The sequence below is a fragment of the Schistocerca piceifrons genome, chromosome 2 (assembly GCF_021461385.2).
Source record: "Schistocerca piceifrons isolate TAMUIC-IGC-003096 chromosome 2, iqSchPice1.1, whole genome shotgun sequence".
In the NCBI taxonomy this organism is placed as follows: domain Eukaryota; kingdom Metazoa; phylum Arthropoda; class Insecta; order Orthoptera; family Acrididae; genus Schistocerca; species Schistocerca piceifrons.
Window position 1 is genome coordinate 992703611 of NC_060139.1, and position 288358 is coordinate 992991968.

Genomic DNA, 288358 nt, shown 5'->3' on the forward strand with positions numbered 1-288358 from the left:
GGAATGGCAATCATTAAAACAAAGGCGTTTTTCGTTGCGACGGGATCTTCTCATGAAATTTCAATCATCAGTTTTCTCCTCCGATTGTGAAAACATTCTGCTGGCACCCACCTACATAGGGAGAAATTATTATCACGATAAAATAAGAGAAATCAGAACTCGCACAGAAAAATTTAAGTGCTCGTTTTTCCCGCGTGCTGTTCGAGAGTGGAACGGTAGAGCGACAGCTTGAAGGTGGTTCGTTGAACCCTCTGCCAGTCACTTTATTGTGAATAGCAGAGGAATCACGCAGATGTAGATGAAGATAGCGAAATAGGGGAGAGCTGGTTCGGCAGTAGTTAAAATGAAGGGGTTCTTCGCAGCGGCGAGATCCTTTCAGGAAATTTCAATCATCATCTTTCTCCTTTGAATGTGAAAATATTTTACTGTCGGCAACCTACGTAGGGAGATATGATCATTACAATAAAATAATAGAAATCACAGCTCGTACAAAAGGATTTAACTGTTCGTTTTTCCCACAGCCTGCTAGACAGTGGAACAGCAGAGAAATAGTCTGGAGACTGTTTGAAGGATAATCTACCTGGCATTTAATTGTAAACTGCAGAATAGTGATGCAGATATGGAAAGGCATTAGATCTAATGCCAACAAATATTACTGACCTCTTTGAGGAAATCCATATTAAAACTGGTATCAGTAACCAGACAGATGCAAAAAGAATGATTAGGGTAGCTAAAACAAGTAGAGTGTTTTACATGTTCAGCAATCTACCTCAAGGAGGAAGTGAAAAGTTTAAGTACAGGCAGGAGCTTGAGCATGCAGAAGAAATGTGGTTCAAGTCTGAAAAAATAGCTGATTATGAACTGAACAAATCTGACCGAGTAGAAAGGTGAATGGGAGCCTCCCCACGCCCTCTCCACCGCTCGTGGTGTACAGTCACAACAAAGAGACTACTAGAACTAAATAAAGAGAGTCTTGTGTTTAATAGGTTAAAAACAAAGCGAAGGACTATTGATGAGAGATGCTGAATGACAAGCATTTGGCTGTCAAGAAGGCAATGCTTGAAGCCCTCAATGATTTCCACAGCACAGACTTTATGGAAATACTTCTCTAAAAATAAATAAATGAATAAAACAATAGAAATTTTGGTCGTATGTGAAGGCAGGCCGTGGCACGAATCTTAGTGCCATTCTTGGATGACAGAAGAAATGAAATTGAGGGTAGCGAAGTAAAAACACTGGTGCTGAACTCCAGTTTCAGATGTTCCTTCACTGAAGAAAATACGGAAGTACTTCGCCAATTTATTTCTCACACCACCGAAAAAATTGAGTGATTTAGATATTTGTGTCAATTATGTTGAGAAACACATAAAAGCTGCTAATATTAAACAAACCCAGGAGAGGAGGGGATACAATATACAGAATATGCTCCTGAGTTAGCTCCCATTTTAACCACAATGCACGTTATATCCATTCAGTTAAAAAATCTGTACGCAAATATTTGAAGGAAGCATACGTCACACACGGCTACAAAAAGGATAACAGCATCACTTCTGTCTATTCTCGTTAATGTCCATCTGATGCAGATCCCTAGAACACAATATGGGCTCAAACATTGTGAGCTATCTAGAACAGAATGACCTCCTCCATGCCAACAAGAATGGATCTATGAACTCCGCAAAAATCGGTCATGTGAAACACAACTTGCGCTTTGTGTCGTGAAGTCTTGAAAGCCATGAAACAAGGCCATCGTTTGGATGCAGTATATATTGACTTCCAAAAAAGTATTTGACTCAGTAGCACATCAGTGTTTATGAACGTGAATAGGATCATATGGGGTATGAAACGAAATTTGTGACTGGAGTGAGGATCTCTTGTTAGGGACGAAAAAGTGGTGCATGCCATCTTGGATGGCAAGTCTTCGATAGAAGTTAGATTAGAAGCTATTATAGATGTTTCCAGGGAAAGAGTGTTGGAACTCTTCTCGTTTCACTTGTGTGTTAGTGATCTGGCAGATGATATTAACAGTAACCCCAGACTTTTTGCAGATGATGTTGTTATCTACAAAGTCCAAACACATTAAGGTGACCACCGTCTATGTTCGACGTCAGCGTGAAGTACCCATTCACAGAAAGCAGGTGGTAGCACCAGCAGTGGAGGGTATTGTTGTGTACATAGTTCCGCATAGTCAGCGCGTACACAACTTTCCCACTAGAGCGCGCCCCGCTAAGCACAACAGTGCAGGCGCAGCGCCCGTCCGTCTCCGCACTACAAGATGGCGCTGTCTTAGAGACGGACCAAATTCTGCTTCCGCCGATCCGCGTATTAATATGTAACGAAGCCAATGAGATTGGTGCTAATGTAGAACCTTTTCTCCTCGCGGATCACACTCGCGCAGTGATACCTGAACGCTCGAAGTATTATAACGAGTGTACAGACCTCCGATTAGTCAGTCTGCATTAGTCTGTAGTCAAGTTTCAGTCTGCGCCTAATAAGATTATCATATTCCTGTACATAGCCATGAAGAGAAATGTATAGACACTTTGTCAAGTATCAGAGATATGTGAGAATAAGATTAACGTACCAAGACCAAAGGAACTTCAGATTGTCAATTGTAAACAGCATCCTGAATCAAGTTAAGTAATTTCTATGCTTTTTATTATTTTAATAAATGTGTGTGAAAATTAATCAAGTTGTGTTTAAAGTTGGTCACCGTCAATCTGCTACTCTAAGCGTGCAAGTGGCATTTCTATCGTCTGACCTAACAGCAGAAGATAAACATGCCACAATAAGACCACGAGACATATTGCTGACACTCGCCTACTTCACTAGAGCGACAAGTCAAATAATCTGATGGTGTGTGTACCGAAGGTCTTACAGTACGCAGACCACAGGTATATAAAGCGTGTTGGAGTGATGCGGACAACAGTGCAGTCATTGTCACAATGCATAAACGGAGCTAACTGACATCCAAACGGGCATGATCATTAGTTTTTGGGCCAAGAGTGGAAGCATTTCCAAAACTGCTAAGTTTGTAAACTGTTCGTGTGTCGCCGTTGTTAAAGTATACCGTGCATGGCAAAAAGGCGCTATCTAAAACCGGCACTGAGGCAACTATGCTGCACCACGGGCCTTACGTGACAGGGGTGAACAACAGCTGTGGAATGTGTTGAGACGAATAGACGTGGAACTGTTGAGCAACTAACTGTCCAGGTGAACCAAGGGGCTACCAACAGTGTCTCACCAACGACAGTTCAGCGAATGTTGCTGCCTGCATATGGGCCTCTGCAGCAGGTGCCTGGTTCGTGCACACATTCTGACTGCTGATCATCGGTGACGATGGTTGGACTTTTCACACCAGTACCACAACCGGACGTCCACTACGTAGCAACAGGTGACATTTTCAGATAACTCACAGTATATGTAACGACAGTTGGTCATTGGCGTGAACGACGTGAAACATCTGAAGGCAAACAAGGAGGGAGCTTTATGATCTGGCGAGTGTTTTCGTGGCATTTCCTGGGTGATCTCGTCATTTTAGAGGCACAATGAATCAACACAAGTTTCATTTATTTATTTATTTGCACGTCTAGTTCCGTAGGCCCAAATTGAGGAACAAAACTCTAAGGTCGTGGAACGTGTCAGAAATGAAATTACAACATAAAGATAATAACATATAAAATATTTATGAACTCAAAAAGTCAAGCTGTAAGTTTAAGTAAACGCAATCAACAATATAACATAGGAATGAGCTTAATTTTTCAAGAAACTCCTCCACAGAACCGAAGGAGTGACCCATGAGGAAACTCGTCAGTTTCGATTTCAAAGTGCGTGGATTACTGCTCTGATTTTTGAATTCTTGTGGTAGTTAATTTAAAACAGATGCTGCAATATACTGCACGCCTTTCTGCACAAGAATCAAAGAAGTGCGATCCAAATGCATACTAGATTTCTGTCTAGTATTAATTGACTGAGAGCTGCTAATTCTTAGGAATAATTCGATACAATTAACAAGAAACGACAGTAAAGAATATATGTATTGAGAGGCCAATGTCAGAATACCAAGACCAAGACTAATGAACAGAGGTCGACAAGAGGTTCGCGAACTTAACACCACTTATTGCCCGAACTGCCCCTTTCTGTGCCAAAAATATCATTTGAGAATGGGAAGAGCTACCCCAAAATATAATGCTATACGTTATAAGCGAATGAAAATACCCAAAGGAGACTAATTTTCGTGTCGAACGATCACTTACTTCACATACCGTTCGGATAGTAAAAATGGCAGCAATGAGTCTTTGAAAAAGATCCTGAAAGTGGGCTTTCCACGACAGTTTCCGATCTATCTGAACACCTACAAATTTGGACTGTTCGGTTTCACTAATCATGTGCCCATCCTGTGAAATTAAAACGTCGGGTTTGGTTGAATTGTGTGTTATAAAAAAAAAGTGAGCCTTACTGTGATTTAGCGTTAGTTTATTTTCCACAGTCAATGAAATTATGTCATTAGCTGCACGATTTGAAACAGAGCCAATGTTGCGCACAACCAAGCTACTGTCAGCTGCAAACAGAAATGTTTTATAATTACCTGTAATACTGGATGGCGAATCATTTATATAAATGAGGAAAAGGAGTGGCCCCAACACTGATCCCTGGGGCACCCACATTTGACTGTGCCCCACTTAGACCCCACATCACAGCCATTTTCAACATTGTGAATAATAAAAATTTTCCATTTGTTGTTAAAGTAAGACGTGAACCAATTGTGAGGCACTCCCCGTCAGTGCCTGTCTGTCGCGCTGCCCATTCCCCCAACATCACCAAGCAGTGAGCTTCTGCTATCGTGCTTCAGTTCACGGTACCTCTTCACGCTGTGCTGTTCACGTGTTGTTGTTACTAGTGCTTTAAAGTACTGACTGTTTTCTTGTGAATTTTTTTAATGGACACTGGACAATGGCTACCAGAGGAGGTATAAACTCGCCAGATTGCTTCTGCTACATTTGTGGTAACTATACCGTTAAAAAGCAACAAAGGAACATTTCCGATTTTGTAGAAAAAGTATATTTCGGCTATTTTGGTATAAAGTTAGGCAATCAACATAAGCCTTGGGCCCTACACAAAGTTTGTTCAGTGTGTGTTGAAGAACTGAGGCAATTGTTTCAATGTAAAAAGCAGTCCTTACGTTTTGGAATACCAGTGGTTTGGAGGGGGCCCAAAAATCATAATGATGACTGCTATTTTTGTTCTTGCCACGAACGAGGTTTCAATTTGAAAAACATTCAATCAGGCATTCGCCCTGTTTCTCATGGACCTGAAGTACCTATACCCTCTCCTCTTAGGATTCTTTGGATGATACAGATGATCACGATCCATTGACTCAGCAAGGTGATAATGAAGAAGACAGAGATTGCAACGATCCTGGCACAACCTATCCCATCCCACTCTCACAATCTGAATTGAACGATTTCCTTAGAGACCTAGGCCTTTCTAAAGAATCGACAACATATGTTGACTCCGGGTACATCCTTTTTTTGGTATCGATCGAGGGAAAAGCGGTTTGTATCTTTCTTCTCTCAAGAAGGTGACCTGGTGTTTTGCGGTGATGTTCCTGGACTTATGACACGTTTGAAAATAGAATATGCTCCTGATGAGTGGAGACTTTTTATTGATTCTTCAAAAAGAAACCTTAAAGCAGTACTTCTACACAATTTCAGTACGTATGTTTCTATACCAGTTCGACACTCGCTCCACTTAAAAAAAATGTTACGAAAACCTTGAACTGGTTATAAGCAAACTCTGCTGTTCAGACCACAAATGGACATTATGTGGTGATTTAAAAGTGATTTCAATGCTTCTTGGTCAACAAAGTGACTATACAAAGTTCCCTTGCTTTGTCTGTGAATGGGACAGTAGAGACAGAAAGCAACACTACATAAAAATGTTTGGCCCTTGAGAAAAACCTTACAGGTAGGGGTTAAAAATGTTGAGAAGAAAAGTCTGTGGATCACAAAAAGGTGTTACTTCCACCACTTCACATTAAGTTGGGGGTGATGAAACAATTTGTTAAGGCATTGCCAAAAGAAGGGGAGTGATTCAGATATCTTTGTGGACAGTTTCCTGGTTTATCCGAGGCAAAGCTAAAGGAAGGAACCTTTGTCGGACCAGACATTAGAAAACTAATGACAGATCCCAACTTCGTGGACAAAATGGAAACAAAAGAAAAGGCAGCATGGACATCTTTTAAATTAGTTGTTAGTGGTTTCCTAGGAAACAAAAGAGATCCAAACTAAAAGACAATCGTCGCAGACATGCTCAACAACTTTAAGAAGCTGGGCTGTAACATGAGCATTAAAGTTCATTTTCTCCACTCATTTTTTGACTGCTTCCCTGAAACCTTGGTGATGTAAGTGAAGAGCAGGGTAAAAGATTGCACCAAGACATCAAAGAAATGGAAAGATGATATCAAGGAAGATAGATGATATCAATGAAGATGGAACGTCAACATGATAGTGGACTACTGCTGGATAATAAAAAGAGATGATCCTCAACGAGTCCACAGCCGGAAAAGCAATAAAAAGCTTCGACAGAAAGCGAAAGCGTTATCATAAGGACTTATGAGGTTAAAGAGAAATGGAAGTGTACTGGAAATGTAATTTAGAAAATGATTTATAAATAAAATAAAATTTTATAACATTGGAAAAAATGTGATAAATTGCTTAAATTCGGTTATTATACCCAAAAATACTCCCTTTTTTCTGAGAAAACCTGGCGTGATAGAAAAAAAATGGACTGCATTTTTTAAATCAAAAAATACTCCCTTTTTTCTGAGAAAACCTGACGCGATAGAAAAAAATGGATTGCATTTTTGAAATCAACGCTGAAAAGTACATAAAAGTCAGTTATCAAATTTCAAACAACTTTCAAAAACTATTTTTTTGCAGACCTGTGTAATTTGTGGGACCACCTCGGTCGGGCTGTTCACACCAAAAGTCCTCACCCGAGGAACCTGGTGCAGCTGTCCACAGCACTGGAGACCGCACGGCTCCACATCCCTGTCGGTACCTTCCCGACCCTCATTGACACTCTTCGTGCAAGTCTTGCAGTGGTCCTCACTGCAAATAGTGATAATTCAGGCCTTTGGAGAGGTGGTCATTTAATGTGACTGGACAGTGCATAATGAAATACTACATGGAAAACGCTGCTCTGATTCCTGTCAGATGTAGGTAGTATTTAAAAGTGGTGAAAAAAATTGCCAACTTGTTTTAAATGTTCATAAATGTAAAACGATGCAAATCAGAAGACAGAAAATGAAGTATCCTGTGACTACGACATCAATAAGTCACAACCAGAATAAGTCAACTGATGGACGTACCTAGGTCTAACACTTCGTAGGAATATGAAATGGAAAGATCACATTAGCTCAGTAGTAGTTAAAGCAATTGGCAGGCTTCGGTTGACTGGCAGGAGACTGGATAATTGTAGTCAGCCTACAAGACTGCTTGGCCTCGTGGAGTGATCGCGCGGTTTATAGCGTCATGTCACGGACTGCGCGGCCGCTACCGCCGGAGGTTCGAGTCCTCCCTCGGGCATGGGTGTGTGTGTGTGTTGTTCTCACCATAAGTTAGTTTAAGTAGTGTGTATGTCTAGGAACCGATGACCTAAGCAGTTTGGTCCCTTAGGAATTCACACACATTTGAACAAGATAGCTTACAAATCACTTGTGCGTCTCATCTTAAAATATTGTTGTAGTGTGTGGGACTGAGTAGGGTTAACAGTGGATACTGAACGTATTCAAACAAGGGCGGCACGGTTGCTCACAGATTTGTTTGACTCACGGGGTGGGATACGGAAATGTTGGAAAACCTGAAAGATACGCCAGCTATTTTGCGAAAGATTTCTTGCAAAATTCAGGAACCAGTATTAAGTGAAGAATTTAAAGATAGTCTTCAGCCTCGTACGTATGATAAGATTAGAATAATTACAGCACGCAGACATAATCCCGTCAAACAGTAGATAAACCTTGCAAAAGATGGGAAAAAAGTTTTTGTTATTTTAAGTCGTACATATCGATGATTGGAAAACCAAGTTTTGCCAACAAAAATTATGTTGACTTAACTTTCTGTAGTCAAAAGCCGGCTCCAGTGAGCCATTGTTAAGCCCGAATTGCTCCAGTTATTGCCGGCCAATGTGGACGAACGGTTCTAGGCGCTTCAGTCTGGCACCGCGCGACCGCTACGGTCGCAGGTTCGAATACTGCCTCGGGCATGGATGTGTGTGATGTCCTTAGGTTAGTTAGGTTTAAGTAGTTCTAAGTTCTATGGGACTGATGACCTCAGAAGTTAAGTCCCATAGCTCTCAGAGCCATTTTTTTGTAGTCAAAAATTTTGAAAACTTCGGACTTTTTTCAGTTATTTTTTCACAACAGCTGTTTCTTGCGATCCTACCGCTTTGACATCTATTTCCTATTTAAAAGAGCATAAAATTCTATACAAACTTGACTACTACAACTTTTTTCTGTAACCAATACAGCTCGTGAAATACAGCTATCATTTTTCAAATTTTGTGCAAAATGGCAAAATACCTAGTTTTTGAGCACTTTTATTTCAGTTTATGTTTATGTAGTAGAAATTTATTTTACTGGAAGTGAACATCTCACTTCGCGGAATTCAGTTCTTCTGTGTGTAAGGGGGTGATCCCTGGGCATCCATATATTGTTATTCGTTCATCAATGACGCAAGTGAAGCTCCAGGGCTTTTCAGCTCTGACTCATGGATATTTATAAAACTACATCATTTCCTCATTATGATATACATAATAAGTAAACTGCAACAGGAAACTGAACCACAATTAGCTGAACTAGGCAAACCGATATCGGTAGCTAGTTATAATCATATAAAGAAGCCAAGTAATACACAGGAAACATAGGTAGGTTTATTATAATTAAAAAGGCATTAACGTTTACTAACACTTATTATTATTTCCTGATGCGTAATATTTCCGACAGAGTACGTCAACCGTCGGCTCACTTGAGATAGATATGTGAGATACTTCCCACGTTTAGATGGACCAAGTCCCTCGGTGTCGCCAGAAATGCCTTTAGTAATGGAATCAGGGTAAGTCAATCCCTGATCTACCTTTTCTTCCAACTGTGAAGCCTTTTCCACTTCGTTAATTTCGACGTCTCTTTCATCAATAATTTCCATAATATCTACTTTTACTTAATTTTTTTAAAAATTCTAGCACATTTTCACAGTTAACTCCAGAGCAGTTCTTACAAATGGAAGAACATTTAAAACGCTTTCCTACAGGAGCCCGCTCCGCTTAGGACTTGATGGTAATTTCGTAACGAATGATGTTGCGCAGCATCGCTTGTGAGTGGCAACCTTGCAAGATTCAGTTTGCTTTTTGCGGCATACTTAGCTAATGGCTGTTGTTGCTAAACGTCTAGTGTCTGCGAACTGCTGCCTCTCCATTACGCAATGCGATAATAAACTGTTCTCCAGCTTTTATTATTTCTTCGCGGGTAGTGTCTGGTTTCTCGGACGTGGCAAATGGTACGTTTAGGTGTTCACGTTTCTTAATAATGTTGCAAAATTTTGTATTTCGTTGACAAACGTGGATTTTGTATCACATCCACCAACGACGTGAGTGAACAGACTATGTTCACTGTCGAACTTGTAGAATGCAGTGCAGAATCACTTGTCTTCAGCACTTGCTCTTCATGGCTTTAGAAAAAATAAGTTTTCGATGCCTTGTCCTCAACCAGTCACGAGCACAAGGAGGTCAACATCTTTTACCACTGTGACCACACTTCCGAAATTGTCGGTTCTTGAAATGGCAGATGTTACAATCACAACTCCAGCACCTTCTTGTGCCTGTTACAACCTACTACTACACTCTCAAAATTCTTTTTTAGGAAGTGTAATCAAGCAATTCTTGCTTTTTTTCAATGAACAAAAATTTGCCGTGAGGGACTTCGTATACCGATACAACTAAAACTTCAACCTAAGAATGTTTTCTAGACCTACGAAATCCCTCAGCACTCTATGTTTACATTGCTGTCCCTCATATGGGTTCCCATCAAATACAATGGCGATTTAAGATCCAAAATGACGTTGCAGGGAAAAAAACATAACATTCGGATATTTATTCGAAGGAAACATTTCGAGGTCAAGTTTCATCTTCATATACATCTATGTGGCTACTCGGAAAATCACATTTAAGTGCCTGGCAGAGAGTTCATCGAACCATCTTCGCACTAATTCTCAATTATACCACTCTCGAACAGCGCGCGGGGAAAACTAGGTCCTATATCATAACGAGCGGTCTCTGGTTTCCCTGATTTTATTGTGATCATCGTTTCTCCCTATTTAGGTCGGCGTCAACATAATAGTTTCGCATTCAGCGAAAAAAGTTGGTGATTTTAATTTCAATTCTGGGAGAAGATCCCGTCGCAAAGCGAAACGTCTTTGTTTTAGTAATGTCCACCGCAAATCTCGCGTCGTGTGCGTGACACTCTGTCCCCTATTTCATGATAATACAAAACGTGCTGCCCTTCTTTGAACTTTCTCGATGTACTCCGTTAATCCTATCTGGTATGGACCCCACAAAGTGGAGCAGTACTCCATAAGAGGACGGACAAGCGCAGTGTAGGCAGTCGCTTTAGCATCTTCTAAATGTTCTGTCAATAAAACTCAGTGTTTGGTTCGCCTTCGCTACAACATTTTTTGGGTGCTCTTTCCAGTTTAATTCGTTCGTAATTGTAATTCCTAGGTATTTACAAGAAATTACGGCCTTTACATTAGACTGACTTATTGTGTAACCGAAGTTTAATCGATTCCTTTTAGCACTCATGTGGATGACCTCACACTTTTCATTATTAGGGTCAATTGCAAATTTTCGCACCATACATATATCTTTTCTAAATCGTTTTGCAATTGGTTCTCATCTTCTGATGGCTTTACTAGACGATAAACTACGGCATCATCTGCGAATAACTTAGGACTGCTGCTCAAATTATCTCCTAAATCGTTTACGTAGATCAGGAACAGCAGAGGGCCTGTAACACTACCTTGGGGAACGCCAGATATCACTTCTGTTTTACTCGATGACTTTCCGTTAATTACTACGAACCGTGTCCACTATGGCATAAAATCACGAATCCAGTCGCATAAATGAGACGATAGTCCATAAGCACGCATTTTCATTACAAACCCCTTGTGAGGCAGGTGTCAAAAGCTTTTTGGAAACCTACAAATACTAAATCAGATGTCTTCGAGACAATTTATAATGTTCGAACGCAATATACGCTCCAAAATGCTGCTGCATATCACGTTAATGATACGGGCCTGTAATTTAGTGTATTACTTCTACTGCCTTTCTTGCATATTGCTGTGATCTGAGCAACTTTCCAATCATTGGCTACGGGTCTGTAATCGAGCTAGTGGTTGTATGTGATTGTTAAATATGAAGGTAATGCATTGGCATACTCTGAAAGGAACGTAATTGGTATACAGTCTGGACCGGAAGACTTTTTTTATTAACTGATTTGAATTGCTTCACTAGCCTGAGGATATCTACTTCTAAGTAACTCATTTTGGCAGCTGCTTTTGATTCGAATTCGGGAATATTTACTTCGTCTTCTCCGGCGAAGGAGTTTCGGAGGGCTGTGGTTAGTAAGTCTGCTTTAGCAGCACTGTCATCGACAGTATTTCCATTACGATAGCGCAGAGAACGCTTTGATCGTGTCTTGCCGTTAGCATACTTTACATACAACCACAATCTCTGGATTTCCTGCCAGGTTTCAAAATAAAGTTTTGCTGTGAATAAAGTTTTGTTGTGGAAACGATTATAAGCACGTCACATTGAAGTCCGCCCTAAATTTCAAATTTCTGTAAACGGTGGCCAATCTTGGGGATTCTGCATTCTTTTAAATTTGGTATGCTTTTTTCGTTGTTTCTGCAACAGTGTTTTGATTTTTTATGCGTACCATGGGGACCAGCTTCGTCGTTTGTTAATTTATTTGGTATACATCTTTTTACTGTTGTCGATTCTATTTATTTGAATTTCACATCTGGTCTACGCTTACAGTTTTAAGAGTGTTTTTCATTGTGAATAAGTAACTTTTCCAAATTGTAACACAATCTTGCCAGAAGAAATTGCCTCAGAGGCTCCATAAACGAGGTCTTAGTATCAAACTTGCATGTAATTTATGAAGGGAGAACATTATAAGCTTTTGTGCCCGTGTACTGCATACCTTTCTGCGCAATCGTCAGATTCATGCAATCACCGTTGAAATCATGCTTCCTCTTTGTGCATAAACAGTGAAGGGTGGCTACACTGAGCCACAGCGCCAGAGATTGCGCCAAAGAGTATTATTCAGCCGCCTCCACTGGCAGTGCCTGTCGAGGACTCGTAGTAGTTAGTGCTTGTTAAGAACTCGTAGCAGAAAGTGGTTGCTGAGATGTCCTGAGATGTCGTAGGGAAGAGTGCTTGCTGAGATGTGATACTGAAAAGTTCTTGTTGAGATGTGATACTGAAAAGTTCTTGTTGAGATGTGATAGTAGCGAGTCGGTGTGGAGAGATTGTAATGTCTAGAGTGCTTTTCATCAATATAAACGAAGGTAAAAAAAAAAATTTTTTTCTTTTCTCTCTCATTATTTCAGTGTCCTGAATAATGCGTCATTACAGGTTCAGTCAACAAAGCATCTGGCGTGTGTTCTTGTATTAGAGTGTAATTCTGGGTTTCTTGCGCAATTATAGTATTTCTATTTTTTTTTAATTACTTCAGTATAAATGATATTTAAAATTTCTTGTCTTGTTGAAGAAGAACCGTGCCAGATGTGTACATTGAGTCACACTCCCACACACAGAACAATTACACTTGTGCTTTGGTTTCGTAGGTTTTATAGTTGCTGGGGACTTAATTAATTAATTGTGTTAACAGAAATTTTCATTTCATTCTTTGTTGTTGTTCTATGCAGTCAGATTGCGTAATAATACTAGTCAGGGCCAACCGTTTACGAGACTTGCGTAATCGGACATACAGGTACGAAAAATAAAAATGATTTTCAAACCAAATAATTAAGCCCCCATGCACGTGGCGACCGCTGCTACGGATCGTCCCTTGGAATCTTCTGATTGTAAAAATAGTATACCGTAGTATTGTTATAGTAATTTGAGTTTAGTAATTGTAGTCTGTATTGCATGTGTAGATTTGGTAATTGTCATTCTTCTAATGGTATTTTTCAAAATTTAATTTGTGTTGTCTTGTCTACGGGTTTGACAATTTAGTGCAATTATTTCAATTGTTCGATTAATCGTGTTTGAGGGAAACGTTTCGTGTAAATGGTATTGTTGGAGATAAAGAGCCATTGTGTGTAATTTTCGTACAGTGACGAGTTTTGTATGTTTTGTAAATGATTACGCGATCGATGAAAAAGGCGAAAATGATGAATAGTGAGAATGACGAAATTGTTGACATGGTGAACTCGCCAACACAGGACAACAGTATGATGAATAATGGAGTTGAAAACAATTTAATAAGTCGGGAAGACTATCCGGAACCATTTCAAAATTTTTCTCAATCAGAAAATTCACAGAATACGAGATTAACGATAGAAGATTTTGGAATAGTATCGAACACAGATAGCTTTACAGCTATGACGAAGGAAGCTGGTTTTGTGGGAAATGTTAGGGGCGAAAGGAATTTCGAACAAGTTAATATGGAGCAGTTGATGAGTGGAATATTAAATTTTAGATCTGAATTAAAAACACAGATGGGAACAATGGAAACACGGATAGACTCACTGGGATCACAAATAGGAACAATTAAAACTGAGATGGGAATTTTGGGATCTGAATTAAAAACTGATATGGGAACAATGGAAACACGGTTGGACTCACAAATAGGAACAATCTGAACTGAGATGGGAACACTGGAAACACGGTTAGACTCACGAATAGGGACATGTTTCAAAAATATGAAAGATGAGTTAAAGAAAGAAATCAGAGAAGAAGTACAACCGATTTTGAATTCTCACAATAATAGATTAATTGCAGTAGAGATTAGACAAAGGGAACAGGATAGAGAACAGGAAGAAAGAGATCGCGTGATAGTACAAAAATTTTCAGAGTTAAATTTACATCGTGCACACGATAAGAAAGAAATATTTGAGAGAATCGCGGAATCCGTACCAAATGACAGAATAAATAATCTAACACAACAATATGAACAGTTAACTACCAAATGTGTCAATACTGAAACCCGAGTCGCGACACTTACGGAAGACGTAAATAAACAGAAAGAAAAAATTGGTGATTTAGCGGAAAGAGTTGAGGAGATATCAGATAAATTGACAAATCTTAGTTTACATGGGGACAGAGATTCGGATGATACAGCTCCATTACCATTCGCAGAAACCAAAGAGTACCAGAACATAAATAAACATGTTGAAAATCAGGGAAAATTTAATGAACGCGTCAAAAGGGAATTTGAGGCATTACGAAAGCAAGTCAAACAAATTGAAGGCGAAATAGTAGGAAAAGACAGTAGAAGAAACTTAGAATCACAGATAGCAGAGGGGTATGAAGAAAGTAATTTATTTAATTTACGAGAAGCAACAAGAGAGCGCCAGGCGCGCGAACTTGACAATAATCAACATTCGGACTGGGACAGACGCGGTAGGTCTTTGTCGCCACGAGGCGAAAACTTTGACTATAAACACTTTTTGACTGTTCGGAAATTTAAGATCTTTCGTAATTCTAAGAATGACATACATCCATGTTCATGGCTAGATCAATTTATGAACGCACTTCCACCAAATTGGCCACTAAGTCACAAACAGGAAATTATGTGCAGCCATTAATGTCCTCAGGGGATTCACTACTCTAAGTGAATATGTGCCGTAGCGAGCATAGGGCCCCGAGCTGTAGTGGTGCTATTTCCCTTTTAGTTTTCTGCACCGCTACCTACTCTTTTACTATTCTTTGCATCTGTCAAAACAACTCTTCGACTATCAATCTATCTAGAGAGTAAGTAAACAATAACCTGATATGACTATTTTACCTAAAAGTGATTTCGGAAATTACCGTTTGGACTTACTATATTTTCTGCAGCATTCATTCCTAGTTTAAATGAAATTTTACCTGTTTATCTTCGTGACAATATTGCTTCATATGTTGACGACGTTCTTATTGCTAAACGTTCTTGGAGTGAGGACAACAAAATTTTGGATTCATTATTACGTATCTTTGTAAGAGTTGGCATTACAGTGAACTTAGAAAAATCTGAATTTGGTCGTTCTCAGGTGAAATTTCTCGGTCACATTATTTCTACAGAAGGTATTCTTCCTGATCCAGAGAAATTAGACGCTATTCGTAATTATGCTGTTCCTACTACAAAACATGAGGTTCGTAGTTTCTATGGTGTCTGTAATTTTCTTAGACGCTTTGTTAGATTGGACAATTTGGCCACACCTCGTTTTTGCGATCTATCTGGAAAGTTCTTTTTAAACGAAAATCGGTCGACAACTCTGTTTGGTTAGTTTGTATTCCTGATGAGTGGGGTAATAAGCTGATTTGGTACACACATTTCAGTTATGCACACGTTGGTCCCAGAAAATGCTTTCATAAATTACGGGAAAATTGCTAGTTCAGTAATATGGAAAAACGTATTCGGTCTGTTCTGGCCAAATGCAAATTATGTCAAAAGGCTAAGCCGCCAACAATTTCTCACAGAGCACCGTTGTTTCCTATCATTCCAGCGAAATTAAAGGAGATGGCTGCAGTTGATTTGTTCGGTCCAGTGGTTCGTTCTACTAATGGTTTTGTGTACATTTTCGTAGCAGTGGAATCGACATCAAAATATGTGTGTTTTACACCGTTACGAAAAGCAACAGCTCGTTCAGTATCTAATGCTTTCATCAAACATTTTCTTAAAGAAGTGGGTAATGTTGATAAGGTTATATCAGATAATGGATCACAGTTTCGCTCTAAAATTTGGCTTCGTACTCTACGGCGTCGTAAAATTAAACCAAAACCAATCTTCATTTCACTTTTTCACCCTCAATCTAACGCTTCAGAGAGATGGATGAAGGAAATCAATAAATTGTATCGACTTTATTGTCATCAGAATCACAGAACTTGGGATCAGTATCTTCATATTTTTCAAAACATTCTGAATGAACTTCCTAATGATTCAACTTCTTTACCGCCTATACTGATATTAAAAAACAAAGCACCGACAAATCGCATATCTAAAATCGTTCCTTTTCCGCCTTCACGGAAACTGCGGCATTCTGAAGTTGTGAACATGGCTCTGCAAAATATTGCATCTGTGGCTGCTAGAAGAGAGAAATCAGCTAAGCGTCCTGGTCGTTTAAAAATCTTGTCAGTTGGTCAAAAAGTGTTAATTAAGTCTCACCGTTTGTCGCACAAAGGAAAAGGCTTGTGCCGCAAATTTTTTCTGCTTTATAACGGTCCATATAGAATTCGCAAAATTATTCATGATAACACTGTTGAAGTAAAAACTCTTAAATCACGACGCTCTAAGGGAATACATCATATATCAAACGTTAAAATTTTTGTGGAATGACATACTTTCGAGAAACCAACAGTTTACGTAAACATGCAGAGAATACAAGGATACCGCGCTGTGTTTTGGCGGCGGCACATACTCAAAGCAACAGTCAAGTCTGCGCGCCGCACAGGGCAGTCGTTGACCGCAAACAATCGCTTCCTACGTCACGCGCCTACAGCTGATCGAGCGCTCAGTGCGAATGCACTGACAGCCGTAAACAAATACACAGTCTAATTTCTCCGATTAAATTCAGTATAAAGCTATAGTGACTTGATGAATTATGTTATTAACGTTCAGTATTTTTCAGGATACGGTTGTATAAAATATTTAAGAACTTCAGGTAAATTCTGTGTGTCTCCGACGTTAAGAGGACTTGCTATCGAGAAAATTTCAGAAAGAATGTAATTTCCAAGAAGAAACTAATAAACTAAAAAGGTAACTATTAATTGAGTTTATTTTTTCAGGTAACATATTTCCACTTAGGTACGTACTTTAGACGTAGTTTGCTGCTCGCGATTACGTGATTCATACTTTGTGCTAATTTCATGTTCTATGAATTTACTTGTGAAGCGACGTGCTTGCGTACGTTAACTGATTTTGACAATGATTATTAATGAACTGGGTTGTAACTTGTGTATATTATGCATCGCTTGGCTGCACTGCTTTTTCACTGATGTCATATTTTTTAATTATGTGCCTGCTGTGCTTATTTATTTAAATTATAATTGTCACCTGATTAGTTGTGCTGATATGTATGTAAGTTATACTTTGTGATTTATCTGCTTGCGCCTTCATGTTTACTTATTAAGATGACATATGAACATTTATTTGCTTATGCTGATATGATGCTAATGACCTTTTTATTACGTAAGATATATGTTTACTGCTATGCGTATGGATTGCATATTTATACATTTCTGTTTGTCGTCACAACTACTCTTTAATTTGGTATATAGCAATGCTGATGTACAGTGTACGAACATAGAGTTTAGGTTACACTATGGTATAGGTTACAGATTGTTCACTTGGCAGAGCCTCATTGTAAGAATTGTGCTGCATCCACTTGTTGACATTCTGTTCACTACTGGTATATTTACTCGCTATTGCATGTTTTGCTTACGCTCAGTGCCTTATATTTTTAAGATCGGAAAATGAACTGCTATAATTCGACATAAACGACATTAGCACAAGAAACTTCATAGAAGTCACATGAGCTGGAGGTTTTATGAAAGCTGTATAAATGTATGCTAATAGGAAGGAAGCTAACGACATGACATACCAAAACTAGGTTTAGACCATTGGCAGTTATTACACTGCATTTTTCGTGAGCAATTGAAATAGGAAGTGACACTTGACACAAGAAATACTCCACATGTTTGCTTCTGTTTGCCATAATTCTTGAAGTGGTGTACACACTCTGAAATATTATGATCATTCACACTCCGTAATCGTACTTAATTACTGAGAGTTATTCGAACGAAGTCTGTTAGAGGTCATGTATGCATTTCTTTTGTTTATAATTCATAATGAGTAGAAGATTTGGGTCAGATGGATTACACAGAGGTTGTGTGTTGACAGTGTGTCTTCGGATTGTATGGGATGATGAGGTTTGCATTAGGATTTTATCTGTACTTGTTCGAGGAGACTAACTAGAGGAAAGAGTTGTTATGGAAGTGAAATGATATTGGTAATAAGGTTTATATGCATCGACGTATTGAAGAGGTATTATTGAGGTATTGAGATTATATGAAGTTGATGATTATTGGAGTTTTGGTGGACAAGAGGTAAGGTAAATGCTATGATTATTGGAGTTTTGGTGTATAAGAAGTAAAGTAAGTGAGGAGCATATTTTTTTTTTGTTGGTCTATATGGAACAAGGAGGATGAAGATAGCAGACTAGAACACTCAAGTAGAAGGAAGATTGTCTACACACACTTTGTTAAATCACTAAGCAGTATTTTTTTGGAGAGAGGAAGTAATTGCATATCTTGGCTCACTGACAGTTGTTCAGCAACAGTACATTTGATTTGGCTTGGCAAACATTGGTCTTGACATGATGACTATGACGTTGACTAACTATTATTGACTGTTATACATTGCTGCCACTACTACTTGATACACAAGATGAACATCAAATTTTGACAGAATTGCATTTACACAGTTAACACTATTCAATTACACAGTAGTACTTAATGTGGATGAAAGATGAGTGAGTGTGTTTTGTGTGTTTTCCTTTCCTAATCCTACCCACCTATCTCCTAAATATTATTTTATTTGTTTGTTGTGGCTTGCACTGACACCCATAAATATTATAGGTTTACTGATATTTGAGTATTTGTAATAGTTAATATGACAATTATCTGACATCATTTGAGTGTTTGTTATGATTTGTATGTTTAGTGTAAAAGCATTTGTATGTGCATTCAAACTATTGTTCATGCCTGAACTGTCTGATTAGTGATAGTGAATATTATGGACTGTTACCTGCACTTTTTCAACATAATGGGTGCCACTTAGAAATGATTAATTTCTGCTGATGAACTGTGTGATTAGGATAGTGAATATTATGGACTGTTACTTATACTTTTTCTACATGATTGGTGCCACTAGGACATGTTTAATTTGTGCTTATAAACTCTGATGAGCAGTGTGATCAGTGATAGTGAATATTATGGACTGTTACTTGTACTTTTTCTACATGATTGGTGCCACTAGGACATGTTTAATTTCTGCTGATGAACAGTGTGATTAGTGATAGTGAATATTATGGACTGCTGTCTGCACCTGTTCAACATTGCTAGGTGCCACTAATGGACTGATTCTACTGAAATAATGTCACTTGTTGGTGTCTGCACCTGTTCAACAATGCTGGGTGTCACTAATGGAACTGCTTCTACTGAGAAATGTGACTTGTTGCTGTGTGTACCTCTTCAACATTGCTGGGTGCCACAGATGGAACTGCTTCTACTGAAATAATGTCACTTGTTGCTGTCTGCACCTGCTCAACATTGCTGGGTGCCACTGATGGACTGCTTCTACTGAAATAATGTCACTTGTTGGTGTCTGCACCTGTTCAACATTATTGGGTGCCACTGATGGACTGCTTCTACTGAGATAATGTCACTTGTTGGTGTCTGCACCTGTTCAACAATGCTGGGTGTCACTATTGGAACTGCTTCTACTGACATAATGTCACTTGTTGGTGTCTGCACCTGTTCAACATTACTAGGTGCCACTGATGAACTGCTTCTACTGAAATAATGTCACTTGTTGCTGTCTGCACCTGCTCAACATTGCTGGGGGCCACTGATGGACTGCTTCTACTGAAATGATGTCACTTGTTGGTGTCTGCACCTGTTCAACATTACTGGGTGCCACAGATGGAACTGCTTCTACTGAAATAATGTCACTTGTTGCTGTCTGCACCTGCTCAACATTGCTGGGTGCCACTGATGGACTGCTTTTTACTGAAGTAATGTGACTTGTTGCTGTGTGTACCTGCTCAACTTTACTGGGTGCCACTGGTGAACTGCTTCTACTGAAATAATGTCACTTGTTGCTGTGTGTACCTGCTCAACATTACTGGGTGCCACTGATGGACTGTTTTTTTTTTTTACTGAAATAATGTGACTTGTTGCTGTGTGTACCTGCTCAACACTACTGGGTGCCACTGATGGACTGCTTCTACTGAAATGATGTCACTTGTTGGTGTTTGCACCTGTTCAACATTGCTGGGTGCCACAGATGGAACTGCTTCTACTGAAATGAAGTCACTTGTTGGTGTTTGCACCTGTTCAACATTGCTGGGTGCCACAGATGGAACTGCTTCTACTGAAATGAAGTCACTTGTTGGTGTCTGCACCTGTTCAACATTGCTGGGTGCCACTGATGAAACTGCTTTTATTAAATGATGTCACTTGTTGGTGTTTGCACCTGTTGACCATCGCTGGGTGCTACTACTGGAACTAATCATTGAAAGCATTTTATGTGAACATTTGTATAAACTGATTTTTTGTGTATTGTGTGAACTATTATGTAAAGTCACATGTATGAAAAGAATTTGTATTGCTTACTGTATTTTATATAGTAGGTTATTGAAAGGTCAGTGCAAAGCCAAAAATTTTATCTAATTATGTGATATTTAGGTATTAATATTATCTTTTATTTTTGTCTGTATTTTTGTGGACGAATTTGGTGGTATTTTCACCACCAATGCTCGCAAAAATACCATCAAATTCTGTCCCGTGGAGGAGGGGCATATGAAAGGTGGCTACACTAAGCCACAGCGCCAGAGATTGCGCCAAAGAGTATTATTTAGCCGCCTCCACTGGCAGTGCCTGTCGAGGACTCGTAGTAGTTAGTGCTTGTTAAGAACTCGTAGCAGAAAGTGGTTGCTGAGATGTCGTAGGGAAGAGTGCTTGCTGAGATGTGATACTGAAAAGTTCTTGTTGAGATGTGATACTGAAAAGTTCTTGTTGAGATGTGATAGTAGCGAGTCGGTATGGAGAGATTGTAATGTCTAGAGTGCTTTTCATCAATATAAACAAAGGTAAAAAAAAATTTTTTTTCTTTTCTCTCTCATTATTTCAGTGTCCTGAATAATTCGTCATTACAGGTTCAGTCAACAAAGCATCTGGCGTGTGTTCTTGTATTAGAGTGTAATTCTGGGTTTCTTGCGCAATTATAGTATTTCTATTTTTTTAATTATTTCAGTATAAATGTTATTTAAAATTTCTTGTCTTGTTGAAGAAGAACCGTGCCAGATGTGTACATTGAGTCACACTCCCACACACAGAACAATTACACTTGTGCTTTGGTTTCGTAGGTTTTATAGTTGCTGGGGACTTAATTAATTAATTGTGTTAACAGAAAATTGTCATTTCATTCTTTGTTGTTGTTCTATGCAGTCAGATTGCGTAATAATATTAGTCAGGGCTAACCGTTTACGAGACTTGCGTAATCGGACATACAGCTACGAAAAATAAAAATGATTTTCAAAACAAATAATTAAGCCCCCATGCAACAGATATAAACTAGGTCTACAACTTTGCTTCCACCGTTTCTTTTCTAATTTCTGGGCTCTGTTGTGAAAAACGTACAAAACATTTATGGTTCATAGCATTGCCCATCGCTGGCCATTACATTCTCCCATCTTTCGGATAGCATACAAATCCCGTGGCGGAAGAACTGGGCGTCTTTTGTGGGGATCCATGAATCTATTCAATTTTGCACTTGTTCACATGACCGGAAGTGCTGGTCAGCCACACTGTATGCCACTGATCGAAGAAGGTGGTAGTCAGAGAGAGCAAAGTATCGAGAACACGGCGGGAGGGATAGGACTTCCCATTTCAACGTTTCCATGTATATTTTTACGGGTTTTGCGACATGCGGTCGAGCACTAACCTACTGCAAAATTACCTTTACGTGTCTATCGCTGTATTGAGGCCGTTTCTGTTTCAGTGCTGAGCTCGAAGGCATCAACTGCTTTCAATAATGATGTCATATGACTGTCTTCGTCTGTTTCAGGAGCTACGAAAACGTTCTGTCTTCCACCGCCATGCCGTTCTTCGACATCAAAATCACTGTTCCGAAGGTGTTGAAAACATTCTCTGCGCGATCTTCCACTAATAGTTCCCTCACCATTGGTCTTACCCAGCATTTTAAGAGCCTCAGCCGCAGATTTCTTCATGTTAAAGAAGAAAATTAAAACTTCACGCAAATGGCTAGAAATGGGTACGTAAGTTGACGCACTTAATCGAGAATAACCTTATAATGCAATCACAAATCGACTAATATTTGTATGGCATTATGCTAACAGATACCTAAGCTTATTGTATTACACCTATGACCAACCACCTGAAACCCACTTGCCGCTACTGCCGTCTATTGCAAAACGGCGGAAGCAAAGCTATATACAGAGGGGTAAAAAAAAATGTATCTACTGTTTAAAAGTCCATAACTTGCAAACTAATTGACGGAGTGTAGCTTAAAGTCCAACTTAAAGATATTACTGTAGGTGTACGAAATGGTCACCATTAACATCCACACACAAACGATGAAGCCGAACTGAAGCACGAACTACTGACTACAACGTGTTCAGTTGGATATTTGCACATGAATGTACGATGGATTCTCGAAGTTCATTCAATGTGCGTGGCTTTTGTCTATGAACGACAATCTGTGCGGCTAATCCCGGCGGAGGTTCGAGTCCTCCCTCGGGCATGGGTGTGTGTGTTTGTCCTTAGGATAATTTAGGTTAAGTAGTGTGTAAGCTTTGGGACTGATGACCTTAGCACTTACGCCCCGTAAGATTTCACACACATTTGAACATTTTTTGATAAACGACGTCCTTTAATGTTCCCCACAGGTAAAAGTTCAGACGAGTTAGGTTTGGGGAACGTGGTAGATACTCCACAGCACCTCTACGGCCTATCCATCTTCCTGGTAGATTTTCGTGAAGATACGCCCTAACACGATTTTGGTAGTGGGCTGGGGCACCATCTTGTTGAAAGTAAACTCTTCCGTCTCCATACAAGCCTCGGATGGTAGGTAAAATGGATGTCTGAAGCTTCTGAAGGTACACCTCACCGGTAACTGTGCCGTCAAAAAAGAATGGCCCAATCAAGCCCCGGTAAGACAACCCACACCACACATTTACTCCTGGCAAATTCACGGCTTTGCTTACATGGACTTTCGGATTTTCGGCGGCCCAGTAGATGCAATTGTGGCGATTTACTGTACCATTGAGTTTGAACTGTGCCTCATCAGACCACACAATCATCTCTGCAAACTCTTCATCGTTGCGCACCATGTTAGTAAACCACTCGCAGTACTCCATTCTACGATCTGGGTCGTCCTCGTTCATTGCGTGTAGCAATTGTGGGATGTAGCACTTTGCTGTCTTCAAAATTCGCCGAACACTTTGAGCGACTCACTCCACTTTCACGGGCACACTGTCTCACAGACTTCTGTGGTGAGTGAGTGAATTTTTGTAACACACGACGGGAGTTAGCTGGACTTATTACTGTTATGGGTCGTCCAGTCGTTGTTTGTGTAAATCTTTAACACAGCCTTCGGCTTCAAATTTGTCACGAATGCGACGAATCGTTAAACGTGTCGGTGGCTCTGTTTGATACCACTTTGCCATTGCTGTTGAACCTCATTAATGTTTTCGTACTTAAAATACCACTTCAAAACTGACTTCCTTTCATCGAATGTAAGCCTTGCGCCAGCCATGTTTACTCGAGTAACTAGGTGCAACTAAGAACAAAACACTACCTGGCGACTGTCAGCTGACAAAACAAAACAACGCAATGCAACGCTTGTGTGGCGATTGCTGGAACTACAAACTATTACACTACAAAAGATGAGACAACTTCGTCAATTAGTTTGCCAGTTATGGACTTTTAAGCAGTGGATACATTTTTTTGGGCCGCTCTGTATATATGTTGGGAAGTTGTATGAAGATTTCTTGGTTTCTGATAAAGGTTTCTAGAGTCTACACCACTCATTATTCTTATAACAAAAGTTGATGGGCCAAGAATATTTTCTTCACTAATGATTAGTTTCCCAAAAAAATAATTCCATACGTCGTTAGAAAATGGAAGTATCCATAGTAGACAGCCATCATAATGTTTAAGTTCCCACTTTCAGATATAAGATACAAGGCAAAAATCTATTAGCTGAACATTTATTATATGAGTCCACTTTACTCTGCAGTCAATAAAGCTTAATGGCCGTCCATTGACTCTAAGCCATTTTACTAAGTCAATGACAATATTTTCAATAGGTCCTTAAACATTTTCATATATACAGCCATGAATGATATTGTAGATGTCGTCAGCAAAATGGTAAAATTACACTGTAGCCTTGTATTGGGTTGGTGCATACATTCGCAGCGTTTTTGGTTTGCATGTTGATATTCTGGTTGCTATGGGTTTATTTATCGACTGTCACTTTTTATTTTTAGTTCACTGCTGCTATTTGAGTTTACGTATTGTAATTTTGTCACTTGGGGTAGTGAGTGGAGATGTGGTCGCTAGAAAACGAAATTCCAGGTGGAGAAATCGGAACATTTCCGACATTTTCTTATCTCTGATTTCAGTAGAGGATGACAGCAGCGGAGGCAGTCAGAAACATTTGCGCCATGTATGGAGATAATACCTTTGGACAGAGCATAGCAATAAAATGAATTTCTCGTTTTAAGGAGGATCGTTTTGACGTTAGTGGCTCTCCACTTCAGGGAGACCTTTGGGGTTTGATGAAGAGCGTTTGAACGCATTAATCCACGACGATCCTCGTCATTGCACTCGAGAACTAGCAAATGCTGTTAACTGTGCTCATGCCATCGTCGTGTGACATTTACTTGAAATGTGGAAGGTTCAAAAATCATATGTATGGGTAACGCATGATTTAAGACAAAACCCACAAAAATCTGCAAGTAACCATACGAGCATCTCTGCTTGCTCGTCATTAATTGGCTTGTGAACAGCATGGGCCACTCTCATGCTATACCATTGCTGGTGACGAGAGGTAGAGTCTCTATGCCAACAAAAGGCAAAGAAAGGAACTGCTAAGCCAAAACAAAGCAGCATCACCCCGTACAAAGACCTGCGCGCATCCACAGAAGATAATTAGTAATTTTTGAGAACGTTCCTCTTGCAGTATAGCGTTTTTTATTACGTAAAAATGAACATGAACAGTCTCTACCACTTGAAACTCCTTTTTTTATGAAGTTACCGGTTTTGATCTGTTTTAGACTATCTTCAGACTTCAAACCGTACTGGCAGGCGGTGGCTGTGAACAGAGCAGGCGCTACGACTCCAAGAACGCTAACTCCTCAAGCGAGCAGTTGAGTCCACCATCATGGTAAGAGGTCTGAAGATGGACTAAAAAAGATCAAAACCGCTAACTTCATTAAAAAAGAAGTTTCAAGCGGTAGAGACTGATCACGTTCACTTTTAAACAAAAAAGATAATGTTATGCATCTGGTGGACCAGCGACGGTATGGTGTGCTACGAATTGCTTCCCTGAGGCGTAACCATCACTGCTGACGTTAATTGTCAACAACTCAGACGTCTTGCAGACGCAGTCCAGGAACAAGACCAGGAAGACTCCGTGAAGTGAGGCTACTCCACGATAACGCCCGCCTGTATTTTGATAGGCTGACAAAAAACTTTATTCAGGACTTGGATTAGGAATTCATTTCTCATCGACCTTATTCACCTGATCTTGCGCCCCCAAATTTTCACATTTTCCACTTTCTTTCGAACAACCGTCAACAAACTTCCTATTGAAAATACACTCGAAACATGACTCGACGAGTTCTTCGCCTCAAAATCATGTGATTTCCACAGTCGCGGAATCGTAGTTACCTCAGCGTTGACAGACTATTGTAAACAGTGATGGAGAACATATTATTGATAATTAAAGTCTCTGTTACGTGTATCTCTTCTGTTTATTAGACGTCTGGAAAAACGCAATGAACTTATGCATCAACCAAATACATTGTGGTAAGTCGTTTACGAATGAGAAGAAACTTAAAGGATCAATAATGATTCTTGTACTGTCTTTACTGTTTAGTACTGCATTCTGCTTCCTGTCTTTGAAGTATGACCATAGTCACTTATTTGATACACCACATAGTCTTAAAATGCTAGCTTTCTGTAATAGTATTTGATGGTTCACAGTGTCAGAGGTTTTTGATATATCACAAAATAATCTTACTGTCACAATTTTGTCATGTAGGGACTCTGGAATCCACACATATAATTAAATTGGATGTATGATCCACATCTTATCCCCAACTACTGGATCGATTTCACCCAGAGCTGCTACACATATTACTTGCTATCTAGAAGGAAATACTTTGAGGTCAGGTGGAGGGGAGGGGGGGGGATAGGGGGGGGGGGGCAAGAGGCAGCAACCTCCTATTGGGGTGGAGTGATAACACAGAAACAACAGGAGGAAGAGGTGGAGGAGGAAGAGGATTGCAGAGAGAGAGGTGGGAAAGAGGAGATGGACACAATATGGGGTAGGAGGAAATGGACAGAGAGAAGCGCGAAGCAGCAGATGGCCTAATAGTGTTGGAGAAAATACATTCCCAAGGAATGCTGTGTACTCAGCTAGTTTTACTGGTAGATTGCTTGTTCAGGAAACATATCCTTTTGGAAACCTAACTGTCTTTTGCTGAGAATATTAAATCTATATAGATGTTCCAAACTTCTTGTGTATATGAAATTTTCTGTTATGTTCGAAACAGCAGTCAGAAGAGATATTGGCCCATAATTTGTAAGTTCCATTTTTTCACCCTTCTTGAAGAGGTGTTCCATAACACCATATTTAAGTCAGTCAGACGCAGTCCCTTGTTGTGGGTATACATTGTAAATTTGCAAGGTACATCACTTACAGAAACACAGAAGAGTATCAACAAATTGTTGCCGATATTAATCGCTCCATCTCAACCACGGAGGTTAGGAGATGGCACTAACCATGCTGAGCAGACATTGGTTGAAGTCTGTCTGCTAACTTGGTGAGTCTTAGAAGTCTGTTTCTCTGTTAAAGCCCTTATTAAGGCTATCCTTTTAGGGTTAATGAACTAAATTGACGATATCTTCTGACAACGTACTTTGGAACAATATAATTTCATGGATGAATACCCATCATCACAGAGTTGAAATCTTAATTTTTAACGCCAGTTCTCACCCGTAGAGAATAGTGTACGTTGCGGAAAAAGAACCGAACGGTTTACTCTCGTTTTAAGTGAAACTGAAGAGCAGAACAGTGATACGAACACTCCACTATCAATATGGCCGAGGCAGGCTTCACTTTTTCGGTATAATGGCTAGTCTGCGGGTGTCTAACTATATTTTAATCTCCTTGTTCTCATCTTACATCATAACATTAAGATGCAGATATCTACAGACTTTTGTGACACCATGGAGTGACAATGGCAAGAAAAAGAAGAAAGAAACTGCTTTCATTCTATAAAGATTTTAGCGAGGCGCTGACAATTTCGCTGTTGGTATCCCAAATTCACAAAGAAGTAGAGAGCTATTCCTTCTTCCTCTACGCTTGAGCCGGCCGGAGTGGCCGTGCGGTTCTAGGCGCTACAGTCTGGAGCCGAGCGATCGCTACGGTCGCAGGTTCGAATCCTGCCTCGGGCATGGATGTGTGTGCTGTCCTTAGGTTGGTTAGGTTTAATTAGTTCTAAGTTCTAGGCGACTGATGACCTCAGAAGTTAAGTCGCATAGTGCTCAGAGCCATTTCTACGCTTGATTTAACGGTCCAGTTGGAATTTATGAAATAAAGCGAGTATCTGTTTGCTTTTACGATAAAAGCAAGTGGCATAATGTCAGTGACCTGTATATTATTAGCCGTAGAATTGTGACTATTTGTCCCATTCCATCGTCTTCATCTCTAAATACAACTGAAGACTTTTACTGTTTATCGATCCTATGACTCGTATTAAAATTTAAATGCATTGCCCCAAGTCATCTACATTTTTTTAAATCTATATAGACATCGGGTGATGCTGAGGGAATTAGATTAGGAAATGAGACACTTAAAGTAGTAAAGGAGTTTTGCTATTTAGGGAGTAAAATAACTGATGATGGTCGAAGTAGAGAGGATATAAAATGTAGACTGGCAATGGCAAGGAAATCGTTTCTGAAGAAGAGAAATTTGTTAACATCGAGTATAGATTTAAGTGTCAGGAAGTCGTTTCTGAAAGTATTTGTATGGAGTGTAGCCATGTATGGAAGTGAAACATGGACGATAACTAGTTTGGACAAGAAGAGAATAGAAGCTTTCGAAATGTGGTGCTACAGAAGAATGCTGAAGATAAGGTGGGTAGATCACGTAACTAATGAGGAGGTATTGAATAGGATTGGGGAGAAGAGAAGTTTGTGGCACAACTTGACTAGAAGAAGGGATCGGTTGGTAGGACACGTTTTGAGGCATCAAGGGATCACAAATTTAGCATTGGAGGGCAGCGTGGAGGGTAAAAATCGTAGAGGGAGACCAAGAGATGAATACACTAAGCAGATTCAGAAGGATGTAGGTTGTAGTAGGTACTGGGAGATGAAGAAGCTTGCACAGGATAGAGTAGCATGGAGAGCTGCATCAAACCAGTCTCAGGACTGAAGACCGCAACAACAACAACAACAACATATAGACATGGGTCTTAAGACATGGTCTCGTAAATGCAATGGAATGGGGCTAGAAATTAAAGACGGATTTTATTTCCTACTATTTGCTGATAAGTCAAGTGGTTATAGCACAAGCTGTAGAGGACACGAATTATATAGCTATGTAACCAGTTAGCAATGGATTACACAAGCCTGGGACTGAAGTTTAATTACCAGAAAATAGAATACCTCACAAATGATCCAGATGACTTAAAAATAGAGGGAAAGAAAATTAAAAAGGTCAGTAGTTTCTTTTATTTGGGATCTATTTTATCGCTGGGTGGGGGGCAGGGGGGGGGGGAATCAGAGATACAAATTAATAGAAGAATGAGCAGTGAAGAAAGGTCATTTTGCTGCTCGGCTCAGTCTTATGGAGTAGAAATGTAATAAACCGAACCAAAAGAATCATATATAAACAGACAGTAGACAGCATAGTTATGTATAGAACGGAGACTTGGACTACCAGTCTGAAAAATTAAAAAATTGCAACCAGTAGAAATGGACTCCAGGAGAATATCAGCAAGAGTTTATAAAAAGGAAGAAATAAGAAACGACCAAATAATAACGAGAATCGAAGTAAGAGAAATAATAGATAACGCAATGGATAGAAGGAAGTTACAATAGTTCGGACATGTAAGAAGAATGGAGGAAGCCAGAATATCGAAAATGATCCTGGAATGGGAACCGGAGAGAAAGAAGAGAAGAGGTCACCCAATGACGGCCTGACTTTAAAATGTACGACTTGGCGCAGAGGAAAAAAATATACAAGATCGAAACACCTGTAGGGCATTCCTGAGGAGATAAATTAAGATCTTATTTAACAAATGTAATAATTTCCGGGTATTTGTTATGTCGGAAAAAACCTTTGTATAGAGGAAAATCTCAATAAATAAATAACAAAAATACAATGAAAGAGATGATGAAATATCATTACATATTTCAGTGCCAATAATATGGTTCACATGTTCAGTACACTGTATTTGCTACCGGTACACTAAGAATTATTCACCCCCAGCAAAAGTGCGTTTATTCTGTTCCACATTTCATGTTGTTTTATGTGATAAACTGACGTTGCAGTGTTCATCTTCGGCACAGCACTGTAAAAGAGGACACAAAATCAGCTCCATGCAAAGCCCACGGAATTTCCATCTTTATTTGTGGGTATTTAGGCATATAAGCCGCTTCTAGTATTTCTGCTGGCTCCAGGTAAGATCATGCGCGTCAGATAAAATCTTTCCTTTAGAAAACGTGAGCCCAAGAACTTTATGTAAAATTTAAATGTGTTTTCCGTGCTGATTTTATCAAACCTCGTGTTGATGTCGTCATATATTGTGTGTATATCAATTCGCCGATTGTAAGCTTATCCTTTGAATTTTAGAAATGTGATATATTTTGTGGTATTGTATCATCAGTATTGCAAACTTAACATGTGCCTTTCATAAAATTTTTCTCAGAATATCTTCGCTCAAAATCAACAGTTCCCCAATTTCATTACACGTTTATGTGAGTTACATATTTATATGAGAAAGGTATATTTTAGAGAATTGTCGTAAGTTATGAGGGATTTGGGTAACTTGTTTCAAAGTAAATCTATGTTTGTGATTTACAGTTACTGTAAGTAACAGATCGTGTAACATTAGTTTTCTCTTTTAACAGTAATTTATATTGCCTACATTGCCGTAAATTAACTCTATTGTCGAATTTGTTAGTGGCTATAATCTGGAAAACATTTCAACGAAACAGTAAAACTTTTATCAAATTTTTCTGTTGTCATAACAAACATTTCGTTTTGGCTGTTAACCGCTTTAGTTCCAAAAGGTTACTGGTAATACTTGTAACATATCAAACCCATTAATTAAAAGAGGATCAGCAAGTTTAGTCTAACGTTATTTGTTTATTGCCCAGTCAAATATGCAGTGCCACTGTGTTCACTGTTCTTGGGCGGGGGAACGACTGGTTGTTGTTTGTAAGCAGCTGGAAATCGCCTTAACTACTGTGAAGAGATTGGAAGCTGCTGCGAATGGATGTGTTGGGAGGACCAGAGATACCAAAGGTACCTCAAATACTCCCGTGGACGCTGTCCCTTCTGCAGGAAGTACCGTATCCATCCCTACTAGTACAGTTGACTATTAGTGGCGTGTCAATGATAGGTCTAGGCAAGATGTACAGAGGAGACAGGAACCAGGGAGAGCTCAGCATATTATATCCATCACCCTAAACAACAAGATCAGGATGCTGTCTTCTACTGACACTGCAGGTGAGCCAATGAGACTCACTTCACCTGTTGGGAAACCTGTAGCGTCCTGTGTCAAGAAGAGACAAACACAAATGAGTATCAGTCTATTACTCATAGTGGTTCAAACATACGGTAGTAGGGAAATGGTAGCAAGAGATGGGAAGGAGCACTAGGTGCACTGATTGTATACACCTGTGGACCTCACTCAGCATATTAAAGAAACTGTTCCGACATTTGCTGAGGGAGTAGGGGTCAACCAACTGCAGACTGTGGTACACATTGGAAGATACTGTACCTGCCGTCTGGGCTCTGGGGCCATACTTGGATCTTTCCAATGACTAGCAAAGCAGGATGAGAATGCCATCCTAGCTCAAGCAGTTTCAACAAAGAACTGTAGATGAATATCGGACGTGTATGGAAACTGTCAGGATGCGCCGTATTAAAAGTCATCCGTGTTTCCCAAGTGATTTATTACAGTGTCCCGATTCCTCTCAGTCTGCGTCACCAGGTCCTGCAATGCTGAGGACACCACTTCGCTGTCTGAGAAATGGCTTGGCACTGCTGTGTGTCGGCCTTGTAAAGCTGTGGACTTGTGACGACGTCAGGATGCACTGGCAGTCGAACCAGCAGTCTCCATCCCTGCCACCTCAGTGCCACCCACTGGGAGCTGCAAGGTGGTCCGCTGCATGCTTCCTTGCTGGTGTGGCTAAGATAGCAGCGACAACAAGTGCCTGTGATCTGGCATCCTAATCTGCAGCCCTTGCCTTGAGATGCCTCCGGCTTGTGTTGGGAGCCAACAAGACTGCACGCAGTAGCGAGCCATGGCGTGGCCCGCAGCTGGCTGGCTGCGGACCCCACATTGGCCTCAGATTGTCGAACCAGCGACCTGCTGTGGACTGGAACGTTGGCACCTCATCTGCTGCTGCGTTTTGCCAGTGGTGTGACACACTCCGCCATCCAGGAGAGCTGTCACACTTGAATGCCTTGTTAGTGAACCAATGCCTATTTACATGAAGCTGTGCGCCTCTGTTTTGCTAACATGCTGCTCTGAGTCATGTACTCATAACACATGATTTGGGCCAGTGGGCCCCTTCCACCTGTAACTTGCACTATGCAAACCGTTGCATTTACTCTTGCCAGTTGGTTTATGGCCCTCTGGGCTCCATTCTACTTCACAGCTGCTAGTAGCATAACTTACTGTCAACTGGCCTGGCTGTAACTTGTGCACTCATAAATATTGCACTGAATCTAACTTTCCTATCTTAAATGGTGGCGCCACTACATTATTTTCCCCTTTTGAAAGACCCAGTCCCCAGGTCAACCTCTAACCACTCTTAAACTTGTTTGGGTTGGCACATACTTATGACATATTTACTACTACTGTTACAAAACTTAGATGGGGTCTAGTCCTCTTAAAACACATGACATGAGACAAAACGTAAAAATTCCTTACTGGATGACACTCCCCTTAATGCTCGATCAGTGCCTTAGATACCTGTCTTATGCCCTCGGTATCCAATCCACTGGGATTTGGTCTACCGTCGGTTCCCTCTCGGAATTGGCTCTCTGCCTGATCAGAATGAAAACAACACACAATAAAGTTAAGGCTCATATGGCACTTGGCTCAGATGTGCTCAAAATGATCGTTACTTGACGTTGCCTTTTCCCATATTGAGCGACATACTGCACAAGCTGTACAGCTGATACATGCCCCTCTTCCTCTGAAATGAACTGGTTTATGGATCTCAACAGACCTGACTCCAGGGTCTGATTTAACAAGGTCAGATTCTGCCTTGGCAAAAACTCTAAAGTTGCTTCTGGTCAGTACAGCTGTGGCTGTGTGACATTCAATTGAGTGACTCCTGAAATTGACGCTGGCAGATGGAAGGTTGGTCCTATTATGTTACACTTAGTTCCATCGATTAAAATTCCGCTTCCCTCGAGCTCTATACGTTTTGCTTCAGCGAATACTCCCTGCTCAAAACAACTTGCTATTCCTACTAATTTTTCGTAGGTGGAGAAGATCCAATGCATCCCAACCCATTGCAAGCTCAATTCTGGCTTCATGATGTCCCTTGGACAGTCTATTTCTTTCCTACTGCCTAAAAATAATTGCACTGTGCACGTGTCCAGATTGGTGCTTATCACCCTGGCTGGACATACCGTTACCTTCCATTATGGCAGCTCCATAATTCCTCCCTCATCATCTCGGCATACCGGCCATTAACTGCCAGATGAGCAATACCTCCTCAGTTTTTTACTTCTACCAACTTGATCAATGCTCCCCACTTCACTGGATACAGGTGGACTGTGTGACATTGAAACCTCACGTTTTTCCCCATAACTGGGAATTAGACCAAAATATACACTCTCCTTTTCAGTGACCTGAGAACAGGGATCACCATCACCCTTCCTCCCTCTTGAAAAAGACTGCTGTCCCTAACACGCTCACAAACACATACAACATATGAAAATACAGTGCCTAATTAATCTACGCAAACGCAATGATACAAACCTAGAAAACAAAACAACTACAAATACTCCACTACTTTCTGGATCACAAAGCATTTGGTACATCATGCTGTACTCTATCTTCCTGGTTTTCTCTGTGCTGAACACCTCTCTTCACTCTCTCTTTCTTCCTTTTCCCATCCTGTGACATCCCTGGAATCACAATGGGACAACCCTTAAATGGCCAGAACCGCCCAATGTGTACTATCATTGTTCTAGTTGGCAGCTGAAGCTTAACATTAATGGGGGATGTGGTTTCAACTACTTGGTATGGCCACTGATACCTCGTGATGAATTTTTGTTTTCCCTTTTGGCGTATAGGGGCTGGATAGCATTAACCATTGCCCTACTCTATACTGCAGTAAACTTACTTTCCACTTCACTGCGTCTTCTTGCCTTTCCAAAGCCTTCATATTCGCCTTTTGTACCCATTTCCAAACATCCCGAATTGTTCTCCCAAATTGACCTACAGATTCACTGGTCCTTCCTTTCTGCAGCTTCACTAACCCAAACGGTGAGGGCATTTTTCGCCCATACACTACCTCATACGGAGACAAACAGGTACTGGTATGGACTTTTACATTGTATGCACTTACAATATGCTTCAAATACTCGTCCCACTGACAGTGATGAGAGTCCACATAAAAACTCACATCCTCCCGATTGTTTTGTGTACCCATTCTGTCCTTCTGTTCGAATGTGGATGTAATGCGCTCATCCTCAACTTCTTTACATTCAGCAATTTACATAGTTCCTTCACTAAATCCGAGATGAAGTTGATCCCTTGGTCAGTAATTATTGTCTCCAGTACACCAAACTTCAAAATCCAGTTACTTATTAACGTTTGCGTGACCATTGCTGCCTGTCGATTTGGCATAGCCACCATCTCCACATTCCTCGAACAATGGTCTATTATTGTCAGAACGAATCTGTTCCCCAATGGTGTTTGACTGAAAGCTCCTAAGACATCAATTCCCAACATAGTAAATGGACATGTCGCCTCCGGCAATAGTTGTAGCTGTATCTGTTTCCGACTCAAATCTGCTCTCTGTGTGCACGGTATACAATTCTTGACATACTGATCCACATCTGCTTTCCTACCTCTCCACCAATACCTCTCCGCCACTCTCCGATTCGTCGCTCTACACCTACCATGACCAGATAACACATGATCATATGCTTCTTTTAAAATCTCATCTCTCAGCTTCGCTGCACTACTACCCTTGGCCCTAACTTCGTTCACCTGCACACAAGACCATCGTACATATTAAATTGTGTCTGTGTCCGATACAATTTACAATCGTCATCAGTGTCCTGTAATTCTTGCCATACTGCTAGGTCACAACCTACTACTTTTGCCACCTTTCTACTCAGTGCATCCGCATTACTGTGCTTCTTACCAGGCTTGTACACTAAGCCTCACAGCCCGCCTAGCGAGTCTAGTGGACGGATCCTTCAACCCCAACAACCACTTTAACGCAGTATGATCTGTCACTACCTGAAATCTTGTCCCATATAAATAACATTTAAAATATTTTATTCCATAGATTATGCTAAGCATCTCCCTCTCTGTTGTTGAGTAATTCCTCTCTGCTGCATTGAACTGCCTAGACGCATAGGCTACAGGATGTTCTTTCCCTTCAATTTCCTGACTAAGAACACACCCCAATGCTTCATTCGATGCATCGCATGCTAGAATAAATTCCTTTTCAAAATATGGAAACACAAGAACCGGACTTGATGTTAACACTTCTTTCAGTTTGTCAAACGCTTTCTGACACTCTTCTGACCACTCCCTTCCATAACAATTGCGTCAATAGCTGTGCTAAATCTGCAAAACTCTTCACGAACTTCCGATAGAAATTGCAAATTCCGACGAATGATTGCACTTCCTTAACTGTTTTCGGTTCCCGAAAATCCGTTACAGCCTGTACCAACCTCGGATCTGTTCGCACTCAGTCCTTACTGATGATATGACCGAAATATTTCACTTCTTCCAATGCAAAATGACACTTCTCCAGGCTCAACGTTAAACGAGCTGTTCTTAACACCATAATGACTTCCCTTAACCGCTCTCTATTTTGCTCCATACTACTTGAAAACCCTATAATGTCATCCTAGTAGACAAGACACTGCAGTGGTTTCAAACCCCTCAACACACTGTCTAGCAACCTCTGAAACGTTGCCGGAGCGTTTTTCAAACCAAATGGCATTCTGATGTACTGGTAATGGCCTCCTGGAGTAGAGAAAGCAGTTTTTGGACGATCCTCTGGAGCCATCTCTAACTGATGATAACCACTTGTCAGATCCATAGTAGAAAAGTGCTGGCACTGTCCTAAGTGATACAAAGTCTCCAATATGTTTGGAATGGGGTATGCATCCATTATTATTGAGATATCGGTAGTCAAAACAGAACCTGTATTTCTTAGTTCCATCCATAGACTTGTTTTGGCACAACGACAATGCCCGATCCCCAGCAACTATTACTATGCTGTGCGCAAGCTGTTGATCAATTAAATCCTCCACAATAGGCTGCAAATACCTCAGTATTCTGTATGGTTTACAGTAAACAGGTGCTTCGCTACCTGTAGGTATCCTATGTTGAACTAATGGAGTTGCTGGTAACGGCCGTTGAGGAAAAAACTAATCCTTAAATTCCCACAATTCTTCCATGTGCTCTTTTTCTCCTCCTTTCAAATGCTTGCATCCAAATTCGCTACTAAAACTCCTTTTCTCAAATTCGCTGAAATTATCCACTTTCACGGATACTACTCGCCCGTCATTTCCCTCTTGTATATATACAGTACTACGTTTCACAAAACATCCTAATGGATCCAAAAATTCATTGTCCTCCAATGGCTGAATAACACATATCGTACCCACAGGTAGTTTTGACTCTATACTTACCCAAAACGACTTCCCGGTGCCACTACACACACACTCATGCGAATTAAGCCTTAATGTTAATGTCCGCAGTTCAATTGGTTTGTCCATTACGTTGAACACCCCTCTCGACAACTCTACATCGACAACAGTTTCCCCTAGCTGGAATAACATTCCACCAAGTTCCACAGTTCATTGTCCAAGGTCAATTTTGGCATGATGTTGATAAAAGAAATCTACTCCTAGGATCATGTCGTAGCCCTCCCCTACCCATGGTACTACCTCCAAGAGGGCATCAAATCGGACTTTCCCTATGCGAAAGTCAACTGTCACTGCTCCAAAGGTGTGACCTCCTTATCCTCCACTCCATCGGGTTCGATTCCCGGCGGGGTCAGGGATTTTCACCTGCCTCGAGATGACTGGGTGTTTGTGTTGTCCTCTTCATTTCATCATCATTCTTGAAAGTGGCGAGACTGGACTGAGCAAAAGTTGGGAATTTGTATGGGTGCTGATAACCGCACAGTTGAGCGTCCCACAAACCAAAAATCATCATCATCCCCCACTCCAAGCAACATATAACGTGGTGAGTCTAACTTCCTTAGTCCCATTAAACTCTTAGTAGCCACTGACACTTGCGCCCATGTGTCCAACAAAATCTTAAACTTTTAGTTCCTATGGATCCTACCACTGAACATTCCACCTCTGCATACGTATTTGTAATATTGAAATTAAACGAGAGCTTCCTTAGATGAGTCTTGGGCCTCCTCTGCTGTTTAACGGTTGTCCATCTCTACTAACTCCACTTCTCCATCCTCCACGCTGCTGATTTCCACCCTTTCCTCTATTCCTCGGTGACTGGGGTACATTGCCTCTGCACATGTCCCGTACGACCTCACTCATAACATTTTATACCGGCTGTTTACACTGTCTATCACGTACACCCGTTGCCATTTCTATTTCCTCACATTGGATTGCCAGCTGAATGGCCGAATACAAACCTTTTGTAGTCTTTCCGCGACATATGCGCCGGTAACCCCCTCAAAAATACATCAAGTGCCCTTTGCTCGGCCTCCTGCAACAGAACACAATTTGCCTCATCGGTCAGACCCAACTCGTAAGTATACTAGTTAATTTCTCTTGTCCTGTCCGCAAATTTCTCTACCGTCGCCCCCTGCCTCTTCGTTATTGTACTCAACCTCTCCCTGAAGTACCGAGCGCTATTCTGTTTCTTGTACCTCTGTAAAAGCACCACCCTTCAACTGCTTAAACTGTCCTGCCTTCCTTAGGACCTCAGAACACCTTACATATGTCTTTGTTTCACCCGTTAATCTAATCTTGGCTACATGTGACAACTGTTAATCAGACCAATCATTCATCCAGCTGCAGTTTCCAAGTCCTCCACAAATAAACGCACATCCTCAGATACCTTGCCAGGAAACGGAATAAGAAACTCTCAGCGGCTGGATCAATCTCCCGCTGCGGCACTCTAGGCAGAAATTACTGATCTGATGCGGTTCCCCGCTCACTTCTAGATGTTAATTCATTTCTCAACTGCGTATTGTCCACTGTCAATTGTGCTACCTTTTCCAACAGAACCCGTACTGCTTCTGGTTCTACATCTACATCTACATATATACTCCGCTAGCCACCAAGCGGTGCGTGGCGGAGGGCACAATTCGCGCCAAAGTCATATTTCTCCCCCCCCCCCCACCCCCCTCTGTACCCGTCGCGGAACACGCGACGGAAAAAACGACAGTCTGAACGCCTCAGTACGAGCTCTTATTTCCCTTATCTTTGAATGATGATCATTACACGACTTGAAAGTTGGTGGTAATAATACACTCCTGGAAATTGAAATAAGAACACCGTGAATTCATTGTCCCAGGAAGGGGAAACTTTATTGACACATTCCTGGGGTCAGATACATCACATGATCACACTGACAGAACCACAGGCACATAGACACAGGCAACAGAGCATGCACAATGTCGGCACTAGTACAGTGTATATCCACCTTTCGCAGCAATGCAGGCTGCTATTCTCCCATGGAGACGATCGTAGATATGCTGGATGTAGTCCTGTGGAACGGCTTGCCATGCCATTTCCACCTGGCGCCTCAGTTGGACCAGCGTTCGTGCTGGACGTGCAGACCGCGTGAGACGACGCTTCACCCAGTCACAAACATGCTCAATGGGGGACAGATCCGGAGATCTTGCTGGCCAGGGTAGTTGACTTAGGGTAGTTGACTTACACCCTCTAGAGCACGTTGGGTGGCACGGGATACATGCGGACGTGCATTGTCCTGTTGGAACAGCAAGTTCCCTTGCCGGTCTAGGAATGGTAGAACGATGGGTTCGATGACGGTTTGGATGTACCGTGCACTATTCAGTGTCCCCTCGACGATCACCAGTGGTGTACGGCCAGTGTAGGAGATCGCTCCCCACACCATGATGCCGGGTGTTGGCCCTGTGTGCCTCGGTCGTATGCAGTCCTGATTGTGGCGCTCATCTGCACGGCGCCAAACACGCATACGACCATCATTGGCACCAAGGCAGAAGCGACTCTCATCGCTGAAGACGACACGTCTCCATTCGTCCCTCCATTCACGCCTGTCGCGACACCACTGGAGGCGGGCTGCACGATGTTGGGGCGTGAGCGGAAGACGGCCTAACGGTGTGCGGGACCGTAGCCCAGCTTCATGGAGACGGTTGCGAATGGTCCTCGCCGATACCCCAGGAGCAACAGTGTCCCTAATTTGCTGGGAAGTGGCGGTGCGGTCCCCTACGGCACTGCGTAGGATCCTACGGTCTTGGCGTGCATCCGTGCGTCGCTGCGGTCCGGTCCCAGGTCGACGGGCACGTGCACCTTCCGCCGACCACTGGCGACAACATCGATGTACTGTGGAGACCTCACGCCCCACGTGTTGAGCAATTCGGCGGTACGTCCACCCGGCCTCCCGCATGCCCACTATACGCCCTCGCTCAAAGTCCGTTAACTGCACATACGGTTCACGTCCACGCTGTCGCGGCATGCTACCAGTGTTAAAGACTGCGATGGAGCTCCGTATGCCACGGCAAACTGGCTGACACTGACGGCGGCGGTGCACAAATGCTGCGCAGCTAGCGCTATTCGACGGCCAACACCGCGGTTCCTGGTGTGTCCGCTGTGCCGTGCGTGTGATCATTGCTTGTACAGCCCTCTCGCAGTTTCCGGAGCAAGTATGGTGGGTCTGACACACCGGTGTCAATGTGTTCTTTTTTCCATTTCCAGGAGTGTATGTTCCCATCTCGAGTTGGTTTTCTAACCAATTACTCAAGGTTATATGTTGAGAGTGCTCCTAGGATAGCTTCACACGAATCTTTGCTTCTGCCCCCTGTGATAAACGTGTAATTTTCCCAGTCAATGGATGCTAAATTTAAGTCTCCACCTATAACTAATGGATAATTTGGGTATTTACTTCCTATGTACTCAAGACCTTCCCTGAAACGTTCTGCGACGTTTGTTGCGGATGCTGGTGGTCTATAAAAACATCCTAATACAATGGTCAATCCTTGTCTGATTGACAGCTTTATCCAGACTATTTCACTGTCCGGCGGTGTATCGATCTCAATTGCGTTTAAACAGCTTTTAACTGCAATGAACACACCACCTCCCATAGCATCAGTCCTATCCTTCCTAAACATTGTCCAATCAGAGTTCAAAATTTCAGTGCTTTCTATGTCTGGTTTCAACCAGCTTTCGGTACCTAATACAATATTGGCATTGCTACTGTTTATTTCGGAGATTAACTCGGGTATCTTGCTACAGACACCAACTAACATGAGATTAAGCATATTTAAATCCTTTGGAATGACCTGTTTAGGCAAACTAAGAATTTTTGCAGTTGGCACACCCACATCAGTGTCTTGAACTGGTAATTTTTCGGGCCAGCAGTTTATTTCCCATGGGGAGGAACCTAATCTAAAAAAAAAAAAAAAACCATGTGCACGCCACAAGTTCTGTGCTACCCATGTAGCTGCTTCCTGTGTGTAGTGCACCCCTGATCTATTGAGGGGCTCCTACAACCTTCCACCCTATAGCGTAGGTCGAAGAATCTACAATCATTTTCGTCACAGAGTCTACACAGCCTCTGGTTTAGTTTCTCCACTCGACTCCAAACCAGAGGACCCCGGTCCACCCTGGGTACAATGCTGCGGATTGTCAGCTTGGGTTCCACTCCTAGAGAGCTGGAGGCCGCCTTCACCAATTTAGCCAGCCATCGAAAGGGCCCAAGGATTTCCTTGGAACCCCGACGACAGGCATTGTTGGCGCCGACATGTGCAACAATCTGCAGCTGGCTGCACCCCGCACGCTCGATAGCCGCCGGAAGAGCCTCTTCCACGTCCGGGACAAGGCCCCCGGCAAGCACACCGAGTGAACGATGGACTTCTTCCCCGCCCTAGCCACTATGTTCCTGAGGGGCTCCATGACCCACCTAACATTGGAGCTCCCAATAACTAACAAACCCCTACCCCATGTGCCTATCTGGACCTTCCGGCGCACCTTGCATCCCTGACTCTGCCGTTGAGTTGCTTTCGTTCCCAGTTAGTCCTGAAACAAAACATTTAAGTACAAGAATAACCTGACTTCCTACAGCTCTGTATCATCATACTCAGTATCATCGTACACCAATACAAAAGTAATCAAATGCCACAAAAAACAACATCTTACTGCCCCAAACACACTAATGCTTTTTCTGAGAAAAAAACTAATATGCCTCCACAAAACATTTAAAATGGCCTGCCTGGAGCCAAACACAAACCAAAAAAAAGAAAGACAACGTCCAACACTTAAAAAGAAATATTGGTCAACGTTCACCACATTTTGTGACTGTAATGCAGGTGGTGGGCTTGAACGTTATACTGTACAGGCGGCACCCACTATTCTGACACCAAATGTAGATGAATATGGGACGTGGATGGAAACTGTCAGGATACGCTATATTAAAACTCGTCCGTGTCCCCATTTCCAGCTACAGTGCCCCTCTTCCTCTCGGTCTGCATCACCGGGTCCCACAATGCTGAGGACACCACTTTGCTGTCTCCAAAGGGGCTTGGCACGGAATGGCTGCCTCAGCAACCCATGCAGCACACTGCTGTGTGTTGGCCTTGTACGGTTGCGGAGTTGTGACGATGTCAGGATGCGCCGGCAGTCGACTCAGTGGTCTCTGTTCCTTCCACCTCAACGCCGCCTGCTGGGAGCTAAAAGCGGCCCTCGGCATGCTTCCTCGCCATCATGGCTGAGATCGCGGCGACAGCAAGCGCCTGCCATCTGGCGTTCGAATCTGTGGCCTTTGCCTCGGGATGCTTCCGGCGTATGTTGGGAGCCAACAAGACTGCCTGCAGTAGTGAGCCATGGCGTGGTCTGCCACTGGATGGCTGTGGACCCTACGTTGGCCTCAGACGGTCGAACCAGCGGCCTGTCATGGACCTGAACACTGTCGCCCCATATGCTGCTGCATGTAGCCGGTTGTGTGACACGCCCTGCCATCCAGGAGAGCTATCACACTTGAATGCCTGAGCGGCTGTGCACCTCTGTTTTGCTAACGTGCCGCTCTGAGTCATGTACTCATAACACATGGGTTTTGCCAGTGGGTCCCTTCTGCCTGTAACTTGCACCATGCAAACTACTGTGTTTAGTCTTTTCAGCAGGTCTACAGGCCTGTGGCCTCCTTTCTACTTCACAACCACTGGTAGCGTAACTTACTGTCAACAGGCCAGAGCCTGGCTTAACTTGACCGCTCAGAAATATTGCACTGAATCTAACTTTCCTATCTTAAAAGGTGGTGCCGCTACAGAACAGATTGTGGCCGCCTGCACCTGAGTTGAGTGAAAGGCTTGAACTAGAGACTGAGGAGGTTCTGTGACAAGTTGGACTGTGACTTCCTAGACGTGTGTGACAGGACTGAGAACTGTACAGTCCCCCTAAATGGGTAAGATGTGCACTACACATCAGGGGCAGCTAACCACTTAGCTGACAGTGTGGGTGCACAGGGTTTGTTTCATTAGGTGACTCCCTATCCAGCCCAGCTAACGATAGTTGTAAGAAAGCCAGAAGTATTAGTGTAAGATCCAAAGAAATGCGCCTTGCAGGCGAGAGTATTAAAATTCTGGTGGCTAATGGCCAGAGTTTCAAGTGCTCCTAAAAAGCAGTGTAGTTCACATGATACAAGGCACAGAAAGCTAGTTAAAACCTGTAGTACCAGTAATAAGTAACAATTATAACAGCAAAGTACAAAGGGCAACTAAAACATTTAGCCCTTCATATACGTTCAGCAAATTAGACAAAGCAGCAATAGTGTCATCTCACTGAGAAACTGCAAGCTAGCCTATGGTGGCAGCAGTTCTCCATCTGCCAAATGACTAAAAAGTTGTAACCACCGTACCCAAGAGGTGCCACATTTATCAATAGCGCAAGGAAATCTGACATTAAACAGTGGCCCCTGTGTGTATCACCCCTGAGTTGGCTAACCAGACATAAAATTAATTTAATTACTTCAAACCCACAACAAAATAAATGACATCATAGGGAATGGAAATGGGTGTCATTGAAAAATTAATAACAAGGACCTGCGCTATCAAAGAGATTTATTAACTAATACTAAGGTCAAGAGAGAACAAACATATAAACAGAAACTTCAACGTTACATTAACATGAACTTAGGTTGGTTGTCAATAGATGTGGGGAGCCTAACGGAATTTACTTGTAAATGAGACTGGCTACAGTGAGTGGAAGGATGTCGATCTAGGCAAGCACACGCTGCTGTATCGTTCCACTGATTCGTCTCCCGCGTCAAGATACAATTAAGCATGCAATGGACGCAGGGAGTGACTACTGCGGCAACAAGGCTGGTATGAAAAAAGATGGTCGTGAAAACGATGGATAGGCTTCTGAATTTGCCGAAGCTGCGCACGCAACGTTACCGACATAGCCGGTGAAAGACGAGACGCTGTCGGTGTGCGGGCACTGCCAAAGTGTTGTACCGTGGAAGATGATCCCACGTCCGCTAGTGATTGTCTCACATCCGCCAAAATCAGGTGTCCGGATGTCTTTATAACTACTTGCTCTCTCCATAGGAACTGAAGAGCTGTAACAACTGTACTCCACGACGGACGAGAAGCAAGTCCACGCCTCTCTCTTTTGCTCAAAACTCCCCGAAAAACAGCTGTTCCCCCAATGTTCTCAAATAAACCTATCATGGCCCAGCAGTGGCTACCGTGCCAATCGTGTTTTCTATCGAGAAGACCCGATCTTCCTCAACCAATCACTGCAGTGCAGTACACATTCTGTTCTCCGAAAAAAGAGCACACAAAGCCTGGAGGTCCTGCAGCCCAACCCCGGCGCATTTCGCAAGATGAGGGAAACTTCCTAGTGAAAACAAGCTCTGTCTCGTCCTTAAACGATTTAGTGGGCCCCGTTTTGGCGGGGCGCGGTGGCATCTAAGAAACACGACCTCCGGAGAAGTTCGTTTCCCGTCTCTCATAGGGTACGCTGTTCTTGTAATGAACACATTAGCCGGGCACCATCCGGGCGCCGCTTTACCTGGACCCGCACAGGGAGAAGGAGACCAGACTCTCACACCACGTCCACTCGCTAATAAGGCAGTTAGGCCGGCCCCAGGATGCCCGGCACTGCCGTTTCTAAAGAAGTGTCATTTTGCACTCAGCCACGGCGTTCTCGCCCTCTTGCTTGGCCGCTAGTGGAACAAGGCTGGCAGCCAGAATAGCGGCCCATAAACCACTGCCCTGCCGTACCCACGGCCCGTTTCGGTGACTCCAAAGGAATCCGCTAACTGGCTTGCTGCTGGGAGAAACTTATAAAGCTGCTCCTAATGCAATGGTCACCTCCAGCGTCCAATAATTCGTCTCTATAGCTGAGTTTAATTCTATTTCTGCTACTCAAGTCATGCAAGTACTGTGAGGTCAATCAGTGGCTTACACCAACCCTAATAGTCCATCAGATTAACATCAGTCAGTGAAATTGAATGATAATCACCGAAACAAAATTAAAGGGGAGGTACCTGACGGGTATTACCGCGGCAGTGGCCTGCCCAAAAGGCACAGCCATCTTTCAAAACTTCTAACTTGTCGCTCAGGGCAGGGCAATGTAGAGGAACCATGGCTCGAGTTTAAAATAACAGTTGACAATGCCGTGGATATATATGTATTCAATAGAACAGTTCATGATGGGACGGAACTTGTGTGGTATACAGTCACTGCAAAGAAATATCTAAAGAAAAAACAGCGACTACTGCGTAATTGTAAGAAAATAAAGCATAGGGCTATAGACAGATAGAGAGACATTGAAGGAACCGCGTTTGACTTTCTAGAGAGCAATGCGAGAATCCTGCAGTGACTACCGTAACAGAATGTTGTTGAAGTATGTTTCACGAAACCCACAAATATTCTGGTCGAATGTAAAGGCTTTCAGTGGCGCTAATATTAGTGTCCAGTCACTCATGGATGAAACAGGAACTGATATTGAAAGTAGTAAAGCAAAAGCAGAAATGCTTAACTCTTGTTCTCAAATGTTTCTTCACAAAAGGAAAACCAAGAGTACTGCCTCATTAATTCTTGTACTACTGAAAATACGAGCGAAATAAATGTAGAGCCAACGCCGTTGAGAAGCAGGTGAAGTTATTACAAATGAACATAGCTCCAGCGCCCGATGGAATATCTATCTACCGTAGACCACTCGAACAATAAACCGTGCCCAGCAATTGGAGCAAACACAGGTCACATCCATCTACAAGAAGGGTAGCAGATGTGATCTATGAAACTACCATACAACATCTTTGGCATCCATTTGTTGTAGCATATTAGAACATATTCTGAGGTCAAATTAAGGGTCAAACGTAATGAGGTATCCCGGAAAGCATGACCTCCTCCATGACAACCAGCAAGGTTTCTGAAAACATCGACCAGGTGATACCCAACCCACACCTTTCTCACAAGACATCCTGAAAGCCATGGGTAAGGAATTTAGTGAAATGTACTATTTTTCGATTTCCGAAAAGTATTTGACTCAGTACCACACCTATGCTTCTGTCCGCAGTCCGTGGTCTAGTGGCGTGTCACGTGGGCTACGCAAGGCGACGATTGACGCCGAAGTGTGGCCTACGGCCTTCACAGACCACCAGTCACACTGGCAACGGGCGACTTCAGAACTTTATTTCACAGCCCTACGTGAGTTGGCGAAACAACCACCGTCTGAAGACCGTCAGCAGGCTGTCCAACGTATCAAAGCACAACTGCTGCGTCTTACGGCAGTGAAGATGGAAGGAGTTGAAGTACGTGCGAGGATGCTCGCCGGATTACGCAACGAACGGCCGTCATTCTACTATACAGGGTGGTCCATTGATAGTGACCGGGCCAAATATCTCACGAAATAAGCATCAAACTAAAAAAACTACAAAGAACGAAACTCGTCTAGCTTGAAGGGGGAAACCAGATGGCGCTATGGTTGGCCCAGTAGATGGCGCTGCCATAGGTTCAAAAATGGTTCAAATGGCTCTGAGTACTATGGGACTTAACATCTGAGGTCATCAGTCCCCTAGAACTTAGAACTACTTAAACCTAACTAATCTAAGGACATCACACACATCCATGCCCAAGGCAGGATTCGAACCTGCGACCGTAGCAGTCGCGCGGCTCCGGACTGAAGCGCCTAGAACCGCTCAGCCACGACGGCCGGTGCTGCCATAGGTCAAACGAATATCAACTGCGTTTTTTTTTAATAGGAACCCCCATTTTTATTACATATTCGTGTAGTACGTAAAGAAATATGAATGTTTTAAATTGGTAAACGGTCCTTTTTAACACGGTTAATGTATCACGAAGCAAATACCGTCCGCACTTGCGGAATGTTACGTCATACCACGTACTTAGACGTTTGCGACTATTACAGCGCCATTTATCACAAAGCGAAAAAAGTGGTCCGTCTAAAACATTCATATTTCTTTATGTACTACACGAATATGTAACAAAAAATGGGGATTCCTATTTTAAAAAACGCAGTTGATATCTGTTTGACCTATGGCAGCGCCATCAAGCGGGCCAACCATAGCGTCATCTGGTTTCCCCTTCAGGCTAGACAAGTTTCGTTCTTTGTAGTTTTTTCGTTTGACGCTTATTTCGTGAGATGTTTGGCCCGGTCACTATCAATGGACCACCCTGTATACTGAGAGAAAGAAGGCAGCGGCGACGTACACTTATACGGGATGTCGAAATGCCCGATGGATCGCGGGCCACGTTACAGAAGGATATCGCACGTGCTTTTGCTCACCACTATCGTAGTTTCTGTGCGGAGGACCAGCTGGGCAGAGCAGGACTGACAGACGTGCTTCGCGAAATGCCAGCGGACGAGCAACCCACTGAAATGGGCAGCCTTATGGCTGAAATCACCGTAGATGATCTGGACACTGCCGTAAAGTGTGGTGCGTTAAGCAAATCCCCTGGACCAGATGGGCTCCCTCTTGAGATCTACCACACCATTGTTTCTCTGATGGGACCGACGTGGATACAGATGTATAATGAACTCTTAACACCTTGTCCTTGCGTGTCCCTACCGAGTTTACAGAGGGTATAATGATACCCGTTCCAAAACCAAGTGGTGGTCTTAGACCACAAACTACCGGCATTTCACATTATAGAATGGAAACTACAAAATCTTTGCATGTATCCTCCGTGCTCGCTTTCAAGCGGCGATAAAGGATAAAATACATTTGGATCAAACGTGTCTAGGTGGTAAGAGCAATATACACACAGCGCTAGGGGCATACAGGGATGTCATAACATTGATTTCGGGATGTCTATTACGAGGAGCCCTCTTGGCAGTGGATTTCGATCACGCTTTCGACCGAGTGAACCATGTATTCCTCCAAGGGATCATGGGACGGATGGGAATCCCCTGCAGTTTGTGGACTCGATCATGAGGTTGATAGGTGGCGCAAACTCGAGAGTCTTGGTGAACAGTGTTAGCTACGAATCTTTCACGATCCAGCGCTCAGTGCGGCAAGATTGCCCCCTTTCGGCCATCTTATTTGCAGTCGCTCTTGAACCTGCACTACACGGCCTCAGACGACGACGTGAAGGCGTCCAACTACGGACCGCCTCTTTCCAATGCGGTGCACACGCCGACGACGTCGTTCTTTTGGTCAAGTCAGGAGACGAAATCCAGGCGGCGCTGGAATGGCTCCAGAAGTATGGAGATGTGGTGTGTAGTATCATCAACCTACGAAAAGACCCGATGTGTGGAAGTGAGCCGAGGGCTGTCTCCAGGGACAGCAGTGCCTATCACCAAGGTTCCCATACTCAAGTGTTTAGGAGTGGTATTCCATGGAAACATACGACGTACAGCGGCGGATAATTATCGATGGCTACTGCGACAGACTCGCCAATTAATACTACAACATGCACTGCGCGCCATAGATATGTTCCAGAGCGCACATTATGTCAACGTCTATTTGGCACCGAAAATAAGTCATTTGGCACACACGCTGCCGTTGCCTACCACGATCGCGTCAAGACTACAGTCGGCCTTCGGACATTTCGTAAGTGCTGACCTCGTCTTCAAAATCCGCTACGATAACTTGATGCTGCCACTGAGAGGAGGAGGCATCGGACTCGTACACGTGAAGAACACGATGGATGCGCTATTTTTTAGTACGATGCAACGCTATTGGAGAACTGAGCACGTCACCTTAATGGGCGCTGTGATCAACGAAGTGGCTCCCCATTCACACTGTCCACCAGTCAATGTAGGCCTCATCACGGCACTGCTCGCACGCCTTCTGGACTTCTTCGTCGATTGCAGTTACGTTCAGGACAGTTTGCCGGAGACCAGGCTGCCCACAACGAAAGACATATATCGAAGCTTCCTTCAGCAACAATCTCGCAATGTGGCCGAACAGAAGTACCCGGCGATACAGTGGCAGAGAATATGGACAGCGGGCCATCTTCCCTCTCTCCCTACGAAGGTAAGCGCATTGTGGTATATAGTGGTGAACGGCAAATTCCCGAACCGTCAACGACTGCTCTCTATTCATCTGGTCGACTCGCCGATATGCCCCCACTGCGCGGTTGTCGACTCTGACGAGCACCATTTGGTTTGTTGCACCGCAATTGACTGTTGGCTTCTAACGAGGAAAATGCTAGAACATGTTTTTCCATTTACTTGGGTTCGTTATTCAGTGACTCTGGCTACTTGGGGTGTTCCGGGCATGAGAAGTGAAAAGAGGAGATAGCTCAACGTTGAGGAACTAACGTTCAAGCCTGATGTATTCAGGAGACTATACATAATTTTTAAGTTAGCGAGAAGCCGACCTGGATACACTCCAATAGGGCCGATGCAGGGTCCCGTTTTCTCTTCTTTCTTTTTCTAGTAAACTTTATAGACGGCGTTAGGAGCCGTTTTTACGTTTGGATGTGTTGAATGGCACCTTTAGTTTCTGTATGTTGTGTTTAGCACCTATGAAAAAAAAAAGTGGCTAGTGTTGCTGCCACTGGATCACGGAGTCCCAGGTTCGATTCCCAGCCGGGTTGGGGATTTTCTCTGCTCGGGGACTGGGTGTTTCTGTTGTCCTCATCATTTCATCATCATCATCATTCATGACAGTGGCTATATTGGACTGCGAAGAAAATTGTACTGTGTAAAAATTGGGACTTTGTACAGGTGCTGATGACACAGTTGAGTGCCCCACAAGCCAAACAAACATCATCACACCTACGCTTCTTATCAAAAGTGCGATTGTATGGGGTTTCAAGCGAAATTTGTAACTGGACTGAGGATTTTATGTTACGGAGGACACATTACGTTATTTGGATGAAGAATCATCAGCAGACGTGGAAGTAACTTTGGTTATGTTCCAGGAAAGTGTGTTGCGTCTTTTGCTGTTCATATTGCATATTAATGAACTTGTGGACAATATTGATAGACTTCTCGCAGATGGTGCAGTTATCTATAATGAAATACAGTCTGAAAGAGGCCGTGCAAACATTCAGTCAGCTCTTGATGAGGTTTCAAAGCGGTGCAAAGAATTCCAACTTGCTTTCATTTTTTAGAAATGTCAAACTGTGCACCTCATAAAACGAAAAAAATAGTATCTTATAACAATAACATCAATGAGTCTCAGATGGAATAGGTCAGCTCCTATAAATTCCTGTCTGTGACATTTTAGGGACAATGGAACGATCACATGGGCACAGTCGTGGATAAGGCAAGTATCAGACTTCGGTTCATTGGTAGAATACGGTACTTGGGAAGTGCAATCAGTCTACAAAGCAGACTGCTGACAAAGCATTTGTGTGGCCCATCTTACAATATTGTTAAAGTGAGTTGGTCCTGCACCAAATAGTACCAACAGGGGATGTTGAACGTATATAGAGAAGGGCAGCACAAACAGTCACAGATTTACATCAAATGAATTCGCAGTTGCGAATAAGGACAACCATCAGTGTAGTGACAGATATGTTCAACTAGTAGGAATGTCACAGAGATTCTGAAACAACTAAACTGGTAGACATAAATTATCCCTAGAAAGAATCGGCTCTTGGAAAATACTAAAACCCCCTACGTGTTTCTCCCAAAGGGATTGTGAGGACAAGCTTAGATAAATTTCAATACGCACAGAGTCATTTAAACAGTCGGTCTTCCAGAGCTCCATTTGTGAACGTAACCAGAAAAGTCTCTATGTGCCCGTCTTTTTAGAGGTGGTTGCGGGACTCGGCTGTTCGATAGAGAATGTCAAATTAAACACCTTTCAGCCGTCAGATAGAGTTAGATTCTTCCTACACGTCGGTCAGGGGCCTAAAGATGACGCAGTAAAACGCTGAAACTGGTTGCCAAATAAAATACGGTTGGAAATTTGACGGCTGAAGGGAGTTTGACATCATGGAACGAGAGAAATCCTTGTACAGTGGGAAATACCATCTGCCATGCATTTCAGAGCGGTTTGCAGACTGTGAATGTACATGTATTGGTTTTACTCGTCGTTACTAATGGTACCGGTACGTCGTGACAACCGTTTCTTACATCTCTTCAAGCAAATATTTTTCCAGTTCTTAGCGGTCTCTAGCCTTTCTGTATAAATGTTTTACTCAGCGTTAACGAATCTCTGAAAGTGAGGTTTTGGCAATTTCTTATTTGATGTACAACTTGGCTACTAGTAACACACAAAGCAGCACCGTTTTGAGTTCGATTTAAACGTATTTGTCTTCTTGGTTTTTTGGACCGTAGGAGATACAGCCGAATGCGTAACTATAGCTGCTACATAACATCTTAGTAACATAAGTTATCTTGTTTTCCTAAATCAAGATATAAGAATTTGATTTCGCTTTCTCGCAGAACATAAAGGTAATGAAGTGAAAGAGATTTCATTATCTTGTTTACGAACTATCTGACAGGAGCTTCTTCTCTGACGTTGCCGATAATTAAATAGTAATCGTATGGCAGTTCAAAGCATTGGTTTTGTCATAGTCTGTACTGATTAATTACTGCTTAATTTTAGTTTTCGTCGTCAGTGAAGCTCAGTTTAAAACACAATATTAACAAAATATAGTTGCCGCTTTAATTCCTGTTTACACGCGATTACGGACCTGTTGTCTGCTGTGCTAGGGAAAATCTTTGTTTTTGCGCTGTTCATAACCTCAAACGCTTTGTTTATAAACGTGCATGAAAAATAAGTGAGGAAAACAACCGAAGGAGCTGTGTTTCTAAGTGATTTCACCTCTTATTAGGCGGATTCTCAGTGAGGTGAGCGATTTTATAAATTGACAATTTTAGTGGAGTATGTAACGTAAATAAGAATGATTTTACTGTGCTTATGAGAATGAGCATATTCTGGCATACAGCAAGTAAAGTCTGCGAAAAGTTGTCCATCGAGTTGTGAATGGGAAATAAAAGATACGAAACATCCGATATTTATTGAATGTTATTGCGTATATACCCGTTTTGTGGCACCACGAATATGAAAGCTAGTTCGTGAGGAATGAACGTAACTTACACTTTTCGCAATAGATTTCATTTATTATTATTTAATACCAAATTCTCTAGTGCCATTGTGTGTATCACCGTCCTGTCAGTGTTTTCCCTTCGTACCCGCTCATAGTTGTCTATGAGCGGGTACGAAGGGAAAAGTAACTAACTGTTGTTTTGGCACATGTCGATAAATATTTTCATGTATGTTCACTTATGTGCTGAAAATTATTCGTAGATGAAAGTTTGTTGCCACATTGCCAAAAATCATGTGAAATTATATATTCATCTGAAATCTGTATACTTGTCATGAAGATACAAAACAGGCCTATCAGGCCAACAGTTGAACATACGTATGGCGTGTGTGATTTTATAGACTGATGCGAGAATGGAATATAGTTGTTTCATTTAATTCAACAAGTAGGATTTCGCCTTTGTCTGCCCCATGGTCTTCACAAACCACTCCTATTAAATCTTGAACTGGCAGAAGATATAGCTGTTGTTAATTTTGCTTTTGCTATCTTGTCTAAGCTTTAAATATTATGCATAACAAAGCATTGGGAACATGTAGTAGCATGTACTTCAGTTAATGGTCATGTTTTATTAATACTCCATATTTAGTTAGGTAGGCTTCATCTCTACTTGCTGATCTAAGAAACAATTTTTTTACTGTAAAATGACTACAGAATTTTTGATATCAGTTCAAGAAGAAATTGTCCTGAGACTTGTCTACAGAATGAAATATTCACCACATTTCAATAAAATTAGATATGTGTACAAGTAGGGAAACTTTATCATTAAAAATAATAAAAGAACAATTGATATTCTTTACGACAGTTCAGAGGTTGACAGTAGCTTGTTCCTTCTCTCTCCCCCCTTCTCTTAATAGCAAGAATTTTTCAAATGTTTCAACTGGAACTGACATGATTCATGTGAGTGATCTTATTACTGTGAAAACATGTTACAATTACACAGTTATAATATACTAAGATTAGGTCTTTTAGTATCTTGCCGAAAATGTTGCTATGTCTAATTACATTCATATTTGATGAGAGTGGACATGATGATGTATGGTGAAAGATCATTATTATTGGACCTCCCCCCCCCCCCCCCAAATTCCTCCCATTTTGTTTATGAGTTCTCCTTTGGTAGAACAGCAGTCTTTCACAATTCAGTGTGCATGTCCTATTGTGAATAATTCTAGCACTCTGTGTAAAATGTCTGTAGTATGGGATGAGAGAGCAGGAGCATCCAGCAGATAGCTTCTCAGAATTGTAAGAACAGTTTTTGAAATGACCTATGATCAGTTCCTTGCAGAATGTCCACATGGAATGTTGGCCTGCTATTCAGCTCCATTATGTTCATATATGGATATACTTTGTGTTGAGTGGTTAACTTACAGCATAAAAAGTTAAAAATGAAACAGTATGTTTATCATACGACAAAAGACTGTTTCTACAGGATAATATCAACTTTTATTCTGCGGTATTGCATATTTTCTGAATTGTGAGAATGTGGCAGGCATTTTGTTTTCAAGTTCAGGGTGATCTGTAATACGATGCTAGACAATTATTAAACAAGCTTCCACAAAAACAGAAAGCAGTAGATGATAAACCACGTGTTTTCAAGCCAAGTGAACCCTTTCCTCCTAACATTCTGTTCTCTTTATGAGTACCTACATGCATTTAAACAAGAGTAATGGTGAAGTGAAAGAAATTCTCAGTAAATTATTTTTATTGTAAGGACTGTAGGTTGTTACCTGACTGAGCTACACTTGTTTAGGTGCTTTTGATCACAGTTGCTTCCATTCTAATACTGCAGTAAATATTATTCATGTAAAGTAATATAATGAAATGTTCTACGACAGTGTGTCAGTGGTAGTAAGGAATAAAATATAAAATAAACAATCTCTTAATCGGATAGATAGCAGTCCCCTGTTTGTTTATGTAGGAAGTTTTGAGAACCACTAGATCCTCTTGCATTGTGGCACAAGCGGAAGAGCCTGCAAATGTATCATCATGTCATCTGTTGTTGCATTATCAATATAGGCCTATTGGAAAGAAATTAAAAATAGCTAACAGTATTCAGTCACAGTTATCTATGTAGATAAAACTGACATATTTCCCTGTACTGATGTCTCTACTTTTTCAAAGTGATTAGAATTAAGTTAATGGCCTTGCGACTTGAAGGGTTTCTTACCATAACTGTGTCATGGTCTGTCATTAGTTCAGTAAATTAGGATGTGGTAAAAGATGTTAGTCTGTGTGCATTCCTAAGAAAACATTTGTCATCAAAATACAACAAAAATAAGTAGTACAAGAAAACCTATATCAGGAGCAAGCTATACCCTCTTTATATTAGGTCAGTTTCTTAACAACTGCACTCCCTCATGTGGTTGGTCTCTACTGTATAATGTTCTCTTGATCATATCCGATTTGCATTAGATATTTTATAATAAAAACATAGTTTTGCGCTGCCCACACTACAGATATCTACTTGTGACTCTTGGTCCATGAACATGCTGCTATGTGTGTTGCATGTTTATGCATTCTTCTTTGGTAAAACAACAGTATTGTCACTTTAGTACATTGTAAGTAATTCTAGTACTCCGTGCAAAATGCTTACAGTGTGGGTTGGGATGAGAGGACCAAGCTGCTGATTTGTGTGTTTATTTTTACTCATCCAGGGATCATCTCACAATGACATACGAATTGTCACAGTAATGCAATGAAAATCTGTTGCTCAAAATATATACACAGAATACATACACATGCTTTATAAGGATATGAAAGGTAGTCTACCGTGGCCTTGATGGAGGAACCATTTTGGCATTTGCATGAATTGGTTTAGGAAAACCACAGAAAACACAAATTAAGAGGCTTGGATAGCACTAACTCCGTCCTTCCGAATATGAGGTCATTGTCTTACCAGATAGATTTACATGCAGTTTGCTTCAGATAAAGTACACACTATTGATTTGGATTCAAGTCCAGCAGCTGTGAGCTAACTCATTGTGTTAGAAACATGGTATCTAGCCAGTTTGTGTGAGCGATTGTCTGTATACTTTGTACCATTGATAGTGCAAGGTGCAGGCTTTAGCCTATTGATTTTGTGATATTTGTAGACTGTGGTAGGATCAGAGTATTGGTGATTGTTGGTTGAACACAATTTACTTTTACCTGTTTGTGCAGTGTTGGCTGTAACAGAGGTGCAATTCTGGGTACACTACATTCTTGCATTATCCAATAATGAGCAGTATGGTGTTCAATTTAAACAATATTTCTTATATAGGACCTACTTTTGATAATAGTTGCAGTCACTATGCTGTCTGAAATAAACAAGTTGCAGAGAGAAACAAAGCACAAATTTGAAAATCTATCACTATGTTTGCAATACTGGCCAGATTTGTGATCAACAGCTGACTAAGGTTGCAAGTCATGATCGTATATCATTATTGTGATGTAATGACTGACGCAACACTGCTGTCATTCTGAAGAATGCATTTGGTAAGCAAACTAGATCTTTAATTCAAACTTCCTGTTGCAATTATTGCAGCATATCACACATTTATGACCCCTGGTACACCTAGGGTCATTAACTTCCATTGGAATGTTTGCCTGTTCCAAAACACTGTACACTTAGTTTTCTATGTTACACAGAGTTGTTCTGTGTTTTTTTTGATGGTGAAGAGACAGAGGTCACTTGCTTGGTTATGTCTATGCTCTTCATGAAAGTGGTTTATCCTCCCAGATTTAAGTACCTGAATTTCTTCATGGTATTGGAGTCCCTTAGTTAGCGGCATAGATGCGGAAGGCTTTTGGCCTTGCCTCCATTCCAGACAGATTTCCCCCTCCTCACACACGCCTCCCTTTTCCCTACATTTTGTCTCTTCTTTTGTGACATTTTGTTCCCCATTTTCTGGTGTTTTCTTCCCCTGGTGTTGTACCCATTGTGTAAGATTATGGTATTGTGTGGGGATGGGGATGGATCAGCAACAGTATTGGCACCCCATTGCATGTAGTGCCTCTGGGTTGTCCACTGCTCCCTACCTCTCCCCTCCCCTCTTCCCCCACATTCTTTACCCTTCCTGTTGCTCTGAGGTTCCTTCTGCCCCTCTGACCATTTTCCTTTCTTGTTGACTGGACTGTGCTTTTAGTGTTGTTCCACCCTTAATTTCTGCCATCTTGGTACGTGGGACTGATGACCCCTCTGTTTGGTCCCTTCACTGCCCCCAGTCAACCATCCAACCATTCATGTCATGACATCGTTTTTTTTCCCCTTTTTTTTTCTTTGGGAGGATGGATGTTCATCTCCACTTGGATAGAAATTCTCCACCTTGTGTTATACTGGGCCAAAAAATTAACCTTGGTACATTATTGTCTGCTGTTCAGGCTTCATTATCAGCGTTCATTGGTCAGAGTTTCCAGTATGTTTGCCTGAAACTCGTGATTTCATCCACAACTTTTGTGGAAATTTATGGAATGCAGGTGTCACTATGAAACAATTTCTTTTTTATTAACTACTGCAAAGACTCTTTTTTTACCATTAAATTGTTAACTTTCAGCAGTTCATCTCTTCATTCGTTACTGTGAACATTTTCAAGTGTTTATCTTATTGTTTCTAAGGACACATTTTGCTTGTAATGTGGTATTATTGTTTCCTTTACTTATTGTAAAAGCAAAAAGTCTTGTGAAAGTGTATAGTGTTAAATATGAAAGAACATGTTTCACTACTTTAGTTTTATGGCACAGGTGCAAAATTTTAAGTATCTTGGAAGCAGGGTAGACACCGACTGGAAGTGCAGCATACACATTAAAACGAAGATAGCAATCTCAAAAGAGGCATTTTATAAGAAAAGGAAAATTTTCTGCAGCAGTCTGGAGAGAGAACTGAGGAAAAGACTCATAAAAAGTTTTGTATAGAGTGTTCTTCTGTATGGCGCTGAAACATGGACATTGAAGAAGAAAGACAGAGAAAGGCTGGAGGCTTTTGAGATGTGGACATGGCAGAGGATGGACAGAGTAAAAGATGAAGAGGTACTGAGAAGAGCGGGAGAGAGAAGACAGTTACTAGATGTAATAAAAAGAAGAAAAAGAAATTGGATTGAGCATATATTAAGAAAGAATGGCGGTCTGATAAAAACAGTTTTAGAAGGCTATGTAGAAGAGAAGAGGAAGTGAGGAAGGAAGAGATTTTAGACACTGGATGACTCGATGGATCGCACAACATACAGCAGCCTTAACAAGGAAGCAATGGATAGCAGAAAATGGAGAGGCAAAGGACCTGCTAATATAGCAGAAAACTGATGATGATGATGATGATGCTATACTTCTTGTATTTAGTTTTATTACCATGTGTGTGGTGTAGAAGAGACAGATTTTTCATGTTAAGTTGCCAAAATAGGAGGGTTTGGAGGTAGGCTTACAGGCAACAAAAGAAGTGGAAACCTTTACAGTCTGATCTAAGAACACAATGTAAGGTTGAAAATTACTGTGTGAGGGGCAGATTGTGGGAAGGGAGACAAATACAAGACTGGCGTAATCACCTAAAATTGTACTTGTAACTAGTTATAGGTAATCAGCAGCAAAAACAAGGGATTAAAATGGAAAAAAAGTTGTCAAGTGCAGACCGAAGTGAAAGATAAAGAAGCACTTTAAAATTGCAAAAGAACAGAATGATTAGACCTAAAGTTGTAATTTAATCCATTTGCTTTGACCCATGACATCATCAACATAGTGGACACCCCTATTTCAGTGTTTGTAAGGAGCTTACAGCTGCTCAGCCCCAATTCCAAGCATAAACAATAAGACGACCATGGTGTCACTCATTAAACCCATCAACATACACAAAAAACCGCGAAAAATTTAACTCCAGCAGTAGAATGAAAGTAACAAGAAATATGCATTTTGAGTAGGAACAAACTAAATATATGACAGTAAAAATGACGCCACCATTCCAAAATAAATATTAATCCAAAACCCAAGCACACAAATTTCTCAATATTCAATAACCAGAAGATGCAAAAACAAAAATCCTTGGTAGCATGGACTTCACTTGACTTATACAGCTCAAATGAAGACCATGATATCAATAAACCACACACAAATTGGAAACCTGGTGCTGGAAATTCAATACCATGAACCCACACACAATTCCAAAACCTGATACTGTTGTGCGAGGTGGCACAGTGGTAAGCACTGTGGACTTGCATTCAAGAGGATGATGAGTCAATCCCGCATCCGCCCATCCTGATTTAGGTTTTCTGTGATTTCCCTAAATCACTACAGGCAAATGCAGGGATGCTTCCTTTGAAAGTGCACGGCCAACTTCCTTTCCCATCCTTCCCAAACCCGATGGGACGGATGACCTCGCTGTTTGGTCCCTTCCCCCAAATCAACTAACCAACAATCAAAACCTGATACCATAAACTTCAGTTGACCTATATATACCAGCCAAAACCAAGCCTGCAGTACCAAAAATCAACACATCAAATGGTGAAATCCCTTATCCAAACTCTTAACGTACTCTATGTATCTAAAAGTAAGTCTGCAATACAACAAATGAAAGCATAAGTAATGTCAAAAATGTAACCTAACTAATGATGATGAACCAGCATTAATGATACCTGCCAACCATTTTTCAACTAAATTAATGAACTGTCAAGAACCACCCCAAAATTCATGAGTGCTTCCATCATAATTGGCTTCAATATACTTAAACAACTATAAACAGCAACAAACTGATCATATGTATTACAATAATAAATAAATATATATATAAAATAAAATAAGATGAAAAATACTTACCAACCAAACCTACCCTGAGATAAATTTAGGCTGGCCAACTGCACTCTAGAAAATGAAACAAAACGAAGTTGTCCACAGTCAGTTCAAATAACTGCAGGAATTCAATTGCAGACAACATTTCTTCACCTATTGCAACAAGCAGTGACCTACCCATAAATTTGTGTCTCGTGTACATGCCCAAAAATAAAAAGGAAAATAATATGAAATCTCAGAACATAAGAAACACAAGGCACTAGTCATTCCAAACACAAACATGAATCCATCAACTACGCTCTGCAGAAACAAAGTAACTCACTAACAAATCGGCACACTCTTCCAATAACAACCTGCTGCACTCAAGTCACAATGTCAAATGACTCATTTGTATACATAACAAACTACTTCGAATAATAAACATCCAACATAAGAGTGTGCCATCAAATACTCAACATGCCATATACAAACACCACTCAATCCAAAACACTGCACTGCCATGAAGTCACACAACACAATGTAGTTACATCACAGGTCAAAGCAGACAGGTGGAATCACAACTTTTGGTTGATCCAGCCATAAATAGAGTGATCAAGGGGGAAACACTGTTATAATTGGGCAGGTGATGTGTTTCTACTAGCAAGTACTTCTGTCATAAGGTATCATCCAAACACCCTAGTTTCTGATATTTCTGTTGCTGAGTATCTGTAATACAAGTGCTGTACTCTTAAATATAATTCTGTGGTAGAGCTTTGATAGTGATAAGTGTCTTGTAGAATGTAATCCTAGACAGAACTTACTGCCTTTTTGACTGAATACATAGTGCCACATCTTGTCACGTTACTTGCTCTAAGCTTTCTTATCTTTCATCACCTGATGGTTTTGATTTTTTTTTTTTTTTTTTTGTGCTAACCCCAGTATTAAAAATAACACAAAACCAAACATTTTTAGCCATTATAAAGAAAGCTTTACATCTGTTCTGATTTGGTTTGAGGAAATGCCAATCACTTACAACCTGATCATTGCTATGTTGGGTACTGTGAATATGTTATGTCCATCTCCTGCTGTCCATTCCAAATATAATATGAATTACAAATATATTTGTGGTAATGTAAAAGTAGAGAAGAAAATTCAATGAAATTTAGATGTCTCTTGCTTATGAAAGCGTATATTAACTATAATTTAGAGTTGAGATTATGTTTTTTTTTTCTCTCTCATAAAAATATTTAGTTAAAAATCAATAATAGCCATCTATTGCGGTTTTGGAACATTTCTGTTGGTTAGCATTTCATTTCCTAGACTCAGATGAGCTCTTATATTTACTTGATTGCACTTTGGTAAGGGCAACTTGGTTTTTAAATGCAAGCTCTATGACACACAGTTTGTTGTTTGAAATCTACTGTATTGTTTTATATGCTTATTTGGAATAGAATGAATGCTAGGCTCTAAGCCTTTTAAGATCTTTACTAATCTACAGTAGTTTGCTGTACGAATAAAATCAAAACTGGGTTTAACTATAGGTTAGTATGACTATGGTGGTGATGTATGTGCTCCCTTTTTCCAGACTGGACCATCCTAAATGCAACAGGATTGGAAGGACAGTGCCAGTGGGCAAAAAAAAGTCAAATTGCAAACATGAAGACTGAGGCTCAGCCAGAAAGTTGCAAAAAACACATCACTGAGGTGCTTATGTGTTTCTGTAACAAACATTTTAAAAGATTGTGCAGTGCTAATACATAAAAACAGTATCCTTGTCACAAGGTTATGAAACTACTGACTGGAAGTTTGAAAGATACGAATCACTTCCTTTAAGTTTCTTTGGACTCAGGCTGTGTGTATTGCTTTGTTCTTGATGTAACTTAAATATATGAACAAAAAGTGAAACAAGTCAAGATGTCATTCACACCATCTCCAGGCATGGCAACCACACCTACAATGTCTGCAACAGAGAGTCCTCCACTTCAGTATATGTCAGAAGATGGAGACAGCATTGACAGAAGTGAAACTATGAATATGTCCCAGCTTGAACCCTTACCTCCTGTTGATGCCCAACCAGTGATGTACTGTGAACCAGCCTTTTGGTGCTCTATTAGTTACTATGAACTCAATACTCGTGTTGGTGAAACTTTTCATGCTTCACAGCCTTCTATAACAGTAGATGGTTTCACAGACCCAAGCAATTCAGAACGATTCTGTCTTGGACTGTTGTCAAATGTTAATCGTAATGCAGTTGTGGAACAAACGAGACGTCATATAGGGAAGGGTGTTCGTTTGTACTACATTGGTGGTGAAGTGTTTGCTGAGTGTCTAAGTGATTCATCCATTTTTGTACAATCACCTAACTGCAATCAGCGGTATGGGTGGCATCCTGCTACAGTCTGCAAGATACCACCTGGCTGTAACTTAAAAATCTTCAACAATCAGGAGTTTGCAGTGCTGCTGTCCCAGTCGGTGAGCCAAGGGTTTGAGGCTGTGTATCAGCTAACTCGTATGTGCACAATTCGAATGAGTTTTGTCAAAGGTTGGGGAGCTGAGTATCGCCGTCAGACTGTCACATCTACTCCTTGTTGGATAGAACTTCATCTGAATGGTCCACTTCAGTGGTTAGACAGAGTTCTTACACAGATGGGCTCACCAAGATTACCTTGCAGCTCAATGTCCTAAAAAAAATGATGCACCCATTATAGTTGTGTAGGATCCTGTGACCAGAGCCAGTTGTGTTTTGGTTCTACCTGAGAAGACCACTGTAACTGCGACTGAAATGTTGGTTTTATCAGTGACAGTTTTTATAGTATGAAATGGTACCATGCATAGAAAACTCTCATAGTAATTAATACAACCAGTTCTTCTGCATGCTTTCAATTTCTGGTTCCTGTGTTTTGTAGTGTAAAGGATGTTAAACTTAAAATGCTCGTGTAGATGCATACTTCAGAATTTATTTTTGTTGCTTTATAAATATATATTTTGTTGTGTGTGTGAACTATTTTAAAAACTCATGTTGTGTGTAAATTGTTACAAATTATAATTTTTTTGTTCATGATGCCATGGTTATTTTCAACTAACCTGAAACTAAAAAAAGGCATCATTGTACTGCCCAGTATGAAACAGAAGTTATGTAGCAATTCATTGTGTATGAAAATTTATTACATCAAGAGTCACTTCAATCTACAAAAAATATTCACATTAGTGGTTTCAGCAAATATTTGTCATCTTCAGATGTCCTTAATCCTCTGAAAAGCTTCGTACAGCCAAACAAATGTAGTTAGGCACTTTGAACGTCATGAAGTTACTTAACGATTCAATGAATGTACATCATTTCACCACATTATAAAAAATTCACTCTTTTACCATGTGACAATATGACGTGCAGTCATTGAAATGTTAAATAATTTTATGAAGGAAGTGTTTGTCTGTATGAAGCCTTTTAGTTGATTAAGCACATCTGAAGATGGTAACTGTTTGCCATACAGGTAATTTGAATATTTTGTTTGTGACTGTGCAGTTGTTGACATAATAAATTTTTATACAAATATTACAAATGTAACATACTTCCAGTTGCCAGTATGTCATCATTTTTTTTTTTTTTTTTTTTAAAAAAGAACTTTATTGTATATTGTTGTGATTTGTTGTTGTTTGGAAAGCAATGAACAGTATGGTGTGAAATGATCAAGCTCAGAGTATAAAAAAAGGAATTTGGGTATTTTGTACAGAGATTATTAGTTATGACTGACACAGAACTGTCCAGTTATGTAGAGCAACTCATGTCCTGAGGAAAGTGCCTTGAAAGTTCTTGGTTATAAAACAAGTGCTGTATAATGGATCTTAGTACCATAAAGCCAGAATGTGAGCAAGAAAAGCCTAATTAATTAAGTTGTAACACAGAGAATACTGGTACTGTAGCAGTAATTTGTGTACAAGATTTGATATTTGAGTTGAAGCAAATAATTTCTTCTCAGTTTTTGAGAATAAGTCTTTTAAGTGCTACTGATTTAACTGAAAATTGAAAACTATGTGAATAATGTATATTATAATTTCCTGATGTTACATGTGACATAGCATGTTTCCACTTTGTGTTGAGATATGTTGCATCAAATATAGTGTGTATTTTGTATTAAAAAAATACCATTTTGTCAAATCCTTTGTGACGGTTTTGCAATATGAATCCCTGTTATGACATTTCCAACCTTTCCTGTGTTTGAGTTTAATGAATGCAATATAAAAATAAGAACACCGTAAAAGATGTGAATTTGTGAGTGATTAGCAATATTAAAAATCCCAGTGCAGAAATCTGAGCAGCCAACAAATTATGAATATTCTAACTTATAAAAACTTAAGGAAATAAAGAAATGAGTCATCTGCACTACTATTTCATTCTATTAAAATTACTGTTACATTTCTCTGTAACTGCATATATTACTGGTTGCTCATACATTAACTGACTGTAATGACCAAAACACACTTTTTGTTTAGAGAGAGAGAGTGTGTGTGTGGGGGGGGGGGAGGGAGAGAGAGAGTTGTATGCAAATTCCTCTTCCAACCAGTCTTTTGCATGTTTAACATCCAATATTTTATAAAAAGGAAAGTGTGTTCATTCAGTGTTTGGGATAAAGTTGCTTTTACATTTTGGATATTAATTTTTAATGTAGTTTTTTCTTATATACTATGTGCCATCCACAGAATTTGTTCTGCTCATAGTGTTCTCACAGGATATAGTTCTTCCCATAGTATCGTTGAAACTGTGGTAAAAGTATTTCCAATCAAATCATCAATGTTAGTGAACTGTTATTGGTTTCACTTGTGGCAAACTGACATGACGACTGGAATTTAGACAAACTTGAAAATGTAGGTCGGCTCAGTATGGGAGAAAAATGATATTTTATGTAATTTTCAATTTCATTTGAAATTTAAAAAAGTTACAATTAAAGAAAATTTTGTCAAAGCCTTGTCCAGGCGTTTAAAGATGGTTAAAAGTCTGTGGATCCCCTGCATATAAGCATATGTAGCCTATGATATTTTAGCGATGGAAAAAATACAAATATCGAAAATACAGTTATTTGTATTGAAGAATGCACTTGCAAATTTTGAAAATGTGTGCAAATTTCTTATATAATATGAATTTATTTCATTCTGGGAATTCATTTTGTTCATAGCAACAAATAAAACTTTGCTGAACAAGAAAAATATCAGAGAAAACTACTACTTTGCTTTCCTATGGGCACCTTACACAGTTCAGTAATGGAAAATATCCTAATATGTCCACTACCCTCTTTTTTTATGCAATTGTCAATGATAGCATTAAGTTTTCGTTTTTGAAATGATTGCTGTCTGACTTCTAGTTGTAATAGCTGAAACTTTTGTGCTAGTGGCAGGTTTAATAATGTGTCATTTTTAAGATGATTTAAAAACCATAGCAGAGAATGGAATGTTATTTTGATTCGGTAAAAAATAAATGGTAGTGTGTGCTATGTTATCTTTCACATAGTATGTTAAAGCTTCAACTCCAATATGATTATGTTGAAGCTTGTGTTTCTTGAATTATGCAGACTTTTCCTGCATTTTTAAGTGAGTGGGTAATAGTTGTTGGTGTAAGATAGTGGTATGGTATGGACTGCTTGTGAAAGTAACTAACACCAGAAGGAGAAGAGGAAGAAATACATTGACCTTTTTTTCCCCCCCTCTGAAATATCACTGTCGGTTCCCTGTTTGCACATGTGTCCAAATTGTGAAAAATTCATTTGATATGAATAAATGTACACATTTGGTTCATCCGAAAAATGGTACAGTTTTAAGAAAATCTGAAAGTACAAGAGAGATGACAGGTTTATGCATATGTTGGAGTGTATAATGGCAATGAAAGAAGTATTTCTTGTACTAATGGTCCATGTAACACAGTTTTTAATGTGTGTTGAAACTTATAATCTGAAAAGACTCATCACAACTTTGTTATATTTTTCAATTGTGTATATGTTGTTAACAAGAACAACTGTTTAACCCAACAACTGTTTACCCCAGAAATCTCATCTCTTAATCTCTCTTTAATTTTATTAAAATCATGAAGAAATTTGGGTAGTTGGTGCTTAATTTTACTAGCCACTTCTCCAATGTTGCCAACAGACACATAAAGGTAAAAGACAATACTCTTACATTCTAGAACCTCAGAAATTCTCCTTCCTTACAGCAAGCAGGAAATTGAGGGTTTCATTCAGAACTGAGGTCAAGAGGGACTCATATCAGGCGGGAAAAAATGTTGAAAGAGATGGCGTAAATGCATTTCCGTAGTAAGTATGGAGTAATGTTTTAACAGAAATGAGTGTGTCATATTGAAAAATGATACTGCAGAATTTGGAATGGGGAAACATTAAATATGGTGTCAAGAGGTTAGATACTTAGCCCTGTTCCAATAATGATCCCACATACATAATTTACCATAGTCAGTGGCTGGCTCTTCAAAAGTAGTTAAGTTTGCATATTATACAAGGACTACAGATGAAGGACCAAAACACACCAATTCCAGATACAGTCAGGAAAGTAACATGCTTACAACTGTTTCACATCTCAACTATTCATCTCGCCAACTTTCATACTAAGCACTTAGGAAAAAATCAAAATGACTTGTAGGTGAGAGATGTAGAGGCTAATGGATAAACACTAAATGAAACTCGTATATGTGGAATGCCTATACATACAGATGGAAAAAGAAATGGAGAGGGTCCTAGTACATGAGTAACTTAACTAAAACAGCTCTGTTTTGCTTGGATACCTTTCTCACTGTGTTGACCTGCAGACAGAATCACGAGCATGCTTTAAATTACTACTGTCCTATGGAATAATCTTCTGGGACAAAAGAGTTCTGGTCAGAAAGTATTTATTCTACAGAAGCATTCAATAAGGATGTTACGCAAATGTTGATAATCGAACATCTTGCAGAAGCTTCTTCAGCAATCTTGGGATTCTTACAGTCACATGCAATACATTTTCTCTCTAATGGTATCTGTGATTTATAAAAAGAATGGGTTTAACATGAGCTGTGTGATTTACAACCAGAAGACTAAAGTAAAAATAAATTTATACATACTACACATCCCGCTGGTGTGTGGAGTCAGGATGGAGTTTTGTATACCAGTCAAAAAACTTTTAACAGGTTGCTAGTAGACATAAAGCAGGAGATTGGTCATCTCCAGTTACTCATGAACAAAACTAGAATTTACTTACTTAACTGCTTCTGTAATTTATTAGTCTTTGGACTCGGTGCCTCTCTCCTCCAGCACATAAATAAATGAATAATATCTCAAATATACTAAATCAATAAGAACAGAATGATGATTTTCTTTTTAGTCTTCTGACTGGTTTGATGCTGCCCATGACCTGCTGCAAATTCCTTTCCTGTGCCAAGCTTTTCATCTCAGAGTAGCACTTGCAACCTATGATCACAGTTATTTGCTGGATGAAAACCTCCCTGATTTCGAGGACCCAGGAGAGAAAAACCACAGTAGATATGACAATGAAAAATGCACCACATTGTGGAGCATTCCGCATCAGAAGTGCCAAGTATCATCGCCAGAGTGCAGCATGGTCACATGAAGTGAAAATGGCCATTGCACAGGAGCATGTGCAAGCAGTAGTGTGGTTTGCAGAATCAAAATCGTCGATTACTGTGCAAAGAAATTATTGTCATGTGTATGAACGTTATCCACCTGATGTGATAACAATTAAGGAATGGTATAGGAAGCTTCTGGCAGCAGGAAGTGTTCTGAAAGATTCTGGCGGTGCACGTTACGGAGTTTCAGAAGAGGGACATCAGACAAACGTTTCTCAGAAGCCCACGTAAGTCAATTCATCAAGAATCTAGGCAACTTGATGTACCTCGATCAACATTGCATCGTGTAGTTCACCAGCGTGTTCGTATGTGTGCTTACGAAGTGCAAATTCTTCAACATCTGACACCAAACAACAAACCATGCTGACAACAAATTTGCTGCGGATATGCTGCAGCATACTGATACGGATGCCAGCTTCCTGGAAAGATGTTTATTCTCAGATGAGGCAACCTTTCACCTATCAGGAAGGGTTAATAGGCATAATGTTTGGATTTGGGGTTTGCAAAATCCACACGTTGTCATTGAACATGTTCGGGATAGCCCTAAACTAAACGTCTGGTGCGGGCTAATGCACGACAGGATTGTTGGACCATTCTTCTTTGTGGAACAAAGAGTGAATTGGTCAGTGTATCTGGACATGTTGGAGCTGTTTGTGTACCCTCAGGTACAAGACTTGCAACCCAACATCATTTTTCAACGAGATGGAGCTCTGCCCCCCCCCCCCCCCCCCCCCTCCCTCGGGTCTTTGAAATCAGGGAGGTTTGAGTGAGATGCTCTGTATTGCAACCTTTGTCTTTCTGTACAGTTTTTACCATCTATAGCTGTCCCTGTTTCTAGTCAGTGTTTTCCATATATTCCCTTCCTCGCTGATTCTTTGGGGGACTCTCCTCATTCCTTACCTTATCAATCATCCTAATTTTCGACGTTGTTCCAGTTTTTCCCTGGTCCACGTTTCACTACCAGACAATGCTGTTCTCTAAATGTACACTATTGACAACAAACAATGTAGGATGGAAAAACCGGAGGGATTAGGTAATGTAGTCCAGGAGATCGGGTTTGAGGAAGTACTGGAGTGCAAGTTCTAATGTCCAGAGCACAGGAAACTGTCATTTTGTTGAAGGATTCAGATGGTGTTTATAACGTAACTGACCTTCAGGTCTCTCGATTCAGTATATAAAGCATGTTCAGTAACTGGGTATTGGTCATCCCATAGGCTGACACATCATCTGTGTCGATTCAGGCATTCTGACAGTTTGACGGGGTAATTCCTATGTAGAATCTGTGCAATGAACGCTTATCAGCCAGTAAACAGTGTGCTGTGTCACATGTTCCCTTGCCTCTAATGTAGTACATTTCATCGGAGATGTGGACAGAGTAGGCAGAAATGTATCATTGTGTGAGGTAGGCTCTACAGTGGGAATGGTTGCAATGGTAGTAACATAAGGGAAAGAATTACGCTCAGTGAATGTTGGCTTGTTTGACAACGATGATGCGAAAGTTGAGTGTGTGATGAAAGATAAGAGTGTGTGGTGTGGGGAGGGTAGTGAGGGATTGCGTTACTTCATATCCTGCATAATACTGGCAATTTGGGGAAGGCTGCTTCTGTGTTCTGTGCTAGGAGGGTAGAGGAGGAGACTGTCCAGGAAATTATATTTGAACTAGGTTATTGAGATAGTTCAAAGGAATGGGAAGGCTGTGAAAGGGTTTTGGTACAAATGTTCACTGTTGGAACAGATTTGTTTCCCACAGATATTTAGGTTGCAGGGAAAAGGGCATTTGATGTGAAAGAGACAGCAACTGTCAAAGTGGAGATGATGATGCTTGTTGTTCAGTTTCACGATGACCAAAGTTTGAATGCAGTTCTCAATAGGATGGAGGTCCACATAAAGGAAGATATCTTGTGATTGTTTTATTTGATTCTTTTGTTGTGTTACATTCAGAAGTTAAACTTTGTACGGGATAGATATATTTACATGAAAGCAGCAATATTTGCATTACTGATGCTTTAGTCTTGTGTGTGTTCACTTCTTTCTATGTTTACACACTATCTACGTCAGGTGAATAATGTTTCACAATGCGTGACATATCATCATTTGATTTTTGGATTTTAAGTCCAATAGATACCAGTTCATGGCTTGAATAATATAAGCATAAGTCAAATTAAAATGAGAACTATTTTATTTCAAAGTGGAGCAGTTCTGTTTCGCAAAATAAGTAACACTGTAATTCAGTGAAATATCCTGCCTGCTCACAATTTTTTGTGTACCATGATCACCGTAATCTTTTGTATGTTGTATGTTGAACACACCGATACTGCATTGCTTCCGTATTCCTCCATCTAGCACCAAACTGGCATCCTCCATTTACAATGTTCAGTTTCGTAAAACCTGGAAGTCATGAGGTAGTAAGTCCGTATTACATGGAAGATGATTGAGCTACTCCTAATACTAGTATTTCATGACTTTTGTAGTATCTATTGCTATCTGTAGTAACATATTGTCATGCAACAACGTGAAACCTTTATCCAAGTGTCTTATGTTTGGTATAGCTTATATTATTAGATATAAATGATTTCAAAGAACTGTGTGGAGGTGACAGATTAGTCTTTTGTAATGAAGTGGCATTTTAATGGACTACGGGCATTTTGATTGAAAATTTATTAACTTTTAAAATATGTCATACTTTCGTTTCCCTCGTATGCTGCTTTGTTTTCTCTTGTTCCATTTTATTGCACAGGGTTTCACTTTCTGTGAAAACTGTACAGTATTAGAGCTGTGATTATTGTGCCTCCCTTAGCCTGCTCTGTGATGACAGTCAGATACACTGACACAGAACAGGTTGTCCTCTGATTTTTTGGCTATAATACTTTTCAATTCTGAGAGTAAGATGCATTTGTTATTTCACTCTTTCTTCATTTGCTGCATCACCTGAGATGCACTTGCCACTGTGAATGGCGTTTTTTGTTCTTATTCTATAAGTCACTACTTGTGCTCATTGCTTCATTTGTGTTGGACACTTCTGCTCTGTCAGTAATTTCCTCCTTGTGTGGGAGCATTTGTCTATAGTCAAAATGGCGTAAGAAAATCCACATCAGTTCGTAACTCTGTTGCCTGCTTTCAGCTGCAAAATGTGAGTGGCTGCAGGCGAAAATGATAGCTGTCTGCAGCACCGTCTAAACACCGAGATGTGCCATAGAGACTTTTACAATATTGTGTTACATCTGCATTGACATCTATACTGTGTAAACCACTGTGAAGTGCATGACACAGGGTACATCCAATAGTATCATTTATTAGGGTTTCTTCCTGTTCCATTCATGTATTGGGCGTGGGAAGAGTGTGAGTGTGTGTGTGTGTGTGTGCGTGTGTGTGTGTGTGTGTGTGTGTGTGTGTGTGTGTGTGTGTGTGTGCATGCAGTAATTATTTTAATCTTACCCTCACGATCCCTATGTGAGCGATACATAGGGGGTTGTAGAATATTCCTAGAGTTGTCAGTCGTCATTTAAAGCCAGTTCTAGAAACTTTCTTAATAGGCTTTCTCAGGGTAGTGTACATCTATCTTCAAGAGTCGTCCAATTCAGTTGCTTCAGTACCTCTGTGACACTCTCCCACAGATCAAAAAAACTTGTGACAATTCGTGCCGCCCTTCTGTGTATGTTCTCAATATCGCCTGTTAGTCCTATTTGGTGTGGGTCCCACACACTAGAGCAATATTCTATAACCAGTTGCACGAGTGATTTATAAGCAATCTCTTTCATAGACTGATTGTACTTCCCCAGTGTTCTACCTATAAAACGAAGTCTAACATCTGCTTTACCCACGACAGAACTTATGTGATCATTCCATTTCATATCCCAACAAAAGTGTTACATGTAGGTATTTGTATGAGTTGGCTGATGCCAACAGCCACTCGCTGTTATTATAGTCATAGGATACTGTTTTTTCGTTTTGCAAAGTGCAAATTTTATGTTTTTGAACATTTAAAGCAAGTTGTCAATCATTGCACCACTTTGAAATCTTATTAAGATCTGACTGAATATTTATGCAGCTTCTTTCAGACAGTATTTCATTATAGATAATGGCATCATCTACAAGAAGTGTGAGGTTACTATTGGTATTGTCTGCAAGTCATTAATATAAAACAAGAACAGCAAGGGTCCTAAAACACTTCCCATCCAAGATAACATGCTGCGTCCTCCCTACCAAAAAGTGCTCAATGCAGCTTCAAATTTCACATGATACCCCATAAGCGTAGATGTGGTACTGACAAGGGAACCTCCCCATCGCACCCCCCTCAGATTTAGTTATAAGTTGGCACAGTGGATAGGCCTTGAAAAACTGAACACAGATCAATTGAGAAAACAGGAAGAAGTTGCGTGGAACTGTGAAAAAATATACAAACTGAGTAGTTCATGGGAAGATAGGTAACATCAAGGACACTGGGACCGAAGGAGCGCCGTGGTCTCGTGGTAACGTGAGCAGCGCCGTGGTCTCGTGGTAACGTGAGCAGCTGCGGAACGATAGGTCCTTGGTTCAAATCTTCCACCGAGTGAAAACTTTAATTTTTTATTTTCAGTTTATGTGACAAACTCTTATGTTTTCATCATTTTTTTGGGAGTGATTATCACATCCACAAGAAAACCTAAATCGGGCAAGGTAGAAGAATGTTTTTACCCATTCACCAAGTGTACAAGTTACGTGGGTCGACAACATATTCCTGTCATGTGACGCACATGCTGTCACCAGTGTCGTATAGAATATATCAGATGTGTTTTCCTGTGGAGGAATCGGTTGACCTATGACCTTGCGATCAAATGTTTTTGGTTCCGATTGGAGAGGCACGTCCTTTTGTCTACTAATCGCACAGTTTTGCGATGCGGTCGCAAAACACAGACACTAAATTTATTACAGTGAACAGAGACATCAATGAACGAATGGACAGATAATAACTATGCAAAAATAAAGAAAGTAAAATTTTCACTCGTGGGAAGACTTGAACCAAGGACCTCTCCTTCAGCAGCTGCTCACGCTACCACGGGACTACGGCACTCCTGAGCTCACGTTCTCCTTGATGTTGCCTATGTGGTCCATGGACTACTCAGTTTGTATATTTTGCTTAATTTTTCACAGTTCCACACAACTTCTTCCTGTTTTCTCAATTGATCTGTGTTCAGTTTATCAAGGCCTATCCACTGTGCCAAGTTATAACTAAATCTGAGGGGGGTGCGATGGGGAGGTTCCCTTGTGAGTCAAATGCTTTTCGGAAATTAAGCTGTACTGCATCTGCCTGACTACCTTCATCCAAAGCTTTCAGTACATCATGTGAGAAAAGTGCTTGTTGGGTTTCACGTGTTCAGTGTTTTTTGGAATCCATACTGGTTGGCATTGAGGAGACCATTCTGTTCACAGTACCTATCTCATTACGTTTAAGTTCAGAATATGTTCGAAACTTATACAGTAAATCTATGTCACAGATATTAGACATAGTTTTGTGGATCACTTCTACTCCCCATCATGTAGATGAGTGTAACAGCTTTTTTACTGGAACTGGCCACGGTTTTTTGTTTGGGGGATCATGACAGATATATTCAGAAGGAGGGCTAACTCAGCCGCAAATTCAGTATAGAATCTGACAGGGATTCCATCCGCTCCTGGAACTTTATTTAGTTTTAATGATTACAGCTTGTTTCTCTGCGCCATTGACACTAATACTTATTTCATTTATCTTTTCAGTGGTACAAAGATTAAATTGGGGCAGTTCTCTAAAGTTACCCTTCATGGAGAGACATTTGAAAACAGAGTTAAGCATTTCAGCTTTTGCTTTACTACACTCAATTGAAGTTCCTTCTTCATTTGCTAGGGTCTGGTCACTACCTATGGTGCCAGTAACACCATTACTATGACCAGAATTTCTTTGGGTTTTGTGAAATGTCATTTATGGTATTCTGCTATTGTAGTCATTGAAGGCATCACACATTGCTCTTGTGACAGTCAAACATGTTTCATTCAGAATCTCTCTGTATGTAGCCCTGTGCTTTGTTTTGTACCTATTATGCAGTAATCTCTGTTTCTTTAGATGTTTCTTTACAGTGACTGTATACCATGGAGGGTCCCTCATATTATCAACTGTTCGACTGGATACATATACATCGAGTACATGTTCAACTATTGTTTTAAAACTTGAGCCATAGTTCCTCTACATGATCCTGCCGTGTGCTGAAAGTTTCAAGTTGTCATTGTTTCGAGTTACATTGTTGGTTGAGGTAGGCTCTCAAAGCTGCCACGCCCAGTCCACTGCACCTGTCACAGATCAGCTTACACCGACTCACCTGTAGATTTAGGGTAGCTGATTTGTAATTTTCTTTGCAGTAACATTTGTTGCATGCACTATTGTGTCTCTTAAAATAGTGTCTCTTACGCTGTAGAGTGAGAAAGTGAACTGCTTCATCAACATTATTTTTACAGTAACAATTCATTCAGACATCTGTACTTATACAAATCAGAAGCATTTATGTATTAATTGACAAATCATAAGCATTTACATAATAACTGAAAATATTTGTCTGACATAAGTACATTCTTCTGTTGTTGATTTTGGCCATCTATGGACTATCTGAAGTAACTTACTCATGATGATGTCTTCTTTGCTGCTTTTCAGTTTTTGCAGTATTTCTTCATTCTTTCACTGTGTCTTTTTTTCTTTCATCTGTCCATATGATGATGCACTTACTGATCATTTCCTGAAAACCTGTAAACTTAGTAATCTTGTTTTGAAATGTTGGCCTGTCTAGAATTTATGGTTTTGTAACACTCATTTCTGCTAAGTTCTTTTTCACTTCCTTGAACCAACTATTTTGTATTTTGCGATTTTGTCAAAATGGACAATTACTTTTCAGTCAGTCCCTTCCAGTTGATTCGACCCAAGTGATCATAAAAAAATTTCTGCTTTTCCTGACAGCACCAGTTAGGTTGTAGAGTTCTTCATTCTTATATTTGTAAGTCCTCCTCTCACCCTCAGCCCCTGCCAGTAAGGCTTCACACTAAGTGGATGCTGCCAACCACAAATTCCTCTCCCACACCAGCCTCTTGAATTCAGAGGACTAGTACTTGCACCCCATACCCTCAAGTATTTGTAGAGTGTATTAAAATCTCTAACTTCTCCTCCAGTTTTTACCCTGTACAGCTCCCTCTAGTACTACAGAAGTTAGTACATGACATCTTAATGTATATCCCATCATCCTGTCCCTTTTTGTTATCAGTGTTTTCTATATGTTGCTGCCTTTAATTCTGCAGAGAATCTCTTCATATCTTATCAGACCACATAATTTTCAACATCCTTCTATAGCAATCAATCTCAAATGCTTAGATTCTCATTTGTCGGGTTTTCCCACAGTACAATGCCTGTACTAGTCTGCTTTTTATGTACGTGTGACTTCTTGTATCTTGCGTTACACCTCCCCCTCCTCCCCCTCGGGGGCTCGTCACTCTTTGGCAGTTTCGCGCTTGGCTACCGCGGGCCCCCAACCTTTGCAGCATTTTTTCCCTTCTGTGCTGCACATCTATCCTCTTCCTTTTCTTTTTTCCCCTCCATTGGGGAACATGTCTGGGGTATTATTGGGAATGTTCTGCATTCTGTCGCTGACATGCGAACGGTCTCACCTTTGCTTTTCACTCCCTTTCCTTTCTTTGTTTCCCTTCTCCCCTCATTCCTATGCTTCTGTGTTTGAGGATCTTCTTTATTCTTCTTCCTCCCTGTGCGCTCCTGAAGGCCGGCCCATGCCTCTGACATGTAATAGGTGACTGGGTAATACATAATTCCCAGCCTCGGCTCGACAGGTAGAGTTCGCACGTGCCCCCTGGTACGGGCCAGGCTCAGGGAGGGGTGATTGCCTGAGTTGTAACATTCAATTCCCAAATTGTCAATTTGTCCCTCTGTCAGGTGTTCGGGAGGTATGACCTGAGATGCGAACAATCAACAAAGGCGGGTGCGCCCCCTTGTGAAGAGGGCCCCTGGTTGGAAGGAGCACGCCGTCGGAGATGCTGGCAATCATGGGGGATTTCCTTGTGATGAGTCAATCATCCTCCCAATCAATATCTATGAGTGAGGCAAATGATTTGAAGATCCTACCTGCTGCACCATGGTTCCTCGTGGTCTCATATACTGAAGACGGTCAGTCCTTTGCCACAGTCAATCCGTTTATTATTCAGAAAGGTGTTGGTGCAAATGCTGGCTCTGTGAAATCCTGCTCTCTTTTATGGAATAGCACTTTGTTTTTGGAAGCAACTTCTGATTCTCAAGCACAACAACTGCTTACTGCCTCGCTTCTCCACGGTTACCCTGTTTGTGTTGAGGCCCATAGAACTTTGAATTCTTCCCGTGGCGTAATTTACACCAGGCTGCTCGACGGTCTAACTGATGCTGACATCCAATCTTACCTCACTGATCAGGGTGTCATTGCTGTTCATTGTGTAATGAAAATGGTAGACTCCTCTTTGTGCTCACCCACACACTCCTTCTCACCTTTGGTAGGGTGGTGCTTCCATCCAAGCTCAAAGCAGTCTGTGAAATTATCACCGTCCGGTCATACATTCCGAACCCGATGCACTGCTAGCAGTGATGTTGTTTCAAACACACTAGAACATCTTTTCGACACCCAGCCAAATGTGTCACCTGTGGCAGGGATGCGCACGAGGGCGATTGTCCACTTCCTTCTGCCCGCTGTATCAACTACAATGGCAACCATGCCACCTATTCTCAGGAGAGTCCAGTGTATCTTGATGAGTGGGCTCTTCAAGAGATCCGGGTAAAGGAAAAGGTACCTTATCCAGTCGCTCGCAAGTTAATGGCTAGTTGCAAACCCTGCACTCTGCTTTCTGGTACCTATAGTTCTGTTCATGTTACCCCTCGCACCGTGAAGGACATGGCTATGCAGACATGCAATGTCCAATTCAGCTCTGAGGTTGTGAAATCACCCATTGTCAAGGTAGCATCGCCATCCCCTGTCCAGCTGTGCAACAAGCCGTCAAACACTCGCCTCAAGGGGCAAGACCACCAGCTGCACAAACGGTAGGCCAGAGAGGACAGAAGGAGTACTCCCAAGAAGACTCCCTCCCTCCCTCCAGCCAAACAACACCCGAGTCTTCATCCAACCGGAAAGGCTCGAAGAAGTCCACCAATGGCAAATGGTCTTCTCCTTTGTCATCTCGAAGATCCTCTTTGATGGTGTCGGCACGTGATACCTTAGCCCGGCCAGCCTCAGTGTCACCACACCTTTCTCGGCATTAGCCTACACAGACCGACTGCACAAGCAAGCTGACGCCTCTGTGGACCCCGTGGAGCAGGATCCTCCTGCTTCTGTGCCCTATAGTAGCGCCTCTTCCCCTGTTGTCACTCGGGAGCCACCAAGGTGACACCCATTCACCTCTTCCTCATCGTGACTCTCCTTCAAGGGGGCGTTTGTGGCCTTTGGTCCTACAAAAATGATTTACGGCTGCTTTTAGTGTTGCAATGTCCCCTTGTACTCTGCCTTCAGGAAACGAAATTGTGCCCTAATGACCACTTTGAGCTTTCACATTTCTTACTGATTCGTCTTGACCTTCCCCGTGAGGTTGGCATTCCCTCTCATGGGGTCGTCATACTGCTCATACGGGATGACATTAATGGTCAACCCATATCCCTGACTACTAATCTTCAAGCTGTTGCAGTTCACCTTTTCCTTCCCCACCTGGCTTTTTCCCTCTCTACCGTGTATGTCCCTCTGTCATTCGCTGTCACCAGGGCAGACTTCCTTCAACTTATTGGGCAGCTACCTCCACCACTTTTGCTACTCAGTGACTTTAATGCACATCACCCCCTTTGGGGTTCTCCCAGGACCTGTCAGAGAGGTGCCCTCTTGGCTGACCTTCTTAACCAACTTAACCTCTTCTGCCTTAACCCTGGAGCACTCACTTTCCTTTCCGATTCCTCGCACACCTATTCCCATTTAGCTCTAGCCTTCTGCACTGCCCAGCTTGCCCCTTGTCTTGAGTGGTCCGTTCTTTCTGACACCTACTTGAGTGACCATTTCCCGTGTGCTATCTGTTTGCTGACTCCTACCCCATCCACGTGCATGCCTAAATGGCAGCTTACTAAGGCTGACTGGCAGCTTTACTCCTCCCTGGCAACCTTCGAGGAACAAGATTTCCCCAGATGTGATGACCAGGTCGAATATCTCACAGACGTTAGCCTTACTGCTGCAGAACATTCCATTCCTCGCACTTCCTCTTTACCACGTTGTGTCCCAGTCCCTTGGTGGACTGAGGCATGCCGTGATGCAATTCTCCGTGTTTTTAACTGCCACCATATACTGGCAATCTGCATTCATTATAAACAGATGTGTGCAAAGTGTCGTCATGTTCTTCGGGATAGCAAAAGAGCTAGCTGGATTTCATTAACTGGTTCTTTTAACAGCTCCACACCTTCCTGGGTAATGTGGGCCAACCTCCGATGACTCTCTGGGACCAAGATCCATTCTCTGATTTCCTGACAGTCACTGGCAATGTCAGTGGATCCTATTACTATCTCCAACACCTTGCGCATTTTTGCGGAAGTTTCAAGCTCTTCCCACTATCACCCTGCCTTCCTCCATCGGAAATGAGTGGAGGAGGCTCGGGCGATACCCTTCTCTTCTCAGAATCGTGAGTGCTACAATTCCTCATTTACTATGAGGGAGCTTGATCATATTCTCAATTCATCCCGATCCTCTGCCACAGGGCCTGACACCATCCACATTCAGATGCTGCAGCACCTTTCTCTTGCGGGCAAGCACTTTCTGCTTAACACATACAACCGCCTATGGGCAGAGGGAACATTTCCCGGATGCTGGCGTGAAGCTACCGTCATACCCATAACTAAGCCCGGTAAGGACGAAAACCTTCCTTCTAGCTACCTCTTCATCTCTCTTATCAGCTACGTTTGCAAGGTGATGGAAGGTATGATTCATGCATGGCTGGTGTGGTGGCGCGAGTCTCACCGTTTATTAACGAATGCACATTGTGGATTTCAAGCATGGCGTTCTGCAGTTGACCATCTCATTACTTTGTCCACCCATGTCATGAATGGTTTTATGCGGAAATCCCAGACTGTGGCTGTGGTTTTCGGTTTGGAGGAAGCCTACGACACTTGCTGGAGAACTGGTATTCTCTGTACTCTTTACACGTGGGGCTTCCGTGGGTGCCTGCCCTGTTTTCTTTGGGCATTTTTACAAGATGGAGGTTCCAAGGTGTGTGTGCTTTCTGCCTTGTCGGACACCTTTATCCAGGAAAACGGTGTGCCTCAGGGTTCTGTCCTGAACATCATCCTCTTTGCTGTCGCTATTAATTCTATAATGGCCTGTCTCCCGCCAGGTATCTCTGGCTCTCTCTTTGTTGATGATTTTGCCATTCTCCACAGACCTGTCTCACTGAGTGGCATCTTCAGTGCTGTCTTGATCATCTTTACTCCTGGAGCATTGATAATGGCTTTCGCTTTTCCACTGACAAAACTGTCTGTATGAATTTCTGGCAGTCCAAATGGTTTCTCCCACCATCTCTACAACTTGGGCCTGTTGCCCTTCCATTCATTGACATGATGAAATTCCTGGGGCTGATGCTCGATAGGCAACACTCTTGGTCCTCCCATGTGTCTTACCTGGCAGCCCACTGTATGCGGTCCCTCAATCTCCTACATGTCCTCAATGGTACTTCCTGGGATGCCAATTGAACCGCCCTCCTCCATTTGTACTGGTCCCTTGTCCGTTCGAAACTCGACTATGGGTTCTTTGTTTATGCATCTGCACACCCATCCCTCTAACGCCGTCTCAGCACTATCCATCGTCATGGCACCCATTCGGCCGTGGGCGCCTTTTACACCAGCCTGGTTGAGGGTCAGTGTGCTGAAGCTGCTGAACTACCACTGTTCTACCGCCGTGACTTTCTCCTCAGCAGGTATGCATGCTGTTTGTCTACCACGTGTGGCCACCCCTCTTATGCCTCCTTCTTTGATGATTCCTTTGATCGTCAGTATGTGACTCGTCCCTCTTCTCTGTTACCTCCTGGAGTCCACTTTCGCCATTTGCTACAGCGACTTCACTTCACACTACCTGCAACTTTCCCAGTGGGTGTGAACCCTTCACCACCTTGGCTTCGTGAAGTGGCCCTTGTTAACCTTGGCCTTCATTCACTTCCTAAGGACACTACTCCAGCCTGTCTATTGCCTCCAGTTTCATGACCTTGACATGTGTCTATTGCCTCCAGTTTCATGACCTTCACATGGATCTTTGCAGTAGTATCTTTGTATATACTGATGGCTCTCGGACTGACGTGGAGTCAAGTGTGCCTTCGTCATTGGCACCCGTGTCTTTAGGTATCTGCTTCTGGCACACTCCTCAGTATTTACAGTCTAGTTCTTCATCTTGTATCAGGCCACGGAGTACATCTGGCGACACAGCCTTCCCAATTGTGCCCTCTGCTCAGACTCAGTGACTTCCAAAGTCTATGTGTGCTGTACACTGCTCATCCCTTAGTGCAGCGGGCCCAGAAAAACTGTCACTTGCTCACTCTTGGTGGAGCCAGTGTCATGTTTCTGTGGGTCCCTGGTCATGTTGGTGTCCTAGGAAACGAGGCTGCTGACAAGGCTGCAGCCCTTGTACCTTAACCCATGAGTACCTGTATTCTCTCCGATGATCTCTGCGTTGCCGTCTGTCAGGAGGTGGTGTACCTTTGGCATCACCAATGGTCTTCCCTCCACGGGAATAAGCTTAGGCTTATTAAGCCTCTCCCGGCGCCTTGGATAACCTCCTCTAGCCCGTCCTGCCAGGAGGAGAATATTTTAACTCAGCTACGTATTGGGCACCGCCTATTTAGCCATCGTCATTTGCTAAGTGACACTACCCCACCACTCTGTACACATTGTGCCCAAATTTTAACTGCCCACTACTTCCTGCTGGAATGCCCATTTTTTAACCATTCACGTTCCAGCTTGCGTTTGCCGTCTGATTTATCAGCCGTTTTAGTGAATGACACACGGGTTGTCGACCACTTTTAACTTTTTATCCCCCAAAGCAATTGGGCGAAGGCCATTTAATTTTTAGTTTTGGACCATTTCTGTATGGTGTTTCTTTTTTTAGCCCTTTTTCCACGTGCCTGTTTTTAGCTGTCTCCTATTCTGTCCATTGGGACTGATGCATAGTCGTTTACCTCCTCTCCGTGTTCGTGTTATATAGTTCTGACTTGGGCATGTATGACCGCAGTTGTTTTTTGCACCCTAAAGCAAAACAAAACAAAACATCATCCATTACTTTCCTTCCACGATAGCACAATTCCTGCACTTCCCAGCTTTGTTGATCCCAATATCAATGTTACGTTTACTGCTAATCTTAGTTTTATTTTTTGTGATTACTTCTGTCTTTATTCTGTTTACTGCCAATTTATGTTCTGTGCTCATTACTCTGTTCATTGCATCCAGCAGGTCCTACAATTGTTCCTCAGTTTCACTGGGATTAGGAATGTTACCAGCACATCTTATCATTACTTTCCTTTCACCCTAAATTTTAAATTCACACCTGTACCTTTCTTTTATTTCTATCATTGCTTACTCGAACATAAATTGAACAGTTGGGACAAAAGTGTGCAACCTTATTTTAAACAGTTTTTAATGAGAATACTTGGTTCTTAGTATTCCTCTTGGTTGTTTTATGTATTGTATATTAAGTGCTTTCTCTACAGCACACACACGTTTTTCTGAAAATTCTGAATGTCTTGAACCATTCCACATTGCTGGACCCTTTTTCTGGGTCAACAACCCTAAGAATGTGTCTTGATTTTCGTTAAGTCTTGCTTCCTTTATCAAACGCAACGTCACAGTTGTCCTCTGGTGCATTTACCTTTCTTTAGGCCAAACTGCTTCTTATCTTATGGAGCCTCAATTTTCTCCTCCATCTTTCTGTGTATTACACTTGTCAGCAACTTTGATGCTTGAAGGACTACACAGAATGCGCAATAGTTTTTCACTTATCTGCACTTTACATCTTAGTGACTGTGTTGTTGATATTATATTGAAAGTCTGATGGTATATCTCCACTCTTTTGTTTTACAGACCAACTTGAATTGTTGTTTGTTAGCCATTCCCTCAGAAACTTTAGACATTCATAAGACATGTTATCTACCCTTTCTGATTACTGTTAAACTCTTCCAACTCCTCTACTGGACTCCTTATTGTTGCATAGAATAACTATTTAGGGTATTTATTTTGGAATTAATTCCGAATGGCTGTACAAGGTGATTTTTATTTATTTCAGTTAATTTATAATCACTGATGGCCTCATTGTCAGGCATTTACTACGACACTCAAGTTGTTATACATCCCCTAAGCATGTATCCGCACAATCATGTATTGCTTCACCTTAACTGAAGGGGGAAGAAAGCAATATGAAAAATGGATTCCTTATTTCTTCCAAATCAACTCCGATATCTGCTTCCACCACATCACAAACTAGTTCCTCCCCCTCTTAGAGGCCTTCAGTATACTATTTCCATCTATCTGCTGTCTCCTGTGCATTATACAGTGGAATTCCTCCTGCTCTCTTAAGGTTGACACCTTTATCTTTACTTTTACCGAAGGTTGTTTTGAATTTTGTGTGTGCTGAATCTGTCATAGGTACAATTTCTTACTTTTTGCCAACTTCACATTTTTCCCACAGCCATTTTGCTTTAGCTTCACTGCAATTTCTATCTATTTATTTATTTAGTTCCTATGTGACTTATATTGCTGTATTCCTGTATTTCTGTGATTCTTTATGTATGTACCTCTTTTGTCAATCAGTTGGAGCTTTTTTTATGCTGCCCAAAGTTTCTTTATTATTTCCTTTCTTCTATCAACTTCTGAGATTGCTTTTAAAAAAAGTGTCCATTCCCATTCAACTAAACTGCTTAGTGTGGTATTTGTTATTACAGTATCTACAGCCTTTTATAACTTCAAACACACCACTACATTAAGAGTACTTCAGTATCCATCTTCTTTCTGCATTGATTCTTCATGAGAAATCTCTTAAGTCTACTGTTCAATGTTACTGAATTGTGTTCATAGAGCAATAAAAGTTAAATAATTGATGTACCCCACTTGCTCTCTTGTATAAAGAAATTTGTTGCCACATTTTGTTGCCAGCTTCGTACCATCGGGAATTTTTGTCTATCTGCTTGCATGCTAGTTATTTCGAACATGAATGTTAGCCGTTTTTATGGATGCTTGTGGAAGATTCTGTTCTTTTCTTGGTGTGATGTGTGAAGTGTGTTGTGGGTAACTATAATGAGCATATGTAAGTTGCGTTATTGATGATGTTTGGAAATGAAGGAAGATGGCAGGTTACCCATTCTTCACAAATAATACCAAAGAGCAAGCAAAATTCAATGTTGCCATTTATGATAAATATTGTCATTATCACTGTCACATGAAGCTTTGCTGAAAGGCCTAGGAACTGGACACACAGTCTGTTGATCAAGGTCTGTACACCCTCTTAAATGAGTAAGCTAACTATTGATAATGAATGTGCCACAGTGGTGTCCATTAGTGTGTCGTCATACTGAATGTTCTAAGAGCACAGCTGTCATTGAAACTAATTGAAAACAATGCAGTACCAACGTGAGCTTCTCCTGGTGTATGCAATGTTCAAATAACTTAAGGGAATGCCACGGGGTGAAATCGTCAACAACCACATTTCAAAATGACCACACCCCATGCCATTTTCAAGGCAAAACTGCCTTGAAAATGGAAGTCTTGCTCCAGTTAAAATATTGGCAGTTGTGACTGACATCACCCAGCTGCATTCTTATAAATTATTTGAACAATGCATTACTGGTGTATTGGTTTTCATATTTTTTTTTCTCTCTTTTCCATAAGGCAGAAGAGTGCATTCTATATCTCAGTTCTTTTAATGTAATCTTATACTAAGCAATTTCACTCTGAATGTAGTTATTAATTTAATATGAGTAGTTGAAGACATAATAATCATCTGTACAGGTTAGAGTCATACAGCGGGTACGTATCCAGATGATAATGACTGCCTATGACATTATGAAATGCTATCTTCATTTCCAAATGTTCCTTTACAAAGGAAAACTCTGGAGAATTGCCCCAATTTAATCCTTGTATCACTGAAAAGATGAATAAAATAAGTATTAGTGTCAGTGGTGTTGAGAAACAGCTGAAATCCTTAAAACTGAACAAATCTACAGGGTTCAACAGAATCCGTATCAGATTCTATGCTGAATTTGCGGCTGAGTGAGACACTCTCCTAACTATAACCTGTCACCGATCCCTTGAACATAAAACCATGCCCAGCTCTTGGAAAAAAGTTCAGGTCATACTCATCTACGAGACGGGTAGTAGGAGTATCCACAAAAGTACTGTCCAATATCCTTGGCATCAATTTGTTGTAGAATCTTGGAACATATTCTGAGGTCAAACATAATGAGGTATCTTGAACAGAATGACCACCTCAATATCAACCAGCATGGGTTCCAAAAACTAGCACTTTCCTCACATGACATACTGAAAGCTTTGGATCAAGCAGGTAGATGCAGCATTTCTTGATACTTGAAAAGCATTTTACTCAGTACCACATCTATGCTTATTATGAAAAGTATGATCTCAACTCAAATTTGTGATTGTACTGAGGACTTTGTGGTAGGGAGCATGCGTTATGTTACTTTGGATAGAGAGTCATTGTCAGATTTAGTAGTAACTTCAGGTGTGCCCAGGGAAGTGTGTTGGGATAGTTGTTGTTCATGTTTCATATTAAAGACCTTGCACACAATATTAATAGTAACCTCAGACTTCTTTCAGATGATGCAGTTATCTATAATGAGATACTGTGTGAAAGAAGCTTCACAAAGTATTCAATCAGATCTTGATAAGATTTCAAAGTGAGCAAAGATTGGCAACTTGCTTTAAGTGCTCAAAAATGTAAAATTTTTGCACTTCACAAAACGAAAAAACATAGTACCGTTTGACTATAATTCAACTGAGCGAAAGTTGGAATCAGCCAATCGTACAAATACCTGCGTAATGGAAAGGTCACACAGGTTTATTCATGAGTAAAGCAGGTGGTTGACTTTGATTTATTGGTAGAATACTGCGGAAATACAATCAGCCTATAATGGAGATTGCTTACAAATCATTTGGGCCACCAGTTCTAGAATACCATTCAAATATATGTGACCCGTACCAAATAGGACGAACAGGAGATATTGAACGTATACAAAAAAGGGCAGCATGAATGGTCACAGGGTTGTTTGATCCATGGGAGAGTCTCACAGAGGTACTGAAGAAACTGAACTGGCAGACTCTTTAAGACAGACGTAAACTATCATGAGAAAACCTACTGAGTTTCAAGGACTGGCTTTAAATGATGACTCTAGGAATATATTAAAACCTCTTATGTATTGTTCATATAGGGATTGTGATGATAAGATTAGAATAATTACAGCATTCACAGAGCCATTCAATCAATCATTCTTCTTGCGCTCCTTAAGTGAATAGAATGGTATGAACAGTGGGACGTACCATGTGCCATAGATGTAGATGACTACAGAATATTGAAATAAGTTACGGGCATGTGCCTGTGTAAATTCCTTGACAAGTGGAGACAGGTTAACAGTGATACGAATTATTGCTTGCCACAGGGCTTTATGGAGGGTTGATGAAACAGTCCCTTACCAATGGCATAGGCACAGAGGATGTGCAAAACTGGTTGGAAAAAGGCTAAGGCAGCAGAGAAATGTTTTTCCCTAAGCCTGTTACTATAAATGCACACTATTCTCAGTGTCATTTTGTCCAAGTTTCATCATCAAAAAATGACTGCTGATGTGCTGTTCAGCAGACAACTATCACTAAAACAGTTTATATGGAAACATTCTGGTTCTCACAGCTGCCACCTAAACAGCTTACTGATGTTCTACAGTGATGTTCTTGTTGCTATTTTGGTATGGTATTGTAGGCTGTCAAAGGTGGACAAATGAGTGCTGAAGCACGTGCTCTATTAGAAAAGAGACTTGCAGTTTTTGCCGATTTCTGCCAACTTAGGGTTGGAGTGTGATTGAATGAAGTACAGTGCTTCAAAGTATTTTCTGGGACAATAAGTTTCTTGGAAATCAGATTTCTCGTATCTCATACCATTTCAGTTGACTTTAATATACTGTCAGGGAACATCATAAATGATGCTCTGTATCTTATTGTGACAAATGTGCTACTGATTTTGGTGCCAAATATAGCAGAGACATTGACACAGTGGAGCTAATTGATTAAATAACTGTTTTCAAGTTGCTGGTGAAAGATCTGATGAAAAGCTTTGATATGGCTGCCCATTTGGATACTCTGTGTGTGTGTGTGTGTGTGTGTGTGTGTGTGTGTGTGTGTGTGTGTGTGTGTGTGTGTGTATATATATAACTCTTTGTCTTTAAATATGTCTGCTTGTGTCTGTATATGTGTGGATGGATATGTGTGTGCGTGCGAGTGTATACCCGTCCTTTTTTCCCCCTAAGGTAAGTCTTTCCGCTCCCGGGATTGGAATGACTCCTTACCCTCTCCCTTAAAACCCACATCCTTTCGTCCTTCCCTCTCCTTCCCTCTTTCCTGACGAAGCAACCATTGGTTGCGACAGCTAGAATTTTGTGTGTATGTATGTATGTGTTTGTTTGTGTTTCTATCGACCTGCCAGCGCTTTCGTATGGTAAGTCACATCATCTTTGAAACTTCCTGGCAGATTAAAACTGTGTGCCCGACCGAGACTCGAACTCGGGACCTTTGCCTTTCGCGGGCAAGTGCTCTACCAACTGAGCTAGCGATGCACGACTCACGCCCGGTACTCACAGCTTTACTTCTGCCAGTACCTCGTCTCCTACCTTCCAAACTTTACAGAAACTCTCCTGCGAACCTTGCAGAACTAGCACTCCTGAAAGAAAGGATATTGCGGAGACATGCCTTAGGTACAGCCTGGGGGATGTTTCCAGAATGAGATTTTCACTCTGCAGCGGAGTGTGCGCTGATATGAAACTTCCTGGCAGATTAAAACTGTGTGCCTGACCGAGACTCGAACTCGGGACCTTTGCCTTTCGCAGGCAAGTGCTCTACCAACTGAGCTACCGAAGCACGACTCACGCCCGGTACTCACAGCTTTACTTCTGCCAGTACCTCGTCTCCTACCTTCCAAACTTTACAGAAACTCTCCTGGTAGAGCACATGCCCGCGAAAGGCAAAGGTCCCGAGTTCGAGTCTCGGTCGGGCACACAGTTTTAATCTGCCAGGAAGTTTCATATCAGCGCACACTCTGCAGCAGAGTGAAAATCTCATTCTGGACACAATCCCGGGAGCGGAAAGACTTACCTTAGGGGGAAAAAAGGACAGGTATACACTCGCACACACACACATGTCCATCTGCACATACACAGACACAAGCAGACATTTGTAAAGGCCACCTGTGGGAAGCGGCTAAAAATGATCAGTGATGTGAGAGAAACGGAAATGGAAATAAAGCAAAAGTTAAAGTTCTTTTTTCCTCCTAAGGTAAGTCTTTCCGCTCCCGGGATTGGAATGACTCCTTACCCTCCCCCTTAAAACCCACATCCTTTCGTCTTTCCCTCACCTTCCCTCTTTCCTGATGAAGCAACCATTTGTTGCGAAAGCTTGAATTTTGTGTGTATGTTTGTGTGTCTATTGACCTGCCAGCGCTTTTGTTTGGTAAGTCTCATCATCTTTGTTTTAGATATATTTTTCCCACTTGGAATGTTTCACTTATGGAAACACCAAAATAGTGTTGAGGTTATTTATGACAATGTCAGTGACTGTCGCATCTTGTGAGTGCAGTTTCAGCAAGTTAATAATCATAAGAAATAGTACTTAAGGTAGAGTATGATTGAAAGCAGACTGCTAAATTTTTCTCTTTATCTATAGAGACAGATACAACTGCTAAACTTGGATTCAATGACATGTCTAAAGACTTTGTGTCACAGAAAGCAAGTCAATGCATAGTAAAATTATAATGAAAATACAATTTTTCTCAACTCTCAATTATGGCCCTTCTTTATTTCTGATTAATAATTTACGCATTATTAATAATTATTGGTTGGGAAACAAAATCTGATCTTTAATTACAACATGCTAAAACAAGTTTGCAGTAGTTGCCATAAACGATAAAATATAAATTTTATTTTACTTTCAATTTCTTAGAAAGGTTAATTTATTTACTACAGTTACATAGGGTAATATTACTCAACAGTCCATTATTTTTACTAAATATAACTAGAAAATTTAAAAAAATTCTAAATATGTGAAGGGAAAAAATACAGAAAGGTAGTTTTGATTAGGAAGCAGATGGGGAGGGTGCAGCCTTTGTAGTTCTGAAACAGGTGCAGAACAACCACAATATGACTTCTATGCCCTAGTCCTCCATTGTAGTGTGGTTTATTGAGGGTTTGTTGTATTTGTAATGAGACAGGAGAATGAAGACATTTGGAGCAGTTTAACATTAATAAATTTTCTTCTTTTGAGGGTAACTAAAGCTATACTTTACCTACAGAGATACCAACGGAAGTTTTATTGCGTCGTCAGAGATCCTAGAGTCATACATAAATCTTGTCTTCAGATGTCACAATAATGTGATAAAACACACACACACACACACACACACACACACACAGAGAGAGAGAGAGAGAGAGAGAGAGAGAGGAGGAGGAGGAGGAGGAGGAAGAGGAGGCAGGGAGGCTGCAGATGCTTTCTCTTCAAAGAAAAATCTCATATGAACATCTGATTGCTTTCTCTGCCAGACAGCAGTTTCCTCGTCTTATGACAATATAGCATTTTTTACTTTCAGTTGGTGAGGTATGTTTGGTTTACACAATTTTTTTTCACATTTTGCAGTGAATAAACATGAAAAACCTCATTCTGGTATCAAATCAAATAGCTTGTATTAGGCTTGCGGCCAAATGACATTTATTTACCCATGGAAAAGGGATGGTTTTGAGAGGTGGTTGAATGAGCCGGAGACTCTCATTGTGTAAAAATATGTTATTGCATGTTAAGAGCAACAGATACTTTGTGTTCCTTTAATTTAGTAATTCTCATTAGAGACTGAATATGTTATGGTGAATACTTTGATCAGTAACTGTTAAGTTTTTAGGCATCTTACAGTTCACCAAGATTTAATGTTAGATGCAAGGAATCATCTGGAATGATTTTGGATAATCATAGACAATATTATGACCAGACCACAGCCCAAAAGTCACTGCATTAATTTATATTGGGTGGAGCAGTATGGTGGTAATTGTAGACTTTCATGGCTGGTACTTGAATCACTTGTGATTTTTGTTTTATTGGCAATAACCTGTGGTTTAAGGCATATTTATGTGCCTAACATTTCATCTTCCAATGCTGGAGACATCATCAAGGCTATAACAACTTGGAAAGCAGTTACAGTCTCAAACAAATTCAGTAAACTGAACCATTTATTCGTATCCACACAAACGTCAGGTTGTGGCATCATCAGATCACTACCCGTGATTGCGTAGTTTTGCCACCCTGGGTTACAGAGCTAATAGTGGCGAAGAGTTGGTGCTTTTTGGTTCATTTAGCATTAAGGCCCATACTCAACTTGTCTAATTTCAATCCTCTTCCTTTCTGTTAAAGTTATTTTTGTGCTTCTGAATTTCTATGACCTCTGCATATAGCCCAGCATAGTAATGATTGGATCTTGATAATATCATATCATTGATGAAATTTGTTTAGTTGTTCCTTGGTCCCTGTGCATGATCTGTTATTGCTAATTTATCTGTGCTACCCAGATGACAGTTGCTCTTGTGTTCCTTAAGCCTTCTTCCAGCTCAAGAACACACTTAGACGTGACTTTGCAATCTTAAGTGACACTCTGATGCCGTGAACCAATCTTTCGGTGGATACATATACAGTTCAACTTGTTTAAGATTGTAAACACTTTCCGAGTTCTTGAAAATCTGATAATGGAAGATGAAATGTTAAACAGAAAAATGTGCCTTGGATCATGGCTCAGTGTCCATAAAACAAAAATCACTAATTATCAGTGTATCAAAGACACCATTTGTCATGTAATTTTAGAGCACTTACTGCAGGTTTAGACTTGCAGGATGTGTGTTGCTTTGAAGCTCTGTTTTGAATCTTTTTGAATTCGAGTGATAACTTTTGTTGTGATCCCTGTATGGAGATAATGAGTTCCATATGAGCATTCCGTGAATTATTGATTTTAAGAAAAATGTAGGTCAATAGTATATTTTCATCCTCAATCTACATCTATACCTTGCAAACCGCTGTGAAGTTCATATCAGAGGATGTGTCCCATTGTACCATTTGTTAGGGTTTTTATGCGTTCCAGTCACTATGGAGCATGGACAGAATGATTGTTTAAGTGCCTCTTTCGATGCTGTAAGTAGTCTAATCTTGTCCTCACAAGCCCAATGGGAGTAGTGTATAGGGGATTGTAGTATATTCCCAGAGCCATCATTCAAAGCCAGTTCTTGAAACTTCATAAGTAGACTTTTTGTACATAAGTGCCCATATCGCTGGCTTGAAGATTAAACGTTTTTTTTTTTTAATTTGAAACCTTTGTCACCATGTAAACTTTGACTGACTGTTTCATGCTATCAGTGTTATGTCACTCATTGGCTTCCCAAGAAAGATCATTAGCATATGGCTTTTTACACGCACTCTCTCTCTCTCTCTCTCTCTCTCTCTCTCTCTCTCTCTCTCTCTCTTTTTGTATGCAACCATTTAAAGTGTTTTGTATATTTTTACAGATAATGCAAACTTCTTTATCATTGATTACTATCATTTATGATGGACCCTGAATTCTGACACATTTGTATCAAACACCACAGAGGTTGAAAAAAAGTTTTCCCATAATTCATAGCAAATGTGATGGATTTCCAGAACATTTAATCTACAGAGTTATTGGTTCTGCGTCCTATAATAATTCATGGACTGTAATGTGCATATTGTTTTGATTTCATTTTATTTTTTCAAGTCATTTTACTTCATCTCTCTTTTTTATTTGTTTTGTTTTATTTTTTATTTACTGTGTATTTATGATAATGGAAGTCTGTAGGAACATTGACTACTTAACACACTTGTGCTCATTTTAGAAATTTTCAGGAGTCATACAAAGTAACATCAGTATAGGTTTTGGAAAATTCTTTCACTTCATGAGAAAAAATGTAACTCTTAAGAAAAGAAATTTTAGAAAGGTAATTCATTCGCAACCATAAACTGACAAAAATGGTTTCCAATACCTGTGTAGCTATGTACACATGCAGCCTTATATTCAATGGGAGCAAAGAATGAAAGACTAAGGCTATAAAAGAAATGAGAGGAGAAACAATGTCACTGTAAAATAAACACAAAACGTTGACATAAATAAAGGTAATATGTTTTAAAGTGAAGATCTTTGCACATTTATGAAAATAAAGTCTACTATTCATGTAACATTCAGTACTGAGTTGTTCCACCCACATACTGCACTATGCTTGGCTCCTTCTTGGCAAATTGTTCACAAGGTGGTTCGCACATTGTTTTCAAACCTGTCCTCTATTCAGTGACAGTGTGCGGGGAAAGTTAGTAGGGTGACATTCTGCAAGTTTGAACTGGTTCCAAGCAAGGTCCGTCAGATTCACACCAACACTCTCTTCAAGGAAGGTGTTTGTGACGTGCGCATGGTGTGCTCAGGTGTTATCATCTTGAAACATGAAAACGTCAGTGAAATATGACATTAAAGATGGACAAAAGGTTGTAGTATCAGTCTGAGTACTACACGGCCTCCAAATTACTCTTGATACCAACAGGAGCCCTCAATCTGACATCAATGCTTGACCTTGGCCCAAAACATGACTGACTCAACTTCCTGCTACACTTGTGGGATGCATGCTTGAGGCGTGATTGGTACCTAGTTACCTTCACCCTCTTCCACAATGATGCAACTTCAGACAAATCCTGCACTCGGTGGTAAAAAGATCCAGTTGCCATGAACCGTTTCTTTGCAGCCGGCTTTGCATGTCATGGTGTAGTTTGTTGTGCTCGCGTAGTGACCAAATTGATAATGATGAGATGGTGCTTACATGGCTCTCATAGTGACTTACAAAAAGCCAGTGCACAGCTTTGTTGCATTCTCTTTGGGACACTTACAAGCCATAATTTGTATGAGGTTAATTCGGAAAGAAAAGAACGTTTGGTTTCGAAATGTGACCTGACCCCCCCAAACGCCGCTGCCGCCATCACCACCACTGACCTTCGTACTCATCCGCTTGGCGGCAGCTACGATCCAGTAGCGTTGATTACTGATTAACTGTACGATTTTTAAATGTGTGACAAAATTGACTATAAAAAATCTCCAAGTGTAAGATGCACAGTGTCATCCACTTTTTGAACGCAGAAGCAGTCCGAACCATCGACATTTATTGACAGATAACTGAGGTTCACGGTAACGTGATGAACGAAACGCCAATTCGGAAGTGGTGTATCATGTGTAATCGCGGACGGAAGAATGTTCAGCCCTCAGTGGTTACTAAAGCACTAAAAGCAAGGACTGAAACAAGAATCCAAGAATGTAGGCGTTTAACAATCAGTGAAGTGTACTAAGTCTTTCCCGACATATCAAGAACTATGTTGTACGAGATTGTTGGTGTAGATCTGAGCTATAAAAAAAAAGTGTGTACCATGTGGGTTCATCGAATTTTGTCAGACGAACAAACAAACGAATGGTAGCTGCATTTCTCAGTCGTTATGAAAAGGATGGTGCCGAATTTTTGAATTGCGTTGTCACTGGTGGTGACACTTGGGTATCACATTTCACACAAGAAGCAAACAGCCAGTCAGTGAAATGGCATCATTCGCAATCCCAACGAAACCAAAAAAAGCAAAACAAATTTTGATCACTGGAAAGGTTATGGCCACGGTGTTAGGTGTCATGTTCGTCGCCTTCGTGCCTAGAGGCGAAACCAGAAAAGCACCTTCCTACTGTCTAACACTTCGACTTTGCGCGCCATTAAAAACAAGCGACGCGGAATGTTTACCAGTGGAGTCGCCCTCCTTTACGGTAATGCACGTGCGCATGCAGCAGGAGTGTCACAGGACTTGCTTCGGCAGTTTCAGTGGGAAGTAAATCAACACTCACCACGAAACTCGGACGTAGCCCCAAGCGATTGTCACTTACTCCCCAAACTGAAAGATGTTTTGAGTGGATAACGCTGCGGAAATGACGAAATTAAAAAAGTCGTTAATCCGCGGTTTAACAACTTGGCGGACAATTGAGTATGCAGTCGGGATAGAAAAGCTGGTAAAACGGTAAGACAAATGCCTAAATTTAAATGGTGCCTGCATAGAAAAGTAGTTTGGATATCGAATTATATGTAAAATAGTTTCGTTTAGTTACATCAAATGCCGACCAGAGTGGCCGAGCGGATCTAGGCGCTCCAGTGTGGAGCCGCGCGACCGCTACGGTCACAGGTTCGAATCCTGTCTCGGGCATGGATGTGTGTGATGTCCTTAGGTTAGTTAGGTTTAAGTAGTTCTAAGTTCTAGGGGACTGATGACCTCAGAAGTTAAGGCCCATAGTGCTCAGAGCCATTTGAACCATAATAAAAATTTCCGTTGGGGAAAAAAAAAATTCTTTACTTTCCGAATGCCGCTTGTAGGCAGCGGTGATAAGATGGTGTTGTTGGCTATTGATTGCCACCACGAGACGAATCTTCAGTGTTTGTGTGCTATGATAGTGGTTGAACGTTCAAATTATGTCACCATATTAGGCCACCATATTAGGCACCATTTTGGCTGATTCCCGTGCTGACAATAATTCATGCGATGCATTGACAACGTGTGCATGGTAGAGCGTCAAAAGACACCTCAAAATACTTAGACTGAACAATTTCGTCAATTTCCATTGTCCCAACACGCACTACTTAATAACCCCGTGTTCTTTTACCTCCGTTACACGTGCGGCTTTATGAATGATTTTCCGTGCTGTAAAGCATATTGAGAATGAGGGTTCTGATAAAAGAAGCACACACTATGTAAGTGTGGTGCAAAACTAATTTTTGGAACAGTGTATTTTACATCAGTAAAGACTATCTCGGTATTCATCCCTTTCAGCTGAGGGCACTATGAAGATAGTCAACATCATTATTAGGTCACCATCGTATTTTATTTGAATAAACGTGATAGGCAGCAGTATTTGCGTGACTAAGATCTACAGAAAATTGTCAGATTATAAAGTGTAGAACATTTAGACTCTTGTCAAAAGTTGTTATGTGTGGATTACAGTACGTAGACATCGGTGAAATTTTTTGATGTTGTTTGACAATAGACATAGATAGTTCATGAATACGTAGTGACACTTAAAAAATTGTGCCAGACCACTGCCGGTACTAAAAGTATACAATTAATAAATACCCCTTGTTAGAAAATAATAGACAACCATAGGTCACAATAAATGTTTTGAGTCAGGCTTGGAGGAGAGCTTAGATAGTGTAATGGTTAAGGCGTGTGCCCACAATAAGTGGGAAATCCAGGTTCGAGTATCTGCCTGGTACAAATTTTAAGTTGTCACTCCATATTCAGTACATTGAAGATTCAGCGTATCTAACCTGTTACTGCTGATATCATTTCATGCCATTGCTTCTTTGTTCATTCCATACACACCGATTCATTCATGTCGTTTCATTTTATTCATAGAAAATTCCAAGGCTTTACGCATTGATTATGAAATTTTTATTTTATTTTGCTAACAAGTAAAGAGTAAACGAAGCACCTGTTTCGAGAATCTTGTCGTGTTTTACATTTTTGGAGTGAACTGTGAATGGTAAAGACACTTCATGTTGGTAAGACATGCTACTTGAAAAAATTAGTTTCATAAAGTTTCAAGTAATTCTGGAAACGAATGTCAACATGTAGGCCTATTAGAAGATACGAATTTGTAGGTAGTAACAAGCTGTATTTGTGCTATTTATGACGGTATTCAACTGGAACATGGTCATTGGTAACTAAGGTCTCAGAGATTTGAGCCACTAACTAGTTTACCAGAATAAAACGCATCGTTACTGACTCGAGAGTTGTCTAAGAGAGGTTGAATCGCAAACTCGTAGACGCATGTGATGAAAACTTTACAGAAGCTCTCCTGGTATGCTGGACCAGCGCTCCCGGAAGAAACGACACTTCAGAGAAATGGCCGAGCCACAACGGGGATTGTTTCCAGAATGAAACTTCTCTCTGCTACATGAGTCATTCTTGTATGGCTCTGTTGGCATTTTTTAGCTGCGACATGAAGTTGCGTAGGATTGCGACCATTGTCGAACAATTTTTTTTAACTTGTAACAGTGTTGATTACGCTATAAAAAAAATTCACTTTGAGTTCAGTAATTCACATTTATTGAGTCGTTTCGTGATTACCTCATCATCAGAATATCTGTCAAAAGAGTACAAAAGTCATAAGCAACAGAGTAACAAAGATTTTCTGAGTCACGATTAACTAAAAATTTTTATTTAAACAAACATACGGGGCAGATCTCAGAACATATCTAAGAAGAATAGTGGAATTCTACACACCAGTGTCACGTGTGAGCTAACTGCTACAAAACACAGTCAAGCGTGAACAAACTAGAAAGTTTAGAGAAATGACCTTCAGTCAGTAAGTACATGAGTGAAGTGGCTGTACAAGTGAGTAACGGAGATACGAAGAAACAGTTTTGCTAATAATTAAAATAAGATATGAAAGAATAAATACTTAAAAATACAGAAAATGTAACTGAGCCTAAAATATATGTGAATGACAGTCGTCTTCGAAAGTCATAAAAGGAAAATTGAGAGTAATAAGAGAAGGTGAAAACAAAATACCGCAGGAATGAAAAATGCTAAAAATACGTAATGATTACAGCAAAATTAATGCACTTCACGCTCAGTTGTACACTGGAGCTGTTAGCTCACACATGACACTGTGCTGTGTATGAAGAATCCCACTAGTCTTCCTAGGTATGTTCAGATCTCTGCCCTGTATGTTTAAAAAAAAAAAGTTTTGTTAATTGTGATTCAAAAAAATCTTTATCACTCTGTTGCTCAAGACATTTTTAATTTTTTGACAGATGTTCTGATCGTGAGTTAATCTCGGAACAGGTCAATAAATGTGAATTACTGAACACTAAGTGAAAAATTTTTTTTGAAGGACCTAATCAGCAGTGTTAAAAGTTAAAAACGTCAGTTGGTAAGGGCGTTGCAACGTTCCGAGTTCGAGTCCTGGTCTGGTAGACAGTTTTAATCTATCAGAAAGCTTCAAAATGACTCACATTCCGCTGCGGATTGAAAGATTCATTTTCATAACATTAAGAGAAATTGTAATTTTGGACTAATTCTTGGAATTTAACAACAGTGACTTCAAGTGCTTGATAGAGTGTATCTCCACTCTCGAGAAGCTCGCGGAAAGAAGGAACACTTGAATCTTGGTCCTATTTCTCTTACTTTATTACAATGAACATTTTCCTTTATGTAGAAGTCAACGAAATATCTTCGCATTCGGAGGAGATAGTTGGTGATCGTAAGTTCGTGGAAAGATATCACCGCAACGGCAAACGCAATTGTTTTACTGACGACCACTCAAACTCGCATGTAATAACCTGATACTCTGCCGTTTTTGCGATAATACAAAATGTGATGCCCTTCTTTGAACTTTTTCTATGTCCTCCGTCAGTTCTATTTGATAACGACCCCATATCGCGCAGAGTCAATTGCCATTTCTCGAACCATACAGATATCTTGTGTAAATCATTTTGCAGTTGGTTTTGATCTTCTGATGACTTTAGTAGACGATAAACGACAGAATCATCTGCAAACAGTCCTAGCGGGCTATCAAGATTCTCCCGTAAATCGTTTGTGTAGAGCGGGAACACCAGATATCACTTCTGTTTTACTCGATGACCTTGCGTCAGTTACTACGAACTGTGACCTTTCCGACAGTAAATCACGAAATTAGTCGTACAACTGTTCCTAATGCTTGTAAACGATGTAATTCTTTGGTGCCATGGAGTGGTGCCGGTCTTGTGAGGCCAAATAAGGAGCTTTTTGGCAATAAATTGGTGGTGGTGGTGGTTAGTGTTTAACGTCCCGTCGACAACGAGGTCATTAGAGACGGAGCGCAAGCTCAGGTTAGGGAAGGATTGGGAAGGAAATCGGCCGTGCCCTTTCAAAGGAACCATCCCGGCATTTGCCTGAAACGATTTAGGGAAATCACGGGAAACCTAAATCAGGATGGCTGGAGACGGGATTGAACCGTCGTCCTCCCGAATGCGAGTCCAGTGTGCTAACCACTGCGCCACCTCGCTCGGTAATAAATTGGTGTTAGCAACGACACATAGGACTCCTATTTTAAACGGCGATCCAAACCTTCAGGGGAAATTCATATTGACATTTGGTTTTGATGAGAAATCAATAGATTTTAATATCCAGGTATTCCTGCTACATCCGTAAGTAAATGCATTCAAAAGTCATTAAGAAAGCCGCGAAGCATTTTTTTCTCTCCTAAATATAAAGCATTTTTATGGTACAACAGTGAAGAAACAAAATTGCAGTAATAGTTATGCACAGTAAGTCGTCCGAGACTCAGAGAAAATGGAACGAAAACGTGAAAATGACGAATGCAAAAATTTGTGACATAAAGTCTCTTTCACACCGGACGTACCACGCCCCGCAGCGCACAGACAAGGGCAGAGTGCACAGAATGGAGCAGTGTTCGTTGGTGCGCGGCAGTGTTCCAGTGTGTGTGTTTGCGCGCGCACGCGCGCCCTCCAATAATAATGGAAAAGAGAGACGCCATCAAAACAGAGCCCACACGATCGAATCATTTCCTTTAATGTACCTACACTGCGCGGAACGTGCTTCTTGTTGTGCAGAGCGGCGCGGTTAGACGCCCACACTGGACTCAGCTTTTTACACTACAAAGATGCTATGAAGCTGTTTGACATGAAATCGCTATTAATGTCCTTAGCTATCTTGAGGAGAACGAATCTGGGGGTATGAATGTCACAAAAATACAGTATATTAAGACTGTTCGATGGGAAAAAGCACTGATCCAGTGTGTGTTTCGAGTTCTTGGAATACGTTCAAAATAACAAGTATTTCATTCAAGAAGTGTTAACTTGGTGCCAACTTAGAACACTATGCCAAACTCTGTTGTGTTATTGTGTTATTCATCAATTCCAAGAACGGGATCACGAACAAATCAGACAGGAAATTATGGAAGAAGAAACGGAAATTCAGCATAGCTCCTGGAAGCTGGCCATTAATAATTGGAAAATTTTTGAACACATTTGAAAAATTATATATTCTACTTGCATTCGTATATGCCGCAAATGAGTGTTGGGTGATTTTGTACCATTGCGCTAATAGTAAGAAATTAAACACGCTTTAAAAATGGTCTATAATGAAAATGCCATTTCAGAAAATGTTGTATTCTAACCCAAAGCTGATAGTTCTGGGAACTGAGTAACGAATTGCAAGACCCACGCCTAAAATACGATTCCTTTTAGAGCCCTTCAGTAAAGTTTCGATAGTTTCAACTTTTCCACGAGCGATAAAACACTTTGTCTGAACTGAACTCATATCCAGACCATTGCCTTCAGGGAGATCGCTCTTATCTGTTAATCTACCTACACTCATAGCTTCAGTGTGCCAGTACATTCTGCATTTCCGCAACTATTTTTCGCTTCCAGTGCAGATATGAAGGGCGGCCGACCTAAAATTTGGAATAACTCTCAAACAGATGGCACATTTTAGCAGACGTGTGTCTCACAGCACTCGAAAATGGGACTAAATTCATGAAACACATTGTGCGTCGTTCAAAAACTATAACTGTGCAGTAATTAGATTCTTTGAATATATATTTATGCACGTACATTTATGATGTACAAAATTAGCTGTTGGATTAATACAGTAGGTAACCGCAATGGTAAGCATCGGCCGTGGTAGGTAGCACGCTTACTCTTGCAGTTCGGCGAGGAAAAGGTAAGTTGTATAGCAGATGTGTATGGCGGAGAAACCCGTGCCGTGAGGAATAGTTATCGAATGTTGATTCAGACATCGTGACTTGGTGTTCACGTTTCTGTTCTTTCGTTTCACTTTGGGACGTGGATTTTTTCCTTCGTTATCTACGAGGTCTGTTCAAAAAATTCCGAAACTTTGTCTACAAAATTTTTCTACGCTTATGTTTTACTTATTGTACATGGTCTCCTTCGAAACACTCTCCTCCTCAATTGACACACCACTCCCAACGCCGTTTCCACTTCCGGAAGCAGTCTTGGTACGCCTCATGCTGGATCGCGCGAAGTGCCGTCTGCGAATTTTCTTTTGTCTCGTGTACCGTTGCAAATCTTCTTCCTTTCAACGGGATTTTTAACTTCGGAAATTAAAAAAAGAGTCCGCAGGAGCCAGATCTGGAGAGTACGGAGGATGAAGCAGCACAGTGATTTCGATTTTTGTGCAATAGCCACGCACCAACAGGGATGAATGTGCGAGAGCGTTATCGTGCTGAAAGAGCCATCAACTGTCTTGCCACATTTCAGGCCGTTTCCTTCTTACATTTTCTCGCAGGCTTCGCAAAGCGTCCTGACAGCACCGTCGATTAACAGTATGTCCCTGTGGCTCGAATTCATGATGAACTAATCCTTCGAAGTCAGGTCAGCATGGCTTTGACATTTGACCTGACCTGACGAACTTTTTTTGGTCTTTGAGAATCTTTCCCGACCCATTTTGAGGATTGAACCACGGTCTCAAAATCATAACTGTAGACCCACGTCTCATCACCAGTTTTGATTCTCGTAAGGAACGTCTCTTTCTCATTTGCGCGATCCAAAAACTCTTCACAGACTGCGAAGCGAGTCTTTCTGGTGTTGACTCATGAACCGTGGGACAAACTAGGCGGCAACACGATACGTACCAAGATACTGTTTCAGGATTTCATGACATGATCCAACTGAAATGTTACATTCTCCTGCAATCTTCGATTGGCAAGTACAATTCGTTGACGTGCCTGACATGAGCGTCGTTGGTAGACGTCGAAGGGTGTCGTAAGCGAGGGTCATCTGTAACTTCCGTCCAGCCACTTTTAAACCGTGTGAACCATTCGTAACACCGAGTACGGCTTAAGCACTCATCACTGTCGGTTTCCAGCATCATTTGGTGTGTCTCTGTAAAGGTTTTCTTGAGCTTCACGCAAAATTTAGTGCAAACGCTTTGCTCCTCTATGCCGTCTCGAAATTCGCAAACTGTGCGACATAACGTTCTACTCAATACAGCACTGAACAATAACTAACAGACATACAACAATGAAACTTCCGGCAGTTAAACGCAGGTGTGTGCGGGGATGCCAGCATCATTTCGCTCCAACACACCATTGAAGCGGAATTACGAATGTTCCGGAATTTTTTGAACAGGCCTCGTACGTTATAAATATGAGTGACACTCAGTGCCGATAACTGTTTCAGGTTTAGTAGCAGTACTCAGAAGTGAAGGAAATCAGAGTTTTCCATTACACTGCAGTTACGTCTGTGTCCATTCCACAGCTATAACTATACGAATAACTTCCTGCCGCCATTTGTATTGATTCGCGTACGGTTGTTTGAGTAAATTTTAGCTGAAACATTTTCTTTCTTTCTAGTCGTATTCGTAAGCCGGTATAACAAACATTAAGGATCTGAAAAATATCAAAGGTAAAGAAACACACCTTCTGCATTCGGAATTGTAAAATCTGTTGCTGACATTTTCTTGCACGATATGATGCACAAGACAATTCACTCACTAACTAACTGAGAGTCATCTCTGTGAACCAAAGCTCTGAGAACGTTCGTGATTAAAAAGCTGTCAGATTACATTTACAACGACACAAGGCTCGGTTGCTCTTCGTTCTAGGAATTTTTCAACTGTGGCAATGGTTTGCACATGTGGAAACAACTCTCAGGAAGAGCTATATCGTCAGCATTTAGCTCTGTATTTATATTTAGCTAGACAGCTTGGAGCGGATTTGGATTTACCACGTAGCTATGTTCACAGCATGGCAGTCGAAACGCTTCGTCGTGTCCCCCGCCCCCTCTACTCTCTCCCCTCCGCTGCTTCCACTTTCCGTCGGCTGACTGCCTGGTGCTTTCTACTGGGCATCAATTTGGCAGCTCGCACACCCGATGTGCTGGAAGATTAACTGTAGTTTCGGTTACTAAGTCATTACATCGTTAAAGAACTTGGTAACGAATGTCTTATAAAATTCGTTCCATATAAATCCTTGATAGTGTACTGCAGTACCTCGATGGTATCCTTTATTGAATTTGGTCAACTGCAGTTTGAGCGTATTCCTTGCATTTATGAAAGATTTTTTGCTGTTGGTAATGGTGGTGGTGGTTGTGGCGGCGGACCCAGTATACATGACAACGACGACGATTATGATAGAGTAGGACACGTAACCCGGTGTCTTCACATAACCGACTCAGGGGGCGATCTGCTTAACACGTCAACCCGATTTATGGTTTACCATCAACATTATTTCACACCGTCACCCATAGAGAAACTACGGAGAGGTTTCGAATTTGTTGCAGGCCATGAAATGGCGATTAAAATTCCTTCTGCCGCCAGAACTTGAGACATCTGTTCCCAAGTCCAACACTGGAACAGAAGCGCGTTTTTACAAACTCTGCTGCAGAGTGGGGCGAAGATGCCTCTTGGCTCCTAATGTGGAGCAACCCTTTCGATGTGAGGCCGCTTTTTTAGGTTGCACGTCGATTTCGCTTCGTACGAATTGAAACAGACTCTTAATAGTTCACACGAGGCCGACTGTTTCCTGTTTTTGGCCCCAGAAAACTCGGAGAAGGTTGCCCGAAACAGAACCCGAGGCCCTTTGTCGTTGTTCAATGACGCGTACCAGTAGACGAGTGAGAGCTTCGTCGTTGTGCGTAAGGTGACAGAGGGGCGCAGCACAGTACCAAAGTGATTTAGCGACTGCGGGAATTCTTCAAATATAAGGTCACTGAGTATCGCTTATGATGAACATCATCCATTTGTACAGTTCTACCTCTGAGTGCTTTGCGTGAGAACATTTAGTAAATCGCTGTATACATAGTGACGGAAGTGACCTAACTCTTTCCAGCTATGTAAACGATGTTGATAGTAACGAAAAGAAGTCCCGCACATGGTACACTCTAGGCGCGCAGCCCGGAACCGCGCGACTGCTACGGTCGCAGGTTTGAATCCTGCCTCGGGCATGGATGTGTGTGATGTCCTTAGGTTAGTTAGGTTTAAGTAGTTCTAAGTTCTAGGGGACTGATGACCACAGCTGTTAAGTCCCATAGTGCTCAGAGCCATTTTTGAACCATGGTACGCTACTGGCCATTAAAATTGCTACACCACGAAGATGACGTACTGCAGATGTGAAATTTAACCGACAGGAAGAAGATGCTGTGATATGCAAATGATTAGCTTTTCAGAGCATTCATACAAGGTTGGCGCCGGTGGCGACACCTACAACATGCTGACATGAGGAAAGTTTCCAAGCGATTTCTCATACGCAAACTGCAGTTGACCGGCGTTGCCTGGTGAAACGTTGTTGTGATGCCTCGTGTAAGGAGGAGAAATGCGTACCATCACGTTTCCGACTTTGATAAAGGTCGGATTGTCGCGTATCGCGATTGCGGTTTATCGTATCGCGACATTGCTGCTCGCGTTGGTCGAGATCCAATGACTGTCAGCTGAATATGGAATCGGTGGGTTCGGGAGGGTAATACGGACCGCCGTGCTGGATCCCAACGGCCTCATATCACTAGCAGTCGAGATGACGGGCATCTTATCCGCATGGTTGTAACGGATCGTGCAGCCACGTCTCGATGCCTGAGTCAACAGATGGGGACGTTTGCAAGACAACAACCATCTGTACGAACAGTTCGACGTCGTTTGCAGCAGCATGGACTATCAGCTCGGAGACCGTGGCTGTCCTTACCCTTAATGCTGCATCACAAGAGAGAAGCGGCTGCGATGGTGTACTCAACGACGAACCTGGGTGCACGAATGGCAAAACGTCATTTTTTCTGATGAATCCAGGTTCTGTTTACAGCATCGTGATGGTCGCATCCGTGTTTGACGACATCGTCGCGAACGCATATTTGAAGCGTGTATTCGTCATCGCGATACTGGCGTATCACCCGGCGTGATGGTATGGGGTGCCATTGGTTACACGTCTCGGTCACCTCTTGTTCGCACTGACGGCACTTTGAACAGTGGACGTTACATTTAAGATGTGTTACGACCCGTGGCTCTACCCTTCATTCGATCCCTGCGAAACCCTAGATTTCAGCAGGATAATGCACGACCGCATGTTGCAGGTCCTGTACGGGCCTTTCTGGTTGGTTGGTTGGTTTGGGGAAGGAGACCAGACAGCGTGGTCATCGGTCTCATCGGATTAGGGAAGGATGGGGAAGGAAGTCGGCCGTGCCCTTTCAGAGGAACCATCCCGGCATTTGCCTGGAGCGATTTAGGGAAATCACGGAAAACCTAAATCAGGAAGGCCGGACGCGGGATTGAACCGTCGTCCTCCCGAATCCGGGCCTTTCTGGATTCAGAAAATGTTCGACTGCTGCCCTGGCCAGAACATTCTCCAGATCTCTCACTAATTGAAAAGTTTGGTCAATGGTGGCCGAGCAACTGGCTGGTCACAATACGCCAGTCACTACTCTTGATGAACTGTGTGTGGTATCGTGTTGAAGCTGGATGGGCAGCTGTACCTGTACACGGCATCCAAGCTCTGTTTGACTCAATGCACAGGCGTAAAGGCCGTTGTTACGGCCAGAGGTGGTTGTTCTGGGTACTGATTTCTCAGGATCTATGCGCCCAAATTGTGTGTAACTGTAATCACATGTCAGTTCTAGCATAATATATTTATCCAATGAATACCCCTTTATCATCTGCATTTCTTCTTGGTGTAACAATTTTAATGGCCAGTAGTGTACTATCATGAATAGTTCCACCCGAGAAGATCAAGTCTCGATGGTAGGGAATTCCGCAGGATTCTGCTGAAGAATTTTTTCCACTAGTTGCCCGGAATAGCTCGGAGCGGTGTCACATTGTTCGTTGATGATATTAATGTCTAAAGTATCGACACTGGATGTTCGTAAGAAAATGTTGAACGTCTGGTATAGAATTTCGCTACCTCTATTAATTAAATTCTTCGCAAAACTAACTTCATCTGCTGCTTTCAGCACCGTGTCCCAAAAAAAAAAAGAATTTCGACATTTCTATACCGCATAGAGCGGTGGTTCCCAACCGTTCTTAGACCATTACCCCTTGTGCAATCAGACATAGGCTATTATTCCCCCCTCCTCTCCCACACATTATCACCAACTTTAGCACCTAACTAAACTGTAGAATGAAAGACTTTTATTGGAACTCTTTTATTTTTTAAATGATGAAAGATGAATGATATTTAGTTTGTTTGTGTGTGGGTGTGTGTGGGAGGGGGGAGGAGGAGGAGGGGGGGTTGAATGAATGATGAAGGAATTCAATTCGTCGTTCAGCGTACGTGCTGCCCACAAATCCTTCTCAGATAAGAAAGCTAACTGCCCACACTTGTCACAAAACATTACTGCTCTCCGTTGCGGTACTTACTTGACCTGTACACTGCAACTCCATTTAAAGCCAACCGAGTTAAAGTGCGTGCACTATACTTACTGTCTGTAAATAACTTGATTGCTGCACTCCTTACTTCTGAACTGGCAGAAATTGGAAGACTTCAGGCTGTTAATGCTTTGTGTCTTACCACAGCCACTAATAGTAATGGTAATAATATTATTAATAATAATAATAATTCTGTGTACAGCACTGTAGTAGCCCTTATGTTAACTTAATGCTCTGTCTTGCTGCCAGATAATTCATTTATCTGTTTCGAAGCGAGTAATGAAGCCATTTCTGCATTACTGTAGGTACTATCTACAACTTAAGACATTTTCTTCAGGTATTTAGCCTTTGTTACGTATATGTGTCACTTTTATCATCAGCGCTGTATGGGACAAAGTACAGCATATGTGTTTAGTGTGTGGACAATGTGAGGAACCTGTAACCTCCACTGTATTAATGTTACTAATTGAGAAGAAGTAATTATTGATAACTTATATAATAAGTATTAGAGTCTTACGGAATTGTGAGAATAGTAATGATCTTCTGAAAACAATTTAGTTTCGTGACTGAAACAGAATCGAAACGTTTTGTTTTTACCCCTCAGAAAATTTCATCTTACGCCTCAGGGGGTAATTACCCTAGGTTGGGAACCACTGGCATAGACTGACCGATATCGATGCAGAGCTGTGCCACAGCCGCTTTACTTGGCTGTAAGAGCCAGTGTTCCGTGAATTTTCATCGTCTGCCCAGTGTACGAAAGGCGACAATCGCAGAGTAGTTCGTAAACTAAAGCCTTGGGGAGCATCAAATCATCTTTGACGGAATCCAGAAGTGCTGCCATCATCGGCGGAGGGTGAAAGATCACTTTAATTTTGTGAGTACCGGACCTATTTTTGACGACAGGCTTCTTACATATGGCAAGAAAGCCATGGAGTTAAGTCTGTCCTCGTTCCTTATGTCCAACTGAGCTTTTATTGTACACATTTGCTTCAGAAACTCCCTTTGAGTGTATAAGCTCATTTGCAGACTGCTTTCAACAGCAGAGCGGTCTGTGAACAAAAGTTCTGGGAACGCTCATCGTCCGGAAAGGGGTGGGGGGGGGGGGGGGGGGGGAGAGTGGGGGTACCCGCGTGATCTGAGGCGTCTTGTCACGGTCCGGGCGGCTCCCCCGTTGGAGGTTCGAGTCCTGCCTCGGGCATGGGTGTGTATGATGTCCTTAGCGTAAGTTAGATTACGTAGAGTGTAAGCTTAGGGACCGATGACCTCAGCAGTTTGATCCCATAGGAACATTTCCAAGGGTGGGGGCAGCTATTTGCATATAAATAAAAATCCATATGAGCTGGCTTCCTATTGATGGATTTCGATTAACTGCGTATCCTGTGGTGCCATTATTGCTTTTAAGATGAAATCAGCCGGCCGCGGTGGCCGAGCGGTTGTAGGCGCTTCAGTCCGGAACCGCGCGACTGCTACGGTCGCAGGTTCGAATCCTGCCTCGGGCATGGATGTGTGTGATGTCCTTAGGTTAGTTAGGTTTAAGTAGTTCTAATTTCTAGGGGACTGATGACCTCCGGTGTTAAGTCCCTTAGTGCTCAGAGCCATTTGAACCATTAAGATGAAATCGTACTTAGGAAATAATCTCTCCCTCTCTCTCCCCTTGCCATGTATATTGTTTATGGTGTGCGACAAAAGCGACGAGATGTCCACAGAGTTGACATTTCCTTGTACGGTTTGTATAGGAGGAAAAGAGGATTTTTACCGGTGGCTCATGGAGCACTTACGTACATTTCGCCGGCCGGTGTGGCCGTGCGGTTAAAGGCGCTTCCGTCTGGAACCGCGTGACCGCTACGGTCGCAGGTTCGAATCCTGCCTCGGGCATGGATGTGTGTGATGTCCTTAGGTTAGTTAGGTTTAATTAGTTCTAAGTTCTAGGCGACTGATGACCTCAGAAGTTGAGTCGCATAGTGCTCAGAGCCATTTTTTTTTAACGTACATATCTTCTTCTTCTTCCCCTCTGGAAAATTAATTAAGTTTCATGCGCCACTGCATTTTGTTCCCTATTCCTTATTTGATATGCACATTCTTAGTGTAACTTTTTAGTATATTGGGCACCTTTCCTGTTGTCCTTTCAATCGCCGCTCCCTTTTCTATTCTTCTTTTCGTCAGTTCACACTCGTGCGGCAGCCATCCGTACGGGACCGTGTACACTGTACAGGATATGGCGCCGCAGCAGCTGGACGGCACGGTAGCTCCTTCCATATTATTCCTTAACAGTCTCTCAGTACAGACCCAGAACTTGGATCCTGATTTTCTGTAGATGCCTTAAAATCATAACTATGTGCGTGGCAGCGACAGCTATGAAGCAGTAGATACACTGTCGATAACTGCACTTGATCGAGTGCGGGCAGTTAGACAGGTAAGTGGAGGAGTTCCACCAAATAATGCGAGCAGCACAGTGAATACTTTTTTATTTTAGCTGCGTCTGTGAACTTGCAGTTTTATAGTATGTATTTTTTTGGAAAGACTCTTATTACTACTCCATTCAGTACAAGGACATTTTTGAATATGATACAATAAAACGTCTTAGGGCATTCATTTTTTTCCCTTGTCGTTCATGTTTCAAACTGTTCCAGTCAACTGATTGAAAAAATCGATGGACTCGTTATTTTTATGAACCCTGTTTTTGTGTCTTCCGTGGTGGGATGGCACAGCCATGGGATCCCCACTGTCTCTGACCGTCACAAATGTTTTTGTAGAGCACTTTGAGGAGCAGGTTCTGAATTCTGCGAGGTTGCAACCATCTTACTTCCTACTATACTTCGACGACACCTTCTTGTTATGGCCTCATATTGAAAATGCATTGCAGCAGTTCGTCGACCACATGAATGGTATCCATCCCAACATTAAATTTACTGTCGAGCTGGAGAGGGATGGCTACATTCCGTCCTTGGATGTTTTAGTTAAACGGAAGGCAGCAGTAGGCCGGCTTGGCCGTTCAGTGTACAGGAAATCAACGCACACTGACAGCTACTTAAATGCTAACAGTTTTCATTACCCAACATACAACAAAGCGGTACTTAACACGTTTGTTCGCATGGTTACAGCAAGGGAGGGTCGAAGGAAGAGGCCAAGCCACCTGCATTCCTTCCACAATGTGGAGCAACTACTAACTGAAGAGACATGGACTGAGACCAGTGTTCCGCCCCGCCTCCAAGATGAGAGAGATGTTACGCATCGTTACAGCCAACATAGGTCTTGACTTCCTCGGTTGTATGGTGTTCCTTGTGAATGTGGTAGTATTTATATACACTCCTGGAAATTGAAATAAGAACACCGTGAATTCATTGTCCCAGGAAGGGGAAACTTTATTAACACATTCCTGGGGTCAGATACATCACATGATCACACTGACAGAACCACAGGCACATAGACACAGGCAACAGAGCATGCACAATGTCGCCACTAGTACAGTGTATATCCACCTTTCGCAGCAATGCAGGCTGCTATTCTCCCATGGAGACGATCGTAGAGATGCTGGATGTAGTCCCGTGGAACGGCTTGCCATGCCATTTCCACCTGGCGCCTCAGTTGGACCAGCGTTCGTGCTGGACGTGCAGACCGCGTGAGACGACGCTTCATCCAGTCCCAAACATGCTCAATGGGGGACAGATCTGGAGATCTTGCTGGCCAGGGTAGTTGACTTACACCTTCTAGAGCACGTTGGGTGGCACGGGATACATGCGGACGTGCATTGTCCTGTTGGAACAGCAAGTTCCCTTGCCGGTCTAGGAATGGTAGAACGATGGGTTCGATGACGGTTTGGATGTACCGTGCACTATTCAGTGTCCCCTCGACGATCACCAGTGGTGTACGGCCAGTGTAGGAGATCGCTCCCCACACCATGATGCCGGGTGTTGGCCCTGTGTGCCTCGGTCGTATGCAGTCCTGATTGTGGCGCTCACCTGCACGGCGCCAAACACGCATACGACCATCATTGGTACCAAGGCAGAAGCGACTCTCATCGCTGAAGACGACACGTCTCCATTCGTCCCTCCATTCACGCCTGTCGCGGCACCACTGGAGGCGGGCTGCACGATGTTGGGGCGTGAGCGGAAGACGGCCTAACGGTGTGCGGGACCGTAGCCCAGCTTCATGGAGACGGTTGCGAATGGTCCTCGCCGATACCCCAGGAGCAACAGTGTCCCTAATTTGCTGGGAAGTGGCGGTGCGGTCCCCTACGGCACTGCGTAGGATCCTACGGTCTTGGCGTGCATCCGTGCATCGCTGCGGTCTGGTCCAGGTCGACGGGCACGTGCACCTTCCGCCGACCACTGGCGACAACATCGATGTACTGTGGAGACCTCACGCCCCACGTGTTGAGCAATTCGGCGGTACGTCCACCCGGCCTCCCGCATGCCCACTATACGCCCTCGCTCAAAGTCCGTCAACTGCACATACGGTTCACGTCCACGCTGTCGCGGCATGCTACCAGTGTTAAAGACTGCGATGGAGCTCCGTATGCCACGGCAAACTGGCTGACACTGACGGCGGCGGTGCACAAATGCTGCGCAGCTAGCGCCATTCGACGGCCAACACCGCGGTTCCTGGTGTGTCCGCTGTGCCGTGCGTGTGATCATTGCTTGTACAGCCCTCTCGCAGTGTCCGGAGCAAGTATGGTGGGTCTGACACACCGGTGTCAATGTGTTCTTTTTTCCATTTCCAGGAGTGTAAGTCAAGTCATTAGTACTGTCATCAAGAGTTGTGCCTACCGTTCACGACAAACCAGACAAAAGGAACTTGAGACGTCGGCCATGGCTGAACATTGTCTAGAAAACGGGCATAAAATACGATTTGAAAGAGTGAGCGTTTTGGCTCTAACAACATCATACTAGATTCTATTATCAAAGAAGCGGTGAAAATTAGAATAAACAGCAACAGTTGTAACAGAGGCCAGAGGTGCACACTTAGTAGGGCGTGGGGGCGGGCTTTGATCATTAAACGGAAGAAAAGACGTAGGCTTGAATCTTGAAGGGACGCGGGAGCGGCAACTCAAACGTGGCAGCGGTCCCTCGCGCCGTGTGACGTCATTCGGTAACGCGGCGTGACGGAGCCGCTAGGAGCTGCCCAACTTGCATTCCCTCCATGCGCCACTCTCGCCCGTTGTCTGTGCAAGGTTCCAGACGCTGCCATTACATCTATATACGCAGAACACCGTGCCAGTCCCGGCAGTCAATGATTTCAGCTCGTGATTACGATGGTGGTGACAGCTGTCGAAAGCTCGGGTGTTTTATTCGAAATGACGCGGCTTGTAAACCGAGAAGATTTTTTTCAGTCTTGTTCTTGTAATTTTCTAGAGTTTTCTACCACAAAACAGGACGTTCTCCCACTAAAGGAATCAATCGCTCAATGTATATTATGCCTATGCTAGAGATGATTAGTGTCCCAAATCAAGAATCAGACTATGAGAAGACATTACGAAAATAAAAAGTCAAAAACCGGTAGTAAGAATGAACTGGCAAACACGCTGCTGTTTCCTCGAAGAATGCCGTGCAATTCTTGAAAGATGTGAAGGCGCCAATGTGTACTTCTGCACACTTCACGATGATAACTACACGGCAGCCGTCCACTGATGTGGGAGTGCCCGGTAGCTCCATGGCTGCCGTGCGCCGTTTGGACGGTACCAGCAACCAATGGCGTGTAGAAGTGAAAGCCACGAATGGCTTGCCACGCCATGGTCGTGTAAACGATGCCGTCTAAATGTGAAATCTGGAAAAGGGAGCGAGAAGACGCAATAGCTCGAACACTGGACTCGCATTCCGCAGGAACTGATTAGTGTGCAGGCAGTTTACTCATATTCTGGACGCGCTAGAGTGCAAAGGTTTCACGCATCACGTAGTCTGAATTCAAGTAATTCAAATTTGCGAGTGATTTTTGTCTTCCGTAACTTACCCCTGTTACTACTTCGTACTACTGCTACCGCCACCACCACCACCACTAGTACCACTGCTCTCTTGCGGAGACTAGGGTGATAGACACCCACTCGTGAAGCGGTGTTGGTGGAAGATATTTTCTTCACCAACTTTTGCTACCTGTGGAATAAGAGACGATTATATTTTTTCCTGATCATAAAACAGTCTTCTTCACAGTATATGGAACAGTGTGTCTTCCTGCTTCATCTCGAGAGCGGTTACGTTCTTTTCCGGGGCCATTCAACATTAAGAGGTGCCAAGCGCGTTGCAAACGTCTCCACAGTTTCTGCTGGCATGTGGCCACCTTTGCCTTTCACCGTTGTCAACAACACAAACCTACTGCAATGTGCACACACTTGTCACTATTAGTTCCATTAACTTCGTATGGCTACTACCTTCAGGTTTAGTAAGGAACTAGGTCACTACATAGAGATGAAAGTCCTACTAACGCTCTGAGATTCACAAAGGACGTTGTTAGCGCAAGACGATCTATGGGTCTTCAGTAAAATATGGGCTGAAGCTTACTATTCAGGTCCATGGTGGGAGGCAATTGTGATACAACACCTTAAGCCATCGAAGGACAGATTGTCTCCTGATAGTTGCATGAGTGTTGAATTCGCTAGCTGTATAGGTAAGACCCTTGAGCAGATGGCAAACCGACGCCTGGTATGGACTCTGGACGGCTGAGCAATCCCTTGGTTTCTAATCTGGGTTTCGCAAATTCTGATCCATGCTTAACCATCCGCCCCAATTAAAGGGTGCGATATAACGGTCATTCCTATGCAAACAGCACTTTATTGGTATCGTCTTCGATCTAGAGAAAGCATGTGGTACCACTTGGAGACATAATGTCGTGTGTCAACTTCATGAGTTGGTGCTGCAGCTTCGACTAAAAACTCACTCAACAGAGTGGTGTTCCTCAAGGTAGCATTCTGAACAATACCCTGTTTGTTATTGCAGTTAATAGCATCTCCTCCACATTAAGGAGCCCAGTCAAATATTCCTTATTTGTGGATGGCCTTGCAGCATTCTGCTCTTCCTCCAGTCTCATGACTAATACACATCAGCTACAGCTGACCCTTAAGTGGTTGGAGGATTGAGGGGATACAACTGATTTTCAATACTCTGCAGAAGAAATTGTTTCTGTGTATTTTAATATTTCATGTTATTTCTTTACTTACCCTGAGATCTGCTTGAGGGGGATCATTTTTTATACGCCTTATCTATGATCAGAGGCTGCCACATCTTGATGATTACAGATGTAGGTGTATGAAGACACTAAACATCTTAAAATGTCTTAGCAGTAGGAAGTGGAGAGCAGATTGGTCCACTTTGCTCACATTCTATACAAACTTCGCTTGCACATGGCTTGACTGTGGCAGCATAGTGTGTGGCTCAGTTAGGCCCTCCTATTTAAAGATATTGGATGCTGTCCACCACACAGGCATTAGACAGGCTGTAGGAGACTACCAAACCAGTCCCATTCCTGGCCTCTGTTCAGAGGCTGCTGAGCCGCTTCTCAGCATGTAGCCAGAAATCCCCATGGTGTGAGTTGTACACAAAGTGAGCTGCATCTCAGAACATCAAGTTGTCAGTATTGGGACTGAACAATCCATGAAATGGAGGTTAACTTTTCGCCGGCAAGTAAGCCTTTTTCCTGTCCATGCGAAGGATTGTCTCGAGCAACTTGCTATAGCAGACATATCAATTTTTAAACATGCTTGGAGCAAATACTCTTCCTGGTTATCAGGCCCACTTTTAACTTGCTCATGACGGAGTGCAAACGAGGCCACCACTCGTTCTATAGTTTTAAAAAAGGTTTTTTAACTATTTTGTCGGAATATCGCGAGTGCGTGGTAGGTTTTAGCGATGGTTGAAAGCAAGGGAACATTGTCGGATGTTCTGTTATCTTACCAGATCCTGTCATTAAAATCTGTCTACGAAGTGACATCTCGTTGTACTATGCAGAGCTGTGGGCGGTCAAGAAGCCATTGGAGCACGTAAGGCTTATTGTTGGAGGAAAATTTCTTGTCTGCACTGACTGTCCTATTGCTCTGTAGGCTATTCAACAAATTTTCCCATTAGATAAGATAATTGTCCAGGACACTAGTCAGTTCCTGCACAGGCAGAAGAAAGAGGTGACCTTCTGTTGGGTCCCTAGACACATCGGCTTTGAGGAGAACGAGGGAGCTGGCAGAGCATTGAAAGTAGCCTGCCAGAAAAATGCCACAGTTCACCTTAACGTCCTCTTACAAGTTTTCATTTCGTGAGTGACAAAGATAGTACTGGCCGAGTGGAAAATGCTGTGGCTGGATGTTGCCGACAACAAGCTGTGATTGATCCAACCAACTACCTGGCCATGGTGCACTTCCGTTCGATCCCCAAGAACGACGAAGTGATACTCACTCTCCTTCGTATCGGACACTGCCCAATGGCGCATGCTTGTTTCTTGCGGCATGAAGACCCACCGGAATGCAGTGCTTGCGGTGTCCCATTACGGTGCACCATGCTTTAGCGCCGTATGTTTCTTATGCTGTTGGGGAGAAAGCCTTTGATCTATCGAGGTACTTGCCCTAATTTTAGATGGTATTGAAACAATAGCAAGTGAATTGTTGGCGTTATGTGTGGCCTCGTGATTTCTTCCTAATTCAATTGGACGAATGTTTTAATGTGCTTTGTGGTGGCTGGCTCGCCCTCTTAATTATCCTATCAACCAGTCATCGGAATACCGTCTACTGTTTTATTTATGCTATAAAGTATGACAGTGGTATGAACATGTATACCGGAGTTTGTATGTGAATTTTTTTATTATTCTGCCTATAGTTCTATGGTCGTTGCTTTTCGTTTCAATAAGAGTAACTACTCGTCCACCAGTACCACGATCTTGGGAAGAGCGCTGATAACTACGACGTTTAGTGCCCAACGATTATGAATCCATCCATCCATCATGATATGTGGTGACAGCTCGAGAAATACGTGCAGACCGTTGTCCACACGTCTTGGAAAGGCTAACTGTGCCACCTCTGTACACATACGCTATCAGCGGGTTTGTAGTTAATAATACGCACCAAGTCAAAAGAGACTGTAACATTCGCTCAGCGGTCACCAGACAGGAAAACGATTTACTCGTGACTACCGCATTCTTAGCCGCCGTACAGAGGGGTGCGTACTGTTATACAAGTTTAACTTTCAGAGCATTTCAACTAGAACACGAAATTTTAAGTAAGAAATTTAATATTTTTAAATGTGAGTTGCAAAGTGTCTTGTGGTGCACCCTTTTTATTCTGTACAAGAGTTCCTCCCATTAGTTGAGAGGGTTTTGCTGTACTCTGTTACTTAAATAAAATAGCGCATGTGCGACACCTGCCATTTCAGCCATCTGCCTGGTGTTTTATCAGATCCGCTTTATGTAAATCGTGAAGGATTAATTGAATCATGACACAGAAAATGCCTGGAATCATTTGAGAACCGAAAGAAAGCGGTTTTCTTCAGAATTTAAAATGCGAACCTGATTCAAAATTAGTATGGAGTAACAGAGCTTAAAAACTGAATATTTTTCGTGTGGAAGTTTATTTTGCTTTGCTGTACTGATTCGCTGATATCAAAACCATCTTTCTGGCACTAGCGGCGTACGTAGAGTTTAAGGATACTGGATGTGCTTCAAAACACATGGTGACTGTTGCAGCGAAGAAAAAATAGTTGGCATTACATTTCCTATTCTAAAGTAACGAATTTTTTTGCCATTTTAAATACTCTTCTTGCGTAGATATTTTTAGTGAAGACAATAAGGTTTTTCCGTTAATAGTCAGTAGCTGACATGTTGAGGGTACCATGGCTGTGTGGTGTGAGAGGCAGTGAAACACCGACCAGCAACTAAGCTGACGACATATTTAAATCATCTACTGTTCTTTACCTTCGCAAGGAGCACGACAGGGAACGATAAATACCTTCAATACGTTATCGATTTAGTGATTTGGAACTCTCGACCCGCCCTTAAGACCTGCTTCCGTCAGTACTTCTCCTATTTTCCAGTTTCGTTCTGCGATTTTGTGGTTGGTGACAACTGACAGCAAAGAAGAACATTTTGATCGAGTTTCCGGCTACAGTAACATACGCGGAAAGTAGTTCTCGCGTTGTTTTAAGCACATTCGTGACCTGCACTTCGCGTTCTCCGAAAACACATTTACAGTTGACAGTGGCTGTCATGTTTGGGGTTACGATCTGTCGTTGTAGGGCAATGTTGCTAATCTGTGTTTTCGATGCGTATGCTGGGAAAATAATTAAAATGAGTTAAGTTTTGTCCCCTCTCTCAGCCGGCAGATCATCGTCAACGTTATCCGTCAGATGTCAACCAGCCACTGCTCTGCTGTTTCCGCTGCTACGGTTATAAGATCAAACGTCATAAAGCAGTCTTCAAGCAGTGAATTATTCCTACTCACAAGTGTTATGAACCTCTCTCAGCAGTCGAAAATCTATGTCCACTATGCAGGATATTTTCAAGGAGGGGATATTCATCCATAAATTACAAGATGGAGGAACTCCAAGACAACAGCATTATTTGTTTGATTAGACTAGTGGACACCGATCAAAGGATGACAGAAGAAAAGACCGTGTGCAGTCATTTACTCATTAACGGATTATTTGTATTCTTAGTGTTTATCCCTAGTCTGTATTAGTTATTTATCTCCAACGGTAAAGCCAATGAAACGACAACTGCCATACAGTCGTCAGTTATGTATATCCTCAACACAAGACATATTTTTACTTATTGAAGAAAAATTTTTAAAAAAGTGGACATGTTTCTGTGTTTTGTACGTACAAAATTAAGAATGAGAGCAATGTACAGAAAATTCACTATAAATATATCAAATAATTAAGTTGTTAGTGAATATAATAAATAATAATATAGTTGGTTAAATGGCTGGGCAGTACATTTAAAATTAGAGAATATTGACTGGAATACTCACTTAGAAGTTCTGAAGGTAGCAGGAGCAAAATACAGGGAGCAAAAGACGATTTAGCCGGCCGCTGTGGCCGAGCGGTTCTAGGCGCTTCAGTCTGGAACCGCGCGACCGCTATGGTCGCACGTTCGAATCCTGCCTCGTCGGCATGGATGTGTGTGATGTCCTTAGGTTAGGTAGTTTTAAGTAGTTCTAAGTTCTAGGGGACTGATGACCTCATCCCATAGTGCTCAGAGCCATACTTATATATATATATATATATATATAAAGACGGTTTACAACTAGTGCAGAAACCAGACGTCAGTTACAAGGATAGAGTGGCATGAAAGGGAAACAGTGGTCGAGAAGGGTGTGAGACAGGGTTGTAGCCTATCCCCTATGTTATTCAATCAGTACATTGAGCAAGCAGTAAAGGAAACCATAGAAAAATTTGAAGATCGAATTAAAGTTTAAGGAGAAGAGATAAAAATATTGAGGTTTGTCGATGATATTGTAATTCTATAAGAGACAGCAAAGGACTCGGAAGAGCAGCTAAACGGAATGGACAGTGTCTTGAAAGTAGGATATGAGATGAACATTAACAAAAACAAAACAAGGATAATTGAATTTTGTCAGTTGAATCAGCTGGTGCTGAGGGAATAAGAGTAGGAAACGAGACACTTACAGCAGTAGATAAGTTTTGCTATTTGGGCAGCAAAATGACTGATGATGGCCGAAGCATAGAGGATATAAAATGTAGGCTGTCAATAGCAAGAAAAGCGTTTCTGAAGAAGAGAAAGTTGTTAACATCGAATATAGACTTAAGTTGTCGGAAGTCTTTTCTAGAGTATAGCCGTGTGTGGGAGTGGAGCGTAAACAATAAACAAATGGTTGAAATGGCTCTGATCGCTATGGAACTTAACATCTATGGTCATCAGTCCCCTAGAACTTAGAACTACTTAAACCTAACTAACCTAAGGACATCACACAACACCCAGTCATCACGAGGCAAACAATAAACAGCTCAGACAGGAAGACAGTAGAAGTTTTTGAAATATAGTGCTACAGAAGAATGCTAAAGATTAGATGGGTAGATCACGTAACTAATGAGGAAGAACTGAATGGAACTGGGGAGACAAGAAATGTGACACAACTTGACTATAAGGAGGGATCAGTTGACAGGACACACTTTGAGACATCAAGGGATCACTAATTTAGTATTGGAGGGAAGTCTTGGGGTTAAAATTGTAGAGGGAGACCAAGAGGTGAATACGGTAAACAGATTCAGAACGATGTATGTTGCAGTATTATTCTCAGGTAAAGAGTGTTGCACAGGATAGAGTGGTATGGAGCTCTGCATCAAGCCAGTCTTCGGACCACAACAACAAATAAAAAATTCTTTGAATTAGGAATATGTTTTATTTTAAGTACATCTGGCCACCATGCCTTAGTCAAAATAGAAATATGTTTTTAGCTATTTTAAGCAAAATTATTTATTTCAATTCAAACATTATTTTTTAAATTTAAAGTATCCAAAATTAAGAAATTTAAGAAAATATTATTTCGTACCTGTAACTGCAAAATATTATTTTAAGTACATCCATTACCCTACAAGATTTATGTTTGTGTCTTTAAGCACTGGTGAAACAGTCTATACCGCGATTAATATTAATTCGTGATATCACTGAATTGGTACAACTGTTTTTTTTTAAATGTCCATTTTTGATGTTTCTATTCAGTGATAGCATTTTTGAACTTCACGCCCTCCACGTCCAATAAAAATTCCAAGCAATGAAGGGTTAACCATTTAATTCACCCTTAACAGTGCGTAACGCAGCTTTCCTTACTGGAAGAATGAAATTTGGGTAAATATTTGAATGTTACAAAAACGTCTGCAATGCATTTGAGAATGATTTGCCTCATGAAAGGTACATCGCAAGTGCGATGGAACGATGCAGTTATCACTATAGCATACATCGAATAACAATGAATATATCCTAAATAACTTAGTCAGCTTCTTCCGTACCATACAAATGCCATCGCAATTACCTACTGTTTTTGATTTATCAGGCTCTGGTGGCTGTTGTACGTCTTTATTTTTTTGAAAGCATTTTTTGACCGGGAAAATACTGTATTGACTTCCTCGCAAAACTGTAGTAATAAGTATGATATCGGACTTCAAAAAGAGAGTATGCAGGTGTAATTTCGTATGAAAGTAATATTTAAACGACACGTCGCAATATAGCATTCGGTCGTTCTGCTTTCAAACAATGAGTATACAGTCATGACACATATATTTGAAACATGAAAAATGTCATACAGCATATTAATGTGATAAATTATTATGGGATTCTATAAATGACTTGCAGACACCTTTTAAATAAGACTAAGGTTTTTGTTCACTATACTGTGCAATGTGTAGAGTGCTCTGGAATATACCTCCCATGACGTCCGTAAAAGCAGAAGTAACGTATGAGAGGAAAAACTCTTTACATCATATTTTGTTTTAAAAAGTGAAAGCGTCACAGAGACTATCGTTTTAACTTCTCTGTTGCCACGTCTGTGCACTTCATTTAACATGGACTCATTGGCTTTTAATATATTATACAGGGTGGAGCAGAAAAAACGCATGTTTTTTGAACAGCTAGTATGCGGCGACGAGAGGGGGTACTGACCTTGAATGAATGTTGGCAGACTGCCAATACAATGCAGTTTCAGTCGCTATGGAGCAATGGAGCGTAGAGCATCGTGTGTTCGTTATCGAGCAGTACTTTAGAAATAGTGATTCCGTAGTCACTGTGCAACGTCTATTCCGTCAAAATTTTAGAGTTGGACGTCGAGGTGCAGTGCCTGATCGAAATACTGTACTCCAATGGGTTGCAGCGTTTAGAAGTACTAGATATGTGACGAAAAAGAAACCACCTGACCTTCCCCGCTCAGTTCGTACTCCGGAAAATGTAGACCGAGTGAGAACAGCAGTTCTTGCTAGTCCGAAACGATCGGCTAGACGACAGGCTGTAGCGGTTGGTATGGCACGTCGTTTACTTCACCGCATCTTACATGATGATCGTCACAAGAAAATGATCGTCCAGCAGCTTAGTGAAGGGGATTTTGTGCAGCGCAGAGACTTTAGTCGCGTAATGGACGAAATTTTTAGGGAAGATGCAGATGCTACAGTCTTCATGAGTGAAGAAGCACATTTTTATGTAGACGGTTACGTCAATGTTCAAAATTGTCGGTATTGGGCCCCGGTGAACCCACATTTACACCAAAGACCTCACCACAGTTTAAATGTAACAGTGTGGTGCTGCATTTCAAAGGTGGGGATTGTTGGACGCTATCTTTTTTTTTTTTTTTTTTTTTTTTTTGAGGAGGAAGGAACTGCAGTTACAGTGACATCAGCGTGCTACATTCAAATGTTAAACAACTTTCTTCACCCAGAACTTGAAAGGCGTCAAGTGGTCATGAGAGAAATGTGGTTTCAGCAGGACGGTGCTACAGCTCACACGGCGAGAGCATCCACGGAAGTGGTTCGACAAATGTTCCCAGGACATGTTATTTCGAGATATGGTGATGTTTACTGGTTCCCTCGCTCACCCGATTTGTCGATATGCGACTTTTTTGGGGGGGGATATTTAAAATCAAAAGTCTACATGAACAAGCCTCACACAATCGATGACCTGAAGAATTCCATTCGTCAGGAAATTGAAGCCGTGCCGCATGAAATGTTGGAGAGAGCCATGCGTAACTTTTACGAGAGGATCCAAATTTGTATCCAGCAAGAAGGACGTCATCTGCAAGACATTATTTTCCGAACCTAATTAAAGTACGTATATTTCAAAACTGCATTAAAAATCGATCACTTGTTGCTTTTTTTAATTATTTTTATCAGACCGTGTCCCAGTCATTCAATAGTGAGAAACATGCGTTTCCTCTGCTCGAAAATGGTTCAAATGGCTCTGAGCGCTATGGGACTTAACTGCTGAGGTCATCCATCCCCTAGAACTTTAGAACTACTTGAAACTAACTAACCTAAGGACATCACACACATCCATGCCCGAGGCAGGATTCGAACCTGCGACCGTAGCGGTCGCGCGGTTCCAGACTGTAGCGCCTAGAACCGCTCGGCCCTCTGCTCTACCCTGTATATTTTATGAGATGTTTTTCTCTACATAGTAATTAGTTCATCTTAATAATTTATAAAAAAAAGTGGAAAATTAACACGTTTATTGCAAGCTACACTTCAGGTTTGTGAAAGCTGCGTTATACCCGGAACGTCTTGGAGACACCGTGTCCGAGGAAAAGTCATTTGGAATGCACTGTATACCACTGCAAACCACTTGCTTTCCTGTGATTTTTTTATACTTTAATAGCATCCCGTGCGTTATATTTGTAGTATCTTGTCATATGACCAAGTAACTAGACTAATATTGGCTCGTGGAACAAGACAATAAATAATAAAGAAAATTACACTAAACACATTTGGTACGCCATCATTGGAAATGACATGAATTACAACTATCTGTATCAGAGCATGATCAACGTGAAATAGTTCTAAAATGTGTTCGACCAATGAGCTACTGACGTGTCTCTAAGAGAGTCAATGCCTGTGGGACTTCAGTTTGCCAATCCCTATTTTAAACATGTAAAATCCCCTTAGGACGAAGTGTTTACTTTTTACGACTGGCTTCTCTTTTGTAGGTGAGACCAGAGATGGAGGAATGTTCATTCACCAGCTGGTACCCCAGGTTTTCGAGGCACAGCGTCGAGTCTATAGCGATCCCCATCCAGAACGACGTGCTGACGTACCTCCGCGAGGGAAGCCTCATCCTGCCCAAGGAGGCGGTGCCTCCACCCAGGCAGCGCAGTTCCAGCTCTTCCGACTGGAGCGACTCGGACGCTGACTCTGACGAGGCTGAGGTGAGTCACGGGCCCTGCTTAAGCGCTCAGGGTGCGCCCAGAGTGTCAGTAGCGAATTTGCTTGCCAAGTAGTGTTGCTAGGCTGTTTTGGGTACTAGTAGTAATTGGGAAAATTCACCTGGGCGCCTTACGAGAGCAGTCCAAGTGTAGTTGAATAGTGGGCTGCCACTTTGTGGCCTTCCAACTGGCCTGATTTTCTTGTATGAACCAGCCTCCTGGCTTCCCTACGCCTTGTAACAGGAGATGACCATAAAAGGGACATGATAAGGACACATATGATAGGAGAAAGGGACCAATAAGCTGTTGTGGGATACACTTCGTCTGGCTCCTCCCCTTCGGCCTTTCCGGCTTGGGTGACAGTAGCCCTGCACATCCAGATCACGCAAACCTCCTCGGCTGTACGAGGTGGTGTCCCATCAGTAGAAACTCTCCAGATAAGCAGATTTAAGGCAGTTGGCAGAAGAAGTCAAGGAAGACTGAGGAAGCGATGGGTACCATAACATGCTAAACAAAGGAAGGCCTAAAACTTGATGAGATGATGAGCGATATTGCTAGAGATAGCCGCCTGTTCAGCTGGGACAGCTCTATCGTATAGGAGAACTAACCATGGGCCGAGGTCGCTGACATTTAGTGGTAGGGGCACAAATTTTGTAAAGAAATCCACAAAATTTCAACAAATTTGATTCTCTGTCTTTCTATATTGTCAGCTACAAGGCGTCTTGACCAGCCAACACATAGTAAATGACTAATTCTGTCCGCCACGCAGTGAAATGTATTTCCACACGATAATGACGCACGCTGGTCAGTGTAATATGTGATAGAGAATGTTTTGTCTCCGAATCGGAGACTGATGACGTTAAATATGGAGCTGCTTCCCGAGACAGACCACAATGACAGAAACTGTGCTGCTTCAGGTCCACTACCCAACCACAGAACTATTGCACTTGCCCTTTTTTGACAGTTATCTGAAGTACGTGGTGACCTTACAGTAAAGGAGTACAGTGGTGACTATCGGAATAGCACTGCACGTAGGCCCGTTCACTACCAAACACCGTTCCATGGAAGACTGAAACCATACGTGAACACACGATACCGCACGGAAACACAGGCGGCATTGGCCAACTGTGCTGTTAGGTATACATGCGAATTAGAACTCTTAGCGCCGGCGGACTGCAGGGAGCGGGTGTAGCTATGATGGTGATGATGATGATTTTAGGTGAGAGGCACTCAACATCATGGTCCACCAGCGCCTCGACGAAAAGTCAGCATGCCAGTCTCAAGGGTAGGGACGAAGGCTGTCCCCACATGCGGAGCAGTTTAAAATGCATTAAAGTCTGCCTCTCTTCCCCAACAATTTAGCGACGAGGCCTGACAGTTCACAAAATGTCACCACTCTTGTAACACTGGAAACAGTATTGGCGAGGATGGTGGGCAGATCTCCTCCGAGACTGAGGGATGTCCTGATGTCAGTATATAAAACACACGTTGTGAAAATATGCTGAACTGAAAATGGCACACCACAAACTTCGCAGAGCGGTGGATCCTCCCGCCGGAGGAGGGAGCTCTGTGTTAAAGGGCTAAGTCCGATGCTCAGCCTGGTAAGCAGAACCTCCTCCCAACGATGATGCTGACATGAAGCCCGCCATGCCCGCGTGGTCGATTAGAGCGACTGCAGCTTGTTTTCTGTCACCTTCAACCACTCTGTCTCCCCCTGACACATTATGACACATGATGCGTCTGTCAGAAAATGAGGTAAGGGTGAGTTTGAGGTGACTATTTTCGTGACACTCACTTAGAGGACACTGCAAGTACAATGCTTTCCATTGTAGTAGTTCACTTCAGCGTGTCCTCGTAAAGTATCGTCAATGGTGCGGTACAGTGTTGTCCATAATCATAAATACTCTTGAGAATGGAAAGCAGAGGGATACACCGCGAAAGTTAGCACATTCAGGTGAAAAATAGTTTATATTCATAGTTGTACAATTTTGCCACGAAGAGAATAAAAAACACAGGTACCGCAAGAGAAACCAATTTCATGGGTGGCAAAATTGGTAGGGAAGTCAGAAAGAACAGTAAAATACATTTTGAAGGACCGTAAAAAAGTGGAACAAACCGGGGAGAAAGTGTAAACTAGTAGAAAAAAAAGGCGTCCTACAAAAGTAGTTTCTCTAGGTGACTGCAATAAAAAGCGTGTTCCAAGAAATTTTTGGGGTATTACGAGAATAAGAAGGAAATCTCAACGTACAGAGAGCTGCTTATATTTTCAAAAACAGACATAAATTTTCAGGGAGAAGAAAAAATGTCCTAAAATTTTGAAAGAGATGAGATTTCCTATCGAACCATCCTATCTGAACGTTCCGACATTGTTCGAAAACGTGCGAAATACCCGACAGCAATCAGAGCAGCAGTACCCAAATAAACTAATGGTATTCACGGACGAAATGTGAGTGCATACGCATTGTACTGTGAAAATGTGCTCGCAGCGTGAAGTAGTTCAGGGTGTAAACACTAACAGCAGTTTAGGCGAATGAGCTATTCTTGTCCACTCTGGAGAAGCAGTGGGTTTCTTAGATGGAGCAGAATTAATTTATGATTCGCAATTTCACCCCTCGATTATCGCGATGATATGAATGGAGATAATTACCACAAATGGTTAGAAGAAAAAGTGATTCCTAATATCGCAGCTGGCAGTAATGTCGTTCTTGATAACCCACCGTACCATACTGTTCAGAGAAATAAAACACCCACTACCGCAACTCGCAAGAAGGACGTCATTGAATGGCTCATTCAGAACGAAATCAGTTTAGAACCAAGCTTAAAAAGAAATGAGATTTTTCAAGTTGTGTGTTATAATAATCCGAAGTCTGTTTTTGAAGCGGATCCCGTTTTGAAGCATAAGGATGTACTGTTCTGAGGCTCCCACCATACCACTGTGATCTGAACAGTGTAGAACTCTCTGGAATACAAAGAAACAAAAAACTGCAGAAAAAAGTTTCTTCTATGAATTTAACTACGTTAAAAATGGTTCAAATGGCTCTGAGCACTATGAGACTTAACTTCTGAGGTCATCAGTCCCTTAGAACTTAGAACTACTCAAACCTAACTAACCTAAGGACATCACACACATCCATGCCCGAGGCAGGATTCGAACCTGCGTCCGTAGCGGTCGCGCGGTTCCGGACTGTAGCGCCTAGAACCGCTCGGTCACCCAGGCCGGCTAAACTACGTTAAAACAAATGAAACAAATGACCAAAGAGTTCGTCTAAGGTTACGAAAATGGTTTGTTAAATCTTGCAAACATGTCAGATGAATTGAAAATGAATATTGGGATACAGATGGGTTAACGGAAGAAGCAACGGAGAACATAATAATTCTTGGTCTGGAAAGTGAAAATGAATGTGCAGTACATGACAAGGACAGTGTTATGGAAACTGACATGGCAGATGAAATTGGAACGGATTTCAGTGAAACAGATAAAGCTAATGGAAGACTTGGCGTGTAACCCCTGTGTGATTGACCATCCACTTGAAACCTCTAATCACGAAGGTTAGTACAGTTTTCATTGCATAACTGTGGCTGTCCCATCCTTCCTCCCCACCGCAACCCAAGTTACACTAACTGACGATTAGCAGACCGAAACAGCCTCTCTCCCAGGTTAAATAATATTTTGGTCGACTAATGCAGACGTAGAAGTAAACATGGAGCTGTATACAAAATTTCATGGAGGGTGTCTCCAACCTGGAGTTAGCTCCTGCATTGTTGGAATATAGCCGGCCGAAGTGGCCGTGCGGTTAAAGGCGCTACAGTCTGGAACCGCGAGACCGCTACGGTCGCAGGTTCGAATCCTGCCTCGGGCATGGATGTTTGTGATGTCCTTAGGTTAGTTAGGTTTAACTAGTTCTAAGTTCTAGGGGACTAATGACCTCAGCAGTTGAGTCCCATAGTGCTCAGAGCCATTCACCATTCATTCAAGCAATTTGGGTGCATAGATCCTGAGAAATCAGTACCCAGAACAACCACCTCTGGCCGTAATAACGGCCTTGATACGCCTGGGCATTTAGTCAAACAGAGCTTGGATGGTGTGTACAGTTACAGCTGCCCATGCAGCTTCAACACGATACCACAGTTCATCAAGAGTAGTGACTGGCGTATTGTGACGAGCCAGTTGCTCGGCCACCATTGACCAGACGTTTTCAGTTGGTGAGAGATCTGGAGAATGTGCTGGCCAGGGCCGTAGTCGAACATTTTCTGTATCCAGAAAGGTCCGTACAGGACCTGCAACATGCGGTCGTGCATTATCCTGCTGAAATGTAGGGTTTCGCAGGGATTGAATGAAGGGTAGAGCCATGGGTCGTCATACATCTGAAATGTAACGTCCACTGTTCAAGGTGCCGTCAATGCGAACAAGAGGTGACCGAGACGTGTAACCAATGGCACCTCATACCATCATGCCGGTTAATACGCCAGTATGGCGATGACGAATACACGCTTCCAATGTGCGTTCACCGTGATGTCGCCAAACACGGATGCGATCATTATGATGCCGTAAACAGAACCTGGATTCATCCCAAAAAATGACGTTTTGCCATTCGTGCACCCAGGTTCGTCGTTGAGTACACCATCGCAGGCGCTCCTGTATGTGATGCAGCGTCAAGGGTAACCGCAGGCATGGTCTCCGAGCTGCATGCTGCAGCAAACGTCGTCGAACTGTTCGTGCAGATGGTTGTTGTCTTGCAAACGTCCCCCATCTGTTGACTCAGGGATCGAGACGTGGCTGCATGATCCGTTACAGCCATGCGGATAAGATGCCTGTCATCTCGACTGCTAGTGATACGAGGCCGTTGGGATCCAGCACGGCGTTCCGTATTACCCTCCTGAACCCACCGATTCCATATTCTGCTAACAGTCATTGGATCTCGACCAACGTGAGCAGCAATGTCGCAATACAATAAACCGCAAACGCGAAAGGCTACAATCCGACCTTTATCAAAGTCGGAAACGTGATGGTACGCATTTCTCCTTCTTACACGAGGCATCACAACAACGTTTCACCATGCAACGACGGTCAACTGCTGTTATTGAATGAGAAATCGGTTGGAAACTTTCCTCATGTGAGCACGTTGTAGGTGTAGCCACCGGCGCCAACCTTGTGTGAATGATCTGAAAAGCTAATCATTTCCATATCACAGCATCTTCTTCTTGTCGGTTAAATTCCACGTCTGTAGTACGTCATCTTCGTGGTGTAGCAGTTTTAATGGCCAGTAGTGTAAAATCCAAAATTTGCGACGAGCAAAAAGGACTTAAATATCCACCTGGTTTTGACCAAGTTTCAAATGACCTTGCTACAACAAAAATTAGCAACTCAAGGGTGTCGGCACCAACAGCAGATGGACCTCCTAGCAGCTCTGGCAGACACTTCATGCTGAATGGAAACACTTAATTGTCTCATTCCTATCAGCGTCAGTCTGTTATTTCCACCCTGCGAGGAATCAAAAGTGGACTGAGATGCGTATCTTCCCCAACACTTCACAGCCCTTAAGGTAGCAGAGAGCCTTTTCCCTATCATTGTCTTAGCCCTACTTCCTATCATTGTCTAAGCCCTAGTTGCCCCAATTAACAGATCTGGTGGCCCAACATTGTGAAGAGTTGTGTAACTTACTGCCAACTTATTATCGTCACCAAAACCATATAATGTCGGCCAGGATGCGCGGTAATCAATACAAAAAAAAGCCCAGACCTCTCATATTCAGCATGAACGGCTGACCTTCATGCCCTTCGCCAAAAGTATCAGTTTATGTGTGACAGCTCAGATTGCAACTAGTCGTAGGCTGATTCACTCACCCAGGTCATTGTAATTGGATTCTCACCAATGAATAGCTTCGCGGTGAGACATTAAAATTTCCAGACACCTCACAGGAAGAAGTCCTACGCTTCGCTCATTCATTCATTCTTTCACTAGCTGCTATGTTGCAAACGTTGGCCCCATTGTAAGTAGCACAGATCAAACCACAGCAACTGCATCATTTCCGCCCCTCCTCGGAGTCTTCCTCGTCATCAAATCACTTGACTGTTGACCATCTCTGCTGATCATACGCATCATGTGAAGACTGTTTCAAAACGATTCAACTGCCGCCCTGCAGACAGTCTGTGGCAAGTGTGAACCTGAAAGATATATTACAGTCACATCTATTTGTGACTTCCAGCTGTGGCCGAGCGGTTCTAGGCGCTTCAGTCCGGAACCACGCGGCTGCTACGGTCGCAGGTTCGAATCCTGCCTCGGGCATGGATGTGTGTGATGTCCTTAGGTTAGTTAGGTTTAAGTAGTTCAGTCTAGGGGACTGATGACCTCAGATGTTGAGTCCCATAGTGGTTAGAGCCATTTGAACCATTTGCGACTGCCATGCGTGTTTCGAACGTATTGATATAAAGGCTGCAGAAAGCGCGCACACGTAGACAACAAATACGAGTGATCGTGGAGCTAACTCTAGGCAGCCAGAGGGAAAAATTTCAGGTTGACACAGGTACATCTGCAAAGCCAGTCAGTTGGAAATCTTCCAGCGTCTAAGGACCCTAGCACTGTTGCAAACTGCAAGGATGCTACCAGAATGAAATTTTCACTCTGCAGCGGAGTGTGCGCTGGTTTCGAAACTTTCTGGGACATTAAAACTGTGTGCCGGACCTAGACTCGAAGTCGGGACCTTTGCCTTTCGCAGGCAAGTGCTCTACCAACTAAGCTACCCAAGCACGACTCACGACCCGTCTTCACAATTTTACTTCCGCCAGTACCTTGTCTCCTACCTTCCAGACTTCACAGAAGTTCTCCTGCGACGGGCCGTGAGTCATGCTTGGGTAGCTCTGCAGGGATGCTAGTCGTATACGGCAACCACCATATTGTGCTCAGAGGACTGTATTTAGTGGATGTTGGCGACTAGAATGTCGCTCGAAGTATGGACATACTGCTAGCACAGCGACAAGGAATATTTTTGGACTAGATGCCTTTTCAGCTTTTGGATTTACTATCTCTGACACAGTAAACCTAGTATTGGACGAAATTCCATTTCAGTAAGAGGCACCATATAAAGAATTTTCTGCTGTATTTGCACCCGGCCTGTCCTTTACAACTAACCATGCAGACCATATCACGTTCAGGACATTGGCGCTCACCCATTTCTCTCGCTCTCGACCCATTCCTATAGCATTAAAAGAGGCAGTTAGGGCTAAACTGAGGCGATTAGAACAGCAGCGCGTTCTCAGACAAACACCTTCCAGTCAGTGAGTAATGTCGGTAGTGATAATCGAAATACAAAGTGGTAACTTTGTGTCAAACTACAGTCAATTCACAGGCAATTACCGATGTTTACGTTATTCAAGACCCCGGAGAACTACTCAGCCAGTAACTGTGGTAGCCAATGTTTCTCGAAGATTTACCCCATAGATGCATAACTGCAGATTCCCTTGCATGAAGAGTCTGAAAATGTAGCAGTGGTTAATACACCTTTCAGTCTCTACCTGTATCAGCGTCTGCCTTTCGGCATCTTGAGTGCACTAGTACGGTTCCAGCGATGTTTAGAAGTTTGCCTTCTTTCGGATCCGCAGTGCGAAATATGTCTTGTAGTGACATGATTACCATAATGATATACCAATTACACTGTTTTTTATATGAATTTCATTGCGCAAATCACAATGAGCTCATTTCGGTTTATTGCCATCGTCAGGAGTCCTGTAAATGCGTTAACAGATGATAGGCTTGATACTGTAAACTGTAACTATGATCGTAAAGGTATCATACATTCGATTGCTATTTTTGCCTTACGTGTAATATCCACGCTGCCATATACCGTCTTTGATGGACTTTGTTTTTAGACGCAACTGGACGTTCGTTGTGTACTGTTATGTTTGATTTTTAGATGTAGATTAGTCAGTTTTTGTTCGCTATTTTCCCTCTTAATGACTTGGATAATAGTGGACCAGCGATATTACATGTTTACATAGTTACCACTAGAAGTAGGTGATATGTGGAAATTCGGTGATGTTTTGATTATTTTCTGAGGTATGGTTCTGATTATGTTTTTTACCTGAAATTGTGCCCAGTTTGTGTTGAGATTATTTTTTATGTAATAATTTTGCTATGGTTAATAATAGGCTGTGATGTTTTCTTCGTGTTACATCTTTGTTGTACGGTATCTATGCTGTTACTATGGACGTGTGTTACCTAGTATCTTGAGTTTATTTTGCCCGTTTTCCTGCTTTTAATATCAATAAAGTTTTCAATATTCTTTGGTGACTGAGGTCGGCTGCTTCAGTAAATTTAGAGGGCTATTGTGTGCCTGTGAATTATCTCCATCTCTTCAATGCGGATGGGGTTTTTCACTGTCCGTGATGTGCTCTTTGTATCTAATGTTGGAATTTTCTGCCGGTTTTCAAAAAATGGTTCAAATGGCTCTGAGCACTATGGGACTTAACATCTTAGGTCACCAGTCCCCTAGAACTTAGAACTACTTAAACCTAACTAACCTAAGGACATCACACACATCCATGCCCGAGGCTGGATTCGAACCTGCGACCGTAGCAGTCCCGCGGTTCCGGACTGAAGCGCCTAGAACCGCACGAACACCGCGGTCGGCTGCCGGTTTTCCTACGTAGAATTTGTGGTATATGTTACATGAAATCTTATAGATGCCGGGATTGTTATATATGGAGCTTCCCTCGTAGGTTTTGTGTCTGAGGCTGTGTCTATTTTAAAATGCAAAGGCGATGCTGGTTTTGTCGGGTTTATCTCTTCTTTTGACTAACCGACTTTCGCTCCACCTCTCTTAGGCATCAAGTGTAGTGCCCAGGACCACAGTCTTTCAGACAGTCACATAAAGCCTCCACGTTTCATAGAATCAAATTCGGCCTTCGCAATTGCTAAGCAGTCCAGAACCAAACGTCTTGGCCGACATGCTGCAGGTGGTCCATCTGTCGTCTTGGTGTGGCACACTGTGTCATGCGGTATGCGCTTAGGAGCACCGGGCGGCCTGGTCAGACTAAAGTAGTTGCTCAACAACTCAGTGTACTCATCCCCAGAAGCCTGCATCAACTTAGCGTTGTGAGTTGCTGTGGTGCGGTGGAAACTGTTAAGTGCTAAGCCTGTGTAGCCGTTCACAAAGTGAGCGTTCGCGACGTTCGGAAATAGTCGGTACTGCACCAGGAGGTCAGCTCCAACGATTACCTCGTTGAAGGTCCACGCGTACGTGTGGTGCAGTCAAAGGTGAGCTCCGTCCGCTGAGTACTGTACTTCGTGATTGAGGAGTTGTCAACAGGCTTTCGAGACAGTATGCTCAGATCCTAACCGGTATATATTAAGAATTTCATGCTGGAACCACTGTCAGTGGCAAGCAGGCGCTTGGTGGACTTCTGTTGCACCTGCTACCGTCCGCCGGCCGGTGTGGCCGAGCGGTTCTAGGCGCTTCAGTCTGGAACCGCGCGACCGCTGCGGTCGCAGGTTCGAATCCTACCTCGGACATGGATGTGTGTGATGTCCTTAGGTTAGTTAGGTTTAAGTAATTCTAATTTCTAGGGGACTGATGACCTCCGGTATTAAGTCCCATAGTGCTCAGAGCCATTTGAACCACTTTTACTACCGTCCGCTGCTCGCATTTGAGTGAGAGCACGGTGATGAACACCTGCTCGCCTGATAACCGAACCGAAGGCGATACCAGCACAATTGCGCGTCACCTTGCGGATTCGTGGCACCACCAAATCTACTCCTTGAACGTCAGCAGTATCGACCTCTGTCGCTGCCGGCGCTGTCTCGCGACAGTGGCGCGTTAACGTGGGTGCACAACAGTTCAACCCCTGCCGTGAGTGAGTCTTGTTGATTTGGCGCAGTGTTTTACTATCTGAATACGTATTGTAGCTTTTCCTGATTTTGGGCTCTCTTTCTATTTCATTCGCTATTTTCATAGTAATTTCATTATATTGTTTTATAGGTACATTTTCTAAGATAGTGCTACCTTTGCAGACGCTATTAATTGTTTTGTTGTGTGTTGTGTAATCTGTGTTTGATAGTACACTTTAATCCTTTATTCAGTAGTTTTTGTTCTTGATCATTGAAAGAAATTTCAGCCGTGTTGATGGTTCTGTTGTGAAAATTGAACGGGGATATTGTGCTCTTAGTTTTGGCAGTGGGGTACTGCTTTTTCATGAGGCGCTTGATTTTATTTTTGTGTATGTTACGTATATAAATATTTATAAATTGTGGAATGATGTCAGCCATCAATGGAGTAGTATTGTTACTTAATTTTGGGTATTCCACGTACATATCTTGGTTTAGGTATTCCTTATAAGATAGTTTGCTGTTAATTTCTCGTTGGCTGCTAGTCACAGGACTCATCCTCAGTCATGAAGCCTCACTTCCTTAGGTTCGCCTTGTTTCGTGACACTCGTGTCCTCAGTCGGTGTAGCGCCTTCCATGTCACATAATGTCGATGAAAGCCCACAGCAGGTTCCTCTTTGACGTTCTCCCTTACCCTGTTGATTAATGAAATTCACCATAGCTCTGTTCGGCGAGTTACAGGCGCTGATGAAACTGCTAATGTTGTGGGCATAACGCCCCTCCTTGATCTCAGCCTAACGTTTTGTGGTTCGTATCCAAGCATGAGGTGCCTGGGATCGGTTTCCCGCTTCTTTTCTCCATTTATGCGAATGTGCCTCTGCGTATGTCAGGTGGCGCTATATCCATAATTTGATAAATTTCAGTGACAGGGTTTGGCCATACGCCACCAGTCAGAATGCATCCAGTTTCATTCAACGTCGTACCCACATGTTTGGGATGTGTGGAATTTCGCCACGCTGGTGCTACGTATTCTATTGCAGAGACGCACAGTGCCACGGCATACAGTGTGTTTCAGGAGGAATAGTAAATATTGTAGGAGGTGGCAGTTGAGACGAATTGCAACTAAAATGCCATATAAGATGTGTACAGAGATACAGCTGTTAATATGTAACCCAAACAAACGTAATGTAAAGGCAAATGAGGACGTTCACAGTTGATTTTCAAAAATTCCACTGCCAACTTCAATGCACTTTTGACTTCTCTTCATAACACCACGTGTAACTCTTCTGAGGTCGTCTTTGCGTTGTTTTATGAGGGCTGCAGTACTCATAATTCCAACGATCAAATCGGCTCTTGTAATTACCTTTTCTTTGTAGACTTCGCTTTTCAACCATCCCCACAGGCAGAAACCCAAAGGGATGAGGTCCGGGACCTCGGTGGCCAAGAAACGTGCCCATATCTGTCGATCCCTCTTCCGGGGAATGTTAAGTTTAGGTGATGTGTCACCTTACTACTACAATGTATAGGAGCCCCGTCATGCTGGGTGAACTTAAGCATTCTTGTAGCCAAAGGGATCTCTTCCAATAACGCTGGAAGCTCATTTTCAAGTAAGTGTAGATAACGGGGTCCTGTAAGACGAAGCGGTAACACAACAGGCCCAATCAGTTGATTGCCTATGAAACCGCACCACACATTTGCAGAGAAACGCTCTAGAAAATGTGTCTCTACAATGGCATGTGGGTTTTCTTCAGACCACTGATGTGAATTACGAGTGTTACTGATGACGTCACGAGTGAAAGTGGCTTCATCAGTGATAAGTGAAAATGAGATTACTTGGCGATTTTCAAGTATTTAATGACAAAATTCCAGTCGTCTGTCTTCATCTCCTGATCGAAGATGCTGAGTGAGCTGAAAATGATTCAGGTGGAACCCATGCGTACGTAATTCCACCATTCTATTTTATGTGGAACACCGATACATGCAGAAATTCTACGTTCGCTTCTTGAAGGACAACTTCTACCGACTGAATTATGTCTTCTGTTTCATCCATAGTCTGTTGATTTACAGCCGGCCGGAGTGGTCGAGCGGTTATAGGCGCTACAGTCTGGAACCGCGCGACCGCTACGGTCGCAGGTTCGAATCCTGCCTCGGGCATGGATGTGTGTGACGTCCTTAGGTTCGTTAGCTTTAATTAGTTCTAAGTTCTAGGGGACTCATGACCAAAGAAGTTAAGTCCCATAGTGCTCAGAGCCGTTTTTGTTGATTTACACGTTCAGATGCAAAATCACTGCTGGGCACTGTATCAGTGTCACGCATTGTGTTGAACACACGAGTAAACACTCTTGAATCTGGTAGCCTGGGATTAGGAAATCGTATGCCGTATTGTCTACAAGCAGCAGCAGCGTTTCCATTACAAAATCCATAAAAACCAAATCGCCATACTCAGCGTGTGTAAATACGTGCGGCATATTTACACACTACAATACAGTAGAATCGGCCAGAAATCACAATGAAAACTTCAATGTAAATTAAATCACAACTTCACAACGTGAACATCAACGCTCTACTGCTGACATTCGATAAATACGTCCATGGCAACCGCTGTATCAACACACGAAACGAAAATACACTGAACTCGGCTGTGTCTCTGTAGGACTCAATAGGACAAATGTTATATGGATTTTTTTATTGCAATTCGTCTATACTACCACCTCCTAAAATATTTAACATTCTTACTTAAACACCTTTCGTGTACGAAGCATGTCTGGATGTGAGCCCCTGATGGTGCTAGTAAGTTCACGGGTGATGCAGATACTTTTAGCTTTGTTTCTTGGCAATGATCTATGAATGTAAGATTACGATCCAAATTTACTCCAATGTATTTTGGAGTATTCGTAGTAACATAGTTGTTTCCCTCTCCACATAAAATTTAACTTCCTTCTGGCTTCCCCATTTCTCAGAGAAAGGGCACAGAACTGTGTCTTTCTGGGATTTGGTTTTAGGTGGGTATCATCGTAATATGTAGAGACATCTTCAAGGACTCCTGTCAGCTTCATGTCCGCTTCCTCAAAGGTTTTGCCTTGAGCTGCAGTTGCTGTGTCATCTGCATAAATAAGTGTTCTTGTTCCTGGGTTGATTGGTTCGTTGTTTCTGTAGATAATGTACAGCAGGGGCGCCAACACACTGACCTGAGGAAGATCATTCCTTAAGACCTCCCATCTGTTCTTCTTATAATGCAGAGTGACAAAAAGCCTCCTGTTTTCCGGCAAACACGGGATAATTTGTGCTAAATGGTAGTCTTTTGTGACTGAACATACTTTTCTGATCGACTTTCTGTGGCTGAAGGTGTCATACGCTGCTGACAGATCTGTGAATTCCATTCCTGTTAGCTGTCGTCTTTTTTATCCATCTTTTATGTGCTGAGTCACATTAAGGATTGACCATAGCATGACTTCCCTGGGTGGAAATGTGACTGCTCATTTATATGGTGTTTATCGACGTGTTGTGAGATGTGAGTGATGGTCAGTGTTGCCAAGACTTTATACAGTTGGTAAAGAAGATAAACTGGTCGGAAATATTTAGGATCCGTTGTTTCTTTATCTTGCTTCAGAAGTGCTACAGCTTTGTTTTGTGTTCTTGGGGTTCCCATATTTTTAACCACTACCTGTATGTACTGGTTCTCTGCGATATTTGAGAAGTCCCATACCATTCCCGACCCAGGACTGGCTGGATAAAGGGCATCGGGCAGGAAGGAAGGAAGAACGCCACATTCGTTTTTAACATTACTCAAGAAGGAGTGTCTTCATCAGATACTGGATCCAAGAATGTCCGTAGTTTAAATCAGAGCTAACGTTGGCTGTAAGAACTGCTACATAAATAAGAGAGCAAAAACAGATGATTTGTATAAGACAGCGAGTGAAGCCAAGCTACCCGACAGTGTACGAAAGTAAAAAATAGATTTCAGCCTTAGCTGTTGAGGAATCTCTTCTCAGACCACCGTGTTCATTGTTACCACGGTCATCACAGTAATAGGCCCTGCTATGATAGGTTTTCCGGAGTAGCATGCTACGGTGAGCATGGCGGAAGCTTCATTGCTCCGATCTGCCGCAATCGAAATGTCGTGGAACGCTACGTGGAGCTGTAACAAGGGATGGAGGGGGTGGGAGGGCTTTAGCAAACGTTTATCGTTGGTTGTTGGAGCAATGAAGCGTTCCAAGAATCGTCAGATGCGTGTACCTGCAGTCGTATATCGACGACGTAAATCTGCTGTAGAATTATGGAACACGTTTAGTGGTTGCGTAGTACGACCTTTTTGATAGCCCCAAATAACGTTTATAGGAATCGGCATATGGCCCAAAATAACGTTTACACAAATCTGTGTGGATTTCGCAAACAGCACTCTTGTAAAACTCTGCCCTCTGCGTCACCCTTGAGTCCAGTAGGCAGGAGGTAGCGAAGCCTAGGGTTCCGTATTTGTTGACATCCGGCATGCATCAGTACAGTCCGTCACTGTCGCTGGATTAATAAAATACGAACTTGTGGAATGTCCACAACAAGCAGCCGCGTGCTGATGTCTGAACAAGAAGCCATGTGGGAGACTTCCTGGTTCGTTCTTTCTTCCAGAATATCCGCAACTGGAGTAATTAGCTGGAAACGAATTACAGCATCAGCTTCAATTTTATTTGCTAGCGTCACGACCGGTTTTAGGCCACGAAGGCTGTTAGCAAGCGGCTATCTGATTAATGTAAAAAGAAGGTACAAATGCAATAAGTTGTATGAAAAGAAATTAGCGACAAACGTCATCAGCAGACGACAGTATAGTAAAATGAATAATGATGTACAACAGGTCGTCCAATATTAAGGTCTAGGTAAAATGTACAGGGTGTCCCAGGAGGAACGGTCAGTATTCAGGAGTATGATCATTCGAAGCAGAGAAGTCTAGTTAATATACGCTCTGCCGGCCGCGGTGGCCGAGCGGTTCTAGGCGCTTCAGTCGGGAGCCGCGCGACTGCTACGGTTGCAGGTTCGAATCCTACCTCAGGCATGGATCTGTGCGATATCCTTAGGTTAGTTAGGTTTAAGTAGTTCTTAGTTCTACGGGACTGATGACCTCAGATCTTAAGTCCTATAGTGCTCAGAGCCATTTGAACCATTTAATATACGCTCTAAAATGCGTACCTGAAGAGCTATGAACACTTGTTCATTGGAAGAGGTGTTTTTCACAGTAACGAAGATGAACAGGTGCTCATAGCTCTTAGGTATGTACTTTAGAGCCCATATTTACTCTAATTTACTTTTTTTCATATTACGTTCTACCAAAATATGGAAAGCAAATTGCTTGCATTAGAAGAGATTTGTTTCACAGTATCGAAGAAGTGAAATAATGCTCACAACTCTTGAGGTATGCATTTTAAAGCCAATGTTTACAAAACTTTTTGCTTCGAATGATCGTGCCTGTCGTATCACTGAATAGTCGCCATCCCTCATTGGACACTCCGTGTAACATGCGAACGAGTCTAGCACGGACTTACACACATGCAGTGTAATGAGGCATATTGAGAGAAAGTGCTTCAATAGGGGAGGGGTTGCAGAGGGCAGGGAAGTTGGACAGGGGAAACAAACAATAGTGACGTAAGTATAATGCTTTAAAAGTAAAACAAAATACCGAAATACATACCGTTTAAAAGATTTGCGTTGACACATACGACACAACATCGAAAAGAGAAGTATACGGAAAGAGCGAAGCCAATAAACGACAATCAGGGTATCTCGACAAAAAAAAGTGTCAAGAATGGGAATCCAGACTGGCAGAATCAGTAAACGAAAATCTTTTGCATGCCGCGAGTAATGGGCAGGGGCACTACGAATGTAGTGTGTGGACATTAAGTTGGGAATGTGGGTCTCACGGGGAGCGTGCAGGGGATATGTCCCTGCAGTCGCACTATCCCCTGTGCCCTGAGTGGCTCAGATGGACAGAGCGTCTGCCGTGTAAGCAGGAGATCCCGGGTACGAGTCCCGGTCGGGGCACACATTTGCAACTGTCTCCGTTGATGTATATCAACGCCTGTCGGCAGCGTAGCGTCTTGAGTTAATTGTCATTTCGTTCACATTTTTAGTGGGTACTAACGGTTGTCGCCATTTCGATGAAGGGAAAAGGGAAATGACGGCTGGTAATTCTAGCATCTCCGAAATGTCTATGCAGCAGCCGCTTCACTGGCTGTGCAATGTGAGGGAGGAGCGCCATCTTCCGAAAAATGATCCTACCCACACACCTGCGCTGTTGAAGGATTGGAATGAAGTTAGTGCGCAAGGCACCCTCAGAACGTTTATCAGCGACGGTACAGGCAACAGGACCCACAGGGCTCATCTCCTCGGAAGAAACACGGCCCAACGATAAATGATGCCGTCAACCCGCATCACAGTCACCTCTTCAGAATAAAGTGAAACCGGTTGATGTGCGTGCGGATTTTCCGTTGCCCATATTATGCAATTTAATGCGCTTCGTCTGTCCACATGGCCATTAATTGTCCACTTCCAAGCGAGCGACAAATTCCACAGCGAACGTTTGTCTTGCGGGCAGGTCAGCAGGAAGCAACTTCTCAATATGGGTGATTTTTTTTATGGGTAGAAATACCGGATGTTTCGTACAGTCTTATGCGCCATGCTCGCAGGCATGTCCAACGTTCGGGCAGTTTTCCCCGTGCACTGCCTGTTTGCAGACCACCGCTCGACCCCTCCTGCAGTGCTGTGGCCACATTTTCGGCACGCGTCGGATCAACTACGAGGGCAGTTCAATAAGTAATGCACCACATTTTTTTCTCGGCCAATTTTGGTTGAAAAAACCGGAAATTTCTTGTGGAATATTTTCAAACATTCCCGCTTCGTCTCGTATAGTTTCATTGACTTCCGACAGGTGGCAGCGCTGTACGGAGCTGTTAAAATGGCGTCTGCAACGGATGTGCGTTGCAAACAACGGGCAGTGATCGAGTTTCTTTTGGCGGAAAACCAGGGCATCTCAGATATTCATAGGCGCTTGCAGAATGTCTACGGTGATCTGGCAGTGGACAAAAGCACGGTGAGTAGTTGGGCAAAGCGTGTGTCATCATCGCCGCAAGGTCAAGCAAGACTGTCTGATCTCCCGCGTGCGGGCCGGCCGTGCACAGCTGTGACTCCTGCAATGGCGGAGCGTGCGAACACACTCGTTCGAGATGATCGACGGATCACCATCAAACAACTCAGTGCTCAACTTGACATCTCTGTTGGTAGTGCTGTCACAATTGTTCACCAGTTGGGATATTCAAAGGTTTGTTCCCGCTGGGTCCCTCGTTGTCTAACCGAACACCATAAAGAGCAAAGGAGAACCATCTGTGCGGAATTGCTTGCTCGTCATGTGGCTGAGGGTGACAATTTCTTGTCGAAGATTGTTACAGGCGATGAAACATGGGTTCATCACTTCGAACCTGAAACAAAACGGCAATCAATGGAGCGGCGCCACTCCCACTCCCCTACCAAGAAAAAGTTTAAAGCCATACCCTCAGCCGGTAAAGTCATGGTTACAGTCTTCTGGGACGCTGAAGGGGTTATTCTGTTCGATGTCCTTCCCCATAGTCAAACGATCAACTCTGAAGTGTATTGCGCTACTCTTCAGAAATTGAAGAAACGACTTCAGCGTGTTCGTAGGCACAAAAATCTGAACGAACTTCTCCTTCTTCAAGACAACGCAAGACCTCACACAAGTCTTCGCACCCGAGAGGAGCTCACAAAACTTCAGTGGACTGTTCTTCCTCATGCACCCTACAGCCCCGATCTCGCACCGTCGGATTTCCATATGTTTGGCCCAATGAAGGACGCAATCCGTGGGAGGCACTACGCGGATGATGAAGAAGTTATTGATGCAGTACGACGTTGGCTCCGACATCGACCAGTGGAATGGTACCGTGCAGGCATACAGGCCCTCATTTCAAGGTGGCGTAAGGCCGTAGCATTGAATGGAGATTACGTTGAAAAATAGTGTTGTGTAGCTAAAAGATTGGGGAAAAACCTGGTGTATTTCAATGCTGAATAAAACAACCCCTGTTTCAGAAAAAAAATGTGTTGCATTACTTATTGAACTGCCCTCGTACTTTATTTGCTCTGCCACAGTGCTCTTCGAAAGAACTTGTCATTTCGAATTCTGTAATCATTTTCTCCGGACACTTAGCATACATGGTACCAATGTTTTTTTTTTTCGCACCCGTGAGTGTCCAGAACTGCTGCACAGTTTCCTTTCTTATAAAAAGAGTCTTACCAGCAGCATGAATCCTTCATTTAGACAGTCCTGTTGGGCGTGTAGGACGCAAACTGAGGAAAAGCCGCGTGTCGTGTGTCTGTTGGTATGCGTATTCTGACGTTTCGTTGTTTTTACATTTTTGACCCAGAACGTTTCCACCTGCATCAGCAATATACTGTACAAATTTGACGTCATTCTGAGCAATTGTTCTCTTTCTACAGCGTTTTGAAATTGGAAATTTAATTATGGACACCTGCACGTTTAACAGATTAATAGGATTATAGTTAATTGTGGTCTCAGTCAGTGTCAGCTCGGCTCGCGTGTGCGTTAATGTAGGCGTCTAGATAAGTGTCGAGGCTGGTTTGAGTTGTTGCGCGACAGCGTTCCTGACCTACATAAAGGGCAGTCATCTACAAAGAGAAACTGGTGGCATAGTTATGATGGCTGCCAGCTCCTACTGCCAGACGTTGTATACCGTGTGGTTGATACAGGGTGTTTCAACAATGACCGGTATATTTGAAACGGCAATACAAACTAAACGAGCAGCGATAGAAATACACCGTTTGTTGCAATATGCTTGGGACAACAGTACATTTTCAGGCAGACAAACTTTCGAAATTACAGTAGTTACAATTTTCAACAACAGATGGCGCTGCGGTCTGGGAAACTCTATAGTACGATATTTTCCACATATCCACCATGCGTAGCAATAATATGGCGTAGTCTCTGAATGAACTTACCCGAAACCTTTGACAACGTGTCTGGCGGAATGGCTTCACATGCAGATGAGATGTACTGCTTCAGCTGATCAATTGTTTATGGATTCTGGCGGTACACCTGGTCTTTCAAGTGTCCCCACAGAAAGAAGTCACAGGGGTTCATGTCTGGCGAATAGGGAGGCCAATCCACGCCGCCCCCTGTATGTTTCGGATAGCCCAAAGCAATCACACGATCATCGAAATATTCATTCAGGAAATTAAAGACGTCGGCCGTGCGATGTGGCCGGGCACCATCTTGCATAAACCACGAGGTGTTCGCAGTGTCGTCTAAGGCAGTTTGTACCGCCACAAATTCAGGAAGAATGTCCACATAGCGTGATGCAGTAATCGTTTCGGATCTGAAAAATGGGCCAATGATTCCTTTGGAAGAAATGGCGGCCCAGACCAGTACTTTTTGCGGATGCAGGGACGATGGGACTGCAACATGGGGCTTTTCGGTTCCCCATATGCGCCAGTTCTGTTTACTGACGAAGCCGTCCAGGTAAAAATAAGCTTCGTCAGTAAACCAAATGCTGCCCACATGCATATCGCCGTCATCAATCCTGTGCACTATATCGTTGGCGAATGTCTCTCGTGCAGCAATGGTAGCGGCGCTGAGGGGTTGCCGCGTTTGAATTTTGTATGGATAGAGGTGTAAACTCTGGCGCATGAGACAATACGTGGACGTTGGCGTCATTTGGACCGCAGCTGCAACACGGCGAACGGAAACCCGAGGCCGCTGTTGGATCACCTGCTGCACTAGCTGCGCATTGCCCTCTGTGGTTGCTGTACGCGGTCGCCCTACCTTTCCAGCACGTTCATCCGTCACGTTCCCAGTCCGTTGAAATTTTTCAAACAGATCCTTTATTGTATCGCTTTTCGGTCCTTTGGTTACACTAAACCTCCGTTGAAAACTTCGTCTTGTTGCAACAACACTGTGTTCTAGGCGGTGGAATTCCAACACCAGAAAAATCCTCTGTTCTAAGGAATAAACCATGGTGTCCACAGCACACTTGCACGTTGTGAACAGCACACGCTTACAGCAGAAAGACGACGTACAGAATGGCGCACCCACAGACTGCGTTGTCTTCTACATCTTTCACATCACTTGCAGCACCATCTGTTGTTGAAAATTGTAACTACTGTAATTTCGAAAGTTTGTCTGCCTGAAAATGTACTGTTGTCCCAAGCATATTGCAACAAACGGTGTATTTCTATCGCTGCTCGTTTAGTTTTTATTGCCGTTTCAAATATACCGGTCATTTTTGAAACACCCTGTAAATGTTTCCTGGAAATTTTATTCCGTTGAGTGTAATAACGACACATCATGTACTGTTTACAAAAGAACCCGGTAGCTATCTCTCATGTGATTCAGATCACATATGTTCTTAGCGTCGCAATAAAAATATGCATCGTTCTACTTAAGAAATGTCTTCTATTGTTATTAAACATTCCTTAACTCTTTGGTGGATTGATTCTATGCGCTATCATTGTGAGCTTTTGTGAGCGACACATCACTTGCTTATCTCTTTTCGGAAATAATCGCAGTGATAGTTTTAGCTCAAATGACATGTATCAAGAATACAATCATTCTCTAAAGTATGGTAAGTGGAATTTTTATTCATAGTATTATGGAAGTGTTGCTGTATTTCATGAATTGCTGGTTCACTGGGCCATCTAGTGTTTTTTTCGTGTTTTATAATATTAATGTCTATGGAATGTGCTAAATTAATGAGTTTAAGTTATTTAGGACGCAGTAAACCCTATTATATTGATGAATGTTGTCAGTTCTTTCAGACATGTTCGGAAGAACGGACACCACGGATTCATATAATCTGAATGGCCTAGCTGGGCAATGGATCCACCTTCTTGGGTGCAGATGCACAAATACGTCTGACTTCCTGTGGGAATATCAGAGAGCGAATATGGTGGAAATGGACAGGACTGCGGATAGGGGCGCTCGATGCGAGTGTGGATCGGCCGTGAGGTGTGCAGAGATAGTCCGTGCAGTTGCGATAACGTTGTGTGCCGGATGACGCAGTGCTTAACGCACCTTCCTAGTGAGCAGGAGATCCCGAGTTCGAATCCCGGTCCGGTATACATTTTCACTCGTCGCCGCTGATTCTGCGTAATGTCCTGATGCAGCTGAAAGCAGTGATCACCTACCTTCGCTTTCCTTTCTTCCCCTCTCCATCTTCAATTTACATACAGTGAACCCTGTTTTGCGCCTTTCTGGAAGAAGCAAAGTGTCATATAAAAATATGTTTGTATTTTTTGTAATTCAGTAAGCAACGCATACCGGAAACAGTAATCAGACTATGTGATTTTCTCTGTTATCAGCAACCGTCTTTCCCCGCGTTCAGCGCACAGTTGAAGGATGCGATGAATCAACTGGGAGGCGAGGTGTTTATCAAAACCAACTGGAGCGCTCCGAAGGTAACCACATACCGAAGACTTTTGTAGATTTTCTCCACAACCAGCGTATGTGTAACTATATTACTCACGGTAACTGTTGTTTCAGGATGCAAAATGGATAGCAACGAATAAGTCGCTTAAATGTCGGAGACTGGAAGAAATATATTTACTGCTCAAAAGTTCCGACTTTGTTGCCAACGATCTCAGCTATCAACTTGAGGTATGGAAGAGTAGACTGGACTTGTTGGATTACGCAGAGTGTAATTAAACTCCCTGTACAGGCTTTGAGGACAGGTTCCTTACACCAAAACAAGAAAATAACGTCTAGTAAACATGGGCTGTAAAATGCATACCGTAAGAGCTATAAACATTTGTTCAGTGGGAGAGATGTTTTTCACAGTATATAAGATGAACAAGTCACATAACATCTTCACTACAAAGATAATACTGTCTCGGAACGTTGCCTGTCTCAAGGGCTGGCTTATTACACCACTACTAAGTACTTGACATGTTTGTCCCCGACCTCCACTAGAACTTCAAAGAGTACTGGGCGTTCTCCTTTACACATAAACATGCTTTCATCAGACAAATGCCTCACCACATTCAGAAAATGGAATTGGTCACAGGTGATCGCTTGAAGTCCTAGATGGAAAGGCAAACCCAGAAGGCTGTCGCTCCCTCCAGCGGTATTATTGGCGTCCCAACACGACACACGCCAACACGAAGGCCGCAACCAAATGAAAATAGCCCGGTGTCTTTCCTCGGCTCAGCGTCCGCAACCCGCTGCATTGGCTGACAATCTGGTACAGACCTCCTTCCGCAGAGCAGGGCTCCCCCTGTCTCCCGCGCCCTCATTAGCCTCCCTGCTAAGAACGTTGATATTTTTAAAAATATCGGGAATCCTATATATCGATATTTAAAAAATGCTATCGGACGTCGATAGCCGAAAAAATAAACTACATATTAACGAAAAAATCTATATATCAGCCTATAAAAATATCGGATTCACATTGTAAATATATTGCCGGTTTTAGATATGTATATTTAAGTACTGATTAATTATTAGATGTTCTGTGCATCAACAAGCTGGCTGCCTGGTTATCCCCCTCATAGCAAGAATTGAAAAGAAAACGATGCCGATGCACGTTCGCGCTTGGCGATAACCACTTTGCTAACAATGGTATCTGCATGTAAGTGGAACAATGAAAGATGTTCGATGGGTCCGTCGTTCGGATTAGCCACATATCGGATTTTTCTGGAACACTTCAAGCCGACTTCCCTGGTTCCTCTTTTTTTTCTGCAAACGCCAGCGACCTAGCAGCTGTAGTGTCAAAATTGCATACTGAAGCTGAACGTTGCAGTTTCTGTCGGTAGCGCCAAGCGCCGATAACGTAAGCATATCCCCGCACGCGTCTCCACCTACCGCAAAAACCAATCTTGCCATTTAGACTAGGGCCCTCTTTTTTTCAGCAACTGTTTTTTAAGAATACAGATGAGATGAAATATCATACTAGTTGCGTTAAAAGTTGTTTTTGACGCAACTGGTGTGCTGTTTCTTCACATCCGGAATCTTGTTATTCCGTAGACACCACCACCCTCCGGTGCAACTGGATTTCCTCTCTGTGACACCTATACTTCCTTCACACAGTCAGTGAAAGACTGGACATGATGGGAGCTCAAAAAGTAAGTGAAAGTCAAATTATGTTCAACTTCAGTTTCAGAAGAATGATTTCATATATTTACCGACAGTTGCGAAAAGCCGACTGCTGTGACCGAGCGTTCTAGGCGCTTCAGTCTGGAACCGCGGTGCTGCTACGGTCGCAGGTTCGAATTCTGCCTCGGGCATGGCTGTGTGTGTGATGCCCTTAGGTTACTTAGGTTTAAGTAGTTCTAAGTCTAGGGGACGGATGACCTCAACATGTGCTTAGAGCCATTTTTGAATTGCCAAAAAAATACACACATCAAAAAAAGTTTTGCATCACCCCGGTTCCCAGAACTCCTGAAGAGAGACGTTCACTGTGGATATTGTATCACAGACACAGTCCCTTTGACTGTTCAGAGATGTCACTAAACCCGCCCAAAGATGTAAACAACCATGCATGAGGAGCGCCTATTAGACGGAGGGAGTCAGACAGCCGATCACCACCAGGAAGGAGGTACACGGCTCGTGTTGTTTGAAGTTCAACCATGACTAGACGGTCAGTACCACGGTTCGATCGCGTCCGCATTGTTACTTTGTGCCAGGAAAGTCTCTCAACAAGGGAAGTGTCCAGGCGTCTCGGAGAGAACCAAAGCGATGTTGTTCGGACGTGGAGGAGATACAGAGAGACAGGAACTGTCGATGACATGCCTCGCTCAGGCCGCCCAAGGGCTACTACTTCAGTAGATGACCGCTACCTAAGGATTATGGCTCGGAGGAACCCTAACAGCAACGCCACCATATTGAATAATGCTTTTCGTGCAGCCTCAGGAAGTCGTGTTACGACTCAAGCTGTGCGCAATTGGCTGCATGATGCGCAACTTCACTCCAGACGTCCATGGCGAGGTCCATTTTTGCGACCACGACACCATGCGGGGCGGTACAGATGGGCCCGACACATGCCGAAGGATCGCTCAGGATTGGGATCACGTTCTCTTCATCGATGAGTGTCGCATATGGCTTCAACCAGACAATCGTTGGAGACGTTTTGGAGGCAACCCGGTCAGGCTGGACACACTGTCCAGCGAGTGCAGCAAGGTGGAGGTTTCCTGCTGTTTTGGGATGGCATTACGTGGTGCCGACAAATCGCTAGTGGTCATGGAGGGCGCCGTAACGGCTGTACGATACATAAATGCCATCCTCCAACCGATAGTGCGACCATACCGGCAGCATATTGGCGAGGCATTCGCCTTCATGGACGACAATTCGCGCCCCCATCGTGCACATCTTGTGAATGACTTCTTTCAGGATAACGACATCGCTCTGCTAGAGTGGCCAACATGTTCTCGAGACATGAACCCTATCGAACAAGTCAGAGATAGATTGAAAACGGCTGTTTATGGACAACGTGATCCACCAGCCACCCCGAGGGATCTACGCTGAATCGCCATTGAGAAGTGAGACAATCTGGACCAACAATGCCTTGATGAAATTGTGGATAGTATGCCACGACGAATACAGGCATGCATCAATGCAAGAGCACGTGCTTCTGGGTATTAGAGGTACCAGTGTGTACAGCAATCTGGACCATCACCTTTGAAGGTCTCGCTGTAGGGTGGTACAACATACAATGTGTGGTTTTCATGAGCAATAAAAAGGCGGAAATGATTTTTATGTCGATCTGTATTCCAATTTTCTGTTCAGGTTCCGGTACTCTCTGAACCGAGGTGATCAAAAGTTATTTTGATGTGTGTATCTATTATAAAATAAAAATATTGGCACTCTGTATTGCCGTTTCGATATCGATACATCGGTAAAAGAATACAGCCAATATACTGCATTTGTCGATATTTTTTGGAAAATGTATCGATTTGCCGTTATTTTATCAACACCCGTACTTGCCACCACTCGTAACTCTTGTACCCTCTCTCGAACTTCTCCCTTTTTGAGGCCAGTGAAACCCTCCAAAGATCAGAAACCAGTCCACGAGCGATATATCGAATCGAGCGTCACGGCTCTGTGAAGAATCTGAACGAATTCAACAACAGTTTCCCATGTCTTCGGTCTGACAAGAATCTTGCTTCATCACAACAGTGCACTCCCACACACAACTCTTAGAACCAGCAGAGACATTACCATATTTTACAGGACAAGATTGCCTCATCCGTTGAACATAGCATACCTGGCGCCCTCGGACTTCTGTCTCTTTCGGCCATTTAAGGGTTACGTATGTGATACACACTTTGAAGATTATGATAATTCATGCAGTAAACAACAGTGCCACGAGCACAAGAGAAGAGCTTTTACCAACAGGGAAGACATGCTCTACGGAAGGCTGAGGTAAGGCCGTAGAACATGGTAGACACTGTGCAGAAAAACAGTGTACACAAAAGAAATTTTGATTGGTACTGTCACCTAATTGTAACTCTTAGGAACAAATATGATGTAAGGGAAAAAAATGGGGCTTTATTGACTGAACGACTCTTGTTCAAATAAGTTGTCACGTACTTTCTCATGTTGACAATATACCAAGTTTTCAAATATATTTGAAAGCGGTTGCATGTGCTCTGATCTGGTAAAATGATAGTGTGTGAAGTGTAACGTGTTCTGAAATTACAGGATGGACAAAGCAGCGGTGGCAGTGGTTATTACGTAGTGTTAAAGCAGTGGAAAGACATTCATCCAGGAACGGAATACAGATGCTTCATTATCCAAAACCAGTTGATAGGTAAGTTATCTACATTAGAATGGTGTATATATATGTCATATATATTTATCGCAAGTTACAAGTGAGATATCGATTGTGTATAGTCCTGATATTCGGATAAAACATATTTTCACTTATATGCGTAATCGGACCAGAAAACATATGATTTTTCAAATCATCTGTATTTTTACATAAATGTCTTCTCTGCACTTGAAATATAAAAAAAGTAAAGTGTTTCACTGTTTCAGCAATTTCACAGCGAGACTGTACTTCATACTATGAGCACATACAAAAATTGAAGTTCGAAATACTGGACGATTTAGTCCAGTTTTACAGAAGAAATATACATAAGAAGGCACCACTGGAAACTTGTAAGTGTTTCAGCCATATATTTATGTCCTTGTATACAGTCTATACATTGTTAAAAATAACACTAAATTATTCTAACATTTAGGGGCTACTTTTTGACTTATGTTTCGTTATTAACTATATGACTAACCATATTGGGCTGTTCGATTTCGGCATCATTCATCTGTGAGATCAAGTAAGGAAGGTCTCCAGGTGCTGATATTTATCAAGGGATCTTGCAGCATGAAGCTCCTCAGATAGTACCTTTTTTTTTTAATTTTCGTTCTTCATGACTCTCTTTTGATGAGCATATGCTGCAGATCTGGGAAACAGTATAAGCAGTATACAGGGTGTCCCAGCTATCTTGTCCATCCAAAATATCTCTGGAATTTGAGGATTCACAGCTATGGTAGCGAGCACAGCAACTTCAGCACGTTCATCTGTGCGTGTTGTAGGGCGATGTCGAGGTCTTGGATTTAAGCTTCCCGTTTCACGTAGACGAGATGTGAGACGACCAAACATCCGCCGCGAAGGCGATGGCTTGTCAGGGAATCGTCTTCTGTACAGTCGTTCTGCCTGAACAGCATTTCGTCCACCTACAACAGGGTACAGTACAGGTATGTAGAGTAGGGTAGAAAACAAACATATTAACTTAATAATCATAATGTTCGCTAACAGTACTATCAACAAACAAGCAATCTCAGAACGTATTTCCCGTCAACGTACATTCTCCATAGATCAGCAGCATTTCTACCATATCTTCATGTGTGTACATTATGCTGTACAGTATAAGTTCCACAACACAACGTTTATTCACAATGTGTACTACCTCCGTGCCGTCACTAGATTACTCTGATGCACGACTACACTGGCAAGCGGTGTACTGCACGCCAAAGCAACAACAAATGGGATGCTCGGAGGGTGGTGGAGTACAGGAGTTTGCATGGGTCGCAAATCATAAACAAGGCGAAGTGGTAACTGTGGCAGTAGTGGGAACTACGTTGGACACTTGACTAGGTAGAGCCAGGCCCTGCGCGACAGGTACAATGGGTCATATAACGCATTAGATAAACCTTATTTTGGGTGTGCAGGATAAATAAGACAACCTGACGGGTGTACACCGATCGGTACTGGTTCATATTGTGTACGTAGATACGTAAAACGTGCAAGAGGGAAACCATTATGTGCTTATGAGAGTTGATGGCAGCAGACCGTATTATTCGTTTCGGACCTCTTGATGAGTATGGAGGTGTGATTACACATGTCAATCACATCGCGATTACGGGCAGCATGGGGTTCACGCCTGAGCCTCAGGACGTGCGCTAGCAGCGCATGTCGGGTGTTTCAAGCGTCAAATTCGCGTCTCAATACCTCGGGATGTAATGGGAATATTGCGATGCAATCAACGCCATTGTGTATGTGCTTTGTCATGCTATGGATTGCTGAAGAAAAAATATAGGAGGTCCATTTAAAAAAACATAAGTTTGTGTTAAAAAACACATATGCTTTCGTTTTAGAATGTTTCCAAATATGTACATTCATGGGCCCCAGCCCTACATTGATACCGGTGAAAGTCGTTTTCCAATAGCTGTTATTGTTCCAGAGATATTTTGGGTGGACAAGATAGCTGGGCCACACTGTATATTAAAACAGAAAGTGATAAAGACTCAAGAGATCCCAAGAGGTACGCATTTTGAACAATGTAGTTAAAGCCCATGAGAGGCTTATGTGTGACCGATTGTGAGCTCACAGAGAGCTTCACCGGCTGTCAGTTTGAATTTAGAATGATGAAATCTGTCGATGACGTCAGTAACGGGGCTATACGTGTGGAGGTCGGCACTTGTGGGAAGTATACTGTAGTTATAATAGTGGACATACGAGGCTCCTTGGATAACCTTTGGTGGCCTACGGTTTTCTCCCAACTAAGCGATGCCGTGGTTAGGTTGCGGTCCTGATATTATGCATAAGCAAACGCTAAGTGCGAAAGGATATCATCACTTTTTACAGCATTGTGTACTGAGGACAGTGAAGGAACAGTTCGGAGATGGTGCATGTTTATATCTGTACTACAGTGCATCCTATCACAACTATGAGGCGATAGTCTGTGGACAGTAATATTCCTGAAATGTACTGGCCTGCCCAGAGTCCCGATCCGAACCGAAAGGAACAGCTGTGGAATGAGTTAGAACGTCGATTTCGCTCCAGACCAACATCACTACCTTCTCTGCTTTCGGCTGTTGGGTAAGAGTGGGCTGTGGCCGTGCGGTTCTAGGCGCTTCAGTCCGGAACCACGTGACCGCTACGGTCGGAGGTTCGAATCCTGCCTCGGGCATGGATGTGTGTGATGTCCTTAGGTTAGTTAGGTTTAAGTAGTTCTAAGTTCTAGGAGACTGATGACCTCAGATGTTAAGTCCCATAGTGCTCAGAGCCATTTTTGAAGAGTGAGCTGCCACTTCTCTACAAACATCGAGACACCTTATTGAGTGTACTGAGCAGAGCTCAAGCAGTCATAAAGGGTGGGCACCTTCTTTCAGTGCTGCTAGAACCCCCATTTTCCCCCACCCCACTTGTACTAAACCTCCAGAAATAACTCAGTTTAGCCAATGAGTCCGTAGAGGATGGTATAGGAGGTGTACAGTATGAATGGCCGTGCTTTTTCAGTCTAGTTTTGCGGTAATTAAGACGATCAGTCCTCGGCTACCTTAGTGAGTCGTCGTGTAGGGTTCCTTCTACCTGACTCTCTCGAAGTTTATGTCCAGTATCAACGCCGTCGAGTTCTCTGTAAAGTGCAATTCTACTTCCTGTGATTCTAAGTGACGAAGCGGGAAGCTGTATTATTCGGAATAACGTTCAAAAGGGATACCATTATGATGTATTTATTTGCTAAACTTCGTAAAATGATAATATCGACACAGTTAATAATGATTAACTGAAAACTAACAATTTCCTCAGAGCATGGGCTTACGATGTAACTACGATCCCTGTCCGGCACACGTTTTCATTCGTCGCCGTTGATTCAGCGCAAAGTCTCGATTCAGTTTATATTATTAATTCCTTCCCTTTCCTTTCCCTTCTCCCCCCTCCACCTCCGATTTATTATATGCATTGGAGTGTGGTTTGGTCGGTGCGCAGACACGCTGGACGTGGTGCGAGAGGGCCGCGGCAGGGTGACTCTGCTGGACGTGGGCCCGCTGACGGAGCGGTCGGCCAAGACGCCGCTGTTCACGTGGCCGGAGCTGCAGGAACTGCTGGCCGCGCGCTCGCCCCCGCAGCCGGCGTCTGCGGGCGGCGCCGAGGCGGCGGAGACGCCCGCCTTCGACCCCGAGTTCCGCTTCCTGGGCGAGGACCCTGGGCTGCAGCCCAACCAGTGCCAGCACTTCGGCGTCCCTTTCGAGGTGTCTGACCTGTGCAGCATGCAGGAGTCCATGTCCATCATCGAGCACATTACCGAGGTAGGTTACTTACATCTGAATGGCAGGAAATCAGAAAATGGCAATCATACAAACTAATCTGTAGTGTGTGTAATCTGGAGTGTGCTCTCTGTCAAACAGAAAACGAAAAAATGGCTCTGAGCGCTATGGGACTTAACCTCTGAGGTAATCAGTCCCCTAGAACTTAGAACTACTTAAACCTAACTAACCTAAGGACATCACACACATCCGTGCCTGAGGCAGGATTCGAACGTGCGACCGTAGCGGTCGCGCGGTTCCACAGTAAAACTAATGTTACCATTTTCTCTCCGTTGCACCTTTGCTCTCGTATCATTTCGTGTCCCCATCACTTTCATCTGTCTCTCCTTCTTGCACTTCATCTATCGCCCATTTTTGCTGCAAGTACCCTCGGTTTAAATCCATCTGACTGTAATCAGGCGGTTTATGTAGGTAAGATGTACAACCAGTCGTTTTTTGAATGTCAGACGAATTATTGTGCCAATAACTACACTACTGTATACAAAAAGTGAAACACTCACAAGGGAAACTCGCCATCGCATCCCTCTTAGGTTTAGTCGTAAAATGGCCTAGTGAATGCTAAAATAGTTACTTTTGTGGATTATATTATATTACCTATTCATTTAACGTGACTGTAAAGAAATAAAAATATATACAGAAAAACTGAACACACATCAAGAATGATGACACAAAGAACGTCTGCTGAACTGTGAAAAAAGAAGCAAAATAGAAACAGTGAACGGTCCTTGCTCAAGATGTACAACATCGAGTGGACTGCAAGAACTACTGTGTCGTTGTTGTGTGGTCACGGTGTTGGCTTGCAAAGCGGGAGATCCGTGTTCAAATCTTCCTCGTGCCTCATTTTTTTCATACAATTATGAACTTTCCGTCCGTTCATTCACGTGTCTGTCCTTCTGTAGCCTTGGCAATTGTCATACTATGCACTGATTGCAGAATATGAGTCATGGGGTAAGAATATATTACCGTCGCAAGTAAATGTGATGAATAGTGAGAGCACCTCTGACAGAGCCGGCCGGAGTGGCCGAGCGGTTCTAGGCCCTTCAGTCTGGAACCACGCGTCCGCAACGGTCGCAGGTTCGAATCCTGCCTCGGGCATGGATGTGTGTGATGTCCTTAGGTTAGTTAGGTTTAAGTAGTTCTAAGTTCTAGGGGACTGATGACCTCAGACGTTAAGTCCCATAGTGCTCAGAGCCATTTTTGAACCTCTCACAGAAATGAAAACAACAAATGACAGGTGTGAAATACAAAAAGGAATTCAAGAGTCAAAACTTCCAAAACGGACCGCAAGTGTCGTAACATGTAATACTTGAGTAGAACAAATAAGAGGTAATTATGTATGTACGTACGTACGTCTGTCTGGAGGTCCCTTGCTTACACGTCGCTGTTGCAAACGGACATTACACCATGGCACAGACACCAAATTGAATACAGCGAACAGACACACCAGTGACAGGCGGACGGTTCATAATTTTGTAAAAAAAAAAAAAAAAAAAAATGGACCATTCACTGTTTCCATTTTACACCTTTTTTCACAGTTCAGTACACGTACTCCATGGTTTCATGCTTGATCTGTGTTCAGTTTTTGACGCTCTATCTACTAGGCTGTTTTACCACTAAATATGAGGGGGGTGGGACGGGGAGTTTCCCTTGTCAGAAGCAATGGTCAGCAACAAGCGACGATAAGAGGAGAAGTAGAACAGTGGAACCATAATAAGCGCCTTATATGGCAGAGATGTGGCGTGCACGTAGGCCTGTGCTCCGCCCTCTCTTGTGTGACCGGACAGGTCAGTGTGACGTAACGCGCAGTCGATGCGGAGCTATCATACGAAGTGGAAACGTATAACAAAGTGCCACTATGCCTCGCCGAGATCACAGGGTGGAATATCGGCATGTGAGTGCGTTCGGAGGGGGCAAAAGTGATCGGTTACCGAGGGGCGGGCCTGTCGTTCCATGACATTGCGGCTCGTACAGGGTACCCTGCTTCAACATCGAGGCGTATGTGGAACCAGAGGACAGAAGGTGCCGTACACGGCGCCAATAGGGTGCTGGACGACACAATGTGACCACAGCGCGAGGTGGTCCGTTTGGTCGTGACGGACAGAACAGTTTCGTCCACAGACTTGGCGCGATGTTGGGACACTGCAACGGGTGTGGACGTGTCTGCGTCGACGGTTCGATGTTGTCTTCTGCAGGGTGGACGGGTAGCATGCATGTCAATGCGTCGCCTTCCGTTGACTAGAACCCACTAACTGCAATTGGCACGTGAACGCCGACACTGGCGCGCTGAATGGCAAAATACACTCCTGGAAATGGAAAAAAGAACACATTGACACCGGTGTGTCAGACCCACCATACTTGCTCCGGACACTGCGAGAGGGCTGTACAAGCAATGATCACACGCACGGCACAGCGGACACACCAGGAACCGCGGTGTTGGCCGTCGAATGGCGCTAGCTGCGCAGCATTTGTGCACCGCCGCCGTCAGTGTCAGCCAGTTTGCCGTGGCATACGGAGCTCCATCGCAGTCTTTAACACTGGTAGCATGCCGCGACAGCGTGGACGTGAACCGTATGTGCAGTTGACGGACTTTGAGCGAGGGCGCATAGTGGGCATGCGGGAGGCCGGGTGGACGTACCGCCGAATTGCTCAACACGTGGGGCGTGAGGTCTCCACAGTACATCGCTGTTGTCGCCAGTGGTCGGCGGAAGGTGCACGTGCCCGTCGACCTGGGACCGGACCGCAGCGACGCACGGGTGCACGCCAAGACCGTAGGATCCTACGCAGTGCCGTAGGGGACCGCACCGCCACTTCCCAGCAAATTAGGGACACTGTTGCTCCTGGGGTATCGGCGAGGACCATTCGCAACCGTCTCCATGAAGCTGGGCTACGGTCCCGCACACCGTTAGGCCGTCATCCGCTCACGCCACGACATGTGCAGCCCGCCTCCAGTGGTGTCGCGACAGGCGTGAATGGAGGGACGAATGGAGACGTGTCGTCTTTAGCGATGAGAGTCGCTTCTGCCTTGGTGCCAATGATGGTCGTATGCGTGTTTGGCGCCGTGCAGGTGAGCGCCACAATCAGGACTGCATACGACCGAGGCACACAGGGCCAACACCCGGCATCATGGTGTGGGGAGCGATCTCCTGCACTGGCCGTACACCACTGGTGATCGTCGAGGGGACACTGAATAGGGCACGGTACATCCAAACCGTCATCGAACCCATCGTTCTACCATTCCTAGACCGGCAAGGGAACTTGCTGTTCCAACAGGACAATGCACGTCCGCATGTATCCCGTGCCACCCAACGTGCTCTAGAAGGTGTAAGTCAATTACCCTGGCCAGCAAGATCTCCGGATCTGTCCCCCATTGAGCATGTTTGGGACTGGATGAAGTGTCGTCTCACGCGGTCTTCACGTCCAGCACGAACGCTGGTCCAACTGAGGCGCCAGGTGGAAATGGCATGGCAAGCCGTTCCACAGGACTACATCCAGCATCTCTACGATCGTCTCCATGGGAGAATAGCAGCCTGCATTGCTGCGAAAGGTGGATATACACTGTACTAGTGCCGACATTGTGCATGCTCTGTTGCCTGTGTCTATGTGCCTGTGGTTCTGTCAATGTGATCATGTGATGTATCTGACCCCAGGAATGTGTCAATAAAGTTTTCCCTTCCTGGGACAATGAATTCACGGTGTTCTTATTTCAATTTCCAGGAGTGTATGTTTCCGGATGAGTCCGGCTCCAACTTGCCCTACAGTGATGGCCGCAAAAGTCATTCGACGCCGCTGTGGTGAACGCGATTGGGCAGACTGTCGAGCGGCGTAGCGGACAAATGCCGGGTGTGATGGTTTGGGGCGTTATTGCATATAACACGGCATTTCGCCTCCTACGTCTTGAGGGCAATCTGAGCAGCTACCGCTACATCACGGACATTTTACAGTCCGAGGCACTGCCCGTCCTGTAGGCCGTACCACTTACCATATTTCAACAGGACAATGCATGGCCGCCTGTGACGAGGTTTGTGCAACCTTTTTCGAACAAAGTTAGGTACCATTGCTTCCCTCGCCGGTTCTTTCGCCTGACATGTCGCCCATCGAACATGGCTGGGATATAGTCGGTCGGCAGCTTGTTCGTTCAGGTTCTCCAGCAGCTACAGTTGGTGCCTTGTGGATGCGCGTACTGACCACATGGCAGAGTATTCCCCAGCATAATTTTCAAGCATTCTTTGATTCCAAGCCACGACGTCTGGCGGCTCTGACAGCAGCACATTGTGACGCCACTCCGTACTGAATATCCGCAGCCACAGTCAGGGCCATCTTTAACCTATTGGAGGCCCTGGGCACATTAGGGTCCCTATGACCTTGATAGAGCACTATTTTGTTAGAATAGACAAGGAAAGTAGATAAGCGAGGGTCTGTATATATTTTTATTTCTTTTTAGTTACATTAAGTGAATAGGTAATATAATATAACCCATAAAAGTAACTCTTTCAGCATTCTCAGGTTAGTGCCTGAAATCTATGTTGATTGAAGAGGTACCCTTCTAGATTTGAGAGGGGCAAAATGGTTAATCACTTGTTCAAAATCTGTATTTTTGAGCATACATTTTTATTCTTATTTTTGAGCATACTTTTTTATTCTTTTTCAGTTTGGAGAAGGAGCGTTCCGCACTGCAGTTGATTGCCATCATGCTGAAAAAGATTCTCAATGCGTTTTCTACATTTCGAAATGTGTCTTCAGTTTTGTTTTCTTTCAAAAGGTGATATTTTCCCCATATACTGTTAGTCGCTCCGTTTTTACCGTGAACAATTTTCAAGTATCCTGTTAAATGCAGACATTCCGTTTCTAACTCTTACTAGTTAACGTCTTCATAACAAATTTCAGAAAATTCTTTGCAACTTTGTCTCAGCTCTTCGGGATTCAGAGTTTAACAGCGAAAAAATAAACCAAAGCGTTGACTACTGTTCTCATACGAACTTAATCGCTGTTTTAGATGAACGCTCAAGGTATCAGTTATGGGAAGAAAGGTTTCTACTTTGAATTTCTCTTTTCCATTCAGTTTGACAGACGGTGCAGAGCCATCAAAAAAACTCTGGCGTGAGTCTCTACATTTTGTTCTTTGAGGTAGGGCCTTGTAGTCAGATTCCGGGTTGCTTTCTTTGGCGGACGATCCGAAGTAAAATTTATCCTTGAGGTTAATGATAAAATCATTAAGTGAGGCGAACAAATTAGTTGTAACGTGCAGTGTTATTGTTTCTTTCTGAAGATAATTGCTTGTTTTGTATATTCTTTCCAATATAGAGCTCCAAATTTCCGTTAAATAATAAATTCCAGCTTTCCATTTGTTTGGACAGACTAAGGGCTTCGTCTCTTGTTCGTCTTGCCTGTCCTATATCTTGTGCGATGGGCATCAAAGTTTCTATGATTTGTTTTTGACCTTAATGCAAGGCGTTTACTGCATCAGTTCGGGCTGTCCCTCTGATTTGTGAAATATTTATTATAAGTTTTTTTAACCTAAATGTTCTGTTAATATATTTCATCGGTGGGTAGAACGCGACAAAAAGTTGTACGCTTTCTGAACCATTTGAAAAACTTTGTTGGCTCTGATACACACCCAGCAGCTTGGAGACCTACCAAGATTAGTGAATGTCCCGCACATTGTACAAAGGTGGCAAATTCACATTTCTCCTTGATTCGTGCTTGTAGACCAGTATATTTCCTCGCCATATTTGAAGCATTGCCGTAGCTTTGTCCTCTGCAGTCTTTTGTGGGAATATCATAATTATCCAAAAAATTCAAGATGGTTTCCGCTAAATACTCAGATTTATGGGCTTTAATAGGTATAAATGTAAGGAACCTTTCAACAGGAACACGGTCGAATTAAAAAAGTTAGGTGGTCAACATGAGACAGATGGGGCGTACTGTCAACGCTAATAGAAAAATATTTTGCTAATCTAACTTCATTTGTAATTTTCAGGAGCTTTTTTCCCATTACGTCAATAAACTCATTACAGATATTCGCTGATAAATAAGAAGTGTTACCTTTTCCAGGATTCCCGAATTTTTGTAAGTGATCTGCAAGAAAAGGATTGAATTCACCCAATAATTCCATACATCCCAAATAATTTCCATTGTTGTGAGATCCTCGAATTTCATTGTCACCGCGAAATGGAAGCCCTCTCGATGTTAGAAGTTGTACGAAGGCCACACTACGTTTAATTACATATCTCCAGTAATCCACTTCTTTTTTATGTTGAGATAATTAGTCTATATCTAATCTACAAACCGCTTTGCTTCGTGCCAGATAAGTCATCATGGATTGCCTATGTGCTGGGCTATTTTCATGTGTTAAAATTATGTGATTTATGTACTTCCAATGACTACATCCACTCGGAGAGTATAGTTTTACATCAGAAGGGTTAAATAAACAGTATGAAAAACAAAATACAAAGTTTTTGGAAGGCGAGTACAACCACCATTTTCTTTCGACACTTTCATTTTTCTAGTCGCTAACGCAAAACAAAACAGGCAAACGACGATTTAATCAAAAAATACCTCGGAGCAGAGTCAGTAACAACTACAAACAAAAGAAACGCCACTTCACCGCAGACAAATTCAGAATTTCCGATCGTCGAGTCGGTTTATTTAAGTTGGTAGGTCACGTTTAATTTTACGTCGCTGTTCGCTCCGTGCCGAACTGTGCACTGCGCAAAGCTAATAAGCAAGTAGCTATTGTAGTCAGTCATTATCGTTCGATTTTTTCGAAATTAATTTGTTTTACGATGATACGAGTAAATATCGGTTATCGTTTGCTGATCTGGTAGGAACTTGGGAGCCCCTGTCGATCACGGGGCCCTGGGCACGTGCCCAGTGGGAAAGAGGTGCCTGGCTACATGCATTTAAAGGTCTGTAATTCTCATAATTTTTGTAGTGTCATTTCGCTAAGCAATGGAATAAATCTCATTGTGATCACAACTCTCGCTCTTGGTGTTCCACTTTTTCCAAACAGTATTGTAGTTCGATCAATCAGCTGCAGGCTCATCGCCAGACGGAGGTATTACAGGTACGTTATTTTCTGGAGCATTTGCCGCTAGACGCCGGGTACGCCTGGGTCATGGTGACAACATGGCATCTTGATATCCATGACAAATTCCATTTCGATAATGTACATTTTATCCATCATCCATCTCTCTCTCTCTCTCTCTCTCTCTCTCTCTCTCTCTCTCTCTCTCTCACACACACACACACACACACACACACACACACACACTTTAATTTTTGTTTACTTTGGTACTAAGATGCAATAAAATCACCACGAATCTAGCGTGTAGCTGCACGGAGTCCAAAAATTATATTCCTGTAATACCTCCAGTTAGCGACGAGCATGCTGTGGCTCGAAAACTACTTCCCTCTCTTTAGTCTATCCCTTCGCAAGCGTTTAGTTGCATCACGTGGTAACCCCCTTGACGACCTACCTCCACGAAGCTCTGACCTGGGCATGTTGACCTGCTGGCTGCAAGCCCACCCCGGTCAGGTGTTTAATCTGGTCTATCCACTGCAATGGTGCCTCCTCTAGGTCTTCTGCCGTCGACTGTTCCATGTATAATAGTTCTTTCCATTGCATCTTGCCTTCTGGCAATGTGACCAAAATATACTGACGGGAAAATAATTAATGTAGAGTAATGAAATTTCGGGGATACATTTGTCTAGGTAGGCAACGTCCTTGCCGCAGTGGATACACCGGTTCCCGTCAAATCACCGAAGTTAAGCGCTGTCGGGCTTGGCCGGCACTTGGATGGGTGACCATCTGGGCCGCCATGCGCTGTTGCCATTTTTCGGGGTGCACTCAGCCTCGTGATGCCAATTGAGGAGCTACTCGACCGAATAGTAGCGGCTCTGGTCAAAGAAAACCATCATAACGACTGGGAGAGCGGTGTGCTGACCACACGCCCCTCCCATCCGCATCCTCAGTGAGGATGACACGGCGGTCGGATGGTCCCGGTGGGCCACTTGTGGCCTGAAGACGGAGTGCATTTATCTTGGTAACACATTCAAGTGATTAACATTGCAGGATCACAGGTTAATGTAAGTGCGAAATAAACCATTGCAAATGTGAAATGCTAGTACGTTAATAACCAGTGTAACAACCAGAATGTTGAATGCCAACGTACAAACGTACATGCAGTGTGTTGTACAGATGTCAGTTTGTGGGCTGGAGTTCCATGCCTGTAGTTGGTCAGACAATACAGAGACAATTAACGCTATTTGGGATGACGCTGAAGTTTTCGTCCAATGATGTCACATATATACTCAATTGAAGACAGATCTGATGATCGAACGGGCAAAGGCAACATGTCGACACTGTAGAGCATGTTGGGTTACAACACGGGTATGTGGGCGAGCGTTTTCCTGTTGGCAAATAGCCCCTGGAACGCTGTTCATGAATGGCAGCACAACAGGTCGAATCAACAGACTGAAGTGCAGATTTGCAATCGGGCTGCGTGGGATAACCACGATAGTGCTCCTGCTGTCATATAAAATCGAACCCCAGACCATAACTCCAGGTACCCCAGTGTGTCTGCTATGCAGACAGGCTGGTTCCATGCACTCAGCTGGCCTCCTCCTCGAGAACAGACTGCCGTCCCTGGCACCGGGGACCTCCACCCTGCCCTCCAGTGAGCTCTCGCTTGACATCACTGCAGTTTGGGGTCAGTGAAAAGCACGCTACACGTCGTCTGGCTCGGAGTCGTCCTTGAAGTAACAGATGTAGTATCACCGTGTGCCAACTGCTGCTCAGATTACTGTTGCAGTTGCAGTTACGATGCCCCAGAGTGATACGCCGAACACGATGGTCTTCCCTCTCGGCAGTGCCACTCAGCCATCTGGAGCCCGGTCTTCCCTCTCGGCAGTGCCACTCAGCCATCTGGCTCAAATGGCTCGGAGCACTATGCGACTTAACTGCTGAGGTCATCAGTCGCCTAGAACTTAGAACTAATTAAACCTAACTAACCTAAGGACATCACACACATCCATGCCCGAGGTAGGATTCGAACCTGCGACCGGAGCGGTCACGCGGTTCCAGACTGAAGCGCCTTTAACCGCACGGCCACACCGGCCGGCAGCCATCTGGAGCCCGGTCTTCTTGCGACTGTATGTTCCAGTGACCACCGCTGTCAGCCATCATGAACAGAGACTACAGCCCTGCCACGTCGTTCTGCAGTATCGCGGAAGGAACATCCATATTCTCGTAGCCCTATTACACAACCTCGTTCAAACTCAGTGTTGACAATGGCGTCTTTGTCTCCCTGAAGGCGTTCTTGATTAACATCAGCTGGCCACGTCCAGTCTCAAAGGTAACTAATGCTCACGACCATTACAGCGTGTATATAACGCAAACCTGATTTGCATCCTCGTAGTGCCGCTACCAGCGTTAGTCTTATGCGACTGCCGCGAAATTTGAATAGACATCATCTGACAGGCATAGAAACGCGCCTGCAAGTTTCGCTTACGTCGCACACCTTCTTGGTGTTGTGATTTTTTTTCCGTCAGTGCATTTCAACTGATTTTGATTGACAGGAATCGACACTTCTTCTCATGCCGAGCTGCTTGACGATCGATTCATTAGTACTGTGCGTTGTCCATGGTATTCGAAGTAAACTACTATAACACTACAGTTTCAGAGCTTCGATCTTGCGACGATCCACCGTCTTCGTCGTCCAAGTTTCTGCTGCATAGGGCACGATAGGGAAGATTAGAGTTCGGACGAGGGTGTTCTTTGCCTTGGAAGTGATGGAGCTGTCCTTCCAGGTACGAGCAAGATTTGCTGTAGAATTTCTCTTAATCGAATATACACTCCTGGAAATGGAAAAAAGAACACATTGACACCGGTGTGTCAGACCCACTATACTTGCTCCGGACACTGCGAGAGGGCTGTACAAGCAATGATGACACGCACGGCACAGCGGACACACCAGGAACCGCGGTGTTGGCCGTCGAATGGCGCTAGCTGCGCAGCATTTGTGCACCGCCGCCGTCAGTGTCAGCCAGTTTGCCGTGGCATACGGAGCTCCATCGCAGTCTTTAACACTGGTAGCATGCCGCGACAGCGTGGACGTGAACCGTATGTGCAGTTGACGGACTTTGAGCGAGGGCGTATAGTGGGCATGCGGGAGGCCGGGTGGACGTACCGCCGAATTGCTCAACACGTGGGGCGTGAGGTCTCCACAGTACATTGATGTTGTCGCCAGTGGTCGGCGGAAGGTGCACGTGCCCGTCGACCTGGGACCGGACCGCAGCGACGCACGGATGCACGCCAAGACCGTAGGATCCTACGCAGTGCCGTAGGGGACCGCACCGCCACTTCCCAGCAAATTAGGGACACTGTTGCTCCTGGGGTATCGGCGAGGACCATTCGCAACCGTCTCCATGAAGCTGGGCTACGGTCCCGCACACCGTTAGGCCGTCTTCCGCTCACGCCCCAACATCGTGCAGCCCGCCTCCAGTGGTGTCGCGACAGGCGTGAATGGAGGGACGAATGGAGACGTGTCGTCTTCAGCGATGAGAGTCGCTTCTGCCTTGGTGCCAATGATGGTAGTATGCGTGTTTGGCGCCGTGCAGGTGAGCACCACAATCAGGACTGCATACGACCGATGCACACAGGGCCAACACGCGGCATCATGGTGTGGGGAGCGATCTCCTACACTGGCCGTACACCATTGGTGATCGTCGAGGGACACTGAATAGTGCACGGTACATCCAAACCGTCATCGAACCCATCGTTCTACCATTCCTAGACCGGCAAGGGAACTTGCTGTTCCAACAGGACAATGCACGTCCGCATGTATCCCGTGCCACCCAACGTGCTCTAGAAGGTGTAAGTCAACTACCCTGGCCAGCAAGATCTCCGGATCTGTCCCCCATTGAGCATGTTTGGGACTGGATGAAGCGTCGTCTCACGCGGTCTGCACGTCCAGCACGAACGCTGGTCCAACTGAGGCGCCAGGTGGAAATGGCATGGCAAGCCGTTCCACAGGACTACATCCAGCATCTCTACGATCGTCTCCATGGGAGAATAGCAGCCTGCATTGCTGCGAAAGGTGGATATACACTGTACTAGTGCCGACATTGTGCATGCTCTGTTGCCTGTGTCAATGTGCCTGTGGTTCTGTCAGTGTGATCATGTGATGTATCTGACCCCAGGAATGTGTCAATAAAGTTTCCCCTTCCTGGGACAATGAATTCACGGTGTTCTTATTTCAATTTCCAGGAGTGTATCTCCTGTATCAGTGACAACAGATCCTAAATACTCTACGTGACTGACAACCTCGTAGCCAGCAGTTCTTGTGATGCCAGGTCAGTTGTCATTAGAAAGATCTGCAGTAATCACTTTGGTATTTCTGTTCTTACTTTCAAGGACCATATTCTGTGGTTCGTTTGGACGTTTCTTTTTATTATTTATTTATTGCCAAATTATAGACCTGTTACCTGATGTTTTAAAATAGGTCGTACGTCTTACAATTTTCGTTTTTCATTCTTTTTGCAGTTTCTTTTCTTTTGTTTTATCTACAACATTTACAAAGAATAACACTTTTCAAAATAACAGTAATTTAAGGTTGAAATATAAATAAAATTTTGTTGTATTTTTCAAGAAGAATATAAAAAGATGATACGGTATAGGACAGATTTGTTAGTGCCATTAACGATTGTGACTGACGCCGAATACCTCGGGAAGATTTCTTCGAGCTGTTGACTGCATGTCACACACACACACACACACACACACACACACACACACAACTGATTATTGGTATTGCTAATCCTATGTATTGCTAATCCTATGTATTAACTTTAGGTGCTCATCCGTGTACAGCATTTGGTGATTTCTTGGCTAGATCGCCAGCACCTTACGCGTATTTACTGTCACATCTCGTCGTCCTCCTCCTGTTCCTCCTCATTATCAATGTTTCCGCTGTCACTGTGAATTTCGGTGTCCACCCTCCGGAGATTGTTGTTACGCTGCGTACAGGCATGTGTGTTACGTAATGTCCGCAGGTACTCTTCATGTGTTGTTTTGAAATACTCTTTGTCAATAAGCTTAATTGTGCCCATTGTTCTTCATCTGTTTCTGTGTAGTCTAAGTTAAGTATATGTCTATTGTTCGCGCACTGTCCGCAGAAAAAGACTGTGTGTTCTGGTGAATCTTCTTCCATGGATGTGCATTTAGGTGTCTGCCTCAGAAAACGCGGTTCAAGTGCGTGGGTAAGGTCTGTGTCTGGTTAAGAAATCTACCACACCGCGACTGAGATCGATATGTTTCGTTCTCAACTGCTCCCTTATATCAGGGAGGAAGTGGTGCAGTTTACGTCCCTTATCACTTAAATCCCACTCACCTTGCCATGTATCCTAACGCCAGCTTTTAAGGTGACATATCGTCTGTATCGGCACACCAGTTATTGTGTGTACCTTACCTAGTCTCCCCACCTTTAGCCAGTACCTTGCAGCTCTGTATTTGATCGTGATATCTATGAGGCATATTCCGAGCACCCACACAGTGCATCCACTGAGGTGGTGCCGATACCCAAGTACAACACTTCTCTGCCATCGTCCGACTGATGCTTTGTTGGTGACCAGGTTTAGTCTGTGTGCCCACGTGCTAGCTGCGAAGCTGAGTACTGATTCGAAGAGCGCACAGTGGTATGTCCGTATGACTGGTAGTGGTAGTCTGTACTGTTTTGAATGTAGCCTCACCAATTTGTGTAGTATTTTTTTCTGCTTTGTCTGTTGTTAACCTTTTGTGTTCGTGGAAATTCAATTTCTCATTTATGTGTACCCCAAGATAGCGCGTAACGTGTGCTCGTTTGATGTTTGTGTCCCCAGTTTTAACTGAAGGATTCCTTTGGAGTGATCCTTTCAGTAACGTGTATGTTGTTTTGTTTTCGGCTATCCTGAGTTTATTGTTGTGACACCATTGTGTAATTGTTTGTAGTAGTCCATTGGCTTTCTCTTCTAACTGGGCTCTGTTGTTTGCAGTGACTACAACTAATAGGTCATCTGCGTAAGCGATAATTCCGTCTGACCTGTCATCCCCATCTAGAAGTTGTAGCAGAGGCTCGATTATTATGTCTCAGAAGATGGGGCCGCAGATCGACCCTTGAGGACAGCCTTTGGTAATTATTTTGACTATCTTCCGGTTGTGCATCTGATATTCGGCTACTCGGTCTTTACAGAAGTCTAGGAAACTGTTGTACAGTGATTGCGGTACCTCCAGATGTCTTAACCTCTGAAACATTGCGGGCCACCAGAGATTATCGAATGCCCCGGCGTTGTCAATCATTATTGCCATGGCGTATTTCTGTGTTGTAGTATTATCTATAAGTAGAGCCTGGTTGATGGCATCATCTATTGATCTGCCAGTTCCGAAGCCGAATTGGTGTTCGCTCATACGCCTGAGAGCTCTGGATATTTGTAAGCGCTTACACAGTAGCTTCTCCTGAATCTTTGCTGTTCACCATGTTTCTCACTCTTTTTTGTGGCTGTCTACTGTTCTTTTGTCACTCGATACACTGTTTTTCACAACGTACGGACAGTGTGTGGAAGGCGATAAGACAAAGATGTGATTATATGGCAGTGATAAAAGTGGTAGTGCGACCTCCAGACCAGATGTGAGGAAACGCAGATCAGCAAATCGTAAGTAATTACTTTTTTTACAAAAAAAATCGCGAAGTGAACTGTTTAATAATCTAAAACTAACAAAACTGTATCGTTATAGATCCCACTGGTGATGCCTTAGAACAGGAGAAGGCAAAACGCGTGTGGGATAAATAAAGTAAGCCGGCCGCGGTGGTCTCGCGGCTCTAGGCGCGCAGTCCGGAGCCGTGCGACTGCTACGGTCGCAGGTTCGAATCCTGCCTCGGGCATGGATGTGTGTGATGTCCTTAGGTTAGTTAGGTTTAAGTAGTTCTAAGTTCTAGGGGACTAATGACCACAGCAGTTGAGTCCCATAGTGCTCAGAGCCATTTGAACCATAAATAAAGTAACTAGCAGCAGGAAAAGGCAGCTTTATTTTCAAAACAAGTATTTATATGCTTACTGCGGAGGATGGCCACACAAACAAACTTGTCATTTCCTACCTGTCTGTGAGTAATCAAAATGTGTTCGTCTGTGATCTTACATGATCTGTACATATTTTGTCCAAGTCGAATGATTGTGACCTGCGCAAGCAGACCTGGAGCATGCGGTTGAGCAGCGGCTCTGCTGACATAGTAATGTTTTCTGTCCTTAGGATGATTCTCTCTGTCTGCTCAGTTACTGGAAAACAGAGAGAATCTCCCTTTGAATGGCACAGTCTAAGTATCATCCGCTACGCTGTCTGCAGTATCTCTTTTTTCTCTAGCCTACTTAAAAGTAAGTTAAATTCTAAATTATCATAATTAGGCGTAGCTGGCTTCCTGTTGGTGGTGGTTTCTGTTGCGGTTTCTGTGGTGGTACTAGATGGATTGTGGTTTGGTGTTGGCCGCTGATTGGGAGACATTTTAAGACCTCTTTGGATGTCATATGGTTACTCTTCATTTTGTCACACGCTTTTTCAATGCTTTCTTGCCTTCACACGTTTCTCAATTATGTCGGTGATGTTGCTGGTGTGGTGTCGGCGATGGTGGTGATGTGTGTGGGACTGACTGTATGTGTTATGGTGTCTTTGTTGATGTTAGTAGTGGTGGTTGTTCTAGACGCACGTTGACATCGTTGCAAATGTGACATGTGTCTCCCTCAGATTTGTCCTCATCTAATTTGTCTACTTTTATAAGTCTGGGTCCGGTAGTTCTGAGTTTTGTATTGATTTGTGGCCTGATTGTTTCGGTGTCTATTGATTCAGGCTCTATGTATTTCTCTATTCCTTGTTCCTTTTGTCTGGGTGAAGAGTGCCTCACGAGACAAATTTTACTTGCTTAATGTACTGCTCACATTTACGTGTGTCATAGGGTTTTCCATGTGATGATGATTCCGGTTTGTGTTCGTCTTGTGTGTATGATGTGATGTACTTCGGTTGGGAGAATTGTGAATGAGTATGTCGGTTTTGTTTGTACATCTTTTTGTGTGCAATATATGTAGACTCATCTTCCAACTCATTTATCCTCTACGTTAATGTTATTTATCCAGCGGTGTAATTGTCTTTTGATTTGCTTTGCCGCCTCGTAGTGGATGGAGCCACCGATTGTCATGTCATCTATATATTCTATCGCGTTAATAGAGCTATCCTGTAACGTTGTTGAGAGTGTGAGGGGCGCGATGAGTTTATTATCGTAGTAATTCCCCGCCAGAAGATTCATTTGTCTTCTCCAGAAAATTGCTCTTTGGTAGCTTCCCTGTAATGTTGACAGTGATTTGTATTTATGTGTTTTGGGTGATTGGCTTTGGATGTTCGCGTTTCTTGTGTGTGTGCTGATTTTAGCTGCCATTGTCTATACTGTCCAGGAGCCGTCCATGCAATTCTTTATAGGTCTGACATTCACCTCCTATTGTTTTATTGCGGAAACGGCCTCTGTATCTGCAGTTGACGCAGACGCAAGCCTCGAATGTGCACTCAGTGCGCTTGTGTCGTTTGTTGCCACACTTGGCACAGGTAACGTCGGACTTTCAGCAGGTTTTAGTCCTATTTCCTAGGTCACAACACTTAAAACGTTAGTTTACTACTGTATAGTCTTCCACAGAGAGTGATTCGAAGTCTGTGTAGACAATCTGTCTTCGTGTAAGGAATCTGTACAGGTGTGAGCTGGCCTCCAGTACCTGATGACTGTAACTCCTTCCCTTAGGACGTGTTTAAAATCTTCTTTTGACTTCTCCCTGTAAGTCTCCTTTCGTGGTGTCACCGCTTAGATTCTGCTCGTAAAGGCTTTCTAGAAACTCCTCCTCGGTAAGCCTATTGGGCACGTGATATACTGCCACTAGTGGCTTGCGTTTTCGCGGTCCTTCACAAATAAGAGTGCCGAGGTCTTTAGTCTTTTCTATTATTTTTCGATAATCCTCCTGTGTCGCCGTTTCTACTATAACTGTCGTTCGGACAGCCATCGCATGATGCTTTCCAGTTGATGCTCGTCTGTTGCAGTTATCAGAATGTCATCTCCCTACTTAATTTTCCTGCCCTTACAACGATGTCGTCATACCAGGTCTGAAAGAACCTGCCCCATAACGTGGTCACCGTATTTAACAGTACTGGAGAGAGAATGCAACCTTGTAACACGCCGGCATTAGTAGAAAAGATGTCTGACAAGGTACAATGAATCGTATCAGCGAACGGTTGCATATCGTACCTAGGCAGCCGATAATTTAAATCACAGTTGCCGTTTGTCATCCAGATTCGAAATAATGAACTGATAGTAATCTTTAGTTTTTTCTTCTATTTTTCATCAACTAATAAACTATTCTCTTGCAACTATAACTTCTACTGTTCATTACTCTTTATGTTACATGTATTACGAAGTTTTGTGTCCCATATTGAGTTTAAGTACATTTATGACATTCAAAATATTTACATTATCGTCATAACAGCACACGTGTTGACTTTTTTAGATGTAGGAAGAGGTGTGGGGATGGGCGGAAGGAAGTGCTGTTTCTGAACTGCCACAAAACATTTTTGAACTGTTTCCATAGAACGTTTTACAACAAAGTTCTTCAGTGCGGGCTGGACCTTAGGAATAGAAATTACGTCTTTGTCTGCGGATTCGTTAACCATTCAAGACGCATAATGTCACCAGCGAACAGCGTCGCTTTACCTTCCAGTCTTTACTTTGCGTCTATAGCCTACTACAGCTTGCTCCAAATCGCACCATAATGTATTGAGTCATGACGTTTAAATAATTTCGTACAGCACTAAGTTAAAGCTATATTTTTTTCACAGTATTAAAGTACATGACACTCCGTTTTTCTTTACAGGCTGTCAGGCAACAGAACGGCCGCACTGAAGAAAGCTGAGCGATGATTTGCAAGCGAGGAGGATCTGTCGATATTATAAACTGTGAGGAGAGAAAACCGAGTGAACGTTTTATTATATGGTCAATTAATTCTGTGGTATTACATGTGGCTAATGTTTTTAAGCTTATGAGATTCACTGTCAGATAAAAATATAATAATTATCTGGAAGAATTTTTCATTTAAATGCCTGTATGTTAAATAGTCTTGAAATGAATTATATAGAGATTATTTCGGTTACAGCTTTCACATCTTCTTTACATCCTATTACCTACTCCTGTCTAAGAAAAAATAAATAACGTTTTCACTACAGTACGAGCAAATTCAGACAGTCGATTACAATGAAAGATCTGGAAATTCCTCATTAACACAGCAACTGCTCTTTCTTAATAAGCGACTCTCCACAGGTTGAACATGCAGTGTGCTCTTGTGCTTGTAATGACCGAAGTGTGTGCAATATGACAAATAAACAAGAAGGTGAATGTCAGAAAAGAAGTTCCATCATTGTTTAGTAGTATAGTCACAGATTTGGTGTATATCTTAGCACGCAGGAACAGTAAAAATAGGTAATTTTGCCTGAGTTTCAAGACAGTAGCCTTCGAAAAGACAATGCAATATATACTGTTTTCATTGTGATCCAGATTCATTATTTTACTTACTGACTGCTAGTTATACGACATAAAAAGTCAATAGTATTGTAACTGAAGAAGTAGTGCATCTTGCAGATGCCTGCATGCAGAAATCAATCATTGAGCAAGAAAAGTTTCCATCAAAGTGATCAAATACTTATAAAAAGAAAAAGGTTTATAGTGATGCAGCAGCGCTAGGACTGTTGAGTGGAAGGACTGAGCTTTTTGTTGCGGCGGTGTTGCGTTCTCGGCCTTTAATTAGCAGCACAAATACTTAGAAATAACCCAAATAGATCCATAGCTCTCTCTTGCACACGAGAAATTTACCTGCTAATTAAACAAATATAACAAAAAAGCTGCAACCAAGCGAAATAAGCAGTGTTGAAAAAACGGGCGTGAGATTACAACTTAAATTTCTTCAAGAGACCTGCGACTTAACATGGCATATACCTCGACGAAATAATAATAATTAAAAAAAAGCAAATGGAATGAATATACTAACTGTGATGGAGAAAAAGTTGCAGATGCACTACGGAGAGAAATACAGTTTGCCTAATCCTTTAACATCAAATCCGCGCTGTGGCTGAGCGGTTCTAGGCGCTTCAGTCCGGAATCGCGCTGCTGCTACGATCGCAGGTTCGAATCCTGCCTCGGGCATTTATGTGTGTGATGTCCTTAGGTTAGTTAGGTTTAAGTAGTTAGTGCTTAGAGTCATTTGAACCTGCCAGATTGTACTTTCAGTTAATTCAAAGCAACCTTCGCTAACGGCCTTGCCACACTGGTAACACAGGTTCCCGTTTGAAGTTAAGCATTGTCGGGCCTGGCTAACACTTGGATGGGTGACCGTCGAGGTCTACCGGGCGCTGTTGGCAACTAAAGTGCGTGTCATTTATGACGGCGGCCGAGTTTAGGTTCGTTTTGCGCATCTGACGTCACAGAACACAGTCAGCCAATGAACAGAGAACGACGTTGCCAGAGCTCGACTGCAGTACGGAGCACGGACGAGTGTCTTCAGTTTTAGAAACGTTCAGTCATAAATAAAGTAACTGAACGAAAGCAATGTCTTGATAGCAGAATTTCTTTTATAGAAAGTTTGGAAAAAGCATTCTTTATACCAATTGCTTCATATTCTATTAATTAATTAAACCAAACAAGCCATAAGCCTCCTAATTCAGATGATAGCAAGGAAAGGTGTTTGTATTATTCTCACTAATCGCTTTTATGCAATAAAGAACAGCGGTAATTGTTTATTTCCTATTGTACTTCGACGAAACGTGAGTAATACATAGTCATACCAACAGTGTTTGTCGGTATTTTGCGTCCTAGTTTAAAGTCCTCCAAGGACTATGTTGAATGATGAGCTGCGTTAGCGTAATGGTTAAAGTGTTTGGCTGCTAATCGGAAGTTTCTGAGTTCAAACCGTCTTCTGTGCTTAATTATTTCTTTGTTTAAAAACAATATCGAAGTGTCTTACTTCATGAATTTTATTCGTTTGAATCTAATTTTTTGAACTTTCTATTGGCAACTGAGATCAACCATACGGAAGGTATACGCTATGGACTTTTACCTCTGTAAACTCTTCAACATTTCGTGCAGTGGTTTACTACATTTAATGCTGCACAATAACTGCGTTGAACATCGAAACAAAATTAAGTCATTTATGGGGGGAAGGTATCAGTCAAGAAGATGTGTAAAAATCAAATTATTGGGCCAAATTGTTTTCTGAAATCGAATGATAAGTGTGTCAAAGCAGTCGAAACACCATGTGTCTGCACAGGCAAGCAGTGCAGTGATGACAAAATCGTGCACAGCGCGGAATGCGGGGAGCACGTCTCTGTAGCAACGACACTTCAGGACGAAGTTCAACAAAGATCCACCACCTGCTAACTCCATTCGGCGATGGTATGCGCAGTTTAAAGCTTCTGGATGCCTCTGTAAGGGGAAATCAACGGGCCGGCCTGCAGTGAGCGAAGAAACGGTTGAACGCGTGCGGGCAAGTTTCACGCATAGTGATGTGAAAGATTCAGTGTTTAAACCTCCTCTACCAAGAAAGGCGCCAGAACGGCGAGCTCGCATAAACAATGCTTTCGAACTCATTGATGGGGACATGCTGCGCCGAGTGTGGGAGGAACTTGATTATCGGCTTGATGTCTGCCGAATTACTAAAGGGGCACGTATCGAACATTTGTGAATGCCTAAAAAACCTTTTTGAGTTTTTGTATGTGTGTGCAAAGCATTGTGAAAATATCTCAAATAATAAAGTTATTGTAGAGCTGTGAAATCGCTTCAATCATTTGTAATAACCCTGTACTATGGCGCTGCTTCTCTTGGCGCGTACAACTGGCAATGCAGCAATCTCCCGCGTCTGGGCGGGCATACGCGAACCGCCAAGAAAAAAGAATTGAACTATAGGGTGCACTCAGCCAGCGGAATCCAATTGAGGAACTACTTTGAGAAGTAGCGGCACCAGTCATGAAAACTAACAAGGGCTGGGTGAGCGATGTGCTGACCACACCACCCTCCACACGCGCATCCGGTGATGCCTGTCAGCTGAGGATGACACGGCGGTCGGTCGGTGGCGTTGGGCGTTCAGAGGCCCGTTCGGACGGAGGTAACTTGCGCACAGGACTGTCAATAGAACAGCGGTACCGACGAAAAGACACGATTTACTTGTGGAATATTAAGTACATGGCAACGCAGCACAGTGACAGGCACTGCCCGATTTCTCCAACACCAAGAATCGTGCGGGCAGCAGGAGAAGAGAGGGACCTGGAGACTCCAGCCGCCACTCCCTCGACCACTTGGTGCTGCACTCACTGTGTTTGTAATGTTCTCAAAACTAGACGGCCACTGGATTCCTGTATTGCTCATTCGTTCGCCTTCACAGTGTGCCACCAGCAACGAAGCGTCCTCCACAGTCGTAGCCTGAGTCGTGTGAAGTTAGCACCCCTTTTTCGAGAAATATACATTTTTTTCGCAGTTCTTGATAGATGTAGCATAGTTCTAGAGTTGTTTGTACAAAATTTCAATAGTTCTGCAGAATTTAGCGACGAAAACAACAATACTCGAAAAAATTTTCGTATCGAAAACGATCTTTGGCAATTTCCGCAAAATGTAAATAAGTACAAGAGTTCTGTGCACAGTTCTGAACAGAGCTCCAAGAGTTCTTTCGAAAATCCAAGTAACATTTTTTTGTGCAGCTAATAGTTTACGAGATAATTGCATTTTAATGAGAAAATCTTTTCACTTACTGTGAAGTTGGCACCCTTTTTTTCAGAAATATGTATATTTTTCAGAGTTCTTGATAGATATGGCATAGTTCTAGAGTACTTTGTACAAAATTTCAATAGTTCTGCAGAATTTAGCGAAGAAAACAACAATATTCGAAAAAATTTTCGTATCGAAAACATTTTTTGTCAATTTTCGCAAAAATTAAACTTGTACAACAGTTCTGAGGACAGTTCTGAACAGAACCGCAAGAGCTCTATCTAAAATCCCAATAACATTTTTCTGTGGCGATAATGGTTTGAGATAAATTGATTTAATATGGGACACACTTTCTTTACGGAAAATATAAATCTATTCGTACAACAGTTCTGATGACAGTTCTGGACACCACGTGAAGAGTTCTATCGAAAATCCAAGTGAAATTTTTTTGTGCCGGTAATAGTTTAAGAGGTAATAGCAACTTAATTAAGAATTCCATAAGAGCTCCTACTGTGAAGCTGGCACCCTTTTTTTCAGAAATATATATTTTTTTCAGAGCTCTTGATAGATAAGTCATAGTTATAGAGTTCTCTGTACAAAATTTCAATAGTAATGCAGAATTTAGCGAGGAAAACAACAATACTTGAAAAATTTTCGTATCGAAAACATTCTTTGGCAATTTCCGCAAAATGTAAATAAGTACAAGAGTTCTGAGCACAGTTCTGAACAGAGCTTCAAGAGTTCTTTCGAAAATCCAAGTAACATTTTTTACTGCAGCTAATATTTTACGAGATAATTGCATTTTAATGAGAAAATCTTTTCACTTACTGTGAAGTTGGCACCATTTTTTTCAGAAATATATATTTTTTTCAGAGTTCTTGATAGATATGGCATAGTTCTAGAGTTCTTTGTACAAAATTTGAATAGTTCTGCAGAATTTAACGAATAAAACAACAACACTCGAAAAAAATTTCGTATAGCAAACATTCGTTATTAATTTTCGCAAAAAGTAAATTCGGACAACAGTTCTGAGGGCAGTTCTGAACAGAACCGCAATAGTTCTATCGAATATCCTAATTACAATTTTTTGTGCAGCTAACACGTTACGAGATAATTGAAATTTAAGGAGGGAACCTCTTCACTTACTGTGAAGTTGGAATCCTTTTCTTCAGAAATATGTATTTTTTCAGAGTTCTTGATAGAAATGTCATAGTTCTAGACTTATTTGTACAAAATTTGAATAGTCCTGTAGAATTTAGCGAAAAAAACAACAATACTCCAAAAATTTTTCGTATCGAATACATTCTTTGTCAATTTTCGCAAAAAGTAAATTCGTACAACAGTTCTGAACAGAACACCAAGAGCTCTATCGAAAATCCTAATAATATCTTTTTGTGGCGATGATAGTTTATACGGTAACTGATTTGATGTTAGACCCACTTTCTCCACAGAAAAAGTAAATTCGTTCAACAGTTTTGATGAACAGTTCTGGTTAACACCTCAAGACTTCTATCGATAATCATAATAAAATTTTTTGTGGTTATAATAGTTTGTATGGTAATTGATTAATTGTGGGGCACACTTAGTCAAAAAAAAAAATAAATTATGTCTGTTCGTATGCTCTGATGCCAGCTCTGGATAGCATTGTAAGAGTTCTATCGAAAATACTAGTAACATATTCTGTGCAGGTAATTGTTTACGTAGTAACTGCCTTTATTAAGGAATGCTTATGAGCATTTCCCGTGCAGTTTGAACCCCTTTTACGATAAATATAAATTTTTTCACAATTCTTGATATATACACAATAGTTCTAGATTTCCCTGCTCAAAACACGAATAGTTCTACAGAATTTCGGGAAGAAAATAATAACTCGGCAAAATTTTGGTGTGGTAAAAAGTAATTTGTCAGTTTGGAAAAAAAAAAAAAATTGTGTAACAGTTCTGTTGGCAGTTCTGGATAGCACCGGAAGAGTTGCATTGAAAATGATAAGAACATTTTTGTGGCGATAATAGTTTATACAATAATTGTTTTAATCTGATACTCACTTTATCTAATATAGCAAAATTCGTAGAATAGTTCTGATGACAGTTCTGAATATCACCCACAGAGTTCTACGAAAAACTATAATAACATTATTTGTGACGATGACATTATATGAGATAATTAATGTGGGACTCACTTTTGTCATGTAAAAGTAATAAATTCGTACAAAAGATCTGATGGCATTTCTTAATACGACCCTAAGGGTTCCACCGACAACTGTAATAACATTTTTTGTGGGGATAACAGTTAATGAGATAATAGCATTTTCGAGAAACCCACTTGGTCTACATTATAATAAATTGGCACAACCCTTTTGCTGACAGTTCTGGATAGCACCGAATGAGTTCTTTTAAAAACCCTCATAACATTTTTATGGTGCCAGTAGATTATGAAATAGATTGTGTGTCCACTCTGTAGTGGGTGTGCGCCGATGTGAAACTTACTGGCAGATAAAAACTGTGTGCCGGACCGGGTCTCTAACCCCAGGCTGTGACGAAAGAATATCTTCACAATATCCTCTCGTCCAGGAGTGCTTCTTCTGCAATTTTCGTAGGACAACTTCTGCGCAATTGGGAACGCAGGAGATGAAGTACTGCTGGGAGTACAGCTATGAGTACGATCGTAAATTCTCACTTTTATTTTGGAAAACCGAAAATCGAAAACCCAGATGTATATTCTACTAAATACAAAAAGTCTAAATGTTCAGCACTATACAAATGCCAGTACACCTTCTTAAGACTGACTGTAGTAACTGTAGGTGGAAGCGTGGGATGTGCACGCTTAGATGATTCCAGGAGAGAAGGCTCGTCAGTGCAAAACAAACAGATGGCTGAGAGAGCAGATACACTCACACGCGCCACTAACCAGATGGTGCCACACCTGTCGAGAAGCGCACCAGAGGTACAATGAGCTGTGGTGGAGTGCTGTTGGCGTGGTTACTATGCAACTTACTTGATGGGCATCAATACACCGTTATATTAATGTACAATACTTGAGAAACAATGTCATTCACACACTCCGAGTTCCTTATCACTCAGTATTAGACTAAATTACCGGCCTAGTGATAAGCAGCCTATGTACCTCACCGACTACACATCTTCGTGTTATAAGAAAAAAAGAGAAAAATACCAAGGGACACAAAATATGAATCCGGATAAACCGGAAATCCGGATTACTGAGGACCAAATAAACGAGGTTCTTATTTACAAATTTCGAACTTTTTATTAACTTTAATACTGTATCCCCTCAACATTATAACACCTCTATCAGTCATGTATTGAATTAGGATTTAAACATACTACTTAGTTCGTTTGTACGATATATTCAGTAAATATACTTACATTTCTATACATTGTAAAGACTTTTAACTCTCGCTGTAGTGTAACTCATCAAACTTCCACACTTCCTTTATAACTAGAACAAATGTTTGCAACAATATTAACGACAGCAATTTCAAATTTATTCGTTACACACAGCACATGTTTCTATGTATCCTAGCGGCTGGTGATGTTGCCACATAACTTTCATCCATGAGGGTCCTGGGCATATTTTTAGCTGTTAGTGGGTCCTGGATGTCATGAGAGCTCAAAACAATTACTGTTTTACGTAATAAAATTCATCTGGTTCTTCCTGATTCTAAAAATATACACTTCATGTGTGCCTTTCATTGTTGTATGATTCAGTATCGACGCTAGTGCTCTCTTGATGAGATATGAGCCGATTGCTCGTTTTTATCCACTGTGCCCTTTCGTATTTCATTTCAGCGATTAATTTAGTTGTTTATCAACGTAGTAAGTAGTAGAAAGCTAATCCAGAATGTAAACTGCACTTAAATTCTGTTTGAACTGTTTAATAGTCAGTGTCCGCTGTCTGAACGTCAAATTTCAGATTAATACACTGCGCCTGGTTGCGTTATTTTATAGGAATTTTATTATTGTAAGTGGGAAGTACTAGATAATGTTGAAGAAATCCGAAGCATATTGTTCGAAGAGCATAATATTATTCGAAATTTACCTGTACCAATAGGTGCAGCCAAAGCAGCATTTGTGATGCTGTAATTACCTCATAGATAACGATATTTGTCTATTGTAGTTTTGTATTCCAATCAGAATTTTGAGAGCATCAAACAGCGTGAGAGAGGGGTAGAATCAATACATGATATTGAATTGAAAGCCTTCATCAGTCTCTTGTTTTTAATTGTTGTTCACAACAGTAACAGATAAAGCCTGGAAGATCTGTGTGGAACTGATGGTGATGGCATTGAAAAATTTCACCTCGCAAATGAACATAGAACGTTTCAAATTTATTCTGGAGAGCCTTAGATTTTACAGTCGCGCTATTCGTGATGAAAGGAGACAATTAGACAAGCTAACAGCTATTCGGGAAATATTTACTGTGTTTGTACGCAACTACCACAAATCTTACACCCTTGGAGAAAATGTTACAGTAGACAAGAAGCTGGAAGGATTCTGTGGAAGGTACAGTTTTCGCCAATATGTATCAATCAAACCAAACGAGTGTGGATTCTTAAGTGTGGATTCTAAAGTATTTTACCTGTACAATTTGGAAATATACGCTGTGTTGCAACCAGAAGGATTTACCAACTGAGCAATAAACATTTTGATGTTGTTCTGTGACTGTGTAAACCTATATATCAGTCAGGTCGAAATGTGAAAGCGGACAACTGGTTTACTAGTACTGGAATGATAATAGAGCTATGAAGGGAGAATTTTTCTTATGTTGGCATGATGAAGAAAAACAAGCGTGGAGATTTCTCTAGAGTTTGCTATCAGTGTAGATAAACGGAAGCCATCCACCGTAAATTTTAAAATAGCGTTAAGTGTGGTATTTTCACAGCGGATAAGCCGAATGCTTTGTACAACGCTGCAAGAAATGTGCGCCGCTGGTCAATGGTTGTATTTTTGTAATGATCAGTACAGTTGGAATCTATGCACAAGTGATTTATTGTGGCAACAGTAAGAATTGTATCAGAAGGAAAGGGTTCCTGAATCAGCTATGTTATACAATGTTGTTTTCTTCGCTAAATTCTGCATAACTACTGAAATTTTGTACAGAGAACTCTATAACTATGACTTATCTATCAAGAACTCTGAAAACAATATATATTTCTGAAAAAAAGGGTGCCAGCTTCACAGTAGGGGGCACTTATTGGGTTCTTAATTAAGCTGCAATTACCTCATAAACTATTACCTGCACTAAAAAATTCTACTAGGAATTTCGATAGAACTCTTCACGTGGTGTCCAGAACTGTCATCAGAACTGTTGTACGAATAGATTTATATTTTCTGTAGAGAAAGTGTGTCCCACATTAAATCAATTATCGCCATAGAAAAATGTTATTAGGATTTTCGATAGAGCTCTTGGGGTTCTGTTCAGAACTGTCCTCAGAACTGTTGTACAAGTTTAATTTTTGCGAAAATTGACAAAAAATGTTTTCGATAGAAAATTTTTTCGAGTATTGTTGTTTTCTTCGCTAAATTCTGCAGAACTATTGAAATTTTGTACAAAGAACTCTAGAACTATGGGATATCTATCAAGAAATCTGAAAAAAGTATACATTTCTGAAAAAAAGGGTGCCAACTTCACAGCAAGTGAAAAGATTTTCACCTTAAATTGCAATTATCTCGTAAACTATTAGCTGCACAAAAAAATGTTACTTGGGTTTTCGATAGAACTCTTGGAGCTCTGTTCAGAAGTGTGCTCAGAACTCTTGTACTTATTTACAATTTGCGAAAATTGACGAAGAATGTTTTCGATACGAAAATTTTTTCGAATATTGTTTTCTTCGCTAAATTCTGCAGAACTATTGAAATTTTGTACAGAGAACTCTAGAACTATGGCACATCTAACAAGAACTGTGAAAAAAATGTATATTTCTCGAAAAAGGGGTGCTAACTTCACACGACTCGTAGCCTGGTGTCCTCCTCTTCCTCCTGCCGCAGTCTCCCCGCATTGGTCGCTCCGTCGCTCCCTCCTTGACTTCCACATAGGGATGGCGGTTACCGCTGAAACCACCGGTTTTCGGTTACACCGGTTCTTTTCGTTTCCATTTCAATCTGACAGTTAAAACCGCTGAAAATAAACGGGTTCTGAAATAACCGATTTTTAAATTTTTTAATTACTTTTGCTTCCAGTAATAAACACAGACTTCGAACAAAGGTTCTAATGAAGATGGAAGAGTAGGAGATTGCGATCGATATGGTGTTGAGGTTGCGGCAGAAATCGGTCTCATTGTTTCCAAAATAGATTGCGAAGGCGAAGGAGACGGGCTAGGCGACAGCGAGAGCGAAAGGTCACAAGTTGATGGGCTTACCTGCATCGTCTGTTTTGGATGATATTAACTTTTCATCCTGAAGCACCCATAAAATTAAGGTAAGAAAATGACATACCTACAGCAATCCATATGATGTCATTTCTTGTATGGTTTCCAATTTCGGCGCTTCAGTGCCCCATCACCAGGCCTTAGCTGATGCTGAAGAGATCGGTATACACGATACATCAGTGGCCAACATAACAGGTTTACGCAGACTCTCTGTAACTGTGATGTTATCTCTCCAACCATCAACTGTCAACGGGTGACTGTGTGGTATGCAATGTCCAGCCACGGAATAATCGGTGTCATATTCCTTGATGGCACTTTGACCACGTGAAGGTTTTGGAAGATGATTTCATCCACATTATCCAAAGTGATCCTAATTTCGACAGGATGTGGTTCATGCGAGACGGAGCTCGACCCCATCGAAGGAGTGTGTTTGATGTCCTGGAGGACCACTTTGGGGGCCGCATTCTGGCTCTGGGGTACCCAGTGGCGTAGGCCTCGGACGTGAACACATGCAACTCCTTTTTGTGAGGCTATATTAAAGACAAGGTGTACAACAATAACCCCAAAACCATTGCTGAGCTGAAAACAGCCATTCAGGTCATTGATAGCATCGATGTCCCGACACTTCAGCGGGTCATGCAGAATTTCTCTATTCGCCTGCGCCACATCATCGCCAATATTGGCAGGCATATCGAGCAAGTCATAAAATAAATCCGAATATCTTTAGTGACGTTTACATGTTGAATAAAGTGTGTGTGCATGCCGTAGTTTATAACTAATTTACGCTTTTTTTCATATAGTTTAATGATTGTCACCTTCTATATTGTACTTCACGGAAATGCTCACAGAACAAGCACCTTTGTTTAACAATTTCCATCGGCGAGGAATCGAACTCAAGTTCCCAATGGGACAGACGATTAAGTCTACCAGGAGGCCACATTGCCTGTCGAAAAAATCGATCTTACCTTTGGGTATTAAGCATGCTTGGAAAACTTCAAAGTCCATTTTCTCGAGAGTTGGTGAGAGCTTCTTCGAACTGCTTGGGAAGAGTGATATTTGAGTTCTGAACTCCATGTACCATAAATATAAAAAATTACAAAAATCCGATTGCGGTGTGGTCTCATTGTCAGTTTTCTAGTTCTGGTGATATTCCACACGTCCAGCATGAAAATACATGAAAAATTTACCAAAATGCAGCGTGCAGAGGCGTATATGAAGGAATATGGTAATGTGAGAGTAGTCAATATTATTTAGGACACGTATAGGTTATGATTGTAACTCTCTGTAGCTGTCACACAATTTCGTTTACAGTAACCCTTACTAAAACTGCCAAAGTTTTTCAGTAAAACACAATCCCCTACAACTTGGCATATGGACTGCATGAATAATTTTCTTAGCCTGATGCTACACTACCTCTGTCTCCTCAGGAGATACCTCTTACTGGGTAATAAATTGTCAGTAGGCTACAAATCAGATAGGCGTGAATTCGGCCTAAAAGCAAACGTAAGCCCTTCTTAGCCCCACTTATGAGTCTCACGTTAGGATATGCTGAAAGTATAAATAAACCACTCCAATTTCTCATACCAATGAGTACCATCTTGGCCGTGGCGGTGGTACGCTGTTAGACAGTAAAAAGATTCCAGTTGACCCTCTCAGTGAAGGAGAGGTTCGAGTGTTATGGAGTGGCGGTAGATTGCCTCACTTCCAAGCCGAAACAGAACTGCTCGAATACTCTCGAAGTAAATGCGGTAGTGTTTTCCGATTTCAAAGATCTACCTGGACCAAAGGTACCGAACAGGCGTTTTAAACAACAAATGGCCCCCTGCGATGTAGCTGCATGGGTGAAAACAGTCAAGAAAACCACCAGTAGGCATCCAGGCATAAGTTTCCCAAAAGGCAGCGAGGCAATTGTCCTACAAGGTCCACGTATATCTTTTCTAATCGCTTCTCTGTTGGCTGCAAAGAAAACCTTCTTATCTAAGTGCCCTATGGAGGTCTATTAATAGTAGAAGTTCTACAAACCCGTATCAAAGTCCTTAGGTCAGAATACATATCTTTGTGGACGATAACCCCAGGCCTTACAATATAAAAATCTCATTCTTCACTAAATATAGCTTTGCTTCATCTCTGCCCACATTGTCACTTATTTACTTCAGGGCTTCATCCCGCTTCTGATATTTCTGATATCTTTAAACAGCGCCGGAAACTTCCATGAAATCGTTTCACAACCCGGAATTCGGAAAATCTTCGGCCGCACTCTCGGCTTCCTGGCTCTTAAAATTGATACATACTTGACTTAGAACTAGAATACTGAGATACTAGTAGCTCATCTAGCTATCCTACCTGTACATCTAGGATTGGACAAAATCAAACTGACGGCCTCATTATCGGTTTCGAGCTGGAATGGTCTATGTTCCAGGTCACAACAGAACCTCCAGCTCGTACAATGAATACTTTTTCCGCACGTTGACAATCAAGGAGAGGCAAACGTTGCAAGTCGACTGCCATGTTTGACTTCTTGCAACAGCGCAGCAGCAACGCTGTTAACGGAGCATTGGTCTGGACAATGAATTGCTGACTAAAATCCGAAGTAGTTAACACTGGCGATGACGCCAGAGCTTCCTTAAGCCAATCGAAAGCGGTCTTTCGAGACTGCTACATTCAAACCTGTGTCGCTTCTTCGCAGTTCGATCGGGGGCGGATCCTGTCCCAATACTTACTCAAGGAGAGTTGTAAATGGTGCAGCTATCTTTAATGGAAGTACTGTATAAAAAAATCTACCGAAATATTCAATCTTAATATTATTTCAAAGTGGTGCAAAGGTTGGTAACATGTTCTAGATATACAGAAATACATTCTAAGAAAAGGAAAAAAAGGGCACCACGAAGGAATGAGTCGAATGGGGCGGAAATTAGTAGATGTGATGTACATGTACAGACAAACGAACGATTACAATTTCAAAAAAGCTGACGATTTATTCTAGAAAAAGAGCTTCACAAATTGTGCACGTCAATAACGTGTTGGACCACCTCCGGTCCTCATGCAGGAACTTACTCAGCCTGGCACTGATTGATAGAATATTTGGATGGCCTCCTCAGAGACATCGTGCCAAATTCTATCCAATTGGTGTGTTACATCGTCAAATTGCCGAGGTGATTGGAGGGACCTGCCCATAACGCTGCAGACGCTCTCAATTCGGGCCAATTGCTGACCAAGGTAGGGTTTGACAAGCGCCAAGACAAGCAGTAGAAACTCTTGTCGTGTGCGGACGGGCATTAACTTGCTGAAATAAAAGCTCAGGATGGCTTGCCACGAAGAACAACGAAACGGGGCCTAGAAGATGGTCGACGTACTGCTGTGCGGTAAGAGTGCCGCGGATGACATCCAAAGGCGTTCTGCTATAAATGGCACCCCAGACCATTATTACTGGTCGTCGGACCGTACGGCGGGCGACAGTCACGTGGGTATCCCACCGCTCTCAGGGGCGTCTCAAGACATGTTTTGGGCCTGGAATCTTATTGACTGGAGTAGAATTGTCTTCAGTGATGTGTCCCTCTTCAAACTGAGCCCTAATGACCAGCGAAGACGTGCCTGGATACTCTCTGGAAAGTGGTGGGATACCAACCCGACTATGGCCCACCGTGTGGCCCAACATCCAGAAGTGACGGTCTGGGGTGCCATTTCTTTTTATAGCAGGACCCCTTACAGCACAGCGGTGCGTCGACGATATTCTATGCCCCGTTTTCTTGCTCTTCGTGCCAAACCATCCTAAGCTTACATTTCAGCAAAATAACGCCCGTGCGCACACGGCGAGAGTTTCTACTGCTTGACTTTGTGGTTTCCAAACTCTACCTTGGCCAGCACGGCCGTCGGAGCTCTCCAGAAACGAGAGAGTATGGGGCATTAGGGACAGGGCCTTCCAACCAGTTCGGGATTTTGACGATCTAACGCGCTAGTTGGACAGATTGTGACACGGTATCCCTCAAAATTACATCCAATAATTCTGTCAATCAGTGTCAAGCCGAAAAATAGCTTGCATTAAGGCCAGACGTGGACCAACGCATTATTGACTTGCTCAATTTGTGAAGCTCTTTCTCTTTTAATAGATCATACAATTTTTCTGAAACTATAATCGTTTGTTTGTCTGTACATGTACATTACACCTACCGATTCCCGTCCCATTCGAGTAATTCCTTCGTGGTGCGTGGATTTTTTTTTTCCAGTGTATAAAGTTACACATTTCAGAAAGTGAGGACAAAAACTGGCAACTTGATTTAAATGTACTGCAATTTAAAAGTATGCAATTTTTAAAACGAAAAATTTAGCATTCTGTGACTAGCGCATTAATGTTCCAAAAGTAGAGTCATTCAAGTTATACAATTACCTGGGTGCAACAGTTTGTAGGGATATGAAATGGAACGTTCACACAGCCTCAGTCGTAGGAAAAGTACATGACAGAATTCGGTTCACTGGCAGGACACTTAGAAAATGCGTTCAGTCTACAAAGGAGTCACTGCTACATGCCATCTTATAATATTGCTCAAATGTGTGGGACCCATACCATATAGTACTAACCGGGGATACTGCACGTGCAAAGGTATTATCACAGGTTTGTTGACTCGCAGTATTATATGAAGAATCTGTTCTTCATGGCCCTGTGCATCATTCCCATACTTAATATTAGACTAATTACAACACGCACAGAGACTTTTAAGGAGGTTTCTTTCTGTGTTCCATGCTCGATGTGGTACCATGCTAAGTACCCTCTGCCATGCACTTCACAGAAGTTTTCTGAATATGTATACAGATTTAAATCGCTGGCTTTCGTGTGTATAATGCACACCATTGTGCACTGGACCACCAGCAATATCGTAATTCCTGCTTAGGCAGCAGAGAACATTCCCTCCACAGATCGTTGCGGCAAGTAGTGTTGTCAGTTTCTGGGTGGTCAAGTTTAATTACGCAGAAACTAGAATTTCAGTCAAAGACATATTGCTGTCCATCTGCCACCATCCTTCGTGAACTGTAAGTGTACTTAAAGCTTAGTTCACAGGGGCCATGTACTCGTAGTTCTGGCCCTGACGGCGTGGGACGTCGGTTGATTCTCGTATCCGAGTTCTCATTTTTCTCTTTCATTTCTGTTACTGCATCGCAGTTCGGGTATTGAGATGCCTTCGATGGCTTAGCAGACCAAACCTGACATGAAACATGCATCCATATACATTACACGTAATAGAGGGTAGAGGGCATGGCTGAATTTGGCGAAGTTTGCATCCCTGACATTTTTCATTTTCCTCCCTCTCAGGTTTCTTCTCCTAATGTAAGACAGGCATGGCTGAGTTTGTCGAAGTTTGCATTCCTGACATTTTTCATTTTCCTCCCTCTCAGGTTCCTTCTCCAGATGTAAGACAGCAGCTGAAGTAGTCGTGTGCCAATACTTACGATCTTCTGCTACGGCGCACTAATTACTTCCAATTTTTAGACTCTAGGTTTTTCTTGATTGGCCCCTAAAGCGCTTCACAGGAGTACCTCAGGGCCTTCTACCCGTGCTCACTTCAACATTCAAAATTTTTCGAGGAAGGCTGTTATTTCTCATCCGCTGGAAATGCTCAATCCATCTGAATTGGTGATGAATGACGGCGACTTCTACACTGTACATCTTTGCTTTGGGAAGAACAGTAGTGTTTAATACGGAGTTATAATGTTATAGAATACATTTGATGTTCATACTGTATCTAGGATTCTGTTGGTTGAAGTGTTATATTTTCTTAAGATCACGGCGGTACAGTGTCGAGGTTTGGCAACCATAGAGCATAGTAGAAACAACAGCTGCTTAATACCCCACAGCTTGGTGCATAGTGTCAGATCTTTGTTCAGGATGACCCGATATAGGAGGCGTCCAACAGCGACATGTGCGGCATGCATACTGTTCTCCACGTCCTTTTCCGATCAGCAGTTATTTGATAATATACTTCCTATGCAGGAAGCGATGTACTTGTTCCAGTGAAGAACTGATATACTTCCAAAAGTAGAGATACTGAAATCCAGATATGCGGTTACAGGAGCTGGATGTGCTGGTAATTATTATAAATATAAATATATCAAACAATGGAAATTCGAGGTAGGAATATCAACAATGAAGGAAAAGATAGATTGCTACTTACCATAAAGAAGACACGTCAGGTTGCAGACATGTGAGTGACTTTTAATCGTGCCAGTCTGCAACTTCACGTGTCTTCTTTACGGTAAATATAAATATATTATCTTTACAGTGGAAATGTAATGTGTTATTTAAACTATATAAATTTTAGAAATGGTAACGGAATTTAAACGCTAATCTTTGTATTTGGATATTGTGCAGTATTTACTGATACAATTTGCAGACAGTTGCAGCTGCGCAAGCGTGTGAGCTGGAGAAGCATTGTCGTCAGCATACTGTAGTTAAGCTACCTGAGTGAGAGTTGTAAACCTTTTAAAATTCATTAGTCCTCCATCAAATATGTGTTTACGTCTACTCCTGCGTTGTTTATAGACGACGTCTCATAAAGCATGGATGCTAGGTACAGAGCGAAGAACGTTGACGCAGGATACATCCTTGTTGGAGTCCATTAGTGACAGTAAAGTTGACATGTTTCAATCTGCTGTAGCACTTACCCAGACATGTCATCATGGAAAGCCGGAACCGGTCAAACAAAGTGGTCAGGACAACCAAAAGGTTCAAGATCTTCCACATAACTTCTATGGACACTATATCAAAGGCCTTTTCTAGGTCATAGAACACAAATAGTAAAGGCTGATGTTGTTCCCTGCACTTCTCCTGCAATTGTCGTGCACAAAAAATCGTATCAATAGATCCTCTGCAGGGGCGAAACCCGCATTGAGATTGAGGAAGTACGGTCTCGGAAAGAGTCTGGAGGCGATTGAATAGGATTCTAACAAAAATTTTACCAGCCACGGAGAGCAAAGATATGCCACGGTAATTACCACAGATGTTTCGGTCGCCTTTTTAGAAGATGGTGACAATTGTGGCGTTCTTTGTGTCAGCTGATACCTTAACGTGTTTTCCACATTAGAAGAAACTGAGAAAAGAGTAGCCGGCCGCAGTGGCCGAGCGGTTCTAGGCGCTACAGTCTGGAGCCGAGCGACCGCTACGGTCGCGGGTTCGAATCCTGCCTCGGGCATGGATGTGTGTGATGTCCTCAGGTTAGTTAGGTTTAATTAATTCTAAGTTCTAGGCGACTGATGACCTCAGAAGTTGAGTCGCATAGTGCTCAGAGCCATTTGAACCATTTGAGAAAAGAGGCTGATTTTCAATGATCTACAGGGGGATGTTGTCAGGTCCGCTTGCCTTTCTCGGTTTCGTACTATCTAGAGCCTTGCTGAACGCATGAAATGTCGGTCACACAGCCATAAAGGACTGTGTCGGATATTGTGAGGCATGTTTGAGAAAGTCGTCAGCAGCTCTAGAACTACGGTTTAAGGATGAACTGAAATGCTCATTTCAGCGAGTCAAGATGTCCTGATTGTCAGTGAGGACGGTCATACTGTCCGCGGTTTTAGGGTCCCTGATGAGGAACGAAAAGGCCAATATATTTCTTTTATTCCAATTCTGAAAGTCCCTAGCATCCGACAGACTTCGGACTTCCTTCGCTTTTTTGTTGCTACCTGTTGTTGTTTATTGTTCGTATTTCAGCTTGACATTTATGCTTCAGCTTTGAAAGCGTGTTTCTGGAGGTGGTATTTAGGAAAATAGATATTTGCAGTATCTGATTAACAGAGCTCTGAAAGTCAATTTGAAACTGGCAAGCACTGAGGATCCATAGCTTCACTACGTTTGTTTATATTCGGCGCTTGGAACTTTTCCATCTTTGACGCTTTAGTTTTATCTGAGACTGGCACTGCTGCGCCGATACTGTTATCTGTGACGGACGCGCTTTTTATTCCACCGTATATCTTTGAATGACGTGGTTCTAGCATTTCAGCACATAAATAATCACGCCTGGACATTCCGAACTCAGTCAGCGACCCGCTTTAGAGGTAAGGTTCACAGAGAACATATCAGAGGAGGAAATACTGTTGTCTCGGAAGCACGCCAGAAAAATGACAGAATATTGTGTGCCGGGAAAACTCCAGGAATAACTTCGTTCTGACTACAGATTATGGGAAGAGATATCATCTAAGTTTCCCAAAGCATTGGCTACTGCCCCATTGACTAAGAACGTCACTGCCATCCTAGTGTTTTGACGTTACATTGCTACCCTAATGCTTAAAACTGACCACGCTAATTTAGAATAGTATATTTTTCGTGATCTTCAGAAAAGATTTCACAGGCCATTACTTACCTTTCCATTACTTTGATTCTGAGGCTCAAACTAATGTTTATTTGTGAAACCTGTTTACACTGTCTTAGATTCCCTCTCTCATACATCCAACTATGGCTATGAAACTTTCTGGCAGATTAAAACTGTGTGCCGGACCGAGACTTGAACTCGGGACCTTTGCCGTTCGCGGGCAAGAGCTCTACCAACTGAGCTACCGAAGCACGACTCACGACCCGTCCTCACAGCTTTAATTCCGCAGTACCTCGTCTACTACCTTCCAAATTTCCATATCAGCGCACACTCCGCTGCAGGGTGAAAATCTCATTCTGGGAACTATGGCTATATTAAAGGCTAACGTCAGTGTATGCAGGGTGATTCATATTAACCTTCAAAACCCACGAAGCGACGTAGATGGCGCCAAGACAAATAATTAATATAAAACACATGGAGCGGCAAATGTCGGGAAATTCCTCAAAAGTGGGTGACGAATGTTGGTCATGTGACGTCACCAACTGACGCACCTCGCCACTCGTCCAACAACTGGGCTTATAGATCTACCCTCACGGGCAGGGGGCAGTGCTACACACAGCTCCGCTAGCCTACTCTGTTTTCGGAGACCTCTTGTCAATGTGATCTGTTGTACGTGTTGAAGTTAGAAAGTTATTGTTCTCGCTGTAACCAAGCATGTTCAAATTTTGCGTTTCTTTCCTTTTGTCCCTTCTTCTCTCTTTTACTGACTTTATTTAGTGAAGAACACGTAACTCATTTACTGGTAACGATGCAACACGGAAGCTTATACCTATTTACTTGTGACGTAGAACGGTAGGTTTTCCTGTTTTGTACTTTACTATTAAGCAGCGGAAACCTCAAGACCGCTAAATAAAATAATGAATAATACCTCAATATAGGCACATACAGTGAGTCCAAAAAGTATACGTCTAGCTGCATATCTTTTAGAAAACAAAGTCCGTGTAACATGAAAAGAAATGTATACAAAATCTAAAGAGCCAGTCATATAAGAAGTACCTCGGTAAGTCATTTTTGTTGAAAAGCAAGGAAAGAACTACATCCAAATCGACTGCAGGGTTAGCAGAATAGAAAATGTAATACAAGAGCTAGTTCATAAAGTATTGCCGGCCGGCATGGATGTATGTGATGTCCGTAGGTTAGTTAAAGTAGTTCTAAGTCTGGTGGACTGATGACCTCAGATGTTAAGTCCCATAGTGCTTAGAGCCATTTGAACCAAACCCCACTAAATATTAATTTTTGTAACCGAAATCATATTTTCAGATTGTAAATTAAAAAAAATGAGTGGACGAACACTTTTTGCAGTAGCCGTTGAATAAATTCTCCATCTTGTCAAATTTGTTATCGCTATGGATGTATTTATTTCCTTGTCCATCAAATAAAATGACTTATCGTTCGTTGCATATGACTGTATGTTCACACTTTAATGTTCCCTCCCTTTCACGTGACGCATACTTAGTTTTTTTAAAAAAATCACAACTCACTGTAACTGTCTAACGCAGTGCGAAATGTACCGGCGGTTGAAATCTGAGCCGCAAGCGCTCAAGTCGCGCACGTAAGCCGGAAGCCACAGCGACGTGAGTGCTTGAAAGGCTGGGAAGATGAGATGCGACAGAGCGATGGACACAGCCTCTGCACATGCTGTGAGGTACGTCATCTGGTGACGTCACACGTAGATCATTTGTCATTTACGTGTGGGGTATTTCCCGACATTTGCGGCCCCATGTCCGTTTGATTAAATTACTTGTGTCAGCGTCATATACATCGCCCTTTATGTTAGATTAAGGTTGAGTTATCCTGCAATTCCGGATCCTTTGCAAATTAGAGGTATTCCTATTAGTTCTGTATATTACGCTAATAAAGTTCGTGTTGTGAGAACGATCCTTAGTTCATACCATACCTGGTCTTAAACAGTCAGAGCACCATTGGTATAAATCTTGATGGCATCTCTTCGTGAAGGCTTCTGACCTTCGACAGAAATGTAGGTGAATAGCTTATCTTTTGTGTATCATGTGCATTCTGTCAAAAGCCTGCCTAATCCCACTATAGCGGGTATGCAAGTCACAATGTTATTCAAAACGTCTCAGATGAAGCTGCTACAACAGTGCCACGGTTCTTTCGAAAGACATTCTGGCTATTTGGGAGTGAACTTTCAACGTAGCCTCGTAATCAATTAAGTAACTATCTTGGAAAGCCTTTTCAGAATATGCTGATAAGATATGTTGCTCAGTATAAATTACTGTCTGAAACTGGTATTTTTCTTGTCCATTACATACCTAAGTTACGACCTGAAATCATCACTGACGATCTTTCTTCTCCATATATCCCAGAAATCCATGTGCTGATGTGATTTTCACCCCTTTATATTTCGGGCTATCATCATGAGGACAAGGGGTCTTTTTACTTGCTATTGCAGCCTTAACTTCCAGCTGCGTTGACTGCTCGTCCTTATTTTTGACCGTTGCGAAATCAGACAGGCATTGCTACGACATACATTAAGTAATATAGAAAATCAGTAATTTTTGAGAACATTTCTCTTGGAGTACAGCGGTTTTTTTATGACTTAAAATGAACATAAACAGTGTGTCGTGAATAAAAAATAATAATAATAAATAAATATACATACGAAAAATATTTAAAATTGAGTTATTAGAAATGTTCTGTGCTTGTACGAAATTTTTAGGCTATCGGACTACTTCTCTTACATTTCATGTCCAGGCAGCGGACTCCAAGCACATCAGTGCTTGTCGTAATTAAGAAAATCCTCCTTACTTGGTTTCACATCACTTGAATAAAAAATACTTAATACTGGTACCGAAGTTTTTCTTATTTTGAAACATGTGTGATGCAAAACACTCGTAGCCCGTCATATTTCCGAACGACACTTCTTAACAGCAAGAGAGTGAGAAACAAAGTCATGTACGAAAAATTGAATGATGTTTTTTTCATTTGTCTGCGCCTTACCGCGCATTCATAGTTAACGTCCTTGCCAATGCTTATGGTCGATCGGTGTTTCATTTTTTGTTTTTAATAAGTTTTAACTTTACTATATTTTGGGGGTCTTCCATCATGTACCTACACAATTGCCCCTACACTGTGCGTTGACATGGTATGGAGATGTACAGCGTTGTTTTGCTTGTACATGTTTACATTTGCCGATAGGGGTCGATGCCTTTTATTTGTCGGCTTCTCTTTTATTTAATGGAATTGATACGTCAGTTTATCCTATGTATGTTAGAGTTCTACAAGAAATTAAAAGATTATATACATAATATGTTAGTCCATTACATATTTGAATTTAGCGCGCTAACAATAACGTTCAGTTTGTTTCATTCTCGTTGCTGGGTGGGTTACGAGCTTGCGCACTGACGGATTTGGCGGCAAAGAACAAGTCGCCAACGGTTAAATGTCAGCTGCTACCGTCGCACGTGCGTGCACTCGTTTTCTTAGTGTTGATTTCACAATGAGTGTCACACTTTCACCTGAGTGTCACATATTAAATAATTGCCGTGGCGTTTGTCTTCATTCTGGGTGCAGTGGGTGTGTGCTTATTGCTCAAAATCCGACGCTGTGGCACAAGATCTCCATTTTTACGGCCTTTTACGGCCCGGGCGTCATTATTACCCGTCGTACTCGCATTTTCAGCGGAGAGAACCCCGTTCAACAGCATCCGTGGATGAGGAAAGTACCGGCTCGAACAACTATAGTTCACTTGTTCATGTGTCAAGCATTGTGAGCCACGATACTCAGGAATTATTTCGGTGCACATGCATGTTTATGTCGCCCCACTTGGAGCACAGCGGTTTGTTTATTGTTTAAAATGAACATGAACAATCACAACCGCAAGAAACTTTTTTTTTTTTTGACGTTACCGGTTTCGGTCTGTTTTAGACCATCTTCGGACCACACACCACGATGGTACACAGTGGCTGTGAAGTGAGCATGCGCTACGACTCCATGACCGCTAACTGCCCAGTGCAGTCGTATCGAAACCGGTAACCTCATAAAAAAAAGATTCCTTGCGGTTGTGACTGTTCATGCTCGTTTTAATATAGAAAAGTGTGCGAAATGGTTCCATATCCGCGATGAGCACGTCATTGCTCTCACCATCCAGTTTCGGTATATCCATTAGGAATTTCCAAGGACATTGTTCGCAGCCAAAAAGATTCCAGTGGTGAATATTTCCTTAATCACAACTCCACTAGTCCATTGTACTTCATTAATAATTCTGGACAGCTCTTCTAGCAGTTATGCCTTGATATCTTGACTGGCAAAGATTTAAGAGTGAAGGCTCACTGGTGTCTTACAGCGTTTTAAAACATGTCAGAAAAAGATTTACTCCCTGTTGGGAACTTTACGCCGTTAAATCCACTTCTAAATAAAATCAGTTCTTTCATCTCTGTTGGGCATTCTGGGTGCATACACTCTCCGAGGAGAGATTAATTTCACTCACTCAAAATCTGCTTTTCATAATACGATTAGTCTATTGAGCAAATCGATTTTTTCAGCAAATCGTACGTCACTTCTCTGCCCTCGAATGCTGTTTTGCCTTTGAAAAAAGGAAGTGTAGCTTTCGAAAGTTTTCCCTGGCGCGCAAAGCCAATGTCGCTTACGGCCAACATATCGAATCCATACTGGCGAGGAATGAGCAAGCCTTGGCCAAAGAACAGCAGGTACCATTGTTTCCTTGATTTTCTCGTTTTTATGACATTTCACTTATTTAACATACTATGGATACTCTTGGCCGACAGATTATTCGCCAACGTCGTGCAGCCACTGCTAAAACTTCGTGGATCCACATACAAACCGCGTGTAAGGAAATTCTCTAGAGAGACATATACAGGTTGTTTTTAATCCCCTGTTCTAACGTTTAAAGGTACTGAGGACTTCACGCCATGCTGAATTCTCAAACTTATTTACAACTTTACTCCTAACCAAGCAAGGAAGCAGAGTTTTAAGAACATGTGGCCACATCTTGTTTTTCATCCATTTTCTTTTTCTTGTAGCATCAGTTCGATAAGAGATACACGGTCCAATCACATTAATGTGACCACGTATCAAAAGCCTGAATACGCGCCATTTGTAGTGCAGACGTGTACGAAGAGAGCAAATGAGATTCTTGAAGGCACGGACAAGGGTGCAGAACCATGCCGAATCCAGTGCCACCGCCAGGTTTCACGGATGAGGATCCACAGTGCAAACAGCCCTATCAAGATGCTGTGACATATTCTCGATTGGGTTTCAATCCGGGGGTTTTGTCTCCAGGAGAGTATGGTAAACTCAGCCAGGTGATCTCGGAACCATGCACGTACGCTGTGAGCTGTGTGACACGTTGCGTTGTCCTACTGGTAGATGTCATCGTTTGTTGTTGTTGTGGTCTTCAGTCCTGAGACTGGTTAGATGCAGCTCGCCATGCTACTCTATCTTGTGCAAGCTTCTTCATCTCCCAGTACCTACTGCAGCCTATATCCTTCTGAATCTGCTTAGTGTATTCATTTCTTGGTCTCCCTCTACGATTTTTACCCTCCACGCTGCCCTCCAATACTAAATTGGTGATCCCTTGATGCCGAGGGAAAAACTGCATGTAGGAGTGGACATTTTCCCCAAAGATAGATGCTTACTTGTGTTGATCCATCGTACCTTCCAGAATGACGGGATCACCCAGGGAATGCTATGAAACATTCCTCCTCAGACCATAAGTCTCCCTTCTCAAAAAAAAAAAAAAAAAAAAAAAAAAAAAAAAAAGTTTAAATGACTCTGAGCACTATGGGACTTAACATCTGAGGTCATCAGTCCCCTAAACAGAACTACTTAAACCTAACTAACCTAAGGACATCACAGCCATGCCCGAGGCAGGATTCGAACCTGCGACCATAGCAGCAGCGCGGTTCCGGGTTGAAGCGCCTAGACCCGCTCGGTCATAGCGACCGGCCCCCTTCTCCGGCCTGGACCCTTCTGACTATACGTAATAAACGTAATTCATCTGAAAGGACCACCTGCTGCCACTCAGTGGACGTCCAGTTGCGGCACTGGCGTCGGAATTCCAGCCTTCGTCACCGATCAACAGCACTCAGCATTGGTGCGTCAACCAGGCGCCCACTGCGAATGCCCAACGGTCGCTGAGCACTGTCGGTAGCCCATTGGTTCATCTGAACGTTCAGTTTCTTGACAGTTGTACTTCTGTTCTCTCGTACACATCTCCGCAGCTGTCGTTCACCCCTGTTATCCATGGCCCGTGGTTGCCTCGGCACCAGTTTTGGATAGCGCCATTCTGCCATGCTAGATGTAATTTAACAGCTGCGGCACGCGGACTATTTACGAACTTAGCCATTTCGTAAATGCTTCCACCGTTGGTCCGAAAGCCAATGCTCCGGCCTTTCTAGACGTCAGCATTACAACAACGACTGCACTTTTTTCCGCGTCCACCGACACGTTTTATATACCCTCCATTGCTAGTACTGTCTCCTGTCGTCTGTTGAGTGGTTGTTACTCATCGACATCGGTGGTCACATTAATGTGACTGGACCAGCCGCGGCTCGTGGTTTCTTTACTGGGGAAGGCTGCGGCATTTATCGATCGGAGCCAACATAGACCTCGGGTCATGCTACAGATTAGTCTGACATAAACAACTAAGAATTCAGGGGGAGGGGGGCGGGCATATCACTCTCTACCCATAATTTTACGTACTGTATCTTCTATAATCAGGTATTAAATATCATTAGAAGCTAACTTCGAGTTAAAATCTTTCGTTAATGTTTTTAAACGTCATCATTACATTTTCTGACACTTGCAGCAAATCATACGAAAAGACGCGTTTCGGAGAGATCTTTAATGCGATGAATGTTAACTTTGCGGCTGCTTAATATTTTAGGTGTTTTCAGTTCTAAACTTAAGGCGTTTATTGTGGTTTACCCCCAAAGCTCGAAGTTTACGAGTTCGCATGTCGATACTGTGATGTTTTGGTGACATCACAGGTCTTGTGCAAGTAAAACTCACTAAAATCTTGCAAAATACACTCCGAAAAAGAAACTTGCTAATATCACACGATATCAACAAAAGCAGTCGATCAGCAAACAAGGAAAGTTATGTAATGGGACAAATTTCGCGCGCTTTGTCCTCTAATCACTTATGAAACTCTCACTAGATGGCAGTACTGTTATGTTACTGCAGTGTAGTGCACTCTGGCGGGATATTTGCAAACTTATTCTAAATGTGGATAAAGTAGCCAATGGCAGAAACAAAAGAACTATGTAAAACATTATCAAAACAATAATACTAAACGTCGATTAATGACGCATCGAAGCGTAGTAGAGATGTGCAGAGACAGAGATTGGATAGCGAAGTTTCGGCCACTCTACATTCCTTTATTACATAGATAGTGGAACGTGAAAAACGTGTGGTGGTTGGTATGACACCCTTAGGCTGCAAACTCTGAGCCTTCGGGTCGCCCATAAAGAGCAGTACTATGTAGAAGCCACGCCCCCAAACCGCTACTACATGCAGCTAACGGACGTTCCAAGGCGCAGCCTAAACACTACTAAGCGTTCAGAAACCATCTACCGATACAGTTCCAAAAACGTTGACCGTCGTTATTTTAATTGGAATGGGAACTATGCGAAATTCATCCTGATAATTTAAATTATGTAATACGTTCTTGCGAAATTTACTTTAACATATATTTTGGGGCGGCTCCGCCTCAGAGACTTAAGTTACGAGCCGCGCCTGGACTGGACTATGTATTTGGCTTCGTCATCTTAAAAGAAGGAAGGAAGGAAGATTATGGTTTAACATCCCGTCGACATCGAGGTCATTAGAGACGGGATAATCTTAATGTAAATTCCAGAAGAATTAATTTAAAATTTGCTCCTTCCGAGCTGGCGACCTTTTCTCTTACTTTAATTCTTATTTCAAGCTACGCTAAGTTCTCACCCAACTTTCTAACAAAACCAGTGTTGGTTTGGTGGATATAACCAAGTTACCTGCACGATAACTAAGACAGACAGTGAAGTGAAATATTTGTGTGCATTATAGTTTACGATCAATACCAATATCCATCTCACACTTTGGAAAGAAATAATCGATCGCCTTAAAAATAATAAATTTCAGTTTGAACTACGTACGATCAAAGTTATTCAAAATAGCGATTAATAATGTGCTTGCACAGTGCAAGATAAATGCCTACATTCAATTGGGCGAAATAGGGTTGCACAGCTTTTTGAACGGTTTGTAACGAGGGCAGACTTTTGCCTTACACCGCCAGCCAAGGTCACGCACCGAGGGCGCGTGATTGGCCGAAAAATCGGCAGTAACGACTTGCAAGCGAGAACTTTGCACCATGTATGCTAAAAGTTTTGTAAAGCGTGACAGTTAAGCATGTTATTAAGTGATTAGTAGTTATGTAATAGTAGAACAAACACTGTAACGGAATTATCAGGTTCAATACAGGCGATTTCTTGCATGAAGAAATGGGGAAATGAGACACGTGAAATCGCAGGGTTAGGTTACACTACGTTGTAAAAAGTCGCATGACTCGTGAGTTCCAAAGAGCTACAAGATGCCCAGCTAGTACAATTACTGTGTTTTAGGAGTTACGATTGCGGCACAGTGCTACAGCGGAGGAAGAGTTCGGAGACGATGATTGCATCAGGATGACAATGTACAGTGACATAAATTAGCTTCTGTGAGGCAACTGTTTGTGGTCAAAACGTCCCAGAAACGGGCTAATCTGCGCCGAATCCCTCCCTGAATCCAATGGAACGCCTGTGGGTGAGTTAGGTTGCTGGTGGTAAGTTCCCATGTGACGAAACTGCTGGGGTCGTCGGTTCCTAGGCTTACACACTATTTAATTTTAACTTCAACTAATTTACGCTAAGGACAACACACAGAAGCATGCCCGAGGTAGGACTCGAACCTCCGACGGGGGGATGAGATGAGTTAGAACGTCGGCCTCGCACTAGACTCCAGTGTCCAACATCACCTTTTCTGAAACTTCCCGGCAGATTAAAACTGTGTGCCCGACCGAGACTCGAACTCGGGACCTTTGCCTTTCGCAGGCAAGTGCTCTACCATCTGAGCTACCCAAGCACGACTCACGCCCGGTACTCACAGCTTTACTTCTTCCACTATCTCGTCTCCTACCTTCTAAACTTTACAGAAGCTCTCCTGCGAACCTTGCAGAACTAGCACTCCTGAAATAAAAAGGATACTGTAGAGACACGACTTAGCCTCAACCTGGGGGATGTTTCCAGAATGAGCACTTGCCCGCGAAAGGCAAAGGTCCAGAGTTCGAGTCTCGGTCGGGCACACAGTTTTAATCTGCCAGGAAGTTTCATATCAGCGCACACTCCGCTGCAGAGCGAAAATCTCATTCTGGAATCACCTTTTCTGGTTTCGACTGTTGTGGAAGAATGGGCTGTCATTCCTCTACAGATATTCAGGCGCCTCACTGAAACACTTCCCAGCACAATTCATGCTGGAATAAAGACGGCGAGTGGGCACGTCTCATATTAATGTCTACTAATAGGTGTCCGGATACTTTTGATCAAATAATGTATGTAAATGAGCAAGACATTCCCGAAAAGCTTCGTGTGGAGCACTGCATGAAATGAAAGTGAATCGTGGACATGGGGGATTCGGACGGTAGATACTTGAACCATCTGAAAAGTAAAGCTAGAGAAAGGATGTTAAAAGTTGGGGACAAGTAAAGTATGAAACGAAAAGTATGAAAAAAATAGTTAGGCATGAAAGTCTGTGTAGGACCCAGTAAATAGTCGTCTAGCCACAAAAACATTATTCTTATCCATTTCATTTCAATATGCAATATCTTCACTCTGGAAACTGCAAGAACGCCTCAGTGACTGGCTAACTCGAAACCTGCTGATTACAAGGGACGTTCAATAATTAAAGAGACAAACTGATGTAGACAAGAAACAATTTAAAGGGGTAATTTTGTACTTTTATGATTTTAGGTTGGCTCTACTGGAACGAGCTGAGAACAGTTGAAGGTTAAAAATTGTTTTCTTCCTAACCTCAGTATTGGATTTAACGACGGCGTATCTGCTTGAAGTTTCCACATTAGATAAACAACGTTCAGTGATCAATTTTTTGCTTTTTGAAGATGAAAAGCCAGCTAAAATCTTTTCTCGGATAATGTTATAGTATGTTGAAAGTTGCACAAACTGCAGGAAGTCTTACAAATGGGTAGACAGATCAAAAACTGTCGAACCTCAGTGACAGACGAGCACGTCTTGGCCGGCCAGTTGAAATGTCAACTCTGTCACTAGAAACCGGCATTGACAGCATTGTTCGTTGAGAACGATGTGTTACAGCCGAATTCAAACACAGCGATGAGAGAAAAACGTCGCAGCGTGAAATAGCTACACCACAATGCTCGTCCTCACACGTTCCAGCTGATCCAAAAAACCATTGGAAGATAGACTGGAATATAGTACCTCATCCTCTAACAGTCCAGATTTGGATCCTTCGGATTTTCAAATGTTTGGTCCTCAGCAAGAACGAGGTGGTCAAAAAATTTGAAGGAGAGTAACAACAAGACAGACTTCCTTGCGTCAGGTATGAAGACACTAGTTCATCTTGTTTCGTAAAGTAAATACACTACTGGCCATTAAAATTGCTACACCAAGAAGAAATGCAGTTGATAAACGGTTATTCATTGGACAAATATATTATACTAGAACTGACATGTGATTACATTTTCACGCAATTTGGGTGCATAGATCCTGAGAAATCAGTACCTACAACAACCACCTCTGGCCGTCATAACGACCTTGATACGCCTGGGCATTGAGTCAAACAGAGCTTGGATGGCGTGTACAGGTACAGCTGCCACACGATACCACAGTTCATCAAGAGTAGTGACTGGCGTATTGTGACGAGCCAGTTGCTCGGCCACCATTGAACAGACGTTTCCAATTGGTGCGAGATCTGGAGAATGTGCTGACCAGGGCAGCAGTCGAACATTTTCTGTGTCCAGAAAGGCCCGTACAGGACCTGTAACATGCGGTCTTGCATTATCCTGCTGAAATGTAGGGTTTCGCAGGGATCGAATGAAGGGTAGAGCCACGGGTCGTAACACATCTGAAATGTAGCGTCCATTGTTCAAAGTGCCATCAATGCGAACAAGAGGTGACCGAGACGCGTAACCAAAGGCACCCCATATAATCACGCCGGGTGATAAGCCAGTGTGGTGATGACGAATACACGCTTCCAATGTGGGTTCACCGCGATGTCGCCAAACACGGATGCGACCATCACGATGCTGTAAACAGAACCTGGATTCATCCGAAAAAAATGACGTTTTGCCATTCGTGCACCCAGGTCCGTCGTTGAGTACACCATCGCAGGCGCTCCTGTCTGTGATGCAGCGTCAACGGTAACCGCAGCCATGGTCTCCAAGCTGATAGTCCATGCTGCTGCAAACGTCGTCGAACTGTTCGTGCAGATGGTTGTTGTCTTGCAAACGTCCCCATCTATTGACTCAGGGATCGAGACGTGGCTGATAAGATGCTTGTCATCTCGACTGCTAGTGATACGAAGCCGTTGGGATCCAGCACGGCGTTCCGTATTACCCTCCTGAACCCACCAATTCCATATTCTGCTAACAGCCACTGGATCTCGACCAACGCGAGCAGCAATGTCGCGATACGATAAACCGCAATCGCGATAGGCTACAATCCGACCTTTATAAATGTCGGAAACGTGATGGTACGCATTTCTCTTCCTTACACGAGGCATCACAACAACGTTTCACCAGGCAACGCCGGTCAACTGCTGTTTGTGTATGAGAAATCGGTTGGAAACTTTCCTCATGTGAGCACGTTGTAGGTGTCTCCACAGGCGCCAACCTTGTGTGAATGCTCTGAAAAGCTAATCATTTGCATATCACAGCATCTTCTTCATGTCACGTCATCTTCGAGGTGTAGCAATTTTAATGGCCAGTAGTATAGTTTTCTTTTCTAGATCCAATTGTCTCTTTAATTACTGGACATCCCTCGTAGAAATGATGACGTTCACGCGTGGTGATCGAGATAGGGGGTTATGACCAGGCGGCGTGCGTACGTAGCGAGAGGTCGTACGACGTGACGCTTCGGACTGGAGTCCCTGTCGTAGCAGTTCGGTGCTAAGTAATTGCTGATTCTGAATCAGTCACGTGATACTATATCTGTCGTCCGCCAAACTCGGCACATCGGACTATTTGCACTCATCTTCCTTCGTATTGTTTCATTTAATTTTCAATTTTTCGGTCCTAAAAGCTTCACTTGGCCCCCCGCTGTGGCGAGTTCGAGCGCGTTACGCAACGGTCGCATCGACATGTGAGTCTCGTTATCGGAGTTGGCGTCTCAAATTTATCTCTGCGATGTTTGCTACCCTGCCCGTCTAGGAGTCTCGCATTTCTCGCCGATCCGGCTACAGCTACCGTAATTACTGTTTTCATTCAATAGACGACCTCGATCTGAACTGTCTCTGTAATCATTTCAAGAACCTTGTTCCATTTATATCCTTAGGAGGTACAGGTCTCTTAAATTTGCCTTTAAGGCTTACTGGCTGATGACTACAATTACTTAATAGCCATCAGTTAGCTTAACAGCTAATCTTGCAACTACGAGAACGCACCAAGTCCAGGTAAGAGCAATTCCTCTGTTACCGCTTGACCATTACTATCTGAAAAACTCTTAAGATAGATCGTTAACATCTTGTACTGCTCTCTCTTAAGGGCATGTCTCCCACCGTTTGCGTTGTAAGAGACTAGTGCAAGCCCCTACCATCTGACAGCCAGCGCGTGAGATTCGTACACATTTTACTGCCCTCGTGGAGCCTCTATCGATATAGTGCGCAAGTCGTTCCCAGAAGAAGGGCAGATTAGAAGGACATCCAGGAACAATTATCTTGTCGCTGGCTGCAGCAGTAGAAAGGAAGATTAGGAAGAATACGCAAAACAGGTTACAGAGGGTAGTGGATGTAACAGCTACGTAGACACGAAAAGATTACTACAAGATAGGGAAAGATGGAGGACATCTTCAGCATCAAATAACATTGGAAAATCCTGATCTTTAGTTTATTGACATGTATCTAAAATGTGGTCTAAAACTAATTTCAGTCATATGTGAGCTAATTGGTGCTGCACGTGACATAAACTTCAGCATATAATGAGTTAGTGAAAAGACAATTTTCGATCGTTCACTGGTATTCATATAAGAAAATCCAGCGACTAGTTCGACTCTGTTGCTCTCTACGGACGGTTCATCGGAACAGCTGATTTTACGCGAACAATTGCTTCATGCAAACGACCTTTAGGGATTTGTAATCATTATGTAATATAAATAATACAAATTATGGTACGTTGACTGCTTATTGTGCAATAAAAATAATAGATGCGACTAGGAGAATGTGCTTTAGGAAGAGGAAATAATGAGTAACATTCAAGCGACCACGTCACGGCGTACAGAGGCGACAGTCGACTGCAGCGACTCCGTCTCCACTAGACGTCCCCTCCCCTCCCCTCCCACCCCTTCTACTCCCCCCCCCCCTCCCACGCTTTTACGCTGCACTAGCAGGTGTACGCCCGCGGCGTCGTTTTCCAGGGAGCTTCTCGGCCACCCACGAAGCTCTCAGCAAGTGCCAGCTGCACCGTCTGCTGCCTTTCGTTTACGACTCTAGCGTTCCACTTTTTTACACTTCCACTGTTCTATGTACAAGATGCAAATACAATAGCCTTTACTCTCATGAACACGCTAATCATTTAAATTATTAAACACTGCACTACTTAACGTATTTTAATGCATACGGGTCGTTGTAGGAATTCATTCCCTTTTTCAGCCTCTTGACATTGGTATCGTATGTGATCTCTGCTGGTGTTGTGGTCTGCACCTCTGTCCATATAGTAGTCTCTTTATGGCTTACCCGGTGCGAAAATATTCAAGACTCGTTGGTATATGGTGTTGCTGATGCTGGCTATCAGATATTGATGATCAATGAAATATTGCCAGTGTCATCGGTGACCGAGATCGTCGTGACGGCGAGGAAGTGCTTAGCGACAACGCCTGTGATGGAAAACTTCCACCCAGCGAGGACGCTTTCCAGTGCATTGAGATGGCTGAGAAGAAGTTACAAGAGCATGAAGAACGTGATGCTGTCCAGCTGTTGATTTTAAAACTTTTACGAGGTTTACCGACAGTAAAACGAGTCTCAGCTCTGAGGCAAACACAAATTTACGCTTCTCTTCCTAAACTCCAGGCGTACTTCGCTAGTCATTTTTACTTTTTCAGTCTAGGCTATGTATACACTTCTCTTTGCTATTGTAAGACGAATGATACAAAATATCTGGGCACATTTTTGTTTTTAATTTGTCGTTTCTTTGTTTCACATTCCTACGAACGCTAAGTTGGGCCTGTGCTTTGCTGTCGTACTAATCTGGCATCAGATTATTTTTCGACAGCATTTCCGGACAACTTTCTCCCGAGACATACATAAGATATCACTCTAAAAACATCCATGACTGTGTGGCCATCTGAGGTACGTGCTCTTGACCTGTGACTTCCTCTCTTCAATATATCTGACTCAAATTAACACACTGTAAAGAATAGGGATCTTGAAGTTAGCCGGTTAATAGTAGTCACTGTGTTTGTCATATTGTCAATTCACAAAAAATCTTCCTACGTCGATATAATGTCTACTCAGCATACATGAACAGACACATCATTCACTTTTATCACACGAGATACCCACTGTTTTTTTAAATTCCATTCGACCGCTCTAAAGAAAACTAAAATGATTCCTATACCGCAGTATTAACCATGGGCTATCACCATAACGTTTGTAGGGAGGTTGGTGTGTCTCAGCTATGCTGGCGGGAGAAATGCTCCTGGTAGGGTCATCCTAGCCAGACTGGTCAGTTGGTGAGACGTCAGACATAGTCCCACTTAGAGCACTCTCTTCTACAGACTACGTCGATGGCAACCACATGGGCCCTTAGGTAAGTCTGCCATTAGTCCCTCTTACTTGTGGCGGTCTCTCTTGGCCCCAATGGTATTAAGTTTCGAGCCCCGAGGGGGGTCTTTCATTTTGCTTTTCTATCTCCAACGGCGGTGACATTAGGATGAACCTTTGTACAGTGGAGCTAGCGAAATTCTGATTAACCGAGACCTTAAGCCGAAAATGACTATCGGTATGAAGGAAGAAAACCTTGATAAGAAATTACTACGTCCTCTAGAGCAAATCCTCAGAAATAGATCGTAATTAAATGGAATCGACCCAGCAAATAAAAACGACATATAAATTTTGGTTTATGGAACGTCTAGGGAATCGCAACTAAGAAAAACAAATGTATTCAGTGAAATTCATTGGAACAATGCAGATGTAATAGCACTAACAGAAAGAAGAAAGAAAGGTGAAAGAGTAGAGGAAATACATGATTATTTTCATATTTATAGTGCAGTGAACGAAGAGTGTTGGACAAAAAAAGGGATACCCATGCCGGTACATGAAAAGTGGAACGGCTGCATTAAGAAATGCGACTGTGTAAACTAATGTCTGATGCATGTGGATATGAAGCAAAACGGATACGACGTAGCAATGATTGCATCATATCCATCGACATATAATACTACTGACATTGAGAAGATTAATTTCTTCAACGATTTGACAACCCTCCTAGATGGCGTTAGCAATATGATGCAGCTGTATCTTTCAGGAGATTTTAATGAACGAATGGGGAAGCAGGATGCTAACAAGGTTGTAGGCAAATTTGGGCTTGATATTGTGAATGGAGAGAGGCTGCTAGAAATGATTGGACAGTACAAAATGGCTCTGAGCACTATGGGACTTAACATCTGAGGTCATCAGTCCCCTAGAACGTAGAACTACTTAAACCTAACTAACCTAAGGACGTCACACACATCCATGCCCGAGGCAGGATTCTAACCTGCGACCGTAGCGGTCGTACGGTTCCAGACTGAAGGGCCTAGAACCGCTCGGCCACATAGGCCGGCATGGACAGTACAATCTTAAGATATGGGGCGGCTTTTTTGCAACACAAAGAGAACCGTAAATGTACCTGGAAACAACCTACAAGGAAGCTACAATTTATAATTGTTTGCTCCGTAGGGAAACAAAGTTTGTACAAAGGTGAAGGACTGCAGAGACTTCAAGGACGCAGAAAGCGGATCTGACCACTTCTTGCTACGGTGTTCACTTTGGTTCCCCTTTCAAAAAATTTACTGGGTGCCAAAACAATTGTAATAAGAATGGAGAGAAACTGGACCAACCACAGTACAAGTTAAGCTTACTAAGGATTTTTCAACTGCCTTCTTATACAAGCACAGACTGAGTGGGAAGCTACATCAAACGCGGGGTAGCCATGCGGTCTGAGGTGCGTTGCCACGGTCCACGCAGCTGCCTCTGTCAGAGGTGCAAGTCCTCCCTCGGGCATGGGTGCGTGTGTGGTCCTTAGTGTAAGTTGGTTTAAATTAGATTCAGTAGTGTATATGCTTAGGGACCGATGACCTTAGCAGTTTGGTCCCATAACATCTTACCGCAAATTTACGATGTACAACAGTGGACGTAGCATATAAGACAACTGTGAGAGCTACTCATGACACTGCCTTTGAAAGTCTCGGAGAATACGTTTGGAAAATTTAAAATTTTGGTGGGCTGACGATATTGCCAGAAAGTGAAGGAGAAAAAGAAGGCCTCTAAAAGATGCCTTATAAGCAATAAGGCTTGTAAGGTGGCAGATTGAATGAATGTCAATTTCGCACCTTACATGAGAGACTTTGTATGTCGTAACAAGTAGATGAGTATGTCATCTGACATACTTCGACAATAATGAGCAGATTTGCCTAATAAAATGTACAGTATGTAATGCAAAGGGATGACACTTAATTCGACGGTATTAACACACCAAACCCAAATCCTGCATATCAGTGAGCAAAAGATGAAAAAAGCTGCTGGAGGAAACATTTTAGTTTGGGAACAGATGTGAGTTGTGCCGTCACGGCCCAAGTTCAAAGGGTTGGTGACCTGTGGCGAAAAGGACAACGAATGTGCCAGGCGATACATCAAGGAGAGCAGGTAGCGGGCCAGCGCTGCTCGCTGCAGAGAAATTCTTTAGAAAACTGCATTGCGGAATTTCCAGATGGATACAAACAGACCAGCGATGCACTTGATCATGTGAAATGCCCGTAGTGCGCTCGTGATGTACGCATGTAACTTTCTAAGCGTCAGGAGCGGGCACAAAATGGCCGATTGGCTGGAATAAACTTGGAAGGAGTAGAAAGAGGCGAAATTTCGACGCAGTTTGAAGGTAGGCCCTTTGCGATTGGCAGAGGTAGTTTCCACAAGATGAAAGGAATGCTCCCATTGGTCTGAAAAAGCTGTATTGTGAAACATGGAAGGACACAGGTGGGGGACAGTTCGCTACGAAAGATACAAGACCGAAGACTTCAGCGACTCTCCTCTGAACCAGCGTCAAGTGCAGACCAGGGCACATCACGCTTTGTACGACGCCAAAAGAGGAATTTTGTGTGAACACTGCGTTCACTGCGACTGATATTCAGCTAGGAATTACCTGAAGAGTCGTTGAGCCCCAACACTGGAGAAATGAAACAGCCGCATTGTTAATTGTTCTTGCAAGAACTGAGAGGGCATTGTAGTATATATGCTGCTCCATCTGTGCACGTGTATATCGCCACATTTCCAGACTAGGGATGAGTGCATGTATTTTCGCCTAACGACAAACATGGACAGTTTCTGCCGATAAAATCAGTAAGGATTTTGGTAGCCTTTTTATAGGATTTTCAGAGGGCGAGTGCAGCCCAGAAGCCGACAGCTCATTGCAGCTAAGTTAAATGCCACTAGCAGAGGCGTAAACTTGTTGGTTCACCAGCTTGCGTCCACTGTGAACTCGAGCAACCTTGAGTTATCTTTTGCTCATCTTGTCACGAAAACTAACCAGACTCCATAGACTTGATTGTCATCCTGTATAGTACCAAACTTAGAACCGGAATCGGCTGATTTGTCGTAATATTGGCCAACTTCACGTTGTAGTAGTAAGAATAACCTTGTAGAGAACCTTCTATTTAAATTTGATATTGTTGTGTTCAGGTTATTACCACTAAGCAAGACGTAATGCGTTCTACTGACAGCCTGTCCTGTAAGTAGCTTACAAAACTGTATTTTGCTGCACTCATAGGCCTACAGCTAAATTCTCACATCTAGCCACTAGCTTAAATTCTTACATCCTACCTTTAACAGAGTGCAACGGCAACTGCTGCTGCACTCCGCGCACCCCTGCTTACAATCGATTCTGCCAGTCAGGCAACATATTTGGTTCAGTGTGTAACGGTTCTTTTTTTGCGAAACCATTACCACCCGCAAACCCAAATTTTTCGATACCGTAGATTAATGAATATTTTTCTACCTAATGTCTCATATTTTTCACTCTATTCAAATTTGGTTTCATTTTTATATGTAGGTACGTCGATATTTCGAGATGTTGAAATCGATATAATATCTAGTGTGAATATCTTTGTACTTATTGTTATCTTTGAGGCTGGCTTGTGACTTGTGGCGCGGAAGCGTACGGAGTAGTCAAGTTTTTTTTGTGTTGAATAATATGAACTGTCTTGACTTTGTGTTGGAAATGAAAAGATGAGTCTGAGTTGTGGACAATGAAAAATGTTGTGAGTTTTATTAAGTGCAGTAACGGTTGCGAAGTTGTATGATGAAGTAATGTTTTGAACATGCGAAAGTATAAGAAGTTTAATAAATGTGAATTTTTTTTTCCAAGTCGGTGTAAATAACATCCGAGTGCCTTTCGCGCCAACAGCGATAGTCATGCTACCTAGACAACAATTTTAATTACGAGCCAAAGCCAGAGCGAGATCGTTGTTGGATTGCAAATACAAGATAAGTGATATTATTGTTAATTTTCTTCAGTGACTGTAATCAATTGATGTAGCAATACCTGCCACATTAAGACTTTTTAGTTGTGCAATAAAAAGATCATACTTTCAGAGCGCGACGTCATAATTTTTGAACTAATTAACTGTTAGTGGAGGTATTGTTATAAGTGGCATCAAAGATACTATCTCTTCTACATGTGATACCCATTACATGTCGTCTTTCATGAAATATATTAGAAAATCGAGCTCCAAGTACAAGTGGACCCCTCACAACTTCTACAAATGTACAACTGTTACTAAACATTACAATGTGCGTTTTACAAAACATCAATTGAAAATTACGTATTTTGAACACATTCAACTCTAAGGGTTATTGTGCACCCACGTTACAACTGTTGTGCTGTTCACAATAGATCTTCGAAAATCGCGCCGTCAGCTTCAGTGCATTTCTGCTCTCTTGGGGGAACATATTGTGTTGCTTGTGTAAGAGTCTCTGTACGATCCCTAATGGCAGTAATATCCATGATGCGACCAAGCAGTTCACCTGACGTAAACAAATATCTAATGGTAGTAGGGTCTGGCAATCATGGTGACCAGTTGACTGTTCAACGATGAGGTTGTGCGGCTGAAATGTTCCCTCACACGTCTGCTAATGTGTGGAGGGATTACGTCATGCTGGAACTACACTGCAGTCTGCGTGGCCACGGCAACGTCCTCAAGGTGTTCAACAAACGAACTTTCAAAAAATTCAAGTTCGAAAATGGCTCTGAGCACTATGGGACTTATCAAAATGGTTCAAATGGCTCCGAGCACTACGGGACTTAACATCTGAGGTCATCAATCCCCTAGAACTTAGAACTACTTAAACCTAACTAACCTAAAGACATCACACACATCCATGCCCGAGGCAGGATTCGAACCTGCGACAGTAGCAGTCGCGCGGTTCCGGACTGAAGCGCCTAGAACCGCTCGGCCATTTGTTCCATTATTTGCTCTTCTAAAACCACTGGACCTATCAACACGTTATTGATCACGCCGTATCAAACACTGATCGGAAAAATAATTTGAAAATTGATTTCACTGTCGAGTGTTTGGATTTTCCTGCGAACATCGATGATTATTACGTGCGATGTTGATTGCATTCCACGTAAACTTGGCTTCATCAGTTAATAGTACTAACGGAAGCAAATGACGATTATCATTTAAACAGTGACAAAATTCAAGTCGTGTTGCATTGTCGCTAATGGGAAGATTGTGGACGCACAAGCTTTTTGCATATAACGTTCTCCTTACGTGCGTTATTGGGATAGTAACATGTGCAAAAAACCAGTATGTTCTGGTAGCAGGACTACCGCTGCATCATTTCCTCAGTGTGTTGCTGTTTCTGCACAGGTTGTTGAAGAACACGTTCAGAAGAAAAATGGGTATTTGGAAGAGTACTTGTTCCACGCAATGTGCTGATAACTCTGGTAAACAGACTACGATCAGGACATCGACGTGTGGGAAAGCGCCGACGGTATTCTTCGGCACCCCAAATGGTTCAAATTGCTCTAAGCGCTATGGGACTTAACATCTGAGGTCATCAGTCCCCTACACTAAGAACTACGTAAAAAAAATGGTTCAAATGGCTCTGAGCACTATGGGACTCAACTGCTGTGGTCATCAGTCCCCTAGAACTTAGAACTACTTAAACCTAACTGACCTAAGGACATCACACACACACCCATGCCCGAGGCAGGATTCGAACCTGCGACCGTAGCAGCAGCGCGGCTCCGGACTGGAGCGCCTAGAACCGCACGACCACCGCGGCCGGCGAACTACGTGAACCTAACTAACCTAAGGACGTCACACATCCATACACGAGGCAGGATTCAAACCTGCGACGTAGCAACCGCGTGGTTCCGAACTGAAGCGCCTAGGCCCGCTCGGCCACAGCGGCCGGCCTCTTCGGCAGCAACCGGAGCACTACCACCGCAGAAGCCATAAACATACGCCGTATACGCATATTGTATGTGTTGCATTTTAGTCAGCGCAGGCACAAACACAGTTAACCGGTGGTTCTCTCTGATACTCTCTCACTCACTACTTCATCCACAACGCATCATTGACAACTGCGTCTTGAAATGTTTGTCTCTGCAATTTATTGTACAAAAGAAAGGTCTAGTACAGTACTATTATGATAGTATGTTATCATGTTTTATACTATAATTAAATTCCAATTACACATATAAAAAATCTCATATTTTATCTAAAGGCAAGGTACATGGAAACGTGTGCTTACTCTGCAACAGGCAGGCAAGAAAAGACGCCACAGAGCGGCGAGAAGAAATGAAATGCCATATCATCTGCCCCACAGCGAAAGATATACAGAGTTCGCCTCCGTTTGGCCTCTTTAGGAAAAGTTTCTGACCAAACGATTTTATTATGATTTTAATAACAAAACGTAATTTTACTGGTTTGATGCAGCTCTCCATGCTACTCTATCCTGTGCAAGCTTCTTCATCTCCGAGTAACTACCGCAACCTACATCCTTCTGAATCTGCAGAGTGTATTCATCTCTTGGTCTCCCTCTAAGATTTTTACCCTCCACGCTTCCCTCCAGTACTAAATTGATGATCCCTTTATGCCTCAGAATGTGTCCTATCAATCGATCCCTTCTGTTAGTCGGGTTCTGGCACAAATTCCTCTTCCCCCCAATTCTATTCAGCACCTCCTCATTAGTTAAGTGATCTACCCATCTAATCTTCAGCATTCTTCAGTAGCTTCTATTCTCTTGTTGTCTAATCTCTTTAACGTCCATGTTTCAATTACATGGCTACATTCCATACAGATACTTTCAGAAAAGACTTCCTGACACCTAAATCACGACGTTAACAAATTTCTCTTCTTCAGAAACACTGTCGCGTGCCACAGCCAGTCTACATTTTTATCCTCTCTACTTCGACCATCAACAGTTATTTTGCTCCCCAAATAGCAAAACTCATCTACTATTTTAAGTGTCTCATTTCCTAATCTAATTCCCTCAGCATCACCTGATTTAATTCGACTACATTCCATTATCCTCGTTTTGCTTTTGTTAATGTTCATCTTACATCCTCCTTTCAAGACACTGTCCATTCCGTTCAGCTGCTCTTCCAGTTTCATTGCTGCCTCTGACAGAATTACAATGTCATCGGCAATCCTCAAGGTTTTTGCAGGCTGGTGTGGCCAAACGGTTCTAGGCGCTTCAGCCTGGAACCGCGCGACCGCTACGGTCGCAGGTTCGAATCCTGCCTCGGGCATGGATGTGTGTGATGTCGTTAGGCTTAAGTAGTTCTAAGTTCTAGTGGTTCCACTAGAACTGATGACCTCAGGTGTTAAGTCCTATAGCGCTCAGAGCCATGTGAACCTCAAGGTTTTTATTTCTTCTCCATGGATTTTAATTCCTACTCCAAATTTTTCTTTTGTTTCCTTTACTGCTTGCTCAATATACAGACTGAACAAAATTGGGGACAGGCTACAACCCGGTCTTACTCCCTTCTCAACCATTGCTTCCCTTTCAAGTCCCTCGACTCTTATAACTGCCACCTGGTTTCTGTACCAATTGTGAATAGCCGTTCGCTACCCGTATTTTACCATGCCACCTTCAAAATTTGAAAGAGAGTATTCCAATCGACATCGTCAAAAGCTTTCTCTATATTTACAGTTGCTAGAAACGTGGGTTTGCCTTTCCTTAATCTATCTTCTAAGATAAGTCGTAGGGTCAGTATTGCTTCGCATATTCCAACATTTTTACGGAATCCAAACTAATATCCGTCCTGGAAATCCACGATGAAATGTAATAATATTATGAAAAGGATAGTTATCATCATATAGCGGAGATGGTGGGTCGCAGATAGGCACAACAAAAAGACTGTAAGAAACCGAGCTTGCAGCCAACAAAGCCTTCGTCGGAAATAGGCAACACACACACACAGACACACATTCTATCTGCGACTCAGCGTCTCTGCTGTATGGTGAGTGGCAACTATCCTTTTCATAATACTGTTATTTTCACAATAAATTTGACACATGTATGCTTCGACATTATCTATCACAACCAAAACGGCCTTGCTGTGCTGGTACTGCGAACGGCTGAAAGCAAGGGGAAACTACAGCCGTAATTTTTCCCGAGGGCATGCAGATTTACTGTATGATTAAATGATGATGGCGTCCTCTTGGGTAAAATATTCCGGAGGTAAAATAGTCCCCCATTCGGATCTCCGGGCGGGGACTACTCAAGAGGATGTCGTTATCAGGAGAAAGAAAACTGGCGTTCTACGGATCGGAGCGTGGAATATCAGATCCCTTAATCGGGCAGGTAGGTTAGAAAATTTAAAAAGGGAAATGGATAGGTTGAAGTTAGATATAGTGGGAATTAGTGAAGTTCGGTGGCAGGAGGAACAAGACTTCTGGTCAGGTGACTACAGGGTTATAAACACAAAATCAAATAGGGGTAATGCAGGAGTAGGTATAATGAATAGGAAAATAGGAATGCGGGTAAGCTACTACAAACAGCATAGTGAACGCATTATTGTGGCCAAGATAGATACGAAGCCCACACCTACTACAGTAGTACAAGTTTATATGCCAACTAGCTCTGCAGATGACGAAGAAATTGAAGAAATGTATGATGAAATAAAAGAAATTATTCAGGTTGTGAAGGGAGACGAAAATTTAATAGTCATGGGTGACTGGAATTCGAGTGTAGGAAAAGGGAGAGAAGGAAACATAGTAGGTGAATATGGATTGGGGCTAAGAAATGAAAGAGGAAGCCGCCTGGTAGAATTTTGCACAGGGCACAACATAATCATAGCTAACACTTGGTTTAAGAATCATGAAAGAAGGTTGTATACATGTAAGAACCCTGGAGATACTAAAAGGTATCAGATAGATTATATAATGGTAAGAGAGAGATTTAGGAACCAGGTTTTAAATTGTAAGACATTTCCAGGGGCAGATGTGGACTCTGACCACAATCTATTGGTTATGGCCTGTAGATTAAAACTGAAGAAACTGCAAAAAGGTGGGAATTTAAGGAGATGGGACCTGGATAAACTGAAAGAACCAGAGGTTGTAGAGAGTTTCAGGGAGAGCATAAGGCAACAATTGACAGGAATGGGGGAAAGAAATACAGTAGAAGAAGAATGGGTAGCTTTGAGGGATGAAGTAGCGAAGGCAGCAGAGGATCAAGTAGGTAAAAAGACGAGGGCTAGTAGAAATCCTTGGATAACAGAAGAAATATTGAATTTGAATGATGAAAGGAGACAATATAAAAATGCAGTAAATGAAGCAGGCAAAAAGGAATACAAACGTCTCAAAAATGAGATCGACAGGAACTGCAAAATGGCTAAGCAGGTATGGCTAGACGACAAATGTAAGGATGTAGAGGCCTATCTCACTAGGGGTAAGATAGATACTGCCTACAGGAAAATTAAAGAGACCTTTGGAGATAAGAGAACGACTTGTATGAATATCAAGAGCTCAGATGGAAACCCAGTTCTAAGCAAAGAAGGGTAAGCAGAAAGGTGGAAGGAGTATATAGAGGGTCTATACAAGGGCGATGTACTTGAGGACAATATTATGGAAATGGAAGAGGATGTAGATGAAGATGAAATGGGAGATAAGATACTGCGTGAAGAGTTTGACAGAGCACTGAAAGACCTGAGTCGAAACAAGACCCCCGGAGTAGACAACATTCCATTGGAACTACTGACGGCCTTGGGAGAGCCAGTCCTAACAAAACTCTACCATCTGGTGAGCAAGATGTATGAAACAGGCGAAATACCCTCAGACTTCAAGAAGAATATAATAATTCCAATCCCAAAGAAAGCAGGTGTTGACAGATGTGAAAATTACTGAACTATCAGTTTAATAAGTCACAGCTGCAAAATACTAACACGAATTCTTTACAGACGAATGGAAAAACTAGTAGAAGCCAACCTCGGGGAAGATCAGTTTGGATTCCGCAGAAACATTGGAACACGTGAGGCAGTACTGACCTTACGACTTATCTTAGAAGAAAGAGTAAGGAAAGGCAAACCTAGCATTTGTAGACTTAGAGAAAGCTTTTGATTATGTTGACTGGAATACTCTCTTTCAAATTCTAAAGGTGACAGGGGTAAAATGCAGGGAGCGAAAGGCTATTTACAATTTGTAAAGAAACCAGATGGCAGTTATAAGAGTCGAGGGACATGAAAGGAAAGCAGTGGTTGGGAAGGGAGTAAGACAGGGTTGTAGCCTCTCCCCGATGTTGTTCAATCTGTATATTGACCAAGCAGTAAAGGAAACAAAAGAAAAATTCGGAGTAGGTATTAAAATTCATGGAGAAGAAATAAAAACTTTGAGGTTCGCCGATGACATTGTAATTCTGTCAGAGACAGCAAAGGACTTGGAAGAGCAGTTGAATGGAATGGACAGTGTCTTGAAAGGAGGATATAAGATGAACATCAACAAAAACAAGACAAAGATAATGGAATGTAGTCTAATTAAGTCGGATGATGCTGAGGGAATTAGATTAGGAAATGAGACACTTAAAGTCGTAAAGGAGTTTTGCTATTTGGGGAGCAAAATAACTGATTATGGTCGAAGTAGAGAGGATATAAAATGTAGACTGGCAATGGCAAGGAAAGCGTTTCTGAAGAAGAGAAATTTGTTAACATCGAGTATAGATTTAAGTGTCAGGAAGTCATTTCTGAAAGTATTTGTGTGGAGTGTAGCCACGTATGGAAGTGAAAAATGGACGATATATAGTTTGGACAAGAAGAGAATAGAAGCTTTCGAAATGTGGTTCTACAGAAGAATGCTGAAGATTAGATGGGTAGATCACATAACTAATGAGGAAGTATTGAATAGGATTGGGGACAAGGGAATTTTGTGGCACAACTTGACCAGAAGAAGGGATCGGTTGGTAGGACATGTTCTGAGGCATAAAGGGATCACCAATTTAGTATTGGAGGGCAGCGTGGAGGCTAAAAATCGTAGAGGGAGACCAAGAGATGAATACACTAAGTAGATTCAGAAGGATGTAGGTTGCAGTAGGTACTGGGAGATGAAAAAGCTTGCACAGTATAGAGTAGCATGGAGAGCTGCATCAAACCAGTCTCAGGACTGAAGACCACAACAACAACAACAACATCGTAGAAACGCTACCCTTACAGTGATTTACACTACTATATACCCTTGCAATTGTCCCAATATCAGAACAATTCAATTATCCGAACACCACTTCCCCCTCCTCGTCTCCAGTTATTCGGATAACTGATGCCCAACTGTAGTTGCAATTCCCTAGTTGCGATCAATGTGTTCGAGAAGTTTGCCTTGTTTGTACGGCTGAAAATACCGCGACAGTGGATCGAAGGCGGCTTTTGCTCTGTATTTATTGCTGTGAATCGTTGAAAAGATTGACTTTAAAAGGCACAGAGCCGATTAGCGGGATAGATTTATCACTCGTATCGTCAGAGAGGCTCCCTCCAGTTTCGGGCCGTGAAAAATTGGGAATGGGTGGTGTAAGAGCGGAGGCTGGGCGTGTGGCGGCGGCTCGTTAACCGTTGATTACGGGGCCGCACGTGTCGCCGGCCACGTGGCGACGTAACGGCGCTAAGCCGGCAGCTATCGTGCCAGCCCTGCCCTGCACGGCCACTGCAGGCGACAGTCGCCCTTTATTTCGGCTGCGCCAGCGGCGACGCGCCAAAGCAGCGCGCATCTGCTCCGCGCAGACACCCTTGCCTATCCCGCGCCGGCGTGCAGGCCTGTGTAAAGCCGTCGGTACACGGGCCTTGCATCCGAGCGTTGAGCGTGCCGAGTTTCATAGTGTCGAATAGCACATTCGTGAGTCTTTCCGAACGTGCAGAGCAATATCTGGCATGTCAGATACTCTGAGCGTGCGTCTGAGCGTTGGCCAATGAGATGGCACAGCGCCACCTACGTCACACGCACGCCGTCTCCCTTCAGTACAGAGTTGTGAGGCGCCATATTGGCATTCATTTGAAGCCTATATGTATATATGCCGTTTCTGAGCACCAGCAAATTGAGAATCACTGGAAAACCCGTTGTTAATTGTGTGAATCTTTCCAATAAAGTAATGAGAAACATCATATTCGTGGCAAAAGAATTATTGTAACTTGCGTATTACGAGAGTAGGCTACTTCAAGGCAGCAACACACTGAAGATCCACCCAAAACGCATTGTTCTTGGTACAATATGTTATAATTAAATTTCAATTAGTTACATATCTACGATTGAGGTTTTCAGCATGGGGTAAGATAAATATGATTAGATATAAGGCATGTGTTGTTGGTTTAGCGTAATGAGTAGCGTCATGGTCCTATATTGAGTTATTTATTGAGGCGGTGGCTCGCGTTTTGCTCATTTCAATTTTTTTTCCTAACATTCGCGTTTTTATTAGGTTCTGATACTTTATTATATAATATTTGATGTTATGTAAATATAAGTTCACCTTTTTTTGAGAGGTGACCTTGTTCAATTGGCTTAATCTATAGGACAGCTTGCGCTACTTGTATAAAGATATTTTGCTCCTTTTTCTTTTACGCTTCACACATTGCAAAGATTCTGCTGCTGGGTAGGAACAGTGATCAAGTAAGACTGACCTTGGGGTTTTACTAAAATGTGGGAATGATGAAGTAATGTTTATCTTATGCACAGAAGTATTCCAAATTTGTACCGCTCTGTTTGTAATGGAACTTTAATAAGCCTGTGTCCTTATTGATTGGACATGGTACTTTCCTTTTCGTGGGCGATGGAGGAAATGTGCATTTTAATACAACTAACGTGGGAATTTTACGCGCGCCCGTTGAGTAAACAGTGTGATTTACGAACTAGAAACATCCCTCAACTAACGCTGGAGTGCGTTGCGATCGCGTGTATCACGTTGGGGCCCACGTACCGTATGCACAAGTCGCATCGTTCCTGAGCGTTCAGCAGCACGTTGAACTGGGCACGCTCAACGTTAACGTTCGACAGCACGGTCCGTGTGCCGACGGCTTAAGACCTAAACCGTCGGCACGCGGACCGTGCAGTCGAATGTTGAACGTGCCCAGTTTCTGGTGTCCTAGCGCGGAAAAAGCACGTTGGGAGTCTTTCCGAAGGTGCAGAGCAATATCTAGCATGACAGATATTCTGAACGTGTGTTTGAACGTTGACCAATTACATGGCAGAACACCAGCTGTGTCACATGCACGCCATCTTCCTTCAGTACAAAGTCGCGAGGCGCCACATTGGCTTTTCAGCTGAAGCCCATATGTATATGTGCCGTTCCTGACAAGGGAACCTCCCCATCGCACCCCCCCTCAGATTTAGTTATAAGTTGGCACAGTGGATAGGCCTTGAAAAACTGAACATAGGTCAATCAAAAAAACAGGAAGAAGTTGTGTGGAACTATGAAAAAATAAGCAAAATATACAAACTGAGTAGTCCATGCGCAAGATAAGCAACATCAAGGATAATGCGAGCTCAGGAGCGCCGTGGTCCCATGGTAGCGTGAGCAGCTGCGGAATGAGAGGTCCTTGGTTGAAGTCTTCCCTCGAGTGAAAAGTTTACTTTCTTTATTTTCGCAAAGTTACGATCTGTCCGTTCATTCATTAACGTCTCTGTTCACTGTAATAAGTTTAGTGTCTGTGTTTTGCGACCGCAATGCAAAACCGTGCGATTAGTAGACGGAAGGACTCCACAGGAAAACACGTCTGATATATTCCAAACGACACTGGTGACGGCATGTGCTTCACATGACGGGAATATGTTGTCGACCCACCTAACTTGTACACTTGGCGAATGGGTAAAAAGATTCTTCTACCTTGCCCGATTTAGGTTTTCTTGTGGATGTTATAATCACTCCCAAAAAAGTGATGAAAACATAAGAGTTTGTCACATAAACTGCAACAAATGAATGTAACAGTTTCACAGTCGCACAGTTTTCCCTGTGCTCTGTCAAAACATATGTTTTTAATGTTTTCAATTTTTTCCGTGTGTAGACTGTCAAATCCTGCATATGTCCAAGCAAATCTGAACATGTCCAGGAATTTTGGAGAGCGAAGTTGATTATGTGTGAGTGCCTGAACTTTGATAATTGTCTGAAAATAAAAAATTAAACTTTTCACTCGACAGAAGAATTGAACCGAGAACCTCTCGTTCCGTAGCTGCTCACGCTAACCACGGGACCACAGCTCTCCTGAGCTCACACTCTCCATGATGTTGCCAATCTTGCGCATGGACTACTCAGTTTGTATATTTTGCTTATTTTTTCATAGTTCCACACAACTTCTTCCTGTTTTTTCGATTGATCTGTGTTCAGTTTTTCAAGGCCTATCCCTGTGCCAACTTATAACTAAATCTGAGGGGGGTGCGATGGGGAGGTTCCCTTGTGAGTACCAGCACACTGAGGATCTCTCAGAAACCCGTCGTTAGCTTGATGATTCGCTGTAATAAAATACCGAGAAACGTCATATTCGTGGTTAAAAAATTACTGTAACTTGCGTATTATGAGAGTATGCCGTTTTAAGGCAAACGGCGCACTGATGATTTATCATAAACGGCTGTTCTTGGTATAATTTGTCATAATTAAATTTCAGTTAGTAACATAGCTACCAATAAAGCTTCCAGCACCGTGACATGCTAGGTACAGTTGCAAAACTATTCTGGATCGTTTAGCATAGTCAGAAGAGTCACAGATTTGGTAGGTAAGTGTGAACTGTTGATGGTTCAGTCCCCCTACATCAATTTTTTTTACTGACCTTCACGTTTTTAATAAATTCTCATACTTTATTATTAGTTTAATATAACTATTTACTAAAACATTGGATGTTATCTAAATATAAGGGTGCACTTTTTGAGGAATGAGTTCGTTCGATTGGATTAATCTATAGAAAAGCTTGCACTACTTGCAGTAAGATATTTTGCCCTTTCTTCTTTTAAATCTTGTATTTCATATGTTGTAAAGATTCTGGTAGTGAATAGGAACAATGATCAAGTAAGAATGACATTAGGGTTTTACCAAAAAGTGAGAATGATGTATCGCGTTATTAGTAATAGCGCTTTTACACTAAATCGCTAAGGAAACTGGTATAGGCATGCGTATTCAAATAGAGAGATATGTAAGCAGGTAGAATACGGCAGTGCGGTAGGCAACGCCTATATGACAACAATGGCTGGCACAGTTGTTAGATCGGTTACTGCTGCTACAATGGCAGGTCACCAAGATTTAAGTGAGTTTGAACGTGGTGTTATAGTAGTCACACGAGCGATGGAACATAGTATCTCCGTCGCAGCGATGAAGTGGGGATTTTCCCGTACGACCATTTCACTAGTGTACTGCGAATATTAGTCATCCGGTAAAACATCAAATTTCCGTCATCGCTCCGACCGAAAAACGATCCGGCAAGAACGGGACCAACGACGACTTAAGAGAATCGTTCAGCGTGACAGATGTGCAATACTTCCGCAAATTGCTGCAGATTTCAATGCTGGACCATCAACAAGTGTCAGCGTATTAACCATTCAAGAAAACATCATCGATGTGGGCCCACTCGTGTACCCTTGATGAGTGCACGACACAAAGCTTTACGCCTCGTATGCGCCCTTCAACACCGACCTTGGATTGTTGATGACTGGAAACATGTTGCCTGGTCCGACAAGTCTCGTTTCAAATTGTGTCAAACGGATGGACGTGTACGGATATGGAGACAACCTAATGAATCCATGGACCCTGCATGCTGTTCAAGCTGGTGGAGCCTCTGTCATGGTGTGGGGCGTGTGGATTCGAGTGATACAGGACCCCTGATTCGTGTAGATACGGTTCTGACAGGTCACGCGTATGTAAGCATCCTGTGTGGTCGCCTGCATCCATTCATGTCCATCGTGCATTCCAACAGACTTATGTAACTCCAGACGGACAATGCGACACCCCTCACGTCCAAAATTGCTACAGAGTGGCTCCAGGAACACTCTTCTGAGTTTAAGCACTTCCGCTGGCCACCAAACTCTCCAGACAATATTGAGGATATCTGGGATGTCTTGCAACGTTTCTGTTCAGAAGAGATGTTCACTCCCTCGTATTCTTACAGATTTATGGACAGCCCTGCAGGATTCATGGTATTAATTCCTTCCAGTACTACTTCAGGCATTAGTCGAGTCCATGCCAGGCCGTGTTGCGGCACTTCTGTATGCTCGCGGGGGATATACACGATTTTAGGCAGGTATACCAGTTTCTTTGGTTCTATAGTGTATAAGTCGATGTCCTTACTGACTGGACGTGGTACTTTCCTTTTTGCCTTTCAACATTTTCATGGATATCGGAGTTTTTATTTATGCATGTTACAGAGAGAACAATGCGACTAGCGTATGGACAAGGGAGGAAATGTAAGTTTTAGTAGAGCTAACACAGGAATTCTACGCCGATCCATTTCGTAAACGGTGCGATTTACGAGCTAGATACAGCCGACAACTGCCGCTGGAGCGCGTTGCGATCGCGTGTACCATGTTGGGGCCCACGTAGCTTTTGTACAAATAGCACGTTGAACTAGGCATGCGTAACGTTCACGTTCAAAAGGACGGTCCGTGTGCGACGGCTGAAGCATTAGTAAATTGAGAATCTCTCGAAAACCCGTCGTTAATTGTATGATATGTTGCAGTAAAATGACGAGGAACATCGTAGTGTAGGATCAAGAATTACATTATTTGCGTATTATGAAAGTGTATCGTTTTAGGCAGCGGCATACTGAGGATCCATAAGAATCACAATGCTCTTGGTACAGTTGGTTATGATTAAATTTGAGGTAATAACGTATCTACGATTAAAGCTTTCAGGAGACGGTAAGATGCAAATTAGGGACATGTAACATCAGTGATCGATGTAGCGCGATGAACAGAGCCCTAGAACTGAAAGATGAATAATGTAATAGTGGTTCGCGTCTCATTGGATCCAAATATTTTTTTACTAGTTTTTGCGTTTTCCAATAGGTCCTGAAACTTCTCTATTCGTTTAATAAAAGTATATTCTATAATATATAAATATATTATATGTAAATATAAATACACCCTTTCTGAGTTTATATACAACACAGCTTGCAGTAAAATATTTTGCACTGTCTTTTTTTAAGTTTTGTATCTCACATGTTGCAGAGGTTCTACTCTTGAGTAGGAACAGGGTTCAAGTAGGAATGACGTCTGAAAGTTAGTAAAAAGTGAGACTGCGAAACAATTCCTATCTTATTTCGAGAAATAATGTAAATTTGTATTTGCACTGTTTGTAATGGAAATGTTATTAGCCGGTCTCCTTTTTGACTGGACATGGTACTCCCCTTTTTGCCTTATAACATGTCCATAGATATTAAATTTTTTATGTATGCATAGTACAGACAGAACAACGTGGCTAGCATACGGACGAGGAATGAAAAATTTATTTGCAGCCCTTTACTGTCCCTTCGTCGCTATACCGCCACCCACATCGCAGGTATACGGCTATACAAAAGTAACTGTAGGTAGTTGCGGGGCAATATTTCCGCTGAAGTCGAGCAAAACACATTTTCGTTTCTGGTTTAGTGAACTCAACATTTATCGAAATGTAGTGCAGGCCTATTGCCCTCAGCAGGCAGTAAGTGCATTATACACAAAACCTCGTTCTTGCTGCTGCAATGTCTCTGCATTCCATTTTAAATTTTGCTCCATGGTTATACTCGTAATTCCTGAATCAAAAATCAAGTGAGCGCAGAAGACAAAGAACTGAAGTCTCTGAAGCAGAATAATTATTTTTTCACGGAGATCACTCTCCATTTTTCTAACGCTCGGATAATTTCCTCTGGTATCGTAGCGAAGTACAGCTGTACGCACGAACTATTTGTCAAAATCGACAAAATCTGTAATTTTCGGTTTGATTTAAATCCCTTTCTTGGAGAATCAAAATACGTGCTCGCATCTGAAGATTCTACCGATGTTATTACACTCTTGGACAGTCGATTCGAAAATAGCTCAAGGTTTTTTGTCATGTTATGAACTTTCGCAAAATCTTCATTACGTTCGATGCGACAGTTTTAGATTGTTTTCGAATGTCTTGTCGCCCTTTACGCAAACCGACCGAAGTAGCACACCATGTGGGCATTTGCTCCTGCATTTCGTTCACTGTCAACCGCACGTCAATGCATCGTTGATGATGATGAGCGTTTGGCGTCATTGGCCGGGAGGCCCCTCGCGGGGCAGGTCCGGCCGCCATATCGCAGGTCTTATTACATACGGCGCCACATTGGGCGACCTGCACGCCGGATGGGGATGAAATGATGATGAACACAACACAACACCCAGTCCCTGAGCGGAGAAAATCTCCGACCCAGCCGGGAATCGAACCCGGGCCCAGAGGACGGCAATCCGTCACGCTGACCACTCAGCTACTGGGGCGGACAATGCATCGTTCCAAGGAAGTCTAAAATCACACTTGAACTCACTATATCGCACGGAAACACAGAACGTTCAGCTGACCTAATGCACTGTTATCAGTGTAAATGCGACAGCAAAACTATGAGGCGGGCGAATCAGAGCGCTTAGTCCCGGCGGATTGCAGGGAGAGGGTGTGATCTTGAGGTTCCTAATTTTCGTGACGTTCTCTTTAGTGGTGAAATCTGACACGTGTGAATGGATACAACAACAGAGCAAAAATTTTCCAGTAAAAAGCCGACCAGACTGGGAAGTAATTGCGGAAGTATGTTTACAAGTCGTGATTGACTTCACTATGAAGTTCAAATGGTTCAAATGGCTCTGAGCACTATGGGACTCAACTGCTGTGGTCATAAGTCCCCTAGAACTTAGAACTACTTAAACCTAACTAACCTAAGGACAGCACACAACACCCAGCCATCACGAGGCAGAGAAAATCCCTGACCCCGCCGGGAATTGAACCCGGGAACCCGGGCGTGGGAAGCGAGAACGCTACCGCACGACCACGAGATGCGGGCCGCTATGAAGTACTGTCCTGGTTAATATAGGTATATTCTAAATGTGAACTTTTGGATCTAGTCGCCATTTAATTGGGTTCGCATTTCATTCAGTCCTTACTTTAGCAAGAATGCATGTTACAGTCGTATCTGTTATAGGAGCTGTCAAAGGCTCGTGTAAAGATAAAGCACATATTTTGCATGATAGTGAAATATTTTATAGATAACTTTGACTGCTATTGTAGAACAATCTTAGAGAAGCACATTGTCCGCCACTTATATCATGACAAAATTTTATTTTTAAAAATAGTTTGACTGTACTTTTATTTATCGATTTACTGAGGCATAATATTCCATAGTACGAGTTTATCAGTCAGATGTGTGACAGGTCGACTTTAACTACCATAGATACATTTTTAAAGCTTGAACACATGAAAGGATACATCGTCTCTGATTATTAAGAAAATCTTTGTTGAGAAAAATAGTGTGCGGTAAGCAGAACGGCAGTAGTAGGGCGAGCCAGTCATAGCTTTGTCTTGGGCGAAATGGGGAATTTCTTAAGAACTACGACGAGAAAACATCATTTAAGTTAACATGAAGTCCCCAGAATCTTAATAACGTTTCACTGACAGACGCACTAAAATAGGACAGGCATCGCAATCCTTTCAGTTTTATGTTTGTATTACTAAAGTTTCGAACACAGACCTGAAACATATTTTCTGTGCCGAGTATTTGAAAAATGAAGTTGCGGTGTTTTCTTGAAAGACTTATGCTTTCAAAGATGCCGTCCGTTTCAAACAGAAAACTGGTGACGTGAATTCTGTGCAGGTAAGTTGGAAACAAGAAACAGACAAAGGTGGGACAGCTTGTTTAGAATGGTGCAGTCTTTAGTTAGGCACGTAAGGTTTTCGTATGTTTTCTGCCATTGTAAATAATACAGCTTTATTGCACTAGGATACCGATGCATGAGCTCGCTGCTCGATTAGTGGACGGAGTCTAACATAAAACAATCGCTAAAATCATTGCTGTGAAAATTATTACAATCTGACAGTTGGTGCGGCACTAGCGGCGAGAAAGCAGCCGAAAAATTAAAGTTTGTTTTTAATCATTTTTCTAGTTAATTAGCGAAATAGTTATTATATTTTTGCGATCCAAGCATTATTACATTGTCAAGACATGAATGATTATGAAATACTCGTAAAAACAGCTGAATTTGCTTGATTCAGTGAGATAAGCTACAACTTAATGATGAAGAAATACTTTCGAATGTGTGTAATTGCAGCTAACTTCACTGAAAACAAAAGAATATAAACACATATTTCATGCGTGAGAAGAATATATTTCTTTTGTTGCATGTTCTTATTATGACAGGTACTTTCCTCGACACGTACAACTTTTTCGGGACACTCGTGTTTGCAGAGTCTTACACTTCACTCGACTTTCTAATACATAAACATCTTTGTAAATGTTATTGTTTCTGTTTCAAATGCGTATGTGTTCAAGATTCTTGTCGTTTTTGCTCAGATGCAGCAACAATTGTGGAATTGGTTTATTCTGTATTGGGAAACAGTCTTATTGCTTTTGTTCTTTTATTATGACGTCTGTGTGTTTTTTTCTGCAGCTACGGTTGTGGTAGACTGTTTTGAAAACTATACTGAGTCGTTACTGGCCTAGCATACGTTCCTGACGTTTTATGGTGCTTATGATGTTTTGTGATCATTTTTTGAGTCGTTGAGTATGACACACGAGATCATTATCCTGATGAAGTATATACTATTTTCTTTTGTAACTAATTGCACATCTTTTTTTCTTCAGGTCGGATTATGACAGATATGATGTTATGAAAACAAATTTGGCTACCATGCATATATTCCAGGTTTATGAGACATGTTTGCACATAGATTGTATTGTTGAATGAAAAGTTTTGTACTACTTTAGAATGATACTAAGTGGAGATGGAAAACATAAATGAGAAGGCTATTGATACACGAAGAGTTTCTCTAACGATGGAACATACGAATATTTAAACTACAGTTTTGATCACATTTCTTTTCTTTTTCAGCTTTGAGTATTGAAATACAGATGTACTTTTGTGGTAAAATTAATAATTTAAACCTTTCAGAACTGAATTTTTTCTGGACGAAGGAAATTTTTCCTTTTTTATGAAAATGCTCTTAGGTGATTTTTTAATGACTTTAGATGCTAGATTTATACAAAAACATGTATCCGTATCTTCAAAACATAATTTGTATACTTGGCTTCATTTTATGGTTAAAATAAGTAATTACTAAATATTGTTTATTGTAACAAATAGTAAAATGATCATTCAATAATTACCATGCAAAATAACGATAACAATATCCAATTATACAGTGGAATATAGCGAACCAACCACATCTGTCTTTTCTGGCGGTCACAAGCTACTGCACACTGTTACACTGAATTGCTGATACTTTCATAGTGATGCGCAACAGCTGGCATCACTTGTGCGTGGTGAAGAGATTGAACATTCACAAATCTGTACCTCAGATTTCCACTGGTAAAAATACTTTCGTTGCTGCTAAGACACAGTAAAATTTAATGTACACAATTGTAGCCAGAAGGTCTAAAAGGGTTAATGAATAGTATGGTACCAATCCGTAATTACAGGGACAGTTAATGCTGTTTGTGCGTGATGCTGTAGTTGTCCGATAATGTCCCTTATGTTCTCGATTGCAGACAGATCTGGTGATCGAGCAGGCCAAGGCGACATGTCGACACTATGTAGAGCATGTGGGGTTACAACAGCGGCATGCGGTCGATCGTTACCCTGTTGGAAAATATCCCATGGAATACTGTTCATGAATGGCAACACAACAGGTCGAATCGACAAACTGACGTACATATTTGCAGTCAGGGTGTGTGGAATAAGGCCCGTATTACACTATCAAATTTCTTTGTCAAAGATTTGATCAAAGATATGATGAAATATTCACCAAATTTATTTGACAAAGATATTTGACGTGGCGCTAAAAAGGGGTATTACACTGTCATCATATTTTTCGTCAAAGTTCAAGATGGCTGACAACAACAACTTGTTATTAACCGCAGCAGTTGCATGTACCACAATTGCACTATGTGCACATGTGGAAGAGAAGCGGGGGGAAAAAAGGAAACGTACGTGGGTGAAGTCGTGGGTCTTACGACGAGACCATAAAAGCATTCAACAAAACTTATTATGTGAGCTTGTAGTGGAGGACGTCAAGTCGTACATAAATTACTTAAGAATGGATAGTATACATTTCAGTGTTTGCTCAGTGAAGTATACCCTCATATCACAAAGCACAATACTCGCTTAAGAACTGCTATATCTGCAGAAGACAGGCTCACTGTAAAACTCCGATTCCTTGCTATAGGAGAGGGTTGGGTTAGGTTAGGTCTCCAATCTTCTTAACCTATTTTTGTATACATGGTGCCTCACGTTGTAAAGCGCCTCATCAGCTGCATACATCTCTATTAATTTTGTAGTTGTCGGTACATACCAATTGTATTTACTAGACATGTTTATAAACACACTACAGATGACTGAACGCTGCAGCGATGCTAGCGCTCCACGTGGTAACATGTCACATTGCAGTGAACAGAAGACAAGCGACTTTTATGATCCTATCTACAGCGAGGCCCTAGATTTGATCAAATTTATTTGACGACAGACAAGATTTGTCAAAGTGCCCTATTACACCATCAAAACTCTTTGACAAAAACATTTGACATATCAACTTTGACAAAGAAATTTGATAGTGTAATACCGGGCTAACCACGAGAGTGGTCCTGCTGTCATACAAAATCGCACCCCGGAGCGTAACTCCAAATGTACGTCCAGGGTGCCTAGCATGCAGACAGGCTGGGTGCAGTCCCTCAAATGGGCTCCTGCTAACCAACGCACAGCCATCACTGGCGCCGAGGCGGAACCACCTTGCATCACAGAACACAACAGACCTCCAACCCGCTTTCCAGTGGGCTCTCGCTTGACACCACTGAATTCGCAACTGGCAGTGATTTGGGGTCAGTGGGATGCACGCTACAGGGCGTCTGGCTCGGAGATGTACTTGAAGTAAGCGATTTGCAACAGTTAGTTCTGTCACTGTGGTGCCACCTGCTGGCTGCTTAAATTGTTGCTGCAGGTAAAGTGCGATGCACCAAAGCCGTAGGCCGAAAATGATGGTCTTCCTTCCCGGTAGTGCCATGTGGGCGTCTTCTTGCGACTGTAAAGTCTCGTGGCCACCACTGCTGGCAATCATGTACAGTGGATACATTCCGCCAATCTTTCTGCAGTATCGCAGAAGGAGCATTCAGCTTCTCGTAGCGGCATTACACGACCTCATTCAAACTCACTGACCAACGGCCTTGCCGCAGTGGTAACACCGGGTCCCGTCAGATCACCGATGTTAAGCGCTGTCGGGCTGGGCTAGCACTTGGGTGGGTGGCCATCCAGTCTACCGAGCGCTGTTGGCAAGCGGGGTGCACTCAGCCCTTGTGAGGCAAACTCAGGAGCTACTTGATTGAGAAGTAGCGGCTCCGGCCTCGGAAATGACATACGGCAGGGAGAGCGGTGTGCTGACCACATGCCCCTCCATATCCGCATCCAGTGACGCTTGTGGGCAGAGGATGACACGGCGGCCGGTCGGTACCTTTGGGCCTTCATAGCCTGTGCGGGAGGAGGTATTTTAGTTTAAACTCACTGAGGTCTTGATAATGTCTTCTTTGTCGCCTTACAGGCATTCTTGACTAACACCAACTCAACATGCCCAGTCTCAAAGGTAACTAACGCACGACCATTACAGCATGTATTTAAAGCACAGCAGATCCGCATCTTCATAGTGGCGCTACTCTTATGAGACTGGCACGAAATCTGGATAGACATCATCTTTCAGATGTAGAAATACGCCCACCAACTTTCATTTATGTCGTACAACTCGTTTTCGGTGTTGCAAATTTTTCCGTTAGTGTATTATAATAATGATAATGCTGTAAAACAGGGCATGTATTAACTTCACCATACATATTACAAAATCGTAGCTAAATTTGGCGTTAGCTGTGACTGTGCCAACAGCAGATACTTGAACATTAGGGTCAAGAATTCTGTGAGGCTGCACGACGCATGTATATACCGTCAATTCAGAGTCGTTTGCTGTTAGGTTGTATTAGCTTTTCCCTCTACAAAGTAACTATTCGTTAGGAGGTACAGCGAATCACCGCGGGTGAATGATTGAGGTAACAACGAGCGCACGGGCAGGCGATGAGTCACCGCTATGCTTGTGGGATTCGTGCCAGCGGCGTGCATCGGGCGCCTGCAGCGGTTATTAATAGCTGCGCGGGCAACAGAGTTTATTTTCAATTACAGAGTGTTTCGTTGTATCTGCAGGGCACGGCGCGGCGTGACGCAGCTCGGTGCAGCCGACATTTCCCCAGGGAAACCATTTGGCGGGGCGGCTGTGCCCCCGTATTGGCCGTAATCCACCGCAGCTTCCGCCCGAGTGCCGCAGGCGCTGACCTGCCCCAATACCGCAGCCCTGGTGTCAGGTTCCTGTGCGGGACACGCGCGTCGACAAGAGCAAGCCGTGGACAGTAAGGGCGCACCGAAATGTGATGTACACGGCGTGTTATCGGTGGCGAGGTTCGCCAACGACGTAGCCGTAAGGCAGTGTGTAAGTGGGACTTGGGAGACCTATTGAAAAGAATGAGCAGCCTTCTGAGCGAGGAATATGGGTCACACATAAACGGTGCATAGATGAAGGTGACGAAGAGTATCGGGGAAAGAAATGCCTTACATGGCACAAAACCTGGAAACGACACAGTAATCGAAGGAACCAAAGAATACTACTGACTGCAATTCGAGAGTAAGTTAAGTGGCCAAAGGATGAAACATAGGGCGTATCAGTGACGTGAACGCATGTAGCTAAAAGTTACACGATTCGAGAAGCAACAATGTTGCAGTAAACATAGGCCCGCAAACGAACCGTTTGCCAGATGACTGCGACTTTGTGGTTACCAGCTGCTGCTTGCGTGGTTCTGGGTTAACACCGCATGCTGGTGCGTGGATGGTCCTTGTTTACAGTTTCGAGACGTGGAATTCTAAACAGAATGGATACGATAGTACAGTAAACAATCAGTGTCACTCACGTCAGTTATCTGTGGAGTATTAGTTGCGTGGTACGAGTGCTGGTGGTAACATGGAAAACTACACTAACGACTCCGTGGGCATGGTTCAAGATGGTTCAAATGGCCCTGACCACTATGGGACTTAACAGCTGTGGTCATCAGTCCCCTAGAACTTAGAACTACTTAAACCTAACTAACCTAAGGACATCACACACATCCATGCCCGAGGCAGGATTCGAACCTGCGACCGTAGCAGTCGCACGGTTCCGGACTGCGCGCCTAGAACCGCGAGACCACCGCGGCCGGCCCGTGGACATGCGTTTCATGTGTAGTAAGGCCAAGTCCGATTGGGAAGGAGCGCCTGGTCCCCGGTACGAATCCGTCCGGCGGACTTGCGTCGAGGTCCGGTGAGCCGGCCAGTCTGTCGATGGTTTTTAGGCGGTTTTCCATCTGCCTCGGCGAATGCGAGCTGGTTCCCCTTATTCCGACTCAGCTACACTATGTCGGCGATTGCTGCGCAAACAAATTCTCCATGTTTCCGTACACCACCATTACTCTACTACGCAAACGTAGAGGTTACATTCGTCTGGTGTGAGACGATCCCTGGGGAGGTCCACCGGGGGCCGAACCGCACAATAACCCTGAAAGAGTGGTTCGTTGTGGGGCGGCGGAGGAATGAAGTGGATTGTGGTAGTCGTCGTGGGGTTGTGGAACACTAAGGCTGCGGCGGGGACGGAGCCTATCCGTCGTTTCTAGGCCCCCGTTAACATACAATACAATACAATACAAGGCCAAATCCAATGCACGGGAAGTTGCACGCTTGTACCAAGAAGCATACTGTGCTTGAAGGCACCCCCAGCGTCGAACGTTTACAGGAGTGCATCAACGCCTTCGGGAAACTGGGAACTTTGCACATACTGTGGAAGCAGGTAGGCGTGCACTAATTACAAATGTGCTTGAAAATTTGATGTTGGAAGCAGTCGCTCATTCTCCAGGAATCTCGACAAGAAGACTTGACATACAAATTCCTGGAATGAGCCACAGTAGTGCTTGCAGAATTATGCATCGCAGTGCAATGTACCCATATCGTCTTAGTAGGGCGGACTTCGGTCCTAGACTAACTTTCTGTGACCGGATGCAACAAGAAGTTGCAGGCAACCCTAGCAGGATTCACTCGAGATGGCATGTCACTTTTCTTACGTTTGGAGTCACCTAGGCTCCAACCCACATGCTGTGCATGGGTCTCTAAATCAGCGACGTTTCAGACTGAAATGTGGTGAGAGGTACTGGGTGAACATCTTATTTGGACACACATGTTACCAAACAAACTCAGTGCAAGGAATTAACTTAGGTTTTTGGTATATCATCTTGCAGGATAGCTTCAGGATGTTCTCTTAGAGCAACGTCAGAGGATGTGGTACAAGCGTGATGGATCACTGGCACGTTTCGCTGCTATGATGGAAAAAACATCTAACTCGCCGATATGTCGAAAGACGAATTGGACAAGGAGAACATGCACCGTGGCCTCCAAGATCACCTGATCTGAACGCCAAGGACTTCAGTGTTTTGGGCTACCTCAGAGGTGTAGTGTATGCCACTTCGGTCAACATGCTTGAAGAACTGGAGCAATGATTTCTCAATGTTTGTCAGGTACTTCGAAATGATTCGAAAGGATTCGAAGCTCACTGCTGCGACAGCTACAGGCCTTCGTCCAGGTACGAGAACAACACTTCGAACTCCTCCTTCAGGTACGAGTACAGTCATGTATCTGTTGCCGTGTTTATGCAGAACACTTGCAATTCTACCAAAGTATCTTTAATAACTTTTTGTAAATCTACACACCTACTCCGCAGTCCACCATACGGTGCTTGGCGGAGGGTACCTCGTACCACAACTAGCATCTTCTCTCCCTGTTCCACTCCCAAACAGAACGAGGGAAAAATGACTGCCTATATGCCTCTGCACGAGCCCTAATCTCTCTTATCTTATCTTTGTGGTCTTTTCGCGAAATGTAAGTATCGTTACCTTCTCCTAACTGGGACGACGTTTACTTAGAATCAAATCAGTGGTGGCTGGTAACCACAAAGTCACAATCGGTTGCAGATCTATCTTTACTGAGACTCTTTTGCTTCTAGTATCGCGTATTTTCAACTGTATGCGTTTACAGCATTGCTTATGATGCACCCTGTATATCGGAAGAAAACTGACAAAGGCGGGGAAAGCTTTCCTCAATTTATAAACTCTGCTTTTGTCAGATATTTATTTGGAAACGGGGAAAACGTCGGTGACTCGAGGAATATTTAATTAACAAAACCCATTACACTATACAGGTCTCCCAGTGTTGTACAGAAACAATGGTAACATCGGTCATGCCCCAAGGAAGCTTAACATGACCCTTAATGTTTTCAGTATGGATAGAAATTTATCAGAGAGGATCAACACCAGTCAAGATTGTTTGTTGACGATGCTGTTGTGTTCAGGAAAGGAGAGTCGCTGAATGGTCGCAAGGAACGCAGAAAATGGTTAAAATGGCTCTGAGCACTATGGGACTCAACTTCTGAGGTCATCAGTCCCCTAGAACTTAGAACTACTTAAACCTAACTAACCTAGGGACATCACACACATCCATTCCGGAGGCAGGATTCGAACCTGCGACCATAGTGGTCTCGCGGTTCCAGACTGTAGCGCCTAGAACCGCTCCGCCACTCTGGCCGGCTGTGAAGCAGAAAGTCATGCATAAAATTTGCACTTGGTAAAATGAATGTCAAGTGCCTTCAGAAGTGAATAATATCAAGACAATACCTGTAACAAAGAGAAGAACTCGATAGTATCCAGGATACATCCTAAACATGTCATCTTTATATATATAATTCTACTGTACGTGTGTATGTCATTGAACTCCTCCTAAACGGTTGGACCGTTTTGAATGAATTTTTTTGTATGCGTTTGGGTGGCGCCCTGGATGGTTTAGATTCACAAATCAGCCCGGAAGATGGCGCTGCAGTCGGTATCTACGTTATTTATCTATACTGCAACTAAATGGCTGGATCCATTATTTGAATGAATTTTTGTGAATGTATTCAAGTGAGGGCCTTGATGATTTAGATTCACAAATCAGCCTGGCAGATGGCGCTTGTAATATTAATATCTGTTTCGATAGCTTAAATAAACTTACATGCGATAATTTAACCATACAGGTTCATAAAACCCATCTGTGTAAAAATTTCTTAGATCGTCGCTGAGTTCATAATTTGTATCGATAGAGATATTTTGTGTTTCTTATTTTTTGACAGCTGAAGAATTGAAATCCTCTTCTGTTAACTCAGTCGTGATATTTTTTTAAAGACGGCTGACGCGTATATGGCGTGGTCCGCAATCACTAATTAGTTATGATAATGTGGTGTCACCGCCAGACACCACACTTGCTAGGTGGTAGCCTTTAAATCGGCCGCGGTCGTAGTATACGTCGGACCCGCGTGTCGCCACTATCAGTGATTGCAGACCGAGCGCCGCCACACGGCAGGTCTAGAGAGACTTCCTAGCACCCGCCCCAGTTGTACAGCCGACTTTGCTAGCGATGGTTCACTGACAAAATACGCTCTCATTTGCCGAGACGATAGTTAGCATAGCCTTCAGCTACGTCATTTGCTACGACCTAGCAAGGCGCCATTACCAGTTACTATTGATGGTGTAAAACATGTACTGTCAAGAGCGATGTTCACCAATTATGGATTAAAGTTTGGTATTCCAGCAGCTACGTACTTTATTTGCTAGTCTCAATTACTTTACCTGTTCCAGACCTCACGCCAGCCTGCGTGAGCTTAAACACGTGCCTTTCGGCTTCCTGTCATAGTGGATTGGCTGTCTTGCCAGTCCACAACATATAAAATATTACTATTGTGCAGTGCTATGTAAGAATTTATGTGTGCAACTAAGATGAAATGTCGCAAAATGTTAAAGAACTTTATTTAAAGAAACGGCCAGCAAGGTATAAAATTGAAATGTACGGATCCTATTGTTAGAAACACTGACTAAGGTAATTAAATTGGTTATTGTGCTCTCAAGTGCTGTAGTGCCTACTTATTACTTAAAGTATTTCTATACTATCCATCTCCTATTAATGGCAACAGCAATCACGGAGTTTTTATAGTTTTCATACAGCTGCCAGGGACCGACTGCATGTCGGCAAACGTCATAGTTAAAGCAGAAGGCGCATTGCTAGTTACCTTGTTTGTGATTTAAATCCAACTTCTTTTAATGGGTGGTGTAGTATAGCAAAGAAAATCCCAGCTCTGTCTGGTCCCTTAGGTTTCTCTGTTCGTAGTTGCTATGTCTCATATCCGGTCGTGATCGAACATGATCACGACACAAATAAATCAAGTGGCAATGCGAACTCTGTTCTTAATCTTGAGAACGCTACGCCTTCTGCAAACGATTGCAGGTGAAATATAGATAAACTATAACTTACAGTATTTAAGTTTTGTGTAAAGTCTTTGCCCTTCCCCTCCAAGAAGTGGTGCAAAACTCAACAGATTTCTGAATCTTCACAAGGGAATAATAATTTGATGAAAATATATTTAAAAAAAACACCACACGCTGCAGTCGGTATTTAGGTTATTTATCTACACTGCAACTAAACGGCTGGATCGACTTGAATGAATTTTTGTGTATGCATTCAAGTGGGGCCCTGGAAAATTTACATTCTTAACTCAGCACGGTAGGTGGCGTTGCATTTTTGTCTGCAATATTGAGCGTATTATATTCAGATATAAGTTGCGTGTATAGGATTTCGTTTATTTTTCGACATTTTAATTTGAGTGTATTATATTAAGTGTATTCTGTTATTTTGACATTTTAATTTTTTTGTATGGTGCCTTTTGATATTTCAGGTGTCGCATTTCCGTGAGTATTAAGTGTATTATATTCGCATATAAGTTACATACATAAAACAACGCCACGTCCTCGTGGACAAGGAGGAAATATTGGTCGACGGACTCGGAATTCACAATTAGTCCAGAACGGTCGGTTAAATAGATCGGCAGAAGATCAACTGACGGGCAATGAAAATTTAAGAAACCATGCTGCAATCAGGCGTGCTAATGAAAGTCAAGAGCAACGCAACGAACGCCTTCGAGCTAATGCACTGAGACAAAGACTGGCCCGTCAACGAGTCACCGACACACTCAGAACAAGTGAACAACAGCGTTTGCAAGGGTATCGCGCATTGATGCGCGCACCACTTCTTCGCCTTGCGTTTGAATATGAGTTGGACATCGACTATTTGTCACATTCACAAATTGTAATCGGTGCTATGAATAAACAATGCCAACATTGTCATGCACTCAAATACAAAGGCGAATCTGCCGGTTTCCGCTGCACGTCTGGAACAGTTGTGTGGCCACTATTTAATTCGCCGCCAGAACCATTGAAAACACTATTGGCTGGAGCTACACTCCTGGAAATGGAAAAAAGAACACATTGACACCGGTGTGTCAGACCCACCATACTTGCTCCGGACACTGCGAGAGGGCTGTACAAGCAATGATCACACGCACGGCACAGCGGACACACCAGGAACCGCGGTGTTGGCCGTCGAATGGCGCTAGCTGCGCAGCATTTGTGCACCGCCGCCGTCAGTGTCAGCCACTTTGCCGTGGCATACGGAGCTCCATCGCAGTCTTTAACACTGGTAGCATGCCACGACAGCGTGGACGTGAACCGTATGTGCAGTTGACGGACTTTGAGCGAGGGCGTATAGTGGGCATGCGGGAGGCCGGGTGGACGTACCGCCGAATTGCTCAACACGTGGGGCGTGAGGTCTCCACAGTACATCGATGTTGTCGCCAGTGCTCGGCGGAAGGTGCACGTGCCCGTCGACCTGGGACCGGACCGCAGCGACGCACGGATGCACGCCAAGACCGTAGGATCCTACGCAGTGCCGTAGGGGACCGCACCGCCACTTCCCAGCAAATTAGGGACACTGTTGCTCCTGGGATATCGGCGAGGACCATTCGCAACCGTCTCCATGAAGCTGGGCTACGGTCCCGCACACCGTTAGGCCGTCTTCCGCTCACGCCCCAACATCGTGCAGCCCGCCTCCAGTGGTGTCGCGACAGGCGTGAATGGAGGGACGAATGGAGACGTGTCGTCTTCAGCGATGAGAGTCGCTTCTGCCTTGGTGCCAATGATGGTCGTATGCGTGTTTGGCGCCGTGCAGGTGAGCGCCACAATCAGGACTGCATACGACCGAGGCACACAGGGCCAACACCCGGCATCATGGTGTGGGGAGCGATCTCCTACACTGGCCGTACACCACTGGTGATCGTCGAGGGGACACTGAATAGTGCACGGTACATCCAAACCGTCATCGAACCCATCGTTCTACCATTCCTAGACCGGCAAGGGAACTTGCTGTTCCAACAGGACAATGCACGTCCGCATGTATCCCGTGCCACCCAACGTGCTCTAGAAGGTGTAAGTCAACTACCCAGGCCAGAAAGATCTCCGGATCTGTCCCCCATTGAGAATGTTTGGGACTGGATGAAGCGTCGTCTCACGCGGTCTGCACGTCCAGCACGAACGCTGGTCCAACTGAGGCGCCAGGTGAAAATGGCATGGCAAGCCGTTCCAAAGGACTACATCCAGCATCTCTACGATCGTCTCCATGGGAGAACAGCAGCCTGCATTGCTGCGAAAGGTGGATATACACTGTACTAGTGCCGACATTGTGCATGCTCTGTTGCCTGTGTCTATGTGCCTGTGGTTCTGTCAGTGTGATCATGTGATGTATCTGACCCCAGGAATGTGTCAATAAACTTTCCCCTTCCTGGGACAATGAATTCATGGTGTTCTTATTTCAATTTCCAGGAGTGTATATCTCAGTCTAAATTGTTTTCGCGTAAAATTCGTAAATTCAGTCAGTGCTTTCAAATGACATCATTCGGAGCAACAAAAATCGTTCAGAATGAAGATGGTCGTAATTTTCAATCAATGTTTAAGATTCAGGGCCAAGTGTATCGTCAAATTGGTTCTTTAATGCCGATGCCTGATACCAACTCAAAACTTCTGCAAATCTACTTCATGGGTGATGAGGAGCAGCAAATAAACGCACGCTGCCAGTACAACCATATCGAGCAGATCGAGGAGCGAGAAATTGTGGGTATTTTAGAACCGTTTTTACAGAATCACAGCCAGTTGGTCCAGTTGTTCAATACCGTTTCAAACAGACTGCAAAACGACAACTATACGATCGTCATCAAAGCACGCTGGCCGATATAAAGCACCGACCGTTAATGAAGTAGCAGTTGTTATGTTTGGCGACGCATTTGAACGTCGAGATACACGAATCCAACACAGAGATAACACAGTGCATACGATTGATGACAGTCATCGCTCTTACGATGCTTTGCAATATCCATTGATATTTTGGGAAGGAGAAGATGGATATAATTTAAATATCAAACAAGGAAATCCAGCAACAGGTACAATCTACACATGTCATTACCTAATATTTTATTTTTATGCAAGGTCAAACAATGTCGATTTGTGGTTTGGATCTAGAAAATCCGTTCTTTTCACATGGCCAAGTATATGTGGCGTGTTCTCGAGTTGGAAAACCGTCAGGTTTATTCATTTATACTCCTCAGGAATTGACTAAAAATATTGTTCATCAACTCGCATTAAGATGAAATTAAGCAAGCATTATTGATTATAACGAATTGTTTTTAGAAAAATGGATGTTATTTCAAAATAAAGAGGAATAAAATTATTATATTATTTGTCTTTCACTTCAAACTTTGTTTAACATCCTAATCGCTTGAAATATCATGCAAGACAACGTCTGTCGGGTCCGCCAGTGTCGTATAAGTATTTAGGGGTGACAATAACACGCAATTAAATTATAACTGTAATTTCGTGTCGTTCAGTGTTTGACAGTGCAAATTTGGACGCGTTCACGGCTCTTACCAGGACGGAAACTGCAGTGGAGAAATAGAGTTCAGTGGTTGCGCTCGTGCGCACGTAATTCACTACACTGTGGTCTGACTGGCACACTTTGCAGAAGTTGGTGCCGGCGCTGGGTGTGGGACGTTACCGAGGTGCGCCATATTGTCGTAGAGCACGCGACGCGCCGCCGCGGCTACTCGCGGCAAGTAGCGCTGGCAAGACGGTCTTCGTCCGGCGTTCCCAAAGTCAGGATTTTAGCCCAGCGTCTGTTTGCTTCCCTTCTAGCTTCTGGGAGGCGCTTTCCAACTGGGGAATACGTATATGAAGCAGTATCAAAGCATGCGCGCAGGAATGTTTTTTGTTTCTTTGATGAAAATCTGCTGGCTTTACTCTCCGTCCCTGCTGTTGGTCGGACTGCTGGCATTTCCCAACGATTTTTCTAGCATGAGCTGCCGGCCTCCGGTGACAATTGGGGCCATGGCGGAGTGAGTTTAGGGGAAATCACCAAGTACGTCAAGTCTGGAGACAAAGCGTGAGGCACAGGAGATAAGTACAAAGTTGTTGAAGCTTTCTTGCCCACTTGTTGACAAACTGCCTGTTGGCTTCTGCCTCAGGTTTTTTGGTTGACGTTTGTTTGACGATTTTTCTGACGTTTCTCCAGCACGAGTGGCTGGCATTGTCAATGCTTCTCCTTCCATTGCTGGTGGTGGACTGGAGTCGAGCTCGTGGACACAGATTATATGTACCTGTAGCGCCAACGCTAGTAGTATGGGTGTCTGACATTATTCGTACTGCTATGGTACCGCTTTCCTAAAAAACATACAACATTCAATAGTATCCCGTCCGCAGCTCGTGGTCGTTCGATTCCCGGCGGGGTCAGGGATTTTCTCTGCCTCGTGATGACTGGGTGTTGTGTGATGTCCTTAGGTTAGTTAGGTTTAAGTAGTTCTAAATTCTAGGGGACTGATGACCTCAGAAGTTGAGTTCCATAGTGCTCAGAGCCATTTGAACCAATAGTATCCGGCCGGAGTGGCCGAGCGGTTCTAGGCGCTTCAGTCTGGAACCGCTCGACCGCTACGGTCGCAGGTTCGAATCCTGCCTCGGGCATGGATGTGTGTCATGTCCCGAGGTCAGTTAGGTTTAAGTAGTTCTAAGTTCTAGGGACTGATGACTTCAGATGTTAAGTCCCATAGTGCTCAGAGCCATTTGAACCATTTGATTCAATAGGAATTAACACCTGACCAGGAATCAGCAGTGGTTAAGCCTGAGAAGCAGGAATCATGGAAGGACTGGCCGAGATGGTTTAATTGAATATCATTTGCCTTGACATTTTATTAGCACAGTTAATGTAAATTGAAATAACTGTACTGGAAACTCAAGTGTAGTCCCATACCTGATTACCAATAGCAAATATTAGAGAGAAAAGAGAAAAAAAAGACGATCAGGCAATAGTTTTGCTTAAGGCAGTAAAATAAATCCATACAAAGGACCAGGAAATAGATAACCGTTTCCTTTTTATCGGAGCCATCTTTACCTTCAGGAAAAAGCCGTAGATCAAAGTGAAAACATAAAATCGGGAGACTCAGAACATCAAAACAACAAAATTACAGTAGCTACAGCAGTTAATACTTAAGTAAAACATTTAAGACTACAATAAGGAAACTATATAAGTGAATAACGTAACTCAATAAGGCTGCGTTTAACGATGTGTGCACAAGCGTTCATTGAACTGCCAACTCGCGTAGAAGAGGGCCACTCCGACCGGTACAACCATCGGACCACATCCACGCAGCGGACCCGCCGGCAGCCCAACTAGGACCCCCACACAAACGCTGACCCAGAACAGCCACAAACCAAATTACAGTTGAGCTCTATAACATGCAAAAAACACCAGTTAGTTTCTACGTGGATGATAATGAGGATGTTTATGTATAGGTCTCGGCAAATAAGGAGAAAATAGGCTAACCTTTCACCTTAAGTAAGACAGTATACAGACCACAACTTGGAACTCGAACTTAACAGTGAGATTGAGCGAGTACCAGATCACCAAAGCGATAAACCTGGCGCAAAACAGATAACTAGCAAGCTTAACTGCTATTTGATTTCAAACAATCAGAATTGCCAAAGAGCTCCTATGGCTGTAAAACACTCAGTCAACATCCCGAGTTACAACTTTATGCCGGCGGCTGATAACAGCAGAAGACCACCTCGGGTTGAATTAGCGAAGCCGCCGGCCGTTGTGACCGAGCGGTTCTAGACGCTTCAGTCCGGAACCGCGCTGCTGCTACGGTCGGAGGTTCGAATCCTGCCTCGGGCATGGATGTGTGTGATGTCCTTAGGTTAGTTAGGTTTAAGTAGTTCTAAGTTCTAGGGGACTGATGACCTCAGATGTTGAGTTCCATAGTGCTTAGAGCCATTTTTTTTTTTTTAGCGAAGCCCACCGACTCGTACAGAGCTGCGCGTCCTCTAGCATAAGGTGGCCAACCAACGCCATACAGCCACAATTTGGCCCGGAAAGCCAGCAAGCTTCCACTTGCGGCACTCAAAGGCCGCCAACTCAAAACACCATTCTTCACACGCTCGCTGCCGAAAAACGCCCACTGTCCACTGTCCAAGCGCTCGCTGCTAACCCCTTCCCTCGCCGAATTCAAAACCAAAACCGGCCAAGGAGGCAAGATCGTGAAGATAGGACAACACCAAAGATATCAAAATAAGAATCGACCGCAACCGATCCAACTGTAGCATCACTGGATCGAATTTCTCTAGTAGCAAATTTTTAACTGCTGTTTAAATTCTATGTTTATTAAAAGCGAAAATGTTAGCTATCAAATGTTGACTCATAATTTGTTAATGAAAGTAACGTTATTTTTAATAACTGCTTGTACCAGTATAGAAATAAATTAAAATTTGGTAGATACGCGCAATGCCTTTTTGTCAAAACGATGGGAGTTAGAGAGGAAGTAATAAACTGAATACCAGTCCGTCAATGATAGTGTTGAGAGTTGTTGTTGTTGTTATTGTGGTCTTCAGTCCTGAGACTGGTTTGATGCAGCTCTCCATGCTACTCCATCCTGTGCAAGCTTCTTCATCTCCCAGTACCTACTGCAACCTACATCCTTCTGAATCTGCTTAGTGTATTCATCTCTTGGTCTCCCTCTACGATTTTTAACCTCCACGCTGCCCTCCAATGCTAAATTCGTGATCCCTTGATGCCTCAAAACATGTCCTACCAACCGATCCCTTCTTCTAGTCAAGTTGTGATGCAAACTTCTCTTCTCCCCAATCCTATTCAATACCTCCTCATTAGTTACGTGATCTACCCACATCATCTTCAGCATTCTTCTGTAGCATCACATTTCGAAAGCTATTCTCTTCTTGTCCAAACTAGTTATCGTCCATGTTTCACTTCCATACATGGCTACACTCCATACAAATACTTTCAGAACGACTTCCTGACACTTAAATCTATACTCGATGTTAACAAATTTCTCTTCTTCAGAAACGCTTTCCTTGCCATTGCCAGTCTACATTTTATATCCTCTCTACTTCGACCATCATCAGTTATTTTACTCCCTAAATAGGAAAACTCCTTTACTACTTTAAGTGTCTCATTTCCTAATCTAATTCCCTCAACATCACCCGATTTAATTTGACTACATTCCATTATCCTCGTTTTGCTTTTGTTGATGTTCATCTTATATCCTCCTTTCAAGACACTGTCCATTCCGTTCAACTGTTCTTCCAAGTCTTTTGCGGTCTCTGACAGAATTACAATGTCATCGGCGAACCTCAAAGTTTTTACTTCTTCTCCATGAATTTTAATGCCTACTCCGAATTTTTCTTTTGTTTCCTTTACTGCTTGCTCAATATACAGATTGAATAACATCGGGGAGAGGCTACAACCCTGTCTCACTCCTTTCCCACCACTGCTTCCATTTCATGCCCCTCGACTCTTACAACTGCCATCTGGATTCTGTACAAATTCTAAATAGCCTTTCGCTCCCTGTATTTTAGCCCTGCCACCTTCAGAATTTGAAAGAGAGTATTCCAGTTAACCTTGTCACAAGCTTTCTCTAAGTCTACAAATGCTAGAAACGTAGGTTTGCCTTTTCTTAATCTTTCTTCTAAAATAAGTCGTAAGGTTAGTATTGCCTCATGTGTTCCAACATTTCTACGGAATCCAAACTGATCTTCCCCGAGGTCCGCTTCTACCAGTTTTTCCATTCGTCTGTAAAGAATTCGTGTTAGTATTTTGCAGCTGTGACTTATTAAACTGATAGTTCGGTAATTTTCACATCTGTCAACACCTGCTTTCTTTGGGATTGGAATTATTATATTCTTCTTGAAGTCTGAGGGTATTTCGCCTGTTTCATACATCTTGCTCACCAGATGGTAGAGTTTTGTCAGGACTGGCTCTCCCAAGGCCGTCAGTAGTTCCAATGGAATGTTGTCTACTCCCGGGGCCTTGTTTCGACTCAGGTCTTTCAGTGCTCTGTCAAACTCTTCACGCAGTATCTTATCTCCCATTTCGTCTTCATCTACATCCTCTTCCATTTCCATAATATTGTCCTCAAGTACTTCGCCCTTGTATAAACCCTCTATATACTCCTTCCACCTTTCTGCCTTCCCTTCTTTGCTTAGAACTGGGTTTCCATCTGAGCTCCTGATATTCATACAAGTGGTTCTCTTCTCTCCAAAGGTCTCTTTAATTTTCCTGTAGGCAGTATCTATCTTACCCCTAGTGAGACAAGCCTCTACATCCTTACATTTATCCTCTAGCCATCCCTGCTTAGCCATTTTGCACTTCCTGTCGATTTCATTTTTGAGACGTTTGTATTCCTTTTTGCCTGCTTCATTTACTGCATTTTTATATTTTCTCCTTTCATCAATTAAATACAATATTTCTTCTGTTACCCAAGGATTTCTATTAGCCCTCGTCCTTTTACCTACTTGATCCTCTGCTGCCTTAACTACTTCATCCCTCAGAGCTAACCATTCTTCTTCTACTGTATTTCTTTCCCCATTCCTGTCAATTGTTCCCTTATGCTCTCCCTAAAATTCTCTACAACCTCTCGTTCTTTCAGTTTATCCAGGTCCCATATCCTTAAATTGCCACCTTTTTGCAGTTTCTTCAGTTTCAATCTGCAGATCATAACCAATAGATTGTGGTTAGAATCCTCATCTGCCCCTGGAAATGTCTTACAATTTAAAACCTGGTTCCTAAATCTCTGTCTTACCATTATATAATCTACCTGATACCTTTTAGTATCTCCAGGATTCTTCCAGGTATACAACCTTCTTTTATGATTCTTGAACCAAGTGTTAGCTATGATTAGGTTATGCTCTGTGCAAAATTCGACAAGGCGGCTTCCTCTTTCATTTCTTCCCCCCAATCCATATTCACCTACTATGTTTCCTTCTCTCCCTTTTGCTACTGACGAATTCCGGTCACCCATGACTATTAAATTTTCGACTCCCTTCACTACCTGAATAATTTCTCTTATCTCGTCATACATTTCATCAATTTCTTCATCATCTGCAGAGCTAGTTGGCATATAAACTTGTACTACTGTAGTAGGCATGGGCTTTGTGTCTATCGTGGCCACAATAATGCGTTCACTATGCTGTTTGTAGTAGCTAACCCGCACTCGTATTTTTTTTATTCATTATTAAACCTACTCCTGCGTTACCCCTATTCGATTTTGTATTTATAGCCCTGTAATCACCTGACCAAAAGTCTTGTTCCTCCTGCCACCGAACTTCACTAATTCCCACTAAATCTAACTTTAACCTATCCATTTCCTTTTTTAAATTTCCTAAACTACCTGCCCGATTAAGGGATCTGACATTCCACACTCCGATCCGTAGAACGCCAGTTTTCTTTCTCCTGATAACGACGTCCTCTTGAGTAGTCCCCGCCCTGAGATCCGAATGGGGGACTATTTTACCTCCGGAATATTTTACCCAAGAGGACGCAATCATCATTTAATCATACAGTAAATCTGCACGTCCTCGGGAAAAATTACGGCTGTAGTTTCCCCTTGCTTTCAGCCGTTCGTAGTACCAGCACAGCAAGGCCGTTTTGGTTATTGTTACAAGGCCAGATCAGTCAATCATCCAGACTATTGCCCTTGCAACTACTGAAAAGGCTGCTGCCCCTCTTCAGGAACCACACGTTTGTCTCGCCTCTCAACAGATACCCCTCCGTTGTGGTTGCACCTACGGTACGGCCGCTTGTATCGCTGAGGCACGCAAGCCTCCCCACCAACGGCAACGTCCATGGTTCATGGGGGGGTTGAGAGTAGATAAGATAAAATATGGTACCAGTAAGGTAGTGCCGCACCTACGCCTTACATGCAGGAAGCATATGTCCGATAATTTTTCTCTTCTCATTCAGTGTGGCTTATTTCGGGCAATATTTTCTTTTCTTTTTTTCCCCTCGAAATTTAGGAGAGGGGGGGGGGGGGGGGCGGCACATTACGCCCCGGTAGCTGAGTGGTCAGCGTGACAGACTGTCAATCCTAAGGGCCCGGGTTCGATTCCCGGCTGGGTCGGAGATTTTCTCCGCTCAGGGACTGGGTGTTGTGTTGTCCTAATCATCATCATTTCATCCTCATCGACGCGCAGGTCGCCGAAGTGGCGTCAAATCGAAAGACCTGCACCAGGCGAACGGTCTACCCGACGGGAGGCCCTAGCCACACGACATTTCCATATATCGAGTCAGTACGGTATTTTTTTAATTGGAGTGCACAAAATTGATTTTATGTGTCACATGTACGAGTACTAAGTGTTTATAAATTGTTTTTCATTTTCTTTGGTCTTCTTGCAAGTTTTTGAAAGTGCTGGCAGTAATGAGAAGCATAGGTTTTTCCTTGCTACTGTTTCGTCTTCATTTGTGAAACGGCTTGACAACAATACTGGCAGGTGCAGAAATACGGTGATTCTCTTGGAGACCTCTGCGTATTATTCACTTGCTTTACTTTTGTCGTCGTCTCTCTATACCCGCCTCGTTCACTCCGCAAGAGTAACTCTAATTTTGCGCATGTGTTTCTTTGTTGTTGTGATCCACGCTAGTCTGTCCTGTGTATCGTTCTTCATGTCTGCATTACTACTACATCTAATTCATACTGTTTATGATAGTCAACATCTCTTTCATTCTGTTTACTGTAGTCAACCTTGCCCTACCCCCCTCTACAATTTTAAAATCGCCCCTGACCCCTTACACACACACACACACACACACACACACACCTCCCGCCTTTGCCAAACAGGCACTATCAATACAAACCTATTCCTTCTTTTAGTTAAAGTAAATGATTTCTAGTTGCCTCAGTATGTGTCCTGTTGTGACTTGGCAAGACAGCCAAGCCACTATGACGGGTAGCCGAAAGGCACGCGTATAAGCTCACGCAGGCTGGCGTGAGGTCTGTAACAGGTAAAGTAATTATACTAGCAAAAAAAGTACGTAGCTGCTGGAATACTTAACTTTAATCCATAATTGGTGAACATCGGTCTGACGGTACATGCATCACAAGATAAATAGCAATTGATAATGGCGCCTTGCTAGGTCGTAGCAAATGACGTAGCTGAAGGCTATGCTAACTATCGTCTCGGCAAATGAGAGCGTAATTTGTCAGTGAACCATCGCTAGCAAAGTCGGCTGTACAACTGGGGCGAGTGCTAGGAAGTCTCTCTAGACCTGCCGTGTGGCGGCGCGCGGTCTGCAATCACTGAAAGTGGCGACACGCGGGTCCGACGTATACTAACGGACCGCGGCCGATTTAAAGGCTACCACCTAGCAAGTGTGGTGTCTGGCGGTGACACCACATGTCCCATCAGCCGATCCCGATAGCTGTAAACATTTTAGTCTCGTATCCGAGCCAGGACGTGCACAGTCTGACAGCTGACGACTAACTTGTCCTTTGTTTTCAGCTGACGTCCCCCACGTCTCCCCAACTCCAACCCTCATCCGCGACGCACTTTTCAATTTTCCTATTCGCTCGCTTTTGCATCCTTAACATCGAGGGATGTGGCTCCAGCTTTTTATATCACATTATTGCGGTCCTAACTGCCAACTCTATAAAAAAAAGGTTCAAATGGCTCTGAGCGCTATGGGACCTAACTTCTGAGATCATCAGTCCCCTAGAACTTAGAACTACTTAAACCTAACGAACCTAAGGACATCACGCACATCCATGCCCGAGGCAGGATTCGAACCTGCGACCGTAGCGTTCGCGCAGTTCCAGACTGTAGCGCCTAGAACCGCTCGGCGACTCTGGCCGGAGCCAACTCTATACATTCCAAGTGCCACACAATATTTTCGCAGATTACATTATATGCATAGAAATTGTTCATAATCATTACAAAAATGGTAATTAAACACAAATAGCGATACAAATAGAGGCAAAATATTATTTACGAACAACTGAAAATTAGCAATGAAATAAACCGTTGGTTAGTAAAACCGACGTTTCGTTTAGACTGCTGATTGACTCAAAGTTCTGTTTAGTTTTGACACAATTACATTTTACCACAAAATCGTTATCAGAGAATAAAAGAAAAATTCACTAGAGTTCATCTGTACGATTCTCTGTTCAGCTTGACAACGTATGAACGTTTGTTCACCAAATGCCACCCAAAGATATGAGCAACATGTATTTAAATAGAATTTTATTTTTCAGGGGGTCCACGAGCTCAACGTGGTTTGTGAATGAAAACATGGTCAAAGTAGGCTGTATTCTGCTTTTTATCTGTGCAACTGGCCAGTTTCAAATGTCGGTAATTTTCAAGCATATATTTTAAAGTTCACGCTTCATATCACATGGGTTGTACAGCGATATATTATTATGTAAAATGAAGCGTGAAACTTAAAATATGTGATTGAAAATTACCCACGGTTGCAATTGGCCTATTGCACGGATAATAAGCAGAATGCAGACTACTTGGGCCACGTTTATATTCAAACAGACGTTTACTTAACTCTCAGTAGGCTTAGCAAAATAATTTTACTGTTTAGGGTGTCTACATAAGATTTTTATTTGGTTCGTGCATAAGTTCGTAGCGCTTTTGTTTCGCACGTTGGTATTCCGGTTGCTATGGGTATTTATCGTTATTGTCATTTTTTATTTATAGCTCACTGTTGCTGTTTGGATTGACATATTCTCATTTTTTAATTTGGAGATGGTGAGTGAGTCGTGGACGCCAGAAAATGGCGTGCCAAGTGGAGTAGTCGGAACATTTGAGACGTATTCTTCTGTTTGATTTCAGTAGAGGGGTGACAGCAGCGGAGGCAGCTAGAAACGTTTGCACCGTGTATGGGGATAATGCCCCTGGACAGATCACGGCAAGAAAAGGATGGTCATTTTGACATCAGTAACTCTTTATGTTCAAGAAGGCCTCCGGGATTTGATGAAGATCATTTAAACGCTTTAAATTATATGAATGTATGGTGTATATTCTTCCGGACATCCGAAAGAACATACACCACACATTCACATATTTTGATAGGCCTAGCTGGGCAATGAAGACATCTTCTTCAGTGCGTATGATCAAATATATCTGACCTCCTGTGGGAATCTCGGGAGAGCGAATATAGAGAAAATGGACAGGGGGTGCGGGTAGGTGGCGCTCAATGGGTGTGGATCGGCCATGAGCCGTGCCGTGATAGTCCGTGCAGTTGCGATAACGCTGTGTCCCAGATGGCGCAGTGGTTACCATACCTGCCTACTAACCAGGAGATGCCGAGTTCGCATCCCAGCTCGGTACACATTTTCACTTGTCGCCGCCGATTCCGCGTAGTGTCCGAATGCAGCTGACAGCAGTGATCTCTTTCCTTTCCTGTTCCTTTCTTCCCCTTGTGAGTTAACGAGCATTTCGCTCTCATTTAAATATATGGCCGAAAGAGTCAGCCTTCAGGAATTGTGAAACGAACCCTGTCGTCCAGGACCGTGTGCCACAAAGAGTGCAGATTCGCCACGAGATGGGGAAATTCACAGGCGTCTATTGCGCTGAATGAGGCCTAAACGCTGTAGTGTGCGAGTGAGACAGACGAGAACCTACGTCATAGGAATGTCCCATGCAAGTCGTTTGTGGCCAGGGAGACCTAGCAGTGTTAAATATGGCGGACCTAAGATCGGCCATAAAGGGAAACATTTATGAAAACTATTTAAATCTGTAGTAATTTAGGGAATGAAGCCACAGTAATTTTAATCTACCATGCTTCATAAATTTTCATCCAATAAAACTTGAATATTGTTCATATCTATAATAATTTAGGATATACTGTTACACTGAAATTAACAAGTTTTGTAACAAAGACCTGAATGCTAAAATCTGAACGCTTTGGTCGATATTAACGATCGACATTTCATATAGAAGCGCATCATTAAAATGACAAACGTTGTAAATATCAACTCTGTAACTTTATTTGTGGTGGTTCATGGTGTGGGTTCCTGTAGTCATGTCCTAGTTCATGAACCACGGGCAACGTATGAGTGGCCAAGTAAGTGGTCCCGACAGTCGGGATACCAGTTACTTTGGAATAAGGCTGGGCATCTCGGACATATTCTGAGTCGTGGTCACCTTTGTACTCATGCGGCAAAGACTACCAAATCCACCGGTTAGTCCCTCAGCCGTTAGGGGTAAAACCCAATGGGACTCAGGGCAAGTAAGGCTAGCAACCTGCTTCCCTGGTACTTTAAATATGATGCTGGCAACAATCAGAGCAAAATGCCTCGGACCTTTGAAGGTGACGGAGTCCCACCTCTAACTGACAAACCTGGGACTCCTAAGATACGACTTGGCAAACAAATGGTAATGAGATGGGGAGCTATTAATATCAATGGGGGCTACTCTGGGAAGAAGGTAGAGCTGGCAGAGCCTGCAAGTAAGATGAGGCTGGATGTTTTAGCTGTTAGTGACATTCGGGTAAGGGGTGAGAAAGGAGAGGTAGTGGGAGAATACAAGGTCTACCTGTCAGCAGTCAAAGCAGGAATATCACAATGGGGTGTAGGGCTTTACATCAGGAAAGAAATGGAACCCAGTGTAGTTGCAATAAGGTATGTAAACGAACGACTGATGTGGATAGATTTGACAGTGTCTAGCAAGAAAATTAGGACTGTGTCAGTATATTCGCATTGTGAAGGGACAGATCAAGATAAGATGGATAGTTTTTATGAGGCACTCAGTGATGTAGTTGTTAGAGTAAAGGACAAGGACAGTGTTCTGCTCATGGGTGATTTTAATCTGAACGCTGAAAGGCATAATCAGTCTTAAATGATGATGATGATGATGATGAACTTTATTTGTTTAAAATATATAGTAAATTTAAATTATCAGTATTTTCAGTTAAGCATCAGATCATCATTTCCTCCACACAAAACACATTGAACGATGACAGCACGACACCTTATTGAATCATTAGGTAATACATCTGTTGTAAAGTTTAGTGCATAATAGTTACTTTTGTTCTTTATTTATTTATCAGAAAGCACACTGGTGCAAGGCTACTGGCCCTGACATTCATAGTTAAGAAGGAAATTGTATTGGTTTTATGTAAAAGAATTTAACATTGATTATGTAATGGATATTATTGTTGTAGGCGCTTCAGTCCGGAACCGCGCGACTGCTACAGTCGCAGGTTCGAATCCTGCCTCGGGCATGGATGTGTGTGATGTCCTTAGGTTAGTTAGGTTTAAGTAGTTCTAAGTTCTAGGGGACTGATGACCTCAGATGTTAAGTGCCATAGTGCTCAGAGCCATTTGAACCCTTTCTTTATATTATTGTTACTTTATTTAGAACGTGAAAGTGGTCAAGCTTTGATTATTTAAACATGTTAAAATGTAAAATAATATAGAATAAGCTGTAGCTAATGAGATGGACCGCTTCAGGGAAGGGAACTGCACTAGTCAGTTGAGCGACGAGGTTCGGCACGCGAGAGACGGAGCCGGAGACGGCCAAAGTGGACAGTGCTGGTTCAGACGCGAAAGCGAACAGTTCAGTTCTGGGCTGGACACCAAAGGGTACAGTGCTGGTGGAGACGTGAAAGCGGACGGCCAGTCTTTAGGCAGCTAGGAAGTGAAACGACTTAGAAAATTTCGCGTTGCGTGGTATCGCGGGACTTATAGTCTCTGAGCGGTGAGCAGCCGCGCGTCTGATGAGCAGCCGAGCGCCTGATGTGAATTCTAACTTTTGGCGTAGTTCACGAAGTGGAGTATTGGACTCGTAATTCGCGACGAGACTGTGAATGATCGAACTGTGTCAAATGAATATGTGCTCGAGTGTAACAGTAACTCTAAATACGACCACTTTCGCCATTAGTTTGCTTTCTGAATAGACATCATTCTAACCAAATCGCAACTGTGTGGCCTACATCATTTATGGGTTTGTAACTTAGTTCCCTATACTACTATTACTGTTATTATATGTTATATCAACTTTGAATGGTTCATACAATTTCGCTAACTTACCAGCGTCAGACAATTTAACCAAAGGGTCACAAGTGTCTAATTTATGGCGTGTAATGCGACACGTGCGATTCAACCCCTAGACGAGTCTGAGCCAAGACATTTCGACGAAAAGGAACCGAATATGAACCCGAACATCTATAAGATGTTAGCTCGCACCCTCTCCATCTTTAGTTTACATATAAAGGCATTAATATATAATGATCCACGTGAGTCTACTCGATAACTGGCAAATATAACTGACTGTGATCATTCGACCAGCATACGACATTTTCATGCAACGGGAAGGTTCACAAGTCGGATGTATAGGTGCTGCATGTTCTGTAACACCCCACCCGTCACTTACCTTGTTTTGGTGTGTGTTCACCCCAGTTAATTGACTAACAGATCAACAGAGAGTGCAAAACTCACGCAATACCGGATAACGCCAAGGAAGTAATAAGGCCCTGTGACTCCTGATTGAACTGCGGTGGCAGTGTTGACATTAATTGATTCAGAATTGATCCCTTTTAATTAAAACGGGGTGCACATCGATGTTATATTCAGCTATTGAACACCAGATGCAAATGTTGACTTGGGATTTCAACTACTTGATTGAAAACAGATGCAGTCGATTAGCACAGATTTATTTTAACTCACGACCTTCAATCATCACATTACATGACTCTCCTAACAGGCAGTGGTAATAAATTGCGTTTGCGTGGAGTAAAGCGCGATAAATCAAAAGTAATTCCTATCGACTGACCCAGGCGTAATGCGAAGTGCGAGAAGAATTCTACAATACTCGGCCCATGAAACCGTCGTGGAAACTTTGCCGACGTGATCCAACAAATTAATCAGTGGCCGGAGCGGGCGCAATATCACCGAATTCAGCGTGGCGGAGCGGCGTCGTTGTGTGGACGTCGACCGACCTCGTGGTTCTGCAAGGCTGCGCTCGTCTATTCACTCCTAGCTATCTTGCTCAGTACATAGCTGAACCAAAACTTCCTATCTCCAAGCTCAATCGTTCCCTTTGCTAAGTCCTAAACTGCAGAGATGCTCACTCTTTCTCAGGCAAGCTGTCAAGAACGCCACGTCCGCACTCTGGGCAAGCTGGGAACGGAAGACCTATACTGAGACTTCTGCCAGTCCGCTCTTCGCCTCAGTTTCCCCTCCAGCAAAATCAAAAATGGCTCTGAGCACTATGCGACTTAACTTCTGAGGTCATCAGTCGCCTAGAACTTAGAACTAATTAAACATAACTAACCTAAGGACATCACACACATCCATGCCCGAGGCAGGATTCGAAACTGCGACCATAGCGGTGGCCCGGCTCCAGACTGTAGCGCCTAGAACAGCACGGCCACTCCGGCCGGCTCCAGCAAAATCACTTACGCCAATTGCAGCACAAGTCGCATTAATTATGCGTCGCTTCCCAGCGCCGACCAATGCCTGCTCTGGGAAGTGTACAAATTCCCACAAAATTTCCCTTCCTCTCCACTTCTTCTATTTAGCTCCCCCCAGGCCACCCATCAAGGTTAGCGTCTGCACAAACACCAAGTTTTCCGGAATTCTGACTCCCAGGAGAGTACTTCAAATTCCTCGGTCCTATGTTCCCATCGGAGGCCGGCGTATTTCATGCTGTCGCTCTTCACCTGATTTACTTCAGGCTCTGCAGACTGTGAATTCACCGTGAAGTTGCTATAGTCACGAATACGCATATTTTGACCTGTGTTGACTGCTCCACCGTAGCTTTGCGTGGCTTTCTCGCATGTTTCACAGAAAACGGGATGACGGACATTTATCAACAGGTGTAAAGTTCTCCATCTGTTTCCTGGTAAAGCAGCATGGAGTTGGGGTCAACCACCCACTCACTGTCACTCATCTTAAGGTGGCTGGAGGCCGCACCCCGTTACAGCTTTCTCAGAGCTTGAGCTGCCCTAAGCTGCCTATTGTCGCTTCCCTTAGCCTCTGCCCCGGTCGGCCACGCTCAACTCTAAATGCTTCCCTGGGGTAAACTAGCGTTCAGTAAATCGACTCGTTTCCACAAAGTTTTCATGTTGTGTGACTTACTTTAAAACCATCATCCGACATTAATTATTCCACTACATCCATACTATACCCTCTACAAGATGCATTGTGCCTTGTAAGTCATTTTGTTCAGCCCTATTGCTCGCTCAACGTGAGTTAGGTGATCTTTAATGACTTCATGTAAGGGGCATAGTTCTTGCCATCTTACAGTTCTAAGCCAAAATTATAAAAATCAGAGGGTGGCCATATGTGCATCTCTACCTCTCATCATCAATTGTATCGTGAACAACCTCGACCATTCCTATCCTCAATCGTTACTGACCATGAGAAACTGTACCTGTATGCTAACATAAGGAAAAGAAAGGAATGGCGGAGCCTAAACGAAGCAGCAGTTCCTCGTACAAAGACCTGCCGTATCCACAGAACAAAATGCTATGAATGTGGTGGAACAGCGGCGGTGTGGTGCACTACGAATTGTTTCGCCGAGGTGTAAACATCACTGCTGACATTTTATTGTTAACAACTGCTGCGTCTTGCAGATGCACTGCAAATAAAAAGACCAGGACGACTGCTATCCCACGGCAACGCCTGTTGGCATTCTGCTGCACTGACAAAAAACACTACGCAGGAGTTGAGTTGGGAAGTCATTCTGCACACACCTGATTCACCTCATCTTGCGCCCTCAGATTTTCACCTTTCCCGTTCTCTATAGAACAGCGTCCAAAGATCTGACTTTCTGGATGAAAGTGCGCTCCGAACATGGATCGACGAGTTCTTCGCTTCAAAATGTGATTTCGCTTCAAAATGAGTATCTGTTGTGTATATTGAACTTACGGAAAAACACTATGAACGTATCAACCAACCTCCACTACTGGCCATTAAAACTGCTACACCAAAAATATGACGGCTACAGGCGCGAAATTTAACAGACAGGAAGAAGACTCTTTTCAGAGCATTCACACAAGGTTGGCGCCGGTGGCGACACCTACAACGTGCTGACATGAGGAAAGTTTCCAACCGATTTCTCATACACAAACAGCAGTTGACCGGCGTTGCCTGGTGAAACGTTGTTGTGATGCCTCGTGTAAGGAGGAGAAATGCGAACCATCACGTTTCCGACTTTGATAAAGGTCAGATTGTAGCCTATCGCGATTGCGGTTTACCGTATCGCGACATTGCTGCTCGCGTTGGTCGAGATCCAATGACTGTTAGCACAATATGGAATCGGTGGGTTCAGGAGGGCAATACGGAACGCCGTGCTGGATCCCAACGGCCTCGCATCCTTAGCAGTCTAGATGACAGGCATCTTACCCGCATGGCTGTAACGGATCGTGCAGCCACGTCTCGATCCCTGAGTCAACAGATGGGGACGTTTGCAAGACAACAACCATCTGCACGAACAGTTCTACGACGTTTGCAGCAGCATGGACTATCAGCTCGGAGACTATGGCTGCGGTTACCCTTGACGCTGCATCACAGACAGGAGCGCCTGCGATGGTGTACTCAATGACGACGAACCTGGGTGCACGAATGGCAAAACGTCTTTTTTTGGGATGAATCCAGGTTCTGTTTACAGCATCATGATGGTCGCATCCTTGTTTGGCAACATCGCGGTGAACGCACATTGGAAGCGTGTATTCGCCATCGCCATATTGGCGTATCACCCGGCGTGATAGTATGAGGTGCCATCGGTTACACGTCTCGGTCACCTCTTGTTCACGCTGACGGCACTTTGAACAGTGGAAGTTACATTTCAGATGTGTTACGACCCGTAGCTCTACCCTTCATTTGATCCCTGCGAAACCCTACATTTCAGCAGGATAATGCACGACCGCGTGTTGCAGATGCTGTACGGGCCTTTCTGGATACAGAAAACGTTCAACTGCTACCCTGGCCAGCACATTCTCCAGATCTCTCACCAACTGAAAACGTCTGGTCAATGGTGGCCGAGCAACTGGCTCGTCACAATACGCCAGTCACTACTCTTGATGAACTGTGGTATCGTGTTGAAGCTGCCTGGGCAGCTGTACCTTTACACGCCGTTTGACTCAATGCCCAGGCGTATCAAGGCCGTTATTAGGCCAGAGGTGGTTGTTCTGGGTACTGATTTCCCAGGATCTATGCACCCAAATAGCGTGAAAACTTAATCACGTGTCAGTACTAGTATAATATATTTGTCCAATGAATACCCGTTTATCATCTGCATTTCTTCTTGGTGTAGCAATTTTAATGGCCAGTAGTGTAATATTCATTCCTGTTGCACCATCTGAAGATCGTCATTCTGAGACAGAACCCGGGATGACTGTGTCACAAGAAGTGACTGTGTAAAACAAAAACAGAGCCTTATAAAGTGTTGATGTTAAAATTTCCTAATCTCTGACCATTTGCGTTCTGGAAATCAGTATACTGCTGCTCTTTTTTTTCAGTCAAAAGTGGTTGTTCATTCCAGTAGAGGTTCGCAATAGATATTCACAATAAATGTGCTGCTTTTGCTGTACAGTGTCGACGCTGTAGCGATAGGCGTAACACAGACGGCTCCGCCCCCCTGCGGTGGTTCGGAGACGGCGCACTGGAGAGCGAGCTTTGCTGCCGCCGCCTCGTTGCAGGGCTTTGTATGCCCGCCAGAGGAATGCGTAGGCTGCGACAACTGGTCTCCGCACCGACGCACGAACGCACGCACGCACGCGGTGTAAAGTTACAAAGTTACTCCCTCGCAAGCTGCCGCCTCCTCTCTTAACAGGGTGGAAACATTCCTGCAGCAAGCACGGGTGGCATTTAGATTGCGGTTTCCCGTTAAAAACATTGTTTGTTATGCTCCCTAACAAGCTCCGCTTTAGGCCGCCGCGGGAGCCGGCGCGGGGTGGCTTCCTCCGAGGGGGGCCGCGCCGGAAAGAGTAAACGGATTTCCGGGAACACAGCACGCCCGCCGGCAACAGAGCGGCGGAAGCTCTTCTCGGCAGTCGAGTCGGTAAGTGCAGTCGCAGGTGAAAAGTCGTGCGAACTGCCAGGCATTGCTAACGGAAAATTAGAAAACTATGGCGCGATGTGTAGTTCTCGGCCGGCCGATGTGGCCGAGCGGTTCTAGGCGCTACAGTCTGGAACTGCGAGACCGCTACGGTCGCAGGTTCGAATCCTGCCTCGGGCATGGATGTGTGTGATGTCCTTAGGTTAGTTAGCTTTAAGTAGTTCTAAGTTCTAGGAGACTGATGACCTCAGCAGTTAAGTCCCATAGTGCTCAGAGCCATTTGAACCATTTTTTTGCAGTTCTCGTACAGTTTCGGTAACATACAGGCAAAAGGTAGAAAGGACGGATCAATCAAGCTCGTGAGTGACTGAGAAATGTTGTTGCCTTGATGATCGTCAGATCATATCTTTTTATAGAACAAGGGAGTTGGCAGCTGTTCCACATGCAGTGGATAGGCAAAATAGTGCGAACAGTGATACGGATGGTTGTATTTGAGGGTCAACAATGCAGGAAAGGCACGTGTTACGCTGGACCGTGCGTGTTCAGTACGGACTAGGCATCAGTGCAGGTTGTTTACGAGTAGCACACACTTCGTATTTACAGTCAGAGGACGAGGTCGACGTGCAACTCAAGACCTAACAGAGCTCCAAAGAGAGTAGATTGTGGGCACCCGAATGTTTCAAGAGCAACTGTTTCACCTCATGGCAGGCTACACAAAACATGGAAAGACATCACCATCAAACGTTATAGTGGGCGCAAATCAAAACTGACGGTAACACGAATTGTGTCAAAATTACGACGGCTTAAGTGAGTGCAGAGCTCAAAACCCATCTTCGATACCCCGTATCTATCGACAGTCTGCCTAAAGTGAATATTCATGAACGAGCTGCTATACTAAAAGTAATAGTAACGACAGCCAACGCAAAGAAGCGTAAAACATGGTGTCTGGAGCATAAATCCTGGACGGCTGACCAGTGGAAACATTTCATATGGCCCGAGGAGTCAACGTTTTTGTTATTTCCAACATAGAGCCGAGTTTACGTCTGGAGAACGCCAAAAGAAGTCTACAGTCCTGATTGCTTGATTCCAACGGGTAAGCATGGGAGTGGAAGTGTGATGGTGTGGGCAGGCATATCACTGTATTCTGCTGGTCCAATCATTACTCTCAAAGGCCTTGTTATAGACAACGATTATGTGAAAATTTTAGGTGATCAGGTGCACCCCATGACTCAAATGTTGTTCCCTATCAATGATGGCATATTTCAGGACGATAATGCATCCATTCACGCAGCCAGGACAGTACAATCGTGGTATGAGGAGCATGCAACTGAACTGCAGCGTCTTCCTTGGCCAGAACATTATCGAACCCTTGTGCGGTTCTATGTGCTTCAGCCCGGAACCACGCGGCTGCTACGGTCGCAAGTTCGAATCCTGCCTTGGGCATGGATGTGTATGATGTCCTTAGGTTAGTTAGGTTTAAGTAGTCCTACGTTCAGGGGACTGATGACCTCAGATGTTAAGTCCCATAGTGCTTAGAGCCATTTGAACCATTTTTTTAACCCTTGTAGGCAGTATTGACGCATACTTCGGAGCAGATTTCCACCTCCCTAGTCACTACAGGAGTTAGAAGAGGTTCTGATCGAAGAGTGGCATAACATTGTACTGGAGACTATACAATCATTATATGCCAGTATTCCAAGAAGAATCGCAGCTGTATTACGGGCAAATGGGGCCCCAACCCTTATTAATAAACCATTCAGAAGTAAGTACAGGTGTTCACAGTATTTTGCGTATCCTCTGTATCATGTCTGTACAGATTATTAATATAAAGTGTAGTAAACGTTCTCAGTAACATTTGAAGAGTAATTTGTGCTGTATTGTCGAATTCTACAAACGTAACGTGAACCTTCTTTCTCATTTTTATTCTAATATACACAGTGTCCTTGAGGGAAGTCAGCTTCCTGTGTAGGCTTTATTTTGAAGTAACCACTTTATTTCATATTTAGCAGTTAGCTAATTTCGCCTCCCTGAGCTTTACTTAGACACAGTGAAAAATATATTATGCCTATTACATATTATACTCCACACACCTGTACGGTGGATGTAACATGTGATGGCGTCCGTAATAAGGGTTTCTAAAAATAAAAAAATAAAAATAGTTCAAATGGCTCTGAGCACTATGGGACTTAACATCTGTGGTCATCAGTCCCCTAGAACTTAGAACTACTTAAATCTAATTAACCTAAGGACATCACACACATCCATGCCCGAGGCAGGATTCGAACCTGCGACCGTAGCGGTCACACGGTTCCAGACTGAAGCGCCTAGAACCGCTCGGCCACACCGGCCGGCAATAAGGGTTTCTCACAACCACAGTGGTTACGGGCTCAACAGTCTCAGACGAAAAATTCTTACATAGAAGGGTCAGTAAAATCAAAACGAGGCAGATGGGAAAAACCGTAGGCAAACTGTTCACTTTTTTTCGACACTAATCGCCATAACAGTTAATACATTTATCCAATATGAGACAAGGCAGTCAAAATCGTCACGGAAAAACCTCTGAGGTTGTCTACGGAGACACAATTGTGTCCAGGTATGCAGCTCTCCGTTCCAAGCATATAGACGGCCACGAATGTCTTTCTTCAGCTCTCCAAAAATACGGAAATCGCATGGAAACAGATTGGGACTGTATCGAGGTTGTGTAAGGGGTCCCACATGTTGCCAAGATCGTTTCGGTTACGTTGCAAAAGTTTCGCTGCTAAGCTCGGGTCCCACGGGTTGCCAAGGTTGTTTCGAATACATTGCAGAAGTTTCGCTGGTAAGCCGTTACACGTCCTCCATACAGTCCCGATTTCTCTCCATGTTTTTGGTGCCCCGAAGAAAGACATTCCTGGCCACCGACTTGTTTCGTAGGCAACCACAAACATTTTTCCCTGAAGGCAGCCACTGTCTTTTCTCACAGTGGAATAAATCTATTAACAGTTCTGGCGATTACTTTTACAAACAAAAACAATTTGCCTACCTATTTCCATATGTTTCTTTTTCATTTGACCGTTCCTCATAAAAATGAATAAATACGACCATTATATGGGTTTTGTCACTGTGATATCATACGGCACATTAAAATAAGTTAATGTAGCTACACTCCCTGCTTAAAAAGGTGATTTTTTGAGTCATCAGTCTTCTGACTGGTTTGATGCGGCCCACCAAGACTTCCTCTCTTGTGCCAACCTCTTCATCTCAGAGCAGCAGTTGCAACCTACATCCTCAATTATTTGCTGGCTGTACTCCATTCTCTATCTTCCTCTACACTTTTTGTCCTTTACAGCTCCCTGTAGTACCATCTAATTCATTATCTGATGCTTTAACAGATGTCCTATCATCGTGGTCGGCCGCGGTGGCCGAGCGGTTCTGGGCGCTTCAGTGCGGAACCGCGCGACTGCTACGGTCGCAGGTTCGAATCCTGCATCGGGCATGGGTGAGTGTGATGTCCTTAGGTTGGTTAGGTTTAAGCAGTTCTAAGTTCTAGGGGACTGATGACCTCAGATGTTAAGTCCCATTGTGCTGAGAGCCATTTGAGCCATCCTACCATCCTGTCTCTTCTCCTTTCAATGTTTCCCACATATTCATTTCCTCTCCGATTCTGCGTAGAACCTCCTCATTCTTTGCCTTGTCACGCCACCTAATTTTCAGAATTCGTCTTTAGCACCACATCTCAAATGCTTCGATTCTCTTCTGTTCCGGTTTTCCCATAGTCCATGTTTCACTATCATACACCGCTGGTCTCCAGTAGTACATTCTCAGAAATTTCCTCTTCAAATTTAGGCCTATGTTTGATACTAGCAGACTTCTCTTGGCCAGAAATGACCTTTTTGCCGCTAGTCTGCTTTTGATCTTTTCCTTGCTCCGCCCGTCATTGGTTATTTTGCTGCCTAGGTAGCAGAATTCCTTAACTTCATCTACTTCGTGACCATCAGTCTTGATGTTAAGTTTCTCTCTGTTCTCATTTGTGCTACTTCTCATTACTTTCGTCTTTATTCAATTTACTTTCGCTCCATACTCTGTACTCAATAGATGGTTCATTCCATTCAGCAAATGACGCAATTGTTCTTCACTTTCACTCCGGATAGCAATGTCATCAGCGATTCATTGATATCCTTTCACCCTGAATTTTAATTCCACTCCTGAATCTTTCTTTTATATGCATCATTGTCCCTTCGATGTACAGGCTGTACAGTAGGGGCGAAAGACTACATACCTGTCTTACACCCTTTTAATCCGAGCACTTCCTCCTTAGTCGTCCACTCTTATTATCCCCTGTTGGCTCTTGTACATATTGTATATTATCCGTCTCTCCTTATAGCTTACCCCTATTTTTCTCAGAATTTCGAACATCTTGCACTATTTTATTTTGTAGAACGCTTTTTCCAGGTCGACAAATTCTGTGAACTTGGCTTGATTTTTCTTTAGCCTTACTTCCACCACCAATCGCAACGTCAGAGTTGCCTCTCTGGTACCTTTACCTTTCCTAAAGCCAAACTGATCGTCATCCAACACATCCTCAATTTTTTCCCATTCTTCAGTATATTATTCTTGTCAGAAACTTGGATGCATGAGCTGTTAAGCTGATTGTGCTTAATTCTCGTACTTGTCAGCTCTTGCAGTCGTCGGAATTGTGTGCATGATGTTTTTGCGAAAGTCAGATGGTATGTTGCCAGAGGAATGGTCGGTACCTTAGTACATTCCAACTGCGAGTCTGTAAACTGAAAGCTAAGAGTTTCCAGTACGGACGCTTGCATCTTGGCACGTGAAGGACACAGAGATGCGGTGTACTCGTTTGAGGCAACCCTTTTAGCAACTGATAATTTTAAAGGGGCCTAATTGTGGGTCTCAGTTGGGTCGGCTGGGAAGATCGTCCCATCTCCAGATTTGTGGAGCATGCTGATGTGACACTGGCCCGACGTTGGACTGCATGGGAACGAGACGGCATGAATACTTTGCATGAATACTTTTCGTCAAGGTTGCAGTCGACTTATCTGACCACTGTAAGGTAGAATCGCTATACCGCGCAACTGGCACATCGTAACTCCTTCACATATGCGCCTGCCATCCGAGAACATGTAATGGACTCCTTGGAACAGTCTGTCTCATCCCGCACCTGTAGGTCGCTGACGGAATAGAGAATCACCGTCCCATGCGTAGGCTGCCGTAAACACCCCGACAGAAACGGCTGCGTCTGGAGCGATACCGTGACCAGGATGCATGGACTACTGATGAAAGGCGTCGCATTGTGTTCAGCGATGAATCACAGTTCTGCACTACCCTGCGACCAACGTCGGCGAGTATGACGGCGACCTATGGAAATGTACCATTTCTCTAATAATTTGGAGGGAAACAACGTTGTTACTCCTGGGGTATGCGGATCCGTCGGGTATGACTTCAGGTCACGGCTGTTCCTCACAGATTGAACTCTGACGGCTCAACGGTGCGTCACGGCCAGTCAGTTACTTCTAATGTGATGGTATCGTGGTGCCATTTTTGAACAGGACAACGCTCGTCTGTACATGGCACGAGTCTCTACAAACTATCTCCGTGATGTTGAGGTACACCAGTGGCCATTAAGATGCCCATATCAGTCCACAGTGGAACATGTATGAGAACAGTTCGGACGTGAACTTCGTCCCATTGCCGTTATCCAGAATATGAAGGGCTCCGATCCAGAGTAAAGTATCAAGGACCATTTACAACAGTTGCGGGGAGGATACTTTATGACTCCTTTCTCAACCGAATCAGTGTATGCATGCAGGCCAGAGGGGGGGGGGGGGGGGGGGTGCAACGTCATACTGATTACCGCGCTCATATTGCCAAATTCTTTGTAAAGTTGGCACGATTTTGTAACTACTAAAATAACATCATATAACTTCTCAGCCCGTGAAATTTCATTTTGTTTCCTTTTCCCCTTCTGGGTACCTCACTTTTTTAAAAATAAGAATGTACTGGCTTGGTCAGCGTCTTAAAATCAGGTTACTTTTATTCCCCTTTATATGTTTATTCATGTCACATATATATCGCCTGTAACTACCATAATGGTGCGAAACTTTTATTAGGGACGCCATTAATGCTGCTTCTGCCACACATATGTGTGGAATATATCACGCTACATGCAGTACATTTTTTTGTCTGTGATGTAGCTTGATAATGCCCAAAGGGGCGAAATTAGGTAATTAAGAAATACGACATAACGCGTTATTTCAAAATAAAATAAAAAATCTCACTCGTGAAAATGACTTCCTTCAAGAAGTTCAATACGGCTTTGAAGCCACACTTACGAAAGGTTAACATATATACTCTATTTCACAAGACCATATCTGTAAGGTGTCAGGCAAATCCAACACCTTCCATGAAAACCCTGACATGTTAAGCAAATCCAGTAGTATGTCCCGTAACTCCGAATTAATCGTGACATTAAATTAAATTAACGAGTGAGCAAATGGAACCACAGACTAACACAAGAATGCCTAAATGCATTTCATACCTTCCCACCGTGAGACAGACGCAGTTCCGAGGGGAGAAACGAGAACAGAAGCCGAGAGCAGAACCGTGTTAAGCTAGAAGGCCCTACGATAAGGGACGGACACCCACGTTCCCCGCTAACCACCAGGACCACCCCCCAGCCCATGTTAAAAGCTAGAGCCCTCCAGAAGAACAGTATAGATCTTACGATAACACAAAAAGGGCCACACCAGCCGCAAGTATTAGCGTGAGACTTTTTCGCGTATCTGTTACGTTGCAAACGTTAAAAACATTGCCCCACCACGAAAAGTAACCGCCAGGACTACCCCCCAGCCCATGTTGAAAGATAGAGCCCTCCAGAAGAACGGTATAGATCTTACAATAACACTAAAAGGGCCACACCAGCTGCAAGTTTTAGCGTGATGCTCAGGGATTAGATTAGGAAATGAGACGCTAATAGTAGGAAATGAGTTTTGCTATTTGGGGAGCAAAATAACTGATGATGGTCGAAGTAGAGAGGATATAAAATGTAGACTGGCAATGGCAAGGAAAGCGTTTCTGAAGAAGAGAAATTTGTTACCATCGAGTACAGATCTAAGTGCCAGGAAGTCAGGAAGTCGTTTCTGAAAGTATTTGTATGGAGGGTAGCCATGTATGGAAGTGAAACGTAGACGATAAATAGTTTAGACAAGAAGAGAATATAAGCTTTCGAAATGTGGTGCTACAGAATAATGCTGAAGATAAAAAAAAAATGGCTCTGAGCACTATGGGACTTAAATTTCTGAGGTCATCAGTCCCCTAGAACTTAGAACTAACCAACCTAAGGACATCACACATCCATGCCCGAGGCAGGATTCGAACCTGCGACCGTAGCGGTCGTGCGGTTCCAGACTGAAGCGCCTAGAACCGCTCGACCACACCGCCGGCGCTGAAGATCAGATTGGTAGATCACATAACTAATGAGGAGGTATTGAATAGAATTGAAGAGAAGAGAATTTTGTGGCACAACGTGACTAGAAGAAGGGATCGGTTGGTAGGGCATATTCTGAGGCATCAAGGGCTCACCAATTTAGTATTGGAGGGCAGCGTGGAGGGTAAAAATCGTAGAGGGAGACCAAGAGATGAATACACTAAACAGATTCAGAAGGATGTAGGTTGCAGTAGGTACTGGGAGATGAAGAAGCTTGCACAGGACAGAGTAGCATGGAGAGCTGCATCAAACCAGCCTCTGGAGTGAAGACCACGACAACAATAAAATTGTTCTTCGTTTTGTAGTAAATGTTAGCATATACCCGTCTCCGTACATCGACTGTGGCTTCCCTTATAGCAGAGGTAATCCTTCAGCGTCCTCTGGTGCTTGCAGTACACATTCTCCTTAAGGTAGCCACACAAAGAGCAGTCTGGGGAAGTCAGCTCTGGTAAGCGTAAGGGCTACATATTTCTGGAGATTAATGTTCCACCGAAGAACTCACGAAGCATCGTCATCGTTTCGTACGAAGTATGTGACGTTTCACCGCCTTGTAGAAACCAGCAGTAACGTTCATTCACTTCAGGCATGGCTATAAATTGATTTGTGATGTGTGCATAAACAGCTGATGTAATAGTTGTGTTAAAAAATGTTGCTCCAACAATTCCCTGCCTAGGTGTGGTACACCATACTCCAATTTTTTGTGGGTGAAGATGAGTCTCAAGTAATGTGTGAGGATTATTGGCAGCTCAAGTGCGAGTATTTTGGCTGTTGATGTATCCATTTAAGTGGAGCCATACTTCATCAATGACAAACGTATTGTTCGGCTTATTATTAAGATAATTAAGAGATGTGTTACGACCCGTGGCTCTGCCCTTCATTCGACCCCCGCGAAACCCTACATTTCAGCAGGATAATGCACGACCGCATGTTACAGGTCCTGTACTGGCCTTTCTGGATACAGAAAATGTGCGACTGCTGCCCTGGCCAGCACATTCTCCAGATGTCTCACCAATTGAAAACATCTGCTCAATGGTGGCTGAGCAACCGGCTCGTCACAATACGCCAGTCACTAATCTTGATGAACTGTGGTATCGTGTTGGAGCTACATGGGCAGCTGTACCTGTACACGCCATCCAAGCTCTGTTTGACTCAATGCCCAGGAGTATCAGGGCCGTTATTACGGCCAGAGGTGGTTGTTCTGGGTACTGATTTCTCAGGATGTATGCACCCAAATTGCGTGAAAATGTAATCACATGTCAGTTGTAGTATAATATATTTGTCCAATGAATAACCGTTTATCATCTGCATTTCTTCTTGGTGTAGCAATTTTAATGGCCAGTAGTGTAATTTAGTTTGATGACAAACACAAGAAATCATTCTGGTTTAAGCGGTGCAGAAAGTTTCATTTTAGAATAAAGGGGTTAATTACGCCCAGGTTGTAAACTACTCAGATAGTATGTGTCATTTCTCTCATTCGTAACGCTAGTTGGTGTACTTGGAGCTTACTCCCTGAACACCGATTCTCCCACCTCAGCACTCCATGAACAAGAGAGAGGTCCCTTCCTGTGCTCTCCACTCATTACTCTAAAACCAGTAAAGGTTAAGTGTGCGCAGTTTATGTTGTCACAGTGTTCAGTGGGAACAGCATGGCCAGCCCTGAGGCAGAGCGTATCGTCCTTTGCCGGCTGCAGCGTGCCACAAGCACTTAATTTCCCGCCGATAAATGTAATCTTTGGTGTCTAAGCTGACCGCCACAGAGCCACGCAGAAGAAGTGCAGCCTGCCATCTGGGAGGGCAGTGCGTCCGTCCAAACAGGATTAACATCCCCTCGTCCCCCACGCGGCCACAGGCCGAGGTGATAGGCGCCGGTCGGTTCTTTGAAGCGCTATACGCACGCCGCTGCGCGTAAGAGGATTACGCCGCTGGTCCCGCACATAATCCTTATTACCGAGGCTGCCATCTCGGCTAGGAGGCCTTGTGAATCATGTCATTTGCGTAAACGAGTTTCCTCCCGCTGATGACTCGCGCATTTCCATTACGAAAAGATCGCCATCGCTGCGGAAGAGTATTGAGAGAGCTGCATTGTTGCTTATTGGTAAAGAGAATCAGTTTATAGCAGAAATGTCGCCTACCATTCACAGTAATTTCTATTCTGCTGCCACATGGCCCATTCACCAGCTGCGACCGGTTCTGTGGTACGATGTGCACATACTTAGCGACCCATTTATTCGCTCATTTCAGCATTATAATTTGTGACAAAGCTGATCTCGATATCAAATAACCCTTCATCTATTGTTTGCTTGTTTCCCATGATATCAAGCTCATTCCACTCAGTAAAGAAGTAAAACGTGCACTGTGATTCACACAAGTATTTCTACCATTACGCACCGATATTCATTTGATGAATGCGTAGGACAGTACGTCTTAGCTCACTGTCGCCGGAAAACGTTTTGTTTCACACAATTAACAAAATGTTTGAAGAGTAATTTTGTGTTCCCAGTGTAGAGGTATTTTAATGTCAAAAATATTTACCGACGAAGACAGAAAGTGACACAACCGCTGTAGCCGAAGTCACTAACATGCACTTCAGCGGTGGCTCTCTACGTCAAGCAGCTGCTCCGAATCCTGCTGGTGGGAGAAATTTTCACCACCTCTAGTATTTGACTAGTAAGGGGAGGAAGATGTTAAGTCCCTAATTAACAGACTTTGCACCAGTGTTCTAGATTAAACTGCAACTCTCTCCACAGCGTCACATGAACTGGTGGCATGTAATGCTGTCAATGGTAATCCGTCCGTCAGATAGGGACGTTATCGGAGGAAGACAACGACAAACCACCTCAACTATGGCTTGTTCAGGACAGTAATGTGGGATTCCCATGCCGGCACCCAACATTCATTTATTGGTATGTGACTTTCAACAGCAAGTGAGTAAGGCTACTTACTTTCCGCGACATACTGTTTATTGGTATTTGTCACTTGCTATTTGAAATGTTGAATACTTCCTAAAATATTTCCCGCACTCTTTCTTCCTCTCTTTCTTTCTTTCTTTCACTTATAACCTTTCATATATTATCACATTTTAAAACAGTACGACCAATGTATTGTAGTGTTTCAGTGTCCTATAGATTGATTTTTTGTTGTTGTTAATAGTTTTCATCGCTGTCTTTCTTTTCATCTTCTTTCCAATCCACTAATTAGTACAATTTCATCAAAATACTTTATTTTGATCATGACGAAGAGCTTGAAAGTATGTCTGGTGAGATAAAAGAAATTATTCAGTTCGTTAAGGGTGACGATTACTTAATTTTGTCGGAGGACTGGAACTCGATAGTGGGAAAAGAAGAGAAGAAAAGATAGCTGGAGAAAATAAACTGGGAGGAAGGAATGAAACGAGAAGCTGCCTTGTAGAATTTCGCAACAACTTTGTATACGTGTAATACACCTATTCACGCAGGAAGGTTTCCGATTTATTACGTAATCTCTTGATTTGTAAACCAGATTTTAAACTGTAAAACGTTTTCTAACGCATATGTGGACTCTCAGCACAATTAATTCATAATGAAATGCAGATTAAAAGTGAGGCAATTAATGTGATGGGGTCTAAATAAACTGAATGAACCTGAGGGGTTGTTGAGAGTTTCATAGGGATCGTTAGTCAGCGATTTAATAAAACACTGGGAAATGCGTGCAATAGGAGACGAGCGCTATAGATATCCTTGGATAACAGAATATCTATTGAAATTAATCGACGAAATGAGAAAATATTACAATACTGCAAATGAAGCAAGCAATAGGAAAGATTAATAATAAAATGAGAAAGACAGGAAGCGCAAAATTACAAAACAGACATCGCTAGAGGAGAAATGTAAAGTTGTAGAAGCGTGCATGACTATTAGAAAGGTAGATGAAGCCAATACAAAAATTAAAGAAACATTTAGAGAAAAGGGAAGCAGCCACATGAAATATCAAAGGCTGAAATGTTCAGATGTACTAAGCAGAGAAGGGAATTAATGTGGAAGGAATACACAGAAGCGCTATACAAAGCAAATAGTTTTTTTACACATATTTCACTTCCTAACTCAGGAGAGTTTGGTGGGTTGTTGCAGAACTACATATTCTTTTCTTTTCAGCCAATATCCCAGTAGGCAGGGAGAAGGGTAAAGGGGGTTTCCAGTATGTATACAACGAGAAAGCAGTAGAGAAAGCTAAGGAAAAATTTGAAAAGGGAGCTACAGTTCAGGGAGAAAAATACTTCGAAGTTAACCTACGACAGCGTAATCCTGCCAGAGGCGGCAAACGATTTGGAAGCTCACTTGAGGAGAATGGATAGTATCTTGAAAAGATGCTATTAACTGAACATGAACAAAAATAATAGAAAGATTAATGGAGTGAACACAAATTAGGTGAGGCCGAGGAAATTACATTAGCAAATGAGACTAAAGCAGTTGGCGAGAATTGATATTTAGACAACTACATAACAGACGATCAAGCAGAGAGGACATAAAACGCAAAGTGGAACCATCAGAAAAGCGATTCCGAAAAAGAGACATTTTAACATCTAATATAAATTTTATAGTTAGAAAGTATTTCCTGGAAGAATTTATCTGGAATGCAGCCTTGTAGCGAAGTGAAACCTGGCCGATCGGCAGTACAGAGCACAAAAGATTTTGAAATGTGGTGCTACACAAGATTGCTGAGATTATGTAATGAAGAGGTACTGACTCGAAATGGGGAGGAAAGAAATTTATTGCACAACTTGACTAAAAGAAGAGTTCATTTATATCACACATCCTCAGGCGTCATGGAAGAAATCGGCAGTTTGGTAATTAAGGGCTGGGACTGATGAGCTTAGCAGTTAAGTCCCATAAGATTTCACATACATTTTCACAAATAAGGGCTACCGGGAGGGGGGGAGGCAGAGGGGGCAAGGGGATTGTAGACGGAGGCTTGATTACAGCAAACAGGCTCAAATGGAGGTAGGGTGTAGCAGTCATGCAGAAGTGAGAAGGCTATGACAGGGAAGACTAGCGTGGAGAACTGCATTAAACCAGTCTTCGGACCGAAGACCACAACAACAATTTTAATTTATTTACTTCACAGATTTTTTTTCCATTTTTCTTGCACCGACATATTACATCATCGACGATTCAATATCGAGTGCTGGATAAAATCCTTCTCCAAACTTCCCTGTGCGCAACTATTTCGAACTACATGCATCCACATTGCTCCTGAGAATATTGTAATGGCAGGGTGATTCAGGTAAGTCAGAACCATAAATATTTACGCAGTTTGTTTCAGAAGTAATAATTGTCTCTCTGGGTAGATTGTCAGATTGTTGTTCATAGCGATGACCTTGGGAAACGTTGTGTAGTAATGCATTATTCCCCCCGCACTGGCGCTTGTGTCGCTGATGTTAAAAGGTGGCGGCTACTAAGTCCCCCACCATGCTCAAGCAAAAGTACAGGTTCGGATAATTAGAAGCTTCCTTCGCGGTAAAATTTTGCAAGCGGCGCGTTGAGCTTTTTCACGAGAAGTTCCCTTATGTCCGTATTTCACGAAAAACAACAGTTTATGACAACGTGTTTTAGTGTACTGTACACTTATGAAAGAAAGCGTTCGTTAACTCTGTAATCTTCACCGAATTGCTTGCGAAACAAAGAAAAGTCTGGCTACAGTTGCCGAGAAAAAGCTTTATCTTAAAAGCATTGTCATTAGAGTAATGCGTTTCACGATAAATAGGAAGTGTTAATGAAAGCTCTCGAAGCCTTCAGCCTCACGTGTTAAAGCCATAATTTCAGGAGCATATTCAACAGTCTCTGCTGCCATCTCTCGGTAAATCAATTCGTCAGTAGTCCCAACAGCTTGGAGCATCTTATTCAACCTGCCACAGAGCCACAAAACGTCTGAGGTTGCGGTCATAGCGAGTTCGAGTAGTTCAAGAACTGTGTCCTTTGGATTCAGAAAAGTGTGTCGCCTACCGTCAGTGGTTTAAGAGACCCGCTCTTAATTATCTTAATAATAAGCCGAACAATACGTTTGTCATTGATGAAGTATGGTTCCACTTAATGGATACATCAACAGCCAAAACACTCGCACTTGAGCTGCCACTGTTCAAAGTGCCGTCAATGTGAGCAAGAGGTGACCGTGACGTGTAACCAATGGCACCCCATACCACACTTCGGGTGATACGCCAGTATGGCGATGACTATTACACGCTTCCAATGTGCGTTCACCGCGATGTCGCCTAACACGGATGCGACCATCATGATGCTGTAAACAGAACCTGGATTCATCCGAAAAAATGACGTTTTGCCATTCGTGCACCCAGGTTCGTTGTTGAGTACACCATCGCAGGCGCTCCTGTCTGTGATGCAGCGTCATGGATAACCACAGCCATGGTCCCCGAGCTGATAGTACATGCTGCAGCAAACGTCGTCGAACAGTTCGTGCAGATGGTTGTTGTCTTGAAAACGTCCCCATCTGTTGACTAAGGGATAGAGAAGTGGCTGCACGGACCGTAACAGCCATGCGGATAAGATGCCTGTCATCTCGACTGCTAGTGATACGAGGCCGTTGGGATCCAGCACGGCGTTCCGTATTGCCCTCCTGAACCCACCGATACCATATTCTGCTAACAGTCATTGGATCTCGACCAACGCGAGCAGCAATATCGCGATACGATAAACCGCAATCGCGATAGGCTACAATCCGACCTTTATCATAGTCGGAAACGTGATGGTACGCATTTCTCCTCCTTACACGAGGCATCACAACAACGTTTTATCAGGCAACGCCGGTCAAATGCTGTTTGTGTATGAGAAATCTGTTGTAAACTTTCCTCATGTCAGCATGTTGTAGGTGTCGCCACCGGCGCCAACCTTGTGTGAATTCTCTGTAAAGCTAATCATTTGCATATCACAGCATCTTCCTGTCGGTTAAATTTCGCGTCTGTAGCACCTCATCTTCGTGGTGTAGCAATTTTAATGGCCAGTAGTGTACTTTTATTACTGACAAGGAAACATCCCCATCGCACCCCCCTCAGATTTAGTTATTAGTTGGCACAGGGATAGGCCTTGAAAATCTGAACACAGATCAATCGAGAAAACAGGAAGAAGTTGTGTGGAACCATGAAAAAAATAAGCAAAATGTACAAACTGAGTAGTCCATGCGCAAGGTAGGCAACATCAAGGAGAGTGTCAGCTTGCGAGCGCCGTGGTCCCGTGGTTAGCATGGGCAGCTGCGGAACGAGAGGTCCTTGGTTCAAATCTTCTCTCGAGTGAAAAGTTTAATTTTTTATTTTCAGATAATTATCAAAGTTCAGTCACTCACACATAATCAACTTCGCTCTCCAAAATTCCAGGACATGTTCAGATTTGCTTGGACATATGCAGGATTTGACGGTCTACGCACGGAAACATTTGAAAACGTAAAAAACATATGTTTTGACAGAGCACAGGGAAAACTGTGCGACTGTGAAACTGTTGCTTTCATTTGTTGCAGTTTATGTCACAAACTCTTATGTTTTCAACACTTTTTTGGGAGTGATTATCACATCCACAAGAAAACCTAAATCGGGCAAGGTAGAAGAATCTTTTTACCCATTCGTCAAGTGTGCAAGTTAGGTGGGTCGACAACATATTCCTGTCATGTGACGCACATGCCGTCACCAGTGTCGTAAAGAATATATCAGACGTGTTTTCCTGTGGAGGAATCGGTTGACCTATGACCTTGCGATCAAATGTTTTCGGTTCCTATTGGAGAGGCACGTCCTTTCGTCTACTAATCGCACGGTTTTGCGGTGCGATCGCAAAACACAGACACTAAACTTATTACAGTGAATAGAGACGTCAACGAATGAACGGACAGATCGTAACTTTGCGAAAATAAAGAAAGTAAAATTTTCACTAGAGGGAGGACTCGAACGAAGGACCTCTCGCTGCGGAGTTGCTCACCACGGCGCTCCTGAGCTCGGATTATCCTTGATATTGCCTATCTTGCACATGCACTACTCAGTTTGTATAATTTGCTTATTTTTTCGTAGTTCCACACAACTTCTTCCTGTTTTCTCGATTGATCTGTGTTCAGTTTTTCAAGGCCTATCCATTGTGTCAATTTATAACTAAATTTGAGGGGGGTGCGATGGGGAGGCTCCCTTGTGAGGTCTGTAGTATTGATTATTTAAGTTACCAATAAAAACTTTTTTATCGATTACTAACATTAATGTGTTAAAATATGCGATGGGGGTTACAGGTTCCCCACATAGTGCACTCACTGCACACAAACACTAAGGTCACAGAAGTCATGGGGTACCTCTTAACATCGGGTCGGACCTCTTTTGTCCGGCGTAGTGCAGAAACTCAGCGTGGCTCCCACTCAACAAGTCGTCGGAAGACACCTGCAGATGTATTGAGCCCTGCTGCCTCTATACCCGTCCATAATTGCAAAAGAGCTACCGGCGCCAGATTTTGTGCACGTCCTGACCTCTCGATTACTTTAATAAACATTCGACGGCATTGATCATTGATGTCAGGCGATCTGGGTGGCCAGATGTTTCGCTCGTGTTCTTCAAACCAATCTCAAACAATTTTTGCCTGGTGACATGGCACATTGTCATCTATAAAAAATCCGTCGTTGTAGTCCATGAATCTACATCTACATCTACATCTACATCTACATGGATACTCTGAAAATCACATTTAAGTGCCTGGCAGAGGGTTCATCGAATCACCTTCACAATTCTCTATTATTCCAATCTCGTATACCGAGCTCTGATTTCCCTTGTTTTAAGTTTGTGATCGTTCCTCCCTATGTAAGTCGGTGACAACAAAATATTTTCGCATTCGGAGGAGAAAGTTGGTGATCGGAATTTCGTGAGAAGATTCCGTCGCAACGAAAAACGCCTTTCTTTTAATGATGTCCATCCCAAATCCTATATCATTTCTGTGACATTCCCTCCCATATTTCGCGATGATACAAAACGTGATGCCTTTCTTTGAACTTTTTCGATGTACTCAGTTAGTCCTATCTGGTAAGGATCCCACATCGCGCAACAGTATTCTAAATGAGGACGGACAAGCGTAGTGTAGGCAGTCTCCTTAGTAGGTCTATTACATTTTCTAAGTGTCCTGCCAATGAAACGCAGTCTTTGGTTAGCCTTCCCTACAACATTTTATACCTATATGTTCCTTCTAATTTCAATTGTTCGTAATTGTAATTCCTAGGTATTTAGTTGAATTTACGGCTTTTAGGTTAGACTGATTTATCGTGTAACTGAAGTTTAACGTGTTCTTTTTAGTACTCATGTATATGACCTCACACTTTTAGTTATTTTTGTCGGCCGCAGTGGCCGTGCGGTTAAAGGCGCTGCAGTCTGGAACCGCAAGACCGCTACGGTCGCAGGTTCGAATCCTGCCTCGGGCATGGATGTTTGTGCTGTCCTTAGGTTAGTTAGGTTTAACTAGTTCTAAGTTCTAGGGGACTAATGACCTCAGCAGTTGAGTCCCATAGTGCTCAGAGCCATTTGAACCATTTTAGTTATTTAAGGTCAACTGCCACTCACTTTTCGCACCATTTCGGTATTTCTTCTGAATCGTTTTGCAGTTGTTTTGATCTTCTGATGACTTTATTAGTCGTTAACCGACAGCGTCATCTGCAAACAACCGAAGACGGTTGCTCAGATTGTCTCGCAAATCGTTTATATAAATAAGGAACAGCAAAGGGCCTATAACACTACCTTGGGGAACGCCAGAAATCACTTCTGTTTTACTCGATGACTTTCCGTCAATTACTACGAACTGTGACCTCTCTGACAGGAAATCACAGATCCAGTCACACAACTGAGACGATATTCCATAAGCACGCAATTTCACTACGAGCCGCTTGTGTGGCACAGTGTCAAAAGCCCTCCGGAAATCCAGAAATACGGAATGGATCAGAAATCCCTTGTCAATAGCACTCAGCACTTCATGTGAATAAAGAGCTAGTTGTGTTTCACAAGAACGATGTTTTCTAAACCCATGTTGACTGTATGTCAATAGGCCGTTTTCTTCGAGGTAATTCATTACGTTCGAAGACAATATATGTTCTAAAATCCTGCTGCATATCGACGTTAGCGATATGGGCCTGTTATTTAGTGGATTACTCCTACTACCTTTCTTGAATATTGCTGTGACCTGTGCAACTTTCCAGTCTTTGGGTACGGATCTTTCGTCGAGCGAACGGTTGTATATGATTGTTAAGTACGGAGCTAATGCATCAGCATACTGCGAAAGGAACCTAATTGGTATACAGTCTGGACCAGAAGACTTGCATTTATTAAGTGATTTAAGTTGCTTCACTACTCTGAGCATATTTACTTCTACGTTACTCATGTTGGAAGCTGTTGTCGACTCGAATTCTGGGATATTTACTTCGTCTTCTTTTGTGAATGGCTCCGAATGGTCTGCAAGTAGCCAAACATAACCATTTCCAGTCATCGATTGACTCAGTTGGACCAGAGGACCCTAAAAAATGGTTCAAATGGCTCTGAGCACTATGGGACTCAACTGCTGAGGTCATTAGTCCCCTAGAACTTAGAACTAGTTAAACCTAACTAACCTAAGGACATCACAAACATCCATGCCCGAGGCAGGATTCGAACCTGCGACCGCAGCGGTCTTGCGGTTCCAGACTGCAGCGCCTTTAACCGCACGGCCAGAGGACCCTAGTCCATCCCACGTGAACACTGCTGACACCATTATGGAGCCACTATCAGCTTGCACAGTTCCTTGTTGACAACTTGGGTCCATGGCTTCATGTGTTCTGCGCCACACTCGAACCCTACCATCAGCGCCAACCAACTGAAATCGGGAGTCATCTGATCAGTCGTTTAGGGTCCAACTGATGCGGTCACGAGCCCATGAGAGGTGCTGCAGACCATCTCTTGCTGTTCGCAAAGGCACTTGCGTCGTTCGTCTGCTGCCGTAGTCCGTTAACGCAAATTTCGTCGCACTGCTCTAACGGATAAGTTAGTCGTACATCTCACACTGATTTCTGCTGTTATTTCACGCGATGTTGCATCTCTTTTAGCACTGACAACTACAGGAAAACATCGCTTCTCTCGGTCGTCAAGCGAAGGACGTCGACCATTGTGTTATCAGTGGTGAGAGATAATGCCTGAAATTTGGTATTGTCGGCACACTCTTGACGCTGTGGAACGCGAGTACTGAATTCCCTAACGATTTCCGAAATGGAATGTCCCATGCGACTAGCTGCAACTACCATTCTGCGTTCAAGATTTGCTAATTCCTGTCATGTGGCCTTAGTCATGTTGGGAACCTTTCCACATGACTCACTTGAGTACAAATGAAGCTCTGCCAATGCACTGCCCTTTTATACCTTGTGTACGCGATACTACGACCATCTGTATATGTGCATATCGCTATCCCACGGCTTCTGTTACTTTAGTTACCTTAGAGCATGACGTATTGGCTCAGAGCACTATGGGACTTAACATCTAAGGCCATCGGTCCCCTAGAACTTTGAACTACTGAAACCTAACTAACCTAAGGACATCACATACATCCATACCCGAGGCCACACCGGCCGGCAGCATGACGTTTCGTTCACAGAATATGACACTTAAATTTACTTACAATAAAGTACAGCTAATGTGTATTTTTGGCTTTGTACCATACACCTATGACAGGAAAAGTGATGTATAACAAACGATATTTAGCAGTCGGCGCACGTGAAATCAGCGATTTATCCGTGTGTATTACCTCTTAATGGAGTGACCAAAGCGGCTTGCACTGTGCGTCTCTCCTAAGTTACAAGACTTAAAGCTAATATTCGTACTTGGGTGATTTTTTTCTTTTTTTTCTGGCAACCTGTTATGATTCAGTCATTACACCTTCCTAATCGGGAGAAGATTCACCCTTGAATCTTAGACACTCCTTTCTTATGAAAGTTTCGTTGGTGCGTACATAAATATGTGGGCTTCTCTATTCTGTTTATATATAAGGGGCATTCAAATGAATCCCCGGTCACTAGTGTAAAGTAAAGGTAAAGATTTTATTAACTCGAAAATGTAGTTATACACGGCACACATACTCAAAAATAGTCGCCAAAATTGTTGGCACATTTATCCCATTGCGACACTAGCCGGTCGATTTCATCCTCAAAGATGCTAGTGGGCTGCGGTCGGATTCAGGACTGGACCCAGTCACAGACTTTGTCGTCCTTTGCGAATCAATGTCCGCGAATAGCTTGTTTTAGAGGTCGAGACACATGACAGTCACACGGTGAAAGGTCGGAGCTGTATGGTAGATGTCCCAGCGTTTCCCACCGAAACTGCTACAATGTCGTCACCATTGGCTGTATGTGTGGGGGCATTCTCATGCAGGAGGATAACGCCTCTGGACAACATGCCTCGGCGTTTCGATTTGATGGCTCGTCTAAGGTTCTGTAAAGTGGCTTGATAACGCTGGGCATTGATGGTGGTTCCCTGTTCCAGGAACTCGACAGGCAGTGGCTCGTTGTGGTCAAAAAGGAAGGACATAATGACCTTCCCAGATCTGGCGTGCACGGCCTTTGATTCCTTGAACGACTCAGACTGTACTCACTGTACGCAGCCTTCATCCATCGCTACGTTTCAAGGCCTCCAATTCCCTCCGCCGTCAAAACTCGAATCACTCAGAAAGTTAACCCTGTGGGGCTATTATACAGGGTGTTACAAAAAGGTACGGCCAAACTTTCAGGAAACATTCCTCACACACAAATAAAGAAAAGATGTTATGTGGACATGTGTCCGGAAACGCTTAATTTCCATGTTAGATCTCATTTTAGTTTCGTCAGTATGTACTGTACTTCCTCGATTCACCGCCAGTTGGCCCAATTGAAGGAAGGTAATGTTGACTTCGGTGCTTGTGTTGACATGCAACTCGTGGCTCTACATTACTAGCATCAAGCACATCACTACGTAGCATCAACAGATTAGTGTTCATCACGAACGTGGTTTTGCAGTCAGTGCAACGTTTAGAAAAGCGGAGTTGGCAGATGCCCATTTGATGTATGGATTAGCACGGGGCAATAGCCGTGGCGCGGTACGTTTGTATCGAGACAGATTTCCAGAACGAAGGTGTCCCGACAGGAAGACGTTCGAAGCAATTGATCGACGTCTTAGGGAGCACGGAACATTCCAGCCTATGACTCGCGACTGGGGAAGACCTAGAACGACGAGGACACTTGCAATGGACGAGGCAATTCTTCATGCAGTTGACGATAGCCCTAATGTCAGCGTCAGAGAAGTTGCTGCTGTACAACGTAACGTTGACCGCGTCACTGTATGGAGAGTGCTACGGGAGAACCAGTTGTTTCCGTACCATGTACAGCGTGTGCAGGCACTATCAGCAGCTGATTGGTCTCCACGGGCACACTTCTGCGAATGGTTCATCCAACAATGTGTCAATCCTCATTTCAGTGCAAATGTTCTCTTTACGGATGAGGCTTCATTCCAACGTGATCAGATTGTAAATTTTCACATTCAACATGTGTGGGCTGACGAGAATCCGCACGCAGTTGTTCAATCACGTCATCAACACAGATTTTCCGTGAACGTTTGGGCAGGCATTGTTGGTGATGTATTGACTGGGCCCCATGTTCTTCCACCTACGCTCAATGGAGCACGTTATCATGATTTCATACGGGATACTCTACCTGTGCTGCTAGAACATGTGCCTTTACAAGTACGGCACAACATGTGGTTCATGCACGATGGAGCTCCTGCACATTTCAGTCATTTTGAACATTTCCTGTTACAAAGTGTTTGAAGTCACGCTGGTACGTTCTGTTGTTGTGTGTTTCCATTCCATGATTAATGTGATTTGAAGAAAAGTAATAAAATGAGCTCTAACATGGAAAGCAAGCGTTTCCGGGCACATGCCCACATAACATATTTTCTTTTTTTGTGTGTGAGGAATGTTTCCTGAAAGTTTGGCCGCACCTTTTTGTAACACCCTGTATAACATGATTCAGAATGTATGCAAAATCTAGTTTGCTGACAACATTTATTTCACCAAAACAGAGGCAGACATAAATTGTGCTAAACAAGTTATGACTGAATACCGTAAACGACTAACATGTGGGTAACGGAATCTGGATTGATCTGAGGCTGAGCAGACTTTGATTGTTCAAATCTACAGAATTTTCTCTATATAGGTGCAGCTGAGAGCAAGTGGCGGTTGAGATCTGTGCACCCTGATAAGGCCAGAGCAGCAGTAAACTCACGCCCGGTGTGGCTAAGCCATGTCTCCGCAATATCCTTTCTTTCAGGAGTGCTAGTTCTGCAAGGTTCGCATGAGAGCTTCTGTAAAGTTTGGAAGGTAGGAGACGAGGTACTGGCAGAAGTAAAGCTGTGAGTACCGGGCGTGAGTCGTGCTTCGGTAGCTCAGTTGGTAGAGCACTTGCCCGTGAAAGGCAAAGGTCCCGAGTTCGAGTCTCGGTCGGGCACACAGTTTTAATCTGCCAGGAAGTTTCAGTAAATTACCCAGTTTGCTTCGTACAGCGATGCAACTTGCAGCTGGCGAGATGGGTGCTGTGGAGATGAGAAGTGAAGCAGCGCCTGTGAATCGATCGCGGCCATGAAAGAAATGCAGAAATCTCATAGTCTAGCGATTAGGCAGACGGGTCGCTATTTACTCTCTGCCAGAGCCCTGAAATCACGGTAGATTTCAGTGTGTGACCAATTTGGCTCACTTATACAACAGAGCACACAAGGATACCAAACGTCAAGACTGGTAAACCAAAAACGAATAAGTGGCCCTTGGCAAACGAGTATTCCGAGATGTCTGAACTCACACTGTTGGTACAGTAAGAACTTCACCACAGGCTCCTTAATCTAAATTACTCACAAGTGAAATCAGTCTCAGGACAAGTCCCAAGCACCAACCACACATGCCAGAGCATCGACCAGAAGTTGCTCTTACCAGACCAAAGTCTAGCACCCCATTGCTTCGAACCTCTTCAGAAAAAAAGAATCCGTTTTCCCGTAAAGCGCACGACTGACACCGCGAACGACACCGCCTTCGCGCTGTCTTGAGCCAATCATAGTGCTCTAGAGGCGCTAAATCTCCCCTCCCACATGACAGCACAAACTCATGTCGAAACAGGGCAAGAGTGACGAAACCTGCATTTCTGGAAAAAAAAGGAAACCGCCAATTGCTGGTCTTTTTCAGTTTTCATGGAGTGGGAAGATATTTTTCTCTGAACTTGCGTCACTTCCCATGGCAACAAGTGAACAGACACATTCTTATAGATCTTTATCTAAATCGCCTGTGCCTTGCAGCTTGCTAGTACTAACTATCAGGTGCAATAAAGATTCTATTTCTAAACGTTCCTCAGACACCAGAGTTTCTTATACAACTGAGGTGGCCAGTGGAAGTAGGTCACAGGCCTATTTGCAGTAGCGGCAAACATGAAAACTTGTGAATTTTTATTAGGCGTGGCTCTGCACCCCTTTGGTCCGTCGCCCCCCCCCCCCCCCCCCCAGTAGAGCCTTCGGGTGGCGCCAATGCAGGTATCGCGGCATTGTTCTGTTGGAGACGTGTCTCGATGAGGGGCTGCTCTGTATGCTCTGTATGGCTGTGGACCTGTCCAGCAAGATTTACTGAGGAATGGGCTCGCCACCAATTGCTTTCAACTCCAAACATGCCATTTCTATGAGCTAAGAACCATAAAAATACCTCATGCTTTTAGCGCCCTACCAAGCTCCGTCAACGTCTGCTCAGGCCATTAACTTTCTAGAGTCTCGCTCAAGGTGCATCAGGTCGTAATAAAATCTTTAATAATTTTCCGTATACGAAAAATAGGTGAGAGAATGACTTGCCCTCTCTCAACTCCTTGTTGTTCCTGCTTATTCTGCTACATGTTCTGTAGTGGACGATAACCTGTGTGACCACCTTCTCTTCGGCGTGAAACCACACTGGCAGTATGTAACATCAAATGGTGCACACATGTCAGTCTCTCTACTAATAGTTGGTGGCACCATACCTGCAGTTACGTGATGCTACCTTGATGCACTGACCGGATTTCATTTGAATGAACCTCTTATAAACATACACACTTAGATTTTGCTACTGATACAATTAACACATCATTGGAACACAAATATGTACAATAAGTAATCACATCTTCTCCAGTCTTCATCAGTGAACTTGTGTATCCAGTGACAAAGCACTGGAGTTAGGAATAAGTTCACTTAAGGGGGCACACTTCTTGTGAGATGTTTCCACTAGCTGATACACAGCTCACACGCATACACTGACAAGACAAAACACTGACCACTTGCTTAATTAGTTGTTGGTCCATCTTTGGGAAGCAATACGTCAACGATTCTGCGTATCATGGATTCGACAGTTCATTGGTAGGTTTGTTGAGGTATGTTGCGCCAGATGTCCATGCACCTCGCTGATTTGTATACACGGCGCCCGATAACCACCCAAATGAGTGTGAATTTCGTGGCCAGAACATCAAAGTAAGTACACTATCATGCTCCTGAAACCACTACCGCAAGGTTCTGGCTTTGAGACACGGACAGTTATCCTGCTCGGCGATGATATTGCTGGTGGGGAATACATCAAGCATGACGGGGTGCAGGTGGTCCACAGCAGTCAGTGTGTCTTCGATTAGTACCACAGGTCCCTTGTGGGTCCCATAGTGTAATACAGTTCCCACCGGCCTGTGTCCATGTCGTGGAGCACATTTTGAACCACCGTTCGCGTGGATGTCGGCGTCTGCAGAGTCGACCATCGACCTGGTGTAGCAAAAACGTGATTTATCCGACGAGGTGACACATTTCCATTGATCCAAAGTCCAATCTCCACCATCCTGTGGCCACTGCGATCATAACTGACGATGTCGTTGGGCCAACGTAAGGGTCGTTTGCTGCGGAGCGCCACGTTCAACAATGTACGATGAACGGTGTGCTCTTAAACACTTATGCGAGCACCAGCATTGTGCTTTTCTGACCACAGAACGCCATCTATGCTGCTATAAAAAGCAGGCGAGCCAGCAAATCCCATGTTCTGTTAAGAGTCGTGGACGTCTAACAACGTATCACCCGGTGGTAGTTTCACAGTCATTCTACCACTTGCCGTAGGTGCTCACTACAGTAGCACGTGAACATTCGACCAGCCACGCCGTTTTCGAGATATTCGTTCGCGTGCTCTGGGCAATAATAATCTGTCATTTGTCACTCCTGCATTTAATTCCGTGTGGTTTTTGAGTATAGTCATACTACTCCTTGTTCTTCTCCTTACGTTTCATATTAAAACTCTTTGCCATCTAGCCCATCCTCTAGTTCCGTTACGTAATCATCGTAGCGATGATGATGTTCAGTTTTTTTTTTTTTTTTTTGGGTGGGGGGGTGGGGAGGGGGGGGAGGGGGGGGGGGGAGCGGGGGCGCTCAACTCGCAGTCATGAGCGCCCGTACAAAATCCCAGTCTGTACACAGTCCAATCTAGATACTTTCACGAATGGTGATGAAATGATGAGAACAACACACACACCCAGTCCCCGGACAGAGAAAATTCCTAACCCTGCTGGGACTTGACCCTGATACCCCGTGATCCAGAGGTAGCAACGCTATCTTCTAGACCACGAGCTGCGGATATAATCATCGTAGTTACATTGTACTTTGGCCAATTCCCACTGTAGGATCCTGTTGTGTCCATTATAATTATCCGGGCTGTTATGCCGTGGTCGGTTAATGAATTCTGTGGTGATTCCCACAGAATTCATCAGCCGACCACGGCACAACAGCCCGGATAATTATAATGGACATGATATTTCCGGCCGTGAAAGTTTACATTTTAGTAGCATCCTGTTGTACTATAGGCTCTGCTACATAAATTTCGTGAGGGCATCCTGAAACGCTAGGATGCATTTCTTTCCATTCTTTGTTATCTCAAGCCGCTCGACTATGTCAGTATCACCATGAGCCATTACTGAGATGGGTATTTTGGTCAGCACTAAGGGAATCTTCACTTTATTCTGATTCATCTTATTTTTCTGGCAATTCTCTCAATTTCGAATATGCTCTTCTATGTCTTTCTTAAAACCTCTCCATGGTCTATGCCTTTTAGCGCGGTCATAAGTACGGATGATCCCTTGGTGTCCACCTATTGGCGAGTCATGAAATTGCTTCAGTATGTCTCGCTTCTCCTCTTCGCTAATAATTGGTTGCACGTAGTCTTGTTCTTCCAAGTCAACCTCTTCCACATTCCTAATGACTGCAGCTGGATATTATGTCCAGGACAATCCATCTGCTACTGTTTCCTGCGATCCCTCCTTGTGTATCATCTCAAAGTCGTAATCTGCCAGTTTGTTCCTGAATATCATTGATCTTGACGACCGATCATTTGTATGTGCCAACTATTTCAAGAATTTGTGATCAGTACATACGATGAATTTTCTTCCGTTCACTACACACAGCAGGCGGCTACACGGGTAGCAGGGATTGTGTGGCGTCGGCTGGGCGTTTAGGTTAGATGGCCTCGGGCAAGTACAGAAAGGGCAACAGCCTCAAAGGGTTCGGGGCTAAGTCAGGTCATGTGGGGACCAAGCAGCAATTGGTATTGTAATTGTAAACTGTATAAACTGCGTTGGTAAAGAACCGGAACTTCAAGCGCTGATAGAAAGCACCGAAGCTGAAATTATTATAGGTATGGAAAGCTGGCTGAAGCAAGAGATAAATTCTGCCGAAATTTTTACAAAGGGACAGACGGTGTTTAGAAAGGATAGATTGCATGCAACCGGTGGTGGCGTGTTTGTCGCTGTTAGTAGTAGTTTATCCTGTAGTGAAATAGAAGTAGATAGTCCCTGTGAATTATTATGGGTGGAGGGTATACTCAAAACCGATCTAGATTAATAATTGGCTCCTTTTTCCGACCTCCCAACTCAGCAGTATTAGTGGCAGAACAACTGAGAGAAAATCTGGAATACATTTCACATAAAGTTCCTCAGCATGTTATAGTCTTAGGTGGAGATTTCAATTTATCAGATATAGACTGATTAATAGCTAGATTAATAATTGGCTCCTTTTACCGACTTCCCAACTCAGCAGCATTAGTGGCAGAACAACTGAGAGAAAATCTGGAATACATTTCACATAAAGTTCCTCAGCATATTATAGTCTTAGGTGGAGATTTCAATTTACCAGATATAGACTGGGACACTCATATGTTTAGGACGGGTGGTAGGGATAGAGCGTCGAGTGACATTATACTGAGTGCACTATCCGAAAATTACCTCGAACAATTAAACAGAGAACCGACTCGTGGAGATAACATCTTGGGCCTACTGAGAACAAACAGACCCGAACTTTTCGACTCTGTAAGTGCAGAACAGGGAATCAGTGATCATAAGGCCGTTGCAGCAGCCCTGAATATGGAAGTAAATAGGAATATAAAAAAAGGGAGGAAGGTTTATCTGTTTAGCAAGAGTAATAGGAGGCAGATTTCAGACTACCTAACAGATCAAAACGAAAATTTCTGTTCCGACACTGACATTGTTGAGTGTTTATGGAAAAAGTTCAAGGCAATCGTAAAATGCGTTTTAGACAGGTACGTGCCGAGTAAAACTGTGAGGGATGGGAAAAACCCACCGTGGTTCAATAACAAAGTTAGGAAACTACTGCGAAAGCAAAGAGAGCTTCACTGCAAATTTAAACGCAGCCAAAACCTCTCAGACAAACAGAAGCTAAACGATGTCAAAGTTGTGTAAGGTGGGCTATGCGTGAAGCGTTCAGTAAATTCGAAAGCAAAATTCTATGTACCGACTTGACAGAAAATCCTAGGAAGTTCTGGTCTTGCGTTAAATCAGTAAGTGGATCGAAACAGCATATCCAGACACTCTGGGATGATAATGGCATTGAAACAGAGGATGACACGCTTAAAGCTGAAATACTAAACACCTTTTTCCAAAGCTGTTTCACAGGGGAAGACCGCACTGCAGTTCCTTCTCTAAATCCTCACACGAACGAAAAAATGGCTGACATCGAAATAAGTGTCCAAGGAATAGAAAAGCAACTGGAATCACTCAACAGAGGAAACTCCACTGGACCTGACGGGATACCAGTTTTATTCTACACAGAGTACGCGAAAGAACTTGCCCCCCTTCTAACAGCCGTGTACCGCAAGTCTCTAGAGGAACGGAGGGTTCCAAATGATTGGAAGAGAGCACAGGTAGTCCCAGTTTTCAAGAAAGGTCGTCGAGCAGATGCGCAAAACTATAGGCCTATATCGATCTGTTGCAGAATTTTAGATCACGTTTCTTGCTCGCGTATCATGTCATTTCTGGAAACCCAGAATCTACTCTGTAGGAATCAACATGGATTCCGGAAACAGCGATCGTGTGAGACCCAACTCGCTTTATTTGTTCATGAGAGCCAGAAAATATTAGATACAGGCTCCCAGGTAGATGCAATTTTCCTTGATTTCCGGAAGGCGTTCGATGTAGTTCCGCACTGTCGCCTGATAAACTAAGAGCCTACGGAATATCAGACCAGCTGTGTGGCTGGATTGAAGAGTTTTTAGCAAACAGAATACAGCATGTTGTTCTCAATGGAGAGACGTCTACAGACGTTAAAGTAACCCCTGGCGTGCCACAGGGGAGTATTATGGGACCATTGCTTTTCACAATGTATATAAATGACCTAGTAGATAGTGTCGGAAGTTCCATGAGGCTTTTCGCGGATGATGCTGTAGTATACAGAGAAGTTGCAGCATTAGAAAATTGCAGCGAAATGCCGGAATATATTCAGCGGATAGGCACTTGGTGCAGGGAGTGGCAACTGACCCTTAACATAGACAAATGTAATGTATTGCGAATACATAGAAAGAAGGATCATTTATTGTATGACTATATGATAGCGGAACAAACACTGGTAGCAGATACTTCTGTAAAATATCTGGGAGTATGCGTACGGAACGATTTGAAGTGGAATGATCATATAAAATTAATTGTTGGTAAGGCGGGTGCCAGGTTGAGATTCATTGAGAGAGTCGTTAGAAAATGTAGTCCATCAACAAAGGAGGTGGCTTACAAAACACTCGTTCGACCTATACTTGAGTATTTCTCATGAGTGTGGGATCCGCACCAGGTCAGGTTGACAGAGGAGATAGAGAAGATCCAAAGAAGAGCGGCGTGTTTCGTCACAGGGTTATTTGGTAAACATGATAGCACTACGTAGATGTTTAGCAAACTCAAGTGGCAGACTCTCCAAGAGAGGCGCTCTGCATCGCGGTGTAGCTTGCTGTCCAGGTTTCGAGAGGGTGCGTTTCTGGATGAGGTATCGAATATATTGCTTCCCCCTACTTATACCTCCCGAGGAGATCACAAATGTAAAATTAGAGAGATTCGAGCGCGCACGGAGGCTTTCCGGCAGTCGTTCTTCCCGCGAACCATACGCGACTGGAACAGGAAATGGAGGTAATGACAGTGGCACTTAAAATGCCCTCCGCCACACACTGTTCGGTGGCTTGCGGAGTTAAATGTAGATGTAGATGTAGATGTAAGATCAGTAGTGCTTCAACGCCCACACACGAGCTAAGAGCTCTCGCTCGATCTTGCTGTACCCACTCTCGGAGCAGTTCAGCGTTGTGGATGCAAGGGCTACTATCCAGTACTGTCTTAATTCTTCTTGACTCAATATGGCACCGATCGACTGCTTGCTAGCGCCTATTGTAATTATAAACTACTTCGTAAATAAGGATACTATAAGATCGGAGGGCTAACTGTTTTCTTTTTCAACTCCTGGAAATCTGCTTCCTGTTAGTCGATCACTCGTAGTTTGCTCCTTTCTTCAGTAATTCATATAACGGTTTCGCTGTCAGATTGAAGTCCTTCATAAAACTACGATAAAATGATATGATCCCTATAAAGCTCGTTAATTGCTTCTTGGTGCTGGGTCTTGAACAACCTCTTACGGCCCTCACCTTCTGTGGATCGGGTTTTAATCTTTCTGACGTAGTTATGTGACCCAAGTAAGTTACTTCTTTCCGTACGAACTCACACTTGTCAACCGGCAATTTTAAATTTAGCAATTGTAGCCTCTCAAACGCATCTAGAAGGTGGCATTATGCTCTTCTAACGTAGCTCCCAACACGACCTCATCATATAAAATACAAACATCTTGTATCCCTGAAGTTTGGTTAATACCGTGTTCATCAGTCTCTGAAAAGTGGTTCCACTATCTGTTATTCCCATCAGTAATCATTTGAACTCTTAATGTCCTTCTGGAGTAGAGGAGGCGGTTTTCACTCTATAATCGTCACTCAACAGTATCTGGTGGTACCCCTTTGTACAGCCTCTAGTAGTGAAGCAGTTGGCTTTTCCTAAGACATGTAAAATCTCGTCAATACAGGGCTGCGAAAATACAGTGCTTATACAAATGTCATTCAATTCCCAATAGTCCGCTACTACTCTCCCCTTTCGCCTTCCGAAAGCGTATATCTCCTTTGGAATCACCAACATTGGAAAATTCCAACCACTTGTTCTCGGGTTAGTGGTATTTCCTCTTCACACATCATATATCCCGTTTCGGAGGGCTTCTGATACTCGATATGATCAGATATGTATTACTTTTCCTTGCATTTCTGGTTTCAAATTAATTTATAATTCATGAATTTATAATTTATTAATTTATAATTATTAATTATAGAACTCAATACGTCGCTCTTAACGGCACAAAATCAACAGATGTAAAGGTAATATTCGGAGTACCATAGAGAAGTGCGATAGGAGCGTTGCTGTTTACAATACGTATAAATGATCTGGTAGGAAGCGTCGGATGCTCTATAAGGCTATTCGCAGATGATGCAGTCGTCTATACCAAAATAGCAACGCCAGTAGATAGTAAGAATTTGCAGAACGACCTGCAGAAAATTTGAATGGTGCAGGGCCTGGCAGCTGACCCTGAAGGTAAATAAATGTAACATATTGCGCGTACAGAGGAAAAGAAATCCTGTTCAGCTGCACTATTGGTGACAGACAGCTGGAGACAGCGTCTTCCGTAAAATATCCAGGCGTAACTACCCAGAGCGACCTTAAGTGGAATGACCATATAAAACAGGTAGTGGGAAAAGCAGATACCAGACTCAGATTCATCGGAAGAATCTTAAGGAAATGTAACTCATCCACGAAAGAAGTGGCTTATAAGGCGCTCGTTCGCCCGATTCTTGAGCATTGTTCATATATCTGGGATCCCTATCAAGTAGGACTGATAGAGGAGGTAGAGAAGATCCAACGAAGAGTGGCACGTTTCATCACGGGATCGTTTAGCTGGCGTGAGAGCGTTACGGAGATGCCAAACAAACTCCACTGGCAGACGTTATAAGAGAGGCGTTGTGCATAACGGAGAGATTTACTATTGAAATTTCTGGACAGCACTTTTCGGGGGGAATCGGACACCATATTACTTCCCCGCACACACATTTTGCGTATTGACCACGAGGAGAAAATTCGAGAAATTAAAACCAGTGTAAAGGCTTACGGACTATCATTCTTCCCATGCACTATTCGCTAGTGGAACAGGGTTGGAGGGATCAGATAGTGGTACCGAAAGTACCCTCCGCCACACACCATCAGGTGGCTTGCGGAGCACGATGTGGATGTAAATGAATTTCATGCTTCCCCTTCTCAGTGTACGTTAATGTTTATCCAGGCAGGTGAAATACACAGGTAAATAATCGAAGTCGTTTCTTCTTTGTTTACATAATCGACTCGTACCATTTCCTTTAATCTGCTCATTCCCAACCTTGTATCTTGGTCTACTGAAGCAATGCTACCCATGCGGCGTGCCTTGCCTCCTCACTTCTATTCTCTGTTCTGTTTGCACTTTGGGACCTTCGAATATAACGTCTTCTTCTGTGGTAATCAAAATACTTGTGTCAAATGTACCTCTCTGCACAGTCATCCAGGCTGCAAGCAAACAAATATAGGCCTACAATGACGAGAGAAAATTTTACGACTACTGTCCAATGTGAGGTTGGATTCGCCCGGTGGCGTTGCGGGCACGTGACACGGTAAGGAAAGTATGTTAGTGGATCTGAGACGGATAGGGAATCATTCTAGTGATGACACTGCCACAAATTGGGAAGTCTACTGACCTAAGTGATTTTCACAAAGGTGATATTATTATTACCCAGAGCCTGTGAACTAGTATCTCGAAGACTGCGTAGCCGGTCGCATGTTCACGTGCTACAGTAGTGAACATTTACGGAAAGTGGTAGAACGACAATAAGTAGTTGGCGGTAAGTAGTTGGACGACTCTTCACAGAAAGTGGACAGGTAGCGACCTGTGGCATCTCTACCGAAAACACACTGTGCTGGTGCACATACAAATGTTTCGCAGCACACCGGTCATCATACCTTGTTGAACATGAGACTCCGCAGCAGACGGCCCCTACGTTTTCACATGTTGGCCCAACGACATCGGCAATTACGATTGCAGTGGCCACGGTATCGTCGAGATTGGACCGTGGGTAAATGGAAACGAGTCGCCTCGTCGGATGAATCACGATTTTCTACAGCAGATCGATGGTCGTCTCCACAAACGCCGTCATGCACGTGAACAGCGATTCGAAATGTGCTCCGCGCTGGGAGGAGTATTATGCTGTGGCAGACATTCTGCTGCGCTCGCATGGGTCCTGTAATAGCAATCGAAGACACGCTGACAGCTGTGGACCACTTGTACTCCTCCAAGCTTGATAACTTCCCCGCTGGCAATGTCATCTTCCAGCAGATAATGGTTCTTGCCTCAAAGCCAGAACCGCGCTACCGTGGTTTGAAGAGCAGTGGTCATGTTGAAGTCTTGGCCACGGAATTTGCTTGATGTGAATCCAATGGAAGCCGTTTGGGTCAATATCATACGTGAAACTTTCTGGCAGATTAAAACTGTTTGCCGGAACGAGACTCGAACTCGGGACCTTTGCCTTTCGCGGGCAAGTGCTCTACCAACTGAGCTACCCAAGCACGACTCACGCCCCGTCCTCACAGCTTTACTTCCGCCAGTACCTCGTCTCCTACTTTCCAAACTTCACAGAAGCTCTCCTGCGAACCTTACAGAACTAGCGCTCCTGGAAGAAACGGTATTGCGGAGACATGGCTTAGCCACAGCCTGGGGGATGTTTCCAGAATGAGACTTTCACTGTGCAGCGGAGTGTGCGCTGATATGAAACTTCTTGGCAGATTAAAACTGTGTGCCGGACCGAGACTCAAACTCGGGACCTTTGCTTTTCGCGGGCAAGTGCTCTACCAACTGAGCTACCCAAGCACGACTCACGCCCCCTCCTCACAGCTTTACTTCCGCCACTAAATAATAAACGTTGTTGTTCAATATATGTTTATTATGGGTTAAAATCAACCCTTTAAGTACAATTGTCTATGTTTCCTAACTAACATTATCAACCAATTGCCCAACTCTGTCCATTATTATGACTGCGCCATCTAATATCAATAACGCGAAATGACTAGCATCATCTACGTACCAAACACTAGAAGACACTACTTTCCAAGATGATCTACGGTGGTGTGGAACCTCAGTGGAAATAAACTAACGTAATCACAGCTGTTTAGCTTTATAGTACTAATAAGTCGAAGTAATTTGCAATATCACCATATGTACTGCGTCAGCTGCATCGAAGTGATGGTTCTCGTACTCGTCTGCGACGATGGAAGAACTCCAGCCACAAATAAACTCTTTCAACACTAGGACGCCAGAAGGCGACGACTATTATACTCTAATACTGTCTTCTCACCTATGTGTTCTACTGACGACAAACGCGAACTCCAAGCCAGAAGGACGGAGTTCAGATAACGTCTCAACGTAAGTATAGGCAGAAGAAGTGCTCTCAGTTACTGAACGCTGCAATCTCAACGACGACTTCCAACCCGGAGGTGAGGTACAGCAAGGCCCTCTGTACCAACAAAGCTGATACCGAACGACCGTCACACATGGGCGCTCACAACAGAAGACCTCGTCTCTCCACCGCTGGCTTCCCAACAAGGCTCAGCTACTCACCCTCGTAATTCCGAAAACGAATCATATTCTCGAAACCACGGAATATTTTCCCTCTCTACATATTCTTCCGAACGCCGACCAACCATATTTTAGTCTTTTGTCGTCCAGCGCGGAAAGTTTGCGAGGAAAAACCTATACTTGTTCAATGGTACGCTTCTGAGTAAAAATCCTTGGAAATAACCCAGCCTGCGTGGTTTCCGAGGTCCCGCTTCTTCGTTCCTCTCACCTGCGTCCTAGATTTGCAGAGTTCCCGGTTATCCCTCTGGTCCAGCTACAATAGTGGCCAGCCGTCAGCCTACTGTGCTCCAGAGCTCAGGTGCCACGACGCTCGTCTGGCTACTTCCTGTTTTTAAGCAGGACCAACACAAGTGGGGGCCTTCCAACCGAGCTTGAGTTCTGCCTGCCGATTCATCTCCACTGGCGTTCCAACCTCTACTAGTTTAGGCAATCATTCATAACGCTGTTCTGATAATAAAGACAATCCGGCACCTTTCATGCAATAAGTGTTAACAAGGCCTACGTGACAATGCCAGTCTCTTTTAAATATTGATATATATGATGTAGAACTTATCAAATGATACCTAATTGTCGTTGTAGTTCACGGCAAAGTATGTGTATGAGTTCTTGTAGGTGCCAAATTGTAGCCACCTTACAACGTTCACAAACCTACCAGCAAACTTGCTGATCCCTGATATGTAGAATTAGTTACGTATTTCGTTCCAAAGACGGAAAAACAAGTTATGAAGCGCAGGTGGTGATAATGTTTTGGCTCATCAGTGTGCTCCCGTTTGCAAGTGCTGCTTCTCTCCCATCGGCTGGATACGTGTTCGACACTTTAATCCCTAAAATTTGTTCTCATACACTCCTGGAAATGGAAAAAAGAACACATTGATACCGGTGTGTCAGACCCACCATACTTGCTCCGGACACTGCGAGAGGGCTGTACAAGCAATGATCACACGCACGGCACAGCGGACACACCAGGAACCGCGGTGTTGGCCGTCGAATGGCGCTAGCTGCGCAGCATTTGTGCACCGCCGCCGTCAGTGTCAGCCAGTTTGCCGTGTCATACGGAGCTCCATCGCAGTCTTTAACACTGGCAGCATGCCGCGACAGCGTGGACGTGAACCGTATGTGCAGTTGACGGACTTTGAGCGAGGGCGTATAGTGGGCATGCGGGAGGCCGGGTGGACGTACCGCCGAATTGCTCAACACGTGGGGCGTGAGGTCTCCACAGTACATCGATGTTGTCGCCAGTGGCCGGCGGAAGGTGCACGTGCCCGTCGACCTGGGACCGGACCGCAGCGACGCACGGATGCACGCCAAGACCGTAGGATCCTACGCAGTGCCGTAGGGGACCGCACCGCCACTTCCCAGCAAATTAGGGACACTGTTGCTCCTGGGGTATCGGCAAGGACCATTCGCAACCGTCTCCATGAAGCTGGGCTACGGTCCCGCACACCGTTAGGCGTCTTCCGCTCACGCCCCAACATCGTGCAGCCCGCCTCCAGTGGTGTCGCGACAGGCGTGAATGGAGGGACGAATGGAGACGTGTCGTCTTCAGCTATGAGAGTCGCTTCTGCCTTGGTGCCAATGATGGTCGTATGCGTGTTTGGCGCCGTGCAGGTGAGCGCCACAATCAGGACTGCATACGACCGAGGCACACAGGGCCAACACCCGGCATCATGGTGTGGGGAGCGATCTCCTACACTGGCCGTACACCACTGGTGATCGTCGAGGGGACACTGAATAGTGCACGGTACATCCAAACCGTCATCGAACCCATCGTTCTACCATTCCTAGACCGGCAAGGGAACTTGCTGTTCCAACAGGACAATGCACGTCCGCATGTATCCCGTGCCACCCAACGTGCTCTAGAAGGTGTAAGTCAACTACCCTGGCCAGCAAGATCTCCGGATCAGTCCCCCAATTGAGCATGTTTGGGACTGGATGAAGCGTCGTCTCACGCGGTCTGCACGTCCAGCACGAACGCTGGTCCAACTGAGGCGCCAGGTGGAATTGGCATGGCAAGCCGTTCCACAGGACTACATCCAGCATCTCTACGATCGTCTCCATGGGAGAATAGCAGCCTGCATTGCTGCGAAAGGTGGATATACACTGTACTAGTGCCGACATTGTGCATGCTCTGTTGCCTGTGTCTATGTGCCTGTGGTTCTGTCAGTGTGATCATGTGATGTATCTGACCCCAGGAATGTGTCAATAAAGTTTCCCCTTCCTGGGACAATGAATTCACGGTGTTCTTATTTCAATTTCCAGGAGTGTAGAAGTATTCGTGTAACATCCTTTCCACCTGCTGCTCATCTCCGTTCCTCGTTTCCCTTGCATGCGGCGTCCTAACGCTTTTTATCTCTTCTGGTTCCTCACTTTGGAGGTCTCTCTTCACTCTCGGAACTGTCCGACCCTGCCTGGTGCCTCTGATGTTGTCTTTGCCCTTGCGACTCGTTCCTCTCGGAGCTGCTCTCTCTGGGTCCACAAGATTCGCCAGTTCGTCTTTTGTTCTAACCGTATCGGTCTGGATTCGACCCATAGCGTCTTCATTGCGTAGCGTAATATTAAACTTACACAGAAATCTCTGCCTAAAAATCCTTGATACGGAACATCAAATTCGTCCTCTACTACATGAATTTTCTTCCGCATATGTGTCTTACTTCTTTTCGGCATCCCTCTAACTTTTACTCATTCATCGGCGTTACTGCCCAGCGTATCCTTCAATGCTGAATTCTTTATTGCACACACCTGAGAAGCACCATATAGAACGAAACTTGCGGTTCTTGCACTCCCCTGCGCGCAAGTCATATTTACAAAATCATTCCTGCCTTTGCGCTCTGCTGGTGACAACTCTGTGACACGGGTCGACGACCTACTCATACCGTTCCTGTGTTTCCAGATTTCAGAGTCTTCGTATTCGCTAGCCTAGCAGCGGCATTGCACTCTCGGACTAAGGGTACCAAATCACAAGTCTCGCCTGATCACATGGTCCTTGATGCGCTTGAAAATCGCATCGACAACTCACCGTCGGTGACTTGTTTGCAATTTCCCTGTGCGTAGTGTTTCCTCTAGTTTTCTCGGCCGCGGTGGAGGGTAGGGTACCCGTTTCTGTGTTCCATTACAGCTCGGTTGAATGGCCTCTGTCTTCCTCACGTGCTTCGGCATACTGCAATTCCTCGCATGGTGGACTCCTCCCTTACGCCTAGAACAGTAATCTCTTGGGCGAGTGGATTCATCAAACTTTTCTTTACAAGACGCAATGGATGCTTCCTCTAACAGAACTACTGCTTGCACTAACGTTAAATCCTATCCTCTTGCTCTCACCACCGATTTTATCATCTCATCTTCCATTTCCTGTACAAACTCTGCTCGCGCCGGCTTCCCAATTAGAGCATGGCTGCCCAGAATGTCTGATACCCTCATCACTCCGTGGGCGTCTTCTCGAAATAGGAGTTGCAATGTATTCACCCCTCCTGGCATACTTTCGGCATTTTCTGTCAACTAGAGCGTAATAAACACACATGGTAATCCAAGGCCGTTTTCACTCACAGTTCTTCTATAAAATTCCTTTCACATCTGTGCAAGTTGCTGTCAAATAGCGTACGAGTAGTTTACTCCGAGCTGCACCCACAACCCTAGTTTTAACAAATTTTAATAGCACACTGTGTCCAAGGCTTGGCGTTAACTCGAGCGCTAGGTCAGAATTTCCTACGAAATGTCTAAAGCTAAACCCCGTTGGAACAGTCCTCGGAAGGCCCAACGGTACTGATCAACCGCCGTGGCATTCCCAGCGGACGGGCGTTACTGGATGCGGGTATGGAAGGGCATATGTTCGGCACATCGCTCTCCCGGCCGTTGTCAGTTTTCGTGACCAGAGCCGCTGCTTTTCAGTCAACTAACTCCTCAATTGGCCTCAGAAGGGCTGACTGCACCCCGCTTGCCAACAGCGCTCAGCAGACCCCCGACGGTCCCCTAACCAAGTCTTTTCCATGCCCGACAGCTCGTAAATTCGGTGATCTGACGGGAACTACTGTTACTACTGCGGCAAGGCCGTTGGCATGAATTCTGTTAAGTTCATTTTTTATTTCCGTCAAAAACTCTCGGGATTAACTTAAATTCGTCAGACTAGACTATATGCTGAACAGGAATCTCACTACTTTCCATATTCGTACTGTATGTTTTTTTGTCCTTTTTCGCAGCTGTATACCGCGTTTCCGTACTACGTTGTGATCCATCCACTCTGTTTTTCGGTCAGGCGGCGGTGCTGTGCAGACATCTTCGCAAACGTGAGGTTGGAATCCGGTGCGGCTATCAGACACGTGCCGCTCATTCAAGTGTCTGTGCCCCGACCTTGGGTGTCGTAACTGCTGTGACAGCATCCTGTCTTGTTTACAGCTGTTGGCTGGTTGTTGCGGCCTTGGAATCGTGGGACGGTGATTTCTTCTCGGCTTCTTCTTCTTGCCTCGCTCCTGCTGTACACTAAAAAGGTCTATTCTGCCTGTGCACTGTACCTGGCCTACCTCGAAAGCTGAAGCCTATTCGTCTTAAGAATGGAGCTTGCTACTTCCAAGAGAAAATCCTTTCTTCCATGCACTAAGGCGGCTTACTTCATAGCAAAGGTAGCCAGGAATTGAAGCCTGAATCCCACATCTGACATCAGGTTTATATGCTGTAACCCGACGTGAGTGGCGACATACTTACTTTAGAAGTTCACGCTCAGATCAGTTGTGAAGCGGAATTTTTGGTCACCCGTTTCTTGGTATACGAGCAGCTGCGTACGACACTGAAATAGTGACGGGGTCATACTGACATGTTTCAGGTCTCTGTGGTTGAGGACAATACAGAAGGACTAGAATGTGAAGCTAAGGAAATAGATATGGTGATGATGTGGAAAATGAGACTCTGGGTTGGCTTACTGGTCTGATTTTTATTCTTTCTTCACATGTGAGCAACGAACATACTGAAGAGCATAGACACTGGTATATAAAAACATAGATGAGGCTTACTAGATTCTCCATTCAGTTGCCGGAACATATAGCCAACCCGGCCTGTAACTTGATTAAGATTTGGCTCTACACAGTAGTGTATGGTACTACAGACCACGAACCATGGAGGAGCCAGATTCTATTGTTCTAGTCGAACCCTTAGCCTCAATGTAAGTGACATACAGACAGAGGCAAGTACAAGTAAACATGGAAAGTCCTTCTTCATGCACGAAGTTCATTGAGTCTGACTGCTGATTTTATTGTAGATTCCTCAATCTGAGGCAGATGTCACTACATGCCTTGAAATCCGCTTTTGTGGCGCTTGAGGGCATCTATAAACGGTGTTGAGGTTGTTTGCTTGTAGATGATACATGACTACATCGCTTTTGACCTTCAGTTCGCAATCAGCGCGCTTGTAATCAGCCGTTTCCCAGTGCGTATGGCCTCTAATGGACTGACGAACGCTGCTTGCACTGTGCACTTACAGCTAATACTCATACCTCAGCGACTTTTTGATTTTTTGGCAACCTTCCATAATTCAGTCCGTACACACCAGAGAGGCAATTCTGGCGTAGCGGTTATACTGCAAGCAATACTGTCGAAAAGTCAAGACTTGTTCATAGGATTTGTCTACCTGGAAAATGGGTTCGACAGTGTAAATTGAAATGAAATGTCGTGTGGCTAGGGCCTCCCGTCGGGTAGACCGTTCGCCTGGTGCAGGTCTTTTGATTTGACGCCACTTCGGCGACCTGCGCGTCGATGGGGATGAAATGATGATGATTAGGACAACACAACACCCAGTCCCTGAGCGGAGAAAATCTCCGACCCAGCCGGGAATCGAAGCCGGGCCCTCAGCATTGACAATCTGTCACGCTGACCACTCAGCTACCGGGGGCGGACCTCGACAGTGTAAAATGGAACAAGATGTTCGCAATTCTGAGAAAAATAGGGGTAAGCTATCGGGCAAGACGGTTAATATACAATATGTACAAGAACCAAGAGAGTACAATAAGACTGGAAGACAGAGAACGAAGTGCTCGGATTAAAAAGGATGCAAGACAGGGGTGTGTTCTTTCGACCCTACTGCTCAGTCTACACATCGAAGAAGGAATGACGCAAATGAAACAAAGTTTCAAGAGTGGGATTA

The 288358-nt window shown here is 43.1% G+C and overlaps 2 protein-coding genes, 1 non-coding gene and 1 pseudogene across 3 annotated transcripts; all 4 read left to right on the forward strand.

The window, feature by feature from the left end:
• The first annotated feature begins 50658 nt into the window (after positions 1–50658).
• LOC124776606 (mothers against decapentaplegic homolog 3-like) lies at positions 50659–62470 on the forward strand. The gene is made up of 2 exons (XM_047251674.1): positions 50659–50785; positions 59750–62470. Exon 2 carries the CDS (start codon positions 60079–60081, stop codon positions 60847–60849), a length of 771 nt encoding a protein of 256 aa, XP_047107630.1. The 5' UTR covers positions 50659–50785; positions 59750–60078; the 3' UTR covers positions 60850–62470.
• Positions 50841–164951, forward strand: LOC124776603 (cell division cycle protein 123 homolog). The gene is made up of 8 exons (XM_047251673.1): positions 50841–51184; positions 118105–118323; positions 139508–139603; positions 139689–139802; positions 143841–143949; positions 144177–144299; positions 147409–147728; positions 164676–164951. The coding sequence occupies exons 2-8, from the start codon at positions 118117–118119 to the stop codon at positions 164712–164714; spliced, it is 1008 nt and encodes a 335-aa protein (XP_047107629.1). The 5' UTR covers positions 50841–51184; positions 118105–118116; the 3' UTR covers positions 164715–164951.
• On the forward strand, positions 155460–155577 carry LOC124778191 (annotated as a pseudogene).
• A 105623-nt stretch (positions 164952–270574) lies between the features above and the next one.
• Positions 270575–270649, forward strand: Trnas-uga. Its single transcript has one exon. It is a non-coding gene; the product is annotated as a tRNA-Ser (tRNA).
• The last annotated feature ends 17709 nt before the right edge of the window (positions 270650–288358 follow it).

Bases quoted from the DNA above. Each gene is read 5' to 3' on its own strand.
- LOC124776606 (XM_047251674.1), top strand. From the start codon at position 60,079: ATGTCATTCACACCATCTCCAGGCATGGCAACCACACCTACAATGTCT.
- LOC124776603 (XM_047251673.1), top strand. From the start codon at position 118,117: ATGGAGGAATGTTCATTCACCAGCTGGTACCCCAGGTTTTCGAGGCAC. The intron at 139,604-139,688 runs GTAACCACATAC...CTGTTGTTTCAG, and splicing joins CCAACTGGAGCGCTCCGAAG to GATGCAAAATGGATAGCAAC. The intron at 144,300-147,408 runs GTAAGTGTTTCA...GTCGGTGCGCAG, and splicing joins GAAGGCACCACTGGAAACTT to ACACGCTGGACGTGGTGCGA.